Source organism: Hyla sarda, unplaced genomic scaffold (genome assembly GCF_029499605.1).
Source record: "Hyla sarda isolate aHylSar1 unplaced genomic scaffold, aHylSar1.hap1 scaffold_479, whole genome shotgun sequence".
Lineage (NCBI taxonomy): Eukaryota > Metazoa > Chordata > Amphibia > Anura > Hylidae > Hyla > Hyla sarda.
In genome coordinates, this window is record NW_026610491.1 from 1 (window position 1) to 248184 (window position 248184).

Consider the following 248184-nt stretch of genomic DNA (forward strand, 5'->3'; position numbering starts at 1 on the left):
CACAGAATTTAGCAAGGGCCTCGCACCTTCTGATGCATCAGGTAGGTGCACAATAGCATAGCCTAACCCTCTGTACTTTGGTCTATATTGATGCGGGACATAGACAGCCAGCTGATGACCAATCCATTAGTGCAATGGATGGCTGGAAGCATTTGTCTTTGCCTTTGCAATACCACAGAAGCAATGCATGGTCAATGTACAGCAATGACACACCTGTGTGAACAGCCAGGAGACCCCCCCCCCCCCCCATGTTATGTTACATAGTTACATAGTTAGTACGGTCGAAAAAAGACATATGTCCATCACGTTCAACCAGGGAATTAAGGGGTAGGGGTGTGGCGCGATATTGGGGAAGGGATGAGATTTTATATTTCTTCATAAGCATTAATCTTATTTTGTCAATTAGGAACATTCAGCACCCACCCGCTATCAAGGCAGCTGCCTATCATGTCATGCCCTACCTGCACAGGTGTGCTGGCTACTCAAATGATCCAATTAAGGAGGCCATTTAGTCAGCAGCAGCAGAAGTCCTGTGCCTGGACGCTCCAACAGGGGCCAGACACAAGCAGAAGCAGAAGCAGCAGAAGCAGCAGAAGCAGCAGCAGCACCACCTTTTGTTTTTTGGCTGCAGCAGCAGCAAGGCCCACAGGGCTGGCTAGCTGGCTAGCCAGCAAGCAGGTAGCAATGAAAGTAGGAATCTTTCTTTTTAACCCTGTAAGGGGGTGGTGCACTGTACCCGAAGATACTGCCATATCGGGTCAATGCATAGGGCGACGGAAGCAAGCTTCGAAATCGGCCCCCGTTCTCAAAAATCCATTTAATATATGGTCCCCAGATAGGGGACGTATCAGATATTAAACTGATAAGAACAGATACTACACTTGATCTTAGCCAAAAGGCCGAGAAGCGATAACCGTGAAAGGGGCGGGCCCAACAAGGTCCCCTTCATGGGCACTATCACTGCTTGCTGTCAGGGAGGCTGCCAGACAATTTTCCATGCACACTCTGGGCTGGGGGGCAGTCAACCACCAGTACACACAGCAGAACCTAAACCCATACCATTATTGCTAAGCAGCAAGACAGGGGCCCATTGCACTCCCACGGGGCCTTTTTAAATGCAATCCATAACCCGGATTTGCCAGGAACCCTTCTTACTCCTCCTACTTGCATGTGACACTGGGCTTAGGATCTGCATAGGAAACACACACACAAGCACACACCTACCTTTGTTGCCTGCAGATGCCTCCTTGGCTGTCCCCAAACGGTATCAAACCAACACCCACGGGAAGCTGTAAGCATAGAGGACATGCCTGCACCCCATTGGACTTACCTGTGTGGGTTAAATCCGGGTTATTTGACAACCTATGGCGGTGATGGTTCTGCTCAGGCAGAGCAGTGCTGATGCTCCTCATAAAGCTGTCGCTGCTGTGAAGGTTCTAGGTGACATCACAAATCCCTTTGGTTACATACACAACAAAGCTGGGTTGTTGTTGTTTACACTCTGCAAGGCCTGTGGAAGTGAGTGACATCATAGCACTGTAGTTCTGAGGGTTCAAGATGGATGCAACAATCTCCTGTTGCTTCTATGAAGGCCGTAATAGACGACATCACCAAACAGCTCCATAGTCACATACACAGCAAAGGAGAGATGTTGTTTACACCTAGTGATGTCAGTGGTATTGAGTGACATCACAGCACAGTGCTAAGGCTCCTGGGCCTGGACACAGCAGCGGCTGCAATATCTCAACGGAGAATACGTTTATATCTATGTGTGTGTGTGTGCGCATATATATATATATATATATATATATATATATATATATATATATTTCTCCGTCGAAATCACTTTTAAACCCATTTCCACCTTTTTTTTCCCTTCTCTTCCTCTTACTTTTTTTTCACGTTTTTTTACGTTTTTCTCCTTTTCGCCTCTTTTCTGGGCGTATTATTCTTCTTTTTCTTCTTTTTTTTCGTCTAATGCATACCCCATCAGTGCAGCAATGCTTATTCAATACCGCCAGCAGATGGAGACACTGGGGGATAATTTTCTAAGGATTTATACTGATTTTTCCTGTCTGAATTTGTCGCACAGAAAGTTGCAGGCCAAATATGTGTGACATTTCTGCGACTTTAGCTTCTAGAGCATTTTTACAACATTATACATAGGTGCTGAATACATAAAAAGCGACTGTTCAGCGACAGACAAGTCGCATCGGCTGAAAGTAGGCCAGAATGTCAGTCCATGTTGGAGCAGGTTTAGATACAGTCTAAAGCATAGATCTCAAAGTCTGTGCACAGAATTTAGCAAGGGCCTCGCACCTTCTGATGCATCAGGTAGGTGCACAATAGCATAGCCTAACCCTCTGTACTTTGGTCTATATTGATGCGGGACATAGACAGCCAGCTGATGACCAATCCATTAGTGCAATGGATGGCTGGAAGCATTTGTCTTTGCCTTTGCAATACCACAGAAGCAATGCATGGTCAATGTACAGCAATGACACACCTGTGTGAACAGCCAGGAGACCCCCCCCCCCCCCCCCCCCATGTTATGTTACATAGTTACATAGTTAGTACGGTCGAAAAAAGACATATGTCCATCACGTTCAACCAGGGAATTAAGGGGTAGGGGTGTGGCGCGATATTGGGGAAGGGATGAGATTTTATATTTCTTCATAAGCATTAATCTTATTTTGTCAATTAGGAACATTCAGCACCCACCCGCTATCAAGGCAGCTGCCTATCATGTCATGCCCTACCTGCACAGGTGTGCTGGCTACTCAAATGATCCAATTAAGGAGGCCATTTAGTCAGCAGCAGCAGAAGTCCTGTGCCTGGACGCTCCAACAGGGGCCAGACACAAGCAGAAGCAGAAGCAGCAGAAGCAGCAGCAGCACCACCTTTTGTTTTTTGGCTGCAGCAGCAGCAAGGCCCACAGGGCTGGCTAGCTGGCTAGCCAGCAAGCAGGTAGCAATGAAAGTAGGAATCTTTCTTTTTAACCCTGTAAGGGGGTGGTGCACTGTACCCGAAGATACTGCCATATCGGGTCAATGCATAGGGCGACGGAAGCAAGCTTCGAAATCGGCCCCCGTTCTCAAAAATCCATTTAATATATGGTCCCCAGATAGGGGACGTATCAGATATTAAACTGATAAGAACAGATACTACACTTGATCTTAGCCAAAAGGCCGAGAAGCGATAACCGTGAAAGGGGCGGGCCCAACAAGGTCCCCTTCATGGGCACTATCACTGCTTGCTGTCAGGGAGGCTGCCAGACAATTTTCCATGCACACTCTGGGCTGGGGGGCAGTCAACCACCAGTACACACAGCAGAACCTAAACCCATACCATTATTGCTAAGCAGCAAGACAGGGGCCCATTGCACTCCCACGGGGCCTTTTTAAATGCAATCCATAACCCGGATTTGCCAGGAACCCTTCTTACTCCTCCTACTTGCATGTGACACTGGGCTTAGGATCTGCATAGGAAACACACACACAAGCACACACCTACCTTTGTTGCCTGCAGATGCCTCCTTGGCTGTCCCCAAACGGTATCAAACCAACACCCACGGGAAGCTGTAAGCATAGAGGACATGCCTGCACCCCATTGGACTTACCTGTGTGGGTTAAATCCGGGTTATTTGACAACCTATGGCGGTGATGGTTCTGCTCAGGCAGAGCAGTGCTGATGCTCCTCATAAAGCTGTCGCTGCTGTGAAGGTTCTAGGTGACATCACAAATCCCTTTGGTTACATACACAACAAAGCTGGGTTGTTGTTGTTTACACTCTGCAAGGCCTGTGGAAGTGAGTGACATCATAGCACTGTAGTTCTGAGGGTTCAAGATGGATGCAACAATCTCCTGTTGCTTCTATGAAGGCCGTAATAGACGACATCACCAAACAGCTCCATAGTCACATACACAGCAAAGGAGAGATGTTGTTTACACCTAGTGATGTCAGTGGTATTGAGTGACATCACAGCACAGTGCTAAGGCTCCTGGGCCTGGACACAGCAGCGGCTGCAATATCTCAACGGAGAATACGTTTATATCTATGTGTGTGTGTGCGCATATATATATATATATATATATATATATATATATATATATTTCTCCGCCGAAATCACTTTTAAACCCATTTCCACCTTTTTTTCCCTTCTCTTCCTCTTACTTTTTTTTCACGTTTTTTTACGTTTTTCTCCTTTTCGCCTCTTTTCTGGGCGTATTATTCTTCTTTTTCTTCTTTTTTTTCGTCTAATGCATACCCCATCAGTGCAGCAATGCTTATTCAATACCGCCAGCAGATGGAGACACTGGGGGATAATTTTCTAAGGATTTATACTGATTTTTCCTGTCTGAATTTGTCGCACAGAAAGTTGCAGGCCAAATATGTGTGACATTTCTGCGACTTTAGCTTCTAGAGCATTTTTACAACATTATACATAGGTGCTGAATACATAAAAAGCGACTGTTCAGCGACAGACAAGTCGCATCGGCTGAAAGTAGGCCAGAATGTCAGTCCATGTTGGAGCAGGTTTAGATACAGTCTAAAGCATAGATCTCAAAGTCTGTGCACAGAATTTAGCAAGGGCCTCGCACCTTCTGATGCATCAGGTAGGTGCACAATAGCATAGCCTAACCCTCTGTACTTTGGTCTATATTGATGCGGGACATAGACAGCCAGCTGATGACCAATCCATTAGTGCAATGGATGGCTGGAAGCATTTGTCTTTGCCTTTGCAATACCACAGAAGCAATGCATGGTCAATGTACAGCAATGACACACCTGTGTGAACAGCCAGGAGACCCCCCCCCCCCCCCCCATGTTATGTTACATAGTTACATAGTTAGTACGGTCGAAAAAAGACATATGTCCATCACGTTCAACCAGGGAATTAAGGGGTAGGGGTGTGGCGCGATATTGGGGAAGGGATGAGATTTTATATTTCTTCATAAGCATTAATCTTATTTTGTCAATTAGGAACATTCAGCACCCACCCGCTATCAAGGCAGCTGCCTATCATGTCATGCCCTACCTGCACAGGTGTGCTGGCTACTCAAATGATCCAATTAAGGAGGCCATTTAGTCAGCAGCAGCAGAAGTCCTGTGCCTGGACGCTCCAACAGGGGCCAGACACAAGCAGAAGCAGAAGCAGCAGAAGCAGCAGCAGCACCACCTTTTGTTTTTTGGCTGCAGCAGCAGCAAGGCCCACAGGGCTGGCTAGCTGGCTAGCCAGCAAGCAGGTAGCAATGAAAGTAGGAATCTTTCTTTTTAACCCTGTAAGGGGGTGGTGCACTGTACCCGAAGATACTGCCATATCGGGTCAATGCATAGGGCGACGGAAGCAAGCTTCGAAATCGGCCCCCGTTCTCAAAAATCCATTTAATATATGGTCCCCAGATAGGGGACGTATCAGATATTAAACTGATAAGAACAGATACTACACTTGATCTTAGCCAAAAGGCCGAGAAGCGATAACCGTGAAAGGGGCGGGCCCAACAAGGTCCCCTTCATGGGCACTATCACTGCTTGCTGTCAGGGAGGCTGCCAGACAATTTTCCATGCACACTCTGGGCTGGGGGGCAGTCAACCACCAGTACACACAGCAGAACCTAAACCCATACCATTATTGCTAAGCAGCAAGACAGGGGCCCATTGCACTCCCACGGGGCCTTTTTAAATGCAATCCATAACCCGGATTTGCCAGGAACCCTTCTTACTCCTCCTACTTGCATGTGACACTGGGCTTAGGATCTGCATAGGAAACACACACACAAGCACACACCTACCTTTGTTGCCTGCAGATGCCTCCTTGGCTGTCCCCAAACGGTATCAAACCAACACCCACGGGAAGCTGTAAGCATAGAGGACATGCCTGCACCCCATTGGACTTACCTGTGTGGGTTAAATCCGGGTTATTTGACAACCTATGGCGGTGATGGTTCTGCTCAGGCAGAGCAGTGCTGATGCTCCTCATAAAGCTGTCGCTGCTGTGAAGGTTCTAGGTGACATCACAAATCCCTTTGGTTACATACACAACAAAGCTGGGTTGTTGTTGTTTACACTCTGCAAGGCCTGTGGAAGTGAGTGACATCATAGCACTGTAGTTCTGAGGGTTCAAGATGGATGCAACAATCTCCTGTTGCTTCTATGAAGGCCGTAATAGACGACATCACCAAACAGCTCCATAGTCACATACACAGCAAAGGAGAGATGTTGTTTACACCTAGTGATGTCAGTGGTATTGAGTGACATCACAGCACAGTGCTAAGGCTCCTGGGCCTGGACACAGCAGCGGCTGCAATATCTCAACGGAGAATACGTTTATATCTATGTGTGTGTGTGCGCATATATATATATATATATATATATATATATATATATATATATATATTTCTCCGCCGAAATCACTTTTAAACCCATTTCCACCTTTTTTTCCCTTCTCTTCCTCTTACTTTTTTTTCACGTTTTTTTACGTTTTTCTCCTTTTCGCCTCTTTTCTGGGCGTATTATTCTTCTTTTTCTTCTTTTTTTTCGTCTAATGCATACCCCATCAGTGCAGCAATGCTTATTCAATACCGCCAGCAGATGGAGACACTGGGGGATAATTTTCTAAGGATTTATACTGATTTTTCCTGTCTGAATTTGTCGCACAGAAAGTTGCAGGCCAAATATGTGTGACATTTCTGCGACTTTAGCTTCTAGAGCATTTTTACAACATTATACATAGGTGCTGAATACATAAAAAGCGACTGTTCAGCGACAGACAAGTCGCATCGGCTGAAAGTAGGCCAGAATGTCAGTCCATGTTGGAGCAGGTTTAGATACAGTCTAAAGCATAGATCTCAAAGTCTGTGCACAGAATTTAGCAAGGGCCTCGCACCTTCTGATGCATCAGGTAGGTGCACAATAGCATAGCCTAACCCTCTGTACTTTGGTCTATATTGATGCGGGACATAGACAGCCAGCTGATGACCAATCCATTAGTGCAATGGATGGCTGGAAGCATTTGTCTTTGCCTTTGCAATACCACAGAAGCAATGCATGGTCAATGTACAGCAATGACACACCTGTGTGAACAGCCAGGAGACCCCCCCCCCCCCCATGTTATGTTACATAGTTACATAGTTAGTACGGTCGAAAAAAGACATATGTCCATCACGTTCAACCAGGGAATTAAGGGGTAGGGGTGTGGCGCGATATTGGGGAAGGGATGAGATTTTATATTTCTTCATAAGCATTAATCTTATTTTGTCAATTAGGAACATTCAGCACCCACCCGCTATCAAGGCAGCTGCCTATCATGTCATGCCCTACCTGCACAGGTGTGCTGGCTACTCAAATGATCCAATTAAGGAGGCCATTTAGTCAGCAGCAGCAGAAGTCCTGTGCCTGGACGCTCCAACAGGGGCCAGACACAAGCAGAAGCAGAAGCAGCAGAAGCAGCAGCAGCACCACCTTTTGTTTTTTGGCTGCAGCAGCAGCAAGGCCCACAGGGCTGGCTAGCTGGCTAGCCAGCAAGCAGGTAGCAATGAAAGTAGGAATCTTTCTTTTTAACCCTGTAAGGGGGTGGTGCACTGTACCCGAAGATACTGCCATATCGGGTCAATGCATAGGGCGACGGAAGCAAGCTTCGAAATCGGCCCCCGTTCTCAAAAATCCATTTAATATATGGTCCCCAGATAGGGGACGTATCAGATATTAAACTGATAAGAACAGATACTACACTTGATCTTAGCCAAAAGGCCGAGAAGCGATAACCGTGAAAGGGGCGGGCCCAACAAGGTCCCCTTCATGGGCACTATCACTGCTTGCTGTCAGGGAGGCTGCCAGACAATTTTCCATGCACACTCTGGGCTGGGGGGCAGTCAACCACCAGTACACACAGCAGAACCTAAACCCATACCATTATTGCTAAGCAGCAAGACAGGGGCCCATTGCACTCCCACGGGGCCTTTTTAAATGCAATCCATAACCCGGATTTGCCAGGAACCCTTCTTACTCCTCCTACTTGCATGTGACACTGGGCTTAGGATCTGCATAGGAAACACACACACAAGCACACACCTACCTTTGTTGCCTGCAGATGCCTCCTTGGCTGTCCCCAAACGGTATCAAACCAACACCCACGGGAAGCTGTAAGCATAGAGGACATGCCTGCACCCCATTGGACTTACCTGTGTGGGTTAAATCCGGGTTATTTGACAACCTATGGCGGTGATGGTTCTGCTCAGGCAGAGCAGTGCTGATGCTCCTCATAAAGCTGTCGCTGCTGTGAAGGTTCTAGGTGACATCACAAATCCCTTTGGTTACATACACAACAAAGCTGGGTTGTTGTTGTTTACACTCTGCAAGGCCTGTGGAAGTGAGTGACATCATAGCACTGTAGTTCTGAGGGTTCAAGATGGATGCAACAATCTCCTGTTGCTTCTATGAAGGCCGTAATAGACGACATCACCAAACAGCTCCATAGTCACATACACAGCAAAGGAGAGATGTTGTTTACACCTAGTGATGTCAGTGGTATTGAGTGACATCACAGCACAGTGCTAAGGCTCCTGGGCCTGGACACAGCAGCGGCTGCAATATCTCAACGGAGAATACGTTTATATCTATGTGTGTGTGTGCGCATATATATATATATATATATATATATATATATATATATATATATATTTCTCCGCCGAAATCACTTTTAAACCCATTTCCACCTTTTTTTCCCTTCTCTTCCTCTTACTTTTTTTTCACGTTTTTTTACGTTTTTCTCCTTTTCGCCTCTTTTCTGGGCGTATTATTCTTCTTTTTCTTCTTTTTTTTCGTCTAATGCATACCCCATCAGTGCAGCAATGCTTATTCAATACCGCCAGCAGATGGAGACACTGGGGGATAATTTTCTAAGGATTTATACTGATTTTTCCTGTCTGAATTTGTCGCACAGAAAGTTGCAGGCCAAATATGTGTGACATTTCTGCGACTTTAGCTTCTAGAGCATTTTTACAACATTATACATAGGTGCTGAATACATAAAAAGCGACTGTTCAGCGACAGACAAGTCGCATCGGCTGAAAGTAGGCCAGAATGTCAGTCCATGTTGGAGCAGGTTTAGATACAGTCTAAAGCATAGATCTCAAAGTCTGTGCACAGAATTTAGCAAGGGCCTCGCACCTTCTGATGCATCAGGTAGGTGCACAATAGCATAGCCTAACCCTCTGTACTTTGGTCTATATTGATGCGGGACATAGACAGCCAGCTGATGACCAATCCATTAGTGCAATGGATGGCTGGAAGCATTTGTCTTTGCCTTTGCAATACCACAGAAGCAATGCATGGTCAATGTACAGCAATGACACACCTGTGTGAACAGCCAGGAGACCCCCCCCCCCCATGTTATGTTACATAGTTACATAGTTAGTACGGTCGAAAAAAGACATATGTCCATCACGTTCAACCAGGGAATTAAGGGGTAGGGGTGTGGCGCGATATTGGGGAAGGGATGAGATTTTATATTTCTTCATAAGCATTAATCTTATTTTGTCAATTAGGAACATTCAGCACCCACCCGCTATCAAGGCAGCTGCCTATCATGTCATGCCCTACCTGCACAGGTGTGCTGGCTACTCAAATGATCCAATTAAGGAGGCCATTTAGTCAGCAGCAGCAGAAGTCCTGTGCCTGGACGCTCCAACAGGGGCCAGACACAAGCAGAAGCAGAAGCAGCAGAAGCAGCAGCAGCACCACCTTTTGTTTTTTGGCTGCAGCAGCAGCAAGGCCCACAGGGCTGGCTAGCTGGCTAGCCAGCAAGCAGGTAGCAATGAAAGTAGGAATCTTTCTTTTTAACCCTGTAAGGGGGTGGTGCACTGTACCCGAAGATACTGCCATATCGGGTCAATGCATAGGGCGACGGAAGCAAGCTTCGAAATCGGCCCCCGTTCTCAAAAATCCATTTAATATATGGTCCCCAGATAGGGGACGTATCAGATATTAAACTGATAAGAACAGATACTACACTTGATCTTAGCCAAAAGGCCGAGAAGCGATAACCGTGAAAGGGGCGGGCCCAACAAGGTCCCCTTCATGGGCACTATCACTGCTTGCTGTCAGGGAGGCTGCCAGACAATTTTCCATGCACACTCTGGGCTGGGGGGCAGTCAACCACCAGTACACACAGCAGAACCTAAACCCATACCATTATTGCTAAGCAGCAAGACAGGGGCCCATTGCACTCCCACGGGGCCTTTTTAAATGCAATCCATAACCCGGATTTGCCAGGAACCCTTCTTACTCCTCCTACTTGCATGTGACACTGGGCTTAGGATCTGCATAGGAAACACACACACAAGCACACACCTACCTTTGTTGCCTGCAGATGCCTCCTTGGCTGTCCCCAAACGGTATCAAACCAACACCCACGGGAAGCTGTAAGCATAGAGGACATGCCTGCACCCCATTGGACTTACCTGTGTGGGTTAAATCCGGGTTATTTGACAACCTATGGCGGTGATGGTTCTGCTCAGGCAGAGCAGTGCTGATGCTCCTCATAAAGCTGTCGCTGCTGTGAAGGTTCTAGGTGACATCACAAATCCCTTTGGTTACATACACAACAAAGCTGGGTTGTTGTTGTTTACACTCTGCAAGGCCTGTGGAAGTGAGTGACATCATAGCACTGTAGTTCTGAGGGTTCAAGATGGATGCAACAATCTCCTGTTGCTTCTATGAAGGCCGTAATAGACGACATCACCAAACAGCTCCATAGTCACATACACAGCAAAGGAGAGATGTTGTTTACACCTAGTGATGTCAGTGGTATTGAGTGACATCACAGCACAGTGCTAAGGCTCCTGGGCCTGGACACAGCAGCGGCTGCAATATCTCAACGGAGAATACGTTTATATCTATGTGTGTGTGTGCGCATATATATATATATATATATATATATATATATATATATATATATATTCTCCGCCGAAATCACTTTTAAACCCATTTCCACCTTTTTTTCCCTTCTCTTCCTCTTACTTTTTTTTCACGTTTTTTTACGTTTTTCTCCTTTTCGCCTCTTTTCTGGGCGTATTATTCTTCTTTTTCTTCTTTTTTTTCGTCTAATGCATACCCCATCAGTGCAGCAATGCTTATTCAATACCGCCAGCAGATGGAGACACTGGGGGATAATTTTCTAAGGATTTATACTGATTTTTCCTGTCTGAATTTGTCGCACAGAAAGTTGCAGGCCAAATATGTGTGACATTTCTGCGACTTTAGCTTCTAGAGCATTTTTACAACATTATACATAGGTGCTGAATACATAAAAAGCGACTGTTCAGCGACAGACAAGTCGCATCGGCTGAAAGTAGGCCAGAATGTCAGTCCATGTTGGAGCAGGTTTAGATACAGTCTAAAGCATAGATCTCAAAGTCTGTGCACAGAATTTAGCAAGGGCCTCGCACCTTCTGATGCATCAGGTAGGTGCACAATAGCATAGCCTAACCCTCTGTACTTTGGTCTATATTGATGCGGGACATAGACAGCCAGCTGATGACCAATCCATTAGTGCAATGGATGGCTGGAAGCATTTGTCTTTGCCTTTGCAATACCACAGAAGCAATGCATGGTCAATGTACAGCAATGACACACCTGTGTGAACAGCCAGGAGACCCCCCCCCCCCCCATGTTATGTTACATAGTTACATAGTTAGTACGGTCGAAAAAAGACATATGTCCATCACGTTCAACCAGGGAATTAAGGGGTAGGGGTGTGGCGCGATATTGGGGAAGGGATGAGATTTTATATTTCTTCATAAGCATTAATCTTATTTTGTCAATTAGGAACATTCAGCACCCACCCGCTATCAAGGCAGCTGCCTATCATGTCATGCCCTACCTGCACAGGTGTGCTGGCTACTCAAATGATCCAATTAAGGAGGCCATTTAGTCAGCAGCAGCAGAAGTCCTGTGCCTGGACGCTCCAACAGGGGCCAGACACAAGCAGAAGCAGAAGCAGCAGAAGCAGCAGCAGCACCACCTTTTGTTTTTTGGCTGCAGCAGCAGCAAGGCCCACAGGGCTGGCTAGCTGGCTAGCCAGCAAGCAGGTAGCAATGAAAGTAGGAATCTTTCTTTTTAACCCTGTAAGGGGGTGGTGCACTGTACCCGAAGATACTGCCATATCGGGTCAATGCATAGGGCGACGGAAGCAAGCTTCGAAATCGGCCCCCGTTCTCAAAAATCCATTTAATATATGGTCCCCAGATAGGGGACGTATCAGATATTAAACTGATAAGAACAGATACTACACTTGATCTTAGCCAAAAGGCCGAGAAGCGATAACCGTGAAAGGGGCGGGCCCAACAAGGTCCCCTTCATGGGCACTATCACTGCTTGCTGTCAGGGAGGCTGCCAGACAATTTTCCATGCACACTCTGGGCTGGGGGGCAGTCAACCACCAGTACACACAGCAGAACCTAAACCCATACCATTATTGCTAAGCAGCAAGACAGGGGCCCATTGCACTCCCACGGGGCCTTTTTAAATGCAATCCATAACCCGGATTTGCCAGGAACCCTTCTTACTCCTCCTACTTGCATGTGACACTGGGCTTAGGATCTGCATAGGAAACACACACACAAGCACACACCTACCTTTGTTGCCTGCAGATGCCTCCTTGGCTGTCCCCAAACGGTATCAAACCAACACCCACGGGAAGCTGTAAGCATAGAGGACATGCCTGCACCCCATTGGACTTACCTGTGTGGGTTAAATCCGGGTTATTTGACAACCTATGGCGGTGATGGTTCTGCTCAGGCAGAGCAGTGCTGATGCTCCTCATAAAGCTGTCGCTGCTGTGAAGGTTCTAGGTGACATCACAAATCCCTTTGGTTACATACACAACAAAGCTGGGTTGTTGTTGTTTACACTCTGCAAGGCCTGTGGAAGTGAGTGACATCATAGCACTGTAGTTCTGAGGGTTCAAGATGGATGCAACAATCTCCTGTTGCTTCTATGAAGGCCGTAATAGACGACATCACCAAACAGCTCCATAGTCACATACACAGCAAAGGAGAGATGTTGTTTACACCTAGTGATGTCAGTGGTATTGAGTGACATCACAGCACAGTGCTAAGGCTCCTGGGCCTGGACACAGCAGCGGCTGCAATATCTCAACGGAGAATACGTTTATATCTATGTGTGTGTGTGTGCGCATATATATATATATATATATATATATATATATATATATATATATTCTCCGCCGAAATCACTTTTAAACCCATTTCCACCTTTTTTTCCCTTCTCTTCCTCTTACTTTTTTTTCACGTTTTTTTACGTTTTTCTCCTTTTCGCCTCTTTTCTGGGCGTATTATTCTTCTTTTTCTTCTTTTTTTTCGTCTAATGCATACCCCATCAGTGCAGCAATGCTTATTCAATACCGCCAGCAGATGGAGACACTGGGGGATAATTTTCTAAGGATTTATACTGATTTTTCCTGTCTGAATTTGTCGCACAGAAAGTTGCAGGCCAAATATGTGTGACATTTCTGCGACTTTAGCTTCTAGAGCATTTTTACAACATTATACATAGGTGCTGAATACATAAAAAGCGACTGTTCAGCGACAGACAAGTCGCATCGGCTGAAAGTAGGCCAGAATGTCAGTCCATGTTGGAGCAGGTTTAGATACAGTCTAAAGCATAGATCTCAAAGTCTGTGCACAGAATTTAGCAAGGGCCTCGCACCTTCTGATGCATCAGGTAGGTGCACAATAGCATAGCCTAACCCTCTGTACTTTGGTCTATATTGATGCGGGACATAGACAGCCAGCTGATGACCAATCCATTAGTGCAATGGATGGCTGGAAGCATTTGTCTTTGCCTTTGCAATACCACAGAAGCAATGCATGGTCAATGTACAGCAATGACACACCTGTGTGAACAGCCAGGAGACCCCCCCCCCCCCCCATGTTATGTTACATAGTTACATAGTTAGTACGGTCGAAAAAAGACATATGTCCATCACGTTCAACCAGGGAATTAAGGGGTAGGGGTGTGGCGCGATATTGGGGAAGGGATGAGATTTTATATTTCTTCATAAGCATTAATCTTATTTTGTCAATTAGGAACATTCAGCACCCACCCGCTATCAAGGCAGCTGCCTATCATGTCATGCCCTACCTGCACAGGTGTGCTGGCTACTCAAATGATCCAATTAAGGAGGCCATTTAGTCAGCAGCAGCAGAAGTCCTGTGCCTGGACGCTCCAACAGGGGCCAGACACAAGCAGAAGCAGAAGCAGCAGAAGCAGCAGCAGCACCACCTTTTGTTTTTTGGCTGCAGCAGCAGCAAGGCCCACAGGGCTGGCTAGCTGGCTAGCCAGCAAGCAGGTAGCAATGAAAGTAGGAATCTTTCTTTTTAACCCTGTAAGGGGGTGGTGCACTGTACCCGAAGATACTGCCATATCGGGTCAATGCATAGGGCGACGGAAGCAAGCTTCGAAATCGGCCCCCGTTCTCAAAAATCCATTTAATATATGGTCCCCAGATAGGGGACGTATCAGATATTAAACTGATAAGAACAGATACTACACTTGATCTTAGCCAAAAGGCCGAGAAGCGATAACCGTGAAAGGGGCGGGCCCAACAAGGTCCCCTTCATGGGCACTATCACTGCTTGCTGTCAGGGAGGCTGCCAGACAATTTTCCATGCACACTCTGGGCTGGGGGGCAGTCAACCACCAGTACACACAGCAGAACCTAAACCCATACCATTATTGCTAAGCAGCAAGACAGGGGCCCATTGCACTCCCACGGGGCCTTTTTAAATGCAATCCATAACCCGGATTTGCCAGGAACCCTTCTTACTCCTCCTACTTGCATGTGACACTGGGCTTAGGATCTGCATAGGAAACACACACACAAGCACACACCTACCTTTGTTGCCTGCAGATGCCTCCTTGGCTGTCCCCAAACGGTATCAAACCAACACCCACGGGAAGCTGTAAGCATAGAGGACATGCCTGCACCCCATTGGACTTACCTGTGTGGGTTAAATCCGGGTTATTTGACAACCTATGGCGGTGATGGTTCTGCTCAGGCAGAGCAGTGCTGATGCTCCTCATAAAGCTGTCGCTGCTGTGAAGGTTCTAGGTGACATCACAAATCCCTTTGGTTACATACACAACAAAGCTGGGTTGTTGTTGTTTACACTCTGCAAGGCCTGTGGAAGTGAGTGACATCATAGCACTGTAGTTCTGAGGGTTCAAGATGGATGCAACAATCTCCTGTTGCTTCTATGAAGGCCGTAATAGACGACATCACCAAACAGCTCCATAGTCACATACACAGCAAAGGAGAGATGTTGTTTACACCTAGTGATGTCAGTGGTATTGAGTGACATCACAGCACAGTGCTAAGGCTCCTGGGCCTGGACACAGCAGCGGCTGCAATATCTCAACGGAGAATACGTTTATATCTATGTGTGTGTGTGCGCATATATATATATATATATATATATATATATATATATATATATATATTCTCCGCCGAAATCACTTTTAAACCCATTTCCACCTTTTTTTCCCTTCTCTTCCTCTTACTTTTTTTTCACGTTTTTTTACGTTTTTCTCCTTTTCGCCTCTTTTCTGGGCGTATTATTCTTCTTTTTCTTCTTTTTTTTCGTCTAATGCATACCCCATCAGTGCAGCAATGCTTATTCAATACCGCCAGCAGATGGAGACACTGGGGGATAATTTTCTAAGGATTTATACTGATTTTTCCTGTCTGAATTTGTCGCACAGAAAGTTGCAGGCCAAATATGTGTGACATTTCTGCGACTTTAGCTTCTAGAGCATTTTTACAACATTATACATAGGTGCTGAATACATAAAAAGCGACTGTTCAGCGACAGACAAGTCGCATCGGCTGAAAGTAGGCCAGAATGTCAGTCCATGTTGGAGCAGGTTTAGATACAGTCTAAAGCATAGATCTCAAAGTCTGTGCACAGAATTTAGCAAGGGCCTCGCACCTTCTGATGCATCAGGTAGGTGCACAATAGCATAGCCTAACCCTCTGTACTTTGGTCTATATTGATGCGGGACATAGACAGCCAGCTGATGACCAATCCATTAGTGCAATGGATGGCTGGAAGCATTTGTCTTTGCCTTTGCAATACCACAGAAGCAATGCATGGTCAATGTACAGCAATGACACACCTGTGTGAACAGCCAGGAGACCCCCCCCCCCCCCATGTTATGTTACATAGTTACATAGTTAGTACGGTCGAAAAAAGACATATGTCCATCACGTTCAACCAGGGAATTAAGGGGTAGGGGTGTGGCGCGATATTGGGGAAGGGATGAGATTTTATATTTCTTCATAAGCATTAATCTTATTTTGTCAATTAGGAACATTCAGCACCCACCCGCTATCAAGGCAGCTGCCTATCATGTCATGCCCTACCTGCACAGGTGTGCTGGCTACTCAAATGATCCAATTAAGGAGGCCATTTAGTCAGCAGCAGCAGAAGTCCTGTGCCTGGACGCTCCAACAGGGGGGCCAGACAGAAGCAGAAGCAGAAGCAGCAGAAGCAGCAGCAGCACCACCTTTTGTTTTTTGGCTGCAGCAGCAGCAAGGCCCACAGGGCTGGCTAGCTGGCTAGCCAGCAAGCAGGTAGCAATGAAAGTAGGAATCTTTCTTTTTAACCCTGTAAGGGGGTGGTGCACTGTACCCGAAGATACTGCCATATCGGGTCAATGCATAGGGCGACGGAAGCAAGCTTCGAAATCGGCCCCCGTTCTCAAAAATCCATTTAATATATGGTCCCCAGATAGGGGACGTATCAGATATTAAACTGATAAGAACAGATTTTTTATTTTATCTAAAGCCGAGGAACGTGCTTTCGATTCACCCAAAGTGCAAGAAAAAGTGCAAACGTGTTACACTAAAAAAACGTGCACAAAGGATGCGGTCTATCGCAAGCCCTTCTCCGATAGGAGAGAGGCCCCCCAACAAACCTTACCCTTCGCCTCCGGACCAAAAGGTACCTGCGAGGTTCCAGGTTCGATGTCCCTTTTCGCCGAAGCTACTAGGGGACCACAAATGCTCCCGGCATCCCCCTTGGCGTTAGCCAAGGTATCTGCCCGCAGAGCCGATTACGGTAGGTACCCTGCCAAGCAGGAGTACCCGGGGTGTTTGCAGGGAGGTGCGGAACCTAATGGCCACACACACCTCCCCTAGACCGCCAGGAGGGACACCCAGAAGGGCTACCGCATCCTGACAAATCCTGTGAACACACAACACGCAAAAAGTGACACAGTGACGAAAAATAAATAAATAAGTGAATGTGTGCAGATATACTGCCCGGACATCCGGCCGGATCTATAAAAATTTCTCTGATCCTAGCCAGAAGGCCGGGAATCAAGAGGTGAGTGCCACAAGGTGAAGAGATTATGGTGCCCGTGCTTCAACTCAGTGAGTCTATCCTCCCAGTGAGTTTCGGCACCTCGGGGTCACCACTCCCCGAGGCACAAAAGTACCTCGGCTCTAGACCCTCTCAGCCTCATGGCGAGACCCGGAGGGAACAGGTCACATCGGGGCAGCCGTCGAGCTGATTCCTCAGAACCAGCCCCGGAAAGCCCTGGTACACCTGCATCCTCCATGCAGCACCCATCCCCACCAGCATGAAAACTGATAAGAACAGATACTACACTTGATCTTAGCCAAAAGGCCGAGAAGCGATAACCGTGAAAGGGGCGGGCCCAACAAGGTCCCCTTCATGGGCACTATCACTGCTTGCTGTCAGGGAGGCTGCCAGACAATTTTCCATGCACACTCTGGGCTGGGGGGCAGTCAACCACCAGTACACACAGCAGAACCTAAACCCATACCATTATTGCTAAGCAGCAAGACAGGGGCCCATTGCACTCCCACGGGGCCTTTTTAAATGCAATCCATAACCCGGATTTGCCAGGAACCCTTCTTACTCCTCCTACTTGCATGTGACACTGGGCTTAGGATCTGCATAGGAAACACACACACAAGCACACACCTACCTTTGTTGCCTGCAGATGCCTCCTTGGCTGTCCCCAAACGGTATCAAACCAACACCCACGGGAAGCTGTTAAGCATAGAGGACATGCCTGCACCCCATTGGACTTACCTGTGTGGGTTAAATCCGGGTTATTTGACAACCTATGGCGGTGATGGTTCTGCTCAGGCAGAGCAGTGCTGATGCTCCTCATAAAGCTGTCGCTGCTGTGAAGGTTCTAGGTGACATCACAAATCCCTTTGGTTACATACACAACAAAGCTGGGTTGTTGTTGTTTACACTCTGCAAGGCCTGTGGAAGTGAGTGACATCATAGCACTGTAGTTCTGAGGGTTCAAGATGGATGCAACAATCTCCTGTTGCTTCTATGAAGGCCGTAATAGACGACATCACCAAACAGCTCCATAGTCACATACACAGCAAAGGAGAGATGTTGTTTACACCTAGTGATGTCAGTGGTATTGAGTGACATCACAGCACAGTGCTAAGGCTCCTGGGGCCTGGACACAGCAGCGGCTGCAATATCTCAACGGAGAATACGTTTATATCTATGTGTGTGTGTGCGCATATATATATATATATATATATATATATATATATATATATATATATTTCTCCGCCGAAATCACTTTTAAAACCCATTTCCACCTTTTCTTTCCCTTCTCTTCCTCTTACTTTTTTTTCACGTTTTTTTACGTTTTTCTCCTTTTCGCCTCTTTTCTGGGCGTATTATTCTTCTTTTTCTTCTTTTTTTTCGTCTAATGCATACCCCATCAGTGCAGCAATGCTTATTCAATACCGCCAGCAGATGGAGACACTGGGGGATAATTTTCTAAGGATTTATACTGATTTTTCCTGTCTGAATTTGTCGCACAGAAAGTTGCAGGCCAAATATGTGTGACATTTCTGCGACTTTAGCTTCTAGAGCATTTTTACAACATTATACATAGGTGCTGAATACATAAAAAGCGACTGTTCAGCGACAGACAAGTCGCATCGGCTGAAAGTAGGCCAGAATGTCAGTCCATGTTGGAGCAGGTTTAGATACAGTCTAAAGCATAGATCTCAAAGTCTGTGCACAGAATTTAGCAAGGCCTCGCACCTTCTGATGCATCAGGTAGGTGCACAATAGCATAGCCTAACCCTCTGTACTTTGGTCTATATTGATGCGGGACATAGACAGCCAGCTGATGACCAATCCATTAGTGCAATGGATGGCTGGAAGCATTTGTCTTTGCCTTTGCAATAACCACAAAAGCAATGCATGGTCAATGTACAGCAATGACACACCTGTGTGAACAGCCAGGAGACCCCCCCCCCCCCCCCCCCCCATGTTATGTTACATAGTTACATAGTTAGTACGGTCGAAAAAAGACATATGTCCATCACGTTCAACCAGGGAATTAAGGGGTAGGGGTGTGGCGCGATATTGGGGAAGGGATGAGATTTTATATTTCTTCATAAGCATTAATCTTATTTTGTCAATTAGGAACATTCAGCACCCACCCGCTATCAAGGCAGCTGCCTATCATGTCATGCCCTACCTGCACAGGTGTGCTGGCTACTCAAATGATCCAATTAAGGAGGCCATTTAGTCAGCAGCAGCAGAAGTCCTGTGCCTGGACGCTCCAACAGGGGCCAGACACAAGCAGAAGCAGAAGCAGCAGAAGCAGCAGCAGCACCACCTTTTGTTTTTTGGCTGCAGCAGCAGCAAGGCCCACAGGGCTGGCTAGCTGGCTAGCCAGCAAGCAGGTAGCAATGAAAGTAGGAATCTTTCTTTTTAACCCTGTAAGGGGGTGGTGCACTGTACCCGAAGATACTGCCATATCGGGTCAATGCATAGGGCGACGGAAGCAAGCTTCGAAATCGGCCCCCGTTCTCAAAAATCCATTTAATATATGGTCCCCAGATAGGGACGTATCAGATATTAAACTGATAAGAACAGATACTACACCTTGATCTTAGCCAAAAGGCCGAGAAGCGATAACCGTGAAAGGGGCGGGCCCAACAAGGTCCCCTTCATGGGCACTATCACTGCTTGCTGTCAGGGAGGCTGCCAGACACAATTTCCATGCACACTCTGGGCTGGGGGGCAGTCAACCACCAGTACACACAGCAGAACCTAAACCCATACCATTATTGCTAAGCAGCAAGACAGGGGCCCATTGCACTCCCACGGGGCCTTTTTAAATGCAATCCATAACCCGGATTTGCCAGGAACCCTTCTTACTCCTCCTACTTGCATGTGACACTGGGCTTAGGATCTGCATAGGAAACACACACACAAGCACACACCTACCTTTGTTGCCTGCAGATGCTCCTTGGCTGTCCCCCAAACGGTATCAAACCAACACCCACGGGAAGCTGTAAGCATAGAGGACATGCCTGCACCCCATTGGACTTACCTGTGTGGGTTAAATCCGGGTTATTTGACAACCTATGGCGGTGATGGTTCTGCTCAGGCAGAGCAGTGCTGATGCTCCTCATAAAGCTGTCGCTGCTGTGAAGGTTCTAGGTGACATCACAAATCCCTTTGGTTACATACACAACAAAGCTGGGTTGTTGTTGTTTACACTCTGCAAGGCCTGTGGAAGTGAGTGACATCATAGCACTGTAGTTCTGAGGGTTCAAGATGGATGCAACAATCTCCTGTTGCTTCTATGAAGGCCGTAATAGACGACATCACCAAACAGCTCCATAGTCACATACACAGCAAAGGAGAGATGTTGTTTACACCTAGTGATGTCAGTGGTATTGAGTGACATCACAGCACAGTGCTAAGGCTCCTGGGCCTGGACACAGCAGCGGCTGCAATATCTCAACGGAGAATACGTTTATATCTATGTGTGTGTGTGCGCATATATATATATATATATATATATATATATATATATATATATATATTTCTCCGCCGAAATCACTTTTAAACCCATTTCCACCTTTTTTTCCCCTTCTCTTCCTCTTACTTTTTTTTTCACGTTTTTTACGTTTTTCTCCTTTTCGCCTCTTTTCTGGGCGTATTATTCTTCTTTTTCTTCTTTTTTTTCGTCTAATGCATACCCCATCAGTGCAGCAATGCTTATTCAATACCGCCAGCAGATGGAGACACTGGGGGATAATTTTCTAAGGATTTATACTGATTTTTCCCTGTCTGAATTTGTCGCACAGAAAGTTGCAGGCCAAATATGTGTGACATTTCTGCGACTTTAGCTTCTAGAGCATTTTTACAACATTATACATAGGTGCTGAATACATAAAAAGCGACTGTTCAGCGACAGACAAGTCGCATCGGCTGAAAGTAGGCCAGAATGTCAGTCCATGTTGGAGCAGGTTTAGATACAGTCTAAAGCATAGATCTCAAAGTCTGTGCACAGAATTTAGCAAGGGCCTCGCACCTTCTGATGCATCAGGTAGGTGCACAATAGCATAGCCTAACCCTCTGTACTTTGGTCTATATTGATGCGGGACATAGACAGCCAGCTGATGACCAATCCATTAGTGCAATGGATGGCTGGAAGCATTTGTCTTTGCCTTTGCAATACCACAGAAGCAATGCATGGTCAATGTACAGCAATGACACACCTGTGTGAACAGCCAGGAGACCCCCCCCCCATGTTATGTTACATAGTTACATAGTTAGTACGGTCGAAAAAAGACATATGTCCATCACGTTCAACCAGGGAATTAAGGGGTAGGGGTGTGGCGCGATATTGGGGAAGGGATGAGATTTTATATTTCTTCATAAGCATTAATCTTATTTTGTCAATTAGGAACATTCAGCACCCACCCGCTATCAAGGCAGCTGCCTATCATGTCATGCCCTACCTGCACAAGGTGTGCTGGCTACTCAAATGATCCAATTAAGGAGGCCATTTAGTCAGCAGCAGCAGAAGTCCTGTGCCTGGACGCTCCAACAGGGGCCAGACACAAGCAGAAGCAGAAGCAGCAGAAGCAGCAGCAGCACCACCTTTTGTTTTTTGGCTGCAGCAGCAGCAAGGCCCACAAGGCTGGCTAGCTGGCTAGCCAGCAAGCAGGTAGCAATGAAAGTAGGAATCTTTCTTTTTAACCCTGTAAGGGGGTGGTGCACTGTACCCGAAGATACTGCCATATCGGGTCAATGCATAGGGCGACGGAAGCAAGCTTCGAAATCGGCCCCCGTTCTCAAAAATCCATTTAATATATGGTCCCCAGATAGGGGGACGTATCAGATATTAAACTGATAAGAACAGATACTACACTTGATCTTAGCCAAAAGGCCGAGAAGCGATAACCGTGAAAGGGGCGGGCCCAACAAGGTCCCCTTCATGGGCACTATCACTGCTTGCTGTCAGGGAGGCCTGCCAGACAATTTTCCATGCACACTCTGGGCTGGGGGGCAGTCAACCACCAGTACACACAGCAGAACCTAAACCCATACCATTATTGCTAAGCAGCAAGACAGGGGCCCCATTGCACTCCCCACGGGGCCTTTTTAAATGCAATCCATAACCCGGATTTGCCAGGAACCCTTCTTACTCCTCCTACTTGCATGTGACACTGGGCTTAGGATCTGCATAGGAAACACACACACAAGCACACACCTACCTTTGTTGCCTGCAGATGCCTCCTTGGCTGTCCCCAAACGGTATCAAAACCAACACCCACGGGAAGCTGTAAGCATAGAGGACATGCCTGCACCCCATTGGACTTACCTGTGTGGGTTAAATCCGGGTTATTTGACAACCTATGGCGGTGATGGTTCTGCTCAGGCAGGAGCAGTGCTGATGCTCCTCATAAAGCTGTCGCTGCTGTGAAGGTTCTAGGTGACATCACAAATCCCTTTGGTGTTACATACACAACAAAGCTGGGTTGTTGTTGTTTACACTCTGCAAGGCCTGTGGAAGTGAGTGACATCATAGCACTGTAGTTCTGAGGGTTCAAGATGGATGCAACAATCTCCTGTTGCTTCTATGAAGGCCGTAATAGACGACATCACCAAACAGCTCCATAGTCACATACACAGCAAAGGAGAGATGTTGTTTACACCTAGTGATGTCAGTGGTATTGAGTGACATCACAGCACAGTGCTAAGGCTCCTGGGCCTGGACACAGCAGCGGCTGCAATATCTCAACGGAGAATTACGTTTATATCTATGTGTGTGTGTGCGCATATATATATATATATATATATATATATATATATATATATATATATATATATATTTCTCCGCCGAAATCACTTTTAAACCCATTTCCACCTTTTTTTCCCCTTCTCTTTTACGTTTTTCTCCTTTTCGCCTCTTTTCTGGGCGTATTATTCTTCTTTTTCTTCTTTTTTTTCGTCTAATGCATACCCCATCAGTGCAGCAATGCTTATTCAATACCGCCAGCAGATGGAGACACTGGGGGATAATTTTCTAAGGATTTATACTGATTTTTCCTGTCTGAATTTGTCGCACAGAAAGTTGCAGGCCAAATATGTGTGACATTTCTGCGACTTTAGCTTCTAGAGCATTTTTACAACATTATACATAGGTGCTGAATACATAAAAAGCGACTGTTCAGCGACAGACAAGTCGCATCGGCTGAAAGTAGGCCAGAATGTCAGTCCATGTTGGAGCAGGTTTAGATACAGTCTAAAGCATAGATCTCAAAGTCTGTGCACAGAATTTAGCAAGGGCCTCGCACCTTCTGATGCATCAGGTAGGTGCACAATAGCATAGCCTAACCCTCTGTACTTTGGTCTATATTGATGCGGGACATAGACAGCCAGCTGATGACCAATCCATTAGTGCAATGGATGGCTGGAAGCATTTGTCTTTGCCTTTGCAATACCACAGAAGCAATGCATGGTCAATGTACAGCAATGACACACCTGTGTGAACAGCCAGGAGACCCCCCCCCCCCCCCCCATGTTATGTTACATAGTTACATAGTTAGTACGGTCGAAAAAAGACATATGTCCATCACGTTCAACCAGGGAATTAAGGGGTAGGGGTGTGGCGCGATATTGGGGAAGGGATGAGATTTTATATTTCTTCATAAGCATTAATCTTATTTTGTCAATTAGGAACATTCAGCACCCACCCGCTATCAAGGCAGCTGCCTATCATGTCATGCCCTACCTGCACAGGTGTGCTGGCTACTCAAATGATCCAATTAAGGAGGCCATTTAGTCAGCAGCAGCAGAAGTCCTGTGCCTGGACGCTCCAACAGGGGCCAGACAGAAGCAGAAGCAGCAGAAGCAGCAGCAGCACCACCTTTTGTTTTTTGGCTGCAGCAGCAGCAAGGCCCACAGGGCTGGCTAGCTGGCTAGCCAGCAAGCAGGTAGCAATGAAAGTAGGAATCTTTCTTTTTAACCCTGTAAGGGGGTGGTGCACTGTACCCGAAGATACTGCCATATCGGGTCAATGCATAGGGCGACGGAAGCAAGCTTCGAAATCGGCCCCCGTTCTCAAAAATCCATTTAATATATGGTCCCCAGATAGGGGACGTATCAGATATTAAACTGATAAGAACAGATACTACACTTGATCTTAGCCAAAAGGCCGAGAAGCGATAACCGTGAAAGGGGCGGGCCCAACAAGGTCCCCTTCATGGGCACTATCACTGCTTGCTGTCAGGGAGGCTGCCAGACAATTTTCCATGCACACTCTGGGCTGGGGGGCAGTCAACCACCAGTACACACAGCAGAACCTAAACCCATACCATTATTGCTAAGCAGCAAGACAGGGGCCCATTGCACTCCCACGGGGCCTTTTTAAATGCAATCCATAACCCGGATTTGCCAGGAACCCTTCTTACTCCTCCTACTTGCATGTGACACTGGGCTTAGGATCTGCATAGGAAACACACACACAAGCACACACCTACCTTTGTTGCCTGCAGATGCCTCCTTGGCTGTCCCCAAACGGTATCAAACCAACACCCACGGGAAGCTGTAAGCATAGAGGACATGCCTGCACCCCATTGGACTTACCTGTGTGGGTTAAATCCGGGTTATTTGACAACCTATGGCGGTGATGGTTCTGCTCAGGCAGAGCAGTGCTGATGCTCCTCATAAAGCTGTCGCTGCTGTGAAGGTTCTAGGTGACATCACAAATCCCTTTGGTTACATACACAACAAAGCTGGGTTGTTGTTGTTTACACTCTGCAAGGCCTGTGGAAGTGAGTGACATCATAGCACTGTAGTTCTGAGGGTTCAAGATGGATGCAACAATCTCCTGTTGCTTCTATGAAGGCCGTAATAGACGACATCACCAAACAGCTCCATAGTCACATACACAGCAAAGGAGAGATGTTGTTTACACCTAGTGATGTCAGTGGTATTGAGTGACATCACAGCACAGTGCTAAGGCTCCTGGGCCTGGACACAGCAGCGGCTGCAATATCTCAACGGAGAATACGTTTATATCTATGTGTGTGTGTGCGCATATATATATATATATATATATATATATATATATATATATTTCTCCGCCGAAATCACTTTTAAACCCATTTCCACCTTTTTTTCCCTTCTCTTCCTCTTACTTTTTTTTCACGTTTTTTTACGTTTTTCTCCTTTTCGCCTCTTTTCTGGGCGTATTATTCTTCTTTTTCTTCTTTTTTTTCGTCTAATGCATACCCCATCAGTGCAGCAATGCTTATTCAATACCGCCAGCAGATGGAGACACTGGGGGATAATTTTCTAAGGATTTATACTGATTTTTCCTGTCTGAATTTGTCGCACAGAAAGTTGCAGGCCAAATATGTGTGACATTTCTGCGACTTTAGCTTCTAGAGCATTTTTACAACATTATACATAGGTGCTGAATACATAAAAAGCGACTGTTCAGCGACAGACAAGTCGCATCGGCTGAAAGTAGGCCAGAATGTCAGTCCATGTTGGAGCAGGTTTAGATACAGTCTAAAGCATAGATCTCAAAGTCTGTGCACAGAATTTAGCAAGGGCCTCGCACCTTCTGATGCATCAGGTAGGTGCACAATAGCATAGCCTAACCCTCTGTACTTTGGTCTATATTGATGCGGGACATAGACAGCCAGCTGATGACCAATCCATTAGTGCAATGGATGGCTGGAAGCATTTGTCTTTGCCTTTGCAATACCACAGAAGCAATGCATGGTCAATGTACAGCAATGACACACCTGTGTGAACAGCCAGGAGACCCCCCCCCATGTTATGTTACATAGTTACATAGTTAGTACGGTCGAAAAAAGACATATGTCCATCACGTTCAACCAGGGAATTAAGGGGTAGGGGTGTGGCGCGATATTGGGGAAGGGATGAGATTTTATATTTCTTCATAAGCATTAATCTTATTTTGTCAATTAGGAACATTCAGCACCCACCCGCTATCAAGGCAGCTGCCTATCATGTCATGCCCTACCTGCACAGGTGTGCTGGCTACTCAAATGATCCAATTAAGGAGGCCATTTAGTCAGCAGCAGCAGAAGTCCTGTGCCTGGACGCTCCAACAGGGGCCAGACACAAGCAGAAGCAGAAGCAGCAGCAGCACCACCTTTTGTTTTTTGGCTGCAGCAGCAGCAAGGCCCACAGGGCTGGCTAGCTGGCTAGCCAGCAAGCAGGTAGCAATGAAAGTAGGAATCTTTCTTTTTAACCCTGTAAGGGGGTGGTGCACTGTACCCGAAGATACTGCCATATCGGGTCAATGCATAGGGCGACGGAAGCAAGCTTCGAAATCGGCCCCCGTTCTCAAAAATCCATTTAATATATGGTCCCCAGATAGGGGACGTATCAGATATTAAACTGATAAGAACAGATACTACACTTGATCTTAGCCAAAAGGCCGAGAAGCGATAACCGTGAAAGGGGCGGGCCCAACAAGGTCCCCTTCATGGGCACTATCACTGCTTGCTGTCAGGGAGGCTGCCAGACAATTTTCCATGCACACTCTGGGCTGGGGGGCAGTCAACCACCAGTACACACAGCAGAACCTAAACCCATACCATTATTGCTAAGCAGCAAGACAGGGGCCCATTGCACTCCCACGGGGCCTTTTTAAATGCAATCCATAACCCGGATTTGCCAGGAACCCTTCTTACTCCTCCTACTTGCATGTGACACTGGGCTTAGGATCTGCATAGGAAACACACACACAAGCACACACCTACCTTTGTTGCCTGCAGATGCCTCCTTGGCTGTCCCCAAACGGTATCAAACCAACACCCACGGGAAGCTGTAAGCATAGAGGACATGCCTGCACCCCATTGGACTTACCTGTGTGGGTTAAATCCGGGTTATTTGACAACCTATGGCGGTGATGGTTCTGCTCAGGCAGAGCAGTGCTGATGCTCCTCATAAAGCTGTCGCTGCTGTGAAGGTTCTAGGTGACATCACAAATCCCTTTGGTTACATACACAACAAAGCTGGGTTGTTGTTGTTTACACTCTGCAAGGCCTGTGGAAGTGAGTGACATCATAGCACTGTAGTTCTGAGGGTTCAAGATGGATGCAACAATCTCCTGTTGCTTCTATGAAGGCCGTAATAGACGACATCACCAAACAGCTCCATAGTCACATACACAGCAAAGGAGAGATGTTGTTTACACCTAGTGATGTCAGTGGTATTGAGTGACATCACAGCACAGTGCTAAGGCTCCTGGGCCTGGACACAGCAGCGGCTGCAATATCTCAACGGAGAATACGTTTATATCTATGTGTGTGTGTGCGCATATATATATATATATATATATATATATATATATATATATATTTCTCCGCCGAAATCACTTTTAAACCCATTTCCACCTTTTTTTCCCTTCTCTTCCTCTTACTTTTTTTTCACGTTTTTTTACGTTTTTCTCCTTTTCGCCTCTTTTCTGGGCGTATTATTCTTCTTTTTCTTCTTTTTTTTCGTCTAATGCATACCCCATCAGTGCAGCAATGCTTATTCAATACCGCCAGCAGATGGAGACACTGGGGGATAATTTTCTAAGGATTTATACTGATTTTTCCTGTCTGAATTTGTCGCACAGAAAGTTGCAGGCCAAATATGTGTGACATTTCTGCGACTTTAGCTTCTAGAGCATTTTTACAACATTATACATAGGTGCTGAATACATAAAAAGCGACTGTTCAGCGACAGACAAGTCGCATCGGCTGAAAGTAGGCCAGAATGTCAGTCCATGTTGGAGCAGGTTTAGATACAGTCTAAAGCATAGATCTCAAAGTCTGTGCACAGAATTTAGCAAGGGCCTCGCACCTTCTGATGCATCAGGTAGGTGCACAATAGCATAGCCTAACCCTCTGTACTTTGGTCTATATTGATGCGGGACATAGACAGCCAGCTGATGACCAATCCATTAGTGCAATGGATGGCTGGAAGCATTTGTCTTTGCCTTTGCAATTCCACAGAAGCAATGCATGGTCAATGTACAGCAATGACACACCTGTGTGAACAGCCAGGAGACCCCCCCCCCCCCCCCCCATGTTATGTTACATAGTTACATAGTTAGTACGGTCGAAAAAAGACATATGTCCATCACGTTCAACCAGGGAATTAAGGGGTAGGGGTGTGGCGCGATATTGGGGAAGGGATGAGATTTTATATTTCTTCATAAGCATTAATCTTATTTTGTCAATTAGGAACATTCAGCACCCACCCGCTATCAAGGCAGCTGCCTATCATGTCATGCCCTACCTGCACAGGTGTGCTGGCTACTCAAATGATCCAATTAAGGAGGCCATTTAGTCAGCAGCAGCAGAAGTCCTGTGCCTGGACGCTCCAACAGGGGCCAGACACAAGCAGAAGCAGAAGCAGCAGAAGCAGCAGCAGCACCACCTTTTGTTTTTTGGCTGCAGCAGCAGCAAGGCCCACAGGGCTGGCTAGCTGGCTAGCCAGCAAGCAGGTAGCAATGAAAGTAGGAATCTTTCTTTTTAACCCTGTAAGGGGGTGGTGCACTGTACCCGAAGATACTGCCATATCGGGTCAATGCATAGGGCGACGGAAGCAAGCTTCGAAATCGGCCCCCGTTCTCAAAAATCCATTTAATATATGGTCCCCAGATAGGGGACGTATCAGATATTAAACTGATAAGAACAGATACTACACTTGATCTTAGCCAAAAGGCCGAGAAGCGATAACCGTGAAAGGGGCGGGCCCAACAAGGTCCCCTTCATGGGCACTATCACTGCTTGCTGTCAGGGAGGCTGCCAGACAATTTTCCATGCACACTCTGGGCTGGGGGGCAGTCAACCACCAGTACACACAGCAGAACCTAAACCCATACCATTATTGCTAAGCAGCAAGACAGGGGCCCATTGCACTCCCACGGGGCCTTTTTAAATGCAATCCATAACCCGGATTTGCCAGGAACCCTTCTTACTCCTCCTACTTGCATGTGACACTGGGCTTAGGATCTGCATAGGAAACACACACACAAGCACACACCTACCTTTGTTGCCTGCAGATGCCTCCTTGGCTGTCCCCAAACGGTATCAAACCAACACCCACGGGAAGCTGTAAGCATAGAGGACATGCCTGCACCCCATTGGACTTACCTGTGTGGGTTAAATCCGGGTTATTTGACAACCTATGGCGGTGATGGTTCTGCTCAGGCAGAGCAGTGCTGATGCTCCTCATAAAGCTGTCGCTGCTGTGAAGGTTCTAGGTGACATCACAAATCCCTTTGGTTACATACACAACAAAGCTGGGTTGTTGTTGTTTACACTCTGCAAGGCCTGTGGAAGTGAGTGACATCATAGCACTGTAGTTCTGAGGGTTCAAGATGGATGCAACAATCTCCTGTTGCTTCTATGAAGGCCGTAATAGACGACATCACCAAACAGCTCCATAGTCACATACACAGCAAAGGAGAGATGTTGTTTACACCTAGTGATGTCAGTGGTATTGAGTGACATCACAGCACAGTGCTAAGGCTCCTGGGCCTGGACACAGCAGCGGCTGCAATATCTCAACGGAGAATACGTTTATATCTATGTGTGTGTGTGCGCATATATATATATATATATATATATATATATATATATATATATATTTCTCCGCCGAAATCACTTTTAAACCCATTTCCACCTTTTTTTCCCTTCTCTTCCTCTTACTTTTTTTTCACGTTTTTTTACGTTTTTCTCCTTTTCGCCTCTTTTCTGGGCGTATTATTCTTCTTTTTCTTCTTTTTTTTCGTCTAATGCATACCCCATCAGTGCAGCAATGCTTATTCAATACCGCCAGCAGATGGAGACACTGGGGGATAATTTTCTAAGGATTTATACTGATTTTTCCTGTCTGAATTTGTCGCACAGAAAGTTGCAGGCCAAATATGTGTGACATTTCTGCGACTTTAGCTTCTAGAGCATTTTTACAACATTATACATAGGTGCTGAATACATAAAAAGCGACTGTTCAGCGACAGACAAGTCGCATCGGCTGAAAGTAGGCCAGAATGTCAGTCCATGTTGGAGCAGGTTTAGATACAGTCTAAAGCATAGATCTCAAAGTCTGTGCACAGAATTTAGCAAGGGCCTCGCACCTTCTGATGCATCAGGTAGGTGCACAATAGCATAGCCTAACCCTCTGTACTTTGGTCTATATTGATGCGGGACATAGACAGCCAGCTGATGACCAATCCATTAGTGCAATGGATGGCTGGAAGCATTTGTCTTTGCCTTTGCAATACCACAGAAGCAATGCATGGTCAATGTACAGCAATGACACACCTGTGTGAACAGCCAGGAGACCCCCCCCCATGTTATGTTACATAGTTACATAGTTAGTACGGTCGAAAAAAGACATATGTCCATCACGTTCAACCAGGGAATTAAGGGGTAGGGGTGTGGCGCGATATTGGGGAAGGGATGAGATTTTATATTTCTTCATAAGCATTAATCTTATTTTGTCAATTAGGAACATTCAGCACCCACCCGCTATCAAGGCAGCTGCCTATCATGTCATGCCCTACCTGCACAGGTGTGCTGGCTACTCAAATGATCCAATTAAGGAGGCCATTTAGTCAGCAGCAGCAGAAGTCCTGTGCCTGGACGCTCCAACAGGGGCCAGACACAAGCAGAAGCAGAAGCAGCAGAAGCAGCAGCAGCACCACCTTTTGTTTTTTGGCTGCAGCAGCAGCAAGGCCCACAGGGCTGGCTAGCTGGCTAGCCAGCAAGCAGGTAGCAATGAAAGTAGGAATCTTTCTTTTTAACCCTGTAAGGGGGTGGTGCACTGTACCCGAAGATACTGCCATATCGGGTCAATGCATAGGGCGACGGAAGCAAGCTTCGAAATCGGCCCCCGTTCTCAAAAATCCATTTAATATATGGTCCCCAGATAGGGGACGTATCAGATATTAAACTGATAAGAACAGATACTACACTTGATCTTAGCCAAAAGGCCGAGAAGCGATAACCGTGAAAGGGGCGGGCCCAACAAGGTCCCCTTCATGGGCACTATCACTGCTTGCTGTCAGGGAGGCTGCCAGACAATTTTCCATGCACACTCTGGGCTGGGGGGCAGTCAACCACCAGTACACACAGCAGAACCTAAACCCATACCATTATTGCTAAGCAGCAAGACAGGGGCCCATTGCACTCCCACGGGGCCTTTTTAAATGCAATCCATAACCCGGATTTGCCAGGAACCCTTCTTACTCCTCCTACTTGCATGTGACACTGGGCTTAGGATCTGCATAGGAAACACACACACAAGCACACACCTACCTTTGTTGCCTGCAGATGCCTCCTTGGCTGTCCCCAAACGGTATCAAACCAACACCCACGGGAAGCTGTAAGCATAGAGGACATGCCTGCACCCCATTGGACTTACCTGTGTGGGTTAAATCCGGGTTATTTGACAACCTATGGCGGTGATGGTTCTGCTCAGGCAGAGCAGTGCTGATGCTCCTCATAAAGCTGTCGCTGCTGTGAAGGTTCTAGGTGACATCACAAATCCCTTTGGTTACATACACAACAAAGCTGGGTTGTTGTTGTTTACACTCTGCAAGGCCTGTGGAAGTGAGTGACATCATAGCACTGTAGTTCTGAGGGTTCAAGATGGATGCAACAATCTCCTGTTGCTTCTATGAAGGCCGTAATAGACGACATCACCAAACAGCTCCATAGTCACATACACAGCAAAGGAGAGATGTTGTTTACACCTAGTGATGTCAGTGGTATTGAGTGACATCACAGCACAGTGCTAAGGCTCCTGGGCCTGGACACAGCAGCGGCTGCAATATCTCAACGGAGAATACGTTTATATCTATGTGTGTGTGTGCGCATATATATATATATATATATATATATATATATATATATATTTCTCCGCCGAAATCACTTTTAAACCCATTTCCACCTTTTTTTCCCTTCTCTTCCTCTTACTTTTTTTTCACGTTTTTTTACGTTTTTCTCCTTTTCGCCTCTTTTCTGGGCGTATTATTCTTCTTTTTCTTCTTTTTTTTCGTCTAATGCATACCCCATCAGTGCAGCAATGCTTATTCAATACCGCCAGCAGATGGAGACACTGGGGGATAATTTTCTAAGGATTTATACTGATTTTTCCTGTCTGAATTTGTCGCACAGAAAGTTGCAGGCCAAATATGTGTGACATTTCTGCGACTTTAGCTTCTAGAGCATTTTTACAACATTATACATAGGTGCTGAATACATAAAAAGCGACTGTTCAGCGACAGACAAGTCGCATCGGCTGAAAGTAGGCCAGAATGTCAGTCCATGTTGGAGCAGGTTTAGATACAGTCTAAAGCATAGATCTCAAAGTCTGTGCACAGAATTTAGCAAGGGCCTCGCACCTTCTGATGCATCAGGTAGGTGCACAATAGCATAGCCTAACCCTCTGTACTTTGGTCTATATTGATGCGGGACATAGACAGCCAGCTGATGACCAATCCATTAGTGCAATGGATGGCTGGAAGCATTTGTCTTTGCCTTTGCAATACCACAGAAGCAATGCATGGTCAATGTACAGCAATGACACACCTGTGTGAACAGCCAGGAGACCCCCCCCCCCCCCCCCATGTTATGTTACATAGTTACATAGTTAGTACGGTCGAAAAAAGACATATGTCCATCACGTTCAACCAGGGAATTAAGGGGTAGGGGTGTGGCGCGATATTGGGGAAGGGATGAGATTTTATATTTCTTCATAAGCATTAATCTTATTTTGTCAATTAGGAACATTCAGCACCCACCCGCTATCAAGGCAGCTGCCTATCATGTCATGCCCTACCTGCACAGGTGTGCTGGCTACTCAAATGATCCAATTAAGGAGGCCATTTAGTCAGCAGCAGCAGAAGTCCTGTGCCTGGACGCTCCAACAGGGGCCAGACACAAGCAGAAGCAGAAGCAGCAGAAGCAGCAGCAGCACCACCTTTTGTTTTTTGGCTGCAGCAGCAGCAAGGCCCACAGGGCTGGCTAGCTGGCTAGCCAGCAAGCAGGTAGCAATGAAAGTAGGAATCTTTCTTTTTAACCCTGTAAGGGGGTGGTGCACTGTACCCGAAGATACTGCCATATCGGGTCAATGCATAGGGCGACGGAAGCAAGCTTCGAAATCGGCCCCCGTTCTCAAAAATCCATTTAATATATGGTCCCCAGATAGGGGACGTATCAGATATTAAACTGATAAGAACAGATACTACACTTGATCTTAGCCAAAAGGCCGAGAAGCGATAACCGTGAAAGGGGCGGGCCCAACAAGGTCCCCTTCATGGGCACTATCACTGCTTGCTGTCAGGGAGGCTGCCAGACAATTTTCCATGCACACTCTGGGCTGGGGGGCAGTCAACCACCAGTACACACAGCAGAACCTAAACCCATACCATTATTGCTAAGCAGCAAGACAGGGGCCCATTGCACTCCCACGGGGCCTTTTTAAATGCAATCCATAACCCGGATTTGCCAGGAACCCTTCTTACTCCTCCTACTTGCATGTGACACTGGGCTTAGGATCTGCATAGGAAACACACACACAAGCACACACCTACCTTTGTTGCCTGCAGATGCCTCCTTGGCTGTCCCCAAACGGTATCAAACCAACACCCACGGGAAGCTGTAAGCATAGAGGACATGCCTGCACCCCATTGGACTTACCTGTGTGGGTTAAATCCGGGTTATTTGACAACCTATGGCGGTGATGGTTCTGCTCAGGCAGAGCAGTGCTGATGCTCCTCATAAAGCTGTCGCTGCTGTGAAGGTTCTAGGTGACATCACAAATCCCTTTGGTTACATACACAACAAAGCTGGGTTGTTGTTGTTTACACTCTGCAAGGCCTGTGGAAGTGAGTGACATCATAGCACTGTAGTTCTGAGGGTTCAAGATGGATGCAACAATCTCCTGTTGCTTCTATGAAGGCCGTAATAGACGACATCACCAAACAGCTCCATAGTCACATACACAGCAAAGGAGAGATGTTGTTTACACCTAGTGATGTCAGTGGTATTGAGTGACATCACAGCACAGTGCTAAGGCTCCTGGGCCTGGACTCAGCAGCGGCTGCAATATCTCAACGGAGAATACGTTTATATCTATGTGTGTGTGTGCGCATATATATATATATATATATATATATATATATATATATATATATTTCTCCGCCGAAATCACTTTTAAACCCATTTCCACCTTTTTTTCCCTTCTCTTCCTCTTACTTTTTTTTCACGTTTTTTTACGTTTTTCTCCTTTTCGCCTCTTTTCTGGGCGTATTCTTCTTCTTTTTCTTCTTTTTTTTCGTCTAATGCATACCCCATCAGTGCAGCAATGCTTATTCAATACCGCCAGCAGATGGAGACACTGGGGGATAATTTTCTAAGGATTTATACTGATTTTTCCTGTCTGAATTTGTCGCACAGAAAGTTGCAGGCCAAATATGTGTGACATTTCTGCGACTTTAGCTTCTAGAGCATTTTTACAACATTATACATAGGTGCTGAATACATAAAAAGCGACTGTTCAGCGACAGACAAGTCGCATCGGCTGAAAGTAGGCCAGAATGTCAGTCCATGTTGGAGCAGGTTTAGATACAGTCTAAAGCATAGATCTCAAAGTCTGTGCACAGAATTTAGCAAGGGCCTCGCACCTTCTGATGCATCAGGTAGGTGCACAATAGCATAGCCTAACCCTCTGTACTTTGGTCTATATTGATGCGGGACATAGACAGCCAGCTGATGACCAATCCATTAGTGCAATGGATGGCTGGAAGCATTTGTCTTTGCCTTTGCAATACCACAGAAGCAATGCATGGTCAATGTACAGCAATGACACACCTGTGTGAACAGCCAGGAGACCCCCCCCCCCCCCCCCCATGTTATGTTACATAGTTACATAGTTAGTACGGTCGAAAAAAGACATATGTCCATCACGTTCAACCAGGGAATTAAGGGGTAGGGGTGTGGCGCGATATTGGGGAAGGGATGAGATTTTATATTTCTTCATAAGCATTAATCTTATTTTGTCAATTAGGAACATTCAGCACCCACCCGCTATCAAGGCAGCTGCCTATCATGTCATGCCCTACCTGCACAGGTGTGCTGGCTACTCAAATGATCCAATTAAGGAGGCCATTTAGTCAGCAGCAGCAGAAGTCCTGTGCCTGGACGCTCCAACAGGGGCCAGACACAAGCAGAAGCAGAAGCAGCAGAAGCAGCAGCAGCACCACCTTTTGTTTTTTGGCTGCAGCAGCAGCAAGGCCCACAGGGCTGGCTAGCTGGCTAGCCAGCAAGCAGGTAGCAATGAAAGTAGGAATCTTTCTTTTTAACCCTGTAAGGGGGTGGTGCACTGTACCCGAAGATACTGCCATATCGGGTCAATGCATAGGGCGACGGAAGCAAGCTTCGAAATCGGCCCCCGTTCTCAAAAATCCATTTAATATATGGTCCCCAGATAGGGGACGTATCAGATATTAAACTGATAAGACAGATACTACACTTGATCTTAGCCAAAAGGCCGAGAAGCGATAACCGTGAAAGGGGCGGGCCCAACAAGGTCCCCTTCATGGGCACTATCACTGCTTGCTGTCAGGGAGGCTGCCAGACAATTTTCCATGCACACTCTGGGCTGGGGGGCAGTCAACCACCAGTACACACAGCAGAACCTAAACCCATACCATTATTGCTAAGCAGCAAGACAGGGGCCCATTGCACTCCCACGGGGCCTTTTTAAATGCAATCCATAACCCGGATTTGCCAGGAACCCTTCTTACTCCTCCTACTTGCATGTGACACTGGGCTTAGGATCTGCATAGGAAACACACACACAAGCACACACCTACCTTTGTTGCCTGCAGATGCCTCCTTGGCTGTCCCCAAACGGTATCAAACCAACACCCACGGGAAGCTGTAAGCATAGAGGACATGCCTGCACCCCATTGGACTTACCTGTGTGGGTTAAATCCGGGTTATTTGACAACCTATGGCGGTGATGGTTCTGCTCAGGCAGAGCAGTGCTGATGCTCCTCATAAAGCTGTCGCTGCTGTGAAGGTTCTAGGTGACATCACAAATCCCTTTGGTTACATACACAACAAAGCTGGGTTGTTGTTGTTTACACTCTGCAAGGCCTGTGGAAGTGAGTGACATCATAGCACTGTAGTTCTGAGGGTTCTAGATGGATGCAACAATCTCCTGTTGCTTCTATGAAGGCCGTAATAGACGACATCACCAAACAGCTCCATAGTCACATACACAGCAAAGGAGAGATGTTGTTTACACCTAGTGATGTCAGTGGTATTGAGTGACATCACAGCACAGTGCTAAGGCTCCTGGGCCTGGACACAGCAGCGGCTGCAATATCTCAACGGAGAATACGTTTATATCTATGTGTGTGTGTGCGCATATATATATATATATATATATATATATTTCTCCGCCGAAATCACTTTTAAACCCATTTCCACCTTTTTTTCCCTTCTCTTCCTCTTACTTTTTTTTCACGTTTTTTTACGTTTTTCTCCTTTTCGCCTCTTTTCTGGGCGTATTATTCTTCTTTTTCTTCTTTTTTTTCGTCTAATGCATACCCCATCAGTGCAGCAATGCTTATTCAATACCGCCAGCAGATGGAGACACTGGGGGATAATTTTCTAAGGATTTATACTGATTTTTCCTGTCTGAATTTGTCGCACAGAAAGTTGCAGGCCAAATATGTGTGACATTTCTGCGACTTTAGCTTCTAGAGCATTTTTACAACATTATACATAGGTGCTGAATACATAAAAAGCGACTGTTCAGCGACAGACAAGTCGCATCGGCTGAAAGTAGGCCAGAATGTCAGTCCATGTTGGAGCAGGTTTAGATACAGTCTAAAGCATAGATCTCAAAGTCTGTGCACAGAATTTAGCAAGGGCCTCGCACCTTCTGATGCATCAGGTAGGTGCACAATAGCATAGCCTAACCCTCTGTACTTTGGTCTATATTGATGCGGGACATAGACAGCCAGCTGATGACCAATCCATTAGTGCAATGGATGGCTGGAAGCATTTGTCTTTGCCTTTGCAATACCACAGAAGCAATGCATGGTCAATGTACAGCAATGACACACCTGTGTGAACAGCCAGGAGACCCCCCCCCATGTTATGTTACATAGTTACATAGTTAGTACGGTCGAAAAAAGACATATGTCCATCACGTTCAACCAGGGAATTAAGGGGTAGGGGTGTGGCGCGATATTGGGGAAGGGATGAGATTTTATATTTCTTCATAAGCATTAATCTTATTTTGTCAATTAGGAACATTCAGCACCCACCCGCTATCAAGGCAGCTGCCTATCATGTCATGCCCTACCTGCACAGGTGTGCTGGCTACTCAAATGATCCAATTAAGGAGGCCATTTAGTCAGCAGCAGCAGAAGTCCTGTGCCTGGACGCTCCAACAGGGGCCAGACACAAGCAGAAGCAGAAGCAGCAGAAGCAGCAGCAGCACCACCTTTTGTTTTTTGGCTGCAGCAGCAGCAAGGCCCACAGGGCTGGCTAGCTGGCTAGCCAGCAAGCAGGTAGCAATGAAAGTAGGAATCTTTCTTTTTAACCCTGTAAGGGGGTGGTGCACTGTACCCGAAGATACTGCCATATCGGGTCAATGCATAGGGCGACGGAAGCAAGCTTCGAAATCGGCCCCCGTTCTCAAAAATCCATTTAATATATGGTCCCCAGATAGGGGACGTATCAGATATTAAACTGATAAGAACAGATACTACACTTGATCTTAGCCAAAAGGCCGAGAAGCGATAACCGTGAAAGGGGCGGGCCCAACAAGGTCCCCTTCATGGGCACTATCACTGCTTGCTGTCAGGGAGGCTGCCAGACAATTTTCCATGCACACTCTGGGCTGGGGGGCAGTCAACCACCAGTACACACAGCAGAACCTAAACCCATACCATTATTGCTAAGCAGCAAGACAGGGGCCCATTGCACTCCCACGGGGCCTTTTTAAATGCAATCCATAACCCGGATTTGCCAGGAACCCTTCTTACTCCTCCTACTTGCATGTGACACTGGGCTTAGGATCTGCATAGGAAACACACACACAAGCACACACCTACCTTTGTTGCCTGCAGATGCCTCCTTGGCTGTCCCCAAACGGTATCAAACCAACACCCACGGGAAGCTGTAAGCATAGAGGACATGCCTGCACCCCATTGGACTTACCTGTGTGGGTTAAATCCGGGTTATTTGACAACCTATGGCGGTGATGGTTCTGCTCAGGCAGAGCAGTGCTGATGCTCCTCATAAAGCTGTCGCTGCTGTGAAGGTTCTAGGTGACATCACAAATCCCTTTGGTTACATACACAACAAAGCTGGGTTGTTGTTGTTTACACTCTGCAAGGCCTGTGGAAGTGAGTGACATCATAGCACTGTAGTTCTGAGGGTTCAAGATGGATGCAACAATCTCCTGTTGCTTCTATGAAGGCCGTAATAGACGACATCACCAAACAGCTCCATAGTCACATACACAGCAAAGGAGAGATGTTGTTTACACCTAGTGATGTCAGTGGTATTGAGTGACATCACAGCACAGTGCTAAGGCTCCTGGGCCTGGACACAGCAGCGGCTGCAATATCTCAACGGAGAATACGTTTATATCTATGTGTGTGTGTGCGCATATATATATATATATATATATATATATATATATATATATTTCTCCGCCGAAATCACTTTTAAACCCATTTCCACCTTTTTTTCCCTTCTCTTCCTCTTACTTTTTTTTCACGTTTTTTTACGTTTTTCTCCTTTTCGCCTCTTTTCTGGGCGTATTATTCTTCTTTTTCTTCTTTTTTTTCGTCTAATGCATACCCCATCAGTGCAGCAATGCTTATTCAATACCGCCAGCAGATGGAGACACTGGGGGATAATTTTCTAAGGATTTATACTGATTTTTCCTGTCTGAATTTGTCGCACAGAAAGTTGCAGGCCAAATATGTGTGACATTTCTGCGACTTTAGCTTCTAGAGCATTTTTACAACATTATACATAGGTGCTGAATACATAAAAAGCGACTGTTCAGCGACAGACAAGTCGCATCGGCTGAAAGTAGGCCAGAATGTCAGTCCATGTTGGAGCAGGTTTAGATACAGTCTAAAGCATAGATCTCAAAGTCTGTGCACAGAATTTAGCAAGGGCCTCGCACCTTCTGATGCATCAGGTAGGTGCACAATAGCATAGCCTAACCCTCTGTACTTTGGTCTATATTGATGCGGGACATAGACAGCCAGCTGATGACCAATCCATTAGTGCAATGGATGGCTGGAAGCATTTGTCTTTGCCTTTGCAATACCACAGAAGCAATGCATGGTCAATGTACAGCAATGACACACCTGTGTGAACAGCCAGGAGACCCCCCCCCATGTTATGTTACATAGTTACATAGTTAGTACGGTCGAAAAAAGACATATGTCCATCACGTTCAACCAGGGAATTAAGGGGTAGGGGTGTGGCGCGATATTGGGGAAGGGATGAGATTTTATATTTCTTCATAAGCATTAATCTTATTTTGTCAATTAGGAACATTCAGCACCCACCCGCTATCAAGGCAGCTGCCTATCATGTCATGCCCTACCTGCACAGGTGTGCTGGCTACTCAAATGATCCAATTAAGGAGGCCATTTAGTCAGCAGCAGCAGAAGTCCTGTGCCTGGACGCTCCAACAGGGGCCAGACACAAGCAGAAGCAGAAGCAGCAGAAGCAGCAGCAGCACCACCTTTTGTTTTTTGGCTGCAGCAGCAGCAAGGCCCACAGGGCTGGCTAGCTGGCTAGCCAGCAAGCAGGTAGCAATGAAAGTAGGAATCTTTCTTTTTAACCCTGTAAGGGGGTGGTGCACTGTACCCGAAGATACTGCCATATCGGGTCAATGCATAGGGCGACGGAAGCAAGCTTCGAAATCGGCCCCCGTTCTCAAAAATCCATTTAATATATGGTCCCCAGATAGGGGACGTATCAGATATTAAACTGATAAGAACAGATACTACACTTGATCTTAGCCAAAAGGCCGAGAAGCGATAACCGTGAAAGGGGCGGGCCCAACAAGGTCCCCTTCATGGGCACTATCACTGCTTGCTGTCAGGGAGGCTGCCAGACAATTTTCCATGCACACTCTGGGCTGGGGGGCAGTCAACCACCAGTACACACAGCAGAACCTAAACCCATACCATTATTGCTAAGCAGCAAGACAGGGGCCCATTGCACTCCCACGGGGCCTTTTTAAATGCAATCCATAACCCGGATTTGCCAGGAACCCTTCTTACTCCTCCTACTTGCATGTGACACTGGGCTTAGGATCTGCATAGGAAACACACACACAAGCACACACCTACCTTTGTTGCCTGCAGATGCCTCCTTGGCTGTCCCCAAACGGTATCAAACCAACACCCACGGGAAGCTGTAAGCATAGAGGACATGCCTGCACCCCATTGGACTTACCTGTGTGGGTTAAATCCGGGTTATTTGACAACCTATGGCGGTGATGGTTCTGCTCAGGCAGAGCAGTGCTGATGCTCCTCATAAAGCTGTCGCTGCTGTGAAGGTTCTAGGTGACATCACAAATCCCTTTGGTTACATACACAACAAAGCTGGGTTGTTGTTGTTTACACTCTGCAAGGCCTGTGGAAGTGAGTGACATCATAGCACTGTAGTTCTGAGGGTTCAAGATGGATGCAACAATCTCCTGTTGCTTCTATGAAGGCCGTAATAGACGACATCACCAAACAGCTCCATAGTCACATACACAGCAAAGGAGAGATGTTGTTTACACCTAGTGATGTCAGTGGTATTGAGTGACATCACAGCACAGTGCTAAGGCTCCTGGGCCTGGACTCAGCAGCGGCTGCAATATCTCAACGGAGAATACGTTTATATCTATGTGTGTGTGTGCGCATATATATATATATATATATATATATATATATATATATATATATATTTCTCCGCCGAAATCACTTTTAAACCCATTTCCACCTTTTTTTCCCTTCTCTTCCTCTTACTTTTTTTTCACGTTTTTTTACGTTTTTCTCCTTTTCGCCTCTTTTCTGGGCGTATTCTTCTTCTTTTTCTTCTTTTTTTTCGTCTAATGCATACCCCATCAGTGCAGCAATGCTTATTCAATACCGCCAGCAGATGGAGACACTGGGGGATAATTTTCTAAGGATTTATACTGATTTTTCCTGTCTGAATTTGTCGCACAGAAAGTTGCAGGCCAAATATGTGTGACATTTCTGCGACTTTAGCTTCTAGAGCATTTTTACAACATTATACATAGGTGCTGAATACATAAAAAGCGACTGTTCAGCGACAGACAAGTCGCATCGGCTGAAAGTAGGCCAGAATGTCAGTCCATGTTGGAGCAGGTTTAGATACAGTCTAAAGCATAGATCTCAAAGTCTGTGCACAGAATTTAGCAAGGGCCTCGCACCTTCTGATGCATCAGGTAGGTGCACAATAGCATAGCCTAACCCTCTGTACTTTGGTCTATATTGATGCGGGACATAGACAGCCAGCTGATGACCAATCCATTAGTGCAATGGATGGCTGGAAGCATTTGTCTTTGCCTTTGCAATACCACAGAAGCAATGCATGGTCAATGTACAGCAATGACACACCTGTGTGAACAGCCAGGAGACCCCCCCCCCCCCCCCCCATGTTATGTTACATAGTTACATAGTTAGTACGGTCGAAAAAAGACATATGTCCATCACGTTCAACCAGGGAATTAAGGGGTAGGGGTGTGGCGCGATATTGGGGAAGGGATGAGATTTTATATTTCTTCATAAGCATTAATCTTATTTTGTCAATTAGGAACATTCAGCACCCACCCGCTATCAAGGCAGCTGCCTATCATGTCATGCCCTACCTGCACAGGTGTGCTGGCTACTCAAATGATCCAATTAAGGAGGCCATTTAGTCAGCAGCAGCAGAAGTCCTGTGCCTGGACGCTCCAACAGGGGCCAGACACAAGCAGAAGCAGAAGCAGCAGAAGCAGCAGCAGCACCACCTTTTGTTTTTTGGCTGCAGCAGCAGCAAGGCCCACAGGGCTGGCTAGCTGGCTAGCCAGCAAGCAGGTAGCAATGAAAGTAGGAATCTTTCTTTTTAACCCTGTAAGGGGGTGGTGCACTGTACCCGAAGATACTGCCATATCGGGTCAATGCATAGGGCGACGGAAGCAAGCTTCGAAATCGGCCCCCGTTCTCAAAAATCCATTTAATATATGGTCCCCAGATAGGGGACGTATCAGATATTAAACTGATAAGAACAGATACTACACTTGATCTTAGCCAAAAGGCCGAGAAGCGATAACCGTGAAAGGGGCGGGCCCAACAAGGTCCCCTTCATGGGCACTATCACTGCTTGCTGTCAGGGAGGCTGCCAGACAATTTTCCATGCACACTCTGGGCTGGGGGGCAGTCAACCACCAGTACACACAGCAGAACCTAAACCCATACCATTATTGCTAAGCAGCAAGACAGGGGCCCATTGCACTCCCACGGGGCCTTTTTAAATGCAATCCATAACCCGGATTTGCCAGGAACCCTTCTTACTCCTCCTACTTGCATGTGACACTGGGCTTAGGATCTGCATAGGAAACACACACACAAGCACACACCTACCTTTGTTGCCTGCAGATGCCTCCTTGGCTGTCCCCAAACGGTATCAAACCAACACCCACGGGAAGCTGTAAGCATAGAGGACATGCCTGCACCCCATTGGACTTACCTGTGTGGGTTAAATCCGGGTTATTTGACAACCTATGGCGGTGATGGTTCTGCTCAGGCAGAGCAGTGCTGATGCTCCTCATAAAGCTGTCGCTGCTGTGAAGGTTCTAGGTGACATCACAAATCCCTTTGGTTACATACACAACAAAGCTGGGTTGTTGTTGTTTACACTCTGCAAGGCCTGTGGAAGTGAGTGACATCATAGCACTGTAGTTCTGAGGGTTCAAGATGGATGCAACAATCTCCTGTTGCTTCTATGAAGGCCGTAATAGACGACATCACCAAACAGCTCCATAGTCACATACACAGCAAAGGAGAGATGTTGTTTACACCTAGTGATGTCAGTGGTATTGAGTGACATCACAGCACAGTGCTAAGGCTCCTGGGCCTGGACACAGCAGCGGCTGCAATATCTCAACGGAGAATACGTTTATATCTATGTGTGTGTGTGCGCATATATATATATATATATATATATATATATATATATATTTCTCCGCCGAAATCACTTTTAAACCCATTTCCACCTTTTTTTCCCTTCTCTTCCTCTTACTTTTTTTTCACGTTTTTTTACGTTTTTCTCCTTTTCGCCTCTTTTCTGGGCGTATTATTCTTCTTTTTCTTCTTTTTTTTCGTCTAATGCATACCCCATCAGTGCAGCAATGCTTATTCAATACCGCCAGCAGATGGAGACACTGGGGGATAATTTTCTAAGGATTTATACTGATTTTTCCTGTCTGAATTTGTCGCACAGAAAGTTGCAGGCCAAATATGTGTGACATTTCTGCGACTTTAGCTTCTAGAGCATTTTTACAACATTATACATAGGTGCTGAATACATAAAAAGCGACTGTTCAGCGACAGACAAGTCGCATCGGCTGAAAGTAGGCCAGAATGTCAGTCCATGTTGGAGCAGGTTTAGATACAGTCTAAAGCATAGATCTCAAAGTCTGTGCACAGAATTTAGCAAGGGCCTCGCACCTTCTGATGCATCAGGTAGGTGCACAATAGCATAGCCTAACCCTCTGTACTTTGGTCTATATTGATGCGGGACATAGACAGCCAGCTGATGACCAATCCATTAGTGCAATGGATGGCTGGAAGCATTTGTCTTTGCCTTTGCAATACCACAGAAGCAATGCATGGTCAATGTACAGCAATGACACACCTGTGTGAACAGCCAGGAGACCCCCCCCATGTTATGTTACATAGTTACATAGTTAGTACGGTCGAAAAAAGACATATGTCCATCACGTTCAACCAGGGAATTAAGGGGTAGGGGTGTGGCGCGATATTGGGGAAGGGATGAGATTTTATATTTCTTCATAAGCATTAATCTTATTTTGTCAATTAGGAACATTCAGCACCCACCCGCTATCAAGGCAGCTGCCTATCATGTCATGCCCTACCTGCACAGGTGTGCTGGCTACTCAAATGATCCAATTAAGGAGGCCATTTAGTCAGCAGCAGCAGAAGTCCTGTGCCTGGACGCTCCAACAGGGGCCAGACACAAGCAGAAGCAGAAGCAGCAGAAGCAGCAGCAGCACCACCTTTTGTTTTTTGGCTGCAGCAGCAGCAAGGCCCACAGGGCTGGCTAGCTGGCTAGCCAGCAAGCAGGTAGCAATGAAAGTAGGAATCTTTCTTTTTAACCCTGTAAGGGGGTGGTGCACTGTACCCGAAGATACTGCCATATCGGGTCAATGCATAGGGCGACGGAAGCAAGCTTCGAAATCGGCCCCCGTTCTCAAAAATCCATTTAATATATGGTCCCCAGATAGGGGACGTATCAGATATTAAACTGATAAGAACAGATTTTTTTACTTTTAGATATAATATTCTTAGACTAAAAGACCTTACGCAGTCCAGATTACACTTAGTCTGCTAAAAGCATATTCCACAGATGTAGATTCCAAAGACTTTTAGCCACTTTGTGACCTAATCTTTTTTTATCCAATAAATAGAAAACATGCATCTCACTAAGAGCTAGGCGAACACAATCTTTAGAGGTAATAGTGTCTCTTTTAAAAAGAAGAATATTCCTTGTCTTCCATAGTGCAATTTTAATACAATTTATACTAATCCACAAAACCCGAGACTTCTCCACAGATAAAACATTATAAAATCCATATAAAATAACTTCATGATTTAAAAAATTAAGATCAGAAATGAATTTTAGTAAGGGTACTATCAAATGCCATATCTCTTGGGCGTAAAAACAGTTCCAAAAAAGGTGTAAAACTGTTTCCTCACTAGGACACCCCATTCTCGGGCACTTTGCACTACGACACAATCCTCTTCTGTGTTGGAATTCTCTGGTAGGCAAACATTGATGTGCTATCTGCCAGGCCAGATCTTTTAAGTCATTAGATAAGAATCCCATATTCACCATCCTCCAAACTCTTAGAGATTTCTCAGTGGAATAATTAGATATTAAGCAAATCTGTTCTATCTTCCTGATTTCAGGAACTAATTTTCGTGCATTACTACAAATTTCTTGACTAAAATTAGCAATGCCATAAATACGAATAATCTTTTCTAAAACCACATAGTGCGCTGGGGGAATAAATAAGATTGGGGACGTTAAAGGTAAGGTTATCCACTTTCTTTTTCTAAAAATGTGACCTGCAGCATATTTTAAAAAATAAGACCAATAACAGTTTCTTTGCAAGCCATTAAAACACATAGAAAAAAAGTGAATATATAAAAACCTTTTTAAATCAGGCACATCCTTACCCCCCAATTTCTTTGTCTTCATCATTACATCTCTCCTGAGTTTATCCATTTTAGACCCCCATAAAAAATGAAAGCAAATCTTGTTTAAAAACTTTAAGGTGCGTTCACTCGGTGGGAAAACCAAGCTTAAATATAGCATGATAGGTAGCAACAAAGCTTTCATTATCAGTACTTTTCCTTCTATTGTTAATTTCCTCATTTTCCAAAAACTTATTTTCTTTTGCACTTTCTCTTTGACGATGGACCAGCTTTCCTCTCCATTATTTTCATTGTCAAAGATGACACCCAAGATTTTGATTTTATCATATTGCACATTCACCTCCGTATTGCCCCAATTCCCTATTGCAAAGCAATCACATTTATTTTTATTTAATTTGAAGCCAGAGCCCTCACAAAAAAATTCTGTCTGTCTGATAGCACGTTTCAGGGATGGTTCATCTGAACATAGAATATTAACATCATCCATATATGCTATCGTCTTTACGCTCTGTCCTCCACTTCCAGGGATTGGCACTCCTCTAATGAGCTTATCTTTTCTCAAAACATTCAACAGAGGTTCTATTGCACATATGAAAAGAATGGGTGATAGGGGGCACCCCTGTTTCACCCCAGACTGTAAACATACCTCTTGGGATAAAAAACCGTTTATTAAAATACGACTAAAACAGTTTTTATATAAAAGTGCAATTTTTCCAACAATAAAATCAGGAAAATTCATTTTCTTTAAAACCAACCATAAAAAATCATGAGAAACACGGTCATAAGCCTTTTGAAAATCCAAGGATAAAATTGCCAATTTCTGATCACATTGTTTCTGATACCATAAAACATCTTTTACAAGGTTTAGATGATCACTTATTTTCCTTCCAGGTACTCCGCATACTTGGTCACTGTGTATAACCTTAGCAATTACCTGCTTGAGCCTATTTGCTAAAATTTTTGCTAAAACCTTATAGTCTGTATTTAGCAGGGTAATAGGCCTCCAATTTTCTAATTTAGAGATGTCTCCTTTTTTAAAAATCAGAGTAACAACACCATCTCTCCAGGACGCAGGTAAAATCTCAGATTTAAAAGCACAGTTAAAAATACCTAAAAGATCATCTTTTAAAATGGACCAAAAACACAGATAAAATTCAACTGGCAACCCATCCGAACCAGGTGTTTTACCATTTAAAAAACTCTTAAAAGTGCTTAAAAGTTCAGGTAAAAAGATTTCATCACAAAGGCTTTCTTGGTCAGTTTTGTCAAGTTTTGAATCCAAGGTATCTAAAACATCATTAGTAAAGGAAATATCAATATCTTTTTTATTAAAAAGCTCCTGATAAAATACTTGTGCTTCTCGCAACATCTCTTCATTAGTTATCTTCCCTTCTATTACAGATATCATTTCTTTCTTTCCCACCACCTTCTTAAAAAAGAATCTCGAACACTTTTCATCATTCTCCAGACATTGCACCTTGCTGTTAAAAATCATTTCTTTTCCTTTTTGACTAATGGCATTTTTTATTTCATTCTTTGTCTGAGCAATAACATCATCCATCTCAAGCCCGGCTTGCTTTAGTTTATAATATGTTTGGATTTTAGTGTTTAACATTTTAAACCATAACTTTTTCTCCTTAGCCTTTTGGATGCCCACACGGATAAAAAACAGTTTAGTCCACTTTTTAACATCCTCCCACCAATCCAAAATATTTTTATATTGGGATTGACGCAATCTCCATTTGTTATAAGCAGCAATAAAATAATTTTTTGTTTTCATGTCCTCTAATAAAGTAATGTTGAGCTTCCAAACGCCTCTGCCTTTCTCTAGGCCAGGTAAAGTGACATGTGCATATAATAACTTATGATCAGAGAAAATATTCGATAAAAGAGAAACATCAACTAGATTAAAACTTTCCGATAAAAAAATAAAATCAATCCTGGATTTGCAGACATTATTTTCCCATGTGTAACCAGGGTCGTCTGGGTATTTTCTCCTCCAGACATCGGTAAAGTTAAAATCCTCAGTCATACTCTTAATCTGTTTCTCTGTTTTATCCACTCTGACATGCACACTTCCACTCTCACGATGATCACCACTCATACAACAATTAAAATCTCCAGCCATTAAAATAGGTGTTGAACCTGGGATAAAAGCCTGAATATCATTAATCAAGTCGGCTCTCTCATTTTTTTCAGGAGAAGCATAGATGTTAAAAAGCTTAATCTCCGAGCCATTGTACTTAATATTAACTAATAGCGCTCTACCAGGTATAATTTCTAAGAAGGACAAAACTTGTACATCTGAACCTCTAAACAAGATCCCAACACCTGAAGATCTGTTCAGATTGTCACCCGACCAGACCGATGGTCCCAAAGTCCAGCCACGACAAAGGTCCTCATAATTTGGACTATGTTCAATTCCACATTCTTGTAAAAAGAACAGAGAACAGTCCAAGGTCTCTAAAAAACTAAACAAAGCAGCCCTTCTCGTAGGGCTCTTTAGACCTCTCACATTAAGAGAGGAGCACTTTAAGGAAGCTATTCGCTACTGGAGTTTGAGTCCGATATGAAACCCACAGGTGACTCCGGGCTTTCGAACTCTTTGATATTTTTTGGATCGGACGCTGATCTTATAGAAGGCCTCCATGCATGTTGACTGTCCTCACATTCGTCTGAGCTTTTTTTGACAGGCCGTTTAATGCCAAGTTGTGGCTCATCTCCGAGTTCCTTCTTCCGCTTGATCTCCTTCACGCCAACCTCCATGGCTTCACTGCTCACTAGTGACCCTCCACCGCCAGAACCCTCCACAGAAGGTCTCCCCTCTGTCCCAGGCACAGCAGCAGAAAGGTCCATAAGCTCCGCCACGACATCAGAAGTTACAGCCGGCTTTTCTGAAGGCGCCTCAGACCGCTGGGGTGCTTTCGCAGGTGGTACTTCAGCTTGCACTACACCCACTCTCCCCGCTACACGGTCAGCCCACGATCTAGCTACACTGGAACGGAGACTGCAATCTTTAAAGGCATGGCCTTCTTCACCACAAATGTTGCAGATGATTTTAGCACAGTCCTTAGAAACATGGCCTTCTTGATTGCACCGACCACAGCGAACTGTAGTGTCCGTGCAAACTTCCATAGTATGTCCGAATTTCTTACATTTCCTACAAAAAGTAGGCATCTCGGGATAAAACAAATAGCCCTTATCCCGACCGATAGAAAAGTTGGAGGGTGGATGACACAACCCTCCAATGCCAGTAGCATCCTCCTTCATTTTCACAAAAAACTTATGTTTCCCCGTCCATAGGTCTTCTGAATTCATCACCTTATGGGAATACTTAACAGAACTGCAGTATTTCCCCAAAAAGAGCTCAATATGGGACACAGTCACAAAGGGATTGTGCATACACACAACTAGAGGAATATCGCCTCCAGTATACAACACTGTGACCGTGATCCCATCAAGCTCAGCAAGGTCTTGATTGCTTTTCAGCTTCTCAAAAAGATTCTGGCATGCATAAGCAGAGTCCAGAGTTAGGATGAAGCTGCCCTTCCGAGGATCTCTGAGACAGACGATGTTCTCTTTCTTCACCCCAAGAAGCTTGTAGAGAGTTTCTTTCACAAAATAAGAAAGTTGGACGAGTTCTTGTTTGTCTTCATCAACATCAAAGCGAAAGGAAAAACGAATCCGCGTTTCACCGGATGTAAGGTAACGGATGCGAACACCCATCTTGTCGATCGCCTTTTCGGTTCCTCGTAGCAGCCCCCCTTGGAAAAGGTAGGACAAACTCCCAGGATCCTCCTGACCAGACACTTGATCTAGCCAAAAGGCCGAGAAGCGATAACCGTGAAAGGGGCGGGCCCAACAAGGTCCCCTTCATGGGCACTATCACTGCTTGCTGTCAGGGAGGCTGCCAGACAATTTTCCATGCACACTCTGGGCTGGGGGGCAGTCAACCACCAGTACACACAGCAGAACCTAAACCCATACCATTATTGCTAAGCAGCAAGACAGGGGCCCATTGCACTCCCACGGGGCCTTTTTAAATGCAATCCATAACCCGGATTTGCCAGGAACCCTTCTTACTCCTCCTACTTGCATGTGACACTGGGCTTAGGATCTGCATAGGAAACACACACACAAGCACACACCTACCTTTGTTGCCTGCAGATGCCTCCTTGGCTGTCCCCAAACGGTATCAAACCAACACCCACGGGAAGCTGTAAGCATAGAGGACATGCCTGCACCCCATTGGACTTACCTGTGTGGGTTAAATCCGGGTTATTTGACAACCTATGGCGGTGATGGTTCTGCTCAGGCAGAGCAGTGCTGATGCTCCTCATAAAGCTGTCGCTGCTGTGAAGGTTCTAGGTGACATCACAAATCCCTTTGGTTACATACACAACAAAGCTGGGTTGTTGTTGTTTACACTCTGCAAGGCCTGTGGAAGTGAGTGACATCATAGCACTGTAGTTCTGAGGGTTCAAGATGGATGCAACAATCTCCTGTTGCTTCTATGAAGGCCGTAATAGACGACATCACCAAACAGCTCCATAGTCACATACACAGCAAAGGAGAGATGTTGTTTACACCTAGTGATGTCAGTGGTATTGAGTGACATCACAGCACAGTGCTAAGGCTCCTGGGCCTGGACACAGCAGCGGCTGCAATATCTCAACGGAGAATACGTTTATATCTATGTGTGTGTGTGCGCATATATATATATATATATATATATATATATATTATATATATATATTTCTCCGCCGAAATCACTTTTAAACCCATTTCCACCTTTTTTTCCCTTCTCTTCCTCTTACTTTTTTTTCACGTTTTTTTACGTTTTTCTCCTTTTCGCCTCTTTTCTGGGCGTATTATTCTTCTTTTTCTTCTTTTTTTTCGTCTAATGCATACCCCATCAGTGCAGCAATGCTTATTCAATACCGCCAGCAGATGGAGACACTGGGGGATAATTTTCTAAGGATTTATACTGATTTTTCCTGTCTGAATTTGTCGCACAGAAAGTTGCAGGCCAAATATGTGTGACATTTCTGCGACTTTAGCTTCTAGAGCATTTTTACAACATTATACATAGGTGCTGAATACATAAAAAGCGACTGTTCAGCGACAGACAAGTCGCATCGGCTGAAAGTAGGCCAGAATGTCAGTCCATGTTGGAGCAGGTTTAGATACAGTCTAAAGCATAGATCTCAAAGTCTGTGCACAGAATTTAGCAAGGGCCTCGCACCTTCTGATGCATCAGGTAGGTGCACAATAGCATAGCCTAACCCTCTGTACTTTGGTCTATATTGATGCGGGACATAGACAGCCAGCTGATGACCAATCCATTAGTGCAATGGATGGCTGGAAGCATTTGTCTTTGCCTTTGCAATACCACAGAAGCAATGCATGGTCAATGTACAGCAATGACACACCTGTGTGAACAGCCAGGAGACCCCCCCCCCCCCCCCCCCCCCATGTTATGTTACATAGTTACATAGTTAGTACGGTCGAAAAAAGACATATGTCCATCACGTTCAACCAGGGAATTAAGGGGTAGGGGTGTGGCGCGATATTGGGGAAGGGATGAGATTTTATATTTCTTCATAAGCATTAATCTTATTTTGTCAATTAGGAACATTCAGCACCCACCCGCTATCAAGGCAGCTGCCTATCATGTCATGCCCTACCTGCACAGGTGTGCTGGCTACTCAAATGATCCAATTAAGGAGGCCATTTAGTCAGCAGCAGCAGAAGTCCTGTGCCTGGACGCTCCAACAGGGGCCAGACACAAGCAGAAGCAGAAGCAGCAGAAGCAGCAGCAGCACCACCTTTTGTTTTTTGGCTGCAGCAGCAGCAAGGCCCACAGGGCTGGCTAGCTGGCTAGCCAGCAAGCAGGTAGCAATGAAAGTAGGAATCTTTCTTTTTAACCCTGTAAGGGGGTGGTGCACTGTACCCGAAGATACTGCCATATCGGGTCAATGCATAGGGCGACGGAAGCAAGCTTCGAAATCGGCCCCCGTTCTCAAAAATCCATTTAATATATGGTCCCCAGATAGGGGACGTATCAGATATTAAACTGATAAGAACAGATACTACACTTGATCTTAGCCAAAAGGCCGAGAAGCGATAACCGTGAAAGGGGCGGGCCCAACAAGGTCCCCTTCATGGGCACTATCACTGCTTGCTGTCAGGGAGGCTGCCAGACAATTTTCCATGCACACTCTGGGCTGGGGGGCAGTCAACCACCAGTACACACAGCAGAACCTAAACCCATACCATTATTGCTAAGCAGCAAGACAGGGGCCCATTGCACTCCCACGGGGCCTTTTTAAATGCAATCCATAACCCGGATTTGCCAGGAACCCTTCTTACTCCTCCTACTTGCATGTGACACTGGGCTTAGGATCTGCATAGGAAACACACACACAAGCACACACCTACCTTTGTTGCCTGCAGATGCCTCCTTGGCTGTCCCCAAACGGTATCAAACCAACACCCACGGGAAGCTGTAAGCATAGAGGACATGCCTGCACCCCATTGGACTTACCTGTGTGGGTTAAATCCGGGTTATTTGACAACCTATGGCGGTGATGGTTCTGCTCAGGCAGAGCAGTGCTGATGCTCCTCATAAAGCTGTCGCTGCTGTGAAGGTTCTAGGTGACATCACAAATCCCTTTGGTTACATACACAACAAAGCTGGGTTGTTGTTGTTTACACTCTGCAAGGCCTGTGGAAGTGAGTGACATCATAGCACTGTAGTTCTGAGGGTTCAAGATGGATGCAACAATCTCCTGTTGCTTCTATGAAGGCCATAATAGACGACATCACCAAACAGCTCCATAGTCACATACACAGCAAAGGAGAGATGTTGTTTACACCTAGTGATGTCAGTGGTATTGAGTGACATCACAGCACAGTGCTAAGGCTCCTGGGCCTGGACACAGCAGCGGCTGCAATATCTCAACGGAGAATACGTTTATATCTATGTGTGTGTGTGCGCATATATATATATATATATATATATATATATATATATATTTCTCCGCCGAAATCACTTTTAAACCCATTTCCACCTTTTTTTCCCTTCTCTTCCTCTTACTTTTTTTTCACGTTTTTTTACGTTTTTCTCCTTTTCGCTCTTTTCTGGGCGTATTATTCTTCTTTTTCTTCTTTTTTTTCGTCTAATGCATACCCCATCAGTGCAGCAATGCTTATTCAATACCGCCAGCAGATGGAGACACTGGGGGATAATTTTCTAAGGATTTATACTGATTTTTCCTGTCTGAATTTGTCGCACAGAAAGTTGCAGGCCAAATATGTGTGACATTTCTGCGACTTTAGCTTCTAGAGCATTTTTACAACATTATACATAGGTGCTGAATACATAAAAAGCGACTGTTCAGCGACAGACAAGTCGCATCGGCTGAAAGTAGGCCAGAATGTCAGTCCATGTTGGAGCAGGTTTAGATACAGTCTAAAGCATAGATCTCAAAGTCTGTGCACAGAATTTAGCAAGGGCCTCGCACCTTCTGATGCATCAGGTAGGTGCACAATAGCATAGCCTAACCCTCTGTACTTTGGTCTATATTGATGCGGGACATAGACAGCCAGCTGATGACCAATCCATTAGTGCAATGGATGGCTGGAAGCATTTGTCTTTGCCTTTGCAATACCACAGAAGCAATGCATGGTCAATGTACAGCAATGACACACCTGTGTGAACAGCCAGGAGACCCCCCCCCCCCCCCCCCCCCATGTTATGTTACATAGTTACATAGTTAGTACGGTCGAAAAAAGACATATGTCCATCACGTTCAACCAGGGAATTAAGGGGTAGGGGTGTGGCGCGATATTGGGGAAGGGATGAGATTTTATATTTCTTCATAAGCATTAATCTTATTTTGTCAATTAGGAACATTCAGCACCCACCCGCTATCAAGGCAGCTGCCTATCATGTCATGCCCTACCTGCACAGGTGTGCTGGCTACTCAAATGATCCAATTAAGGAGGCCATTTAGTCAGCAGCAGCAGAAGTCCTGTGCCTGGACGCTCCAACAGGGGCCAGACACAAGCAGAAGCAGAAGCAGCAGAAGCAGCAGCAGCACCACCTTTTGTTTTTTGGCTGCAGCAGCAGCAAGGCCCACAGGGCTGGCTAGCTGGCTAGCCAGCAAGCAGGTAGCAATGAAAGTAGGAATCTTTCTTTTTAACCCTGTAAGGGGGTGGTGCACTGTACCCGAAGATACTGCCATATCGGGTCAATGCATAGGGCGACGGAAGCAAGCTTCGAAATCGGCCCCCGTTCTCAAAAATCCATTTAATATATGGTCCCCAGATAGGGGACGTATCAGATATTAAACTGATAAGAACAGATTTTTTTTTTTTTTTTTTTTTATCTAAAGCCGAGGAACGTGCTTTCGATTCACCCAAAGTGCAAGAAAAAGTGCAAACGTGTTACACTAAAAAAACGTGCACAAAGGATGCGGTCTATCGCAAGCCCTTCTCCGATAGGAGAGAGGCCCCCCAACAAACCTTACCCTTCGCCTCCGGACCAAAAGGTACCTGCGAGGTTCCAGGTTCGATGTCCCTTTTCGCCGAAGCTACTAGGGGACCACAAATGCTCCCGGCATCCCCCTTGGCGTTAGCCAAGGTATCTGCCCGCAGAGCCGATTACGGTAGGTACCCTGCCAAAGCAGGAGTACCCGGGGTGTTTGCAGGGAGCTGCGGAACCTAATGGCCACACACACCTCCCCTAGACCGCCAGGAGGGACACCCAGAAGGGCTACCGCATCCTGACCAATCCTGTGAACACACAACACGCAAAAAGTGACACAGTGAGACAAAAAAGAAATAAATAAGTGAATGTGTGCAGATATACTGCCCGGACATCCGGCCGGATCTATAAAAATTTCTCTGATCCTAGCCAGAAGGCCGGGAATCAAGAGGTGAGTGCCACAAGGTGAAGAGATTATGGTGCCCGTGCTTCAACTCAGTGAGTCTATCCTCCCAGTGAGTTTCGGCACCTCGGGGTCACCACTCCCCGAGGCACAAAAGTACCTCGGCTCTAGACCCTCTCAGCCTCATGGCGAGACCCGGAGGGAACAGGTCACATCGGGGCAGCCGTCGAGCTGATTCCTCAGAACCAGCCCCGGAAAGCCCTGGTACACCTGCATCCTCCATGCAGCACCCATCCCCACCAGCCCCATACCGGCGTTACTATCCACCGGCATGAAAAACTGATAAGAACAGATACTACACTTGATCTTAGCCAAAAGGCCGAGAAGCGATAACCGTGAAAGGGGCGGGCCCAACAAGGTCCCCTTCATGGGCACTATCACTGCTTGCTGTCAGGGAGGCTGCCAGACAATTTTCCATGCACACTCTGGGCTGGGGGGCAGTCAACCACCAGTACACACAGCAGAACCTAAACCCATACCATTATTGCTAAGCAGCAAGACAGGGGCCCATTGCACTCCCACGGGGCCTTTTTAAATGCAATCCATAACCCGGATTTGCCAGGAACCCTTCTTACTCCTCCTACTTGCATGTGACACTGGGCTTAGGATCTGCATAGGAAACACACACACAAGCACACACCTACCTTTGTTGCCTGCAGATGCCTCCTTGGCTGTCCCCAAACGGTATCAAACCAACACCCACGGGAAGCTGTAAGCATAGAGGACATGCCTGCACCCCATTGGACTTACCTGTGTGGGTTAAATCCGGGTTATTTGACAACCTATGGCGGTGATGGTTCTGCTCAGGCAGAGCAGTGCTGATGCTCCTCATAAAGCTGTCGCTGCTGTGAAGGTTCTAGGTGACATCACAAATCCCTTTGGTTACATACACAACAAAGCTGGGTTGTTGTTGTTTACACTCTGCAAGGCCTGTGGAAGTGAGTGACATCATAGCACTGTAGTTCTGAGGGTTCAAGATGGATGCAACAATCTCCTGTTGCTTCTATGAAGGCCGTAATAGACGACATCACCAAACAGCTCCATAGTCACATACACAGCAAAGGAGAGATGTTGTTTACACCTAGTGATGTCAGTGGTATTGAGTGACATCACAGCACAGTGCTAAGGCTCCTGGGCCTGGACACAGCAGCGGCTGCAATATCTCAACGGAGAATACGTTTATATCTATGTGTGTGTGTGCGCATATATATATATATATATATATTTCTCCGCCGAAATCACTTTTAAACCCATTTCCACCTTTTTTTCCCTTCTCTTCCTCTTACTTTTTTTTCACGTTTTTTTACGTTTTTCTCCTTTTCGCCTCTTTTCTGGGCGTATTATTCTTCTTTTTCTTCTTTTTTTTCGTCTAATGCATACCCCATCAGTGCAGCAATGCTTATTCAATACCGCCAGCAGATGGAGACACTGGGGGATAATTTTCTAAGGATTTATACTGATTTTTCCTGTCTGAATTTGTCGCACAGAAAGTTGCAGGCCAAATATGTGTGACATTTCTGCGACTTTAGCTTCTAGAGCATTTTTACAACATTATACATAGGTGCTGAATACATAAAAAGCGACTGTTCAGCGACAGACAAGTCGCATCGGCTGAAAGTAGGCCAGAATGTCAGTCCATGTTGGAGCAGGTTTAGATACAGTCTAAAGCATAGATCTCAAAGTCTGTGCACAGAATTTAGCAAGGGCCTCGCACCTTCTGATGCATCAGGTAGGTGCACAATAGCATAGCCTAACCCTCTGTACTTTGGTCTATATTGATGCGGGACATAGACAGCCAGCTGATGACCAATCCATTAGTGCAATGGATGGCTGGAAGCATTTGTCTTTGCCTTTGCAATACCACAGAAGCAATGCATGGTCAATGTACAGCAATGACACACCTGTGTGAACAGCCAGGAGACCCCCCCCCCCCCCCCCATGTTATGTTACATAGTTACATAGTTAGTACGGTCGAAAAAAGACATATGTCCATCACGTTCAACCAGGGAATTAAGGGGTAGGGGTGTGGCGCGATATTGGGGAAGGGATGAGATTTTATATTTCTTCATAAGCATTAATCTTATTTTGTCAATTAGGAACATTCAGCACCCACCCGCTATCAAGGCAGCTGCCTATCATGTCATGCCCTACCTGCACAGGTGTGCTGGCTACTCAAATGATCCAATTAAGGAGGCCATTTAGTCAGCAGCAGCAGAAGTCCTGTGCCTGGACGCTCCAACAGGGGCCAGACACAAGCAGAAGCAGAAGCAGCAGAAGCAGCAGCAGCACCACCTTTTGTTTTTTGGCTGCAGCAGCAGCAAGGCCCACAGGGCTGGCTAGCTGGCTAGCCAGCAAGCAGGTAGCAATGAAAGTAGGAATCTTTCTTTTTAACCCTGTAAGGGGGTGGTGCACTGTACCCGAAGATACTGCCATATCGGGTCAATGCATAGGGCGACGGAAGCAAGCTTCGAAATCGGCCCCCGTTCTCAAAAATCCATTTAATATATGGTCCCCAGATAGGGGACGTATCAGATATTAAACTGATAAGAACAGATACTACACTTGATCTTAGCCAAAAGGCCGAGAAGCGATAACCGTGAAAGGGGCGGGCCCAACAAGGTCCCCTTCATGGGCACTATCACTGCTTGCTGTCAGGGAGGCTGCCAGACAATTTTCCATGCACACTCTGGGCTGGGGGGCAGTCAACCACCAGTACACACAGCAGAACCTAAACCCATACCATTATTGCTAAGCAGCAAGACAGGGGCCCATTGCACTCCCACGGGGCCTTTTTAAATGCAATCCATAACCCGGATTTGCCAGGAACCCTTCTTACTCCTCCTACTTGCATGTGACACTGGGCTTAGGATCTGCATAGGAAACACACACACAAGCACACACCTACCTTTGTTGCCTGCAGATGCCTCCTTGGCTGTCCCCAAACGGTATCAAACCAACACCCACGGGAAGCTGTAAGCATAGAGGACATGCCTGCACCCCATTGGACTTACCTGTGTGGGTTAAATCCGGGTTATTTGACAACCTATGGCGGTGATGGTTCTGCTCAGGCAGAGCAGTGCTGATGCTCCTCATAAAGCTGTCGCTGCTGTGAAGGTTCTAGGTGACATCACAAATCCCTTTGGTTACATACACAACAAAGCTGGGTTGTTGTTGTTTACACTCTGCAAGGCCTGTGGAAGTGAGTGACATCATAGCACTGTAGTTCTGAGGGTTCAAGATGGATGCAACAATCTCCTGTTGCTTCTATGAAGGCCGTAATAGACGACATCACCAAACAGCTCCATAGTCACATACACAGCAAAGGAGAGATGTTGTTTACACCTAGTGATGTCAGTGGTATTGAGTGACATCACAGCACAGTGCTAAGGCTCCTGGGCCTGGACACAGCAGCGGCTGCAATATCTCAACGGAGAATACGTTTATATCTATGTGTGTGTGTGCGCATATATATATATATATATATATATATATATATATATATTTCTCCGCCGAAATCACTTTTAAACCCATTTCCACCTTTTTTTCCCTTCTCTTCCTCTTACTTTTTTTTCACGTTTTTTTTTACGTTTTTCTCCTTTTCGCCTCTTTTCTGGGCGTATTATTCTTCTTTTTCTTCTTTTTTTTCGTCTAATGCATACCCCATCAGTGCAGCAATGCTTATTCAATACCGCCAGCAGATGGAGACACTGGGGGATAATTTTCTAAGGATTTATACTGATTTTTCCTGTCTGAATTTGTCGCACAGAAAGTTGCAGGCCAAATATGTGTGACATTTCTGCGACTTTAGCTTCTAGAGCATTTTTACAACATTATACATAGGTGCTGAATACATAAAAAGCGACTGTTCAGCGACAGACAAGTCGCATCGGCTGAAAGTAGGCCAGAATGTCAGTCCATGTTGGAGCAGGTTTAGATACAGTCTAAAGCATAGATCTCAAAGTCTGTGCACAGAATTTAGCAAGGGCCTCGCACCTTCTGATGCATCAGGTAGGTGCACAATAGCATAGCCTAACCCTCTGTACTTTGGTCTATATTGATGCGGGACATAGACAGCCAGCTGATGACCAATCCATTAGTGCAATGGATGGCTGGAAGCATTTGTCTTTGCCTTTGCAATACCACAGAAGCAATGCATGGTCAATGTACAGCAATGACACACCTGTGTGAACAGCCAGGAGACCCCCCCCCCCCCCCCCCCATGTTATGTTACATAGTTACATAGTTAGTACGGTCGAAAAAAGACATATGTCCATCACGTTCAACCAGGGAATTAAGGGGTAGGGGTGTGGCGCGATATTGGGGAAGGGATGAGATTTTATATTTCTTCATAAGCATTAATCTTATTTTGTCAATTAGGAACATTCAGCACCCACCCGCTATCAAGGCAGCTGCCTATCATGTCATGCCCTACCTGCACAGGTGTGCTGGCTACTCAAATGATCCAATTAAGGAGGCCATTTAGTCAGCAGCAGCAGAAGTCCTGTGCCTGGACGCTCCAACAGGGGCCAGACACAAGCAGAAGCAGAAGCAGCAGAAGCAGCAGCAGCACCACCTTTTGTTTTTTGGCTGCAGCAGCAGCAAGGCCCACAGGGCTGGCTAGCTGGCTAGCCAGCAAGCAGGTAGCAATGAAAGTAGGAAGTAGGAATCTTTCTTTTTAACCCTGTAAGGGGGTGGTGCACTGTACCCGAAGATACTGCCATATCGGGTCAATGCATAGGGCGACGGAAGCAAGCTTCGAAATCGGCCCCCGTTCTCAAAAATCCATTTAATATATGGTCCCCAGATAGGGGACGTATCAGATATTAAACTGATAAGAACAGATACTACACTTGATCTTAGCCAAAAGGCCGAGAAGCGATAACCGTGAAAGGGGCGGGCCCAACAAGGTCCCCTTCATGGGCACTATCACTGCTTGCTGTCAGGGAGGCTGCCAGACAATTTTCCATGCACACTCTGGGCTGGGGGGCAGTCAACCACCAGTACACACAGCAGAACCTAAACCCATACCATTATTGCTAAGCAGCAAGACAGGGGCCCATTGCACTCCCACGGGGCCTTTTTAAATGCAATCCATAACCCGGATTTGCCAGGAACCCTTCTTACTCCTCCTACTTGCATGTGACACTGGGCTTAGGATCTGCATAGGAAACACACACACAAGCACACACCTACCTTTGTTGCCTGCAGATGCCTCCTTGGCTGTCCCCAAACGGTATCAAACCAACACCCACGGGAAGCTGTAAGCATAGAGGACATGCCTGCACCCCATTGGACTTACCTGTGTGGGTTAAATCCGGGTTATTTGACAACCTATGGCGGTGATGGTTCTGCTCAGGCAGAGCAGTGCTGATGCTCCTCATAAAGCTGTCGCTGCTGTGAAGGTTCTAGGTGACATCACAAATCCCTTTGGTTACATACACAACAAAGCTGGGTTGTTGTTGTTTACACTCTGCAAGGCCTGTGGAAGTGAGTGACATCATAGCACTGTAGTTCTGAGGGTTCAAGATGGATGCAACAATCTCCTGTTGCTTCTATGAAGGCCGTAATAGACGACATCACCAAACAGCTCCATAGTCACATACACAGCAAAGGAGAGATGTTGTTTACACCTAGTGATGTCAGTGGTATTGAGTGACATCACAGCACAGTGCTAAGGCTCCTGGGCCTGGACACAGCAGCGGCTGCAATATCTCAACGGAGAATACGTTTATATCTATGTGTGTGTGTGCGCATATATATATATATATATATATATATATATATATATATATATTTCTCCGCCGAAATCACTTTTAAACCCATTTCCACCTTTTTTTCCCTTCTCTTCCTCTTACTTTTTTTTCACGTTTTTTTACGTTTTTCTCCTTTTCGCCTCTTTTCTGGGCGTATTATTCTTCTTTTTCTTCTTTTTTTTCGTCTAATGCATACCCCATCAGTGCAGCAATGCTTATTCAATACCGCCAGCAGATGGAGACACTGGGGGATAATTTTCTAAGGATTTATACTGATTTTTCCTGTCTGAATTTGTCGCACAGAAAGTTGCAGGCCAAATATGTGTGACATTTCTGCGACTTTAGCTTCTAGAGCATTTTTACAACATTATACATAGGTGCTGAATACATAAAAAGCGACTGTTCAGCGACAGACAAGTCGCATCGGCTGAAAGTAGGCCAGAATGTCAGTCCATGTTGGAGCAGGTTTAGATACAGTCTAAAGCATAGATCTCAAAGTCTGTGCACAGAATTTAGCAAGGGCCTCGCACCTTCTGATGCATCAGGTAGGTGCACAATAGCATAGCCTAACCCTCTGTACTTTGGTCTATATTGATGCGGGACATAGACAGCCAGCTGATGACCAATCCATTAGTGCAATGGATGGCTGGAAGCATTTGTCTTTGCCTTTGCAATACCACAGAAGCAATGCATGGTCAATGTACAGCAATGACACACCTGTGTGAACAGCCAGGAGACCCCCCCCCCCCCCCCCCCATGTTATGTTACATAGTTACATAGTTAGTACGGTCGAAAAAAGACATATGTCCATCACGTTCAACCAGGGAATTAAGGGGTAGGGGTGTGGCGCGATATTGGGGAAGGGATGAGATTTTATATTTCTTCATAAGCATTAATCTTATTTTGTCAATTAGGAACATTCAGCACCCACCCGCTATCAAGGCAGCTGCCTATCATGTCATGCCCTACCTGCACAGGTGTGCTGGCTACTCAAATGATCCAATTAAGGAGGCCATTTAGTCAGCAGCAGCAGAAGTCCTGTGCCTGGACGCTCCAACAGGGGCCAGACACAAGCAGAAGCAGAAGCAGCAGAAGCAGCAGCAGCACCACCTTTTGTTTTTTGGCTGCAGCAGCAGCAAGGCCCACAGGGCTGGCTAGCTGGCTAGCCAGCAAGCAGGTAGCAATGAAAGTAGGAATCTTTCTTTTTAACCCTGTAAGGGGGTGGTGCACTGTACCCGAAGATACTGCCATATCGGGTCAATGCATAGGGCGACGGAAGCAAGCTTCGAAATCGGCCCCCGTTCTCAAAAATCCATTTAATATATGGTCCCCAGATAGGGGACGTATCAGATATTAAACTGATAAGAACAGATACTACACTTGATCTTAGCCAAAAGGCCGAGAAGCGATAACCGTGAAAGGGGCGGGCCCAACAAGGTCCCCTTCATGGGCACTATCACTGCTTGCTGTCAGGGAGGCTGCCAGACAATTTTCCATGCACACTCTGGGCTGGGGGGCAGTCAACCACCAGTACACACAGCAGAACCTAAACCCATACCATTATTGCTAAGCAGCAAGACAGGGGCCCATTGCACTCCCACGGGGCCTTTTTAAATGCAATCCATAACCCGGATTTGCCAGGAACCCTTCTTACTCCTCCTACTTGCATGTGACACTGGGCTTAGGATCTGCATAGGAAACACACACACAAGCACACACCTACCTTTGTTGCCTGCAGATGCCTCCTTGGCTGTCCCCAAACGGTATCAAACCAACACCCACGGGAAGCTGTAAGCATAGAGGACATGCCTGCACCCCATTGGACTTACCTGTGTGGGTTAAATCCGGGTTATTTGACAACCTATGGCGGTGATGGTTCTGCTCAGGCAGAGCAGTGCTGATGCTCCTCATAAAGCTGTCGCTGCTGTGAAGGTTCTAGGTGACATCACAAATCCCTTTGGTTACATACACAACAAAGCTGGGTTGTTGTTGTTTACACTCTGCAAGGCCTGTGGAAGTGAGTGACATCATAGCACTGTAGTTCTGAGGGTTCAAGATGGATGCAACAATCTCCTGTTGCTTCTATGAAGGCCGTAATAGACGACATCACCAAACAGCTCCATAGTCACATACACAGCAAAGGAGAGATGTTGTTTACACCTAGTGATGTCAGTGGTATTGAGTGACATCACAGCACAGTGCTAAGGCTCCTGGGCCTGGACACAGCAGCGGCTGCAATATCTCAACGGAGAATACGTTTATATCTATGTGTGTGTGTGCGCATATATATATATATATATATATATATATATATATATATATATTTCTCCGCCGAAATCACTTTTAAACCCATTTCCACCTTTTTTTCCCTTCTCTTCCTCTTACTTTTTTTTCACGTTTTTTTACGTTTTTCTCCTTTTCGCCTCTTTTCTGGGCGTATTATTCTTCTTTTTCTTCTTTTTTTTCGTCTAATGCATACCCCATCAGTGCAGCAATGCTTATTCAATACCGCCAGCAGATGGAGACACTGGGGGATAATTTTCTAAGGATTTATACTGATTTTTCCTGTCTGAATTTGTCGCACAGAAAGTTGCAGGCCAAATATGTGTGACATTTCTGCGACTTTAGCTTCTAGAGCATTTTTACAACATTATACATAGGTGCTGAATACATAAAAAGCGACTGTTCAGCGACAGACAAGTCGCATCGGCTGAAAGTAGGCCAGAATGTCAGTCCATGTTGGAGCAGGTTTAGATACAGTCTAAAGCATAGATCTCAAAGTCTGTGCACAGAATTTAGCAAGGGCCTCGCACCTTCTGATGCATCAGGTAGGTGCACAATAGCATAGCCTAACCCTCTGTACTTTGGTCTATATTGATGCGGGACATAGACAGCCAGCTGATGACCAATCCATTAGTGCAATGGATGGCTGGAAGCATTTGTCTTTGCCTTTGCAATACCACAGAAGCAATGCATGGTCAATGTACAGCAATGACACACCTGTGTGAACAGCCAGGAGACCCCCCCCCCCCCCCCCCCCATGTTATGTTACATAGTTACATAGTTAGTACGGTCGAAAAAAGACATATGTCCATCACGTTCAACCAGGGAATTAAGGGGTAGGGGTGTGGCGCGATATTGGGGAAGGGATGAGATTTTATATTTCTTCATAAGCATTAATCTTATTTTGTCAATTAGGAACATTCAGCACCCACCCGCTATCAAGGCAGCTGCCTATCATGTTATGCCCTACCTGCACAGGTGTGCTGGCTACTCAAATGATCCAATTAAGGAGGCCATTTAGTCAGCAGCAGCAGAAGTCCTGTGCCTGGACGCTCCAACAGGGGCCAGACACAAGCAGAAGCAGAAGCAGCAGAAGCAGCAGCAGCACCACCTTTTGTTTTTTGGCTGCAGCAGCAGCAAGGCCCACAGGGCTGGCTAGCTGGCTAGCCAGCAAGCAGGTAGCAATGAAAGTAGGAATCTTTCTTTTTAACCCTGTAAGGGGGTGGTGCACTGTACCCGAAGATACTGCCATATCGGGTCAATGCATAGGGCGACGGAAGCAAGCTTCGAAATCGGCCCCCGTTCTCAAAAATCCATTTAATATATGGTCCCCAGATAGGGGACGTATCAGATATTAAACTGATAAGAACAGATTTTTTTTTTTTTTTTTTTTTATCTAAAGCCGAGGAACGTGCTTTCGATTCACCCAAAGTGCAAGAAAAAGTGCAAACGTGTTACACTAAAAAAACGTGCACAAAGGATGCGGTCTATCGCAAGCCCTTCTCCGATAGGAGAGAGGCCCCCCAACAAACCTTACCCTTCGCCTCCGGACCAAAAGGTACCTGCGAGGTTCCAGGTTCGATGTCCCTTTTCGCCGAAGCTACTAGGGGACCACAAATGCTCCCGGCATCCCCCTTGGCGTTAGCCAAGGTATCTGCCCGCAGAGCCGATTACGGTAGGTACCCTGCCAAAGCAGGAGTACCCGGGGTGTTTGCAGGGAGCTGCGGAACCTAATGGCCACACACACCTCCCCTAGACCGCCAGGAGGGACACCCAGAAGGGCTACCGCATCCTGACCAATCCTGTGAACACACAACACGCAAAAAGTGACACAGTGAGACAAAAAAGAAATAAATAAGTGAATGTGTGCAGATATACTGCCCGGACATCCGGCCGGATCTATAAAAATTTCTCTGATCCTAGCCAGAAGGCCGGGAATCAAGAGGTGAGTGCCACAAGGTGAAGAGATTATGGTGCCCGTGCTTCAACTCAGTGAGTCTATCCTCCCAGTGAGTTTCGGCACCTCGGGGTCACCACTCCCCGAGGCACAAAAGTACCTCGGCTCTAGACCCTCTCAGCCTCATGGCGAGACCCGGAGGGAACAGGTCACATCGGGGCAGCCGTCGAGCTGATTCCTCAGAACCAGCCCCGGAAAGCCCTGGTACACCTGCATCCTCCATGCAGCACCCATCCCCACCAGCCCCATACCGGCGTTACTATCCACCGGCATGAAAAACTGATAAGAACAGATACTACACTTGATCTTAGCCAAAAGGCCGAGAAGCGATAACCGTGAAAGGGGCGGGCCCAACAAGGTCCCCTTCATGGGCACTATCACTGCTTGCTGTCAGGGAGGCTGCCAGACAATTTTCCATGCACACTCTGGGCTGGGGGGCAGTCAACCACCAGTACACACAGCAGAACCTAAACCCATACCATTATTGCTAAGCAGCAAGACAGGGGCCCATTGCACTCCCACGGGGCCTTTTTAAATGCAATCCATAACCCGGATTTGCCAGGAACCCTTCTTACTCCTCCTACTTGCATGTGACACTGGGCTTAGGATCTGCATAGGAAACACACACACAAGCACACACCTACCTTTGTTGCCTGCAGATGCCTCCTTGGCTGTCCCCAAACGGTATCAAACCAACACCCACGGGAAGCTGTAAGCATAGAGGACATGCCTGCACCCCATTGGACTTACCTGTGTGGGTTAAATCCGGGTTATTTGACAACCTATGGCGGTGATGGTTCTGCTCAGGCAGAGCAGTGCTGATGCTCCTCATAAAGCTGTCGCTGCTGTGAAGGTTCTAGGTGACATCACAAATCCCTTTGGTTACATACACAACAAAGCTGGGTTGTTGTTGTTTACACTCTGCAAGGCCTGTGGAAGTGAGTGACATCATAGCACTGTAGTTCTGAGGGTTCAAGATGGATGCAACAATCTCCTGTTGCTTCTATGAAGGCCGTAATAGACGACATCACCAAACAGCTCCATAGTCACATACACAGCAAAGGAGAGATGTTGTTTACACCTAGTGATGTCAGTGGTATTGAGTGACATCACAGCACAGTGCTAAGGCTCCTGGGCCTGGACACAGCAGCGGCTGCAATATCTCAACGGAGAATACGTTTATATCTATGTGTGTGTGTGCGCATATATATATATATATATATATTTCTCCGCCGAAATCACTTTTAAACCCATTTCCACCTTTTTTTCCCTTCTCTTCCTCTTACTTTTTTTTCACGTTTTTTTACGTTTTTCTCCTTTTCGCCTCTTTTCTGGGCGTATTATTCTTCTTTTTCTTCTTTTTTTTCGTCTAATGCATACCCCATCAGTGCAGCAATGCTTATTCAATACCGCCAGCAGATGGAGACACTGGGGGATAATTTTCTAAGGATTTATACTGATTTTTCCTGTCTGAATTTGTCGCACAGAAAGTTGCAGGCCAAATATGTGTGACATTTCTGCGACTTTAGCTTCTAGAGCATTTTTACAACATTATACATAGGTGCTGAATACATAAAAAGCGACTGTTCAGCGACAGACAAGTCGCATCGGCTGAAAGTAGGCCAGAATGTCAGTCCATGTTGGAGCAGGTTTAGATACAGTCTAAAGCATAGATCTCAAAGTCTGTGCACAGAATTTAGCAAGGGCCTCGCACCTTCTGATGCATCAGGTAGGTGCACAATAGCATAGCCTAACCCTCTGTACTTTGGTCTATATTGATGCGGGACATAGACAGCCAGCTGATGACCAATCCATTAGTGCAATGGATGGCTGGAAGCATTTGTCTTTGCCTTTGCAATACCACAGAAGCAATGCATGGTCAATGTACAGCAATGACACACCTGTGTGAACAGCCAGGAGACCCCCCCCCCCCCCCCCCCATGTTATGTTACATAGTTACATAGTTAGTACGGTCGAAAAAAGACATATGTCCATCACGTTCAACCAGGGAATTAAGGGGTAGGGGTGTGGCGCGATATTGGGGAAGGGATGAGATTTTATATTTCTTCATAAGCATTAATCTTATTTTGTCAATTAGGAACATTCAGCACCCACCCGCTATCAAGGCAGCTGCCTATCATGTCATGCCCTACCTGCACAGGTGTGCTGGCTACTCAAATGATCCAATTAAGGAGGCCATTTAGTCAGCAGCAGCAGAAGTCCTGTGCCTGGACGCTCCAACAGGGGCCAGACACAAGCAGAAGCAGAAGCAGCAGAAGCAGCAGCAGCACCACCTTTTGTTTTTTGGCTGCAGCAGCAGCAAGGCCCACAGGGCTGGCTAGCTGGCTAGCCAGCAAGCAGGTAGCAATGAAAGTAGGAATCTTTCTTTTTAACCCTGTAAGGGGGTGGTGCACTGTACCCGAAGATACTGCCATATCGGGTCAATGCATAGGGCGACGGAAGCAAGCTTCGAAATCGGCCCCCGTTCTCAAAAATCCATTTAATATATGGTCCCCAGATAGGGGACGTATCAGATATTAAACTGATAAGAACAGATACTACACTTGATCTTAGCCAAAAGGCCGAGAAGCGATAACCGTGAAAGGGGCGGGCCCAACAAGGTCCCCTTCATGGGCACTATCACTGCTTGCTGTCAGGGAGGCTGCCAGACAATTTTCCATGCACACTCTGGGCTGGGGGGCAGTCAACCACCAGTACACACAGCAGAACCTAAACCCATACCATTATTGCTAAGCAGCAAGACAGGGGCCCATTGCACTCCCACGGGGCCTTTTTAAATGCAATCCATAACCCGGATTTGCCAGGAACCCTTCTTACTCCTCCTACTTGCATGTGACACTGGGCTTAGGATCTGCATAGGAAACACACACACAAGCACACACCTACCTTTGTTGCCTGCAGATGCCTCCTTGGCTGTCCCCAAACGGTATCAAACCAACACCCACGGGAAGCTGTAAGCATAGAGGACATGCCTGCACCCCATTGGACTTACCTGTGTGGGTTAAATCCGGGTTATTTGACAACCTATGGCGGTGATGGTTCTGCTCAGGCAGAGCAGTGCTGATGCTCCTCATAAAGCTGTCGCTGCTGTGAAGGTTCTAGGTGACATCACAAATCCCTTTGGTTACATACACAACAAAGCTGGGTTGTTGTTGTTTACACTCTGCAAGGCCTGTGGAAGTGAGTGACATCATAGCACTGTAGTTCTGAGGGTTCAAGATGGATGCAACAATCTCCTGTTGCTTCTATGAAGGCCGTAATAGACGACATCACCAAACAGCTCCATAGTCACATACACAGCAAAGGAGAGATGTTGTTTACACCTAGTGATGTCAGTGGTATTGAGTGACATCACAGCACAGTGCTAAGGCTCCTGGGCCTGGACACAGCAGCGGCTGCAATATCTCAACGGAGAATACGTTTATATCTATGTGTGTGTGTGCGCATATATATATATATATATATATTTCTCCGCCAAAATCACTTTTAAACCCATTTCCACCTTTTTTTCCCTTCTCTTCCTCTTACTTTTTTTTCACGTTTTTTTACGTTTTTCTCCTTTTCGCCTCTTTTCTGGGCGTATTATTCTTCTTTTTCTTCTTTTTTTTCGTCTAATGCATACCCCATCAGTGCAGCAATGCTTATTCAATACCGCCAGCAGATGGAGACACTGGGGGATAATTTTCTAAGGATTTATACTGATTTTTCCTGTCTGAATTTGTCGCACAGAAAGTTGCAGGCCAAATATGTGTGACATTTCTGCGACTTTAGCTTCTAGAGCATTTTTACAACATTATACATAGGTGCTGAATACATAAAAAGCGACTGTTCAGCGACAGACAAGTCGCATCGGCTGAAAGTAGGCCAGAATGTCAGTCCATGTTGGAGCAGGTTTAGATACAGTCTAAAGCATAGATCTCAAAGTCTGTGCACAGAATTTAGCAAGGGCCTCGCACCTTCTGATGCATCAGGTAGGTGCACAATAGCATAGCCTAACCCTCTGTACTTTGGTCTATATTGATGCGGGACATAGACAGCCAGCTGATGACCAATCCATTAGTGCAATGGATGGCTGGAAGCATTTGTCTTTGCCTTTGCAATACCACAGAAGCAATGCATGGTCAATGTACAGCAATGACACACCTGTGTGAACAGCCAGGAGACCCCCCCCCCCCCCCCCATGTTATGTTACATAGTTACATAGTTAGTACGGTCGAAAAAAGACATATGTCCATCACGTTCAACCAGGGAATTAAGGGGTAGGGGTGTGGCGCGATATTGGGGAAGGGATGAGATTTTATATTTCTTCATAAGCATTAATCTTATTTTGTCAATTAGGAACATTCAGCACCCACCCGCTATCAAGGCAGCTGCCTATCATGTCATGCCCTACCTGCACAGGTGTGCTGGCTACTCAAATGATCCAATTAAGGAGGCCATTTAGTCAGCAGCAGCAGAAGTCCTGTGCCTGGACGCTCCAACAGGGGCCAGACACAAGCAGAAGCAGAAGCAGCAGAAGCAGCAGCAGCACCACCTTTTGTTTTTTGGCTGCAGCAGCAGCAAGGCCCACAGGGCTGGCTAGCTGGCTAGCCAGCAAGCAGGTAGCAATGAAAGTAGGAATCTTTCTTTTTAACCCTGTAAGGGGGTGGTGCACTGTACCCGAAGATACTGCCATATCGGGTCAATGCATAGGGCGACGGAAGCAAGCTTCGAAATCGGCCCCCGTTCTCAAAAATCCATTTAATATATGGTCCCCAGATAGGGGACGTATCAGATATTAAACTGATAAGAACAGATACTACACTTGATCTTAGCCAAAAGGCCGAGAAGCGATAACCGTGAAAGGGGCGGGCCCAACAAGGTCCCCTTCATGGGCACTATCACTGCTTGCTGTCAGGGAGGCTGCCAGACAATTTTCCATGCACACTCTGGGCTGGGGGGCAGTCAACCACCAGTACACACAGCAGAACCTAAACCCATACCATTATTGCTAAGCAGCAAGACAGGGGCCCATTGCACTCCCACGGGGCCTTTTTAAATGCAATCCATAACCCGGATTTGCCAGGAACCCTTCTTACTCCTCCTACTTGCATGTGACACTGGGCTTAGGATCTGCATAGGAAACACACACACAAGCACACACCTACCTTTGTTGCCTGCAGATGCCTCCTTGGCTGTCCCCAAACGGTATCAAACCAACACCCACGGGAAGCTGTAAGCATAGAGGACATGCCTGCACCCCATTGGACTTACCTGTGTGGGTTAAATCCGGGTTATTTGACAACCTATGGCGGTGATGGTTCTGCTCAGGCAGAGCAGTGCTGATGCTCCTCATAAAGCTGTCGCTGCTGTGAAGGTTCTAGGTGACATCACAAATCCCTTTGGTTACATACACAACAAAGCTGGGTTGTTGTTGTTTACACTCTGCAAGGCCTGTGGAAGTGAGTGACATCATAGCACTGTAGTTCTGAGGGTTCAAGATGGATGCAACAATCTCCTGTTGCTTCTATGAAGGCCGTAATAGACGACATCACCAAACAGCTCCATAGTCACATACACAGCAAAGGAGAGATGTTGTTTACACCTAGTGATGTCAGTGGTATTGAGTGACATCACAGCACAGTGCTAAGGCTCCTGGGCCTGGACACAGCAGCGGCTGCAATATCTCAACGGAGAATACGTTTATATCTATGTGTGTGTGTGCGCATATATATATATATATATATATATATATATATTTCTCCGCCGAAATCACTTTTAAACCCATTTCCACCTTTTTTTCCCTTCTCTTCCTCTTACTTTTTTTTCACGTTTTTTTACGTTTTTCTCCTTTTCGCCTCTTTTCTGGGCGTATTATTCTTCTTTTTCTTCTTTTTTTTCGTCTAATGCATACCCCATCAGTGCAGCAATGCTTATTCAATACCGCCAGCAGATGGAGACACTGGGGGATAATTTTCTAAGGATTTATACTGATTTTTCCTGTCTGAATTTGTCGCACAGAAAGTTGCAGGCCAAATATGTGTGACATTTCTGCGACTTTAGCTTCTAGAGCATTTTTACAACATTATACATAGGTGCTGAATACATAAAAAGCGACTGTTCAGCGACAGACAAGTCGCATCGGCTGAAAGTAGGCCAGAATGTCAGTCCATGTTGGAGCAGGTTTAGATACAGTCTAAAGCATAGATCTCAAAGTCTGTGCACAGAATTTAGCAAGGGCCTCGCACCTTCTGATGCATCAGGTAGGTGCACAATAGCATAGCCTAACCCTCTGTACTTTGGTCTATATTGATGCGGGACATAGACAGCCAGCTGATGACCAATCCATTAGTGCAATGGATGGCTGGAAGCATTTGTCTTTGCCTTTGCAATACCACAGAAGCAATGCATGGTCAATGTACAGCAATGACACACCTGTGTGAACAGCCAGGAGACCCCCCCCCCCCCCCCCCATGTTATGTTACATAGTTACATAGTTAGTACGGTCGAAAAAAGACATATGTCCATCACGTTCAACCAGGGAATTAAGGGGTAGGGGTGTGGCGCGATATTGGGGAAGGGATGAGATTTTATATTTCTTCATAAGCATTAATCTTATTTTGTCAATTAGGAACATTCAGCACCCACCCGCTATCAAGGCAGCTGCCTATCATGTCATGCCCTACCTGCACAGGTGTGCTGGCTACTCAAATGATCCAATTAAGGAGGCCATTTAGTCAGCAGCAGCAGAAGTCCTGTGCCTGGACGCTCCAACAGGGGCCAGACACAAGCAGAAGCAGAAGCAGCAGAAGCAGCAGCAGCACCACCTTTTGTTTTTTGGCTGCAGCAGCAGCAAGGCCCACAGGGCTGGCTAGCTGGCTAGCCAGCAAGCAGGTAGCAATGAAAGTAGGAATCTTTCTTTTTAACCCTGTAAGGGGGTGGTGCACTGTACCCGAAGATACTGCCATATCGGGTCAATGCATAGGGCGACGGAAGCAAGCTTCGAAATCGGCCCCCGTTCTCAAAAATCCATTTAATATATGGTCCCCAGATAGGGGACGTATCAGATATTAAACTGATAAGAACAGATACTACACTTGATCTTAGCCAAAAGGCCGAGAAGCGATAACCGTGAAAGGGGCGGGCCCAACAAGGTCCCCTTCATGGGCACTATCACTGCTTGCTGTCAGGGAGGCTGCCAGACAATTTTCCATGCACACTCTGGGCTGGGGGGCAGTCAACCACCAGTACACACAGCAGAACCTAAACCCATACCATTATTGCTAAGCAGCAAGACAGGGGCCCATTGCACTCCCACGGGGCCTTTTTAAATGCAATCCATAACCCGGATTTGCCAGGAACCCTTCTTACTCCTCCTACTTGCATGTGACACTGGGCTTAGGATCTGCATAGGAAACACACACACAAGCACACACCTACCTTTGTTGCCTGCAGATGCCTCCTTGGCTGTCCCCAAACGGTATCAAACCAACACCCACGGGAAGCTGTAAGCATAGAGGACATGCCTGCACCCCATTGGACTTACCTGTGTGGGTTAAATCCGGGTTATTTGACAACCTATGGCGGTGATGGTTCTGCTCAGGCAGAGCAGTGCTGATGCTCCTCATAAAGCTGTCGCTGCTGTGAAGGTTCTAGGTGACATCACAAATCCCTTTGGTTACATACACAACAAAGCTGGGTTGTTGTTGTTTACACTCTGCAAGGCCTGTGGAAGTGAGTGACATCATAGCACTGTAGTTCTGAGGGTTCAAGATGGATGCAACAATCTCCTGTTGCTTCTATGAAGGCCGTAATAGACGACATCACCAAACAGCTCCATAGTCACATACACAGCAAAGGAGAGATGTTGTTTACACCTAGTGATGTCAGTGGTATTGAGTGACATCACAGCACAGTGCTAAGGCTCCTGGGCCTGGACACAGCAGCGGCTGCAATATCTCAACGGAGAATACGTTTATATCTATGTGTGTGTGTGCGCATATATATATATATATATATATATATATATATATTTCTCCGCCGAAATCACTTTTAAACCCATTTCCACCTTTTTTTCCCTTCTCTTCCTCTTACTTTTTTTTCACGTTTTTTTACGTTTTTCTCCTTTTCGCCTCTTTTCTGGGCGTATTATTCTTCTTTTTCTTCTTTTTTTTCGTCTAATGCATACCCCATCAGTGCAGCAATGCTTATTCAATACCGCCAGCAGATGGAGACACTGGGGGATAATTTTCTAAGGATTTATACTGATTTTTCCTGTCTGAATTTGTCGCACAGAAAGTTGCAGGCCAAATATGTGTGACATTTCTGCGACTTTAGCTTCTAGAGCATTTTTACAACATTATACATAGGTGCTGAATACATAAAAAGCGACTGTTCAGCGACAGACAAGTCGCATCGGCTGAAAGTAGGCCAGAATGTCAGTCCATGTTGGAGCAGGTTTAGATACAGTCTAAAGCATAGATCTCAAAGTCTGTGCACAGAATTTAGCAAGGGCCTCGCACCTTCTGATGCATCAGGTAGGTGCACAATAGCATAGCCTAACCCTCTGTACTTTGGTCTATATTGATGCGGGACATAGACAGCCAGCTGATGACCAATCCATTAGTGCAATGGATGGCTGGAAGCATTTGTCTTTGCCTTTGCAATACCACAGAAGCAATGCATGGTCAATGTACAGCAATGACACACCTGTGTGAACAGCCAGGAGACCCCCCCCCCCCCCCCCCCATGTTATGTTACATAGTTACATAGTTAGTACGGTCGAAAAAAGACATATGTCCATCACGTTCAACCAGGGAATTAAGGGGTAGGGGTGTGGCGCGATATTGGGGAAGGGATGAGATTTTATATTTCTTCATAAGCATTAATCTTATTTTGTCAATTAGGAACATTCAGCACCCACCCGCTATCAAGGCAGCTGCCTATCATGTCATGCCCTACCTGCACAGGTGTGCTGGCTACTCAAATGATCCAATTAAGGAGGCCATTTAGTCAGCAGCAGCAGAAGTCCTGTGCCTGGACGCTCCAACAGGGGCCAGACACAAGCAGAAGCAGAAGCAGCAGAAGCAGCAGCAGCAGCACCACCTTTTGTTTTTTGGCTGCAGCAGCAGCAAGGCCCACAGGGCTGGCTAGCTGGCTAGCCAGCAAGCAGGTAGCAATGAAAGTAGGAATCTTTCTTTTTAACCCTGTAAGGGGGTGGTGCACTGTACCCGAAGATACTGCCATATCGGGTCAATGCATAGGGCGACGGAAGCAAGCTTCGAAATCGGCCCCCGTTCTCAAAAATCCATTTAATATATGGTCCCCAGATAGGGGACGTATCAGATATTAAACTGATAAGAACAGATTTTTTTTTTTTAACTTGACTACCCTTACGGGGGCAAACTTTATTAAAAATTAAATAATGTTAACAAAATTGTGCAAATATGTCAATAAATACAGTTACATATAAATAACATATTTACAACATATTAAAACATAAAATGGGCACTTGGTGGCTTTACAAGATAGAATTCCATTCTTTTAAAAACCATTTTCTAGATAAAAGCGGAAATCTCTTCTTGTCTAAAAGATAGTACTGGTACATTTCATAAAAACAGATAGATAAAATGTCCTTCACAGATAAAACCTCATGCTTGAACAATAAAATATTCCTGGCCTTCCACAGAGCTGCCTTCACACAGTTTATGATCTTCCATGCAATAGTCTCTTGAGTCCGTGTTGGGCATTCCAGGCAACCATAAAAAACCACTGCAATATTTAAGTCTTTTAGTCCAGTTATCCTTTTTACCAGAGGGAGTATCTTTGTCCATATTTTCTGCGAGTAAAAACAAGTCCATATTAGATGGTGCACGGTCTCCTCTTGTCGGCATCCCTCCCTCGGGCAGGTTGCAGAGTTGGATAATCCTCTTCGGTGCTGGAATGCCCGGCATGGAAGACACTCGTGTGCGCAGCTCCAGGCCAGGTCCTTCTGTGAATTAAAAAGATAATTAATACTCAACATCTTCCAAATCTGTATACACTTCTGTTCGTTAAAATTTTTGATGGGAGTCACGGTACTGGTTTCTTTTATTTCCTTTAGTAGTTTTTTGCTATTGCACAGATCCTGAACACTTTTACCTTTAAAATTATATAAGTTTAAAATTTTTCCTAAAATCATGTATTGAGGGGGTAAATTCAAAGAATAAGGGCAACTTAAAACTGTAGAAAACCAGCCGTTCCTCCGCATAAAATAACCAGTATTAAAACGAACAAAATAAGACCAGTAGCTATCTTTAAAAACGGTAGTAAAACACATGCTAAAAAACTTTATTAAAAGGAAAGCTTTAAAATCTGGAAAATCCTTACCGCCCCTGGAGTTCGGTTTTATCACAATTTGTCTCTTTAATTTTTCGCTCTTAGAACTCCAAAAGAAAGTAAAACAAGCTTTTGTTATTTTCTTTAGAACCATTTCGGGGGGTGGGAAAACCAGACTTAAATACAATAAAATAGGTAAAAGCACCATTTTTGTAATTAAAACCTTCCCTTCCATTGTAAGTTCTCGCATGTTCCACATACATATTTTCTTATTTATTTTTTGAGCCACCAAGTCCCAGCTATTAAAACCATTATTAGACTCGTCAAAGGAGACACCTAAAATCTGCACCGACTCAGACACAGGGACGGGCACATCATACAAAGGCATTCCGCCTATGTTTAAAATGTTACTTTTGTTAAAATTGACTTTAAAACCGGAGGCACAATTAAAATATTGAATCTGTTTTAGCGTCTTCTGAAGCGATGGGGTGTCCCTGCAAAACACCGCAACATCGTCCATGTACCCCACTACCTTCGCCTCTAGTCCCCCTCCTCCTGGCAGGGGGACTCCATGGATCTGCTTATCCTTTCGTATTGTACATAAAAGAGGCTCTATTGCGCAAATGAAGAGTAGTGGGGACAAGGGACACCCCTGCTTCACTCCGGAATTTAAAATCACGCCCTGTGTCTTAAAACCATTTACTAAAATTTTACTAGTACAGTTATCATAAAAAGCTCTAAGAGACAATAAAAAGCCATCAGGTATACCCATTTTCTCTAAAACCTTAAAAAGATAAAAATGTGACACCCTGTCGAAAGCTTTTTCAAAATCTATGGATAAAACCGCCAGCTTTCCTTTTCTTAATTTGGTGTCGCTAATTACATCCTTTAAAAGGTTTAGGTTCTCCCATAAACTCCTCCCAGGCACCCCACAGACTTGGTTTGTATGAATTATTTTATGGATTACGTTCTTTAAGCGGTTAGCACACAGTTTCGCCATTATTTTATAGTCGCAGTTCAGAAGGGTGATTGGTCTCCAGTTTTTGAGTTCCGACCGGTCTCCCTTTTTGAATAGCAGGGAGACATCACCCTTCTTCCATGAGCCTGGGAGGATTTTAGACTTAAAGACTTCCGTAAAAAGGGAGAACAAATCTTCTTTTAAAATACCATAAAAAGTAACATAAAATTCAATGGGTATACCATCCGGCCCAGGCACTTTACCTGTTTTAAAACTCTTGACGGTCTCTAAAATCTCCTGCTCTGAAATATTCTGCAATAAAAAAGACTGTGAGACAGGATCTAAAAAATTGGTGATCTCCTTTAACGAGTCATTCATAAAACATTCATCAATGTGTTTTACATTAAAAAGATCCGCATAAAACTCTTGCACCTTTTTTAAAATACCCTGTACATCATTCACTCCTTCAATGTTTTCTATTAACCTTCTATTTTCATGTATTTTCTTAAAAAAATACCTGGAGCAGGTCTCGTTTTCCTCAAGATGCTGTATTCGAGACCTAAAGATAATTTCTTTTCCTTTCTGCTCCAGGCACTTAGTTATTTCTTTTTTAAGATCATGTACCTCCTTCTCCACCTCCATCCCATGTGCTCTGAATTTGTACAGGGTTTGCAGACGAGTATTTAGGATATTATAAAATTCACGTTTTTCTTTAGCTTTCCTAACCCCAACACGGATAAAAAATTCTTTTATTTTTAGTTTCATTTTTTCCCACCAGATACTGGTGGGAGTGTTGGGGTCTTTTACTCGTCTGCATTCCTTGTAAAAGGTGATAAAATCTGATAAAACCTGCGGATCTTCTAAAAGGGACACGTTTAACTTCCAGGCATTCCTACCAGTTCTCCTTTTAAAATCACTTTTAACTTTAAAATACAATAATTTATGGTCAGAAAAAACATTGGTAAAAAGATCACAGTTAAAAGGCAGTACTTGATAAGAACAAAAAATAAAATCTATCCTGGAGCTACAGCTTGCATTGCTCCAGGTAACACCGTCTTCCTCTGGTACGTTAAAATTACATTTTTTAAAAACATCAGTGAGATTAAAATCTAAAATCAAGTTTTTTAACATAAAAGACGTCTTATCATAGTTCCTACTCACTGCGTTCGAAAAACGGCGTTCTCCCCTTAAAATACAATTAAAATCACCTGATAAAACAAGAGGACTAGAATTGTTAATAAAAAGGGGTAAAATCTCCAACATTTTTATTCTTTCATTCTTATCAGGAGAACCATAAAAATTTAAAAACTGCCATTTAATACCATTAATAAAAGCGCTGACCAATAAAATTCTGCCTGGTAAAATTTCGTTAAAACTCTCAATTAAAACGTTCCCTTTAAAAAGTATGGCGACCCCTGCTGATCTGGACTCATTTGATCCAGACCAGACTGATGGACCGTGCACCCAATCATCTTCATATTCTTTATAATTTAATCTGTGCGGGATGCCACATTCCTGCAGGAAAAGGACGGAAGCAGCAAAAACCGACAAGTAATTAAATAGGGCAACCCTTCTTACTCTGGCGCTCACACTTCTCACGTTCAAGGACAGACCGGACAACTCAGCCATGGGAATGTACAAGAAAACGTCTTACACCTCTGATTCCCCCTCCGAAGCCTCATACCCCCCAAAATCTGACTCAACTGTACGCATAGAGGAAGCAGGAGAGGAGGCACCATCACTCAGCCGACCCCCCTCCTCCATCATGATTGAGGCATAGTTGTTCTCGGGCATCCTGGCAATCAGGGCTCCAGACTCATTGGGTTCTTCCACCTCTTGCCCCTCCATAGGGGTCGGGTGTTCACTTAGTTCCGTCTCTGGTACCTCAGAGACGGTCACCCCTGAAACCTCCTCCTGGCAGGGAGGAGGGGGGGTATCCCCTATGGGGACCTGTGGAGGAACGTCACTTGGGTTCCCTGCATCCGCAGGTACTTCCATCGGCTCCCCCTGGACCGCCTCCGAATAGAGTCTTTTGGAGCCCCTCCGCCTTTTAACCTTCACCTCTCCACCCGGATCATCGCTCTCAGGGGGACCCTGAGCCAGAGGTTGCTGAGGAGCGGATTCGGCCGCCGTCCGCTCCTCTCTTAACCCAGCATGCTCCTGGGGGCCAGTTTTTTCACCACTTGCACGTTTTTTGGCCATCCTCTGCTCTTTAGGGTCCCCTCCTTTTGCCTGAGGGGGGTCTTTCTCCTTCTCCATCTCACCGCTTACCTCTTGTGGGGGGGTAATCACTGGCTCTGCTTGCCTCGGCTGGTGTCCCGGTTGCTGTCCTTGCTGCCTCCAGGGTTGCCACTGCTGCTCCGTCCTATGTCTGTGGGGACAAGAGGAGAAAAGGTGACCGAATTGTTGACAGAAATTGCACCTCCCTCCTCTTGTGCATTTCTCTGTCTCGTGCTGTGTGCTACCACATTTTTTGCATGTACTTTCACAGTTTTCTTTTGTGTGTCCATATCTGTGACACTTCCTGCAGTAGCTTGGCATCCCCGCATAAAAGAGGTCGCCACACATATTATTTATTTTGAAACGAGCTGGTGGTAGTTGTATTCCCCCTGGCAATCTGTCATCTTTTTTGCATGTAACCTGAAATCTCCACTTAGATGTCCAGATGCCACAGCTGTTCATGATTTTTCCTCTGCACTCAACCTTACTAAAATAGACTTGTAAAAACAACTCAACATCGTGTAGGTTGGCGAAAGGGGAATACATCTTTACTACCACCAGCTTAATATCGTCTAGAACGTGCTCAATAATCCGGACACCCTGAAGCTTTTTGTCTTTACTCGCAGCAGCTCTGGTAACAAAATCTCTGTGGATGCCATTTTGTGTGAACGTCACATCAAAAATTTTACGCTTCGGGTAGTCCTGGATTGCCAATATCTCGCCCTTCTGTATTCCGAAAACTCCTCCGAGCACGTCCTCTACTACGAATTTCAAATCGTCCGCCCTTTTGGTATCATCCGTGAGAATGACTCTCACGGTGTTTTTGATCCTTGCGTATGCCGGCACAGAACCTGGATCCGGATCATCATCCATGGTTCTAACCTCTCTCCACCCGAAGGTCTTGAGAGGCGATCGCTACTCGTTACCCTGGGACTAGGCCCTCTCCCCAATAGCAACAAGTGGGTGAAGCCCAGGCAATAAACCTGGGCGATCCCACAAGGCCGAGGAGAGGGGTACCCGAGTACCTTCTGACCAGATCTCCTGTATTACTACACTTGATCTTAGCCAAAAGGCCGAGAAGCGATAACCGTGAAAGGGGCGGGCCCAACAAGGTCCCCTTCATGGGCACTATCACTGCTTGCTGTCAGGGAGGCTGCCAGACAATTTTCCATGCACACTCTGGGCTGGGGGGCAGTCAACCACCAGTACACACAGCAGAACCTAAACCCATACCATTATTGCTAAGCAGCAAGACAGGGGCCCATTGCACTCCCACGGGGCCTTTTTAAATGCAATCCATAACCCGGATTTGCCAGGAACCCTTCTTACTCCTCCTACTTGCATGTGACACTGGGCTTAGGATCTGCATAGGAAACACACACACAAGCACACACCTACCTTTGTTGCCTGCAGATGCCTCCTTGGCTGTCCCCAAACGGTATCAAACCAACACCCACGGGAAGCTGTAAGCATAGAGGACATGCCTGCACCCCATTGGACTTACCTGTGTGGGTTAAATCCGGGTTATTTGACAACCTATGGCGGTGATGGTTCTGCTCAGGCAGAGCAGTGCTGATGCTCCTCATAAAGCTGTCGCTGCTGTGAAGGTTCTAGGTGACATCACAAATCCCTTTGGTTACATACACAACAAAGCTGGGTTGTTGTTGTTTACACTCTGCAAGGCCTGTGGAAGTGAGTGACATCATAGCACTGTAGTTCTGAGGGTTCAAGATGGATGCAACAATCTCCTGTTGCTTCTATGAAGGCCGTAATAGACGACATCACCAAACAGCTCCATAGTCACATACACAGCAAAGGAGAGATGTTGTTTACACCTAGTGATGTCAGTGGTATTGAGTGACATCACAGCACAGTGCTAAGGCTCCTGGGCCTGGACACAGCAGCGGCTGCAATATCTCAACGGAGAATACGTTTATATCTATGTGTGTGTGTGCGCATATATATATATATATATATATATATATATATATATATATATTTCTCCGCCGAAATCACTTTTAAACCCATTTCCACCTTTTTTTCCCTTCTCTTCCTCTTACTTTTTTTTCACGTTTTTTTACGTTTTTCTCCTTTTCGCCTCTTTTCTGGGCGTATTATTCTTCTTTTTCTTCTTTTTTTTCGTCTAATGCATACCCCATCAGTGCAGCAATGCTTATTCAATACCGCCAGCAGATGGAGACACTGGGGGATAATTTTCTAAGGATTTATACTGATTTTTCCTGTCTGAATTTGTCGCACAGAAAGTTGCAGGCCAAATATGTGTGACATTTCTGCGACTTTAGCTTCTAGAGCATTTTTACAACATTATACATAGGTGCTGAATACATAAAAAGCGACTGTTCAGCAACAGACAAGTCGCATCGGCTGAAAGTAGGCCAGAATGTCAGTCCATGTTGGAGCAGGTTTAGATACAGTCTAAAGCATAGATCTCAAAGTCTGTGCACAGAATTTAGCAAGGGCCTCGCACCTTCTGATGCATCAGGTAGGTGCACAATAGCATAGCCTCACCCTCTGTACTTTGGTCTATATTGATGCGGGACATAGACAGCCAGCTGATGACCAATCCATTAGTGCAATGGATGGCTGGAAGCATTTGTCTTTGCCTTTGCAATACCACAGAAGCAATGCATGGTCAATGTACAGCAATGACACACCTGTGTGAACAGCCAGGAGACCCCCCCCCCCCCCCCCCCATGTTATGTTACATAGTTACATAGTTAGTACGGTCGAAAAAAGACATATGTCCATCACGTTCAACCAGGGAATTAAGGGGTAGGGGTGTGGCGCGATATTGGGGAAGGGATGAGATTTTATATTTCTTCATAAGCATTAATCTTATTTTGTCAATTAGGAACATTCAGCACCCACCCGCTATCAAGGCAGCTGCCTATCATGTCATGCCCTACCTGCACAGGTGTGCTGGCTACTCAAATGATCCAATTAAGGAGGCCATTTAGTCAGCAGCAGCAGAAGTCCTGTGCCTGGACGCTCCAACAGGGGCCAGACACAAGCAGAAGCAGAAGCAGCAGAAGCAGCAGCAGCACCACCTTTTGTTTTTTGGCTGCAGCAGCAGCAAGGCCCACAGGGCTGGCTAGCTGGCTAGCCAGCAAGCAGGTAGCAATGAAAGTAGGAATCTTTCTTTTTAACCCTGTAAGGGGGTGGTGCACTGTACCCGAAGATACTGCCATATCGGGTCAATGCATAGGGCGACGGAAGCAAGCTTCGAAATCGGCCCCCGTTCTCAAAAATCCATTTAATATATGGTCCCCAGATAGGGGACGTATCAGATATTAAACTGATAAGAACAGATTTTTTTTTTTTTTTTTTTTTTTTTTATAAACCTTCAGGTTTAGACTAAACACCACTTAGATAACGCGTCATTTTTGACTCATGGTGAAGTCTAACTCATCATTAGGTCATTCTTTATTTGTTCAAAGCAAATTCAAAACAAATTCAAATACCATCACCATTACACCCTTACAACATGTCTCCACTTCAAAAATTTCCATATCCCCTCTGCATCTATTTCACCTAATTTCTTTTTATCATGTAAATAAACGGTGTACAACCTATCCAGAATCATTCTTAAACTTCCTTCCACAGTCACATCTTTTCTCTTAAACACATATAAATTTCTAACATCCCACAAGACTTCCTTCACAATCGCCAACAACACAAACAACACTCTTTCATTCTTTCTTCCAATCATACTAAGACCAAACATCACAACCTCATATGACAACCTATTTATCCCAGTCAACTCCTTACACAACGGACCTATCCCTCTCCATACATTCTGAGCCATGTCACAATTCCAAATCACATGCATCACACTTTCAACCCCACTACAATCTTCCCTCGGACATATTTCACTCCTTCCAATACCTCTATTCCTTTGGAACTCTCTTACTGGTAAGGCTCCATGCAAACACTGCCATCCTATCTCTCTCTGTCTATTTGATATTCCATCTGTCATTAAACTCTTCCACACCTTAGACACATCCTGGCCTCTTACCATATTAATCGGACACTCCACCTCACTTGCGGCGACATACCCAAACACATTCTTCTTACTTTCAAACAACTCCTTTCTCACACCAATCAACCTGTAACTCTCCAAAAACTTTTCCACATACAAATACCAACTCGGGCACACAAACGCATAAGGCACTCTCAGATCTCTCTCCAGCCAACCTAATTTGCATAACACACGCCCACCTAAATATCTCAACATACATGCAAAATTCTTTTCTCCTCTCATCATCCTTCTAACCGCAAACACCACATTCACCCCCAAATACACATCTAGATTTGGAAATCCCATTCCACCCTTACTACCATCCTTCATCACAACTTCTCTCCTCACTCTTTCCACTTTTGTACCCCAAAAAAACACAAACAAAATTCTTTTTAACTTCCTTAAAACCATATAACTTGGCGGAAACACTATTGCCACATACAATAAAATAGGCAATATTACACTTTTCACAACCAGCACTTTCCCAACCATAGACAAATCTCTCAACCTCCAAAGACTCAATCTTTTGGACACTCTCTTCTCTACATCATCCCAACTTTCTCTCCCATCCAATCTTTCATCCATTTTAACACCTAAAACCTGAATACCACCTTCAATATTCTTCATACCCACATCCTCACTTCCTTGCATACTACCAAAACATTTATACTCACTTTTGTCCCAATTCACCTTAAACCCAGACGCTCCACAAAACAATCCAACTAGTAACTTTGCCCTTCTCATAACAGCCACAGACTCTCCCAAAATACACACATCATCCATGTAGGCCAAAACTTTGACTTCTCTCCCACCACTCCCTGGAATTTTTAACCCTCTAACACACTTATCCCGCCGCAACATCTCTAATAATGGCTCCATAGCACATATAAAAGCCATAGGGGACAACGGACAACCCTGCCTTACACCAGAACATACTTTCACCTTCTCAGACATCCAACCATTTATCAAAACCTTACTATATACTCCATCATACAGCATCCTTACAACATTTACAAAATCACCCGGGAATCCCATTCTCACTAATACTCTAAACAAAAACCTATGTGACAGACGATCAAACGCCTTTTCAAAATCTATCGACATCACTCTAACCTCCTGTTTCCTACTCATACTATCCCATAACAAATCTCTCAACAAACACAAATTTTCATTTATTCTTCTCCCAGGCACTCCACACACTTGTTCTTCTCCAATCACCTGCTCAACCACATCTCTCATCCTATTTGTAATTATTTTAGCAAACACCTTATAATCTACATTCAACAAAGTTATCGGCCTCCAATTCCTCACATCATTCACATCACCTTTCTTATAAATCAACACAACCACTCCACTCTTCATACTTTCCACCATTCTCTCCTTCCTCCACATATACCTATACACTTCCACCAAATCATCCTTCACAACATCCCAAATCCAAGCATAAAATTCAACAGGCAACCCATCCTCTCCAGGCGTTTTATTTCTTGACATACTATCCACAGTCCTCTTCACTTCCTCCTCTCCAATCTCTCTCATCAGAGTCCCATATTCACTACCATCCACCCTCTTATCAAGCACTCTCAACACTTCATCCTGCAAGTCCTCTTCACAATCTTTTACTGCATACAACTCTTCATAAAAATTTTTAACCACTCCCAACACAGCTTTACCTTTAACCAGACAGCCATCATCATCATACACTCTTACCATATCCTCTCTCTTCCCAATAACTTTTTTAAAGAAATATCTCGAACATTTCTCATCTTTCTCTAACTTATCAAGTTTTGCTTGATACATCAACTCTTTACCTTTCTCATTCAACCAATTTTTTAGATCACTCTTCACAACCTCAATCTGCTCACCCACACTCCAGCCATACTTCTTTAACTTATTGAGAAACACCAATCTTTTATTCAACCATTCATACTTCTTCTTCCTCCCAGCATTCCGCTTATATCCCTCTCTTTTAAAGAAAACTTTTGTTTGACCCTTAACCCATTCCCACCAACACAATATATCAGGAAAATCATTCTTTTTCTTACACCAACCCCTATACTTATTAACATATCTATCATACACTCCTTCCACTTCCAACAATTTAACATTTAATTTCCATACACCCCTCCCACTCACACAATCTGCATCCAATACTAACTCACAACACACATACTCATGATCTGAATATCCTACTTTTTCTTGCATATAATTCTTACATAACACACCCTTAGACACAAAACACATATCAAGTCTGGAACTATGACTTCCACTATCAGAATAATATGTATCTAACAAAGGACACACTCCACACGCTTCAGCCACATCCTTTAACTTAAAGTCACACACCATACTTTTAAGAATATTCCCAGATACATCCACATTCCCCTCAATTTCACAGTTGAAATCCCCCACCCACACCAAAGGTATTTTACCCGGCAGAAACCTCTTAATTACCTCCAACAACCCCACCCGCTCCTCCCTCCTTACCGGCGCATACACATTTATCAACCTAAATTTAACCCCCTGCACCTTAACCTCCACCATGATACACCTCCCCTCCTCTATTACCACATAACTACAAACTTCAAACTTAAAGCTCTTAAAAAGCACCCCTACCCCATCATTCCTATTATGCCCAGACACCGACCAAACAGCAGGACCATAAGCCCATTCTCCCTTCCCCGGAATATCATTTAGCCCACATTCCTGCAAACAAATAATATCCGCTTTTTTCCCTGCCAAGTCCTCCAAAATTACTGTCCTTCTGACTTTACTTCTAAAGACTCTAACGTTTATAGAACCGACTAAAAAAGACATACCACCATCTTAACAACCCTAAGGAAGAATTTGACAGAAAAGAAGAAAGTTATTTAGGTAGCTTTCCTCAGCGGTGTGGGAGAAGCTTCTCCCGCAGAGCACGCATCCATGTCGCTCTCAGATAGCGGTTGATACCGATTGTCCGTAGCCACCAGCGTCGACTCCATCTGTCCACCAGAAAGCTTCCTGGCCGTCTTCTTGGGGGGACGAAAAAGAACAAAGTCATCCTCTCTCTCTCTATGTCTCTCCTCACGGTCTTCACCCTCAGAAGAAGACCACTCTTCAATTTGCGGCGACTCCTCAGCCGGGGGACTGGGAGCATCCTCAATCTCCCCTTCTTCCACTTGCACCGCCATTTGCTCCTCCTCCACCACCACTTGCTCCTCCACCACCTTCACTTGCTCCTCTACCACCACAGGACTCTGTACCTCTCCAATAATAACGCTCTCTCTTGCAGGAACCACTGCAGCCGCAGCTGCAGCTGCCCTCCTCCTCTCCACCATTTCCTCTTCCATTCTCCTCTCCTCCTCCCTCCTCTTCAACACTGGACAGTTCTTGTACACATGGCCAGCTTCCCCACATAGGTCACAGGTCCTCGGGTGTGGACATGCACCCGCCTCATGCCCCGGTTGCTTACAGTTCCTGCATTTCTTACTGCCAGGGCAGGCCTCCTTCACATGTCCAAACAATAGACAATTTCTACAGAAAGATGGCTGTCCGTAGTAATAGAGATAACCTCTGAAACCAGCAATGGTAAAGTTCGCCGGAGGGTGCTTAACGCCTCCAATGCAATCTCCATCAAGCCGCAACTTCACAAAGAACTTATACGTGCCATTAAATACACCAATGCTGCTTGTCTGCTTAGTACCACCAGCAATAGACTCACAATAGATGCTCAAGAAGTTCTTAATCATAGAGACATCAACAAACGGATTGTACATGTGGATAAACAAAGTCTTTGTCCCCATTTCAAAAAGGGGATAAAAGGACACATCCCGCAAAACCTCACTTCCACTGTTCCGTTTTAAGCACTCATAAAAGTTCTGGCAGTCAGCATCATATAAGAAGGACACGTCATAAATACCTTGGCGCTTGTTCTCCTGGACACAAAAGAGGTCGCTCAAGGAAAATCCTGCCAGTCGCTCCACAATGGTATGGCCGATGTATTCAATGCTGTTTCTTAGACGATCCGTGGTTAGCACCTTGATGCGTACGGTCTTCTCCACTGCAGACATGTTGGATCCAGCCATCTTTCCAAATCTGTCGGTAACGAGTATCACAGTCTTGATCACCTACGCAGCTAGTCGCGGCGCAGTTCACTCGCACCCTCAGCGCCGACCGAGGCAATAAACCCCGATCTTAGCCAAAAGGCCGAGAAGCGATAACCGTGAAAGGGGCGGGCCCAACAAGGTCCCCTTCATGGGCACTATCACTGCTTGCTGTCAGGGAGGCTGCCAGACAATTTTCCATGCACACTCTGGGCTGGGGGGCAGTCAACCACCAGTACACACAGCAGAACCTAAACCCATACCATTATTGCTAAGCAGCAAGACAGGGGCCCATTGCACTCCCACGGGGCCTTTTTAAATGCAATCCATAACCCGGATTTGCCAGGAACCCTTCTTACTCCTCCTACTTGCATGTGACACTGGGCTTAGGATCTGCATAGGAAACACACACACAAGCACACACCTACCTTTGTTGCCTGCAGATGCCTCCTTGGCTGTCCCCAAACGGTATCAAACCAACACCCACGGGAAGCTGTAAGCATAGAGGACATGCCTGCACCCCATTGGACTTACCTGTGTGGGTTAAATCCGGGTTATTTGACAACCTATGGCGGTGATGGTTCTGCTCAGGCAGAGCAGTGCTGATGCTCCTCATAAAGCTGTCGCTGCTGTGAAGGTTCTAGGTGACATCACAAATCCCTTTGGTTACATACACAACAAAGCTGGGTTGTTGTTGTTTACACTCTGCAAGGCCTGTGGAAGTGAGTGACATCATAGCACTGTAGTTCTGAGGGTTCAAGATGGATGCAACAATCTCCTGTTGCTTCTATGAAGGCCGTAATAGACGACATCACCAAACAGCTCCATAGTCACATACACAGCAAAGGAGAGATGTTGTTTACACCTAGTGATGTCAGTGGTATTGAGTGACATCACAGCACAGTGCTAAGGCTCCTGGGCCTGGACACAGCAGCGGCTGCAATATCTCAACGGAGAATACGTTTATATCTATGTGTGTGTGTGCGCATATATATATATATATATATATATATATATATATATATTTCTCCGCCGAAATCACTTTTAAACCCATTTCCACCTTTTTTTCCCTTCTCTTCCTCTTACTTTTTTTTCACGTTTTTTTACGTTTTTCTCCTTTTCGCCTCTTTTCTGGGCGTATTATTCTTCTTTTTCTTCTTTTTTTTCGTCTAATGCATACCCCATCAGTGCAGCAATGCTTATTCAATACCGCCAGCAGATGGAGACACTGGGGGATAATTTTCTAAGGATTTATACTGATTTTTCCTGTCTGAATTTGTCGCACAGAAAGTTGCAGGCCAAATATGTGTGACATTTCTGCGACTTTAGCTTCTAGAGCATTTTTACAACATTATACATAGGTGCTGAATACATAAAAAGCGACTGTTCAGCGACAGACAAGTCGCATCGGCTGAAAGTAGGCCAGAATGTCAGTCCATGTTGGAGCAGGTTTAGATACAGTCTAAAGCATAGATCTCAAAGTCTGTGCACAGAATTTAGCAAGGGCCTCGCACCTTCTGATGCATCAGGTAGGTGCACAATAGCATAGCCTAACCCTCTGTACTTTGGTCTATATTGATGCGGGACATAGACAGCCAGCTGATGACCAATCCATTAGTGCAATGGATGGCTGGAAGCATTTGTCTTTGCCTTTGCAATACCACAGAAGCAATGCATGATCAATGTACAGCAATGACACACCTGTGTGAACAGCCAGGAGACCCCCCCCCCCCCCCCATGTTATGTTACATAGTTACATAGTTAGTACGGTCGAAAAAAGACATATGTCCATCACGTTCAACCAGGGAATTAAGGGGTAGGGGTGTGGCGCGATATTGGGGAAGGGATGAGATTTTATATTTCTTCATAAGCATTAATCTTATTTTGTCAATTAGGAACATTCAGCACCCACCCGCTATCAAGGCAGCTGCCTATCATGTCATGCCCTACCTGCACAGGTGTGCTGGCTACTCAAATGATCCAATTAAGGAGGCCATTTAGTCAGCAGCAGCAGAAGTCCTGTGCCTGGACGCTCCAACAGGGGCCAGACACAAGCAGAAGCAGAAGCAGCAGAAGCAGCAGCAGCACCACCTTTTGTTTTTTGGCTGCAGCAGCAGCAAGGCCCACAGGGCTAGCCAGCAAGCAGGTAGCAATGTAAGTAGGAATCTTTCTTTTTAACCCTGTAAGGGGGTGGTGCACTGTACCCGAAGATACTGCCATATCGGGTCAATGCATAGGGCGACGGAAGCAAGCTTCGAAATCGGCCCCCGTTCTCAAAAATCCATTTAATATATGGTCCCCAGATAGGGGACGTATCAGATATTAAACTGATAAGAACAGATACTACACTTGATCTTAGCCAAAAGGCCGAGAAGCGATAACCGTGAAAGGGGCGGGCCCAACAAGGTCCCCTTCATGGGCACTATCACTGCTTGCTGTCAGGGAGGCTGCCAGACAATTTTCCATGCACACTCTGGGCTGGGGGGCAGTCAACCACCAGTACACACAGCAGAACCTAAACCCATACCATTATTGCTAAGCAGCAAGACAGGGGCCCATTGCACTCCCACGGGGCCTTTTTAAATGCAATCCATAACCCGGATTTGCCAGGAACCCTTCTTACTCCTCCTACTTGCATGTGACACTGGGCTTAGGATCTGCATAGGAAACACACACACAAGCACACACCTACCTTTGTTGCCTGCAGATGCCTCCTTGGCTGTCCCCAAACGGTATCAAACCAACACCCACGGGAAGCTGTAAGCATAGAGGACATGCCTGCACCCCATTGGACTTACCTGTGTGGGTTAAATCCGGGTTATTTGACAACCTATGGCGGTGATGGTTCTGCTCAGGCAGAGCAGTGCTGATGCTCCTCATAAAGCTGTCGCTGCTGTGAAGGTTCTAGGTGACATCACAAATCCCTTTGGTTACATACACAACAAAGCTGGGTTGTTGTTGTTTACACTCTGCAAGGCCTGTGGAAGTGAGTGACATCATAGCACTGTAGTTCTGAGGGTTCAAGATGGATGCAACAATCTCCTGTTGCTTCTATGAAGGCCGTAATAGACGACATCACCAAACAGCTCCATAGTCACATACACAGCAAAGGAGAGATGTTGTTTACACCTAGTGATGTCAGTGGTATTGAGTGACATCACAGCACAGTGCTAAGGCTCCTGGGCCTGGACACAGCAGCGGCTGCAATATCTCAACGGAGAATACGTTTATATCTATGTGTGTGTGTGCGCATATATATATATATATATATATATATATATATATATATATATATATATATTTCTCCGCCGAAATCACTTTTAAACCCATTTCCACCTTTTTTTCCCTTCTCTTCCTCTTACTTTTTTTTCACGTTTTTTTACGTTTTTCTCCTTTTCGCCTCTTTTCTGGGCGTATTATTCTTCTTTTTCTTCTTTTTTTTCGTCTAATGCATACCCCATCAGTGCAGCAATGCTTATTCAATACCGCCAGCAGATGGAGACACTGGGGGATAATTTTCTAAGGATTTATACTGATTTTTCCTGTCTGAATTTGTCGCACAGAAAGTTGCAGGCCAAATATGTGTGACATTTCTGCGACTTTAGCTTCTAGAGCATTTTTACAACATTATACATAGGTGCTGAATACATAAAAAGCGACTGTTCAGCGACAGACAAGTCGCATCGGCTGAAAGTAGGCCAGAATGTCAGTCCATGTTGGAGCAGGTTTAGATACAGTCTAAAGCATAGATCTCAAAGTCTGTGCACAGAATTTAGCAAGGGCCTCGCACCTTCTGATGCATCAGGTAGGTGCACAATAGCATAGCCTAACCCTCTGTACTTTGGTCTATATTGATGCGGGACATAGACAGCCAGCTGATGACCAATCCATTAGTGCAATGGATGGCTGGAAGCATTTGTCTTTGCCTTTGCAATACCACAGAAGCAATGCATGGTCAATGTACAGCAATGACACACCTGTGTGAACAGCCAGGAGACCCCCCCCCCCCCCCCCCCCATGTTATGTTACATAGTTACATAGTTAGTACGGTCGAAAAAAGACATATGTCCATCACGTTCAACCAGGGAATTAAGGGGTAGGGGTGTGGCGCGATATTGGGGAAGGGATGAGATTTTATATTTCTTCATAAGCATTAATCTTATTTTGTCAATTAGGAACATTCAGCACCCACCCGCTATCAAGGCAGCTGCCTATCATGTCATGCCCTACCTGCACAGGTGTGCTGGCTACTCAAATGATCCAATTAAGGAGGCCATTTAGTCAGCAGCAGCAGAAGTCCTGTGCCTGGACGCTCCAACAGGGGCCAGACACAAGCAGAAGCAGAAGCAGCAGAAGCAGCAGCAGCACCACCTTTTGTTTTTTGGCTGCAGCAGCAGCAAGGCCCACAGGGCTGGCTAGCTGGCTAGCCAGCAAGCAGGTAGCAATGAAAGTAGGAATCTTTCTTTTTAACCCTGTAAGGGGGTGGTGCACTGTACCCGAAGATACTGCCATATCGGGTCAATGCATAGGGCGACGGAAGCAAGCTTCGAAATCGGCCCCCGTTCTCAAAAATCCATTTAATATATGGTCCCCAGATAGGGGACGTATCAGATATTAAACTGATAAGAACAGATACTACACTTGATCTTAGCCAAAAGGCCGAGAAGCGATAACCGTGAAAGGGGCGGGCCCAACAAGGTCCCCTTCATGGGCACTATCACTGCTTGCTGTCAGGGAGGCTGCCAGACAATTTTCCATGCACACTCTGGGCTGGGGGGCAGTCAACCACCAGTACACACAGCAGAACCTAAACCCATACCATTATTGCTAAGCAGCAAGACAGGGGCCCATTGCACTCCCACGGGGCCTTTTTAAATGCAATCCATAACCCGGATTTGCCAGGAACCCTTCTTACTCCTCCTACTTGCATGTGACACTGGGCTTAGGATCTGCATAGGAAACACACACACAAGCACACACCTACCTTTGTTGCCTGCAGATGCCTCCTTGGCTGTCCCCAAACGGTATCAAACCAACACCCACGGGAAGCTGTAAGCATAGAGGACATGCCTGCACCCCATTGGACTTACCTGTGTGGGTTAAATCCGGGTTATTTGACAACCTATGGCGGTGATGGTTCTGCTCAGGCAGAGCAGTGCTGATGCTCCTCATAAAGCTGTCGCTGCTGTGAAGGTTCTAGGTGACATCACAAATCCCTTTGGTTACATACACAACAAAGCTGGGTTGTTGTTGTTTACACTCTGCAAGGCCTGTGGAAGTGAGTGACATCATAGCACTGTAGTTCTGAGGGTTCAAGATGGATGCAACAATCTCCTGTTGCTTCTATGAAGGCCGTAATAGACGACATCACCAAACAGCTCCATAGTCACATACACAGCAAAGGAGAGATGTTGTTTACACCTAGTGATGTCAGTGGTATTGAGTGACATCACAGCACAGTGCTAAGGCTCCTGGGCCTGGACACAGCAGCGGCTGCAATATCTCAACGGAGAATACGTTTATATCTATGTGTGTGTGTGCGCATATATATATATATATATATATATATATATATATATATATTTCTCCGCCGAAATCACTTTTAAACCCATTTCCACCTTTTTTTCCCTTCTCTTCCTCTTACTTTTTTTTCACGTTTTTTTACGTTTTTCTCCTTTTCGCCTCTTTTCTGGGCGTATTATTCTTCTTTTTCTTCTTTTTTTTCGTCTAATGCATACCCCATCAGTGCAGCAATGCTTATTCAATACCGCCAGCAGATGGAGACACTGGGGGATAATTTTCTAAGGATTTATACTGATTTTTCCTGTCTGAATTTGTCGCACAGAAAGTTGCAGGCCAAATATGTGTGACATTTCTGCGACTTTAGCTTCTAGAGCATTTTTACAACATTATACATAGGTGCTGAATACATAAAAAGCGACTGTTCAGCGACAGACAAGTCGCATCGGCTGAAAGTAGGCCAGAATGTCAGTCCATGTTGGAGCAGGTTTAGATACAGTCTAAAGCATAGATCTCAAAGTCTGTGCACAGAATTTAGCAAGGGCCTCGCACCTTCTGATGCATCAGGTAGGTGCACAATAGCATAGCCTAACCCTCTGTACTTTGGTCTATATTGATGCGGGACATAGACAGCCAGCTGATGACCAATCCATTAGTGCAATGGATGGCTGGAAGCATTTGTCTTTGCCTTTGCAATACCACAGAAGCAATGCATGGTCAATGTACAGCAATGACACACCTGTGTGAACAGCCAGGAGACCCCCCCCCCCCATGTTATGTTACATAGTTACATAGTTAGTACGGTCGAAAAAAGACATATGTCCATCACGTTCAACCAGGGAATTAAGGGGTAGGGGTGTGGCGCGATATTGGGGAAGGGATGAGATTTTATATTTCTTCATAAGCATTAATCTTATTTTGTCAATTAGGAACATTCAGCACCCACCCGCTATCAAGGCAGCTGCCTATCATGTCATGCCCTACCTGCACAGGTGTGCTGGCTACTCAAATGATCCAATTAAGGAGGCCATTTAGTCAGCAGCAGCAGAAGTCCTGTGCCTGGACGCTCCAACAGGGGCCAGACACAAGCAGAAGCAGAAGCAGCAGAAGCAGCAGCAGCACCACCTTTTGTTTTTTGGCTGCAGCAGCAGCAAGGCCCACAGGGCTGGCTAGCTGGCTAGCCAGCAAGCAGGTAGCAATGAAAGTAGGAATCTTTCTTTTTAACCCTGTAAGGGGGTGGTGCACTGTACCCGAAGATACTGCCATATCGGGTCAATGCATAGGGCGACGGAAGCAAGCTTCGAAATCGGCCCCCGTTCTCAAAAATCCATTTAATATATGGTCCCCAGATAGGGGACGTATCAGATATTAAACTGATAAGAACAGATTTTTTTTTAAGTTAGCCCTCAGAAACTCAATCAGAGTTCCAAGATCTTATTTGAACTCGATTGTTGCTCATCATCAGGTAACCCATTTTTTTATTTCTTCTTAACACTAATGACCACAAAATAAAATCAATAAAAAAGATTTAACCAGAAAAAAAAAACACACATTTACAATAACAAACAAACATTGCTTTCACCAGTAATTAATCAGAGAGACATTCCATTTCTCCAGGCATATACCATTAGGAAATCTATCATTCCACGGTTTATCGTTCCTCTTATCATCTGTCTTTTTACCGGAAGTCCCAACCAAGATGGAACTTTATAAGTGTCCAAAAATCTGTCCATATCAGCTTGAAATGAAAAATACACTTTGTCTCTAGCTTCCTCGTACCGATTTTCATATTTCGACCTTAGTTCCATTAAATCCATATCAAATGGTCTTCTTTCCTTTTTTGGCATATTTTCCAACATGCCATCCAAAACACCTCCAAATTCCATTGGTACATAAACCTCTTCTTTCTTTTTCTTTTCTTCAGCCACTTTTCTGGCTGGAACTTCCTCCAACTCAGGTTCTCCAATTTCTTCTTCTTCCCTACTCCTTTTAGCTGCTGTTTCCTTTTTCGTTGTTTGTTTCTTGGGACATACATTTACCAGGTGATCTTCCTCACCGCACAGATGACACTTCTTTTTTTTGTTGTTGTTGCAGGTGTCTGCTTCATGACCTCCCTCCTGGCACTTATAGCACCATGAGTGAGTACATAGGTCTTTCCCGTGCCCGTATTGTTTACATTTACGGCAAAATTCCTCCATCCCTGAATAGAACAAGTCACCATTGACCGATCCAATTTTGAATCGCCCAGGTGGATAAATCACTTTACCGTCAGGTTCCTTTTTAAATTTAACTTTAAATTTCCATTTTGTAGTCCATAGGCCATATTGGTTCAGGACTTTTCCCTTTGACAGAATATTGTCACAGAATCTAGAAAGAAAAGTCTCAATGTCTTTTTCCAGTATATATGGGCTATACATCCGTACCGTCAATATTTTCTCCTGGTTCGGAAAATGCGGGGTCACCTCCACACCCTCCAAAACTGGATTGGCCTTCTTTTGCTGGTACTTGCTGCAAAAAAAATTAAAGTCCTCTTCAGAAGCCAATATAACATCGTAGTGTCCATTTCTTGGGAATTCAAGCATAGACAGGATTTGTTCCTTCTTAATTTCCAGCAACTTGAATAAGATCTCCTCGACCACGAAACCTAATCCTTTTCCTCTCTTGCAGGTATCCAATAAGGAAATCCGAACTCCATTTCTGAGCTTAGCATACTCAGGGATGCCTTCTGATGATGCTCCACTTGATCCAGCCATGTCCATCAGGATAAACACCTCCCCCACTGTAAGCAGGTAGGTGGTGGTGATCGCTCCCCGTTGTCTGGGGACTAAGCCGGCTCCCTAATAGCAGCAGGGGGGTGAAGTCCCTCCGTTAAGAAGGACGATCCCCCCAGGCAAAGGAGCCGGGTACCCCAGACACCCTCTGGCCAGACCAAGTGAGCAGAACTACACTTGATCTTAGCCAAAAGGCCGAGAAGCGATAACCGTGAAAGGGGCGGGCCCAACAAGGTCCCCTTCATGGGCACTATCACTGCTTGCTGTCAGGGAGGCTGCCAGACAATTTTCCATGCACACTCTGGGCTGGGGGGCAGTCAACCACCAGTACACACAGCAGAACCTAAACCCATACCATTATTGCTAAGCAGCAAGACAGGGGCCCATTGCACTCCCACGGGGCCTTTTTAAATGCAATCCATAACCCGGATTTGCCAGGAACCCTTCTTACTCCTCCTACTTGCATGTGACACTGGGCTTAGGATCTGCATAGGAAACACACACACAAGCACACACCTACCTTTGTTGCCTGCAGATGCCTCCTTGGCTGTCCCCAAACGGTATCAAACCAACACCCACGGGAAGCTGTAAGCATAGAGGACATGCCTGCACCCCATTGGACTTACCTGTGTGGGTTAAATCCGGGTTATTTGACAACCTATGGCGGTGATGGTTCTGCTCAGGCAGAGCAGTGCTGATGCTCCTCATAAAGCTGTCGCTGCTGTGAAGGTTCTAGGTGACATCACAAATCCCTTTGGTTACATACACAACAAAGCTGGGTTGTTGTTGTTTACACTCTGCAAGGCCTGTGGAAGTGAGTGACATCATAGCACTGTAGTTCTGAGGGTTCAAGATGGATGCAACAATCTCCTGTTGCTTCTATGAAGGCCGTAATAGACGACATCACCAAACAGCTCCATAGTCACATACACAGCAAAGGAGAGATGTTGTTTACACCTAGTGATGTCAGTGGTATTGAGTGACATCACAGCACAGTGCTAAGGCTCCTGGGCCTGGACACAGCAGCGGCTGCAATATCTCAACGGAGAATACGTTTATATCTATGTGTGTGTGTGCGCATATATATATATATATATATATATATATATATATATATTTCTCCGCCGAAATCACTTTTAAACCCATTTCCACCTTTTTTTCCCTTCTCTTCCTCTTACTTTTTTTTCACGTTTTTTTACGTTTTTCTCCTTTTCGCCTCTTTTCTGGGCGTATTATTCTTCTTTTTCTTCTTTTTTTTCGTCTAATGCATACCCCATCAGTGCAGCAATGCTTATTCAATACCGCCAGCAGATGGAGACACTGGGGGATAATTTTCTAAGGATTTATACTGATTTTTCCTGTCTGAATTTGTCGCACAGAAAGTTGCAGGCCAAATATGTGTGACATTTCTGCGACTTTAGCTTCTAGAGCATTTTTACAACATTATACATAGGTGCTGAATACATAAAAAGCGACTGTTCAGCGACAGACAAGTCGCATCGGCTGAAAGTAGGCCAGAATGTCAGTCCATGTTGGAGCAGGTTTAGATACAGTCTAAAGCATAGATCTCAAAGTCTGTGCACAGAATTTAGCAAGGGCCTCGCACCTTCTGATGCATCAGGTAGGTGCACAATAGCATAGCCTAACCCTCTGTACTTTGGTCTATATTGATGCGGGACATAGACAGCCAGCTGATGACCAATCCATTAGTGCAATGGATGGCTGGAAGCATTTGTCTTTGCCTTTGCAATACCACAGAAGCAATGCATGGTCAATGTACAGCAATGACACACCTGTGTGAACAGCCAGGAGACCCCCCCCCCCCCATGTTATGTTACATAGTTACATAGTTAGTACGGTCGAAAAAAGACATATGTCCATCACGTTCAACCAGGGAATTAAGGGGTAGGGGTGTGGCGCGATATTGGGGAAGGGATGAGATTTTATATTTCTTCATAAGCATTAATCTTATTTTGTCAATTAGGAACATTCAGCACCCACCCGCTATCAAGGCAGCTGCCTATCATGTCATGCCCTACCTGCACAGGTGTGCTGGCTACTCAAATGATCCAATTAAGGAGGCCATTTAGTCAGCAGCAGCAGAAGTCCTGTGCCTGGACGCTCCAACAGGGGCCAGACACAAGCAGAAGCAGAAGCAGCAGAAGCAGCAGCAGCACCACCTTTTGTTTTTTGGCTGCAGCAGCAGCAAGGCCCACAGGGCTGGCTAGCTGGCTAGCCAGCAAGCAGGTAGCAATGAAAGTAGGAATCTTTCTTTTTAACCCTGTAAGGGGGTGGTGCACTGTACCCGAAGATACTGCCATATCGGGTCAATGCAAAGGGCGACGGAAGCAAGCTTCGAAATCGGCCCCCGTTCTCAAAAATCCATTTAATATATGGTCCCCAGATAGGGGACGTATCAGATATTAAACTGATAAGAACAGATACTACACTTGATCTTAGCCAAAAGGCCGAGAAGCGATAACCGTGAAAGGGGCGGGCCCAACAAGGTCCCCTTCATGGGCACTATCACTGCTTGCTGTCAGGGAGGCTGCCAGACAATTTTCCATGCACACTCTGGGCTGGGGGGCAGTCAACCACCAGTACACACAGCAGAACCTAAACCCATACCATTATTGCTAAGCAGCAAGACAGGGGCCCATTGCACTCCCACGGGGCCTTTTTAAATGCAATCCATAACCCGGATTTGCCAGGAACCCTTCTTACTCCTCCTACTTGCATGTGACACTGGGCTTAGGATCTGCATAGGAAACACACACACAAGCACACACCTACCTTTGTTGCCTGCAGATGCCTCCTTGGCTGTCCCCAAACGGTATCAAACCAACACCCACGGGAAGCTGTAAGCATAGAGGACATGCCTGCACCCCATTGGACTTTCCTGTGTGGGTTAAATCCGGGTTATTTGACAACCTATGGCGGTGATGGTTCTGCTCAGGCAGAGCAGTGCTGATGCTCCTCATAAAGCTGTCGCTGCTGTGAAGGTTCTAGGTGACATCACAAATCCCTTTGGTTACATACACAACAAAGCTGGGTTGTTGTTGTTTACACTCTGCAAGGCCTGTGGAAGTGAGTGACATCATAGCACTGTAGTTCTGAGGGTTCAAGATGGATGCAACAATCTCCTGTTGCTTCTATGAAGGCCGTAATAGACGACATCACCAAACAGCTCCATAGTCACATACACAGCAAAGGAGAGATGTTGTTTACACCTAGTGATGTCAGTGGTATTGAGTGACATCACAGCACAGTGCTAAGGCTCCTGGGCCTGGACACAGCAGCGGCTGCAATATCTCAACGGAGAATACGTTTATATCTATGTGTGTGTGTGCGCATATATATATATATATATATATATATATATATATATATATATATATATATATTTCTCCGCCGAAATCACTTTTAAACCCATTTCCACCTTTTTTTCCCTTCTCTTCCTCTTACTTTTTTTTCACGTTTTTTTACGTTTTTCTCCTTTTCGCCTCTTTTCTGGGCGTATTATTCTTCTTTTTCTTCTTTTTTTTCGTCTAATGCATACCCCATCAGTGCAGCAATGCTTATTCAATACCGCCAGCAGATGGAGACACTGGGGGATAATTTTCTAAGGATTTATACTGATTTTTCCTGTCTGAATTTGTCGCACAGAAAGTTGCAGGCCAAATATGTGTGACATTTCTGCGACTTTAGCTTCTAGAGCATTTTTACAACATTATACATAGGTGCTGAATACATAAAAAGCGACTGTTCAGCGACAGACAAGTCGCATCGGCTGAAAGTAGGCCAGAATGTCAGTCCATGTTGGAGCAGGTTTAGATACAGTCTAAAGCATAGATCTCAAAGTCTGTGCACAGAATTTAGCAAGGGCCTCGCACCTTCTGATGCATCAGGTAGGTGCACAATAGCATAGCCTAACCCTCTGTACTTTGGTCTATATTGATGCGGGACATAGACAGCCAGCTGATGACCAATCCATTAGTGCAATGGATGGCTGGAAGCATTTGTCTTTGCCTTTGCAATACCACAGAAGCAATGCATGGTCAATGTACAGCAATGACACACCTGTGTGAACAGCCAGGAGACCCCCCCCCCCCCCATGTTATGTTACATAGTTACATAGTTAGTACGGTCGAAAAAAGACATATGTCCATCACGTTCAACCAGGGAATTAAGGGGTAGGGGTGTGGCGCGATATTGGGGAAGGGATGAGATTTTATATTTCTTCATAAGCATTAATCTTATTTTGTCAATTAGGAACATTCAGCACCCACCCGCTATCAAGGCAGCTGCCTATCATGTCATGCCCTACCTGCACAGGTGTGCTGGCTACTCAAATGATCCAATTAAGGAGGCCATTTAGTCAGCAGCAGCAGAAGTCCTGTGCCTGGACGCTCCAACAGGGGCCAGACACAAGCAGAAGCAGAAGCAGCAGAAGCAGCAGCAGCACCACCTTTTGTTTTTTGGCTGCAGCAGCAGCAAGGCCCACAGGGCTGGCTAGCTGGCTAGCCAGCAAGCAGGTAGCAATGAAAGTAGGAATCTTTCTTTTTAACCCTGTAAGGGGGTGGTGCACTGTACCCGAAGATACTGCCATATCGGGTCAATGCATAGGGCGACGGAAGCAAGCTTCGAAATCGGCCCCCGTTCTCAAAAATCCATTTAATATATGGTCCCCAGATAGGGGACGTATCAGATATTAAACTGATAAGAACAGATACTACACTTGATCTTAGCCAAAAGGCCGAGAAGCGATAACCGTGAAAGGGGCGGGCCCAACAAGGTCCCCTTCATGGGCACTATCACTGCTTGCTGTCAGGGAGGCTGCCAGACAATTTTCCATGCACACTCTGGGCTGGGGGGCAGTCAACCACCAGTACACACAGCAGAACCTAAACCCATACCATTATTGCTAAGCAGCAAGACAGGGGCCCATTGCACTCCCACGGGGCCTTTTTAAATGCAATCCATAACCCGGATTTGCCAGGAACCCTTCTTACTCCTCCTACTTGCATGTGACACTGGGCTTAGGATCTGCATAGGAAACACACACACAAGCACACACCTACCTTTGTTGCCTGCAGATGCCTCCTTGGCTGTCCCCAAACGGTATCAAACCAACACCCACGGGAAGCTGTAAGCATAGAGGACATGCCTGCACCCCATTGGACTTACCTGTGTGGGTTAAATCCGGGTTATTTGACAACCTATGGCGGTGATGGTTCTGCTCAGGCAGAGCAGTGCTGATGCTCCTCATAAAGCTGTCGCTGCTGTGAAGGTTCTAGGTGACATCACAAATCCCTTTGGTTACATACACAACAAAGCTGGGTTGTTGTTGTTTACACTCTGCAAGGCCTGTGGAAGTGAGTGACATCATAGCACTGTAGTTCTGAGGGTTCAAGATGGATGCAACAATCTCCTGTTGCTTCTATGAAGGCCGTAATAGACGACATCACCAAACAGCTCCATAGTCACATACACAGCAAAGGAGAGATGTTGTTTACACCTAGTGATGTCAGTGGTATTGAGTGACATCACAGCACAGTGCTAAGGCTCCTGGGCCTGGACACAGCAGCGGCTGCAATATCTCAACGGAGAATACGTTTATATCTATGTGTGTGTGTGCGCATATATATATATATATATATATATATATATATATATATATATATTTCTCCGCCGAAATCACTTTTAAACCCATTTCCACCTTTTTTTCCCTTCTCTTCCTCTTACTTTTTTTTCACGTTTTTTTACGTTTTTCTCCTTTTCGCCTCTTTTCTGGGCGTATTATTCTTCTTTTTCTTCTTTTTTTTCGTCTAATGCATACCCCATCAGTGCAGCAATGCTTATTCAATACCGCCAGCAGATGGAGACACTGGGGGATAATTTTCTAAGGATTTATACTGATTTTTCCTGTCTGAATTTGTCGCACAGAAAGTTGCAGGCCAAATATGTGTGACATTTCTGCGACTTTAGCTTCTAGAGCATTTTTACAACATTATACATAGGTGCTGAATACATAAAAAGCGACTGTTCAGCGACAGACAAGTCGCATCGGCTGAAAGTAGGCCAGAATGTCAGTCCATGTTGGAGCAGGTTTAGATACAGTCTAAAGCATAGATCTCAAAGTCTGTGCACAGAATTTAGCAAGGGCCTCGCACCTTCTGATGCATCAGGTAGGTGCACAATAGCATAGCCTAACCCTCTGTACTTTGGTCTATATTGATGCGGGACATAGACAGCCAGCTGATGACCAATCCATTAGTGCAATGGATGGCTGGAAGCATTTGTCTTTGCCTTTGCAATACCACAGAAGCAATGCATGGTCAATGTACAGCAATGACACACCTGTGTGAACAGCCAGGAGACCCCCCCCCCCCCCCCATGTTATGTTACATAGTTACATAGTTAGTACGGTCGAAAAAAGACATATGTCCATCACGTTCAACCAGGGAATTAAGGGGTAGGGGTGTGGCGCGATATTGGGGAAGGGATGAGATTTTATATTTCTTCATAAGCATTAATCTTATTTTGTCAATTAGGAACATTCAGCACCCACCCGCTATCAAGGCAGCTGCCTATCATGTCATGCCCTACCTGCACAGGTGTGCTGGCTACTCAAATGATCCAATTAAGGAGGCCATTTAGTCAGCAGCAGCAGAAGTCCTGTGCCTGGACGCTCCAACAGGGGCCAGACACAAGCAGAAGCAGAAGCAGCAGAAGCAGCAGCAGCACCACCTTTTGTTTTTTGGCTGCAGCAGCAGCAAGGCCCACAGGGCTGGCTAGCTGGCTAGCCAGCAAGCAGGTAGCAATGAAAGTAGGAATCTTTCTTTTTAACCCTGTAAGGGGGTGGTGCACTGTACCCGAAGATACTGCCATATCGGGTCAATGCATAGGGCGACGGAAGCAAGCTTCGAAATCGGCCCCCGTTCTCAAAAATCCATTTAATATATGGTCCCCAGATAGGGGACGTATCAGATATTAAACTGATAAGAACAGATACTACACTTGATCTTAGCCAAAAGGCCGAGAAGCGATAACCGTGAAAGGGGCGGGCCCAACAAGGTCCCCTTCATGGGCACTATCACTGCTTGCTGTCAGGGAGGCTGCCAGACAATTTTCCATGCACACTCTGGGCTGGGGGGCAGTCAACCACCAGTACACACAGCAGAACCTAAACCCATACCATTATTGCTAAGCAGCAAGACAGGGGCCCATTGCACTCCCACGGGGCCTTTTTAAATGCAATCCATAACCCGGATTTGCCAGGAACCCTTCTTACTCCTCCTACTTGCATGTGACACTGGGCTTAGGATCTGCATAGGAAACACACACACAAGCACACACCTACCTTTGTTGCCTGCAGATGCCTCCTTGGCTGTCCCCAAACGGTATCAAACCAACACCCACGGGAAGCTGTAAGCATAGAGGACATGCCTGCACCCCATTGGACTTACCTGTGTGGGTTAAATCCGGGTTATTTGACAACCTATGGCGGTGATGGTTCTGCTCAGGCAGAGCAGTGCTGATGCTCCTCATAAAGCTGTCGCTGCTGTGAAGGTTCTAGGTGACATCACAAATCCCTTTGGTTACATACACAACAAAGCTGGGTTGTTGTTGTTTACACTCTGCAAGGCCTGTGGAAGTGAGTGACATCATAGCACTGTAGTTCTGAGGGTTCAAGATGGATGCAACAATCTCCTGTTGCTTCTATGAAGGCCGTAATAGACGACATCACCAAACAGCTCCATAGTCACATACACAGCAAAGGAGAGATGTTGTTTACACCTAGTGATGTCAGTGGTATTGAGTGACATCACAGCACAGTGCTAAGGCTCCTGGGCCTGGACACAGCAGCGGCTGCAATATCTCAACGGAGAATACGTTTATATCTATGTGTGTGTGTGCGCATATATATATATATATATATATATATATATATATATATATATATATTTCTCCGCCGAAATCACTTTTAAACCCATTTCCACCTTTTTTTCCCTTCTCTTCCTCTTACTTTTTTTTCACGTTTTTTTACGTTTTTCTCCTTTTCGCCTCTTTTCTGGGCGTATTATTCTTCTTTTTCTTCTTTTTTTTCGTCTAATGCATACCCCATCAGTGCAGCAATGCTTATTCAATACCGCCAGCAGATGGAGACACTGGGGGATAATTTTCTAAGGATTTATACTGATTTTTCCTGTCTGAATTTGTCGCACAGAAAGTTGCAGGCCAAATATGTGTGACATTTCTGCGACTTTAGCTTCTAGAGCATTTTTACAACATTATACATAGGTGCTGAATACATAAAAAGCGACTGTTCAGCGACAGACAAGTCGCATCGGCTGAAAGTAGGCCAGAATGTCAGTCCATGTTGGAGCAGGTTTAGATACAGTCTAAAGCATAGATCTCAAAGTCTGTGCACAGAATTTAGCAAGGGCCTCGCACCTTCTGATGCATCAGGTAGGTGCACAATAGCATAGCCTAACCCTCTGTACTTTGGTCTATATTGATGCGGGACATAGACAGCCAGCTGATGACCAATCCATTAGTGCAATGGATGGCTGGAAGCATTTGTCTTTGCCTTTGCAATACCACAGAAGCAATGCATGGTCAATGTACAGCAATGACACACCTGTGTGAACAGCCAGGAGACCCCCCCCCCCCCCCCATGTTATGTTACATAGTTACATAGTTAGTACGGTCGAAAAAAGACATATGTCCATCACGTTCAACCAGGGAATTAAGGGGTAGGGGTGTGGCGCGATATTGGGGAAGGGATGAGATTTTATATTTCTTCATAAGCATTAATCTTATTTTGTCAATTAGGAACATTCAGCACCCACCCGCTATCAAGGCAGCTGCCTATCATGTCATGCCCTACCTGCACAGGTGTGCTGGCTACTCAAATGATCCAATTAAGGAGGCCATTTAGTCAGCAGCAGCAGAAGTCCTGTGCCTGGACGCTCCAACAGGGGCCAGACACAAGCAGAAGCAGAAGCAGCAGAAGCAGCAGCAGCACCACCTTTTGTTTTTTGGCTGCAGCAGCAGCAAGGCCCACAGGGCTGGCTAGCTGGCTAGCCAGCAAGCAGGTAGCAATGAAAGTAGGAATCTTTCTTTTTAACCCTGTAAGGGGGTGGTGCACTGTACCCGAAGATACTGCCATATCGGGTCAATGCATAGGGCGACGGAAGCAAGCTTCGAAATCGGCCCCCGTTCTCAAAAATCCATTTAATATATGGTCCCCAGATAGGGGACGTATCAGATATTAAACTGATAAGAACAGATACTACACTTGATCTTAGCCAAAAGGCCGAGAAGCGATAACCGTGAAAGGGGCGGGCCCAACAAGGTCCCCTTCATGGGCACTATCACTGCTTGCTGTCAGGGAGGCTGCCAGACAATTTTCCATGCACACTCTGGGCTGGGGGGCAGTCAACCACCAGTACACACAGCAGAACCTAAACCCATACCATTATTGCTAAGCAGCAAGACAGGGGCCCATTGCACTCCCACGGGGCCTTTTTAAATGCAATCCATAACCCGGATTTGCCAGGAACCCTTCTTACTCCTCCTACTTGCATGTGACACTGGGCTTAGGATCTGCATAGGAAACACACACACAAGCACACACCTACCTTTGTTGCCTGCAGATGCCTCCTTGGCTGTCCCCAAACGGTATCAAACCAACACCCACGGGAAGCTGTAAGCATAGAGGACATGCCTGCACCCCATTGGACTTACCTGTGTGGGTTAAATCCGGGTTATTTGACAACCTATGGCGGTGATGGTTCTGCTCAGGCAGAGCAGTGCTGATGCTCCTCATAAAGCTGTCGCTGCTGTGAAGGTTCTAGGTGACATCACAAATCCCTTTGGTTACATACACAACAAAGCTGGGTTGTTGTTGTTTACACTCTGCAAGGCCTGTGGAAGTGAGTGACATCATAGCACTGTAGTTCTGAGGGTTCAAGATGGATGCAACAATCTCCTGTTGCTTCTATGAAGGCCGTAATAGACGACATCACCAAACAGCTCCATAGTCACATACACAGCAAAGGAGAGATGTTGTTTACACCTAGTGATGTCAGTGGTATTGAGTGACATCACAGCACAGTGCTAAGGCTCCTGGGCCTGGACACAGCAGCGGCTGCAATATCTCAACGGAGAATACGTTTATATCTATGTGTGTGTGTGCGCATATATATATATATATATATATATATATATATATATATATATTTCTCCGCCGAAATCACTTTTAAACCCATTTCCACCTTTTTTTCCCTTCTCTTCCTCTTACTTTTTTTTCACGTTTTTTTACGTTTTTCTCCTTTTCGCCTCTTTTCTGGGCGTATTATTCTTCTTTTTCTTCTTTTTTTTCGTCTAATGCATACCCCATCAGTGCAGCAATGCTTATTCAATACCGCCAGCAGATGGAGACACTGGGGGATAATTTTCTAAGGATTTATACTGATTTTTCCTGTCTGAATTTGTCGCACAGAAAGTTGCAGGCCAAATATGTGTGACATTTCTGCGACTTTAGCTTCTAGAGCATTTTTACAACATTATACATAGGTGCTGAATACATAAAAAGCGACTGTTCAGCGACAGACAAGTCGCATCGGCTGAAAGTAGGCCAGAATGTCAGTCCATGTTGGAGCAGGTTTAGATACAGTCTAAAGCATAGATCTCAAAGTCTGTGCACAGAATTTAGCAAGGGCCTCGCACCTTCTGATGCATCAGGTAGGTGCACAATAGCATAGCCTAACCCTCTGTACTTTGGTCTATATTGATGCGGGACATAGACAGCCAGCTGATGACCAATCCATTAGTGCAATGGATGGCTGGAAGCATTTGTCTTTGCCTTTGCAATACCACAGAAGCAATGCATGGTCAATGTACAGCAATGACACACCTGTGTGAACAGCCAGGAGACCCCCCCCCCCCCCCCCCCATGTTATGTTACATAGTTACATAGTTAGTACGGTCGAAAAAAGACATATGTCCATCACGTTCAACCAGGGAATTAAGGGGTAGGGGTGTGGCGCGATATTGGGGAAGGGATGAGATTTTATATTTCTTCATAAGCATTAATCTTATTTTGTCAATTAGGAACATTCAGCACCCACCCGCTATCAAGGCAGCTGCCTATCATGTCATGCCCTACCTGCACAGGTGTGCTGGCTACTCAAATGATCCAATTAAGGAGGCCATTTAGTCAGCAGCAGCAGAAGTCCTGTGCCTGGACGCTCCAACAGGGGCCAGACACAAGCAGAAGCAGAAGCAGCAGAAGCAGCAGCAGCACCACCTTTTGTTTTTTGGCTGCAGCAGCAGCAAGGCCCACAGGGCTGGCTAGCTGGCTAGCCAGCAAGCAGGTAGCAATGAAAGTAGGAATCTTTCTTTTTAACCCTGTAAGGGGGTGGTGCACTGTACCCGAAGATACTGCCATATCGGGTCAATGCATAGGGCGACGGAAGCAAGCTTCGAAATCGGCCCCCGTTCTCAAAAATCCATTTAATATATGGTCCCCAGATAGGGGACGTATCAGATATTAAACTGATAAGAACAGATACTACACTTGATCTTAGCCAAAAGGCCGAGAAGCGATAACCGTGAAAGGGGCGGGCCCAACAAGGTCCCCTTCATGGGCACTATCACTGCTTGCTGTCAGGGAGGCTGCCAGACAATTTTCCATGCACACTCTGGGCTGGGGGGCAGTCAACCACCAGTACACACAGCAGAACCTAAACCCATACCATTATTGCTAAGCAGCAAGACAGGGGCCCATTGCACTCCCACGGGGCCTTTTTAAATGCAATCCATAACCCGGATTTGCCAGGAACCCTTCTTACTCCTCCTACTTGCATGTGACACTGGGCTTAGGATCTGCATAGGAAACACACACACAAGCACACACCTACCTTTGTTGCCTGCAGATGCCTCCTTGGCTGTCCCCAAACGGTATCAAACCAACACCCACGGGAAGCTGTAAGCATAGAGGACATGCCTGCACCCCATTGGACTTACCTGTGTGGGTTAAATCCGGGTTATTTGACAACCTATGGCGGTGATGGTTCTGCTCAGGCAGAGCAGTGCTGATGCTCCTCATAAAGCTGTCGCTGCTGTGAAGGTTCTAGGTGACATCACAAATCCCTTTGGTTACATACACAACAAAGCTGGGTTGTTGTTGTTTACACTCTGCAAGGCCTGTGGAAGTGAGTGACATCATAGCACTGTAGTTCTGAGGGTTCAAGATGGATGCAACAATCTCCTGTTGCTTCTATGAAGGCCGTAATAGACGACATCACCAAACAGCTCCATAGTCACATACACAGCAAAGGAGAGATGTTGTTTACACCTAGTGATGTCAGTGGTATTGAGTGACATCACAGCACAGTGCTAAGGCTCCTGGGCCTGGACACAGCAGCGGCTGCAATATCTCAACGGAGAATACGTTTATATCTATGTGTGTGTGTGCGCATATATATATATATATATATATATATATATATATATATATATATATATATTCTCCGCCGAAATCACTTTTAAACCCATTTCCACCTTTTTTTCCCTTCTCTTCCTCTTACTTTTTTTTCACGTTTTTTTACGTTTTTCTCCTTTTCGCCTCTTTTCTGGGCGTATTATTCTTCTTTTTCTTCTTTTTTTTCGTCTAATGCATACCCCATCAGTGCAGCAATGCTTATTCAATACCGCCAGCAGATGGAGACACTGGGGGATAATTTTCTAAGGATTTATACTGATTTTTCCTGTCTGAATTTGTCGCACAGAAAGTTGCAGGCCAAATATGTGTGACATTTCTGCGACTTTAGCTTCTAGAGCATTTTTACAACATTATACATAGGTGCTGAATACATAAAAAGCGACTGTTCAGCGACAGACAAGTCGCATCGGCTGAAAGTAGGCCAGAATGTCAGTCCATGTTGGAGCAGGTTTAGATACAGTCTAAAGCATAGATCTCAAAGTCTGTGCACAGAATTTAGCAAGGGCCTCGCACCTTCTGATGCATCAGGTAGGTGCACAATAGCATAGCCTAACCCTCTGTACTTTGGTCTATATTGATGCGGGACATAGACAGCCAGCTGATGACCAATCCATTAGTGCAATGGATGGCTGGAAGCATTTGTCTTTGCCTTTGCAATACCACAGAAGCAATGCATGGTCAATGTACAGCAATGACACACCTGTGTGAACAGCCAGGAGACCCCCCCCCCCCCCCATGTTATGTTACATAGTTACATAGTTAGTACGGTCGAAAAAAGACATATGTCCATCACGTTCAACCAGGGAATTAAGGGGTAGGGGTGTGGCGCGATATTGGGGAAGGGATGAGATTTTATATTTCTTCATAAGCATTAATCTTATTTTGTCAATTAGGAACATTCAGCACCCACCCGCTATCAAGGCAGCTGCCTATCATGTCATGCCCTACCTGCACAGGTGTGCTGGCTACTCAAATGATCCAATTAAGGAGGCCATTTAGTCAGCAGCAGCAGAAGTCCTGTGCCTGGACGCTCCAACAGGGGCCAGACACAAGCAGAAGCAGAAGCAGCAGAAGCAGCAGAAGCAGCAGCAGCACCACCTTTTGTTTTTTGGCTGCAGCAGCAGCAAGGCCCACAGGGCTGGCTAGCTGGCTAGCCAGCAAGCAGGTAGCAATGAAAGTAGGAATCTTTCTTTTTAACCCTGTAAGGGGGTGGTGCACTGTACCCGAAGATACTGCCATATCGGGTCAATGCATAGGGCGACGGAAGCAAGCTTCGAAATCGGCCCCCGTTCTCAAAAATCCATTTAATATATGGTCCCCAGATAGGGGACGTATCAGATATTAAACTGATAAGAACAGATACTACACTTGATCTTAGCCAAAAGGCCGAGAAGCGATAACCGTGAAAGGGGCGGGCCCAACAAGGTCCCCTTCATGGGCACTATCACTGCTTGCTGTCAGGGAGGCTGCCAGACAATTTTCCATGCACACTCTGGGCTGGGGGGCAGTCAACCACCAGTACACACAGCAGAACCTAAACCCATACCATTATTGCTAAGCAGCAAGACAGGGGCCCATTGCACTCCCACGGGGCCTTTTTAAATGCAATCCATAACCCGGATTTGCCAGGAACCCTTCTTACTCCTCCTACTTGCATGTGACACTGGGCTTAGGATCTGCATAGGAAACACACACACAAGCACACACCTACCTTTGTTGCCTGCAGATGCCTCCTTGGCTGTCCCCAAACGGTATCAAACCAACACCCACGGGAAGCTGTAAGCATAGAGGACATGCCTGCACCCCATTGGACTTACCTGTGTGGGTTAAATCCGGGTTATTTGACAACCTATGGCGGTGATGGTTCTGCTCAGGCAGAGCAGTGCTGATGCTCCTCATAAAGCTGTCGCTGCTGTGAAGGTTCTAGGTGACATCACAAATCCCTTTGGTTACATACACAACAAAGCTGGGTTGTTGTTGTTTACACTCTGCAAGGCCTGTGGAAGTGAGTGACATCATAGCACTGTAGTTCTGAGGGTTCAAGATGGATGCAACAATCTCCTGTTGCTTCTATGAAGGCCGTAATAGACGACATCACCAAACAGCTCCATAGTCACATACACAGCAAAGGAGAGATGTTGTTTACACCTAGTGATGTCAGTGGTATTGAGTGACATCACAGCACAGTGCTAAGGCTCCTGGGCCTGGACACAGCAGCGGCTGCAATATCTCAACGGAGAATACGTTTATATCTATGTGTGTGTGTGCGCATATATATATATATATATATATATATATATATATATATATATATATTTCTCCGCCGAAATCACTTTTAAACCCATTTCCACCTTTTTTTCCCTTCTCTTCCTCTTACTTTTTTTTCACGTTTTTTTACGTTTTTCTCCTTTTCGCCTCTTTTCTGGGCGTATTATTCTTCTTTTTCTTCTTTTTTTTCGTCTAATGCATACCCCATCAGTGCAGCAATGCTTATTCAATACCGCCAGCAGATGGAGACACTGGGGGATAATTTTCTAAGGATTTATACTGATTTTTCCTGTCTGAATTTGTCGCACAGAAAGTTGCAGGCCAAATATGTGTGACATTTCTGCGACTTTAGCTTCTAGAGCATTTTTACAACATTATACATAGGTGCTGAATACATAAAAAGCGACTGTTCAGCGACAGACAAGTCGCATCGGCTGAAAGTAGGCCAGAATGTCAGTCCATGTTGGAGCAGGTTTAGATACAGTCTAAAGCATAGATCTCAAAGTCTGTGCACAGAATTTAGCAAGGGCCTCGCACCTTCTGATGCATCAGGTAGGTGCACAATAGCATAGCCTAACCCTCTGTACTTTGGTCTATATTGATGCGGGACATAGACAGCCAGCTGATGACCAATCCATTAGTGCAATGGATGGCTGGAAGCATTTGTCTTTGCCTTTGCAATACCACAGAAGCAATGCATGGTCAATGTACAGCAATGACACACCTGTGTGAACAGCCAGGAGACCCCCCCCCCCCCCCCCCCCATGTTATGTTACATAGTTACATAGTTAGTACGGTCGAAAAAAGACATATGTCCATCACGTTCAACCAGGGAATTAAGGGGTAGGGGTGTGGCGCGATATTGGGGAAGGGATGAGATTTTATATTTCTTCATAAGCATTAATCTTATTTTGTCAATTAGGAACATTCAGCACCCACCCGCTATCAAGGCAGCTGCCTATCATGTCATGCCCTACCTGCACAGGTGTGCTGGCTACTCAAATGATCCAATTAAGGAGGCCATTTAGTCAGCAGCAGCAGAAGTCCTGTGCCTGGACGCTCCAACAGGGGCCAGACACAAGCAGAAGCAGAAGCAGCAGAAGCAGCAGCAGCACCACCTTTTGTTTTTTGGCTGCAGCAGCAGCAAGGCCCACAGGGCTGGCTAGCTGGCTAGCCAGCAAGCAGGTAGCAATGAAAGTAGGAATCTTTCTTTTTAACCCTGTAAGGGGGTGGTGCACTGTACCCGAAGATACTGCCATATCGGGTCAATGCATAGGGCGACGGAAGCAAGCTTCGAAATCGGCCCCCGTTCTCAAAAATCCATTTAATATATGGTCCCCAGATAGGGGACGTATCAGATATTAAACTGATAAGAACAGATACTACACTTGATCTTAGCCAAAAGGCCGAGAAGCGATAACCGTGAAAGGGGCGGGCCCAACAAGGTCCCCTTCATGGGCACTATCACTGCTTGCTGTCAGGGAGGCTGCCAGACAATTTTCCATGCACACTCTGGGCTGGGGGGCAGTCAACCACCAGTACACACAGCAGAACCTAAACCCATACCATTATTGCTAAGCAGCAAGACAGGGGCCCATTGCACTCCCACGGGGCCTTTTTAAATGCAATCCATAACCCGGATTTGCCAGGAACCCTTCTTACTCCTCCTACTTGCATGTGACACAGGGCTTAGGATCTGCATAGGAAACACACACACAAGCACACACCTACCTTTGTTGCCTGCAGATGCCTCCTTGGCTGTCCCCAAACGGTATCAAACCAACACCCACGGGAAGCTGTAAGCATAGAGGACATGCCTGCACCCCATTGGACTTACCTGTGTGGGTTAAATCCGGGTTATTTGACAACCTATGGCGGTGATGGTTCTGCTCAGGCAGAGCAGTGCTGATGCTCCTCATAAAGCTGTCGCTGCTGTGAAGGTTCTAGGTGACATCACAAATCCCTTTGGTTACATACACAACAAAGCTGGGTTGTTGTTGTTTACACTCTGCAAGGCCTGTGGAAGTGAGTGACATCATAGCACTGTAGTTCTGAGGGTTCAAGATGGATGCAACAATCTACTGTTGCTTCTATGAAGGCCGTAATAGACGACATCACCAAACAGCTCCATAGTCACATACACAGCAAAGGAGAGATGTTGTTTACACCTAGTGATGTCAGTGGTATTGAGTGACATCACAGCACAGTGCTAAGGCTCCTGGGCCTGGACACAGCAGCGGCTGCAATATCTCAACGGAGAATACGTTTATATCTATGTGTGTGTGTGCGCATATATATATATATATATATATATATATATATATATATATATATATTCTCCGCCGAAATCACTTTTAAACCCATTTCCACCTTTTTTTCCCTTCTCTTCCTCTTACTTTTTTTTCACGTTTTTTTACGTTTTTCTCCTTTTCACCTCTTTTCTGGGCGTATTATTCTTCTTTTTCTTCTTTTTTTTCGTCTAATGCATACCCCATCAGTGCAGCAATGCTTATTCAATACCGCCAGCAGATGGAGACACTGGGGGATAATTTTCTAAGGATTTATACTGATTTTTCCTGTCTGAATTTGTCGCACAGAAAGTTGCAGGCCAAATATGTGTGACATTTCTGCGACTTTAGCTTCTAGAGCATTTTTACAACATTATACATAGGTGCTGAATACATAAAAAGCGACTGTTCAGCGACAGACAAGTCGCATCGGCTGAAAGTAGGCCAGAATGTCAGTCCATGTTGGAGCAGGTTTAGATACAGTCTAAAGCATAGATCTCAAAGTCTGTGCACAGAATTTAGCAAGGGCCTCGCACCTTCTGATGCATCAGGTAGGTGCACAATAGCATAGCCTAACCCTCTGTACTTTGGTCTATATTGATGCGGGACATAGACAGCCAGCTGATGACCAATCCATTAGTGCAATGGATGGCTGGAAGCATTTGTCTTTGCCTTTGCAATACCACAGAAGCAATGCATGGTCAATGTACAGCAATGACACACCTGTGTGAACAGCCAGGAGACCCCCCCCCCCATGTTATGTTACATAGTTACATAGTTAGTACGGTCGAAAAAAGACATATGTCCATCACGTTCAACCAGGGAATTAAGGGGTAGGGGTGTGGCGCGATATTGGGGAAGGGATGAGATTTTATATTTCTTCATAAGCATTAATCTTATTTTGTCAATTAGGAACATTCAGCACCCACCCGCTATCAAGGCAGCTGCCTATCATGTCATGCCCTACCTGCACAGGTGTGCTGGCTACTCAAATGATCCAATTAAGGAGGCCATTTAGTCAGCAGCAGCAGAAGTCCTGTGCCTGGACGCTCCAACAGGGGCCAGACACAAGCAGAAGCAGAAGCAGCAGAAGCAGCAGCAGCACCACCTTTTGTTTTTTGGCTGCAGCAGCAGCAAGGCCCACAGGGCTGGCTAGCTGGCTAGCCAGCAAGCAGGTAGCAATGAAAGTAGGAATCTTTCTTTTTAACCCTGTAAGGGGGTGGTGCACTGTACCCGAAGATACTGCCATATCGGGTCAATGCATAGGGCGACGGAAGCAAGCTTCGAAATCGGCCCCCGTTCTCAAAAATCCATTTAATATATGGTCCCCAGATAGGGGACGTATCAGATATTAAACTGATAAGAACAGATACTACACTTGATCTTAGCCAAAAGGCCGAGAAGCGATAACCGTGAAAGGGGCGGGCCCAACAAGGTCCCCTTCATGGGCACTATCACTGCTTGCTGTCAGGGAGGCTGCCAGACAATTTTCCATGCACACTCTGGGCTGGGGGGCAGTCAACCACCAGTACACACAGCAGAACCTAAACCCATACCATTATTGCTAAGCAGCAAGACAGGGGCCCATTGCACTCCCACGGGGCCTTTTTAAATGCAATCCATAACCCGGATTTGCCAGGAACCCTTCTTACTCCTCCTACTTGCATGTGACACTGGGCTTAGGATCTGCATAGGAAACACACACACAAGCACACACCTACCTTTGTTGCCTGCAGATGCCTCCTTGGCTGTCCCCAAACGGTATCAAACCAACACCCACGGGAAGCTGTAAGCATAGAGGACATGCCTGCACCCCATTGGACTTACCTGTGTGGGTTAAATCCGGGTTATTTGACAACCTATGGCGGTGATGGTTCTGCTCAGGCAGAGCAGTGCTGATGCTCCTCATAAAGCTGTCGCTGCTGTGAAGGTTCTAGGTGACATCACAAATCCCTTTGGTTACATACACAACAAAGCTGGGTTGTTGTTGTTTACACTCTGCAAGGCCTGTGGAAGTGAGTGACATCATAGCACTGTAGTTCTGAGGGTTCAAGATGGATGCAACAATCTCCTGTTGCTTCTATGAAGGCCGTAATAGACGACATCACCAAACAGCTCCATAGTCACATACACAGCAAAGGAGAGATGTTGTTTACACCTAGTGATGTCAGTGGTATTGAGTGACATCACAGCACAGTGCTAAGGCTCCTGGGCCTGGACACAGCAGCGGCTGCAATATCTCAACGGAGAATACGTTTATATCTATGTGTGTGTGTGCGCATATATATATATATATATATATATATATATATATATATTTCTCCGCCGAAATCACTTTTAAACCCATTTCCACCTTTTTTTCCCTTCTCTTCCTCTTACTTTTTTTTCACGTTTTTTTACGTTTTTCTCCTTTTCGCCTCTTTTCTGGGCGTATTATTCTTCTTCTTCTTCTTTTTTTTCGTCTAATGCATACCCCATCAGTGCAGCAATGCTTATTCAATACCGCCAGCAGATGGAGACACTGGGGGATAATTTTCTAAGGATTTATACTGATTTTTCCTGTCTGAATTTGTCGCACAGAAAGTTGCAGGCCAAATATGTGTGACATTTCTGCGACTTTAGCTTCTAGAGCATTTTTACAACATTATACATAGGTGCTGAATACATAAAAAGCGACTGTTCAGCGACAGACAAGTCGCATCGGCTGAAAGTAGGCCAGAATGTCAGTCCATGTTGGAGCAGGTTTAGATACAGTCTAAAGCATAGATCTCAAAGTCTGTGCACAGAATTTAGCAAGGGCCTCGCACCTTCTGATGCATCAGGTAGGTGCACAATAGCATAGCCTAACCCTCTGTACTTTGGTCTATATTGATGCGGGACATAGACAGCCAGCTGATGACCAATCCATTAGTGCAATGGATGGCTGGAAGCATTTGTCTTTGCCTTTGCAATACCACAGAAGCAATGCATGGTCAATGTACAGCAATGACACACCTGTGTGAACAGCCAGGAGACCCCCCCCCCCCCCCCCATGTTATGTTACATAGTTACATAGTTAGTACGGTCGAAAAAAGACATATGTCCATCACGTTCAACCAGGGAATTAAGGGGTAGGGGTGTGGCGCGATATTGGGGAAGGGATGAGATTTTATATTTCTTCATAAGCATTAATCTTATTTTGTCAATTAGGAACATTCAGCACCCACCCGCTATCAAGGCAGCTGCCTATCATGTCATGCCCTACCTGCACAGGTGTGCTGGCTACTCAAATGATCCAATTAAGGAGGCCATTTAGTCAGCAGCAGCAGAAGTCCTGTGCCTGGACGCTCCAACAGGGGCCAGACACAAGCAGAAGCAGAAGCAGCAGAAGCAGCAGCAGCACCACCTTTTGTTTTTTGGCTGCAGCAGCAGCAAGGCCCACAGGGCTGGCTAGCTGGCTAGCCAGCAAGCAGGTAGCAATGAAAGTAGGAATCTTTCTTTTTAACCCTGTAAGGGGGTGGTGCACTGTACCCGAAGATACTGCCATATCGGGTCAATGCATAGGGCGACGGAAGCAAGCTTCGAAATCGGCCCCCGTTCTCAAAAATCCATTTAATATATGGTCCCCAGATAGGGGACGTATCAGATATTAAACTGATAAGAACAGATACTACACTTGATCTTAGCCAAAAGGCCGAGAAGCGATAACCGTGAAAGGGGCGGGCCCAACAAGGTCCCCTTCATGGGCACTATCACTGCTTGCTGTCAGGGAGGCTGCCAGACAATTTTCCATGCACACTCTGGGCTGGGGGGCAGTCAACCACCAGTACACACAGCAGAACCTAAACCCATACCATTATTGCTAAGCAGCAAGACAGGGGCCCATTGCACTCCCACGGGGCCTTTTTAAATGCAATCCATAACCCGGATTTGCCAGGAACCCTTCTTACTCCTCCTACTTGCATGTGACACTGGGCTTAGGATCTGCATAGGAAACACACACACAAGCACACACCTACCTTTGTTGCCTGCAGATGCCTCCTTGGCTGTCCCCAAACGGTATCAAACCAACACCCACGGGAAGCTGTAAGCATAGAGGACATGCCTGCACCCCATTGGACTTACCTGTGTGGGTTAAATCCGGGTTATTTGACAACCTATGGCGGTGATGGTTCTGCTCAGGCAGAGCAGTGCTGATGCTCCTCATAAAGCTGTCGCTGCTGTGAAGGTTCTAGGTGACATCACAAATCCCTTTGGTTACATACACAACAAAGCTGGGTTGTTGTTGTTTACACTCTGCAAGGCCTGTGGAAGTGAGTGACATCATAGCACTGTAGTTCTGAGGGTTCAAGATGGATGCAACAATCTCCTGTTGCTTCTATGAAGGCCGTAATAGACGACATCACCAAACAGCTCCATAGTCACATACACAGCAAAGGAGAGATGTTGTTTACACCTAGTGATGTCAGTGGTATTGAGTGACATCACAGCACAGTGCTAAGGCTCCTGGGCCTGGACACAGCAGCGGCTGCAATATCTCAACGGAGAATGAATACGTTTATATCTATGTGTGTGTGTGCGCATATATATATATATATATATATATATATATATATATATATATATATATATATATATACTCCGCCGAAATCACTTTTAAACCCATTTCCACCTTTTTTTCCCTTCTCTTCCTCTTACTTTTTTTTCACGTTTTTTTACGTTTTTCTCCTTTTCGCCTCTTTTCTGGGCGTATTATTCTTCTTCTTCTTCTTTTTTTTCGTCTAATGCATACCCCATCAGTGCAGCAATGCTTATTCAATACCGCCAGCAGATGGAGACACTGGGGGATAATTTTCTAAGGATTTATACTGATTTTTCCTGTCTGAATTTGTCGCACAGAAAGTTGCAGGCCAAATATGTGTGACATTTCTGCGACTTTAGCTTCTAGAGCATTTTTACAACATTATACATAGGTGCTGAATACATAAAAAGCGACTGTTCAGCGACAGACAAGTCGCATCGGCTGAAAGTAGGCCAGAATGTCAGTCCATGTTGGAGCAGGTTTAGATACAGTCTAAAGCATAGATCTCAAAGTCTGTGCACAGAATTTAGCAAGGGCCTCGCACCTTCTGATGCATCAGGTAGGTGCACAATAGCATAGCCTAACCCTCTGTACTTTGGTCTATATTGATGCGGGACATAGACAGCCAGCTGATGACCAATCCATTAGTGCAATGGATGGCTGGAAGCATTTGTCTTTGCCTTTGCAATACCACAGAAGCAATGCATGGTCAATGTACAGCAATGACACACCTGTGTGAACAGCCAGGAGACCCCCCCCCCCCCCCCCCCCCATGTTATGTTACATAGTTACATAGTTAGTACGGTCGAAAAAAGACATATGTCCATCACGTTCAACCAGGGAATTAAGGGGTAGGGGTGTGGCGCGATATTGGGGAAGGGATGAGATTTTATATTTCTTCATAAGCATTAATCTTATTTTGTCAATTAGGAACATTCAGCACCCACCCGCTATCAAGGCAGCTGCCTATCATGTCATGCCCTACCTGCACAGGTGTGCTGGCTACTCAAATGATCCAATTAAGGAGGCCATTTAGTCAGCAGCAGCAGAAGTCCTGTGCCTGGACGCTCCAACAGGGGCCAGACACAAGCAGAAGCAGAAGCAGCAGAAGCAGCAGCAGCACCACCTTTTGTTTTTTGGCTGCAGCAGCAGCAAGGCCCACAGGGCTGGCTAGCTGGCTAGCCAGCAAGCAGGTAGCAATGAAAGTAGGAATCTTTCTTTTTAACCCTGTAAGGGGGTGGTGCACTGTACCCGAAGATACTGCCATATCGGGTCAATGCATAGGGCGACGGAAGCAAGCTTCGAAATCGGCCCCCGTTCTCAAAAATCCATTTAATATATGGTCCCCAGATAGGGGACGTATCAGATATTAAACTGATAAGAACAGATACTACACTTGATCTTAGCCAAAAGGCCGAGAAGCGATAACCGTGAAAGGGGCGGGCCCAACAAGGTCCCCTTCATGGGCACTATCACTGCTTGCTGTCAGGGAGGCTGCCAGACAATTTTCCATGCACACTCTGGGCTGGGGGGCAGTCAACCACCAGTACACACAGCAGAACCTAAACCCATGCCATTATTGCTAAGCAGCAAGACAGGGGCCCATTGCACTCCCACGGGGCCTTTTTAAATGCAATCCATAACCCGGATTTGCCAGGAACCCTTCTTACTCCTCCTACTTGCATGTGACACTGGGCTTAGGATCTGCATAGGAAACACACACACAAGCACACACCTACCTTTGTTGCCTGCAGATGCCTCCTTGGCTGTCCCCAAACGGTATCAAACCAACACCCACGGGAAGCTGTAAGCATAGAGGACATGCCTGCACCCCATTGGACTTACCTGTGTGGGTTAAATCCGGGTTATTTGACAACCTATGGCGGTGATGGTTCTGCTCAGGCAGAGCAGTGCTGATGCTCCTCATAAAGCTGTCGCTGCTGTGAAGGTTCTAGGTGACATCACAAATCCCTTTGGTTACATACACAACAAAGCTGGGTTGTTGTTGTTTACACTCTGCAAGGCCTGTGGAAGTGAGTGACATCATAGCACTGTAGTTCTGAGGGTTCAAGATGGATGCAACAATCTCCTGTTGCTTCTATGAAGGCCGTAATAGACGACATCACCAAACAGCTCCATAGTCACATACACAGCAAAGGAGAGATGTTGTTTACACCTAGTGATGTCAGTGGTATTGAGTGACATCACAGCACAGTGCTAAGGCTCCTGGGCCTGGACACAGCAGCGGCTGCAATATCTCAACGGAGAATACGTTTATATCTATGTGTGTGTGTGCGCATATATATATATATATATATATATATATATATATATATATTTCTCCGCCAAAATCACTTTTAAACCCATTTCCACCTTTTTTTCCCTTCTCTTCCTCTTACTTTTTTTTCACGTTTTTTTACGTTTTTCTCCTTTTCGCCTCTTTTCTGGGCGTATTATTCTTCTTTTTCTTCTTTTTTTTCGTCTAATGCATACCCCATCAGTGCAGCAATGCTTATTCAATACCGCCAGCAGATGGAGACACTGGGGGATAATTTTCTAAGGATTTATACTGATTTTTCCTGTCTGAATTTGTCGCACAGAAAGTTGCAGGCCAAATATGTGTGACATTTCTGCGACTTTAGCTTCTAGAGCATTTTTACAACATTATACATAGGTGCTGAATACATAAAAAGCGACTGTTCAGCGACAGACAAGTCGCATCGGCTGAAAGTAGGCCAGAATGTCAGTCCATGTTGGAGCAGGTTTAGATACAGTCTAAAGCATAGATCTCAAAGTCTGTGCACAGAATTTAGCAAGGGCCTCGCACCTTCTGATGCATCAGGTAGGTGCACAATAGCATAGCCTAACCCTCTGTACTTTGGTCTATATTGATGCGGGACATAGACAGCCAGCTGATGACCAATCCATTAGTGCAATGGATGGCTGGAAGCATTTGTCTTTGCCTTTGCAATACCACAGAAGCAATGCATGGTCAATGTACAGCAATGACACACCTGTGTGAACAGCCAGGAGACCCCCCCCCCCCCCCCCCCCCCCATGTTATGTTACATAGTTACATAGTTAGTACGGTCGAAAAAAGACATATGTCCATCACGTTCAACCAGGGAATTAAGGGGTAGGGGTGTGGCGCGATATTGGGGAAGGGATGAGATTTTATATTTCTTCATAAGCATTAATCTTATTTTGTCAATTAGGAACATTCAGCACCCACCCGCTATCAAGGCAGCTGCCTATCATGTCATGCCCTACCTGCACAGGTGTGCTGGCTACTCAAATGATCCAATTAAGGAGGCCATTTAGTCAGCAGCAGCAGAAGTCCTGTGCCTGGACGCTCCAACAGGGGCCAGACACAAGCAGAAGCAGAAGCAGCAGAAGCAGCAGCAGCACCACCTTTTGTTTTTTGGCTGCAGCAGCAGCAAGGCCCACAGGGCTGGCTAGCTGGCTAGCCAGCAAGCAGGTAGCAATGAAAGTAGGAATCTTTCTTTTTAACCCTGTAAGGGGGTAGTGCACTGTACCCGAAGATACTGCCATATCGGGTCAATGCATAGGGCGACGGAAGCAAGCTTCGAAATCGGCCCCCGTTCTCAAAAATCCATTTAATATATGGTCCCCAGATAGGGGACGTATCAGATATTAAACTGATAAGAACAGATACTACACTTGATCTTAGCCAAAAGGCCGAGAAGCGATAACCGTGAAAGGGGCGGGCCCAACAAGGTCCCCTTCATGGGCACTATCACTGCTTGCTGTCAGGGAGGCTGCCAGACAATTTTCCATGCACACTCTGGGCTGGGGGGCAGTCAACCACCAGTACACACAGCAGAACCTAAACCCATACCATTATTGCTAAGCAGCAAGACAGGGGCCCATTGCACTCCCACGGGGCCTTTTTAAATGCAATCCATAACCCGGATTTGCCAGGAACCCTTCTTACTCCTCCTACTTGCATGTGACACTGGGCTTAGGATCTGCATAGGAAACACACACACAAGCACACACCTACCTTTGTTGCCTGCAGATGCCTCCTTGGCTGTCCCCAAACGGTATCAAACCAACACCCACGGGAAGCTGTAAGCATAGAGGACATGCCTGCACCCCATTGGACTTACCTGTGTGGGTTAAATCCGGGTTATTTGACAACCTATGGCGGTGATGGTTCTGCTCAGGCAGAGCAGTGCTGATGCTCCTCATAAAGCTGTCGCTGCTGTGAAGGTTCTAGGTGACATCACAAATCCCTTTGGTTACATACACAACAAAGCTGGGTTGTTGTTGTTTACACTCTGCAAGGCCTGTGGAAGTGAGTGACATCATAGCACTGTAGTTCTGAGGGTTCAAGATGGATGCAACAATCTCCTGTTGCTTCTATGAAGGCCGTAATAGACGACATCACCAAACAGCTCCATAGTCACATACACAGCAAAGGAGAGATGTTGTTTACACCTAGTGATGTCAGTGGTATTGAGTGACATCACAGCACAGTGCTAAGGCTCCTGGGCCTGGACACAGCAGCGGCTGCAATATCTCAACGGAGAATACGTTTATATCTATGTGTGTGTGTGCGCATATATATATATATATATATATATATATATATATATATATATATATATATATATATTTCTCCGCCGAAATCACTTTTAAACCCATTTCCACCTTTTTTTCCCTTCTCTTCCTCTTACTTTTTTTTCACGTTTTTTTACGTTTTTCTCCATTTCGCCTCTTTTCTGGGCGTATTATTCTTCTTTTTCTTCTTTTTTTTCGTCTAATGCATACCCCATCAGTGCAGCAATGCTTATTCAATACCGCCAGCAGATGGAGACACTGGGGGATAATTTTCTAAGGATTTATACTGATTTTTCCTGTCTGAATTTGTCGCACAGAAAGTTGCAGGCCAAATATGTGTGACATTTCTGCGACTTTAGCTTCTAGAGCATTTTTACAACATTATACATAGGTGCTGAATACATAAAAAGCGACTGTTCAGCGACAGACAAGTCGCATCGGCTGAAAGTAGGCCAGAATGTCAGTCCATGTTGGAGCAGGTTTAGATACAGTCTAAAGCATAGATCTCAAAGTCTGTGCACAGAATTTAGCAAGGGCCTCGCACCTTCTGATGCATCAGGTAGGTGCACAATAGCATAGCCTAACCCTCTGTACTTTGGTCTATATTGATGCGGGACATAGACAGCCAGCTGATGACCAATCCATTAGTGCAATGGATGGCTGGAAGCATTTGTCTTTGCCTTTGCAATACCACAGAAGCAATGCATGGTCAATGTACAGCAATGACACACCTGTGTGAACAGCCAGGAGACCCCCCCCCCCCCCCCATGTTATGTTACATAGTTACATAGTTAGTACGGTCGAAAAAAGACATATGTCCATCACGTTCAACCAGGGAATTAAGGGGTAGGGGTGTGGCGCGATATTGGGGAAGGGATGAGATTTTATATTTCTTCATAAGCATTAATCTTATTTTGTCAATTAGGAACATTCAGCACCCACCCGCTATCAAGGCAGCTGCCTATCATGTCATGCCCTACCTGCACAGGTGTGCTGGCTACTCAAATGATCCAATTAAGGAGGCCATTTAGTCAGCAGCAGCAGAAGTCCTGTGCCTGGACGCTCCAACAGGGGCCAGACACAAGCAGAAGCAGAAGCAGCAGAAGCAGCAGCAGCACCACCTTTTGTTTTTTGGCTGCAGCAGCAGCAAGGCCCACAGGGCTGGCTAGCTGGCTAGCCAGCAAGCAGGTAGCAATGAAAGTAGGAATCTTTCTTTTTAACCCTGTAAGGGGGTGGTGCACTGTACCCGAAGATACTGCCATATCGGGTCAATGCATAGGGCGACGGAAGCAAGCTTCGAAATCGGCCCCCGTTCTCAAAAATCCATTTAATATATGGTCCCCAGATAGGGGACGTATCAGATATTAAACTGATAAGAACAGATACTACACTTGATCTTAGCCAAAAGGCCGAGAAGCGATAACCGTGAAAGGGGCGGGCCCAACAAGGTCCCCTTCATGGGCACTATCACTGCTTGCTGTCAGGGAGGCTGCCAGACAATTTTCCATGCACACTCTGGGCTGGGGGGCAGTCAACCACCAGTACACACAGCAGAACCTAAACCCATACCATTATTGCTAAGCAGCAAGACAGGGGCCCATTGCACTCCCACGGGGCCTTTTTAAATGCAATCCATAACCCGGATTTGCCAGGAACCCTTCTTACTCCTCCTACTTGCATGTGACACTGGGCTTAGGATCTGCATAGGAAACACACACACAAGCACACACCTACCTTTGTTGCCTGCAGATGCCTCCTTGGCTGTCCCCAAACGGTATCAAACCAACACCCACGGGAAGCTGTAAGCATAGAGGACATGCCTGCACCCCATTGGACTTACCTGTGTGGGTTAAATCCGGGTTATTTGACAACCTATGGCGGTGATGGTTCTGCTCAGGCAGAGCAGTGCTGATGCTCCTCATAAAGCTGTCGCTGCTGTGAAGGTTCTAGGTGACATCACAAATCCCTTTGGTTACATACACAACAAAGCTGGGTTGTTGTTGTTTACACTCTGCAAGGCCTGTGGAAGTGAGTGACATCATAGCACTGTAGTTCTGAGGGTTCAAGATGGATGCAACAATCTCCTGTTGCTTCTATGAAGGCCATAATAGACGACATCACCAAACAGCTCCATAGTCACATACACAGCAAAGGAGAGATGTTGTTTACACCTAGTGATGTCAGTGGTATTGAGTGACATCACAGCACAGTGCTAAGGCTCCTGGGCCTGGACACAGCAGCGGCTGCAATATCTCAACGGAGAATACGTTTATATCTATGTGTGTGTGTGCGCATATATATATATATATATATATATATATATATATATATATATTTCTCCGCCGAAATCACTTTTAAACCCATTTCCACCTTTTTTTCCCTTCTCTTCCTCTTACTTTTTTTTCACGTTTTTTTACGTTTTTCTCCTTTTCGCCTCTTTTCTGGGCGTATTATTCTTCTTTTTCTTCTTTTTTTTCGTCTAATGCATACCCCATCAGTGCAGCAATGCTTATTCAATACCGCCAGCAGATGGAGACACTGGGGGATAATTTTCTAAGGATTTATACTGATTTTTCCTGTCTGAATTTGTCGCACAGAAAGTTGCAGGCCAAATATGTGTGACATTTCTGCGACTTTAGCTTCTAGAGCATTTTTACAACATTATACATAGGTGCTGAATACATAAAAAGCGACTGTTCAGCGACAGACAAGTCGCATCGGCTGAAAGTAGGCCAGAATGTCAGTCCATGTTGGAGCAGGTTTAGATACAGTCTAAAGCATAGATCTCAAAGTCTGTGCACAGAATTTAGCAAGGGCCTCGCACCTTCTGATGCATCAGGTAGGTGCACAATAGCATAGCCTAACCCTCTGTACTTTGGTCTATATTGATGCGGGACATAGACAGCCAGCTGATGACCAATCCATTAGTGCAATGGATGGCTGGAAGCATTTGTCTTTGCCTTTGCAATACCACAGAAGCAATGCATGGTCAATGTACAGCAATGACACACCTGTGTGAACAGCCAGGAGACCCCCCCCCCCCCCCCATGTTATGTTACATAGTTACATAGTTAGTACGGTCGAAAAAAGACATATGTCCATCACGTTCAACCAGGGAATTAAGGGGTAGGGGTGTGGCGCGATATTGGGGAAGGGATGAGATTTTATATTTCTTCATAAGCATTAATCTTATTTTGTCAATTAGGAACATTCAGCACCCACCCGCTATCAAGGCAGCTGCCTATCATGTCATGCCCTACCTGCACAGGTGTGCTGGCTACTCAAATGATCCAATTAAGGAGGCCATTTAGTCAGCAGCAGCAGAAGTCCTGTGCCTGGACGCTCCAACAGGGGCCAGACACAAGCAGAAGCAGAAGCAGCAGAAGCAGCAGCAGCACCACCTTTTGTTTTTTGGCTGCAGCAGCAGCAAGGCCCACAGGGCTGGCTAGCTGGCTAGCCAGCAAGCAGGTAGCAATGAAAGTAGGAATCTTTCTTTTTAACCCTGTAAGGGGGTGGTGCACTGTACCCGAAGATACTGCCATATCGGGTCAATGCATAGGGCGACGGAAGCAAGCTTCGAAATCGGCCCCCGTTCTCAAAAATCCATTTAATATATGGTCCCCAGATAGGGGACGTATCAGATATTAAACTGATAAGAACAGATTTTTTTTTTTTTTTTTTTATCTAAAGCCGAGGAACGTGCTTTCGATTCACCCAAAGTGCAAGAAAAAGTGCAAACGTGTTACACTAAAAAAACGTGCACAAAGGATGCGGTCTATCGCAAGCCCTTCTCCGATAGGAGAGAGGCCCCCCAACAAACCTTACCCTTCGCCTCCGGACCAAAAGGTACCTGCGAGGTTCCAGGTTCGATGTCCCTTTTCGCCGAAGCTACTAGGGGACCACAAATGCTCCCGGCATCCCCCTTGGCGTTAGCCAAGGTATCTGCCCGCAGAGCCGATTACGGTAGGTACCCTGCCAAAGCAGGAGTACCCGGGGTGTTTGCAGGGAGGTGCGGAACCTAATGGCCACACACACCTCCCCTAGACCGCCAGGAGGGACACCCAGAAGGGCTACCGCATCCTGACAAATCCTGTGAACACACAACACGCAAAAAGTGACACAGTGAGACAAAAAAGAAATAAATAAGTGAATGTGTGCAGATATACTGCCCGGACATCCAGCCGGATCTATAAAAATTTCTCTGATCCTAGCCAGAAGGCCGGGAATCAAGAGGTGAGTGCCACAAGGTGAAGAGATTATGGTGCCCGTGCTTCAACTCAGTGAGCCTATTCTCCCAGTGAGTTTCGGCACCTCGGGGTCACCACTCCCCGAGGCACAAAGTACCTCGGCTCTAGACCCTCTCAGCCTCATGGCGAGACCCGGAGGGAACAGGTCACATCGGGGCAGCCGTCGAGCTGATTCCTCAGAACCAGCCCCGGAAAGCCCTGGTACACCTGCATCCTCCATGCAGCACCCATCCCCACCAGCCCCATACCGGCGTTACTATACACCGGCATGAAAAACTGATAAGAACAGATTTTAAGTTAGCCCTCAGAACTCACTCAGAGTTCCAAGATCTTATTTGGAACTCAATTTTGTGTTCATCATCAGGTAACATGTTTTTATTTCTTTTCTTAAACACTAATGAAACAAAATAGAACATTTAAAAACAAAATAAGAAACAACATAAAATAGCAAAACCAAACATTACTTTCTAATTAAGCAAAACCAAATTAGAAGATCATCCCCTTCCTCCATGCAAACACCATTAGAAAGTCTATCAGTCCTCGACTGATATTGCCATTTGCTATATCTTTCTTAACTTGAGACGCTAACCAGCCTGGAATTTTATACGTTTCAACAAAACGGTTCATGTCTGCCTTGAAAGAAAAATAGACTTTATCCCGAGCTTCTTCCTCCCGGTTCTTCAAGCCTATCTTTAGATCCATCATATCTTTGTCAAACGTTTTTCTTTCTGCTTCCGACAAATTTTCCAACAAACCACCAAGCACACCAAAATACTGCACTGGCACATACACTTCCTCCTCTCTCTTCTTCTTCTGCTCTGTAGGTCTTCTAGTTGGAACCTGCTCCACTTCTGGTTCTTTCACTTCAGCTGGTTCCTCTCTGCTTCTTTTTACAGCTTCCTTTTTCTCTGAATTTTTCTCAGACTTTTTCTTAGGACACGAGCCAAGCAGATGGCCCTCCTCACCACACAGATGGCATTTCCTTTTCTTTTGACAATTTTCCACGTCGTGACCCTCCTCTTGACACTTGAAACACCACAAAAACGTGCAATCCTCCTTTCTGTGACCGTACTGTTTACATTTGCGGCAAAAATCTTGCATGCCAGAAAAATACAGATCCCCGTTCACAGAACCAATTTTAAACCGTCCTGGGGGGATCACTAACTTGCCATCTGCCATTTTAAATTTCACATGGAACCTCCACTTGGTGGTCCATAGTCCATATTGATTAAATACCTTGCCTTTAGGCAGAACACTGTCACAGAATCGAGACAAAAAGGTAACGATATCCTCCTCCGAAGTATATGGGCTATACATCCTTATAGTCACCAATCGTTCTCTACGTGGGAAATGTGGAACTATCTCCACCCCTTCCAAAACCGGACATACCTTCTTTTGCTGCAATATGTTCCAAAATGACTCATAGTCCTCTTCAGAAGCCAGCACCACGTCGTAGTATCCACTTCTGGGAAACTCAAGCATGGATAGGATTTGCTCCCTCTTGACTTCCAGCAACTTAAACAGCACTTCTTCCACGACAAAGACAAGGCCTCTTTCCTTCTTCCGGACATCGAGCAGGGAAATACGAACTCCATTCCGAAGTCTCGCAAAAGGCGGCACGCCTTCCGAAGAAAAACCGCAATCTTCCTCCATGTCCATGATGTCCAGACACCTCCCCCACCGAAGTAGGTAGGTGGGGATCGCCTCCCGTTGTCTGGGGACTAAGCCGGCTCCCTGATAGCAGCAGGGGGGTGAAGTCCCTCCGTTAAGAAGGACGATCCCCCCAGGCAAAGGAGCCGGGTACCCCAGACACCCTCTGGCCAGACCAAGTGAGCAGAACTACACTTGATCTTAGCCAAAAGGCCGAGAAGCGATAACCGTGAAAGGGGCGGGCCCAACAAGGTCCCCTTCATGGGCACTATCACTGCTTGCTGTCAGGGAGGCTGCCAGACAATTTTCCATGCACACTCTGGGCTGGGGGGCAGTCAACCACCAGTACACACAGCAGAACCTAAACCCATACCATTATTGCTAAGCAGCAAGACAGGGGCCCATTGCACTCCCACGGGGCCTTTTTAAATGCAATCCATAACCCGGATTTGCCAGGAACCCTTCTTACTCCTCCTACTTGCATGTGACACTGGGCTTAGGATCTGCATAGGAAACACACACACAAGCACACACCTACCTTTGTTGCCTGCAGATGCCTCCTTGGCTGTCCCCAAACGGTATCAAACCAACACCCACGGGAAGCTGTAAGCATAGAGGACATGCCTGCACCCCATTGGACTTACCTGTGTGGGTTAAATCCGGGTTATTTGACAACCTATGGCGGTGATGGTTCTGCTCAGGCAGAGCAGTGCTGATGCTCCTCATAAAGCTGTCGCTGCTGTGAAGGTTCTAGGTGACATCACAAATCCCTTTGGTTACATACACAACAAAGCTGGGTTGTTGTTGTTTACACTCTGCAAGGCCTGTGGAAGTGAGTGACATCATAGCACTGTAGTTCTGAGGGTTCAAGATGGATGCAACAATCTCCTGTTGCTTCTATGAAGGCCATAATAGACGACATCACCAAACAGCTCCATAGTCACATACACAGCAAAGGAGAGATGTTGTTTACACCTAGTGATGTCAGTGGTATTGAGTGACATCACAGCACAGTGCTAAGGCTCCTGGGCCTGGACACAGCAGCGGCTGCAATATCTCAACGGAGAATACGTTTATATCTATGTGTGTGTGTGCGCATATATATATATATATATATATATATATATATATATATATATTTCTCCGCCGAAATCACTTTTAAACCCATTTCCACCTTTTTTTCCCTTCTCTTCCTCTTACTTTTTTTTCACGTTTTTTTACGTTTTTCTCCTTTTCGCCTCTTTTCTGGGCGTATTATTCTTCTTTTTCTTCTTTTTTTTCGTCTAATGCATACCCCATCAGTGCAGCAATGCTTATTCAATACCGCCAGCAGATGGAGACACTGGGGGATAATTTTCTAAGGATTTATACTGATTTTTCCTGTCTGAATTTGTCGCACAGAAAGTTGCAGGCCAAATATGTGTGACATTTCTGCGACTTTAGCTTCTAGAGCATTTTTACAACATTATACATAGGTGCTGAATACATAAAAAGCGACTGTTCAGCGACAGACAAGTCGCATCGGCTGAAAGTAGGCCAGAATGTCAGTCCATGTTGGAGCAGGTTTAGATACAGTCTAAAGCATAGATCTCAAAGTCTGTGCACAGAATTTAGCAAGGGCCTCGCACCTTCTGATGCATCAGGTAGGTGCACAATAGCATAGCCTAACCCTCTGTACTTTGGTCTATATTGATGCGGGACATAGACAGCCAGCTGATGACCAATCCATTAGTGCAATGGATGGCTGGAAGCATTTGTCTTTGCCTTTGCAATACCACAGAAGCAATGCATGGTCAATGTACAGCAATGACACACCTGTGTGAACAGCCAGGAGACCCCCCCCCCCCCCCCATGTTATGTTACATAGTTACATAGTTAGTACGGTCGAAAAAAGACATATGTCCATCACGTTCAACCAGGGAATTAAGGGGTAGGGGTGTGGCGCGATATTGGGGAAGGGATGAGATTTTATATTTCTTCATAAGCATTAATCTTATTTTGTCAATTAGGAACATTCAGCACCCACCCGCTATCAAGGCAGCTGCCTATCATGTCATGCCCTACCTGCACAGGTGTGCTGGCTACTCAAATGATCCAATTAAGGAGGCCATTTAGTCAGCAGCAGCAGAAGTCCTGTGCCTGGACGCTCCAACAGGGGCCAGACACAAGCAGAAGCAGAAGCAGCAGAAGCAGCAGCAGCACCACCTTTTGTTTTTTGGCTGCAGCAGCAGCAAGGCCCACAGGGCTGGCTAGCTGGCTAGCCAGCAAGCAGGTAGCAATGAAAGTAGGAATCTTTCTTTTTAACCCTGTAAGGGGGTGGTGCACTGTACCCGAAGATACTGCCATATCGGGTCAATGCATAGGGCGACGGAAGCAAGCTTCGAAATCGGCCCCCGTTCTCAAAAATCCATTTAATATATGGTCCCCAGATAGGGGACGTATCAGATATTAAACTGATAAGAACAGATACTACACTTGATCTTAGCCAAAAGGCCGAGAAGCGATAACCGTGAAAGGGGCGGGCCCAACAAGGTCCCCTTCATGGGCACTATCACTGCTTGCTGTCAGGGAGGCTGCCAGACAATTTTCCATGCACACTCTGGGCTGGGGGGCAGTCAACCACCAGTACACACAGCAGAACCTAAACCCATACCATTATTGCTAAGCAGCAAGACAGGGGCCCATTGCACTCCCACGGGGCCTTTTTAAATGCAATCCATAACCCGGATTTGCCAGGAACCCTTCTTACTCCTCCTACTTGCATGTGACACTGGGCTTAGGATCTGCATAGGAAACACACACACAAGCACACACCTACCTTTGTTGCCTGCAGATGCCTCCTTGGCTGTCCCCAAACGGTATCAAACCAACACCCACGGGAAGCTGTAAGCATAGAGGACATGCCTGCACCCCATTGGACTTACCTGTGTGGGTTAAATCCGGGTTATTTGACAACCTATGGCGGTGATGGTTCTGCTCAGGCAGAGCAGTGCTGATGCTCCTCATAAAGCTGTCGCTGCTGTGAAGGTTCTAGGTGACATCACAAATCCCTTTGGTTACATACACAACAAAGCTGGGTTGTTGTTGTTTACACTCTGCAAGGCCTGTGGAAGTGAGTGACATCATAGCACTGTAGTTCTGAGGGTTCAAGATGGATGCAACAATCTCCTGTTGCTTCTATGAAGGCCGTAATAGACGACATCACCAAACAGCTCCATAGTCACATACACAGCAAAGGAGAGATGTTGTTTACACCTAGTGATGTCAGTGGTATTGAGTGACATCACAGCACAGTGCTAAGGCTCCTGGGCCTGGACACAGCAGCGGCTGCAATATCTCAACGGAGAATACGTTTATATCTATGTGTGTGTGTGCGCATATATATATATATATATATATATATATATATATATATTTCTCCGCCGAAATCACTTTTAAACCCATTTCCACCTTTTTTTCCCTTCTCTTCCTCTTACTTTTTTTTCACGTTTTTTTACGTTTTTCTCCTTTTCGCCTCTTTTCTGGGCGTATTATTCTTCTTTTTCTTCTTTTTTTTCGTCTAATGCATACCCCATCAGTGCAGCAATGCTTATTCAATACCGCCAGCAGATGGAGACACTGGGGGATAATTTTCTAAGGATTTATACTGATTTTTCCTGTCTGAATTTGTCGCACAGAAAGTTGCAGGCCAAATATGTGTGACATTTCTGCGACTTTAGCTTCTAGAGCATTTTTACAACATTATACATAGGTGCTGAATACATAAAAAGCGACTGTTCAGCGACAGACAAGTCGCATCGGCTGAAAGTAGGCCAGAATGTCAGTCCATGTTGGAGCAGGTTTAGATACAGTCTAAAGCATAGATCTCAAAGTCTGTGCACAGAATTTAGCAAGGGCCTCGCACCTTCTGATGCATCAGGTAGGTGCACAATAGCATAGCCTAACCCTCTGTACTTTGGTCTATATTGATGCGGGACATAGACAGCCAGCTGATGACCAATCCATTAGTGCAATGGATGGCTGGAAGCATTTGTCTTTGCCTTTGCAATACCACAGAAGCAATGCATGGTCAATGTACAGCAATGACACACCTGTGTGAACAGCCAGGAGACCCCCCCCCCCCCCCATGTTATGTTACATAGTTACATAGTTAGTACGGTCGAAAAAAGACATATGTCCATCACGTTCAACCAGGGAATTAAGGGGTAGGGGTGTGGCGCGATATTGGGGAAGGGATGAGATTTTATATTTCTTCATAAGCATTAATCTTATTTTGTCAATTAGGAACATTCAGCACCCACCCGCTATCAAGGCAGCTGCCTATCATGTCATGCCCTACCTGCACAGGTGTGCTGGCTACTCAAATGATCCAATTAAGGAGGCCATTTAGTCAGCAGCAGCAGAAGTCCTGTGCCTGGACGCTCCAACAGGGGCCAGACACAAGCAGAAGCAGAAGCAGCAGAAGCAGCAGCAGCACCACCTTTTGTTTTTTGGCTGCAGCAGCAGCAAGGCCCACAGGGCTGGCTAGCTGGCTAGCCAGCAAGCAGGTAGCAATGAAAGTAGGAATCTTTCTTTTTAACCCTGTAAGGGGGTGGTGCACTGTACCCGAAGATACTGCCATATCGGGTCAATGCATAGGGCGACGGAAGCAAGCTTCGAAATCGGCCCCCGTTCTCAAAAATCCATTTAATATATGGTCCCCAGATAGGGGACGTATCAGATATTAAACTGATAAGAACAGATAAGGTTTCAACAAAATTTTATTGAATAAATAAGAAACCATACAGAATTTAAAATGCAAAATAATAAAAGGTTCACAAAAGTTTTAAAATACAAATAATAAAACCAGTAATAAAAGGAGAAAAAATAGAAATGGCAGGATAAAACATTATACAAATGTCATAAAAACTGATTATATTGTTATTTCGTTCCATAGAGGCAGACACCACATGGATGCTGCCTCGCTGGCCCCCAACTGTTTCTTGTCTCTTAGGTAATAGATGTACATCTCACTCAGGGCCAGCTTTATACAGTTTTTAACATCAATAAAATCATGTTTAAAAAGTAAGATGTTCCTAACTTTCCAGATGGCATTTTTAAAACAATTAATAATCATCCAGCAGATCATCTGCTGTTTAAAATTGGGGCAGTTAAAAAGACCGTAAAAGACACATTCGTGATTAAAATCTTTTAGGCCGCAGGCCCACTTCAAAAGTGGGCCTACCTTCCTCCAAAGCTCCCGTGCAAAAGGGCAGTTCCAAAATATGTGCAGCACCGTTTCGTCCACTCCGCAGCCATCTCTCGGGCACTTGGCTCTCGCCACCAGTCCTCGCCTGTGCTGGAACTCACGAGTAGGGAGGCACTGGTGGACGATTGCCCAGGCAAGATCCCTGTGTACATTCGCCAGAAACTTCCCGTACACGTTCCGCCATACCTTTTTGGATCTTGCCTGTGTGAAATTGGACACTGCCAGGGTAACCTCACTCCGCCTGAGGACCTTTGATACCTTTCTCTGGTCCCCCAGTATGTCAGGCTCCAAATCTTGGAGACCTAGGAGCCTGACTGTCTTTTCCAACACCACATAATGTTTTGGGGGACACAGAAGCACCGGAGCGTTCAGAGGGATGCGCAACCATCTTTTAAAAACCATGCCCGCAGCGTACCTTAAAAAGCAGCTAAAAATGCCATCGGATTTAATCATTTTAAAACAGAAACAGAAATACTTTATGTAAAAGAAAGTAAAAAGGTTAGGAACATCTTTCCCGCCATTATCTTTACTTTTGTACATAAAATCACGCTTTAATTTCTCCATTTTTGAACCCCATAAAAAAGTAAAAACAATTCTAGTTACTTTTTTAATGTATAAAATAGATGGAGGAAATACCATGGCAATGTATAGCATAATAGGGAGTAAAACCATCTTTATTATTAAAATCTTCCCCTCCATGGTAAGGTTTCTAAGATTCCACATTAAAATCTTCTTCTCCATCTTAGCTATAGCTGAATCCCAGTTAGGGCTCCCATCATTGACCTGGTTAAAAACAATACCTAAAACTTTAATTTGATCCTGTTGCATTGTGACTCCTGGGGTGATGGATGAATCCCAGGAGCCAATATAAAAACAGTCACATTTATCTGTGTTTAGCTTAAAACCAGAGACCTCGCAGAAATAGCTGGTGTTCCTCAATGCCCCCCTCATGGATGGAGAGTCCGGGCACAGTATGGTGACATCATCCATGTACCCCAACACCTTTAGATGGGTCCCTCCTCCACCAGGTATCGGTACGCCTCTTACTACCCGGTCTTTTCTGAGGAGGGCCATCAGTGGTTCGATTGCGCAAATAAAAAGGAGTGGGGACAGGGGGCAGCCCTGTTTGACACCTGATAAAAGAGGAACACCGCTGGTTAAAAAGCCATTAACAGAGACTTGACTAAAACAGGATCGGTATAAAAGCATGATTCGGCTTAAAATCGTTTCAGGCACTGCCATCTTTTTAAGAACTAAAAACAGGTATTCATGGGAGACCCTATCAAAGGCTTTTTCAAAGTCTAAGGATAAAATTGCTACAGTTTGATTTCTATCCTTAAAATACCATAAAACATCTCTTAAAATATTTAGGGATTCAGCTATAGACCTTCCAGGTACCCCACAAACCTGATTTGGGTGAATTAATTTATGAATAAAAGGTTTAAAACGGACAGCTAATAACTTGGCTAAAACTTTATAATCGACATTTAAAAGTGTGATGGGGCGCCAATTTTTTAGCATATCCTTTTCACCCTTTTTAAAAAGTAATGATACAATCCCCCTCCTCCAGGAAGGGGGAAGTTCATTAACAATAAAAGTTTCTTTATACAATAAAACCATATCATCCTTTAAAATATCCCAAAAAGCTAAATAAAATTCGATGGGTAAACCATCTTCCCCAGGGGCCTTCCCACTAGAAAAACTTTTAAAAACAAATAAAAGTTCATCTAAGTTAAGATCACGGGATAAAACCTCCTGGTCTAAAACATCTAGCTTAAAATCAAGGGAATTAAGAACATGTTCTAAAAAGGATGGATTAAGATCTTTCTTATTAAAAAGAAGCTGGTAGAAGTTAAAAACTGCATCTAACATGCCTTTTGGAGTGGATTCACCCTCAAGGTTTTGGATGATATCCCTCCTATTCATCACTTTTTTAAAAAAGAAACGGGAACATTTCTCGCCCTCCTCCAGGTGCTGCACATGCGAGTTAAAAATGATTTGTTTCCCCTTCTTTTCTATGGCATGTTTTATTTCAGTTTTAAGGTTTAAAATATCATTTTCTACATCCATACCAGCTTCTTTCAATTTAAAAAGTACATTTAAACGCATGTTAAGAACATAAAACCACTGTTTTTCCATTTTTGCCTTCTTCTTACCTGCTTTGATAAAAAAAAATCTGATTTTAGATTTGGTGCCCTCCCACCAGTGCAGCATAGGCTCGTGGGGTTTTCTTTGTGATTGCCAGCACTGGTAGGTCCGCACAAACTCCTCTTTTATCTCAGGGTCCTCTAGGAGTGTGGTGTTTAATCTCCAGAGGCCCCTTTTTGCTTTTTGCTCCCCCTCTAGCTCCAGGCCCACCAAGAGGAGCTTATGATCAGAGAAGATATTCTGCTCGAGCGTGCATTTCAGGGGTTTAAAAGCTCTAGAGGAAAAAATAAAATCGATTCTGGAGCTCACTCTTCCATTGGACCATGTGGCGCCCGGGTCCTCCGGCAAGAGATCCTTCCAGCAATCTTTCAAATTAAAATCATCAATAAAATTTTTAAGCAGGTAAGAAGTGCGGTCTTTACGATTAATATCCCCACCCTGCCGGTGTTCCCCATCACGTATGCAGTTAAAATCACCTCCCACCAGCAGGGGGGAAGACCCAACACAAAACAGTGGTAAAATTTCAAATAGTTCTGCCCGCTCCTGTTTATCAGGAGGGGCATACACATTTAAAACACGAATTAAAAGTCCATTAAAATATAGATGAATTAAAAGAGCTCTGCCAGGCACAATCTCAGTTACTGTATGAATAGAAAAGGACTGGCCTCGGCAGAGCAGCCCAACACCCACAGAACGACAGTCATTTGCACCGGACCATATGGATGGGCCCAGCTTCCAGTCTTCTTTTAAGTCTTTATAGTCCATTTTACTAGGGATTCCACATTCTTGTAGCAGGCAAAGGTCAAAGTCACATGTCTCTAGATAAGAAAATAAAGCAGCCCTGCGATCAGGGCTCTTTAAGGACCTCACATTGAGTGAGGCAATTTTTACAGGGATAGGCATAGTTTATGGAGAGTCCGTGCTTGGAGAATCAAAGTCAATAATAAGCTGCGTACCGTCATCCCCCGCCTGCGGGGTCATCAGCTCCTTGATGTTCTGAGGGTCGGAGCTTGAGATCGATGATGCCCCGACCCTGAGCTCGCTCTCGTCCGAACTACGGCACGCCGCTTTCCTTTGAATGTCTTCCTCTTCTTCTTCTCTTTGTCTTTTAAATGTCACACTGCTGTCCATATCCTCTGTGTTGCTCTCACTCGATGTAATCTCTGGCCCCCGGCTGATGGATCTGCGTCTTCTTTCATCATTTGACGACTGGAACTGCTGCACAGGGGCCTGTGAGGCCTCTTTTCCGGAACCTTTGCCGCTACCTTGGGAAGTTTTCATCGCTTGTTCCCCAGCAAGCGTTGCTGAGGACTGTTGCTCCAACTTCCCCATCGATCGACGATGGCCAGTTTTACCCACCGGGTCCACTGCTGGCGGGGCAGCAAACCCTGGTTTGGCGCCACTTGTCTTCTTGGCCCTGTCCTGTATAGGCGGAGTAACAGGACCGGGCTCAGACCTGGCCACCTGGCTCCCCTTCCGGCGGGCTTTCACCGGGGCCTCTTCGTCCGGAGCAGGGCGACCCTGGGCCAAGCCAGTACCTGGCTTATGCTGTAATTTTGGGTCCACCTTTGCCCCCACCGAGGCCCGTCGGCTGCCACCCGCCACAGGTGAGCCCCCTTCAGAAGTTTCGGCGGGCTCTTGAGCCAGGTAGGAAGTCGATCGACGTCTTTCAATTTCCCGGGCAGTAAACTCGATCACCCGCCCGGGCTTCGTGGAATCCCCATGGCCTCCCCCTAGCACTACCACCGGTGGGCCCCCCGATGGAGCACCAGAGGTCTTGGGCCTGGACCCATCAGTACCTGCCATCTGGGGTTTGGGCATCTTAAAAAAGGACGTCTTTTGTCCTGTCCCCTCTTTGGGTGGGCCCAGCCTTGACCCACCCATCGTAGTTTTTGCTTTATGGGGACAGGAATTAAAATCGTGATTTTCCTCTCCGCAGAGGTTGCACCTTATCGAATGGCTACATCTTGAGGCTATGTGACCTTCTTGGCCACACCTATTGCAGCGAATCACACGCTCCGCGCCGCAGGTCTCCTGGGTGTGGCCAAACCTCAAGCAATTTCGGCAATACATAGGCATTTGAGGATAGAACAGGAAGCCCCGAACTCTCCCGATGGCAAAATTTGGGGGCGGATGGCAAAGACCCCCAATACCACCGGGATCCTTACGGAGCTTGACCCAGAACTTCCTCTTGCCGTTCCAGAACCGCACGGAGTTCAAGATTTTGTTTGCGAACCGCACCTCTTCGCAGTATCGCCGAAGAAAAGTGGCTATATCCTCCGTGGTCACATGAGGGCTGTGCATAGCCACCACCAACGGTATATGTTCCTCACCATAGAGGAACTGGAACGAAAGACCGTCGAGTCGATCGTCCCTCTGGTCCGCACCAGACAAGGTTGCATAGATGTTATCGCAACACGCCGTGGCCGTGAAGGTGACGGTATACAGGCCACGGCTTTCCTGGTCATTTAGACACAGGATGTCCTCCCTATTGAGGCGGAAGTAGTCAAGAAGAATCACCTCCGCAATGAAGCGGAGGTTCTTCAACTGACGATGGCTCTCCGACACCTCTATGCGGATGGTATTTCGCATCGACATTTCCCCAGAGGGGAAAGCCCAGGAGAACGGCATCTTCCACACCCAGGGACTAAGCCCCTTCCCCAATAGCAGCAGGGGCTCGGAATCCCGCTATAAAAGCGGAACCCTTACCCAAGGCAGAGGTCGGGGGTACCCTAGGTGCTTCCGAAGCTACAGGTAACGCTCAACGTACCGAAAATGCCTTCTGAGACACAAGGTCCCAGAGACAGGGGGATCGCAACCCGTTGTCTGTGGACTAAGCCCGCTCCCCAATAGCAGCAAGGGGGTGAAGTCGCTCCGTAAGGAGAGACAATCCCCCAAGGCCGAGAAGCGGGGTACCACAGACACCTTCCGACCAGACCAAATGCAGATACTACACTTGATCTTAGCCAAAAGGCCGAGAAGCGATAACCGTGAAAGGGGCGGGCCCAACAAGGTCCCCTTCATGGGCACTATCACTGCTTGCTGTCATGGAGGCTGCCAGACAATTTTCCATGCACACTCTGGGCTGGGGGGCAGTCAACCACCAGTACACACAGCAGAACCTAAACCCATACCATTATTGCTAAGCAGCAAGACAGGGGCCCATTGCACTCCCACGGGGCCTTTTTAAATGCAATCCATAACCCGGATTTGCCAGGAACCCTTCTTACTCCTCCTACTTGCATGTGACACTGGGCTTAGGATCTGCATAGGAAACACACACACAAGCACACACCTACCTTTGTTGCCTGCAGATGCCTCCTTGGCTGTCCCCAAACGGTATCAAACCAACACCCACGGGAAGCTGTAAGCATAGAGGACATGCCTGCACCCCATTGGACTTACCTGTGTGGGTTAAATCCGGGTTATTTGACAACCTATGGCGGTGATGGTTCTGCTCAGGCAGAGCAGTGCTGATGCTCCTCATAAAGCTGTCGCTGCTGTGAAGGTTCTAGGTGACATCACAAATCCCTTTGGTTACATACACAACAAAGCTGGGTTGTTGTTGTTTACACTCTGCAAGGCCTGTGGAAGTGAGTGACATCATAGCACTGTAGTTCTGAGGGTTCAAGATGGATGCAACAATCTCCTGTTGCTTCTATGAAGGCCGTAATAGACGACATCACCAAACAGCTCCATAGTCACATACACAGCAAAGGAGAGATGTTGTTTACACCTAGTGATGTCAGTGGTATTGAGTGACATCACAGCACAGTGCTAAGGCTCCTGGGCCTGGACACAGCAGCGGCTGCAATATCTCAACGGAGAATACGTTTATATCTATGTGTGTGTGTGCGCATATATATATATATATATATATATATATATATATATATATATATATATATTTCTCCGCCGAAATCACTTTTAAACCCATTTCCACCTTTTTTTCCCTTCTCTTCCTCTTACTTTTTTTTCACGTTTTTTTACGTTTTTCTCCTTTTCGCCTCTTTTCTGGGCGTATTATTCTTCTTTTTCTTCTTTTTTTTCGTCTAATGCATACCCCATCAGTGCAGCAATGCTTATTCAATACCGCCAGCAGATGGAGACACTGGGGGATAATTTTCTAAGGATTTATACTGATTTTTCCTGTCTGAATTTGTCGCACAGAAAGTTGCAGGCCAAATATGTGTGACATTTCTGCGACTTTAGCTTCTAGAGCATTTTTACAACATTATACATAGGTGCTGAATACATAAAAAGCGACTGTTCAGCGACAGACAAGTCGCATCGGCTGAAAGTAGGCCAGAATGTCAGTCCATGTTGGAGCAGGTTTAGATACAGTCTAAAGCATAGATCTCAAAGTCTGTGCACAGAATTTAGCAAGGGCCTCGCACCTTCTGATGCATCAGGTAGGTGCACAATAGCATAGCCTAACCCTCTGTACTTTGGTCTATATTGATGCGGGACATAGACAGCCAGCTGATGACCAATCCATTAGTGCAATGGATGGCTGGAAGCATTTGTCTTTGCCTTTGCAATACCACAGAAGCAATGCATGGTCAATGTACAGCAATGACACACCTGTGTGAACAGCCAGGAGACCCCCCCCCCCCCCCATGTTATGTTACATAGTTACATAGTTAGTACGGTCGAAAAAAGACATATGTCCATCACGTTCAACCAGGGAATTAAGGGGTAGGGGTGTGGCGCGATATTGGGGAAGGGATGAGATTTTATATTTCTTCATAAGCATTAATCTTATTTTGTCAATTAGGAACATTCAGCACCCACCCGCTATCAAGGCAGCTGCCTATCATGTCATGCCCTACCTGCACAGGTGTGCTGGCTACTCAAATGATCCAATTAAGGAGGCCATTTAGTCAGCAGCAGCAGAAGTCCTGTGCCTGGACGCTCCAACAGGGGCCAGACACAAGCAGAAGCAGAAGCAGCAGAAGCAGCAGCAGCACCACCTTTTGTTTTTTGGCTGCAGCAGCAGCAAGGCCCACAGGGCTGGCTAGCTGGCTAGCCAGCAAGCAGGTAGCAATGAAAGTAGGAATCTTTCTTTTTAACCCTGTAAGGGGGTGGTGCACTGTACCCGAAGATACTGCCATATCGGGTCAATGCATAGGGCGACGGAAGCAAGCTTCGAAATCGGCCCCCGTTCTCAAAAATCCATTTAATATATGGTCCCCAGATAGGGGACGTATCAGATATTAAACTGATAAGAACAGATACTACACTTGATCTTAGCCAAAAGGCCGAGAAGCGATAACCGTGAAAGGGGCGGGCCCAACAAGGTCCCCTTCATGGGCACTATCACTGCTTGCTGTCAGGGAGGCTGCCAGACAATTTTCCATGCACACTCTGGGCTGGGGGGCAGTCTCAACCACCAGTACACACAGCAGAACCTAAACCCATACCATTATTGCTAAGCAGCAAGACAGGGGCCCATTGCACTCCCACGGGGCCTTTTTAAATGCAATCCATAACCCGGATTTGCCAGGAACCCTTCTTACTCCTCCTACTTGCATGTGACACTGGGCTTAGGATCTGCATAGGAAACACACACACAAGCACACACCTACCTTTGTTGCCTGCAGATGCCTCCTTGGCTGTCCCCAAACGGTATCAAACCAACACCCACGGGAAGCTGTAAGCATAGAGGACATGCCTGCACCCCATTGGACTTACCTGTGTGGGTTAAATCCGGGTTATTTGACAACCTATGGCGGTGATGGTTCTGCTCAGGCAGAGCAGTGCTGATGCTCCTCATAAAGCTGTCGCTGCTGTGAAGGTTCTAGGTGACATCACAAATCCCTTTGGTTACATACACAACAAAGCTGGGTTGTTGTTGTTTACACTCTGCAAGGCCTGTGGAAGTGAGTGACATCATAGCACTGTAGTTCTGAGGGTTCAAGATGGATGCAACAATCTCCTGTTGCTTCTATGAAGGCCGTAATAGACGACATCACCAAACAGCTCCATAGTCACATACACAGCAAAGGAGAGATGTTGTTTACACCTAGTGATGTCAGTGGTATTGAGTGACATCACAGCACAGTGCTAAGGCTCCTGGGCCTGGACACAGCAGCGGCTGCAATATCTCAACGGAGAATACGTTTATATCTATGTGTGTGTGTGCGCATATATATATATATATATATATATATATATATATATATATATATATATATATATATTTCTCCGCCGAAATCACTTTTAAACCCATTTCCACCTTTTTTTCCCTTCTCTTCCTCTTACTTTTTTTTCACGTTTTTTTACGTTTTTCTCCTTTTCGCCTCTTTTCTGGGCGTATTATTCTTCTTTTTCTTCTTTTTTTTCGTCTAATGCATACCCCATCAGTGCAGCAATGCTTATTCAATACCGCCAGCAGATGGAGACACTGGGGGATAATTTTCTAAGGATTTATACTGATTTTTCCTGTCTGAATTTGTCGCACAGAAAGTTGCAGGCCAAATATGTGTGACATTTCTGCGACTTTAGCTTCTAGAGCATTTTTACAACATTATACATAGGTGCTGAATACATAAAAAGCGACTGTTCAGCGACAGACAAGTCGCATCGGCTGAAAGTAGGCCAGAATGTCAGTCCATGTTGGAGCAGGTTTAGATACAGTCTAAAGCATAGATCTCAAAGTCTGTGCACAGAATTTAGCAAGGGCCTCGCACCTTCTGATGCATCAGGTAGGTGCACAATAGCATAGCCTAACCCTCTGTACTTTGGTCTATATTGATGCGGGACATAGACAGCCAGCTGATGACCAATCCATTAGTGCAATGGATGGCTGGAAGCATTTGTCTTTGCCTTTGCAATACCACAGAAGCAATGCATGGTCAATGTACAGCAATGACACACCTGTGTGAACAGCCAGGAGACCCCCCCCCCCCCCCCCCATGTTATGTTACATAGTTACATAGTTAGTACGGTCGAAAAAAGACATATGTCCATCACGTTCAACCAGGGAATTAAGGGGTAGGGGTGTGGCGCGATATTGGGGAAGGGATGAGATTTTATATTTCTTCATAAGCATTAATCTTATTTTGTCAATTAGGAACATTCAGCACCCACCCGCTATCAAGGCAGCTGCCTATCATGTCATGCCCTACCTGCACAGGTGTGCTGGCTACTCAAATGATCCAATTAAGGAGGCCATTTAGTCAGCAGCAGCAGAAGTCCTGTGCCTGGACGCTCCAACAGGGGCCAGACACAAGCAGAAGCAGAAGCAGCAGAAGCAGCAGCAGCACCACCTTTTGTTTTTTGGCTGCAGCAGCAGCAAGGCCCACAGGGCTGGCTAGCTGGCTAGCCAGCAAGCAGGTAGCAATGAAAGTAGGAATCTTTCTTTTTAACCCTGTAAGGGGGTGGTGCACTGTACCCGAAGATACTGCCATATCGGGTCAATGCATAGGGTGACGGAAGCAAGCTTCGAAATCGGCCCCCGTTCTCAAAAATCCATTTAATATATGGTCCCCAGATAGGGGACGTATCAGATATTAAACTGATAAGAACAGATAAGGTTTCAACAAAATTTTATTGAATAAATAAGAAACCATACAAAATTTAAAATGCAAAATAATAAAAGGTTCACAAAAGTTTTAAAATACAAATAATAAAACCAGTAATAAAAGGAGAAAAAATAGAAATGGCAGGATAAAACATTATACAAATGTCATAAAAACTGATTATATTGTTATTTCGTTCCATAGAGGCAGACACCACATGGATGCTGCCTCGCTGGCCCCCAACTGTTTCTTGTCTCTTAGGTAATAGATGTACATCTCACTCAGGGCCAGCTTTATACAGTTTTTAACATCAATAAAATCATGTTTAAAAAGTAAGATGTTCCTAACTTTCCAGATGGCATTTTTAAAACAATTAATAATCATCCAGCAGATCATCTGCTGTTTAAAATTGGGGCAGTTAAAAAGACCGTAAAAGACACATTCGTGATTAAAATCTTTTAGGCCGCAGGCCCACTTCAAAAGTGGGCCTACCTTCCTCCAAAGCTCCCGTGCAAAAGGGCAGTTCCAAAATATGTGCAGCACCGTTTCGTCCACTCCGCAGCCATCTCTCGGGCACTTGGCTCTCGCCACCAGTCCTCGCCTGTGCTGGAACTCACGAGTAGGGAGGCACTGGTGGACGATTGCCCAGGCAAGATCCCTGTGTACATTCGCCAGAAACTTCCCGTACACGTTCCGCCATACCTTTTTGGATCTTGCCTGTGTGAAATTGGACACTGCCAGGGTAACCTCACTCCGCCTGAGGACCTTTGATACCTTTCTCTGGTCCCCCAGTATGTCAGGCTCCAAATCTTGGAGACCTAGGAGCCTGACTGTCTTTTCCAACACCACATAATGTTTTGGGGGACACAGAAGCACCGGAGCGTTCAGAGGGATGCGCAACCATCTTTTAAAAACCATGCCCGCAGCGTACCTTAAAAAGCAGCTAAAAATGCCATCGGATTTAATCATTTTAAAACAGAAACAGAAATACTTTATGTAAAAGAAAGTAAAAAGGTTAGGAACATCTTTCCCGCCATTATCTTTACTTTTGTACATAAAATCACGCTTTAATTTCTCCATTTTTGAACCCCATAAAAAAGTAAAAACAATTCTAGTTACTTTTTTAATGTATAAAATAGATGGAGGAAATACCATGGCAATGTATAGCATAATAGGGAGTAAAACCATCTTTATTATTAAAATCTTCCCCTCCATGGTAAGGTTTCTAAGATTCCACATTAAAATCTTCTTCTCCATCTTAGCTATAGCTGAATCCCAGTTAGGGCTCCCATCATTGACCTGGTTAAAAACAATACCTAAAACTTTAATTTGATCCTGTTGCATTGTGACTCCTGGGGTGATGGATGAATCCCAGGAGCCAATATAAAAACAGTCACATTTATCTGTGTTTAGCTTAAAACCAGAGACCTCGCAGAAATAGCTGGTGTTCCTCAATGCCCCCCTCATGGATGGAGAGTCCGGGCACAGTATGGTGACATCATCCATGTACCCCAACACCTTTAGATGGGTCCCTCCTCCACCAGGTATCGGTACGCCTCTTACTACCCGGTCTTTTCTGAGGAGGGCCATCAGTGGTTCGATTGCGCAAATAAAAAGGAGTGGGGACAGGGGGCAGCCCTGTTTGACACCTGATAAAAGAGGAACACCGCTGGTTAAAAAGCCATTAACAGAGACTTGACTAAAACAGGATCGGTATAAAAGCATGATTCGGCTTAAAATCGTTTCAGGCACTGCCATCTTTTTAAGAACTAAAAACAGGTATTCATGGGAGACCCTATCAAAGGCTTTTTCAAAGTCTAAGGATAAAATTGCTACAGTTTGATTTCTATCCTTAAAATACCATAAAACATCTCTTAAAATATTTAGGGATTCAGCTATAGACCTTCCAGGTACCCCGCAAACCTGATTTGGGTGAATTAATTTATGAATAAAAGGTTTAAAACGGACAGCCAATAACTTGGCTAAAACTTTATAATCGACATTTAAAAGTGTGATGGGGCGCCAATTTTTTAGCATATCCTTTTCACCCTTTTTAAAAAGTAATGATACAATCCCCCTCCTCCAGGAAGGGGGAAGTTCATTAACAATAAAAGTTTCTTTATACAATAAAACCATATCATCCTTTAAAATATCCCAAAAAGCTAAATAAAATTTGATGGGTAAACCATCTTCCCCAGGGGCCTTCCCACTAGAAAAACTTTTAAAAACAAATAAAAGTTCATCTAAGTTAAGATCACGGGATAAAACCTCCTGGTCTAAAACATCTAGCTTAAAATCAAGGGAATTAAGAACATGTTCTAAAAAGGATGGATTAAGATCTTTCTTATTAAAAAGAAGCTGGTAGAAGTTAAAAACTGCATCTAACATGCCTTTTGGAGTGGATTCACCCTCAAGGTTTTGGATGATATCCCTCCTATTCATCACTTTTTTAAAAAAGAAACGGGAACATTTCTCGCCCTCCTCCAGGTGCTGCACATGCGAGTTAAAAATGATTTGTTTCCCTTTCTTTTCTATGGCATGTTTTATTTCAGTTTTAAGGTTTAAAATATCATTTTCTACATCCATACCAGCTTCTTTCAATTTAAAAAGTACATTTAAACGCATGTTAAGAACATAAAACCACTGTTTTTCCATTTTTGCCTTCTTCTTACCTGCTTTGATAAAAAAAAATCTGATTTTAGATTTGGTGCCCTCCCACCAGTGCAGCATAGGCTCGTGGGGTTTTCTTTGTGATTGCCAGCACTGGTAGGTCCGCACAAACTCCTCTTTTATCTCAGGGTCCTCTAGGAGTGTGGTGTTTAATCTCCAGAGGCCCCTTTTTGCTTTTTGCTCCCCCTCTAGCTCCAGGCCCACCAAGAGGAGCTTATGATCAGAGAAGATATTCTGCTCGAGCGTGCATTTCAGGGGTTTAAAAGCTCTAGAGGAAAAAATAAAATTGATTCTGGAGCTCACTCTTCCATTGGACCATGTGGCGCCCGGGTCCTCCGGCAAGAGATCCTTCCAGCAATCTTTCAAATTAAAATCATCAATAAAATTTTTAAGCAGGTAAGAAGTGCGGTCTTTACGATTAATATCCCCACCCTGCCGGTGTTCCCCATCACGTATGCAGTTAAAATCACCTCCCACCAGCAGGGGGGAAGACCCAACACAAAACAGTGGTAAAATTTCAAATAGTTCTGCCCGCTCCTGTTTATCAGGAGGGGCATACACATTTAAAACACGAATTAAAAGTCCATTAAAATATAGATGAATTAAAAGAGCTCTGCCAGGCACAATCTCAGTTACTGTATGAATAGAAAAGGACTGGCCTCGGCAGAGCAGCCCAACACCCACAGAACGACAGTCATTTGCACCGGACCATATGGATGGGCCCAGCTTCCAGTCTTCTTTTAAGTCTTTATAGTCCATTTTACTAGGGATTCCACATTCTTGTAGCAGGCAAAGGTCAAAGTCACATGTCTCTAGATAAGAAAATAAAGCAGCCCTGCGATCAGGGCTCTTTAAGGACCTCACATTGAGTGAGGCAATTTTTACAGGGATAGGCATAGTTTATGGAGAGTCCGTGCTTGGAGAATCAAAGTCAATAATAAGCTGCGTACCGTCATCCCCCGCCTGCGGGGTCATCAGCTCCTTGATGTTCTGAGGGTCGGAGCTTGAGATCGATGATGCCCCGACCCTGAGCTCGCTCTCGTCCGAACTACGGCACGCCGCTTTCCTTTGAATGTCTTCCTCTTCTTCTTCTCTTTGTCTTTTAAATGTCACACTGCTGTCCATATCCTCTGTGTTGCTCTCACTCGATGTAATCTCTGGCCCCCGGCTGATGGATCTGCGTCTTCTTTCATCATTTGACGACTGGAACTGCTGCACAGGGGCCTGTGAGGCCTCTTTTCCGGAACCTTTGCCGCTACCTTGGGAAGTTTTCATCGCTTGTTCCCCAGCAAGCGTTGCTGAGGACTGTTGCTCCAACTTCCCCATCGATCGACGATGGCCAGTTTTACCCACCGGGTCCACTGCTGGCGGGGCAGCAAACCCTGGTTTGGCGCCACTTGTCTTCTTGGCCCTGTCCTGTATAGGCGGAGTAACAGGACCGGGCTCAGACCTGGCCACCTGGCTCCCCTTCCGGCGGGCTTTCACCGGGGCCTCTTCGTCCGGAGCAGGGCGACCCTGGGCCAAGCCAGTACCTGGCTTATGCTGTAATTTTGGGTCCACCTTTGCCCCCACCGAGGCCCGTCGGCTGCCACCCGCCACAGGTGAGCCCCCTTCAGAAGTTTCGGCGGGCTCTTGAGCCAGGTAGGAAGTCGATCGACGTCTTTCAATTTCCCGGGCAGTAAACTCGATCACCCGCCCGGGCTTCGTGGAATCCCCATGGCCTCCCCCTAGCACTACCACCGGTGGGCCCCCCGATGGAGCACCAGAGGTCTTGGGCCTGGACCCATCAGTACCTGCCATCTGGGGTTTGGGCATCTTAAAAAAGGACGTCTTTTGTCCTGTCCCCTCTTTGGGTGGGCCCAGCCTTGACCCACCCATCGTAGTTTTTGCTTTATGGGGACAGGAATTAAAATCGTGATTTTCCTCTCCGCAGAGGTTGCACCTTATCGAATGGCTACATCTTGAGGCTATGTGACCTTCTTGGCCACACCTATTGCAGCGAATCACACGCTCCGCGCCGCAGGTCTCCTGGGTGTGGCCAAACCTCAAGCAATTTCGGCAATACATAGGCATTTGAGGATAGAACAGGAAGCCCCGAACTCTCCCGATGGCAAAATTTGGGGGCGGATGGCAAAGACCCCCAATACCACCGGGATCCTTACGGAGCTTGACCCAGAACTTCCTCTTGCCGTTCCAGAACCGCACGGAGTTCAAGATTTTGTTTGCGAACCGCACCTCTTCGCAGTATCGCCGAAGAAAAGTGGCTATATCCTCCGTGGTCACATGAGGGCTGTGCATAGCCACCACCAACGGTATATGTTCCTCACCATAGAGGAACTGGAACGAAAGACCGTCGAGTCGATCGTCCCTCTGGTCCGCACCAGACAAGGTTGCATAGATGTTATCGCAACACGCCGTGGCCGTGAAGGTGACGGTATACAGGCCACGGCTTTCCTGGTCATTTAGACACAGGATGTCCTCCCTATTGAGGCGGAAGTAGTCAAGAAGAATCACCTCCGCAATGAAGCGGAGGTTCTTCAACTGACGATGGCTCTCCGACACCTCTATGCGGATGGTATTTCGCATCGACATTTCCCCAGAGGGGAAATCCCAGGAGAACGGCATCTTCCACACCCAGGGACTAAGCCCCTTCCCCAATAGCAGCAGGGGCTCGGAATCCCGCTATAAAAGCGGAACCCTTACCCAAGGCAGAGGTCGGGGGTACCCTAGGTGCTTCCGAAGCTACAGGTAACGCTCAACGTACCGAAAATGCCTTCTGAGACACAAGGTCCCAGAGACAGGGGGATCGCAACCCGTTGTCTGTGGACTAAGCCCGCTCCCCAATAGCAGCAAGGGGGTGAAGTCGCTCCGTAAGGAGAGACAATCCCCCAAGGCCGAGAAGCGGGGTACCACAGACACCTTCCGACCAGACCAAATGCAGATACTACACTTGATCTTAGCCAAAAGGCCGAGAAGCGATAACCGTGAAAGGGGCGGGCCCAACAAGGTCCCCTTCATGGGCACTATCACTGCTTGCTGTCAGGGAGGCTGCCAGACAATTTTCCATGCACACTCTGGGCTGGGGGGCAGTCAACCACCAGTACACACAGCAGAACCTAAACCCATACCATTATTGCTAAGCAGCAAGACAGGGGCCCATTGCACTCCCACGGGGCCTTTTTAAATGCAATCCATAACCCGGATTTGCCAGGAACCCTTCTTACTCCTCCTACTTGCATGTGACACTGGGCTTAGGATCTGCATAGGAAACACACACACAAGCACACACCTACCTTTGTTGCCTGCAGATGCCTCCTTGGCTGTCCCCAAACGGTATCAAACCAACACCCACGGGAAGCTGTAAGCATAGAGGACATGCCTGCACCCCATTGGACTTACCTGTGTGGGTTAAATCCGGGTTATTTGACAACCTATGGCGGTGATGGTTCTGCTCAGGCAGAGCAGTGCTGATGCTCCTCATAAAGCTGTCGCTGCTGTGAAGGTTCTAGGTGACATCACAAATCCCTTTGGTTACATACACAACAAAGCTGGGTTGTTGTTGTTTACACTCTGCAAGGCCTGTGGAAGTGAGTGACATCATAGCACTGTAGTTCTGAGGGTTCAAGATGGATGCAACAATCTCCTGTTGCTTCTATGAAGGCCGTAATAGACGACATCACCAAACAGCTCCATAGTCACATACACAGCAAAGGAGAGATGTTGTTTACACCTAGTGATGTCAGTGGTATTGAGTGACATCACAGCACAGTGCTAAGGCTCCTGGGCCTGGACACAGCAGCGGCTGCAATATCTCAACGGAGAATACGTTTATATCTATGTGTGTGTGTGCGCATATATATATATATATATATATATATATATATATATATATATATATATATATTTCTCCGCCGAAATCACTTTTAAACCCATTTCCACCTTTTTTTCCCTTCTCTTCCTCTTACTTTTTTTTCACGTTTTTTTACGTTTTTCTCCTTTTCGCCTCTTTTCTGGGCGTATTATTCTTCTTTTTCTTCTTTTTTTTCGTCTAATGCATACCCCATCAGTGCAGCAATGCTTATTCAATACCGCCAGCAGATGGAGACACTGGGGGATAATTTTCTAAGGATTTATACTGATTTTTCCTGTCTGAATTTGTCGCACAGAAAGTTGCAGGCCAAATATGTGTGACATTTCTGCGACTTTAGCTTCTAGAGCATTTTTACAACATTATACATAGGTGCTGAATACATAAAAAGCGACTGTTCAGCGACAGACAAGTCGCATCGGCTGAAAGTAGGCCAGAATGTCAGTCCATGTTGGAGCAGGTTTAGATACAGTCTAAAGCATAGATCTCAAAGTCTGTGCACAGAATTTAGCAAGGGCCTCGCACCTTCTGATGCATCAGGTAGGTGCACAATAGCATAGCCTAACCCTCTGTACTTTGGTCTATATTGATGCGGGACATAGACAGCCAGCTGATGACCAATCCATTAGTGCAATGGATGGCTGGAAGCATTTGTCTTTGCCTTTGCAATACCACAGAAGCAATGCATGGTCAATGTACAGCAATGACACACCTGTGTGAACAGCCAGGAGACCCCCCCCCCCCCCCCATGTTATGTTACATAGTTACATAGTTAGTACGGTCGAAAAAAGACATATGTCCATCACGTTCAACCAGGGAATTAAGGGGTAGGGGTGTGGCGCGATATTGGGGAAGGGATGAGATTTTATATTTCTTCATAAGCATTAATCTTATTTTGTCAATTAGGAACATTCAGCACCCACCCGCTATCAAGGCAGCTGCCTATCATGTCATGCCCTACCTGCACAGGTGTGCTGGCTACTCAAATGATCCAATTAAGGAGGCCATTTAGTCAGCAGCAGCAGAAGTCCTGTGCCTGGACGCTCCAACAGGGGCCAGACACAAGCAGAAGCAGAAGCAGCAGAAGCAGCAGCAGCACCACCTTTTGTTTTTTGGCTGCAGCAGCAGCAAGGCCCACAGGGCTGGCTAGCTGGCTAGCCAGCAAGCAGGTAGCAATGAAAGTAGGAATCTTTCTTTTTAACCCTGTAAGGGGGTGGTGCACTGTACCCGAAGATACTGCCATATCGGGTCAATGCATAGGGCGACGGAAGCAAGCTTCGAAATCGGCCCCCGTTCTCAAAAATCCATTTAATATATGGTCCCCAGATAGGGGACGTATCAGATATTAAACTGATAAGAACAGATACTACACTTGATCTTAGCCAAAAGGCCGAGAAGCGATAACCGTGAAAGGGGCGGGCCCAACAAGGTCCCCTTCATGGGCACTATCACTGCTTGCTGTCAGGGAGGCTGCCAGACAATTTTCCATGCACACTCTGGGCTGGGGGGCAGTCAACCACCAGTACACACAGCAGAACCTAAACCCATACCATTATTGCTAAGCAGCAAGACAGGGGCCCATTGCACTCCCACGGGGCCTTTTTAAATGCAATCCATAACCCGGATTTGCCAGGAACCCTTCTTACTCCTCCTACTTGCATGTGACACTGGGCTTAGGATCTGCATAGGAAACACACACACAAGCACACACCTACCTTTGTTGCCTGCAGATGCCTCCTTGGCTGTCCCCAAACGGTATCAAACCAACACCCACGGGAAGCTGTAAGCATAGAGGACATGCCTGCACCCCATTGGACTTACCTGTGTGGGTTAAATCCGGGTTATTTGACAACCTATGGCGGTGATGGTTCTGCTCAGGCAGAGCAGTGCTGATGCTCCTCATAAAGCTGTCGCTGCTGTGAAGGTTCTAGGTGACATCACAAATCCCTTTGGTTACATACACAACAAAGCTGGGTTGTTGTTGTTTACACTCTGCAAGGCCTGTGGAAGTGAGTGACATCATAGCACTGTAGTTCTGAGGGTTCAAGATGGATGCAACAATCTCCTGTTGCTTCTATGAAGGCCGTAATAGACGACATCACCAAACAGCTCCATAGTCACATACACAGCAAAGGAGAGATGTTGTTTACACCTAGTGATGTCAGTGGTATTGAGTGACATCACAGCACAGTGCTAAGGCTCCTGGGCCTGGACACAGCAGCGGCTGCAATATCTCAACGGAGAATACGTTTATATCTATGTGTGTGTGTGCGCATATATATATATATATATATATATATATATATATATATATATATATTTCTCCGCCGAAATCACTTTTAAACCCATTTCCACCTTTTTTTCCCTTCTCTTCCTCTTACTTTTTTTTCACGTTTTTTTACGTTTTTCTCCTTTTCGCCTCTTTTCTGGGCGTATTATTCTTCTTTTTCTTCTTTTTTTTCGTCTAATGCATACCCCATCAGTGCAGCAATGCTTATTCAATACCGCCAGCAGATGGAGACACTGGGGGATAATTTTCTAAGGATTTATACTGATTTTTCCTGTCTGAATTTGTCGCACAGAAAGTTGCAGGCCAAATATGTGTGACATTTCTGCGACTTTAGCTTCTAGAGCATTTTTACAACATTATACATAGGTGCTGAATACATAAAAAGCGACTGTTCAGCGACAGACAAGTCGCATCGGCTGAAAGTAGGCCAGAATGTCAGTCCATGTTGGAGCAGGTTTAGATACAGTCTAAAGCATAGATCTCAAAGTCTGTGCACAGAATTTAGCAAGGGCCTCGCACCTTCTGATGCATCAGGTAGGTGCACAATAGCATAGCCTAACCCTCTGTACTTTGGTCTATATTGATGCGGGACATAGACAGCCAGCTGATGACCAATCCATTAGTGCAATGGATGGCTGGAAGCATTTGTCTTTGCCTTTGCAATACCACAGAAGCAATGCATGGTCAATGTACAGCAATGACACACCTGTGTGAACAGCCAGGAGACCCCCCCCCCCCCATGTTATGTTACATAGTTACATAGTTAGTACGGTCGAAAAAAGACATATGTCCATCACGTTCAACCAGGGAATTAAGGGGTAGGGGTGTGGCGCGATATTGGGGAAGGGATGAGATTTTATATTTCTTCATAAGCATTAATCTTATTTTGTCAATTAGGAACATTCAGCACCCACCCGCTATCAAGGCAGCTGCCTATCATGTCATGCCCTACCTGCACAGGTGTGCTGGCTACTCAAATGATCCAATTAAGGAGGCCATTTAGTCAGCAGCAGCAGAAGTCCTGTGCCTGGACGCTCCAACAGGGGCCAGACACAAGCAGAAGCAGAAGCAGCAGAAGCAGCAGCAGCACCACCTTTTGTTTTTTGGCTGCAGCAGCAGCAAGGCCCACAGGGCTGGCTAGCTGGCTAGCCAGCAAGCAGGTAGCAATGAAAGTAGGAATCTTTCTTTTTAACCCTGTAAGGGGGTGGTGCACTGTACCCGAAGATACTGCCATATCGGGTCAATGCATAGGGCGACGGAAGCAAGCTTCGAAATCGGCCCCCGTTCTCAAAAATCCATTTAATATATGGTCCCCAGATAGGGGACGTATCAGATATTAAACTGATAAGAACAGATACTACACTTGATCTTAGCCAAAAGGCCGAGAAGCGATAACCGTGAAAGGGGCGGGCCCAACAAGGTCCCCTTCATGGGCACTATCACTGCTTGCTGTCAGGGAGGCTGCCAGACAATTTTCCATGCACACTCTGGGCTGGGGGGCAGTCAACCACCAGTACACACAGCAGAACCTAAACCCATACCATTATTGCTAAGCAGCAAGACAGGGGCCCATTGCACTCCCACGGGGCCTTTTTAAATGCAATCCATAACCCGGATTTGCCAGGAACCCTTCTTACTCCTCCTACTTGCATGTGACACTGGGCTTAGGATCTGCATAGGAAACACACACACAAGCACACACCTACCTTTGTTGCCTGCAGATGCCTCCTTGGCTGTCCCCAAACGGTATCAAACCAACACCCACGGGAAGCTGTAAGCATAGAGGACATGCCTGCACCCCATTGGACTTACCTGTGTGGGTTAAATCCGGGTTATTTGACAACCTATGGCGGTGATGGTTCTGCTCAGGCAGAGCAGTGCTGATGCTCCTCATAAAGCTGTCGCTGCTGTGAAGGTTCTAGGTGACATCACAAATCCCTTTGGTTACATACACAACAAAGCTGGGTTGTTGTTGTTTACACTCTGCAAGGCCTGTGGAAGTGAGTGACATCATAGCACTGTAGTTCTGAGGGTTCAAGATGGATGCAACAATCTCCTGTTGCTTCTATGAAGGCCGTAATAGACGACATCACCAAACAGCTCCATAGTCACATACACAGCAAAGGAGAGATGTTGTTTACACCTAGTGATGTCAGTGGTATTGAGTGACATCACAGCACAGTGCTAAGGCTCCTGGGCCTGGACACAGCAGCGGCTGCAATATCTCAACGGAGAATATGTTTATATCTATGTGTGTGTGTGCGCATATATATATATATATATATATATATATATATATATATATATATATATTTCTCCGCCGAAATCACTTTTAAACCCATTTCCACCTTTTTTTCCCTTCTCTTCCTCTTACTTTTTTTTCACGTTTTTTTACGTTTTTCTCCTTTTCGCCTCTTTTCTGGGCGTATTATTCTTCTTTTTCTTCTTTTTTTTCGTCTAATGCATACCCCATCAGTGCAGCAATGCTTATTCAATACCGCCAGCAGATGGAGACACTGGGGGATAATTTTCTAAGGATTTATACTGATTTTTCCTGTCTGAATTTGTCGCACAGAAAGTTGCAGGCCAAATATGTGTGACATTTCTGCGACTTTAGCTTCTAGAGCATTTTTACAACATTATACATAGGTGCTGAATACATAAAAAGCGACTGTTCAGCGACAGACAAGTCGCATCGGCTGAAAGTAGGCCAGAATGTCAGTCCATGTTGGAGCAGGTTTAGATACAGTCTAAAGCATAGATCTCAAAGTCTGTGCACAGAATTTAGCAAGGGCCTCGCACCTTCTGATGCATCAGGTAGGTGCACAATAGCATAGCCTAACCCTCTGTACTTTGGTCTATATTGATGCGGGACATAGACAGCCAGCTGATGACCAATCCATTAGTGCAATGGATGGCTGGAAGCATTTGTCTTTGCCTTTGCAATACCACAGAAGCAATGCATGGTCAATGTACAGCAATGACACACCTGTGTGAACAGCCAGGAGACCCCCCCCCCCCCCCCCATGTTATGTTACATAGTTACATAGTTAGTACGGTCGAAAAAAGACATATGTCCATCACGTTCAACCAGGGAATTAAGGGGTAGGGGTGTGGCGCGATATTGGGGAAGGGATGAGATTTTATATTTCTTCATAAGCATTAATCTTATTTTGTCAATTAGGAACATTCAGCACCCACCCGCTATCAAGGCAGCTGCCTATCATGTCATGCCCTACCTGCACAGGTGTGCTGGCTACTCAAATGATCCAATTAAGGAGGCCATTTAGTCAGCAGCAGCAGAAGTCCTGTGCCTGGACGCTCCAACAGGGGCCAGACACAAGCAGAAGCAGAAGCAGCAGAAGCAGCAGCAGCACCACCTTTTGTTTTTTGGCTGCAGCAGCAGCAAGGCCCACAGGGCTGGCTAGCTGGCTAGCCAGCAAGCAGGTAGCAATGAAAGTAGGAATCTTTCTTTTTAACCCTGTAAGGGGGTGGTGCACTGTACCCGAAGATACTGCCATATCGGGTCAATGCATAGGGCGACGGAAGCAAGCTTCGAAATCGGCCCCCGTTCTCAAAAATCCATTTAATATATGGTCCCCAGATAGGGGACGTATCAGATATTAAACTGATAAGAACAGATACTACACTTGATCTTAGCCAAAAGGCCGAGAAGCGATAACCGTGAAAGGGGCGGGCCCAACAAGGTCCCCTTCATGGGCACTATCACTGCTTGCTGTCAGGGAGGCTGCCAGACAATTTTCCATGCACACTCTGGGCTGGGGGGCAGTCAACCACCAGTACACACAGCAGAACCTAAACCCATACCATTATTGCTAAGCAGCAAGACAGGGGCCCATTGCACTCCCACGGGGCCTTTTTAAATGCAATCCATAACCCGGATTTGCCAGGAACCCTTCTTACTCCTCCTACTTGCATGTGACACTGGGCTTAGGATCTGCATAGGAAACACACACACAAGCACACACCTACCTTTGTTGCCTGCAGATGCCTCCTTGGCTGTCCCCAAACGGTATCAAACCAACACCCACGGGAAGCTGTAAGCATAGAGGACATGCCTGCACCCCATTGGACTTACCTGTGTGGGTTAAATCCGGGTTATTTGACAACCTATGGCGGTGATGGTTCTGCTCAGGCAGAGCAGTGCTGATGCTCCTCATAAAGCTGTCGCTGCTGTGAAGGTTCTAGGTGACATCACAAATCCCTTTGGTTACATACACAACAAAGCTGGGTTGTTGTTGTTTACACTCTGCAAGGCCTGTGGAAGTGAGTGACATCATAGCACTGTAGTTCTGAGGGTTCAAGATGGATGCAACAATCTCCTGTTGCTTCTATGAAGGCCGTAATAGACGACATCACCAAACAGCTCCATAGTCACATACACAGCACAGGAGAGATGTTGTTTACACCTAGTGATGTCAGTGGTATTGAGTGACATCACAGCACAGTGCTAAGGCTCCTGGGCCTGGACACAGCAGCGGCTGCAATATCTCAACGGAGAATACGTTTATATCTATGTGTGTGTGTGCGCATATATATATATATATATATATATATATATATATATTTCTCCGCCGAAATCACTTTTAAACCCATTTCCACCTTTTTTTCCCTTCTCTTCCTCTTACTTTTTTTTCACGTTTTTTTACGTTTTTCTCCTTTTCGCCTCTTTTCTGGGCGTATTATTCTTCTTTTTCTTCTTTTTTTTCGTCTAATGCATACCCCATCAGTGCAGCAATGCTTATTCAATACCGCCAGCAGATGGAGACACTGGGGGATAATTTTCTAAGGATTTATACTGATTTTTCCTGTCTGAATTTGTCGCACAGAAAGTTGCAGGCCAAATATGTGTGACATTTCTGCGACTTTAGCTTCTAGAGCATTTTTACAACATTATACATAGGTGCTGAATACATAAAAAGCGACTGTTCAGCGACAGACAAGTCGCATCGGCTGAAAGTAGGCCAGAATGTCAGTCCATGTTGGAGCAGGTTTAGATACAGTCTAAAGCATAGATCTCAAAGTCTGTGCACAGAATTTAGCAAGGGCCTCGCACCTTCTGATGCATCAGGTAGGTGCACAATAGCATAGCCTAACCCTCTGTACTTTGGTCTATATTGATGCGGGACATAGACAGCCAGCTGATGACCAATCCATTAGTGCAATGGATGGCTGGAAGCATTTGTCTTTGCCTTTGCAATACCACAGAAGCAATGCATGGTCAATGTACAGCAATGACACACCTGTGTGAACAGCCAGGAGACCCCCCCCACCCCCCCCCCCCATGTTATGTTACATAGTTACATAGTTAGTACGGTCGAAAAAAGACATATGTCCATCACGTTCAACCAGGGAATTAAGGGGTAGGGGTGTGGCGCGATATTGGGGAAGGGATGAGATTTTATATTTCTTCATAAGCATTAATCTTATTTTGTCAATTAGGAACATTCAGCACCCACCCGCTATCAAGGCAGCTGCCTATCATGTCATGCCCTACCTGCACAGGTGTGCTGGCTACTCAAATGATCCAATTAAGGAGGCCATTTAGTCAGCAGCAGCAGAAGTCCTGTGCCTGGACGCTCCAACAGGGGCCAGACACAAGCAGAAGCAGAAGCAGCAGAAGCAGCAGAAGCAGCAGCAGCACCACCTTTTGTTTTTTGGCTGCAGCAGCAGCAAGGCCCACAGGGCTGGCTAGCTGGCTAGCCAGCAAGCAGGTAGCAATGAAAGTAGGAATCTTTCTTTTTAACCCTGTAAGGGGGTGGTGCACTGTACCCGAAGATACTGCCATATCGGGTCAATGCATAGGGCGACGGAAGCAAGCTTCGAAATCGGCCCCCGTTCTCAAAAATCCATTTAATATATGGTCCCCAGATAGGGGACGTATCAGATATTAAACTGATAAGAACAGATACTACACTTGATCTTAGCCAAAAGGCCGAGAAGCGATAACCGTGAAAGGGGCGGGCCCAACAAGGTCCCCTTCATGGGCACTATCACTGCTTGCTGTCAGGGAGGCTGCCAGACAATTTTCCATGCACACTCTGGGCTGGGGGGCAGTCAACCACCAGTACACACAGCAGAACCTAAACCCATACCATTATTGCTAAGCAGCAAGACAGGGGCCCATTGCACTCCCACGGGGCCTTTTTAAATGCAATCCATAACCCGGATTTGCCAGGAACCCTTCTTACTCCTCCTACTTGCATGTGACACTGGGCTTAGGATCTGCATAGGAAACACACACACAAGCACACACCTACCTTTGTTGCCTGCAGATGCCTCCTTGGCTGTCCCCAAACGGTATCAAACCAACACCCACGGGAAGCTGTAAGCATAGAGGACATGCCTGCACCCCATTGGACTTACCTGTGTGGGTTAAATCCGGGTTATTTGACAACCTATGGCGGTGATGGTTCTGCTCAGGCAGAGCAGTGCTGATGCTCCTCATAAAGCTGTCGCTGCTGTGAAGGTTCTAGGTGACATCACAAATCCCTTTGGTTACATACACAACAAAGCTGGGTTGTTGTTGTTTACACTCTGCAAGGCCTGTGGAAGTGAGTGACATCATAGCACTGTAGTTCTGAGGGTTCAAGATGGATGCAACAATCTCCTGTTGCTTCTATGAAGGCCGTAATAGACGACATCACCAAACAGCTCCATAGTCACATACACAGCAAAGGAGAGATGTTGTTTACACCTAGTGATGTCAGTGGTATTGAGTGACATCACAGCACAGTGCTAAGGCTCCTGGGCCTGGACACAGCAGCGGCTGCAATATCTCAACGGAGAATACGTTTATATCTATGTGTGTGTGTGCGCATATATATATATATATATATATATATATATATATATATATATTTCTCCGCCGAAATCACTTTTAAACCCATTTCCACCTTTTTTTCCCTTCTCTTCCTCTTACTTTTTTTTCACGTTTTTTTACGTTTTTCTCCTTTTCGCCTCTTTTCTGGGCGTATTATTCTTCTTTTTCTTCTTTTTTTTCGTCTAATGCATACCCCATCAGTGCAGCAATGCTTATTCAATACCGCCAGCAGATGGAGACACTGGGGGATAATTTTCTAAGGATTTATACTGATTTTTCCTGTCTGAATTTGTCGCACAGAAAGTTGCAGGCCAAATATGTGTGACATTTCTGCGACTTTAGCTTCTAGAGCATTTTTACAACATTATACATAGGTGCTGAATACATAAAAAGCGACTGTTCAGCGACAGACAAGTCGCATCGGCTGAAAGTAGGCCAGAATGTCAGTCCATGTTGGAGCAGGTTTAGATACAGTCTAAAGCATAGATCTCAAAGTCTGTGCACAGAATTTAGCAAGGGCCTCGCACCTTCTGATGCATCAGGTAGGTGCACAATAGCATAGCCTAACCCTCTGTACTTTGGTCTATATTGATGCGGGACATAGACAGCCAGCTGATGACCAATCCATTAGTGCAATGGATGGCTGGAAGCATTTGTCTTTGCCTTTGCAATACCACAGAAGCAATGCATGGTCAATGTACAGCAATGACACACCTGTGTGAACAGCCAGGAGACCCCCCCCCCCCCCCCCCCCATGTTATGTTACATAGTTACATAGTTAGTACGGTCGAAAAAAGACATATGTCCATCACGTTCAACCAGGGAATTAAGGGGTAGGGGTGTGGCGCGATATTGGGGAAGGGATGAGATTTTATATTTCTTCATAAGCATTAATCTTATTTTGTCAATTAGGAACATTCAGCACCCACCCGCTATCAAGGCAGCTGCCTATCATGTCATGCCCTACCTGCACAGGTGTGCTGGCTACTCAAATGATCCAATTAAGGAGGCCATTTAGTCAGCAGCAGCAGAAGTCCTGTGCCTGGACGCTCCAACAGGGGCCAGACACAAGCAGAAGCAGAAGCAGCAGAAGCAGCAGCAGCACCACCTTTTGTTTTTTGGCTGCAGCAGCAGCAAGGCCCACAGGGCTGGCTAGCTGGCTAGCCAGCAAGCAGGTAGCAATGAAAGTAGGAATCTTTCTTTTTAACCCTGTAAGGGGGTGGTGCACTGTACCCGAAGATACTGCCATATCGGGTCAATGCATAGGGCGACGGAAGCAAGCTTCGAAATCGGCCCCCGTTCTCAAAAATCCATTTAATATATGGTCCCCAGATAGGGGACGTATCAGATATTAAACTGATAAGAACAGATACTACACTTGATCTTAGCCAAAAGGCCGAGAAGCGATAACCGTGAAAGGGGCGGGCCCAACAAGGTCCCCTTCATGGGCACTATCACTGCTTGCTGTCAGGGAGGCTGCCAGACAATTTTCCATGCACACTCTGGGCTGGGGGGCAGTCAACCACCAGTACACACAGCAGAACCTAAACCCATACCATTATTGCTAAGCAGCAAGACAGGGGCCCATTGCACTCCCACGGGGCCTTTTTAAATGCAATCCATAACCCGGATTTGCCAGGAACCCTTCTTACTCCTCCTACTTGCATGTGACACTGGGCTTAGGATCTGCATAGGAAACACACACACAAGCACACACCTACCTTTGTTGCCTGCAGATGCCTCCTTGGCTGTCCCCAAACGGTATCAAACCAACACCCACGGGAAGCTGTAAGCATAGAGGACATGCCTGCACCCCATTGGACTTACCTGTGTGGGTTAAATCCGGGTTATTTGACAACCTATGGCGGTGATGGTTCTGCTCAGGCAGAGCAGTGCTGATGCTCCTCATAAAGCTGTCGCTGCTGTGAAGGTTCTAGGTGACATCACAAATCCCTTTGGTTACATACACAACAAAGCTGGGTTGTTGTTGTTTACACTCTGCAAGGCCTGTGGAAGTGAGTGACATCATAGCACTGTAGTTCTGAGGGTTCAAGATGGATGCAACAATCTCCTGTTGCTTCTATGAAGGCCGTAATAGACGACATCACCAAACAGCTCCATAGTCACATACACAGCAAAGGAGAGATGTTGTTTACACCTAGTGATGTCAGTGGTATTGAGTGACATCACAGCACAGTGCTAAGGCTCCTGGGCCTGGACACAGCAGCGGCTGCAATATCTCAACGGAGAATACGTTTATATCTATGTGTGTGTGTGCGCATATATATATATATATATATATATATATATATATATATATATATATTTCTCCGCCGAAATCACTTTTAAACCCATTTCCACCTTTTTTTCCCTTCTCTTCCTCTTACTTTTTTTTCACGTTTTTTTACGTTTTTCTCCTTTTCGCCTCTTTTCTGGGCGTATTATTCTTCTTTTTCTTCTTTTTTTTCGTCTAATGCATACCCCATCAGTGCAGCAATGCTTATTCAATACCGCCAGCAGATGGAGACACTGGGGGATAATTTTCTAAGGATTTATACTGATTTTTCCTGTCTGAATTTGTCGCACAGAAAGTTGCAGGCCAAATATGTGTGACATTTCTGCGACTTTAGCTTCTAGAGCATTTTTACAACATTATACATAGGTGCTGAATACATAAAAAGCGACTGTTCAGCGACAGACACGTCGCATCGGCTGAAAGTAGGCCAGAATGTCAGTCCATGTTGGAGCAGGTTTAGATACAGTCTAAAGCATAGATCTCAAAGTCTGTGCACAGAATTTAGCAAGGGCCTCGCACCTTCTGATGCATCAGGTAGGTGCACAATAGCATAGCCTAACCCTCTGTACTTTGGTCTATATTGATGCGGGACATAGACAGCCAGCTGATGACCAATCCATTAGTGCAATGGATGGCTGGAAGCATTTGTCTTTGCCTTTGCAATACCACAGAAGCAATGCATGGTCAATGTACAGCAATGACACACCTGTGTGAACAGCCAGGAGACCCCCCCCCCCCCCCCCCCCCATGTTATGTTACATAGTTACATAGTTAGTACGGTCGAAAAAAGACATATGTCCATCACGTTCAACCAGGGAATTAAGGGGTAGGGGTGTGGCGCGATATTGGGGAAGGGATGAGATTTTATATTTCTTCATAAGCATTAATCTTATTTTGTCAATTAGGAACATTCAGCACCCACCCGCTATCAAGGCAGCTGCCTATCATGTCATGCCCTACCTGCACAGGTGTGCTGGCTACTCAAATGATCCAATTAAGGAGGCCATTTAGTCAGCAGCAGCAGAAGTCCTGTGCCTGGACGCTCCAACAGGGGCCAGACACAAGCAGAAGCAGAAGCAGCAGCAGCACCACCTTTTGTTTTTTGGCTGCAGCAGCAGCAGCAGCAGCAAGGCCCACAGGGCTGGCTAGCTGGCTAGCCAGCAAGCAGGTAGCAATGAAAGTAGGAATCTTTCTTTTTAACCCTGTAAGGGGGTGGTGCACTGTACCCGAAGATACTGCCATATCGGGTCAATGCATAGGGCGACGGAAGCAAGCTTCGAAATCGGCCCCCGTTCTCAAAAATCCATTTAATATATGGTCCCCAGATAGGGGACGTATCAGATATTAAACTGATAAGAACAGATACTACACTTGATCTTAGCCAAAAGGCCGAGAAGCGATAACCGTGAAAGGGGCGGGCCCAACAAGGTCCCCTTCATGGGCACTATCACTGCTTGCTGTCAGGGAGGCTGCCAGACAATTTTCCATGCACACTCTGGGCTGGGGGGCAGTCAACCACCAGTACACACAGCAGAACCTAAACCCATACCATTATTGCTAAGCAGCAAGACAGGGGCCCATTGCACTCCCACGGGGCCTTTTTAAATGCAATCCATAACCCGGATTTGCCAGGAACCCTTCTTACTCCTCCTACTTGCATGTGACACTGGGCTTAGGATCTGCATAGGAAACACACACACAAGCACACACCTACCTTTGTTGCCTGCAGATGCCTCCTTGGCTGTCCCCAAACGGTATCAAACCAACACCCACGGGAAGCTGTAAGCATAGAGGACATGCCTGCACCCCATTGGACTTACCTGTGTGGGTTAAATCCGGGTTATTTGACAACCTATGGCGGTGATGGTTCTGCTCAGGCAGAGCAGTGCTGATGCTCCTCATAAAGCTGTCGCTGCTGTGAAGGTTCTAGGTGACATCACAAATCCCTTTGGTTACATACACAACAAAGCTGGGTTGTTGTTGTTTACACTCTGCAAGGCCTGTGGAAGTGAGTGACATCATAGCACTGTAGTTCTGAGGGTTCTAGATGGATGCAACAATCTCCTGTTGCTTCTATGAAGGCCGTAATAGACGACATCACCAAACAGCTCCATAGTCACATACACAGCAAAGGAGAGATGTTGTTTACACCTAGTGATGTCAGTGGTATTGAGTGACATCACAGCGCAGTGCTAAGGCTCCTGGGCCTGGACACAGCAGCGGCTGCAATATCTCAACGGAGAATACGTTTATATCTATGTGTGTGTGTGCGCATATATATATATATATATATATATATATATATATATATATATATATTTCTCCGCCGAAATCACTTTTAAACCCATTTCCACCTTTTTTTCCCTTCTCTTCCTCTTACTTTTTTTTCACGTTTTTTTACGTTTTTCTCCTTTTCGCCTCTTTTCTGGGCGTATTATTCTTCTTTTTCTTCTTTTTTTTCGTCTAATGCATACCCCATCAGTGCAGCAATGCTTATTCAATACCGCCAGCAGATGGAGACACTGGGGGATAATTTTCTAAGGATTTATACTGATTTTTCCTGTCTGAATTTGTCGCACAGAAAGTTGCAGGCCAAATATGTGTGACATTTCTGCGACTTTAGCTTCTAGAGCATTTTTACAACATTATACATAGGTGCTGAATACATAAAAAGCGACTGTTCAGCGACAGACAAGTCGCATCGGCTGAAAGTAGGCCAGAATGTCAGTCCATGTTGGAGCAGGTTTAGATACAGTCTAAAGCATAGATCTCAAAGTCTGTGCACAGAATTTAGCAAGGGCCTCGCACCTTCTGATGCATCAGGTAGGTGCACAATAGCATAGCCTAACCCTCTGTACTTTGGTCTATATTGATGCGGGACATAGACAGCCAGCTGATGACCAATCCATTAGTGCAATGGATGGCTGGAAGCATTTGTCTTTGCCTTTGCAATACCACAGAAGCAATGCATGGTCAATGTACAGCAATGACACACCTGTGTGAACAGCCAGGAGACCCCCCCCATGTTATGTTACATAGTTACATAGTTAGTACGGTCGAAAAAAGACATATGTCCATCACGTTCAACCAGGGAATTAAGGGGTAGGGGTGTGGCGCGATATTGGGGAAGGGATGAGATTTTATATTTCTTCATAAGCATTAATCTTATTTTGTCAATTAGGAACATTCAGCACCCACCCGCTATCAAGGCAGCTGCCTATCATGTCATGCCCTACCTGCACAGGTGTGCTGGCTACTCAAATGATCCAATTAAGGAGGCCATTTAGTCAGCAGCAGCAGAAGTCCTGTGCCTGGACGCTCCAACAGGGGCCAGACACAAGCAGAAGCAGAAGCAGCAGAAGCAGCAGCAGCACCACCTTTTGTTTTTTGGCTGCAGCAGCAGCAAGGCCCACAGGGCTGGCTAGCTGGCTAGCCAGCAAGCAGGTAGCAATGAAAGTAGGAATCTTTCTTTTTAACCCTGTAAGGGGGTGGTGCACTGTACCCGAAGATACTGCCATATCGGGTCAATGCATAGGGCGACGGAAGCAAGCTTCGAAATCGGCCCCCGTTCTCAAAAATCCATTTAATATATGGTCCCCAGATAGGGGACGTATCAGATATTAAACTGATAAGAACAGATACTACACTTGATCTTAGCCAAAAGGCCGAGAAGCGATAACCGTGAAAGGGGCGGGCCCAACAAGGTCCCCTTCATGGGCACTATCACTGCTTGCTGTCAGGGAGGCTGCCAGACAATTTTCCATGCACACTCTGGGCTGGGGGGCAGTCAACCACCAGTACACACAGCAGAACCTAAACCCATACCATTATTGCTAAGCAGCAAGACAGGGGCCCATTGCACTCCCACGGGGCCTTTTTAAATGCAATCCATAACCCGGATTTGCCAGGAACCCTTCTTACTCCTCCTACTTGCATGTGACACTGGGCTTAGGATCTGCATAGGAAACACACACACAAGCACACACCTACCTTTGTTGCCTGCAGATGCCTCCTTGGCTGTCCCCAAACGGTATCAAACCAACACCCACGGGAAGCTGTAAGCATAGAGGACATGCCTGCACCCCATTGGACTTACCTGTGTGGGTTAAATCCGGGTTATTTGACAACCTATGGCGGTGATGGTTCTGCTCAGGCAGAGCAGTGCTGATGCTCCTCATAAAGCTGTCGCTGCTGTGAAGGTTCTAGGTGACATCACAATCCCTATGGTTACATACACAACAAAGCTGGGTTGTTGTTGTTTACACTCTGCAAGGCCTGTGGAAGTGAGTGACATCATAGCACTGTAGTTCTGAGGGTTCAAGATGGATGCAACAATCTCCTGTTGCTTCTATGAAGGCCGTAATAGACGACATCACCAAACAGCTCCATAGTCACATACACAGCAAAGGAGAGATGTTGTTTACACCTAGTGATGTCAGTGGTATTGAGTGACATCACAGCACAGTGCTAAGGCTCCTGGGCCTGGACACAGCAGCGGCTGCAATATCTCAACGGAGAATACGTTTATATCTATGTGTGTGTGTGCGCATATATATATATATATATATATATATATATATATATATATATATATATTTCTCCGCCGAAATCACTTTTAAACCCATTTCCACCTTTTTTTCCCTTCTCTTCCTCTTACTTTTTTTTCACGTTTTTTTACGTTTTTCTCCTTTTCGCCTCTTTTCTGGGCGTATTATTCTTCTTTTTCTTCTTTTTTTTCGTCTAATGCATACCCCATCAGTGCAGCAATGCTTATTCAATACCGCCAGCAGATGGAGACACTGGGGGGTAATTTTCTAAGGATTTATACTGATTTTTCCTGTCTGAATTTGTCGCACAGAAAGTTGCAGGCCAAATATGTGTGACATTTCTGCGACTTTAGCTTCTAGAGCATTTTACAACATTATACATAGGTGCTGAATACATAAAAAGCGACTGTTCAGCGACAGACAAGTCGCATCGGCTGAAAGTAGGCCAGAATGTCAGTCCATGTTGGAGCAGGTTTAGATACAGTCTAAAGCATAGATCTCAAAGTCTGTGCACAGAATTTAGCAAGGGCCTCGCACCTTCTGATGCATCAGGTAGGTGCACAATAGCATAGCCTAACCCTCTGTACTTTGGTCTATATTGATGCGGGACATAGACAGCCAGCTGATGACCAATCCATTAGTGCAATGGATGGCTGGAAGCATTTGTCTTTGCCTTTGCAATACCACAGAAGCAATGCATGGTCAATGTACAGCAATGACACACCTGTGTGAACAGCCAGGAGACCCCCCCCCCCCCCCATGTTATGTTACATAGTTACATAGTTAGTACGGTCGAAAAAAGACATATGTCCATCACGTTCAACCAGGGAATTAAGGGGTAGGGGTGTGGCGCGATATTGGGGAAGGGATGAGATTTTATATTTCTTCATAAGCATTAATCTTATTTTGTCAATTAGGAACATTCAGCACCCACCCGCTATCAAGGCAGCTGCCTATCATGTCATGCCCTACCTGCACAGGTGTGCTGGCTACTCAAATGATCCAATTAAGGAGGCCATTTAGTCAGCAGCAGCAGAAGTCCTGTGCCTGGACGCTCCAACAGGGGCCAGACACAAGCAGAAGCAGAAGCAGCAGAAGCAGCAGCAGCACCACCTTTTGTTTTTTGGCTGCAGCAGCAGCAAGGCCCACAGGGCTGGCTAGCTGGCTAGCCAGCAAGCAGGTAGCAATGAAAGTAGGAATCTTTCTTTTTAACCCTGTAAGGGGGTGGTGCACTGTACCCGAAGATACTGCCATATCGGGTCAATGCATAGGGCGACGGAAGCAAGCTTCGAAATCGGCCCCCGTTCTCAAAAATCCATTTAATATATGGTCCCCAGATAGGGGACGTATCAGATATTAAACTGATAAGAACAGATACTACACTTGATCTTAGCCAAAAGGCCGAGAAGCGATAACCGTGAAAGGGGCGGGCCCAACAAGGTCCCCTTCATGGGCACTATCACTGCTTGCTGTCAGGGAGGCTGCCAGACAATTTTCCATGCACACTCTGGGCTGGGGGGCAGTCAACCACCAGTACACACAGCAGAACCTAAACCCATACCATTATTGCTAAGCAGCAAGACAGGGGCCCATTGCACTCCCACGGGGCCTTTTTAAATGCAATCCATAACCCGGATTTGCCAGGAACCCTTCTTACTCCTCCTACTTGCATGTGACACTGGGCTTAGGATCTGCATAGGAAACACACACACAAGCACACACCTACCTTTGTTGCCTGCAGATGCCTCCTTGGCTGTCCCCAAACGGTATCAAACCAACACCCACGGGAAGCTGTAAGCATAGAGGACATGCCTGCACCCCATTGGACTTACCTGTGTGGGTTAAATCCGGGTTATTTGACAACCTATGGCGGTGATGGTTCTGCTCAGGCAGAGCAGTGCTGATGCTCCTCATAAAGCTGTCGCTGCTGTGAAGGTTCTAGGTGACATCACAAATCCCTTTGGTTACATACACAACAAAGCTGGGTTGTTGTTGTTTACACTCTGCAAGGCCTGTGGAAGTGAGTGACATCATAGCACTGTAGTTCTGAGGGTTCAAGATGGATGCAACAATCTCCTGTTGCTTCTATGAAGGCCGTAATAGACGACATCACCAAACAGCTCCATAGTCACATACACAGCAAAGGAGAGATGTTGTTTACACCTAGTGATGTCAGTGGTATTGAGTGACATCACAGCACAGTGCTAAGGCTCCTGGGCCTGGACACAGCAGCGGCTGCAATATCTCAACGGGGAATACGTTTATATCTATGTGTGTGTGTGCGCATATATATATATATATATATATATATATATATATATATATATATTTCTCCGCCGAAATCACTTTTAAACCCATTTCCACCTTTTTTTCCCTTCTCTTCCTCTTACTTTTTTTTCACGTTTTTTTACGTTTTTCTCCTTTTCGCCTCTTTTCTTGGCGTATTATTCTTCTTTTTCTTCTTTTTTTCGTCTAATGCATACCCCATCAGTGCAGCAATGCTTATTCAATACCGCCAGCAGATGGAGACACTGGGGGATAATTTTCTAAGGATTTATACTGATTTTTCCTGTCTGAATTTGTCGCACAGAAAGTTGCAGGCCAAATATGTGTGACATTTCTGCGACTTTAGCTTCTAGAGCATTTTTACAACATTATACATAGGTGCTGAATACATAAAAAGCGACTGTTCAGCGACAGACAAGTCGCATCGGCTGAAAGTAGGCCAGAATGTCAGTCCATGTTGGAGCAGGTTTAGATACAGTCTAAAGCATAGATCTCAAAGTCTGTGCACAGAATTTAGCAAGGGCCTCGCACCTTCTGATGCATCAGGTAGGTGCACAATAGCATAGCCTAACCCTCTGTACTTTGGTCTATATTGATGCGGGACATAGACAGCCAGCTGATGACCAATCCATTAGTGCAATGGATGGCTGGAAGCATTTGTCTTTGCCTTTGCAATACCACAGAAGCAATGCATGGTCAATGTACAGCAATGACACACCTGTGTGAACAGCCAGGAGACCCCCCCCCCCCCCCCCCATGTTATGTTACATAGTTACATAGTTAGTACGGTCGAAAAAAGACATATGTCCATCACGTTCAACCAGGGAATTAAGGGGTAGGGGTGTGGCGCGATATTGGGGAAGGGATGAGATTTTATATTTCTTCATAAGCATTAATCTTATTTTGTCAATTAGGAACATTCAGCACCCACCCGCTATCAAGGCAGCTGCCTATCATGTCATGCCCTACCTGCACAGGTGTGCTGGCTACTCAAATGATCCAATTAAGGAGGCCATTTAGTCAGCAGCAGCAGAAGTCCTGTGCCTGGACGCTCCAACAGGGGCCAGACACAAGCAGAAGCAGAAGCAGCAGAAGCAGCAGAAGCAGCAGCAGCACCACCTTTTGTTTTTTGGCTGCAGCAGCAGCAAGGCCCACAGGGCTGGCTAGCCAGCAAGCAGGTAGCAATGAAAGTAGGAATCTTTCTTTTTAACCCTGTAAGGGGGTGGTGCACTGTACCCGAAGATACTGCCATATCGGGTCAATGCATAGGGCGACGGAAGCAAGCTTCGAAATCGGCCCCCGTTCTCAAAAATCCATTTAATATATGGTCCCCAGATAGGGGACGTATCAGATATTAAACTGATAAGAACAGATACTACACTTGATCTTAGCCAAAAGGCAGAGAAGCGATAACCGTGAAAGGGGCGGGCCCAACAAGGTCCCCTTCATGGGCACTATCACTGCTTGCTGTCAGGGAGGCTGCCAGACAATTTTCCATGCACACTCTGGGCTGGGGGGCAGTCAACCACCAGTACACACAGCAGAACCTAAACCCATACCATTATTGCTAAGCAGCAAGACAGGGGCCCATTGCACTCCCACGGGGCCTTTTTAAATGCAATCCATAACCCGGATTTGCCAGGAACCCTTCTTACTCCTCCTACTTGCATGTGACACTGGGCTTAGGATCTGCATAGGAAACACACACACAAGCACACACCTACCTTTGTTGCCTGCAGATGCCTCCTTGGCTGTCCCCAAACGGTATCAAACCAACACCCACGGGAAGCTGTAAGCATAGAGGACATGCCTGCACCCCATTGGACTTACCTGTGTGGGTTAAATCCGGGTTATTTGACAACCTATGGCGGTGATGGTTCTGCTCAGGCAGAGCAGTGCTGATGCTCCTCATAAAGCTGTCGCTGCTGTGAAGGTTCTAGGTGACATCACAAATCCCTTTGGTTACATACACAACAAAGCTGGGTTGTTGTTGTTTACACTCTGCAAGGCCTGTGGAAGTGAGTGACATCATAGCACTGTAGTTCTGAGGGTTCAAGATGGATGCAACAATCTCCTGTTGCTTCTATGAAGGCCGTAATAGACGACATCACCAAACAGCTCCATAGTCACATACACAGCAAAGGAGAGATGTTGTTTACACCTAGTGATGTCAGTGGTATTGAGTGACATCACAGCACAGTGCTAAGGCTCCTGGGCCTGGACACAGCAGCGGCTGCAATATCTCAACGGAGAATACGTTTATATCTATGTGTGTGTGTGCGCATATATATATATATATATATATATATATATATATATATATATATATATATTTCTCCGCCGAAATCACTTTTAAACCCATTTCCACCTTTTTTTCCCTTCTCTTCCTCTTACTTTTTTTTCACGTTTTTTTACGTTTTTCTCCTTTTCGCCTCTTTTCTGGGCGTATTATTCTTCTTTTTCTTCTTTTTTTTCGTCTAATGCATACCCCATCAGTGCAGCAATGCTTATTCAATACCGCCAGCAGATGGAGACACTGGGGGATAATTTTCTAAGGATTTATACTGATTTTTCCTGTCTGAATTTGTCGCACAGAAAGTTGCAGGCCAAATATGTGTGACATTTCTGCGACTTTAGCTTCTAGAGCATTTTTACAACATTATACATAGGTGCTGAATACATAAAAAGCGACTGTTCAGCGACAGACAAGTCGCATCGGCTGAAAGTAGGCCAGAATGTCAGTCCATGTTGGAGCAGGTTTAGATACAGTCTAAAGCATAGATCTCAAAGTCTGTGCACAGAATTTAGCAAGGGCCTCGCACCTTCTGATGCATCAGGTAGGTGCACAATAGCATAGCCTAACCCTCTGTACTTTGGTCTATATTGATGCGGGACATAGACAGCCAGCTGATGACCAATCCATTAGTGCAATGGATGGCTGGAAGCATTTGTCTTTGCCTTTGCAATACCACAGAAGCAATGCATGGTCAATGTACAGCAATGACACACCTGTGTGAACAGCCAGGAGACCCCCCCCCCCCCCCCCCCCCCATGTTATGTTACATAGTTACATAGTTAGTACGGTCGAAAAAAGACATATGTCCATCACGTTCAACCAGGGAATTAAGGGGTAGGGGTGTGGCGCGATATTGGGGAAGGGATGAGATTTTATATTTCTTCATAAGCATTAATCTTATTTTGTCAATTAGGAACATTCAGCACCCACCCGCTATCAAGGCAGCTGCCTATCATGTCATGCCCTACCTGCACAGGTGTGCTGGCTACTCAAATGATCCAATTAAGGAGGCCATTTAGTCAGCAGCAGCAGAAGTCCTGTGCCTGGACGCTCCAACAGGGGCCAGACACAAGCAGAAGCAGAAGCAGCAGAAGCAGCAGCAGCACCACCTTTTGTTTTTTGGCTGCAGCAGCAGCAAGGCCCACAGGGCTGGCTAGCCAGCAAGCAGGTAGCAATGAAAGTAGGAATCTTTCTTTTTAACCCTGTAAGGGGGTGGTGCACTGTACCCGAAGATACTGCCATATCGGGTCAATGCATAGGGCGACGGAAGCAAGCTTCGAAATCGGCCCCCGTTCTCAAAAATCCATTTAATATATGGTCCCCAGATAGGGGACGTATCAGATATTAAACTGATAAGAACAGATACTACACTTGATCTTAGCCAAAAGGCCGAGAAGCGATAACCGTGAAAGGGGCGGGCCCAACAAGGTCCCCTTCATGGGCACTATCACTGCTTGCTGTCAGGGAGGCTGCCAGACAATTTTCCATGCACACTCTGGGCTGGGGGGCAGTCAACCACCAGTACACACAGCAGAACCTAAACCCATACCATTATTGCTAAGCAGCAAGACAGGGGCCCATTGCACTCCCACGGGGCCTTTTTAAATGCAATCCATAACCCGGATTTGCCAGGAACCCTTCTTACTCCTCCTACTTGCATGTGACACTGGGCTTAGGATCTGCATAGGAAACACACACACAAGCACACACCTACCTTTGTTGCCTGCAGATGCCTCCTTGGCTGTCCCCAAACGGTATCAAACCAACACCCACGGGAAGCTGTAAGCATAGAGGACATGCCTGCACCCCATTGGACTTACCTGTGTGGGTTAAATCCGGGTTATTTGACAACCTATGGCGGTGATGGTTCTGCTCAGGCAGAGCAGTGCTGATGCTCCTCATAAAGCTGTCGCTGCTGTGAAGGTTCTAGGTGACATCACAAATCCCTTTGGTTACATACACAACAAAGCTGGGTTGTTGTTGTTTACACTCTGCAAGGCCTGTGGAAGTGAGTGACATCATAGCACTGTAGTTCTGAGGGTTCAAGATGGATGCAACAATCTCCTGTTGCTTCTATGAAGGCCGTAATAGACGACATCACCAAACAGCTCCATAGTCACATACACAGCAAAGGAGAGATGTTGTTTACACCTAGTGATGTCAGTGGTATTGAGTGACATCACAGCACAGTGCTAAGGCTCCTGGGCCTGGACACAGCAGCGGCTGCAATATCTCAACGGAGAATACGTTTATATCTATGTGTGTGTGTGCGCATATATATATATATATATATATATATATATATATATATATATATTTCTCCGCCGAAATCACTTTTAAACCCATTTCCACCTTTTTTTCCCTTCTCTTCCTCTTACTTTTTTTTCACGTTTTTTTACGTTTTTCTCCTTTTCGCCTCTTTTCTGGGCGTATTATTCTTCTTTTTCTTCTTTTTTTTCGTCTAATGCATACCCCATCAGTGCAGCAATGCTTATTCAATACCGCCAGCAGATGGAGACACTGGGGGATAATTTTCTAAGGATTTATACTGATTTTTCCTGTCTGAATTTGTCGCACAGAAAGTTGCAGGCCAAATATGTGTGACATTTCTGCGACTTTAGCTTCTAGAGCATTTTTACAACATTATACATAGGTGCTGAATACATAAAAAGCGACTGTTCAGCGACAGACAAGTCGCATCGGCTGAAAGTAGGCCAGAATGTCAGTCCATGTTGGAGCAGGTTTAGATACAGTCTAAAGCATAGATCTCAAAGTCTGTGCACAGAATTTAGCAAGGGCCTCGCACCTTCTGATGCATCAGGTAGGTGCACAATAGCATAGCCTAACCCTCTGTACTTTGGTCTATATTGATGCGGGACATAGACAGCCAGCTGATGACCAATCCATTAGTGCAATGGATGGCTGGAAGCATTTGTCTTTGCCTTTGCAATACCACAGAAGCAATGCATGGTCAATGTACAGCAATGACACACCTGTGTGAACAGCCAGGAGACCCCCCCCCCCCCCCCCATGTTATGTTACATAGTTACATAGTTAGTACGGTCGAAAAAAGACATATGTCCATCACGTTCAACCAGGGAATTAAGGGGTAGGGGTGTGGCGCGATATTGGGGAAGGGATGAGATTTTATATTTCTTCATAAGCATTAATCTTATTTTGTCAATTAGGAACATTCAGCACCCACCCGCTATCAAGGCAGCTGCCTATCATGTCATGCCCTACCTGCACAGGTGTGCTGGCTACTCAAATGATCCAATTAAGGAGGCCATTTAGTCAGCAGCAGCAGAAGTCCTGTGCCTGGACGCTCCAACAGGGGCCAGACACAAGCAGAAGCAGAAGCAGCAGAAGCAGCAGCAGCACCACCTTTTGTTTTTTGGCTGCAGCAGCAGCAAGGCCCACAGGGCTGGCTAGCCAGCAAGCAGGTAGCAATGAAAGTAGGAATCTTTCTTTTTAACCCTGTAAGGGGGTGGTGCACTGTACCCGAAGATACTGCCATATCGGGTCAATGCATAGGGCGACGGAAGCAAGCTTCGAAATCGGCCCCCGTTCTCAAAAATCCATTTAATATATGGTCCCCAGATAGGGGACGTATCAGATATTAAACTGATAAGAACAGATACTACACTTGATCTTAGCCAAAAGGCCGAGAAGCGATAACCGTGAAAGGGGCGGGCCCAACAAGGTCCCCTTCATGGGCACTATCACTGCTTGCTGTCAGGGAGGCTGCCAGACAATTTTCCATGCACACTCTGGGCTGGGGGGCAGTCAACCACCAGTACACACAGCAGAACCTAAACCCATACCATTATTGCTAAGCAGCAAGACAGGGGCCCATTGCACTCCCACGGGGCCTTTTTAAATGCAATCCATAACCCGGATTTGCCAGGAACCCTTCTTACTCCTCCTACTTGCATGTGACACTGGGCTTAGGATCTGCATAGGAAACACACACACAAGCACACACCTACCTTTGTTGCCTGCAGATGCCTCCTTGGCTGTCCCCAAACGGTATCAAACCAACACCCACGGGAAGCTGTAAGCATAGAGGACATGCCTGCACCCCATTGGACTTACCTGTGTGGGTTAAATCCGGGTTATTTGACAACCTATGGCGGTGATGGTTCTGCTCAGGCAGAGCAGTGCTGATGCTCCTCATAAAGCTGTCGCTGCTGTGAAGGTTCTAGGTGACATCACAAATCCCTTTGGTTACATACACAACAAAGCTGGGTTGTTGTTGTTTACACTCTGCAAGGCCTGTGGAAGTGAGTGACATCATAGCACTGTAGTTCTGAGGGTTCAAGATGGATGCAACAATCTCCTGTTGCTTCTATGAAGGTCGTAATAGACGACATCACCAAACAGCTCCATAGTCACATACACAGCAAAGGAGAGATGTTGTTTACACCTAGTGATGTCAGTGGTATTGAGTGACATCACAGCACAGTGCTAAGGCTCCTGGGCCTGGACACAGCAGCGGCTGCAATATCTCAACGGAGAATACGTTTATATCTATGTGTGTGTGTGCGCATATATATATATATATATGTATATATATATATATATATATTTCTCCGCCGAAATCACTTTTAAACCCATTTCCACCTTTTTTTCCCTTCTCTTCCTCTTACTTTTTTTTCACGTTTTTTTACGTTTTTCTCCTTTTCGCCTCTTTTCTGGGCGTATTATTCTTCTTTTTCTTCTTTTTTTTCGTCTAATGCATACCCCATCAGTGCAGCAATGCTTATTCAATACCGCCAGCAGATGGAGACACTGGGGGATAATTTTCTAAGGATTTATACTGATTTTTCCTGTCTGAATTTGTCGCACAGAAAGTTGCAGGCCAAATATGTGTGACATTTCTGCGACTTTAGCTTCTAGAGCATTTTTACAACATTATACATAGGTGCTGAATACATAAAAAGCGACTGTTCAGCGACAGACAAGTCGCATCGGCTGAAAGTAGGCCAGAATGTCAGTCCATGTTGGAGCAGGTTTAGATACAGTCTAAAGCATAGATCTCAAAGTCTGTGCACAGAATTTAGCAAGGGCCTCGCACCTTCTGATGCATCAGGTAGGTGCACAATAGCATAGCCTAACCCTCTGTACTTTGGTCTATATTGATGCGGGACATAGACAGCCAGCTGATGACCAATCCATTAGTGCAATGGATGGCTGGAAGCATTTGTCTTTGCCTTTGCAATACCACAGAAGCAATGCATGGTCAATGTACAGCAATGACACACCTGTGTGAACAGCCAGGAGACCCCCCCCCCCCCCCCCCCATGTTATGTTACATAGTTACATAGTTAGTACGGTCGAAAAAAGACATATGTCCATCACGTTCAACCAGGGAATTAAGGGGTAGGGGTGTGGCGCGATATTGGGGAAGGGATGAGATTTTATATTTCTTCATAAGCATTAATCTTATTTTGTCAATTAGGAACATTCAGCACCCACCCGCTATCAAGGCAGCTGCCTATCATGTCATGCCCTACCTGCACAGGTGTGCTGGCTACTCAAATGATCCAATTAAGGAGGCCATTTAGTCAGCAGCAGCAGAAGTCCTGTGCCTGGACGCTCCAACAGGGGCCAGACACAAGCAGAAGCAGAAGCAGCAGAAGCAGCAGCAGCACCACCTTTTGTTTTTTGGCTGCAGCAGCAGCAAGGCCCACAGGGCTGGCTAGCTGGCTAGCCAGCAAGCAGGTAGCAATGAAAGTAGGAATCTTTCTTTTTAACCCTGTAAGGGGGTGGTGCACTGTACCCGAAGATACTGCCATATCGGGTCAATGCATAGGGCGACGGAAGCAAGCTTCGAAATCGGCCCCCGTTCTCAAAAATCCATTTAATATATGGTCCCCAGATAGGGGACGTATCAGATATTAAACTGATAAGAACAGATACTACACTTGATCTTAGCCAAAAGGCCGAGAAGCGATAACCGTGAAAGGGGCGGGCCCAACAAGGTCCCCTTCATGGGCACTATCACTGCTTGCTGTCAGGGAGGCTGCCAGACAATTTTCCATGCACACTCTGGGCTGGGGGGCAGTCAACCACCAGTACACACAGCAGAACCTAAACCCATACCATTATTGCTAAGCAGCAAGACAGGGGCCCATTGCACTCCCACGGGGCCTTTTTAAATGCAATCCATAACCCGGATTTGCCAGGAACCCTTCTTACTCCTCCTACTTGCATGTGACACTGGGCTTAGGATCTGCATAGGAAACACACACACAAGCACACACCTACCTTTGTTGCCTGCAGATGCCTCCTTGGCTGTCCCCAAACGGTATCAAACCAACACCCACGGGAAGCTGTAAGCATAGAGGACATGCCTGCACCCCATTGGACTTACCTGTGTGGGTTAAATCCGGGTTATTTGACAACCTATGGCGGTGATGGTTCTGCTCAGGCAGAGCAGTGCTGATGCTCCTCATAAAGCTGTCGCTGCTGTGAAGGTTCTAGGTGACATCACAAATCCCTTTGGTTACATACACAACAAAGCTGGGTTGTTGTTGTTTACACTCTGCAAGGCCTGTGGAAGTGAGTGACATCATAGCACTGTAGTTCTGAGGGTTCAAGATGGATGCAACAATCTCCTGTTGCTTCTATGAAGGCCGTAATAGACGACATCACCAAACAGCTCCATAGTCACATACACAGCAAAGGAGAGATGTTGTTTACACCTAGTGATGTCAGTGGTATTGAGTGACATCACAGCACAGTGCTAAGGCTCCTGGGCCTGGACACAGCAGCGGCTGCAATATCTCAACGGAGAATACGTTTATATCTATGTGTGTGTGTGCGCATATATATATATATATATATATATATATATATATTTCTCCGCCGAAATCACTTTTAAACCCATTTCCACCTTTTTTTCCCTTCTCTTCCTCTTACTTTTTTTTCACGTTTTTTTACGTTTTTCTCCTTTTCGCCTCTTTTCTGGGCGTATTATTCTTCTTTTTCTTCTTTTTTTTCGTCTAATGCATACCCCATCAGTGCAGCAATGCTTATTCAATACCGCCAGCAGATGGAGACACTGGGGGATAATTTTCTAAGGATTTATACTGATTTTTCCTGTCTGAATTTGTCGCACAGAAAGTTGCAGGCCAAATATGTGTGACATTTCTGCGACTTTAGCTTCTAGAGCATTTTTACAACATTATACATAGGTGCTGAATACATAAAAAGCGACTGTTCAGCGACAGACAAGTCGCATCGGCTGAAAGTAGGCCAGAATGTCAGTCCATGTTGGAGCAGGTTTAGATACAGTCTAAAGCATAGATCTCAAAGTCTGTGCACAGAATTTAGCAAGGGCCTCGCACCTTCTGATGCATCAGGTAGGTGCACAATAGCATAGCCTAACCCTCTGTACTTTGGTCTATATTGATGCGGGACATAGACAGCCAGCTGATGACCAATCCATTAGTGCAATGGATGGCTGGAAGCATTTGTCTTTGCCTTTGCAATACCACAGAAGCAATGCATGGTCAATGTACAGCAATGACACACCTGTGTGAACAGCCAGGAGACCCCCCCCCCCCCCCCCCATGTTATGTTACATAGTTACATAGTTAGTACGGTCGAAAAAAGACATATGTCCATCACGTTCAACCAGGGAATTAAGGGGTAGGGGTGTGGCGCGATATTGGGGAAGGGATGAGATTTTATATTTCTTCATAAGCATTAATCTTATTTTGTCAATTAGGAACATTCAGCACCCACCCGCTATCAAGGCAGCTGCCTATCATGTCATGCCCTACCTGCACAGGTGTGCTGGCTACTCAAATGATCCAATTAAGGAGGCCATTTAGTCAGCAGCAGCAGAAGTCCTGTGCCTGGACGCTCCAACAGGGGCCAGACACAAGCAGAAGCAGAAGCAGCAGAAGCAGCAGCAGCACCACCTTTTGTTTTTTGGCTGCAGCAGCAGCAAGGCCCACAGGGCTGGCTAGCTGGCTAGCCAGCAAGCAGGTAGCAATGAAAGTAGGAATCTTTCTTTTTAACCCTGTAAGGGGGTGGTGCACTGTACCCGAAGATACTGCCATATCGGGTCAATGCATAGGGCGACGGAAGCAAGCTTCGAAATCGGCCCCCGTTCTCAAAAATCCATTTAATATATGGTCCCCAGATAGGGGACGTATCAGATATTAAACTGATAAGAACAGATACTACACTTGATCTTAGCCAAAAGGCCGAGAAGCGATAACCGTGAAAGGGGCGGGCCCAACAAGGTCCCCTTCATGGGCACTATCACTGCTTGCTGTCAGGGAGGCTGCCAGACAATTTTCCATGCACACTCTGGGCTGGGGGGCAGTCAACCACCAGTACACACAGCAGAACCTAAACCCATACCATTATTGCTAAGCAGCAAGACAGGGGCCCATTGCACTCCCACGGGGCCTTTTTAAATGCAATCCATAACCCGGATTTGCCAGGAACCCTTCTTACTCCTCCTACTTGCATGTGACACTGGGCTTAGGATCTGCATAGGAAACACACACACAAGCACACACCTACCTTTGTTGCCTGCAGATGCCTCCTTGGCTGTCCCCAAACGGTATCAAACCAACACCCACGGGAAGCTGTAAGCATAGAGGACATGCCTGCACCCCATTGGACTTACCTGTGTGGGTTAAATCCGGGTTATTTGACAACCTATGGCGGTGATGGTTCTGCTCAGGCAGAGCAGTGCTGATGCTCCTCATAAAGCTGTCGCTGCTGTGAAGGTTCTAGGTGACATCACAAATCCCTTTGGTTACATACACAACAAAGCTGGGTTGTTGTTGTTTACACTCTGCAAGGCCTGTGGAAGTGAGTGACATCATAGCACTGTAGTTCTGAGGGTTCAAGATGGATGCAACAATCTCCTGTTGCTTCTATGAAGGCCGTAATAGACGACATCACCAAACAGCTCCATAGTCACATACACAGCAAAGGAGAGATGTTGTTTACACCTAGTGATGTCAGTGGTATTGAGTGACATCACAGCACAGTGCTAAGGCTCCTGGGCCTGGACACAGCAGCGGCTGCAATATCTCAACGGAGAATACGTTTATATCTATGTGTGTGTGTGCGCATATATATATATATATATATATATATATATATATATTTCTCCGCCGAAATCACTTTTAAACCCATTTCCACCTTTTTTTCCCTTCTCTTCCTCTTACTTTTTTTTCACGTTTTTTTACGTTTTTCTCCTTTTCGCCTCTTTTCTGGGCGTATTATTCTTCTTTTTCTTCTTTTTTTTCGTCTAATGCATACCCCATCAGTGCAGCAATGCTTATTCAATACCGCCAGCAGATGGAGACACTGGGGGATAATTTTCTAAGGATTTATACTGATTTTTCCTGTCTGAATTTGTCGCACAGAAAGTTGCAGGCCAAATATGTGTGACATTTCTGCGACTTTAGCTTCTAGAGCATTTTTACAACATTATACATAGGTGCTGAATACATAAAAAGCGACTGTTCAGCGACAGACAAGTCGCATCGGCTGAAAGTAGGCCAGAATGTCAGTCCATGTTGGAGCAGGTTTAGATACAGTCTAAAGCATAGATCTCAAAGTCTGTGCACAGAATTTAGCAAGGGCCTCGCACCTTCTGATGCATCAGGTAGGTGCACAATAGCATAGCCTAACCCTCTGTACTTTGGTCTATATTGATGCGGGACATAGACAGCCAGCTGATGACCAATCCATTAGTGCAATGGATGGCTGGAAGCATTTGTCTTTGCCTTTGCAATACCACAGAAGCAATGCATGGTCAATGTACAGCAATGACACACCTGTGTGAACAGCCAGGAGACCCCCCCCCCCCCCCCCCCATGTTATGTTACATAGTTACATAGTTAGTACGGTCGAAAAAAGACATATGTCCATCACGTTCAACCAGGGAATTAAGGGGTAGGGGTGTGGCGCGATATTGGGGAAGGGATGAGATTTTATATTTCTTCATAAGCATTAATCTTATTTTGTCAATTAGGAACATTCAGCACCCACCCGCTATCAAGGCAGCTGCCTATCATGTCATGCCCTACCTGCACAGGTGTGCTGGCTACTCAAATGATCCAATTAAGGAGGCCATTTAGTCAGCAGCAGCAGAAGTCCTGTGCCTGGACGCTCCAACAGGGGCCAGACACAAGCAGAAGCAGAAGCAGCAGAAGCAGCAGCAGCACCACCTTTTGTTTTTTGGCTGCAGCAGCAGCAAGGCCCACAGGGCTGGCTAGCTGGCTAGCCAGCAAGCAGGTAGCAATGAAAGTAGGAATCTTTCTTTTTAACCCTGTAAGGGGGTGGTGCACTGTACCCGAAGATACTGCCATATCGGGTCAATGCATAGGGCGACGGAAGCAAGCTTCGAAATCGGCCCCCGTTCTCAAAAATCCATTTAATATATGGTCCCCAGATAGGGGACGTATCAGATATTAAACTGATAAGAACAGATAAGGTTTCAACAAAATTTTATTGAATAAATAAGAAACCATACAAAATTTAAAATGCTAAATAATAAAAGGTTCACAAAAGTTTTAAAATACAAATAATAAAACCAGTAATAAAAGGAGAAAAAATAAAAATGGCAGGATAAAACATTATACAAATGTCATAAAAACTGATTATACTGTTATTTCGTTCCATAGAGGCAGACACCACATGGATGCTGCCTCGCTGGCCCCCAACTGTTTCTTGTCTCTTAGGTAATAGATGTACATCTCACTCAGGGCCAGCTTTATACAGTTTTTAACATCAATAAAATCATGTTTAAAAAGTAAGATGTTCCTAACTTTCCAGATGGCATTTTTAAAACAATTAATAATCATCCAGCAGATCATCTGCTGTTTAAAATTGGGGCAGTTAAAAAGACCGTAAAAGACACATTCGTGATTAAAATCTTTTAGGCCGCAGGCCCACTTCAAAAGTGGGCCTACCTTCCTCCAAAGCTCCCGTGCAAAAGGGCAGTTCCAAAATATGTGCAGCACCGTTTCGTCCACTCCGCAGCCATCTCTCGGGCACTTGGCTCTCGCCACCAGTCCTCGCCTGTGCTGGAACTCACGAGTAGGGAGGCACTGGTGGGCGATTGCCCAGGCAAGATCCCTGTGTACATTTGCCAGAAACTTCCCGTACACGTTCCGCCATACCTTTTTGGATCTTGCCTGTGTGAAATTGGACACTGCCAGGGTAACCTCACTCCGCCTGAGGACCTTTGATACCTTTCTCTGGTCCCCCAGTATGTCAGGCTCCAAATCTTGGAGACCTAGGAGCCTGACTGTCTTTTCCAACACCACATAATGTTTTGGGGGACACAGAAGCACCGGAGCGTTCAGAGGGATGCGCAACCATCTTTTAAAAACCATGCCCGCAGCGTACCTTAAAAAGTAGCTAAAAATGCCATCGGATTTAATAATTTTAAAACAGAAACAGAAATACTTTATGTAAAAGAAAGTAAAAAGGTTAGGAACATCTTTCCCGCCATTATCTTTACTTTTGTACATAAAATCACGCTTTAATTTCTCCATTTTTGAACCCCATAAAAAAGTAAAAACAATTCTAGTTACTTTTTTAATGTATAAAATAGATGGAGGAAATACCATGGCAATGTATAGCATAATAGGGAGTAAAACCATCTTTATTATTAAAATCTTCCCCTCCATGGTAAGGTTTCTAAGATTCCACATTAAAATCTTCTTCTCCATCTTAGCTATAGCTGAATCCCAGTTAGGGCTCCCATCATTGACCTGGTTAAAAACAATACCTAAAACTTTAATTTGATCCTGTTGCATTGTGACTCCTGGGGTGATGGATGAATCCCAGGAGCCAATATAAAAACAGTCACATTTATCTGTGTTTAGCTTAAAACCAGAGACCTCGCAGAAATAGCTGGTGTTCCTCAATGCCCCCCTCATGGATGGAGAGTCCGGGCACAGTATGGTGACATCATCCATGTACCCCAACACCTTTAGATGGGTCCCTCCTCCACCAGGTATCGGTACGCCTCTTACTACCCGGTCTTTTCTGAGGAGGGCCATCAGTGGTTCGATTGCGCAAATAAAAAGGAGTGGGGACAGGGGGCAGCCCTGTTTGACACCTGATAAAAGAGGAACACCGCTGGTTAAAAAGCCATTAACAGAGACTTGACTAAAACAGGATCGGTATAAAAGCATGATTCGGCTTAAAATCGTTTCAGGCACTGCCATCTTTTTAAGAACTAAAAACAGGTATTCATGGGAGACCCTATCAAAGGCTTTTTCAAAGTCTAAGGATAAAATTGCTACAGTTTGATTTCTATCCTTAAAATACCATAAAACATCTCTTAAAATATTTAGGGATTCAGCTATAGACCTTCCAGGTACCCCACAAACCTGATTTGGGTGAATTAATTTATGAATAAAAGGTTTAAAACGGACAGCTAATAACTTGGCTAAAACTTTATAATCGACATTTAAAAGTGTGATGGGGCGCCAATTTTTTAGCATATCCTTTCCACCTTTTTTAAAAAGTAATGATACAATCCCCCTCCTCCAGGAAGGGGGAAGTTCATTAACAATAAAAGTTTCTTTATACAATAAAACCATATCATCCTTTAAAATATCCCAAAAAGCTAAATAAAATTTGATGGGTAAACCATCTTCCCCAGGGGCCTTCCCACTAGAAAAACTTTTAAAAACAAATAAAAGTTCATCTAAGTTAAGATCACGGGATAAAACCTCCTGGTCTAAAACATCTAGCTTAAAATCAAGGGAATTAAGAACATGTTCTAAAAAGGATGGATTATGATCTTTCTTATTAAAAAGAAGCTGGTAGAAGTTAAAAACTGCATCTAACATGCCTTTTGGAGTGGATTCACCCTCAAGGTTTTGGATGATATCCCTCCTATTCATCACTTTTTTAAAAAAGAAACGGGAACATTTCTCGCCCTCCTCCAGGTGCTGCACATGTGAGTTAAAAATGATTTGTTTCCCTTTCTTTTCTATGGCATGTTTTATTTCAGTTTTAAGGTTTAAAATATCATTTTCTACATCCATACCAGCTTCTTTCAATTTAAAAAGTACATTTAAACGCATGTTAAGAACATAAAACCACTGTTTTTCCATTTTTGCCTTCTTCTTACCTGCTTTGATAAAAAAAAATCTGATTTTAGATTTGGTGCCCTCCCACCAGTGCAGCATAGGCTCGTGGGGTTTTCTTTGTGATTGCCAGCACTGGTAGGTCCGCACAAACTCTTCTTTTATCTCAGGGTCCTCTAGGAGTGTGGTGTTTAATCTCCAGAGGCCCCTTTTTGCTTTTTGCTCCCCCTCTAGCTCCAGGCCCACCAAGAGGAGCTTATGATCAGAGAAGATATTCTGCTCGAGCGTGCATTTCAGGGGTTTAAAAGCTCTAGAGGAAAAAATAAAATCGATTCTGGAGCTCACTCTTCCATTGGACCATGTGGCGCCCGGGTCCTCCGGCAAGAGATCCTTCCAGCAATCTTTCAAATTAAAATCATCAATAAAATTTTTAAGCAGGTAAGAAGTGCGGTCTTTACGATTAATATCCCCACCCTGCCGGTGTTCCCCATCACGTATGCAGTTAAAATCACCTCCCACCAGCAGGGGGGAAGACCCAACACAAAACAGTGGTAAAATTTCAAATAGTTCTGCCCGCTCCTGTTTATCAGGAGGGGCATACACATTTAAAACACGAATTAAAAGTCCATTAAAATATAGATGAATTAAAAGAGCTCTGCCAGGCACAATTTCAGTTACTGTATGAATAGAAAAGGACTGGCCTCGGCAGAGCAGCCCAACACCCACAGAACGACAGTCATTTGCACCGGACCATATGGATGGGCCCAGCTTCCAGTCTTCTTTTAAGTCTTTATAGTCCATTTTACTAGGGATTCCACATTCTTGTAGCAGGCAAAGGTCAAAGTCACATGTCTCTAGATAAGAAAATAAAGCAGCCCTGCGATCAGGGCTCTTTAAGGACCTCACATTGAGTGAGGCAATTTTTACAGGGATAGGCATAGTTTATGGAGAGTCCGTGCTTGGAGAATCAAAGTCAATAATAAGCTGCGTACCGTCATCCCCCGCCTGCGGGGTCATCAGCTCCTTGATGTTCTGAGGGTCGGAGCTTGAGATCGATGATGCCCCGACCCTGAGCTCGCTCTCGTCCGAACTACGGCACGCCGCTTTCCTTTGAATGTCTTCCTCTTCTTCTTCTCTTTGTCTTTTAAATGTCACACTGCTGTCCATATCCTCTGTGTTGCTCTCACTCGATGTAATCTCTGGCCCCCGGCTGATGGATCTGCGTCTTCTTTCATCATTTGACGACTGGAACTGCTGCACAGGGGCCTGTGAGGCCTCTTTTCCGGAACCTTTGCCGCTACCTTGGGAAGTTTTCATCGCTTGTTCCCCAGCAAGCGTTGCTGAGGACTGTTGCTCCAACTTCCCCATCGATCGACGATGGCCAGTTTTACCCACCGGGTCCACTGCTGGCGGGGCAGCAAACCCTGGTTTGGCGCCACTTGTCTTCTTGGCCCTGTCCTGTATAGGCGGAGTAACAGGACCGGGCTCAGACCTGGCCACCTGGCTCCCCTTCCGGCGGGCTTTCACCGGGGCCTCTTCGTCCGGAGCAGGGCGACCCTGGGCCAAGCCAGTACCTGGCTTATGCTGTAATTTTGGGTCCACCCTTGCCCCCACCGAGGCCCGTCGGCTGCCACCCGCCACAGGTGAGCCCCCTTCAGAAGTTTCAGCGGGCTCTTGAGCCAGGTAGGAAGTCGATCGACGTCTTTCAATTTCCCGGGCAGTAAACTCGATCACCCGCCCGGGCTTCGTGGAATCCCCATGGCCTCCCCCTAGCACTACCACCGGTGGGCCCCCCGATGGAGCACCAGAGGTCTTGGGCCTGGACCCATCAGTACCTGCCATCTGGGGTTTGGGCATCTTAAAAAAGGACGTCTTTTGTCCTGTCCCCTCTTTGGGTGGGCCCAGCCTTGACCCACCCATCGTAGTTTTTGCTTTATGGGGACAGGAATTAAAATCGTGATTTTCCTCTCCGCAGAGGTTGCACCTTATCGAATGGCTACATCTTGAGGCTATGTGACCTTCTTGGCCACACCTATTGCAGCGAATCACACGCTCCGCGCCGCAGGTCTCCTGGGTGTGGCCAAACCTCAAGCAATTTCGGCAATACATAGGCATTTGAGGATAGAACAGGAAGCCCCGAACTCTCCCGATGGCAAAATTTGGGGGCGGATGGCAAAGACCCCCAATACCACCGGGATCCTTACGGAGCTTGACCCAGAACTTCCTCTTGCCGTTCCAGAACCGCACGGAGTTCAAGATTTTGTTTGCGAATCGCACCTCTTCGCAGTATCGCCGAAGAAAAGTGGCTATATCCTCCGTGGTCACATGAGGGCTGTGCATAGCCACCACCAACGGTATATGTTCCTCACCATAGAGGAACTGGAACGAAAGACCGTCGAGTCGATCGTCCCTCTGGTCCGCACCAGACAAGGTTGCATAGATGTTATCGCAACACGCCGTGGCCGTGAAGGTGACGGTATACAGGCCACGGCTTTCCTGGTCATTTAGACACAGGATGTCCTCCCTATTGAGGCGGAAGTAGTCAAGAAGAATCACCTCCGCAATGAAGCGGAGGTTCTTCAACTGACGATGGCTCTCCGACACCTCTATGCGGATGGTATTTCGCATCGACATTTCCCCAGAGGGGAAAGCCCAGGAGAACGGCATCTTCCACACCCAGGGACTAAGCCCCTTCCCCAATAGCAGCAGGGGCTCGGAATCCCGCTATAAAAGCGGAACCCTTACCCAAGGCAGAGGTCGGGGGTACCCTAGGTGCTTCCGAAGCTACAGGTAACGCTCAACGTACCGAAAATGCCTTCTGAGACACAAGGTCCCAGAGACAGGGGGATCGCAACCCGTTGTCTGTGGACTAAGCCCGCTCCCCAATAGCAGCAAGGGGGTGAAGTTCCTCCGTAAGGAGAGACAATCCCCCAAGGCCGAGAAGCGGGGTACCACAGACACCTTCCGACCAGACCAAATGCAGATACTACACTTGATCTTAGCCAAAAGGCCGAGAAGCGATAACCGTGAAAGGGGCGGGCCCAACAAGGTCCCCTTCATGGGCACTATCACTGCTTGCTGTCAGGGAGGCTGCCAGACAATTTTCCATGCACACTCTGGGCTGGGGGGCAGTCAACCACCAGTACACACAGCAGAACCTAAACCCATACCATTATTGCTAAGCAGCAAGACAGGGGCCCATTGCACTCCCACGGGGCCTTTTTAAATGCAATCCATAACCCGGATTTGCCAGGAACCCTTCTTACTCCTCCTACTTGCATGTGACACTGGGCTTAGGATCTGCATAGGAAACACACACACAAGCACACACCTACCTTTGTTGCCTGCAGATGCCTCCTTGGCTGTCCCCAAACGGTATCAAACCAACACCCACGGGAAGCTGTAAGCATAGAGGACATGCCTGCACCCCATTGGACTTACCTGTGTGGGTTAAATCCGGGTTATTTGACAACCTATGGCGGTGATGGTTCTGCTCAGGCAGAGCAGTGCTGACGCTCCTCATAAAGCTGTCGCTGCTGTGAAGGTTCTAGGTGACATCACAAATCCCTTTGGTTACATACACAACAAAGCTGGGTTGTTGTTGTTTACACTCTGCAAGGCCTGTGGAAGTGAGTGACATCATAGCACTGTAGTTCTGAGGGTTCAAGATGGATGCAACAATCTCCTGTTGCTTCTATGAAGGCCGTAATAGACGACATCACCAAACAGCTCCATAGTCACATACACAGCAAAGGAGAGATGTTGTTTACACCTAGTGATCACAGCACAGTGCTAAGGCTCCTGGGCCTGGACACAGCAGCGGCTGCAATATCTCAACGGAGAATACGTTTATATCTATGTGTGTGTGTGCGCATATATATATATATATATATATATATATATATATATATATATATATATTTCTCCGCCGAAATCACTTTTAAACCCATTTCCACCTTTTTTTCCCTTCTCTTCCTCTTACTTTTTTTTCACGTTTTTTTACGTTTTTCTCCTTTTCGCCTCTTTTCTGGGCGTATTATTCTTCTTTTTCTTCTTTTTTTTCGTCTAATGCATACCCCATCAGTGCAGCAATGCTTATTCAATACCGCCAGCAGATGGAGACACTGGGGGATAATTTTCTAAGGATTTATACTGATTTTTCCTGTCTGAATTTGTCGCACAGAAAGTTGCAGGCCAAATATGTGTGACATTTCTGCGACTTTAGCTTCTAGAGCATTTTTACAACATTATACATAGGTGCTGAATACATAAAAAGCGACTGTTCAGCGACAGACAAGTCGCATCGGCTGAAAGTAGGCCAGAATGTCAGTCCATGTTGGAGCAGGTTTAGATACAGTCTAAAGCATAGATCTCAAAGTCTGTGCACAGAATTTAGCAAGGGCCTCGCACCTTCTGATGCATCAGGTAGGTGCACAATAGCATAGCCTAACCCTCTGTACTTTGGTCTATATTGATGCGGGACATAGACAGCCAGCTGATGACCAATCCATTAGTGCAATGGATGGCTGGAAGCATTTGTCTTTGCCTTTGCAATACCACAGAAGCAATGCATGGTCAATGTACAGCAATGACACACCTGTGTGAACAGCCAGGAGACCCCCCCCATGTTATGTTACATAGTTACATAGTTAGTACGGTCGAAAAAAGACATATGTCCATCACGTTCAACCAGGGAATTAAGGGGTAGGGGTGTGGCGCGATATTGGGGAAGGGATGAGATTTTATATTTCTTCATAAGCATTAATCTTATTTTGTCAATTAGGAACATTCAGCACCCACCCGCTATCAAGGCAGCTGCCTATCATGTCATGCCCTACCTGCACAGGTGTGCTGGCTACTCAAATGATCCAATTAAGGAGGCCATTTAGTCAGCAGCAGCAGAAGTCCTGTGCCTGGACGCTCCAACAGGGGCCAGACACAAGCAGAAGCAGAAGCAGCAGAAGCAGCAGCAGCACCACCTTTTGTTTTTTGGCTGCAGCAGCAGCAAGGCCCACAGGGCTGGCTAGCTGGCTAGCCAGCAAGCAGGTAGCAATGAAAGTAGGAATCTTTCTTTTTAACCCTGTAAGGGGGTGGTGCACTGTACCCGAAGATACTGCCATATCGGGTCAATGCATAGGGCGACGGAAGCAAGCTTCGAAATCGGCCCCCGTTCTCAAAAATCCATTTAATATATGGTCCCCAGATAGGGGACGTATCAGATATTAAACTGATAAGAACAGATACTACACTTGATCTTAGCCAAAAGGCCGAGAAGCGATAACCGTGAAAGGGGCGGGCCCAACAAGGTCCCCTTCATGGGCACTATCACTGCTTGCTGTCAGGGAGGCTGCCAGACAATTTTCCATGCACACTCTGGGCTGGGGGGCAGTCAACCACCAGTACACACAGCAGAACCTAAACCCATACCATTATTGCTAAGCAGCAAGACAGGGGCCCATTGCACTCCCACGGGGCCTTTTTAAATGCAATCCATAACCCGGATTTGCCAGGAACCCTTCTTACTCCTCCTACTTGCATGTTCCAGATTTTCTCCGCTTCTTCTTCACCAATTCTCTTTTTGTCCAGTAGAAAGATAGTAAAAATCCTTCCTAAAAACAATCTTTTCAATTCCCTCGGAGAAATAACAACATTTTTAAAAACAAGCAAATTGCGTGAGTCCCATAAAACCTCTTTAAAAACAGAAAAAAGAATCCAATTAGTACGTGTATCTTCCTTTTTACTAAGATCTTGACCAATAAAAACTTTCTCAAAAGAAAAACTATTATATCCAGTGAGTTGGATTAAAAACCTCTTTAAAAACATAAAAAATTCTTTTGCATAAAAACAGTCCCAATAAAGGTGCACTAAGTCTTCTCTACCTCCACAACCCTCTCTTGGGCATCTGTCACTTATTCTCAAACCTCTTCCATTTAAAAAAGATCGGGTTGGGAGGCAGCCATGAAAGGACATCCAACTAACGTCTTTTTGTCTGTTTGATAGTCCAATAACTTTAAAAAACTTCCAAATCTTCACAGACTGAGCATTAGTGCAGAATGGTACTTCATATAATCTCTCATTTTTCCTTATTTCTTGTTCTATTTTCTTTTTATCAGGTTCACCTAAAGAGCTCAAACCAAATTGATCATTGAAAGACCTGAGGAGCACATAGAAGGTAGGTATCACATGTGCTATGGGTCTCCTCAAATCCCTCTCACACCAGCCCCATTTGGAAAACAACCATCCTGCAAGGTATTTACTCATGTCTGCCGCCCTATTATTGCACTGTATCAATTTAAAAATTAAAAGAAAATAGTGCACCTTTAAAAACAGATCAATGTTTGGAAAGTTATATCCGCCCAAATTCATACTCTTCATCACTTCTTCTCTTCTCATTTTCTCCATCTTAGACCCCCAGAAGAACACAAAAAGCTTCCTTGTAACTCTCCTAGTCCATATCTTCCCTGGAGGAAGCACCATAGCCGTATACAAGAGAAGCGGTAGGATTACAGACTTAATGATAAGAACTTTCCCTTTAAGTGACAAGTTCCTTAACCTCCAGAAGGATAGCTTCTTCTCAATTTTACTGTCCAAAGTCTCATAACTTTTCTTTCCTTTGAGGTCTTTGTCAAATATCACTCCTAGCACTTCAATGTCTTCTTTTTCCTTAACACCATCCACTACTATATTCTCTTGGTTCCCAAAACTGCATAATTGGCACTTCCCCCAGTTCACATTCATCCCAGCCACACAACAAAAAATCCTCACATGCAAATTTACTCTGTTGAGATCTGCTTGGGATGTACAAGTAAAGACCACATCGTCCATATAACTTAAAACCTTTAACTTACTACCATCACTACCTGGAATAAAAACACCACTCACACATTTATCTTTCTGCACATTCTTCAACAGGCCCTCTATAACGCATATAAACAGAATTGGGGAGAGTGGGCATCCCTGTCTGACTCCAGACAAGACATTAAAAGCAGGCCCCACATGCCCATTTACTAAAATCTGACTTGTCACCCCATGATAAAAACTCATAATAACAGATAATAACTTTTCTGGAATACCTAAGTGTTTTAAAGCAATGAACATAAAATCATGTGCAACCTTATCATAAGCCTTTTCGAAATCTATGGACTCAACAAACAGTGCATTCTTGTTAAAGTTACTGTAATAAATAGAGTCTCTTAAAAGCAATAAATTATCTGTTATTTTTCTTTTCGGTACTGCACAAACTTGGTATTCTCCCACAAGGTGGTCCACTACATCACTCAGTCTATTAGCCACAATCTTAGCAATTATCTTGTAGTCACAATTTAATAAAGTTATAGGTCTCCAATTTTTAAGATCTCTGCCATCACCTTTTTTATGAATTAATGTTATGACCCCTTTCTTCATAGATTCAGCTAAAACACCTGAGTTAAAAACATATTGCACCACCCGTGTAAACTCTTTACTTAAAATATTCCAGAACGCGGAATAAAACTCAGCGGGGAGACCATCACAGCCTGGTGTCTTCCCTTTGGCCATCTTATCCAGGGCCTGCTTGATCTCCCCTTCACTAACATCATCAATCAAAAAATCTACTTTTTCAACAGGAACATTATTCTCCAAAATATTACAATAATCATTCATCTCCGTCTCACTGGCTCTGCTCTTATTACTAAAGAGTGTCTCATAAAATCTGCCAATCTCCTTCACCATCTCCTCTCCAAAAACTTCCCCCGTAGGGGTAAAAACAGATTTAAAAACACCTTTAGCATTAAAACATTTTTTAAAGAAATACCGTGTACACTGCTCATTTTCTTCTAGGTGCTGCACTTTAGACTTATATACAATATTCCTTCCCTTTTCCAACAACCTTTTTTTCATCTCCCCCTTCACCTTAACAATCTCATCCTCCACCTCCACACCAACACGTTTAAACTTATAGAGAGTCTCTAACCGGGATACAAGCCTTTCATCACTCCTCCTCTTCTCTTGTGCTCTCTTTATGCAAAACATCTTAAAGAAATTAGAAAACTCTCCTTTAGCCCATTCCCACCACACTAAGACATTACTAAAATCAGGTTGTTTAGAAACACAGGATAAAAACACATGATTAAAACCAGCCATTACTTCCTCATCTTCCAATAGACTTACATTTAATTTCCAGAGCCCCCTCCCAAAATGAAGGGACTCTGTGACACTTATCTCAGCCGACACCATCTTGTGGTCTGAGAAAGTTGACATCATTTGATTGCACCGGACCACCTTAATCCCATCAGAGACCAGGATGTAATCGATCCGGGATTTACAGCGGCCACTATCTGATATGTACGTATATCTTTCATCAGTGCTAACCATCAGTCCAACATCAGTAAAATGCAAGTCTTGAATAATTTGATTTAAAACATTGGAAGTAATATCAGTTCTAACCTCAGCAGAGCTCTCACGATCATTGACGGATCTAATGCAGTTAAAATCGCCAACAATAATAGTATCTTCACGACCAGGGATAAAAAACTTAAGGGACTCTAAAAAAGACAAACGTGCTTGTTTTTCTGCTGGAGCATACACATTAAAAATTCTCATCCTCTGGCCCAAAACCTCAAAAATTAAAACCATACAACGACCAGGTACTAAAGTTTGGCAATTTAAAACTTTAATGTCCCTGTTTCGCAATAAAATCCCAACACCTTCATTTTTGTTTTCTGCACATGTGGACCAGAAGGACTGCCCACACTTCCACTCATTTGCATAAGGTGCTGACTTTATTGCACACTCCTGTAAACATATCACATCACTTCTAACATTCTCAAGAATATCAAAAATTGCAGCTCTCCTAATTTCAGACTCAATACTTCTTACATTAATAGTTGTTACAACCAAAGTCATAATAACTAGGAAAAGAAAACCAAATGCTTTAAAATCCATCTTAACTTAGAAATTAACATTTTGGCCTTCAACTTTCCTATGTAAACTTGCAAAACAATCAGGCGACCCTATGTTAGAGTCCCTGTCTATTTCATTATCACTACCAAGAACAAGGGCTTCCTGATCCTCAGACCAGCTCCCTGTCTTACACCTTTTATTCACAACCTGCACATCCTCATCTTCCTCCTCCTCTTCTTCCTTACTGCGAGAAACTCTCTGACCAGGTGTTAGAGATCTCTGAGATGACCCAACAACTTCCATTCCCTCCTCCTCCCCCACAATTGGGTTTGGACATTCAATATCATCCATAGCCTCTTCACTAGAAAGAACATCACCATACACTGTCTCAATTTTCTCCACCACTTTCACTTTTTTTGCTTTTTTCTTTTTCACCAAGGTAAATTCACCTCCCACACCTGTCTCCTCACCAGTCACAGCAGTGGAAACACCCTCCTCCCCTGACCTCTCCTGAGTGCTAATGTGCTCCACTATCACAGAACTTTCCTCAGCCACCTGTGCCACATTAACACTCACACTCACACTCTCACCAACTCCAGGAACAAACCTCCCTCCCCCTTTTTCTCTTTGTTCTCCTCTATTCCCAGCTGCATCAGCATAACTTCTCTTCTTTTTATACCACATATCACAGCCTCTTGCCAAATGTTCCTCACTTCCACAGATATCACATGTCTTCTTCTCTGTACAAATACTTGCTTCATGACCAGTTTTCCCACAATTTCTGCAACATTCTCCTTTCTCAGGGCAATAATCCTGCACATGGCCATAGGCATGGCACTTTCTACAATATTGCAACTGGCCTTCATAAAAGCAGAAACCTCTCTCTCCTCCGATAGAAAACACCTGTGGTATGCTCTTCCTTCCATCTTGCATTTCTTCATCTTTTTTAAATTTTACAATAAACTTTCTCTTACAATTAAAGTACCCAAACTTGTTCTTAAGTCTTCCTATAAATTTCACTTCCTCGCAATACCGGAACAAAAAGTTTGTAACCATTTCATCAGAAACCTTAGGATTATACATGTGGACAATTACTACCTTTGTTGTATTCATAAATAACGGTTCCACTTTAATCTTCTTCATTATAGCAGGCTCACTTTTCCTCTTCATTTCTTCAAGATCCATATAGACTCTCTGGCAAATCTCAGAACCACAAAAAGTAATATCATAAATTCCTTGCCTAGGAAAATCCTGTATAGCCAATACATTCCATACCTGTAGGTAATCAAGCTTGCGAAGAATCTCCACAACGATTTGGTCAAGTCCGATCGTCCCCCGGTGCTCGCCAGGAACGTAGATCCGCACCGTGTCCTCAAGTCCACGCGCCTTCTCGCTCATTTTTGCAGGTAAAACCCACGATCGCAGCTCAGCAACAATCCAGGGCCCCCCGTAAAGAGGGCCCCGATCACCACTCCTTTCAACCCAAACCACGCACAGAAATCCACACGTGATCTTAGCCAAAAGGCCGAGAAGCGATAACCGTGAAAGGGGCGGGCCCAACAAGGTCCCCTTCATGGGCACTATCACTGCTTGCTGTCAGGGAGGCTGCCAGACAATTTTCCATGCACACTCTGGGCTGGGGGGCAGTCAACCACCAGTACACACAGCAGAACCTAAACCCATACCATTATTGCTAAGCAGCAAGACAGGGGCCCATTGCACTCCCACGGGGCCTTTTTAAATGCAATCCATAACCCGGATTTGCCAGGAACCCTTCTTACTCCTCCTACTTGCATGTGACACTGGGCTTAGGATCTGCATAGGAAACACACACACAAGCACACACCTACCTTTGTTGCCTGCAGATGCCTCCTTGGCTGTCCCCAAACGGTATCAAACCAACACCCACGGGAAGCTGTAAGCATAGAGGACATGCCTGCACCCCATTGGACTTACCTGTGTGGGTTAAATCCGGGTTATTTGACAACCTATGGCGGTGATGGTTCTGCTCAGGCAGAGCAGTGCTGATGCTCCTCATAAAGCTGTCGCTGCTGTGAAGGTTCTAGGTGACATCACAATCCCTATGGTTACATACACAACAAAGCTGGGTTGTTGTTGTTTACACTCTGCAAGGCCTGTGGAAGTGAGTGACATCATAGCACTGTAGTTCTGAGGGTTCTAGATGGATGCAACAATCTCCTGTTGCTTCTATGAAGGCCATAATAGACGACATCACCAAACAGCTCCATAGTCACATACACAGCAAAGGAGAGATGTTGTTTACACCTAGTGATGTCAGTGGTATTGAGTGACATCACAGCACAGTGCTAAGGCTCCTGGGCCTGGACACAGCAGCGGCTGCAATATCTCAACGGAGAATACGTTTATATATATGTGTGTGTGTGCGCGTATATATATATATATATATATATATATATATATATATATATTTCTCCGCCGAAATCACTTTTAAACCCATTTCCACCTTTTTTTCCCTTCTCTTCCTCTTACTTTTTTTTCACGTTTTTTTACGTTTTTCTCCTTTTCGCCTCTTTTCTGGGCGTATTATTCTTCTTTTTCTTCTTTTTTTTCGTCTAATGCATACCCCATCAGTGCAGCAATGCTTATTCAATACCGCCAGCAGATGGAGACACTGGGGGATAATTTTCTAAGGATTTATACAGATTTTTCCTGTCTGAATTTGTCGCACAGAAAGTTGCAGGCCAAATATGTGTGACATTTCTGCGACTTTAGCTTCTAGAGCATTTTTACAACATTATACATAGGTGCTGAATACATAAAAAGCGACTGTTCAGCGACAGACAAGTCGCATCGGCTGAAAGTAGGCCAGAATGTCAGTCCATGTTGGAGCAGGTTTAGATACAGTCTAAAGCATAGATCTCAAAGTCTGTGCACAGAATTTAGCAAGGGCCTCGCACCTTCTGATGCATCAGGTAGGTGCACTATAGCATAGCCTAACCCTCTGTACTTTGGTCTATATTGATGCGGGACATAGACAGCCAGCTGATGACCAATCCATTAGTGCAATGGATGGCTGGAAGCATTTGTCTTTGCCTTTGCAATACCACAGAAGCAATGCATGGTCAATGTACAGCAATGACACACCTGTGTGAACAGCCAGGAGACCCCCCCATGTTATGTTACATAGTTACATAGTTAGTACGGTCGAAAAAAGACATATGTCCATCAAGTTCAACCAGGGAATTAAGGGGTAGGGGTGTGGCGCGATATTGGGGAAGGGATGAGATTTTATATTTCTTCATAAGCATTAATCTTATTTTGTCAATTAGGAACATTCAGCACCCACCCGCTATCAAGGCAGCTGCCTATCATGTCATGCCCTACCTGCACAGGTGTGCTGGCTACTCAAATGATCCAATTAAGGAGGCCATTTAGTCAGCAGCAGCAGAAGTCCTGTGCCTGGACGCTCCAACAGCGGCCAGACACAAGCAGAAGCAGCAGAAGCAGCAGCAGCACCACCTTTTGTTTTTTGGCTGCAGCAGCAGCAGCAGCAGCAGCAAGGCCCACAGGGCTGGCTAGCTGGCTAGCCAGCAAGCAGGTAGCAATGAAAGTAGGAATCTTTCTTTTTAACCCTGTAAGGGGGTGGTGCACTGTACCCGAAGATACTGCCATATCGGGTCAATGCATAGGGCGACGGAAGCAAGCTTCGAAATCGGCCCCCGTTCTCAAAAATCCATTTAATATATGGTCCCCAGATAGGGGACGTATCAGATATTAAACTGATAAGAACAGATACTACACTTGATCTTAGCCAAAAGGCCGAGAAGCGATAACCGTGAAAGGGGCGGGCCCAACAAGGTCCCCTTCATGGGCACTATCACTGCTTGCTGTCAGGGAGGCTGCCAGACAATTTTCCATGCACACTCTGGGCTGGGGGGCAGTCAACCACCAGTACACACAGCAGAACCTAAACCCATACCATTATTGCTAAGCAGCAAGACAGGGGCCCATTGCACTCCCACGGGGCCTTTTTAAATGCAATCCATAACCCGGATTTGCCAGGAACCCTTCTTACTCCTCCTACTTGCATGTGACACTGGGCTTAGGATCTGCATAGGAAACACACACACAAGCACACACCTACCTTTGTTGCCTGCAGATGCCTCCTTGGCTGTCCCCAAACGGTATCAAACCAACACCCACGGGAAGCTGTAAGCATAGAGGACATGCCTGCACCCCATTGGACTTACCTGTGTGGGTTAAATCCGGGTTATTTGACAACCTATGGCGGTGATGGTTCTGCTCAGGCAGAGCAGTGCTGATGCTCCTCATAAAGCTGTCGCTGCTGTGAAGGTTCTAGGTGACATCACAATCCCTATGGTTACATACACAACAAAGCTGGGTTGTTGTTGTTTACACTCTGCAAGGCCTGTGGAAGTGAGTGACATCATAGCACTGTAGTTCTGAGGGTTCTAGATGGATGCAACAATCTCCTGTTGCTTCTATGAAGGCCATAATAGACGACATCACCAAACAGCTCCATAGTCACATACACAGCAAAGGAGAGATGTTGTTTACACCTAGTGATGTCAGTGGTATTGAGTGACATCACAGCACAGTGCTAAGGCTCCTGGGCCTGGACACAGCAGCGGCTGCAATATCTCAACGGAGAATACGTTTATATATATGTGTGTGTGTGCGCGTATATATATATATATATATATATATATATATATATATATATATATATATTTCTCCGCCGAAATCACTTTTAAACCCATTTCCACCTTTTTTTCCCTTCTCTTCCTCTTACTTTTTTTTCACGTTTTTTTACGTTTTTCTCCTTTTCGCCTCTTTTCTGGGCGTATTATTCTTCTTTTTCTTCTTTTTTTTCGTCTAATGCATACCCCATCAGTGCAGCAATGCTTATTCAATACCGCCAGCAGATGGAGACACTGGGGGATAATTTTCTAAGGATTTATACTGATTTTTCCTGTCTGAATTTGTCGCACAGAAAGTTGCAGGCCAAATATGTGTGACATTTCTGCGACTTTAGCTTCTAGAGCATTTTTACAACATTATACATAGGTGCTGAATACATAAAAAGCGACTGTTCAGCGACAGACAAGTCGCATCGGCTGAAAGTAGGCCAGAATGTCAGTCCATGTTGGAGCAGGTTTAGATACAGTCTAAAGCATAGATCTCAAAGTCTGTGCACAGAATTTAGCAAGGGCCTCGCACCTTCTGATGCATCAGGTAGGTGCACTATAGCATAGCCTAACCCTCTGTACTTTGGTCTATATTGATGCGGGACATAGACAGCCAGCTGATGACCAATCCATTAGTGCAATGGATGGCTGGAAGCATTTGTCTTTGCCTTTGCAATACCACAGAAGCAATGCATGGTCAATGTACAGCAATGACACACCTGTGTGAACAGCCAGGAGACCCCCCCATGTTATGTTACATAGTTACATAGTTAGTACGGTCGAAAAAAGACATATGTCCATCAAGTTCAACCAGGGAATTAAGGGGTAGGGGTGTGGCGCGATATTGGGGAAGGGATGAGATTTTATATTTCTTCATAAGCATTAATCTTATTTTGTCAATTAGGAACATTCAGCACCCACCCGCTATCAAGGCAGCTGCCTATCATGTCATGCCCTACCTGCACAGGTGTGCTGGCTACTCAAATGATCCAATTAAGGAGGCCATTTAGTCAGCAGCAGCAGAAGTCCTGTGCCTGGACGCTCCAACAGCAGCCAGACACAAGCAGAAGCAGCAGAAGCAGCAGCAGCACCACCTTTTGTTTTTTGGCTGCAGCAGCAGCAGCAGCAGCAGCAGCAAGGCCCACAGGGCTGGCTAGCTGGCTAGCCAGCAAGCAGGTAGCAATGAAAGTAGGAATCTTTCTTTTTAACCCTGTAAGGGGGTGGTGCACTGTACCCGAAGATACTGCCATATCGGGTCAATGCATAGGGCGACGGAAGCAAGCTTCGAAATCGGCCCCCGTTCTCAAAAATCCATTTAATATATGGTCCCCAGATAGGGGACGTATCAGATATTAAACTGATAAGAACAGATACTACACTTGATCTTAGCCAAAAGGCCGAGAAGCGATAACCGTGAAAGGGGCGGGCCCAACAAGGTCCCCTTCATGGGCACTATCACTGCTTGCTGTCAGGGAGGCTGCCAGACAATTTTCCATGCACACTCTGGGCTGGGGGGCAGTCAACCACCAGTACACACAGCAGAACCTAAACCCATACCATTATTGCTAAGCAGCAAGACAGGGGCCCATTGCACTCCCACGGGGCCTTTTTAAATGCAATCCATAACCCGGATTTGCCAGGAACCCTTCTTACTCCTCCTACTTGCATGTGACACTGGGCTTAGGATCTGCATAGGAAACACACACACAAGCACACACCTACCTTTGTTGCCTGCAGATGCCTCCTTGGCTGTCCCCAAACGGTATCAAACCAACACCCACGGGAAGCTGTAAGCATAGAGGACATGCCTGCACCCCATTGGACTTACCTGTGTGGGTTAAATCCGGGTTATTTGACAACCTATGGCGGTGATGGTTCTGCTCAGGCAGAGCAGTGCTGATGCTCCTCATAAAGCTGTCGCTGCTGTGAAGGTTCTAGGTGACATCACAATCCCTATGGTTACATACACAACAAAGCTGGGTTGTTGTTGTTTACACTCTGCAAGGCCTGTGGAAGTGAGTGACATCATAGCACTGTAGTTCTGAGGGTTCTAGATGGATGCAACAATCTCCTGTTGCTTCTATGAAGGCCATAATAGACGACATCACCAAACAGCTCCATAGTCACATACACAGCAAAGGAGAGATGTTGTTTACACCTAGTGATGTCAGTGGTATTGAGTGACATCACAGCACAGTGCTAAGGCTCCTGGGCCTGGACACAGCAGCGGCTGCAATATCTCAACGGAGAATACGTTTATATATATGTGTGTGTGTGCGCGTATATATATATATATATATATATATATATATATATATATATATATATATTTCTCCGCCGAAATCACTTTTAAACCCATTTCCACCTTTTTTTCCCTTCTCTTCCTCTTACTTTTTTTTCACGTTTTTTTACGTTTTTCTCCTTTTCGCCTCTTTTCTGGGCGTATTATTCTTCTTTTTCTTCTTTTTTTTCGTCTAATGCATACCCCATCAGTGCAGCAATGCTTATTCAATACCGCCAGCAGATGGAGACACTGGGGGATAATTTTCTAAGGATTTATACTGATTTTTCCTGTCTGAATTTGTCGCACAGAAAGTTGCAGGCCAAATATGTGTGACATTTCTGCGACTTTAGCTTCTAGAGCATTTTTACAACATTATACATAGGTGCTGAATACATAAAAAGCGACTGTTCAGCGACAGACAAGTCGCATCGGCTGAAAGTAGGCCAGAATGTCAGTCCATGTTGGAGCAGGTTTAGATACAGTCTAAAGCATAGATCTCAAAGTCTGTGCACAGAATTTAGCAAGGGCCTCGCACCTTCTGATGCATCAGGTAGGTGCACTATAGCATAGCCTAACCCTCTGTACTTTGGTCTATATTGATGCGGGACATAGACAGCCAGCTGATGACCAATCCATTAGTGCAATGGATGGCTGGAAGCATTTGTCTTTGCCTTTGCAATACCACAGAAGCAATGCATGGTCAATGTACAGCAATGACACACCTGTGTGAACAGCCAGGAGACCCCCCCATGTTATGTTACATAGTTACATAGTTAGTACGGTCGAAAAAAGACATATGTCCATCAAGTTCAACCAGGGAATTAAGGGGTAGGGGTGTGGCGCGATATTGGGGAAGGGATGAGATTTTATATTTCTTCATAAGCATTAATCTTATTTTGTCAATTAGGAACATTCAGCACCCACCCGCTATCAAGGCAGCTGCCTATCATGTCATGCCCTACCTGCACAGGTGTGCTGGCTACTCAAATGATCCAATTAAGGAGGCCATTTAGTCAGCAGCAGCAGAAGTCCTGTGCCTGGACGCTCCAACAGCGGCCAGACACAAGCAGAAGCAGCAGAAGCAGCAGCAGCACCACCTTTTGTTTTTTGGCTGCAGCAGCAGCAGCAGCAGCAGCAAGGCCCACAGGGCTGGCTAGCTGGCTAGCCAGCAAGCAGGTAGCAATGAAAGTAGGAATCTTTCTTTTTAACCCTGTAAGGGGGTGGTGCACTGTACCCGAAGATACTGCCATATCGGGTCAATGCATAGGGCGACGGAAGCAAGCTTCGAAATCGGCCCCCGTTCTCAAAAATCCATTTAATATATGGTCCCCAGATAGGGGACGTATCAGATATTAAACTGATAAGAACAGATACTACACTTGATCTTAGCCAAAAGGCCGAGAAGCGATAACCGTGAAAGGGGCGGGCCCAACAAGGTCCCCTTCATGGGCACTATCACTGCTTGCTGTCAGGGAGGCTGCCAGACAATTTTCCATGCACACTCTGGGCTGGGGGGCAGTCAACCACCAGTACACACAGCAGAACCTAAACCCATACCATTATTGCTAAGCAGCAAGACAGGGGCCCATTGCACTCCCACGGGGCCTTTTTAAATGCAATCCATAACCCGGATTTGCCAGGAACCCTTCTTACTCCTCCTACTTGCATGTGACACTGGGCTTAGGATCTGCATAGGAAACACACACACAAGCACACACCTACCTTTGTTGCCTGCAGATGCCTCCTTGGCTGTCCCCAAACGGTATCAAACCAACACCCACGGGAAGCTGTAAGCATAGAGGACATGCCTGCACCCCATTGGACTTACCTGTGTGGGTTAAATCCGGGTTATTTGACAACCTATGGCGGTGATGGTTCTGCTCAGGCAGAGCAGTGCTGATGCTCCTCATAAAGCTGTCGCTGCTGTGAAGGTTCTAGGTGACATCACAATCCCTATGGTTACATACACAACAAAGCTGGGTTGTTGTTGTTTACACTCTGCAAGGCCTGTGGAAGTGAGTGACATCATAGCACTGTAGTTCTGAGGGTTCTAGATGGATGCAACAATCTCCTGTTGCTTCTATGAAGGCCATAATAGACGACATCACCAAACAGCTCCATAGTCACATACACAGCAAAGGAGAGATGTTGTTTACACCTAGTGATGTCAGTGGTATTGAGTGACATCACAGCACAGTGCTAAGGCTCCTGGGCCTGGACACAGCAGCGGCTGCAATATCTCAACGGAGAATACGTTTATATATATGTGTGTGTGTGCGCGTATATATATATATATATATATATATATATATATATATATATATATTTCTCCGCCGAAATCACTTTTAAACCCATTTCCACCTTTTTTTCCCTTCTCTTCCTCTTACTTTTTTTTCACGTTTTTTTACGTTTTTCTCCTTTTCGCCTCTTTTCTGGGCGTATTATTCTTCTTTTTCTTCTTTTTTTTCGTCTAATGCATACCCCATCAGTGCAGCAATGCTTATTCAATACCGCCAGCAGATGGAGACACTGGGGGATAATTTTCTAAGGATTTATACTGATTTTTCCTGTCTGAATTTGTCGCACAGAAAGTTGCAGGCCAAATATGTGTGACATTTCTGCGACTTTAGCTTCTAGAGCATTTTTACAACATTATACATAGGTGCTGAATACATAAAAAGCGACTGTTCAGCGACAGACAAGTCGCATCGGCTGAAAGTAGGCCAGAATGTCAGTCCATGTTGGAGCAGGTTTAGATACAGTCTAAAGCATAGATCTCAAAGTCTGTGCACAGAATTTAGCAAGGGCCTCGCACCTTCTGATGCATCAGGTAGGTGCACTATAGCATAGCCTAACCCTCTGTACTTTGGTCTATATTGATGCGGGACATAGACAGCCAGCTGATGACCAATCCATTAGTGCAATGGATGGCTGGAAGCATTTGTCTTTGCCTTTGCAACCACAGAAGCAATGCATGGTCAATGTACAGCAATGACACACCTGTGTGAACAGCCAGGAGACCCCCCCATGTTATGTTACATAGTTACATAGTTAGTACGGTCGAAAAAAGACATATGTCCATCAAGTTCAACCAGGGAATTAAGGGGTAGGGGTGTGGCGCGATATTGGGGAAGGGATGAGATTTTATATTTCTTCATAAGCATTAATCTTATTTTGTCAATTAGGAACATTCAGCACCCACCCGCTATCAAGGCAGCTGCCTATCATGTCATGCCCTACCTGCACAGGTGTGCTGGCTACTCAAATGATCCAATTAAGGAGGCCATTTAGTCAGCAGCAGCAGAAGTCCTGTGCCTGGACGCTCCAACAGCGGCCAGACACAAGCAGAAGCAGCAGAAGCAGCAGCAGCACCACCTTTTGTTTTTTGGCTGCTGCAGCAGCAGCAGCAGCAGCAGCAAGGCCCACAGGGCTGGCTAGCTGGCTAGCCAGCAAGCAGGTAGCAATGAAAGTAGGAATCTTTCTTTTTAACCCTGTAAGGGGGTGGTGCACTGTACCCGAAGATACTGCCATATCGGGTCAATGCATAGGGCGACGGAAGCAAGCTTCGAAATCGGCCCCCGTTCTCAAAAATCCATTTAATATATGGTCCCCAGATAGGGGACGTATCAGATATTAAACTGATAAGAACAGATACTACACTTGATCTTAGCCAAAAGGCCGAGAAGCGATAACCGTGAAAGGGGCGGGCCCAACAAGGTCCCCTTCATGGGCACTATCACTGCTTGCTGTCAGGGAGGCTGCCAGACAATTTTCCATGCACACTCTGGGCTGGGGGGCAGTCAACCACCAGTACACACAGCAGAACCTAAACCCATACCATTATTGCTAAGCAGCAAGACAGGGGCCCATTGCACTCCCACGGGGCCTTTTTAAATGCAATCCATAACCCGGATTTGCCAGGAACCCTTCTTACTCCTCCTACTTGCATGTGACACTGGGCTTAGGATCTGCATAGGAAACACACACACAAGCACACACCTACCTTTGTTGCCTGCAGATGCCTCCTTGGCTGTCCCCAAACGGTATCAAACCAACACCCACGGGAAGCTGTAAGCATAGAGGACATGCCTGCACCCCATTGGACTTACCTGTGTGGGTTAAATCCGGGTTATTTGACAACCTATGGCGGTGATGGTTCTGCTCAGGCAGAGCAGTGCTGATGCTCCTCATAAAGCTGTCGCTGCTGTGAAGGTTCTAGGTGACATCACAATCCCTATGGTTACATACACAACAAAGCTGGGTTGTTGTTGTTTACACTCTGCAAGGCCTGTGGAAGTGAGTGACATCATAGCACTGTAGTTCTGAGGGTTCTAGATGGATGCAACAATCTCCTGTTGCTTCTATGAAGGCCATAATAGACGACATCACCAAACAGCTCCATAGTCACATACACAGCAAAGGAGAGATGTTGTTTACACCTAGTGATGTCAGTGGTATTGAGTGACATCACAGCACAGTGCTAAGGCTCCTGGGCCTGGACACAGCAGCGGCTGCAATATCTCAACGGAGAATACGTTTATATATATGTGTGTGTGTGCGCGTATATATATATATATATATATATATATATATATATATATATATATTTCTCCGCCGAAATCACTTTTAAACCCATTTCCACCTTTTTTTCCCTTCTTCCTCTTACTTTTTTTTCACGTTTTTTTACGTTTTTCTCCTTTTCGCCTCTTTTCTGGGCGTATTATTCTTCTTTTTCTTCTTTTTTTTCGTCTAATGCATACCCCATCAGTGCAGCAATGCTTATTCAATACCGCCAGCAGATGGAGACACTGGGGGATAATTTTCTAAGGATTTATACTGATTTTTCCTGTCTGAATTTGTCGCACAGAAAGTTGCAGGCCAAATATGTGTGACATTTCTGCGACTTTAGCTTCTAGAGCATTTTTACAACATTATACATAGGTGCTGAATACATAAAAAGCGACTGTTCAGCGACAGACAAGTCGCATCGGCTGAAAGTAGGCCAGAATGTCAGTCCATGTTGGAGCAGGTTTAGATACAGTCTAAAGCATAGATCTCAAAGTCTGTGCACAGAATTTAGCAAGGGCCTCGCACCTTCTGATGCATCAGGTAGGTGCACTATAGCATAGCCTAACCCTCTGTACTTTGGTCTATATTGATGCGGGACATAGACAGCCAGCTGATGACCAATCCATTAGTGCAATGGATGGCTGGAAGCATTTGTCTTTGCCTTTGCAATACCACAGAAGCAATGCATGGTCAATGTACAGCAATGACACACCTGTGTGAACAGCCAGGAGACCCCCCCATGTTATGTTACATAGTTACATAGTTAGTACGGTCGAAAAAAGACATATGTCCATCAAGTTCAACCAGGGAATTAAGGGGTAGGGGTGTGGCGCGATATTGGGGAAGGGATGAGATTTTATATTTCTTCATAAGCATTAATCTTATTTTGTCAATTAGGAACATTCAGCACCCACCCGCTATCAAGGCAGCTGCCTATCATGTCATGCCCTACCTGCACAGGTGTGCTGGCTACTCAAATGATCCAATTAAGGAGGCCATTTAGTCAGCAGCAGCAGAAGTCCTGTGCCTGGACGCTCCAACAGCGGCCAGACACAAGCAGAAGCAGCAGAAGCAGCAGCAGCACCACCTTTTGTTTTTTGGCTGCTGCAGCAGCAGCAGCAGCAGCAGCAAGGCCCACAGGGCTGGCTAGCTGGCTAGCCAGCAAGCAGGTAGCAATGAAAGTAGGAATCTTTCTTTTTAACCCTGTAAGGGGGTGGTGCACTGTACCCGAAGATACTGCCATATCGGGTCAATGCATAGGGCGACGGAAGCAAGCTTCGAAATCGGCCCCCGTTCTCAAAAATCCATTTAATATATGGTCCCCAGATAGGGGACGTATCAGATATTAAACTGATAAGAACAGATACTACACTTGATCTTAGCCAAAAGGCCGAGAAGCGATAACCGTGAAAGGGGCGGGCCCAACAAGGTCCCCTTCATGGGCACTATCACTGCTTGCTGTCAGGGAGGCTGCCAGACAATTTTCCATGCACACTCTGGGCTGGGGGGCAGTCAACCACCAGTACACACAGCAGAACCTAAACCCATACCATTATTGCTAAGCAGCAAGACAGGGGCCCATTGCACTCCCACGGGGCCTTTTTAAATGCAATCCATAACCCGGATTTGCCAGGAACCCTTCTTACTCCTCCTACTTGCATGTGACACTGGGCTTAGGATCTGCATAGGAAACACACACACAAGCACACACCTACCTTTGTTGCCTGCAGATGCCTCCTTGGCTGTCCCCAAACGGTATCAAACCAACACCCACGGGAAGCTGTAAGCATAGAGGACATGCCTGCACCCCATTGGACTTACCTGTGTGGGTTAAATCCGGGTTATTTGACAACCTATGGCGGTGATGGTTCTGCTCAGGCAGAGCAGTGCTGATGCTCCTCATAAAGCTGTCGCTGCTGTGAAGGTTCTAGGTGACATCACAATCCCTATGGTTACATACACAACAAAGCTGGGTTGTTGTTGTTTACACTCTGCAAGGCCTGTGGAAGTGAGTGACATCATAGCACTGTAGTTCTGAGGGTTCTAGATGGATGCAACAATCTCCTGTTGCTTCTATGAAGGCCATAATAGACGACATCACCAAACAGCTCCATAGTCACATACACAGCAAAGGAGAGATGTTGTTTACACCTAGTGATGTCAGTGGTATTGAGTGACATCACAGCACAGTGCTAAGGCTCCTGGGCCTGGACACAGCAGCGGCTGCAATATCTCAACGGAGAATACGTTTATATATATGTGTGTGTGTGCGCGTATATATATATATATATATATATATATATATATATATATATATATATATATATATTTCTCCGCCGAAATCACTTTTAAACCCATTTCCACCTTTTTTTCCCTTCTCTTCCTCTTACTTTTTTTTCACGTTTTTTTACGTTTTTCTCCTTTTCGCCTCTTTTCTGGGCGTATTATTCTTCTTTTTCTTCTTTTTTTTCGTCTAATGCATACCCCATCAGTGCAGCAATGCTTATTCAATACCGCCAGCAGATGGAGACACTGGGGGATAATTTTCTAAGGATTTATACTGATTTTTCCTGTCTGAATTTGTCGCACAGAAAGTTGCAGGCCAAATATGTGTGACATTTCTGCGACTTTAGCTTCTAGAGCATTTTTACAACATTATACATAGGTGCTGAATACATAAAAAGCGACTGTTCAGCGACAGACAAGTCGCATCGGCTGAAAGTAGGCCAGAATGTCAGTCCATGTTGGAGCAGGTTTAGATACAGTCTAAAGCATAGATCTCAAAGTCTGTGCACAGAATTTAGCAAGGGCCTCGCACCTTCTGATGCATCAGGTAGGTGCACTATAGCATAGCCTAACCCTCTGTACTTTGGTCTATATTGATGCGGGACATAGACAGCCAGCTGATGACCAATCCATTAGTGCAATGGATGGCTGGAAGCATTTGTCTTTGCCTTTGCAATACCACAGAAGCAATGCATGGTCAATGTACAGCAATGACACACCTGTGTGAACAGCCAGGAGACCCCCCCATGTTATGTTACATAGTTACATAGTTAGTACGGTCGAAAAAAGACATATGTCCATCAAGTTCAACCAGGGAATTAAGGGGTAGGGGTGTGGCGCGATATTGGGGAAGGGATGAGATTTTATATTTCTTCATAAGCATTAATCTTATTTTGTCAATTAGGAACATTCAGCACCCACCCGCTATCAAGGCAGCTGCCTATCATGTCATGCCCTACCTGCACAGGTGTGCTGGCTACTCAAATGATCCAATTAAGGAGGCCATTTAGTCAGCAGCAGCAGAAGTTCTGTGCCTGGACGCTCCAACAGCGGCCAGACACAAGCAGAAGCAGCAGAAGCAGCAGCAGCACCACCTTTTGTTTTTTGGCTGCAGCAGCAGCAGCAGCAGCAGCAAGGCCCACAGGGCTGGCTAGCTGGCTAGCCAGCAAGCAGGTAGCAATGAAAGTAGGAATCTTTCTTTTTAACCCTGTAAGGGGGTGGTGCACTGTACCCGAAGATACTGCCATATCGGGTCAATGCATAGGGCGACGGAAGCAAGCTTCGAAATCGGCCCCCGTTCTCAAAAATCCATTTAATATATGGTCCCCAGATAGGGGACGTATCAGATATTAAACTGATAAGAACAGATACTACACTTGATCTTAGCCAAAAGGCCGAGAAGCGATAACCGTGAAAGGGGCGGGCCCAACAAGGTCCCCTTCATGGGCACTATCACTGCTTGCTGTCAGGGAGGCTGCCAGACAATTTTCCATGCACACTCTGGGCTGGGGGGCAGTCAACCACCAGTACACACAGCAGAACCTAAACCCATACCATTATTGCTAAGCAGCAAGACAGGGGCCCATTGCACTCCCACGGGGCCTTTTTAAATGCAATCCATAACCCGGATTTGCCAGGAACCCTTCTTACTCCTCCTACTTGCATGTGACACTGGGCTTAGGATCTGCATAGGAAACACACACACAAGCACACACCTACCTTTGTTGCCTGCAGATGCCTCCTTGGCTGTCCCCAAACGGTATCAAACCAACACCCACGGGAAGCTGTAAGCATAGAGGACATGCCTGCACCCCATTGGACTTACCTGTGTGGGTTAAATCCGGGTTATTTGACAACCTATGGCGGTGATGGTTCTGCTCAGGCAGAGCAGTGCTGATGCTCCTCATAAAGCTGTCGCTGCTGTGAAGGTTCTAGGTGACATCACAATCCCTATGGTTACATACACAACAAAGCTGGGTTGTTGTTGTTTACACTCTGCAAGGCCTGTGGAAGTGAGTGACATCATAGCACTGTAGTTCTGAGGGTTCTAGATGGATGCAACAATCTCCTGTTGCTTCTATGAAGGCCATAATAGACGACATCACCAAACAGCTCCATAGTCACATACACAGCAAAGGAGAGATGTTGTTTACACCTAGTGATGTCAGTGGTATTGAGTGACATCACAGCACAGTGCTAAGGCTCCTGGGCCTGGACACAGCAGCGGCTGCAATATCTCAACGGAGAATACGTTTATATATATGTGTGTGTGTGCGCGTATATATATATATATATATATATATATATATATATATATATATTTCTCCGCCGAAATCACTTTTAAACCCATTTCCACCTTTTTTTCCCTTCTCTTCCTCTTACTTTTTTTTCACGTTTTTTTACGTTTTTCTCCTTTTCGCCTCTTTTCTGGGCGTATTATTCTTCTTTTTCTTCTTTTTTTTCGTCTAATGCATACCCCATCAGTGCAGCAATGCTTATTCAATACCGCCAGCAGATGGAGACACTGGGGGATAATTTTCTAAGGATTTATACTGATTTTTCCTGTCTGAATTTGTCGCACAGAAAGTTGCAGGCCAAATATGTGTGACATTTCTGCGACTTTAGCTTCTAGAGCATTTTTACAACATTATACATAGGTGCTGAATACATAAAAAGCGACTGTTCAGCGACAGACAAGTCGCATCGGCTGAAAGTAGGCCAGAATGTCAGTCCATGTTGGAGCAGGTTTAGATACAGTCTAAAGCATAGATCTCAAAGTCTGTGCACAGAATTTAGCAAGGGCCTCGCACCTTCTGATGCATCAGGTAGGTGCACTATAGCATAGCCTAACCCTCTGTACTTTGGTCTATATTGATGCGGGACATAGACAGCCAGCTGATGACCAATCCATTAGTGCAATGGATGGCTGGAAGCATTTGTCTTTGCCTTTGCAATACCACAGAAGCAATGCATGGTCAATGTACAGCAATGACACACCTGTGTGAACAGCCAGGAGACCCCCCCATGTTATGTTACATAGTTACATAGTTAGTACGGTCGAAAAAAGACATATGTCCATCAAGTTCAACCAGGGAATTAAGGGGTAGGGGTGTGGCGCGATATTGGGGAAGGGATGAGATTTTATATTTCTTCATAAGCATTAATCTTATTTTGTCAATTAGGAACATTCAGCACCCACCCGCTATCAAGGCAGCTGCCTATCATGTCATGCCCTACCTGCACAGGTGTGCTGGCTACTCAAATGATCCAATTAAGGAGGCCATTTAGTCAGCAGCAGCAGAAGTCCTGTGCCTGGACGCTCCAACAGCGGCCAGACACAAGCAGAAGCAGCAGAAGCAGCAGCAGCACCACCTTTTGTTTTTTGGCTGCAGCAGCAGCAGCAGCAGCAGCAAGGCCCACAGGGCTGGCTAGCTGGCTAGCCAGCAAGCAGGTAGCAATGAAAGTAGGAATCTTTCTTTTTAACCCTGTAAGGGGGTGGTGCACTGTACCCGAAGATACTGCCATATCGGGTCAATGCATAGGGCGACGGAAGCAAGCTTCGAAATCGGCCCCCGTTCTCAAAAATCCATTTAATATATGGTCCCCAGATAGGGGACGTATCAGATATTAAACTGATAAGAACAGATACTACACTTGATCTTAGCCAAAAGGCCGAGAAGCGATAACCGTGAAAGGGGCGGGCCCAACAAGGTCCCCTTCATGGGCACTATCACTGCTTGCTGTCAGGGAGGCTGCCAGACAATTTTCCATGCACACTCTGGGCTGGGGGGCAGTCAACCACCAGTACACACAGCAGAACCTAAACCCATACCATTATTGCTAAGCAGCAAGACAGGGGCCCATTGCACTCCCACGGGGCCTTTTTAAATGCAATCCATAACCCGGATTTGCCAGGAACCCTTCTTACTCCTCCTACTTGCATGTGACACTGGGCTTAGGATCTGCATAGGAAACACACACACAAGCACACACCTACCTTTGTTGCCTGCAGATGCCTCCTTGGCTGTCCCCAAACGGTATCAAACCAACACCCACGGGAAGCTGTAAGCATAGAGGACATGCCTGCACCCCATTGGACTTACCTGTGTGGGTTAAATCCGGGTTATTTGACAACCTATGGCGGTGATGGTTCTGCTCAGGCAGAGCAGTGCTGATGCTCCTCATAAAGCTGTCGCTGCTGTGAAGGTTCTAGGTGACATCACAATCCCTATGGTTACATACACAACAAAGCTGGGTTGTTGTTGTTTACACTCTGCAAGGCCTGTGGAAGTGAGTGACATCATAGCACTGTAGTTCTGAGGGTTCTAGATGGATGCAACAATCTCCTGTTGCTTCTATGAAGGCCATAATAGACGACATCACCAAACAGCTCCATAGTCACATACACAGCAAAGGAGAGATGTTGTTTACACCTAGTGATGTCAGTGGTATTGAGTGACATCACAGCACAGTGCTAAGGCTCCTGGGCCTGGACACAGCAGCGGCTGCAATATCTCAACGGAGAATACGTTTATATATATGTGTGTGTGTGCGCGTATATATATATATATATATATATATATATATATATATATATATATATATATATATTTCTCCGCCGAAATCACTTTTAAACCCATTTCCACCTTTTTTTCCCTTCTCTTCCTCTTACTTTTTTTTCACGTTTTTTTACGTTTTTCTCCTTTTCGCCTCTTTTCTGGGCGTATTATTCTTCTTTTTCTTCTTTTTTTTCGTCTAATGCATACCCCATCAGTGCAGCAATGCTTATTCAATACCGCCAGCAGATGGAGACACTGGGGGATAATTTTCTAAGGATTTATACTGATTTTTCCTGTCTGAATTTGTCGCACAGAAAGTTGCAGGCCAAATATGTGTGACATTTCTGCGACTTTAGCTTCTAGAGCATTTTTACAACATTATACATAGGTGCTGAATACATAAAAAGCGACTGTTCAGCGACAGACAAGTCGCATCGGCTGAAAGTAGGCCAGAATGTCAGTCCATGTTGGAGCAGGTTTAGATACAGTCTAAAGCATAGATCTCAAAGTCTGTGCACAGAATTTAGCAAGGGCCTCGCACCTTCTGATGCATCAGGTAGGTGCACTATAGCATAGCCTAACCCTCTGTACTTTGGTCTATATTGATGCGGGACATAGACAGCCAGCTGATGACCAATCCATTAGTGCAATGGATGGCTGGAAGCATTTGTCTTTGCCTTTGCAATACCACAGAAGCAATGCATGGTCAATGTACAGCAATGACACACCTGTGTGAACAGCCAGGAGACCCCCCCATGTTATGTTACATAGTTACATAGTTAGTACGGTCGAAAAAAGACATATGTCCATCAAGTTCAACCAGGGAATTAAGGGGTAGGGGTGTGGCGCGATATTGGGGAAGGGATGAGATTTTATATTTCTTCATAAGCATTAATCTTATTTTGTCAATTAGGAACATTCAGCACCCACCCGCTATCAAGGCAGCTGCCTATCATGTCATGCCCTACCTGCACAGGTGTGCTGGCTACTCAAATGATCCAATTAAGGAGGCCATTTAGTCAGCAGCAGCAGAAGTCCTGTGCCTGGACGCTCCAACAGCGGCCAGACACAAGCAGAAGCAGCAGAAGCAGCAGCAGCACCACCTTTTGTTTTTTGGCTGCAGCAGCAGCAGCAGCAGCAGCAAGGCCCACAGGGCTGGCTAGCTGGCTAGCCAGCAAGCAGGTAGCAATGAAAGTAGGAATCTTTCTTTTTAACCCTGTAAGGGGGTGGTGCACTGTACCCGAAGATACTGCCATATCGGGTCAATGCATAGGGCGACGGAAGCAAGCTTCGAAATCGGCCCCCGTTCTCAAAAATCCATTTAATATATGGTCCCCAGATAGGGGACGTATCAGATATTAAACTGATAAGAACAGATACTACACTTGATCTTAGCCAAAAGGCCGAGAAGCGATAACCGTGAAAGGGGCGGGCCCAACAAGGTCCCCTTCATGGGCACTATCACTGCTTGCTGTCAGGGAGGCTGCCAGACAATTTTCCATGCACACTCTGGGCTGGGGGGCAGTCAACCACCAGTACACACAGCAGAACCTAAACCCATACCATTATTGCTAAGCAGCAAGACAGGGGCCCATTGCACTCCCACGGGGCCTTTTTAAATGCAATCCATAACCCGGATTTGCCAGGAACCCTTCTTACTCCTCCTACTTGCATGTGACACTGGGCTTAGGATCTGCATAGGAAACACACACACAAGCACACACCTACCTTTGTTGCCTGCAGATGCCTCCTTGGCTGTCCCCAAACGGTATCAAACCAACACCCACGGGAAGCTGTAAGCATAGAGGACATGCCTGCACCCCATTGGACTTACCTGTGTGGGTTAAATCCGGGTTATTTGACAACCTATGGCGGTGATGGTTCTGCTCAGGCAGAGCAGTGCTGATGCTCCTCATAAAGCTGTCGCTGCTGTGAAGGTTCTAGGTGACATCACAATCCCTATGGTTACATACACAACAAAGCTGGGTTGTTGTTGTTTACACTCTGCAAGGCCTGTGGAAGTGAGTGACATCATAGCACTGTAGTTCTGAGGGTTCTAGATGGATGCAACAATCTCCTGTTGCTTCTATGAAGGCCATAATAGACGACATCACCAAACAGCTCCATAGTCACATACACAGCAAAGGAGAGATGTTGTTTACACCTAGTGATGTCAGTGGTATTGAGTGACATCACAGCACAGTGCTAAGGCTCCTGGGCCTGGACACAGCAGCGGCTGTGCAATATCTCAACGGAGAATACGTTTATATATATGTGTGTGTGTGCGCGTATATATATATATATATATATATATATATATATATATTTCTCCGCCGAAATCACTTTTAAACCCATTTCCACCTTTTTTTCCCTTCTCTTCCTCTTACTTTTTTTTCACGTTTTTTTACGTTTTTCTCCTTTTCGCCTCTTTTCTGGGCGTATTATTCTTCTTTTTCTTCTTTTTTTTCGTCTAATGCATACCCCATCAGTGCAGCAATGCTTATTCAATACCGCCAGCAGATGGAGACACTGGGGGATAATTTTCTAAGGATTTATACTGATTTTTCCTGTCTGAATTTGTCGCACAGAAAGTTGCAGGCCAAATATGTGTGACATTTCTGCGACTTTAGCTTCTAGAGCATTTTTACAACATTATACATAGGTGCTGAATACATAAAAAGCGACTGTTCAGCGACAGACAAGTCGCATCGGCTGAAAGTAGGCCAGAATGTCAGTCCATGTTGGAGCAGGTTTAGATACAGTCTAAAGCATAGATCTCAAAGTCTGTGCACAGAATTTAGCAAGGGCCTCGCACCTTCTGATGCATCAGGTAGGTGCACTATAGCATAGCCTAACCCTCTGTACTTTGGTCTATATTGATGCGGGACATAGACAGCCAGCTGATGACCAATCCATTAGTGCAATGGATGGCTGGAAGCATTTGTCTTTGCCTTTGCAATACCACAGAAGCAATGCATGGTCAATGTACAGCAATGACACACCTGTGTGAACAGCCAGGAGACCCCCCCATGTTATGTTACATAGTTACATAGTTAGTACGGTCGAAAAAAGACATATGTCCATCAAGTTCAACCAGGGAATTAAGGGGTAGGGGTGTGGCGCGATATTGGGGAAGGGATGAGATTTTATATTTCTTCATAAGCATTAATCTTATTTTGTCAATTAGGAACATTCAGCACCCACCCGCTATCAAGGCAGCTGCCTATCATGTCATGCCCTACCTGCACAGGTGTGCTGGCTACTCAAATGATCCAATTAAGGAGGCCATTTAGTCAGCAGCAGCAGAAGTCCTGTGCCTGGACGCTCCAACAGCGGCCAGACACAAGCAGAAGCAGCAGAAGCAGCAGCAGCACCACCTTTTGTTTTTTGGCTGCAGCAGCAGCAGCAGCAGCAGCAAGGCCCACAGGGCTGGCTAGCTGGCTAGCCAGCAAGCAGGTAGCAATGAAAGTAGGAATCTTTCTTTTTAACCCTGTAAGGGGGTGGTGCACTGTACCCGAAGATACTGCCATATCGGGTCAATGCATAGGGCGACGGAAGCAAGCTTCGAAATCGGCCCCCGTTCTCAAAAATCCATTTAATATATGGTCCCCAGATAGGGGACGTATCAGATATTAAACTGATAAGAACAGATACTACACTTGATCTTAGCCAAAAGGCCGAGAAGCGATAACCGTGAAAGGGGCGGGCCCAACAAGGTCCCCTTCATGGGCACTATCACTGCTTGCTGTCAGGGAGGCTGCCAGACAATTTTCCATGCACACTCTGGGCTGGGGGGCAGTCAACCACCAGTACACACAGCAGAACCTAAACCCATACCATTATTGCTAAGCAGCAAGACAGGGGCCCATTGCACTCCCACGGGGCCTTTTTAAATGCAATCCATAACCCGGATTTGCCAGGAACCCTTCTTACTCCTCCTACTTGCATGTGACACTGGGCTTAGGATCTGCATAGGAAACACACACACAAGCACACACCTACCTTTGTTGCCTGCAGATGCCTCCTTGGCTGTCCCCAAACGGTATCAAACCAACACCCACGGGAAGCTGTAAGCATAGAGGACATGCCTGCACCCCATTGGACTTACCTGTGTGGGTTAAATCCGGGTTATTTGACAACCTATGGCGGTGATGGTTCTGCTCAGGCAGAGCAGTGCTGATGCTCCTCATAAAGCTGTCGCTGCTGTGAAGGTTCTAGGTGACATCACAATCCCTATGGTTACATACACAACAAAGCTGGGTTGTTGTTGTTTACACTCTGCAAGGCCTGTGGAAGTGAGTGACATCATAGCACTGTAGTTCTGAGGGTTCTAGATGGATGCAACAATCTCCTGTTGCTTCTATGAAGGCCATAATAGACGACATCACCAAACAGCTCCATAGTCACATACACAGCAAAGGAGAGATGTTGTTTACACCTAGTGATGTCAGTGGTATTGAGTGACATCACAGCACAGTGCTAAGGCTCCTGGGCCTGGACACAGCAGCGGCTGCAATATCTCAACGGAGAATACGTTTATATATATGTGTGTGTGTGCGCGTATATATATATATATATATATATATATATATATATATATATATTTCTCCGCCGAAATCACTTTTAAACCCATTTCCACCTTTTTTTCCCTTCTCTTCCTCTTACTTTTTTTTCACGTTTTTTTACGTTTTTCTCCTTTTCGCCTCTTTTCTGGGCGTATTATTCTTCTTTTTCTTCTTTTTTTTCGTCTAATGCATACCCCATCAGTGCAGCAATGCTTATTCAATACCGCCAGCAGATGGAGACACTGGGGGATAATTTTCTAAGGATTTATACTGATTTTTCCTGTCTGAATTTGTCGCACAGAAAGTTGCAGGCCAAATATGTGTGACATTTCTGCGACTTTAGCTTCTAGAGCATTTTTACAACATTATACATAGGTGCTGAATACATAAAAAGCGACTGTTCAGCGACAGACAAGTCGCATCGGCTGAAAGTAGGCCAGAATGTCAGTCCATGTTGGAGCAGGTTTAGATACAGTCTAAAGCATAGATCTCAAAGTCTGTGCACAGAATTTAGCAAGGGCCTCGCACCTTCTGATGCATCAGGTAGGTGCACTATAGCATAGCCTAACCCTCTGTACTTTGGTCTATATTGATGCGGGACATAGACAGCCAGCTGATGACCAATCCATTAGTGCAATGGATGGCTGGAAGCATTTGTCTTTGCCTTTGCAATACCACAGAAGCAATGCATGGTCAATGTACAGCAATGACACACCTGTGTGAACAGCCAGGAGACCCCCCCATGTTATGTTACATAGTTACATAGTTAGTACGGTCGAAAAAAGACATATGTCCATCAAGTTCAACCAGGGAATTAAGGGGTAGGGGTGTGGCGCGATATTGGGGAAGGGATGAGATTTTATATTTCTTCATAAGCATTAATCTTATTTTGTCAATTAGGAACATTCAGCACCCACCCGCTATCAAGGCAGCTGCCTATCATGTCATGCCCTACCTGCACAGGTGTGCTGGCTACTCAAATGATCCAATTAAGGAGGCCATTTAGTCAGCAGCAGCAGAAGTCCTGTGCCTGGACGCTCCAACAGCGGCCAGACACAAGCAGAAGCAGCAGAAGCAGCAGCAGCACCACCTTTTGTTTTTTGGCTGCAGCAGCAGCAGCAGCAGCAGCAAGGCCCACAGGGCTGGCTAGCTGGCTAGCCAGCAAGCAGGTAGCAATGAAAGTAGGAATCTTTCTTTTTAACCCTGTAAGGGGGTGGTGCACTGTACCCGAAGATACTGCCATATCGGGTCAATGCATAGGGCGACGGAAGCAAGCTTCGAAATCGGCCCCCGTTCTCAAAAATCCATTTAATATATGGTCCCCAGATAGGGGACGAATCAGATATTAAACTGATAAGAACAGATACTACACTTGATCTTAGCCAAAAGGCCGAGAAGCGATAACCGTGAAAGGGGCGGGCCCAACAAGGTCCCCTTCATGGGCACTATCACTGCTTGCTGTCAGGGAGGCTGCCAGACAATTTTCCATGCACACTCTGGGCTGGGGGGCAGTCAACCACCAGTACACACAGCAGAACCTAAACCCATACCATTATTGCTAAGCAGCAAGACAGGGGCCCATTGCACTCCCACGGGGCCTTTTTAAATGCAATCCATAACCCGGATTTGCCAGGAACCCTTCTTACTCCTCCTACTTGCATGTGACACTGGGCTTAGGATCTGCATAGGAAACACACACACAAGCACACACCTACCTTTGTTGCCTGCAGATGCCTCCTTGGCTGTCCCCAAACGGTATCAAACCAACACCCACGGGAAGCTGTAAGCATAGAGGACATGCCTGCACCCCATTGGACTTACCTGTGTGGGTTAAATCCGGGTTATTTGACAACCTATGGCGGTGATGGTTCTGCTCAGGCAGAGCAGTGCTGATGCTCCTCATAAAGCTGTCGCTGCTGTGAAGGTTCTAGGTGACATCACAATCCCTATGGTTACATACACAACAAAGCTGGGTTGTTGTTGTTTACACTCTGCAAGGCCTGTGGAAGTGAGTGACATCATAGCACTGTAGTTCTGAGGGTTCTAGATGGATGCAACAATCTCCTGTTGCTTCTATGAAGGCCATAATAGACGACATCACCAAACAGCTCCATAGTCACATACACAGCAAAGGAGAGATGTTGTTTACACCTAGTGATGTCAGTGGTATTGAGTGACATCACAGCACAGTGCTAAGGCTCCTGGGCCTGGACACAGCAGCGGCTGCAATATCTCAACGGAGAATACGTTTATATATATGTGTGTGTGTGCGCGTATATATATATATATATATATATATATATATATATATATATATTTCTCCGCCGAAATCACTTTTAAACCCATTTCCACCTTTTTTTCCCTTCTCTTCCTCTTACTTTTTTTTCACGTTTTTTTACGTTTTTCTCCTTTTCGCCTCTTTTCTGGGCGTATTATTCTTCTTTTTCTTCTTTTTTTTCGTCTAATGCATACCCCATCAGTGCAGCAATGCTTATTCAATACCGCCAGCAGATGGAGACACTGGGGGATAATTTTCTAAGGATTTATACTGATTTTTCCTGTCTGAATTTGTCGCACAGAAAGTTGCAGGCCAAATATGTGTGACATTTCTGCGACTTTAGCTTCTAGAGCATTTTTACAACATTATACATAGGTGCTGAATACATAAAAAGCGACTGTTCAGCGACAGACAAGTCGCATCGGCTGAAAGTAGGCCAGAATGTCAGTCCATGTTGGAGCAGGTTTAGATACAGTCTAAAGCATAGATCTCAAAGTCTGTGCACAGAATTTAGCAAGGGCCTCGCACCTTCTGATGCATCAGGTAGGTGCACTATAGCATAGCCTAACCCTCTGTACTTTGGTCTATATTGATGCGGGACATAGACAGCCAGCTGATGACCAATCCATTAGTGCAATGGATGGCTGGAAGCATTTGTCTTTGCCTTTGCAATACCACAGAAGCAATGCATGGTCAATGTACAGCAATGACACACCTGTGTGAACAGCCAGGAGACCCCCCCATGTTATGTTACATAGTTACATAGTTAGTACGGTCGAAAAAAGACATATGTCCATCAAGTTCAACCAGGGAATTAAGGGGTAGGGGTGTGGTGCGATATTGGGGAAGGGATGAGATTTTATATTTCTTCATAAGCATTAATCTTATTTTGTCAATTAGGAACATTCAGCACCCACCCGCTATCAAGGCAGCTGCCTATCATGTCATGCCCTACCTGCACAGGTGTGCTGGCTACTCAAATGATCCAATTAAGGAGGCCATTTAGTCAGCAGCAGCAGAAGTCCTGTGCCTGGACGCTCCAACAGCGGCCAGACACAAGCAGAAGCAGCAGAAGCAGCAGCAGCACCACCTTTTGTTTTTTGGCTGCAGCAGCAGCAGCAGCAGCAGCAAGGCCCACAGGGCTGGCTAGCTGGCTAGCCAGCAAGCAGGTAGCAATGAAAGTAGGAATCTTTCTTTTTAACCCTGTAAGGGGGTGGTGCACTGTACCCGAAGATACTGCCATATCGGGTCAATGCATAGGGCGACGGAAGCAAGCTTCGAAATCGGCCCCCGTTCTCAAAAATCCATTTAATATATGGTCCCCAGATAGGGGACGTATCAGATATTAAACTGATAAGAACAGATACTACACTTGATCTTAGCCAAAAGGCCGAGAAGCGATAACTGTGAAAGGGGCGGGCCCAACAAGGTCCCCTTCATGGGCACTATCACTGCTTGCTGTCAGGGAGGCTGCCAGACAATTTTCCATGCACACTCTGGGCTGGGGGGCAGTCAACCACCAGTACACACAGCAGAACCTAAACCCATACCATTATTGCTAAGCAGCAAGACAGGGGCCCATTGCACTCCCACGGGGCCTTTTTAAATGCAATCCATAACCCGGATTTGCCAGGAACCCTTCTTACTCCTCCTACTTGCATGTGACACTGGGCTTAGGATCTGCATAGGAAACACACACACAAGCACACACCTACCTTTGTTGCCTGCAGATGCCTCCTTGGCTGTCCCCAAACGGTATCAAACCAACACCCACGGGAAGCTGTAAGCATAGAGGACATGCCTGCACCCCATTGGACTTACCTGTGTGGGTTAAATCCGGGTTATTTGACAACCTATGGCGGTGATGGTTCTGCTCAGGCAGAGCAGTGCTGATGCTCCTCATAAAGCTGTCGCTGCTGTGAAGGTTCTAGGTGACATCACAATCCCTATGGTTACATACACAACAAAGCTGGGTTGTTGTTGTTTACACTCTGCAAGGCCTGTGGAAGTGAGTGACATCATAGCACTGTAGTTCTGAGGGTTCTAGATGGATGCAACAATCTCCTGTTGCTTCTATGAAGGCCATAATAGACGACATCACCAAACAGCTCCATAGTCACATACACAGCAAAGGAGAGATGTTGTTTACACCTAGTGATGTCAGTGGTATTGAGTGACATCACAGCACAGTGCTAAGGCTCCTGGGCCTGGACACAGCAGCGGCTGCAATATCTCAACGGAGAATACGTTTATATATATGTGTGTGTGTGCGCGTATATATATATATATATATATATATATATATATATATATATATATTTCTCCGCCGAAATCACTTTTAAACCCATTTCCACCTTTTTTTCCCTTCTCTTCCTCTTACTTTTTTTTCACGTTTTTTTACGTTTTTCTCCTTTTCGCCTCTTTTCTGGGCGTATTATTCTTCTTTTTCTTCTTTTTTTTCGTCTAATGCATACCCCATCAGTGCAGCAATGCTTATTCAATACCGCCAGCAGATGGAGACACTGGGGGATAATTTTCTAAGGATTTATACTGATTTTTCCTGTCTGAATTTGTCGCACAGAAAGTTGCAGGCCAAATATGTGTGACATTTCTGCGACTTTAGCTTCTAGAGCATTTTTACAACATTATACATAGGTGCTGAATACATAAAAAGCGACTGTTCAGCGACAGACAAGTCGCATCGGCTGAAAGTAGGCCAGAATGTCAGTCCATGTTGGAGCAGGTTTAGATACAGTCTAAAGCATAGATCTCAAAGTCTGTGCACAGAATTTAGCAAGGGCCTCGCACCTTCTGATGCATCAGGTAGGTGCACTATAGCATAGCCTAACCCTCTGTACTTTGGTCTATATTGATGCGGGACATAGACAGCCAGCTGATGACCAATCCATTAGTGCAATGGATGGCTGGAAGCATTTGTCTTTGCCTTTGCAATACCACAGAAGCAATGCATGGTCAATGTACAGCAATGACACACCTGTGTGAACAGCCAGGAGACCCCCCCATGTTATGTTACATAGTTACATAGTTAGTACGGTCGAAAAAAGACATATGTCCATCAAGTTCAACCAGGGAATTAAGGGGTAGGGGTGTGGCGCGATATTGGGGAAGGGATGAGATTTTATATTTCTTCATAAGCATTAATCTTATTTTGTCAATTAGGAACATTCAGCACCCACCCGCTATCAAGGCAGCTGCCTATCATGTCATGCCCTACCTGCACAGGTGTGCTGGCTACTCAAATGATCCAATTAAGGAGGCCATTTAGTCAGCAGCAGCAGAAGTCCTGTGCCTGGACGCTCCAACAGCGGCCAGACACAAGCAGAAGCAGCAGAAGCAGCAGCAGCACCACCTTTTGTTTTTTGGCTGCAGCAGCAGCAGCAGCAGCAGCAAGGCCCACAGGGCTGGCTAGCTGGCTAGCCAGCAAGCAGGTAGCAATGAAAGTAGGAATCTTTCTTTTTAACCCTGTAAGGGGGTGGTGCACTGTACCCGAAGATACTGCCATATCGGGTCAATGCATAGGGCGACGGAAGCAAGCTTCGAAATCGGCCCCCGTTCTCAAAAATCCATTTAATATATGGTCCCCAGATAGGGGACGTATCAGATATTAAACTGATAAGAACAGATACTACACTTGATCTTAGCCAAAAGGCCGAGAAGCGATAACCGTGAAAGGGGCGGGCCCAACAAGGTCCCCTTCATGGGCACTATCACTGCTTGCTGTCAGGGAGGCTGCCAGACAATTTTCCATGCACACTCTGGGCTGGGGGGCAGTCAACCACCAGTACACACAGCAGAACCTAAACCCATACCATTATTGCTAAGCAGCAAGACAGGGGCCCATTGCACTCCCACGGGGCCTTTTTAAATGCAATCCATAACCCGGATTTGCCAGGAACCCTTCTTACTCCTCCTACTTGCATGTGACACTGGGCTTAGGATCTGCATAGGAAACACACACACAAGCACACACCTACCTTTGTTGCCTGCAGATGCCTCCTTGGCTGTCCCCAAACGGTATCAAACCAACACCCACGGGAAGCTGTAAGCATAGAGGACATGCCTGCACCCCATTGGACTTACCTGTGTGGGTTAAATCCGGGTTATTTGACAACCTATGGCGGTGATGGTTCTGCTCAGGCAGAGCAGTGCTGATGCTCCTCATAAAGCTGTCGCTGCTGTGAAGGTTCTAGGTGACATCACAATCCCTATGGTTACATACACAACAAAGCTGGGTTGTTGTTGTTTACACTCTGCAAGGCCTGTGGAAGTGAGTGACATCATAGCACTGTAGTTCTGAGGGTTCTAGATGGATGCAACAATCTCCTGTTGCTTCTATGAAGGCCATAATAGACGACATCACCAAACAGCTCCATAGTCACATACACAGCAAAGGAGAGATGTTGTTTACACCTAGTGATGTCAGTGGTATTGAGTGACATCACAGCACAGTGCTAAGGCTCCTGGGCCTGGACACAGCAGCGGCTGCAATATCTCAACGGAGAATACGTTTATATATATGTGTGTGTGTGCGCGTATATATATATATATATATATATATATATATATATATATATATATTTCTCCGCCGAAATCACTTTTAAACCCATTTCCACCTTTTTTTCCCTTCTCTTCCTCTTACTTTTTTTTCACGTTTTTTTACGTTTTTCTCCTTTTCGCCTCTTTTCTGGGCGTATTATTCTTCTTTTTCTTCTTTTTTTTCGTCTAATGCATACCCCATCAGTGCAGCAATGCTTATTCAATACCGCCAGCAGATGGAGACACTGGGGGATAATTTTCTAAGGATTTATACTGATTTTTCCTGTCTGAATTTGTCGCACAGAAAGTTGCAGGCCAAATATGTGTGACATTTCTGCGACTTTAGCTTCTAGAGCATTTTTACAACATTATACATAGGTGCTGAATACATAAAAAGCGACTGTTCAGCGACAGACAAGTCGCATCGGCTGAAAGTAGGCCAGAATGTCAGTCCATGTTGGAGCAGGTTTAGATACAGTCTAAAGCATAGATCTCAAAGTCTGTGCACAGAATTTAGCAAGGGCCTCTCACCTTCTGATGCATCAGGTAGGTGCACTATAGCATAGCCTAACCCTCTGTACTTTGGTCTATATTGATGCGGGACATAGACAGCCAGCTGATGACCAATCCATTAGTGCAATGGATGGCTGGAAGCATTTGTCTTTGCCTTTGCAATACCACAGAAGCAATGCATGGTCAATGTACAGCAATGACACACCTGTGTGAACAGCCAGGAGACCCCCCCATGTTATGTTACATAGTTACATAGTTAGTACGGTCGAAAAAAGACATATGTCCATCAAGTTCAACCAGGGAATTAAGGGGTAGGGGTGTGGCGCGATATTGGGGAAGGGATGAGATTTTATATTTCTTCATAAGCATTAATCTTATTTTGTCAATTAGGAACATTCAGCACCCACCCGCTATCAAGGCAGCTGCCTATCATGTCATGCCCTACCTGCACAGGTGTGCTGGCTACTCAAATGATCCAATTAAGGAGGCCATTTAGTCAGCAGCAGCAGAAGTCCTGTGCCTGGACGCTCCAACAGCGGCCAGACACAAGCAGAAGCAGCAGAAGCAGCAGCAGCACCACCTTTTGTTTTTTGGCTGCAGCAGCAGCAGCAGCAGCAGCAAGGCCCACAGGGCTGGCTAGCTGGCTAGCCAGCAAGCAGGTAGCAATGAAAGTAGGAATCTTTCTTTTTAACCCTGTAAGGGGGTGGTGCACTGTACCCGAAGATACTGCCATATCGGGTCAATGCATAGGGCGACGGAAGCAAGCTTCGAAATCGGCCCCCGTTCTCAAAAATCCATTTAATATATGGTCCCCAGATAGGGGACGTATCAGATATTAAACTGATAAGAACAGATACTACACTTGATCTTAGCCAAAAGGCCGAGAAGCGATAACCGTGAAAGGGGCGGGCCCAACAAGGTCCCCTTCATGGGCACTATCACTGCTTGCTGTCAGGGAGGCTGCCAGACAATTTTCCATGCACACTCTGGGCTGGGGGGCAGTCAACCACCAGTACACACAGCAGAACCTAAACCCATACCATTATTGCTAAGCAGCAAGACAGGGGCCCATTGCACTCCCACGGGGCCTTTTTAAATGCAATCCATAACCCGGATTTGCCAGGAACCCTTCTTACTCCTCCTACTTGCATGTGACACTGGGCTTAGGATCTGCATAGGAAACACACACACAAGCACACACCTACCTTTGTTGCCTGCAGATGCCTCCTTGGCTGTCCCCAAACGGTATCAAACCAACACCCACGGGAAGCTGTAAGCATAGAGGACATGCCTGCACCCCATTGGACTTACCTGTGTGGGTTAAATCCGGGTTATTTGACAACCTATGGCGGTGATGGTTCTGCTCAGGCAGAGCAGTGCTGATGCTCCTCATAAAGCTGTCGCTGCTGTGAAGGTTCTAGGTGACATCACAATCCCTATGGTTACATACACAACAAAGCTGGGTTGTTGTTGTTTACACTCTGCAAGGCCTGTGGAAGTGAGTGACATCATAGCACTGTAGTTCTGAGGGTTCTAGATGGATGCAACAATCTCCTGTTGCTTCTATGAAGGCCATAATAGACGACATCACCAAACAGCTCCATAGTCACATACACAGCAAAGGAGAGATGTTGTTTACACCTAGTGATGTCAGTGGTATTGAGTGACATCACAGCACAGTGCTAAGGCTCCTGGGCCTGGACACAGCAGCGGCTGCAATATCTCAACGGAGAATACGTTTATATATATGTGTGTGTGTGCGCGTATATATATATATATATATATATATATATATATATATTTCTCCGCCGAAATCACTTTTAAACCCATTTCCACCTTTTTTTCCCTTCTCTTCCTCTTACTTTTTTTTCACGTTTTTTTAAGTTTTTCTCCTTTTCGCCTCTTTTCTGGGCGTATTATTCTTCTTTTTCTTCTTTTTTTTCGTCTAATGCATACCCCATCAGTGCAGCAATGCTTATTCAATACCGCCAGCAGATGGAGACACTGGGGGATAATTTTCTAAGGATTTATACTGATTTTTCCTGTCTGAATTTGTCGCACAGAAAGTTGCAGGCCAAATATGTGTGACATTTCTGCGACTTTAGCTTCTAGAGCATTTTTACAACATTATACATAGGTGCTGAATACATAAAAAGCGACTGTTCAGCGACAGACAAGTCGCATCGGCTGAAAGTAGGCCAGAATGTCAGTCCATGTTGGAGCAGGTTTAGATACAGTCTAAAGCATAGATCTCAAAGTCTGTGCACAGAATTTAGCAAGGGCCTCGCACCTTCTGATGCATCAGGTAGGTGCACTATAGCATAGCCTAACCCTCTGTACTTTGGTCTATATTGATGCGGGACATAGACAGCCAGCTGATGACCAATCCATTAGTGCAATGGATGGCTGGAAGCATTTGTCTTTGCCTTTGCAATACCACAGAAGCAATGCATGGTCAATGTACAGCAATGACACACCTGTGTGAACAGCCAGGAGACCCCCCCATGTTATGTTACATAGTTACATAGTTAGTACGGTCGAAAAAAGACATATGTCCATCAAGTTCAACCAGGGAATTAAGGGGTAGGGGTGTGGCGCGATATTGGGGAAGGGATGAGATTTTATATTTCTTCATAAGCATTAATCTTATTTTGTCAATTAGGAACATTCAGCACCCACCCGCTATCAAGGCAGCTGCCTATCATGTCATGCCCTACCTGCACAGGTGTGCTGGCTACTCAAATGATCCAATTAAGGAGGCCATTTAGTCAGCAGCAGCAGAAGTCCTGTGCCTGGACGCTCCAACAGCGGCCAGACACAAGCAGAAGCAGCAGAAGCAGCAGCAGCACCACCTTTTGTTTTTTGGCTGCAGCAGCAGCAGCAGCAGCAGCAAGGCCCACAGGGCTGGCTAGCTGGCTAGCCAGCAAGCAGGTAGCAATGAAAGTAGGAATCTTTCTTTTTAACCCTGTAAGGGGGTGGTGCACTGTACCCGAAGATACTGCCATATCGGGTCAATGCATAGGGCGACGGAAGCAAGCTTCGAAATCGGCCCCCGTTCTCAAAAATCCATTTAATATATGGTCCCCAGATAGGGGACGTATCAGATATTAAACTGATAAGAACAGATACTACACTTGATCTTAGCCAAAAGGCCGAGAAGCGATAACCGTGAAAGGGGCGGGCCCAACAAGGTCCCCTTCATGGGCACTATCACTGCTTGCTGTCAGGGAGGCTGCCAGACAATTTTCCATGCACACTCTGGGCTGGGGGGCAGTCAACCACCAGTACACACAGCAGAACCTAAACCCATACCATTATTGCTAAGCAGCAAGACAGGGGCCCATTGCACTCCCACGGGGCCTTTTTAAATGCAATCCATAACCCGGATTTGCCAGGAACCCTTCTTACTCCTCCTACTTGCATGTGACACTGGGCTTAGGATCTGCATAGGAAACACACACACAAGCACACACCTACCTTTGTTGCCTGCAGATGCCTCCTTGGCTGTCCCCAAACGGTATCAAACCAACACCCACGGGAAGCTGTAAGCATAGAGGACATGCCTGCACCCCATTGGACTTACCTGTGTGGGTTAAATCCGGGTTATTTGACAACCTATGGCGGTGATGGTTCTGCTCAGGCAGAGCAGTGCTGATGCTCCTCATAAAGCTGTCGCTGCTGTGAAGGTTCTAGGTGACATCACAATCCCTATGGTTACATACACAACAAAGCTGGGTTGTTGTTGTTTACACTCTGCAAGGCCTGTGGAAGTGAGTGACATCATAGCACTGTAGTTCTGAGGGTTCTAGATGGATGCAACAATCTCCTGTTGCTTCTATGAAGGCCATAATAGACGACATCACCAAACAGCTCCATAGTCACATACACAGCAAAGGAGAGATGTTGTTTACACCTAGTGATGTCAGTGGTATTGAGTGACATCACAGCACAGTGCTAAGGCTCCTGGGCCTGGACACAGCAGCGGCTGCAATATCTCAACGGAGAATACGTTTATATATATGTGTGTGTGTGCGCGTATATATATATATATATATATATATATATATTTCTCCGCCGAAATCACTTTTAAACCCATTTCCACCTTTTTTTCCCTTCTCTTCCTCTTACTTTTTTTTCACGTTTTTTTACGTTTTTCTCCTTTTCGCCTCTTTTCTGGGCGTATTATTCTTCTTTTTCTTCTTTTTTTTCGTCTAATGCATACCCCATCAGTGCAGCAATGCTTATTCAATACCGCCAGCAGATGGAGACACTGGGGGATAATTTTCTAAGGATTTATACTGATTTTTCCTGTCTGAATTTGTCGCACAGAAAGTTGCAGGCCAAATATGTGTGACATTTCTGCGACTTTAGCTTCTAGAGCATTTTTACAACATTATACATAGGTGCTGAATACATAAAAAGCGACTGTTCAGCGACAGACAAGTCGCATCGGCTGAAAGTAGGCCAGAATGTCAGTCCATGTTGGAGCAGGTTTAGATACAGTCTAAAGCATAGATCTCAAAGTCTGTGCACAGAATTTAGCAAGGGCCTCGCACCTTCTGATGCATCAGGTAGGTGCACTATAGCATAGCCTAACCCTCTGTACTTTGGTCTATATTGATGCGGGACATAGACAGCCAGCTGATGACCAATCCATTAGTGCAATGGATGGCTGGAAGCATTTGTCTTTGCCTTTGCAATACCACAGAAGCAATGCATGGTCAATGTACAGCAATGACACACCTGTGTGAACAGCCAGGAGACCCCCCCATGTTATGTTACATAGTTACATAGTTAGTACGGTCGAAAAAAGACATATGTCCATCAAGTTCAACCAGGGAATTAAGGGGTAGGGGTGTGGCGCGATATTGGGGAAGGGATGAGATTTTATATTTCTTCATAAGCATTAATCTTATTTTGTCAATTAGGAACATTCAGCACCCACCCGCTATCAAGGCAGCTGCCTATCATGTCATGCCCTACCTGCACAGGTGTGCTGGCTACTCAAATGATCCAATTAAGGAGGCCATTTAGTCAGCAGCAGCAGAAGTCCTGTGCCTGGACGCTCCAACAGCGGCCAGACACAAGCAGAAGCAGCAGAAGCAGCAGCAGCACCACCTTTTGTTTTTTGGCTGCAGCAGCAGCAGCAGCAGCAGCAAGGCCCACAGGGCTGGCTAGCTGGCTAGCCAGCAAGCAGGTAGCAATGAAAGTAGGAATCTTTCTTTTTAACCCTGTAAGGGGGTGGTGCACTGTACCCGAAGATACTGCCATATCGGGTCAATGCATAGGGCGACGGAAGCAAGCTTCGAAATCGGCCCCCGTTCTCAAAAATCCATTTAATATATGGTCCCCAGATAGGGGACGTATCAGATATTAAACTGATAAGAACAGATACTACACTTGATCTTAGCCAAAAGGCCGAGAAGCGATAACCGTGAAAGGGGCGGGCCCAACAAGGTCCCCTTCATGGGCACTATCACTGCTTGCTGTCAGGGAGGCTGCCAGACAATTTTCCATGCACACTCTGGGCTGGGGGGCAGTCAACCACCAGTACACACAGCAGAACCTAAACCCATACCATTATTGCTAAGCAGCAAGACAGGGGCCCATTGCACTCCCACGGGGCCTTTTTAAATGCAATCCATAACCCGGATTTGCCAGGAACCCTTCTTACTCCTCCTACTTGCATGTGACACTGGGCTTAGGATCTGCATAGGAAACACACACACAAGCACACACCTACCTTTGTTGCCTGCAGATGCCTCCTTGGCTGTCCCCAAACGGTATCAAACCAACACCCACGGGAAGCTGTAAGCATAGAGGACATGCCTGCACCCCATTGGACTTACCTGTGTGGGTTAAATCCGGGTTATTTGACAACCTATGGCGGTGATGGTTCTGCTCAGGCAGAGCAGTGCTGATGCTCCTCATAAAGCTGTCGCTGCTGTGAAGGTTCTAGGTGACATCACAATCCCTATGGTTACATACACAACAAAGCTGGGTTGTTGTTGTTTACACTCTGCAAGGCCTGTGGAAGTGAGTGACATCATAGCACTGTAGTTCTGAGGGTTCTAGATGGATGCAACAATCTCCTGTTGCTTCTATGAAGGCCATAATAGACGACATCACCAAACAGCTCCATAGTCACATACACAGCAAAGGAGAGATGTTGTTTACACCTAGTGATGTCAGTGGTATTGAGTGACATCACAGCACAGTGCTAAGGCTCCTGGGCCTGGACACAGCAGCGGCTGCAATATCTCAACGGAGAATACGTTTATATATATGTGTGTGTGTGCGCGTATATATATATATATATATATATATATATATATATATATATATTTCTCCGCCGAAATCACTTTTAAACCCATTTCCACCTTTTTTTCCCTTCTCTTCCTCTTACTTTTTTTTCACGTTTTTTTAAGTTTTTCTCCTTTTCGCCTCTTTTCTGGGCGTATTATTCTTCTTTTTCTTCTTTTTTTTCGTCTAATGCATACCCCATCAGTGCAGCAATGCTTATTCAATACCGCCAGCAGATGGAGACACTGGGGGATAATTTTCTAAGGATTTATACTGATTTTTCCTGTCTGAATTTGTCGCACAGAAAGTTGCAGGCCAAATATGTGTGACATTTCTGCGACTTTAGCTTCTAGAGCATTTTTACAACATTATACATAGGTGCTGAATACATAAAAAGCGACTGTTCAGCGACAGACAAGTCGCATCGGCTGAAAGTAGGCCAGAATGTCAGTCCATGTTGGAGCAGGTTTAGATACAGTCTAAAGCATAGATCTCAAAGTCTGTGCACAGAATTTAGCAAGGGCCTCGCACCTTCTGATGCATCAGGTAGGTGCACTATAGCATAGCCTAACCCTCTGTACTTTGGTCTATATTGATGCGGGACATAGACAGCCAGCTGATGACCAATCCATTAGTGCAATGGATGGCTGGAAGCATTTGTCTTTGCCTTTGCAATACCACAGAAGCAATGCATGGTCAATGTACAGCAATGACACACCTGTGTGAACAGCCAGGAGACCCCCCCATGTTATGTTACATAGTTACATAGTTAGTACGGTCGAAAAAAGACATATGTCCATCAAGTTCAACCAGGGAATTAAGGGGTAGGGGTGTGGCGCGATATTGGGGAAGGGATGAGATTTTATATTTCTTCATAAGCATTAATCTTATTTTGTCAATTAGGAACATTCAGCACCCACCCGCTATCAAGGCAGCTGCCTATCATGTCATGCCCTACCTGCACAGGTGTGCTGGCTACTCAAATGATCCAATTAAGGAGGCCATTTAGTCAGCAGCAGCAGAAGTCCTGTGCCTGGACGCTCCAACAGCGGCCAGACACAAGCAGAAGCAGCAGAAGCAGCAGCAGCACCACCTTTTGTTTTTTGGCTGCAGCAGCAGCAGCAGCAGCAGCAAGGCCCACAGGGCTGGCTAGCTGGCTAGCCAGCAAGCAGGTAGCAATGAAAGTAGGAATCTTTCTTTTTAACCCTGTAAGGGGGTGGTGCACTGTACCCGAAGATACTGCCATATCGGGTCAATGCATAGGGCGACGGAAGCAAGCTTCGAAATCGGCCCCCGTTCTCAAAAATCCATTTAATATATGGTCCCCAGATAGGGGACGTATCAGATATTAAACTGATAAGAACAGATACTACACTTGATCTTAGCCAAAAGGCCGAGAAGCGATAACCGTGAAAGGGGCGGGCCCAACAAGGTCCCCTTCATGGGCACTATCACTGCTTGCTGTCAGGGAGGCTGCCAGACAATTTTCCATGCACACTCTGGGCTGGGGGGCAGTCAACCACCAGTACACACAGCAGAACCTAAACCCATACCATTATTGCTAAGCAGCAAGACAGGGGCCCATTGCACTCCCACGGGGCCTTTTTAAATGCAATCCATAACCCGGATTTGCCAGGAACCCTTCTTACTCCTCCTACTTGCATGTGACACTGGGCTTAGGATCTGCATAGGAAACACACACACAAGCACACACCTACCTTTGTTGCCTGCAGATGCCTCCTTGGCTGTCCCCAAACGGTATCAAACCAACACCCACGGGAAGCTGTAAGCATAGAGGACATGCCTGCACCCCATTGGACTTACCTGTGTGGGTTAAATCCGGGTTATTTGACAACCTATGGCGGTGATGGTTCTGCTCAGGCAGAGCAGTGCTGATGCTCCTCATAAAGCTGTCGCTGCTGTGAAGGTTCTAGGTGACATCACAATCCCTATGGTTACATACACAACAAAGCTGGGTTGTTGTTGTTTACACTCTGCAAGGCCTGTGGAAGTGAGTGACATCATAGCACTGTAGTTCTGAGGGTTCTAGATGGATGCAACAATCTCCTGTTGCTTCTATGAAGGCCATAATAGACGACATCACCAAACAGCTCCATAGTCACATACACAGCAAAGGAGAGATGTTGTTTACACCTAGTGATGTCAGTGGTATTGAGTGACATCACAGCACAGTGCTAAGGCTCCTGGGCCTGGACACAGCAGCGGCTGCAATATCTCAACGGAGAATACGTTTATATATATGTGTGTGTGTGCGCGTATATATATATATATATATATATATATATATATATATATTTCTCCGCCGAAATCACTTTTAAACCCATTTCCACCTTTTTTTCCCTTCTCTTCCTCTTACTTTTTTTTCACGTTTTTTTACGTTTTTCTCCTTTTCGCCTCTTTTCTGGGCGTATTATTCTTCTTTTTCTTCTTTTTTTTCGTCTAATGCATACCCCATCAGTGCAGCAATGCTTATTCAATACCGCCAGCAGATGGAGACACTGGGGGATAATTTTCTAAGGATTTATACTGATTTTTCCTGTCTGAATTTGTCGCACAGAAAGTTGCAGGCCAAATATGTGTGACATTTCTGCGACTTTAGCTTCTAGAGCATTTTTACAACATTATACATAGGTGCTGAATACATAAAAAGCGACTGTTCAGCGACAGACAAGTCGCATCGGCTGAAAGTAGGCCAGAATGTCAGTCCATGTTGGAGCAGGTTTAGATACAGTCTAAAGCATAGATCTCAAAGTCTGTGCACAGAATTTAGCAAGGGCCTCGCACCTTCTGATGCATCAGGTAGGTGCACTATAGCATAGCCTAACCCTCTGTACTTTGGTCTATATTGATGCGGGACATAGACAGCCAGCTGATGACCAATCCATTAGTGCAATGGATGGCTGGAAGCATTTGTCTTTGCCTTTGCAATACCACAGAAGCAATGCATGGTCAATGTACAGCAATGACACACCTGTGTGAACAGCCAGGAGACCCCCCCATGTTATGTTACATAGTTACATAGTTAGTACGGTCGAAAAAAGACATATGTCCATCAAGTTCAACCAGGGAATTAAGGGGTAGGGGTGTGGCGCGATATTGGGGAAGGGATGAGATTTTATATTTCTTCATAAGCATTAATCTTATTTTGTCAATTAGGAACATTCAGCACCCACCCGCTATCAAGGCAGCTGCCTATCATGTCATGCCCTACCTGCACAGGTGTGCTGGCTACTCAAATGATCCAATTAAGGAGGCCATTTAGTCAGCAGCAGCAGAAGTCCTGTGCCTGGACGCTCCAACAGCGGCCAGACACAAGCAGAAGCAGCAGAAGCAGCAGCAGCACCACCTTTTGTTTTTTGGCTGCAGCAGCAGCAGCAGCAGCAGCAAGGCCCACAGGGCTGGCTAGCTGGCTAGCCAGCAAGCAGGTAGCAATGAAAGTAGGAATCTTTCTTTTTAACCCTGTAAGGGGGTGGTGCACTGTACCCGAAGATACTGCCATATCGGGTCAATGCATAGGGCGACGGAAGCAAGCTTCGAAATCGGCCCCCGTTCTCAAAAATCCATTTAATATATGGTCCCCAGATAGGGGACGTATCAGATATTAAACTGATAAGAACAGATACTACACTTGATCTTAGCCAAAAGGCCGAGAAGCGATAACCGTGAAAGGGGCGGGCCCAACAAGGTCCCCTTCATGGGCACTATCACTGCTTGCTGTCAGGGAGGCTGCCAGACAATTTTCCATGCACACTCTGGGCTGGGGGGCAGTCAACCACCAGTACACACAGCAGAACCTAAACCCATACCATTATTGCTAAGCAGCAAGACAGGGGCCCATTGCACTCCCACGGGGCCTTTTTAAATGCAATCCATAACCCGGATTTGCCAGGAACCCTTCTTACTCCTCCTACTTGCATGTGACACTGGGCTTAGGATCTGCATAGGAAACACACACACAAGCACACACCTACCTTTGTTGCCTGCAGATGCCTCCTTGGCTGTCCCCAAACGGTATCAAACCAACACCCACGGGAAGCTGTAAGCATAGAGGACATGCCTGCACCCCATTGGACTTACCTGTGTGGGTTAAATCCGGGTTATTTGACAACCTATGGCGGTGATGGTTCTGCTCAGGCAGAGCAGTGCTGATGCTCCTCATAAAGCTGTCGCTGCTGTGAAGGTTCTAGGTGACATCACAATCCCTATGGTTACATACACAACAAAGCTGGGTTGTTGTTGTTTACACTCTGCAAGGCCTGTGGAAGTGAGTGACATCATAGCACTGTAGTTCTGAGGGTTCTAGATGGATGCAACAATCTCCTGTTGCTTCTATGAAGGCCATAATAGACGACATCACCAAACAGCTCCATAGTCACATACACAGCAAAGGAGAGATGTTGTTTACACCTAGTGATGTCAGTGGTATTGAGTGACATCACAGCACAGTGCTAAGGCTCCTGGGCCTGGACACAGCAGCGGCTGCAATATCTCAACGGAGAATACGTTTATATATATGTGTGTGTGTGCGCGTATATATATATATATATATATATATATATATATATATATATATATTTCTCCGCCGAAATCACTTTTAAACCCATTTCCACCTTTTTTTCCCTTCTCTTCCTCTTACTTTTTTTTCACGTTTTTTTACATTTTTCTCCTTTTCGCCTCTTTTCTGGGCGTATTATTCTTCTTTTTCTTCTTTTTTTTCGTCTAATGCATACCCCATCAGTGCAGCAATGCTTATTCAATACCGCCAGCAGATGGAGACACTGGGGGATAATTTTCTAAGGATTTATACTGATTTTTCCTGTCTGAATTTGTCGCACAGAAAGTTGCAGGCCAAATATGTGTGACATTTCTGCGACTTTAGCTTCTAGAGCATTTTTACAACATTATACATAGGTGCTGAATACATAAAAAGCGACTGTTCAGCGACAGACAAGTCGCATCGGCTGAAAGTAGGCCAGAATGTCAGTCCATGTTGGAGCAGGTTTAGATACAGTCTAAAGCATAGATCTCAAAGTCTGTGCACAGAATTTAGCAAGGGCCTCGCACCTTCTGATGCATCAGGTAGGTGCACTATAGCATAGCCTAACCCTCTGTACTTTGGTCTATATTGATGCGGGACATAGACAGCCAGCTGATGACCAATCCATTAGTGCAATGGATGGCTGGAAGCATTTGTCTTTGCCTTTGCAATACCACAGAAGCAATGCATGGTCAATGTACAGCAATGACACACCTGTGTGAACAGCCAGGAGACCCCCCCATGTTATGTTACATAGTTACATAGTTAGTACGGTCGAAAAAAGACATATGTCCATCAAGTTCAACCAGGGAATTAAGGGGTAGGGGTGTGGCGCGATATTGGGGAAGGGATGAGATTTTATATTTCTTCATAAGCATTAATCTTATTTTGTCAATTAGGAACATTCAGCACCCACCCGCTATCAAGGCAGCTGCCTATCATGTCATGCCCTACCTGCACAGGTGTGCTGGCTACTCAAATGATCCAATTAAGGAGGCCATTTAGTCAGCAGCAGCAGAAGTCCTGTGCCTGGACGCTCCAACAGCGGCCAGACACAAGCAGAAGCAGCAGAAGCAGCAGCAGCACCACCTTTTGTTTTTTGGCTGCAGCAGCAGCAGCAGCAGCAGCAAGGCCCACAGGGCTGGCTAGCTGGCTAGCCAGCAAGCAGGTAGCAATGAAAGTAGGAATCTTTCTTTTTAACCCTGTAAGGGGGTGGTGCACTGTACCCGAAGATACTGCCATATCGGGTCAATGCATAGGGCGACGGAAGCAAGCTTCGAAATCGGCCCCCGTTCTCAAAAATCCATTTAATATATGGTCCCCAGATAGGGGACGTATCAGATATTAAACTGATAAGAACAGATACTACACTTGATCTTAGCCAAAAGGCCGAGAAGCGATAACCGTGAAAGGGGCGGGCCCAACAAGGTCCCCTTCATGGGCACTATCACTGCTTGCTGTCAGGGAGGCTGCCAGACAATTTTCCATGCACACTCTGGGCTGGGGGGCAGTCAACCACCAGTACACACAGCAGAACCTAAACCCATACCATTATTGCTAAGCAGCAAGACAGGGGCCCATTGCACTCCCACGGGGCCTTTTTAAATGCAATCCATAACCCGGATTTGCCAGGAACCCTTCTTACTCCTCCTACTTGCATGTGACACTGGGCTTAGGATCTGCATAGGAAACACACACACAAGCACACACCTACCTTTGTTGCCTGCAGATGCCTCCTTGGCTGTCCCCAAACGGTATCAAACCAACACCCACGGGAAGCTGTAAGCATAGAGGACATGCCTGCACCCCATTGGACTTACCTGTGTGGGTTAAATCCGGGTTATTTGACAACCTATGGCGGTGATGGTTCTGCTCAGGCAGAGCAGTGCTGATGCTCCTCATAAAGCTGTCGCTGCTGTGAAGGTTCTAGGTGACATCACAATCCCTATGGTTACATACACAACAAAGCTGGGTTGTTGTTGTTTACACTCTGCAAGGCCTGTGGAAGTGAGTGACATCATAGCACTGTAGTTCTGAGGGTTCTAGATGGATGCAACAATCTCCTGTTGCTTCTATGAAGGCCATAATAGACGACATCACCAAACAGCTCCATAGCCACATACACAGCAAAGGAGAGATGTTGTTTACACCTAGTGATGTCAGTGGTATTGAGTGTCATCACAGCACAGTGCTAAGGCTCCTGGGCCTGGACACAGCAGCGGCTGCAATATCTCAACGGAGAATACGTTTATATATATGTGTGTGTGTGCGCGTATATATATATATATATATATATATATATATATATATATATATATTTCTCCGCCGAAATCACTTTTAAACCCATTTCCACCTTTTTTTCCCTTCTCTTCCTCTTACTTTTTTTTCACGTTTTTTTACGTTTTTCTCCTTTTCGCCTCTTTTCTGGGCGTATTATTCTTCTTTTTCTTCTTTTTTTTCGTCTAATGCATACCCCATCAGTGCAGCAATGCTTATTCAATACCGCCAGCAGATGGAGACACTGGGGGATAATTTTCTAAGGATTTATACTGATTTTTCCTGTCTGAATTTGTCGCACAGAAAGTTGCAGGCCAAATATGTGTGACATTTCTGCGACTTTAGCTTCTAGAGCATTTTTACAACATTATACATAGGTGCTGAATACATAAAAAGCGACTGTTCAGCGACAGACAAGTCGCATCGGCTGAAAGTAGGCCAGAATGTCAGTCCATGTTGGAGCAGGTTTAGATACAGTCTAAAGCATAGATCTCAAAGTCTGTGCACAGAATTTAGCAAGGGCCTCGCACCTTCTGATGCATCAGGTAGGTGCACTATAGCATAGCCTAACCCTCTGTACTTTGGTCTATATTGATGCGGGACATAGACAGCCAGCTGATGACCAATCCATTAGTGCAATGGATGGCTGGAAGCATTTGTCTTTGCCTTTGCAATACCACAGAAGCAATGCATGGTCAATGTACAGCAATGACACACCTGTGTGAACAGCCAGGAGACCCCCCCATGTTATGTTACATAGTTACATAGTTAGTACGGTCGAAAAAAGACATATGTCCATCAAGTTCAACCAGGGAATTAAGGGGTAGGGGTGTGGCGCGATATTGGGGAAGGGATGAGATTTTATATTTCTTCATAAGCATTAATCTTATTTTGTCAATTAGGAACATTCAGCACCCACCCGCTATCAAGGCAGCTGCCTATCATGTCATGCCCTACCTGCACAGGTGTGCTGGCTACTCAAATGATCCAATTAAGGAGGCCATTTAGTCAGCAGCAGCAGAAGTCCTGTGCCTGGACGCTCCAACAGCGGCCAGACACAAGCAGAAGCAGCAGAAGCAGCAGCAGCACCACCTTTTGTTTTTTGGCTGCAGCAGCAGCAGCAGCAGCAGCAAGGCCCACAGGGCTGGCTAGCTGGCTAGCCAGCAAGCAGGTAGCAATGAAAGTAGGAATCTTTCTTTTTAACCCTGTAAGGGGGTGGTGCACTGTACCCGAAGATACTGCCATATCGGGTCAATGCATAGGGCGACGGAAGCAAGCTTCGAAATCGGCCCCCGTTCTCAAAAATCCATTTAATATATGGTCCCCAGATAGGGGACGTATCAGATATTAAACTGATAAGAACAGATACTACACTTGATCTTAGCCAAAAGGCCGAGAAGCGATAACCGTGAAAGGGGCGGGCCCAACAAGGTCCCCTTCATGGGCACTATCACTGCTTGCTGTCAGGGAGGCTGCCAGACAATTTTCCATGCACACTCTGGGCTGGGGGGCAGTCAACCACCAGTACACACAGCAGAACCTAAACCCATACCATTATTGCTAAGCAGCAAGACAGGGGCCCATTGCACTCCCACGGGGCCTTTTTAAATGCAATCCATAACCCGGATTTGCCAGGAACCCTTCTTACTCCTCCTACTTGCATGTGACACTGGGCTTAGGATCTGCATAGGAAACACACACACAAGCACACACCTACCTTTGTTGCCTGCAGATGCCTCCTTGGCTGTCCCCAAACGGTATCAAACCAACACCCACGGGAAGCTGTAAGCATAGAGGACATGCCTGCACCCCATTGGACTTACCTGTGTGGGTTAAATCCGGGTTATTTGACAACCTATGGCGGTGATGGTTCTGCTCAGGCAGAGCAGTGCTGATGCTCCTCATAAAGCTGTCGCTGCTGTGAAGGTTCTAGGTGACATCACAATCCCTATGGTTACATACACAACAAAGCTGGGTTGTTGTTGTTTACACTCTGCAAGGCCTGTGGAAGTGAGTGACATCATAGCACTGTAGTTCTGAGGGTTCTAGATGGATGCAACAATCTCCTGTTGCTTCTATGAAGGCCATAATAGACGACATCACCAAACAGCTCCATAGTCACATACACAGCAAAGGAGAGATGTTGTTTACACCTAGTGATGTCAGTGGTATTGAGTGACATCACAGCACAGTGCTAAGGCTCCTGGGCCTGGACACAGCAGCGGCTGCAATATCTCAACGGAGAATACGTTTATATATATGTGTGTGTGTGCGCGTATATATATATATATATATATATATATATATATATATATATATATATTTCTCCGCCGAAATCACTTTTAAACCCATTTCCACCTTTTTTTCCCTTCTCTTCCTCTTACTTTTTTTTCACGTTTTTTTAAGTTTTTCTCCTTTTCGCCTCTTTTCTGGGCGTATTATTCTTCTTTTTCTTCTTTTTTTTCGTCTAATGCATACCCCATCAGTGCAGCAATGCTTATTCAATACCGCCAGCAGATGGAGACACTGGGGGATAATTTTCTAAGGATTTATACTGATTTTTCCTGTCTGAATTTGTCGCACAGAAAGTTGCAGGCCAAATATGTGTGACATTTCTGCGACTTTAGCTTCTAGAGCATTTTTACAACATTATACATAGGTGCTGAATACATAAAAAGCGACTGTTCAGCGACAGACAAGTCGCATCGGCTGAAAGTAGGCCAGAATGTCAGTCCATGTTGGAGCAGGTTTAGATACAGTCTAAAGCATAGATCTCAAAGTCTGTGCACAGAATTTAGCAAGGGCCTCGCACCTTCTGATGCATCAGGTAGGTGCACTATAGCATAGCCTAACCCTCTGTACTTTGGTCTATATTGATGCGGGACATAGACAGCCAGCTGATGACCAATCCATTAGTGCAATGGATGGCTGGAAGCATTTGTCTTTGCCTTTGCAATACCACAGAAGCAATGCATGGTCAATGTACAGCAATGACACACCTGTGTGAACAGCCAGGAGACCCCCCCATGTTATGTTACATAGTTACATAGTTAGTACGGTCGAAAAAAGACATATGTCCATCAAGTTCAACCAGGGAATTAAGGGGTAGGGGTGTGGCGCGATATTGGGGAAGGGATGAGATTTTATATTTCTTCATAAGCATTAATCTTATTTTGTCAATTAGGAACATTCAGCACCCACCCGCTATCAAGGCAGCTGCCTATCATGTCATGCCCTACCTGCACAGGTGTGCTGGCTACTCAAATGATCCAATTAAGGAGGCCATTTAGTCAGCAGCAGCAGAAGTCCTGTGCCTGGACGCTCCAACAGCGGCCAGACACAAGCAGAAGCAGCAGAAGCAGCAGCAGCACCACCTTTTGTTTTTTGGCTGCAGCAGCAGCAGCAGCAGCAGCAAGGCCCACAGGGCTGGCTAGCTGGCTAGCCAGCAAGCAGGTAGCAATGAAAGTAGGAATCTTTCTTTTTAACCCTGTAAGGGGGTGGTGCACTGTACCCGAAGATACTGCCATATCGGGTCAATGCATAGGGCGACGGAAGCAAGCTTCGAAATCGGCCCCCGTTCTCAAAAATCCATTTAATATATGGTCCCCAGATAGGGGACGTATCAGATATTAAACTGATAAGAACAGATACTACACTTGATCTTAGCCAAAAGGCCGAGAAGCGATAACCGTGAAAGGGGCGGGCCCAACAAGGTCCCCTTCATGGGCACTATCACTGCTTGCTGTCAGGGAGGCTGCCAGACAATTTTCCATGCACACTCTGGGCTGGGGGGCAGTCAACCACCAGTACACACAGCAGAACCTAAACCCATACCATTATTGCTAAGCAGCAAGACAGGGGCCCATTGCACTCCCACGGGGCCTTTTTAAATGCAATCCATAACCCGGATTTGCCAGGAACCCTTCTTACTCCTCCTACTTGCATGTGACACTGGGCTTAGGATCTGCATAGGAAACACACACACAAGCACACACCTACCTTTGTTGCCTGCAGATGCCTCCTTGGCTGTCCCCAAACGGTATCAAACCAACACCCACGGGAAGCTGTAAGCATAGAGGACATGCCTGCACCCCATTGGACTTACCTGTGTGGGTTAAATCCGGGTTATTTGACAACCTATGGCGGTGATGGTTCTGCTCAGGCAGAGCAGTGCTGATGCTCCTCATAAAGCTGTCGCTGCTGTGAAGGTTCTAGGTGACATCACAATCCCTATGGTTACATACACAACAAAGCTGGGTTGTTGTTGTTTACACTCTGCAAGGCCTGTGGAAGTGAGTGACATCATAGCACTGTAGTTCTGAGGGTTCTAGATGGATGCAACAATCTCCTGTTGCTTCTATGAAGGCCATAATAGACGACATCACCAAACAGCTCCATAGTCACATACACAGCAAAGGAGAGATGTTGTTTACACCTAGTGATGTCAGTGGTATTGAGTGACATCACAGCACAGTGCTAAGGCTCCTGGGCCTGGACACAGCAGCGGCTGCAATATCTCAACGGAGAATACGTTTATATATATGTGTGTGTGTGCGCGTATATATATATATATATATATATATATATATATATATATATATATTTCTCCGCCGAAATCACTTTTAAACCCATTTCCACCTTTTTTTCCCTTCTCTTCCTCTTACTTTTTTTTCACGTTTTTTTACGTTTTTCTCCTTTTCGCCTCTTTTCTGGGCGTATTATTCTTCTTTTTCTTCTTTTTTTTCGTCTAATGCATACCCCATCAGTGCAGCAATGCTTATTCAATACCGCCAGCAGATGGAGACACTGGGGGATAATTTTCTAAGGATTTATACTGATTTTTCCTGTCTGAATTTGTCGCACAGAAAGTTGCAGGCCAAATATGTGTGACATTTCTGCGACTTTAGCTTCTAGAGCATTTTTACAACATTATACATAGGTGCTGAATACATAAAAAGCGACTGTTCAGCGACAGACAAGTCGCATCGGCTGAAAGTAGGCCAGAATGTCAGTCCATGTTGGAGCAGGTTTAGATACAGTCTAAAGCATAGATCTCAAAGTCTGTGCACAGAATTTAGCAAGGGCCTCGCACCTTCTGATGCATCAGGTAGGTGCACTATAGCATAGCCTAACCCTCTGTACTTTGGTCTATATTGATGCGGGACATAGACAGCCAGCTGATGACCAATCCATTAGTGCAATGGATGGCTGGAAGCATTTGTCTTTGCCTTTGCAATACCACAGAAGCAATGCATGGTCAATGTACAGCAATGACACACCTGTGTGAACAGCCAGGAGACCCCCCCATGTTATGTTACATAGTTACATAGTTAGTACGGTCGAAAAAAGACATATGTCCATCAAGTTCAACCAGGGAATTAAGGGGTAGGGGTGTGGCGCGATATTGGGGAAGGGATGAGATTTTATATTTCTTCATAAGCATTAATCTTATTTTGTCAATTAGGAACATTCAGCACCCACCCGCTATCAAGGCAGCTGCCTATCATGTCATGCCCTACCTGCACAGGTGTGCTGGCTACTCAAATGATCCAATTAAGGAGGCCATTTAGTCAGCAGCAGCAGAAGTCCTGTGCCTGGACGCTCCAACAGCGGCCAGACACAAGCAGAAGCAGCAGAAGCAGCAGCAGCACCACCTTTTGTTTTTTGGCTGCAGCAGCAGCAGCAGCAGCAGCAAGGCACACAGGGCTGGCTAGCTGGCTAGCCAGCAAGCAGGTAGCAATGAAAGTAGGAATCTTTCTTTTTAACCCTGTAAGGGGGTGGTGCACTGTACCCGAAGATACTGCCATATCGGGTCAATGCATAGGGCGACGGAAGCAAGCTTCGAAATCGGCCCCCGTTCTCAAAAATCCATTTAATATATGGTCCCCAGATAGGGGACGTATCAGATATTAAACTGATAAGAACAGATACTACACTTGATCTTAGCCAAAAGGCCGAGAAGCGATAACCGTGAAAGGGGCGGGCCCAACAAGGTCCCCTTCATGGGCACTATCACTGCTTGCTGTCAGGGAGGCTGCCAGACAATTTTCCATGCACACTCTGGGCTGGGGGGCAGTCAACCACCAGTACACACAGCAGAACCTAAACCCATACCATTATTGCTAAGCAGCAAGACAGGGGCCCATTGCACTCCCACGGGGCCTTTTTAAATGCAATCCATAACCCGGATTTGCCAGGAACCCTTCTTACTCCTCCTACTTGCATGTGACACTGGGCTTAGGATCTGCATAGGAAACACACACACAAGCACACACCTACCTTTGTTGCCTGCAGATGCCTCCTTGGCTGTCCCCAAACGGTATCAAACCAACACCCACGGGAAGCTGTAAGCATAGAGGACATGCCTGCACCCCATTGGACTTACCTGTGTGGGTTAAATCCGGGTTATTTGACAACCTATGGCGGTGATGGTTCTGCTCAGGCAGAGCAGTGCTGATGCTCCTCATAAAGCTGTCGCTGCTGTGAAGGTTCTAGGTGACATCACAATCCCTATGGTTACATACACAACAAAGCTGGGTTGTTGTTGTTTACACTCTGCAAGGCCTGTGGAAGTGAGTGACATCATAGCACTGTAGTTCTGAGGGTTCTAGATGGATGCAACAATCTCCTGTTGCTTCTATGAAGGCCATAATAGACGACATCACCAAACAGCTCCATAGTCACATACACAGCAAAGGAGAGATGTTGTTTACACCTAGTGATGTCAGTGGTATTGAGTGACATCACAGCACAGTGCTAAGGCTCCTGGGCCTGGACACAGCAGCGGCTGCAATATCTCAACGGAGAATACGTTTATATATATGTGTGTGTGTGCGCGTATATATATATATATATATATATATATATATATATATATATATTTCTCCGCCGAAATCACTTTTAAACCCATTTCCACCTTTTTTTCCCTTCTCTTCCTCTTACTTTTTTTTCACGTTTTTTTACGTTTTTCTCCTTTTCGCCTCTTTTCTGGGCGTATTATTCTTCTTTTTCTTCTTTTTTTTCGTCTAATGCATACCCCATCAGTGCAGCAATGCTTATTCAATACCGCCAGCAGATGGAGACACTGGGGGATAATTTTCTAAGGATTTATACTGATTTTTCCTGTCTGAATTTGTCGCACAGAAAGTTGCAGGCCAAATATGTGTGACATTTCTGCGACTTTAGCTTCTAGAGCATTTTTACAACATTATACATAGGTGCTGAATACATAAAAAGCGACTGTTCAGCGACAGACAAGTCGCATCGGCTGAAAGTAGGCCAGAATGTCAGTCCATGTTGGAGCAGGTTTAGATACAGTCTAAAGCATAGATCTCAAAGTCTGTGCACAGAATTTAGCAAGGGCCTCGCACCTTCTGATGCATCAGGTAGGTGCACTATAGCATAGCCTAACCCTCTGTACTTTGGTCTATATTGATGCGGGACATAGACAGCCAGCTGATGACCAATCCATTAGTGCAATGGATGGCTGGAAGCATTTGTCTTTGCCTTTGCAATACCACAGAAGCAATGCATGGTCAATGTACAGCAATGACACACCTGTGTGAACAGCCAGGAGACCCCCCCATGTTATGTTACATAGTTACATAGTTAGTACGGTCGAAAAAAGACATATGTCCATCAAGTTCAACCAGGGAATTAAGGGGTAGGGGTGTGGCGCGATATTGGGGAAGGGATGAGATTTTATATTTCTTCATAAGCATTAATCTTATTTTGTCAATTAGGAACATTCAGCACCCACCCGCTATCAAGGCAGCTGCCTATCATGTCATGCCCTACCTGCACAGGTGTGCTGGCTACTCAAATGATCCAATTAAGGAGGCCATTTAGTCAGCAGCAGCAGAAGTCCTGTGCCTGGACGCTCCAACAGCGGCCAGACACAAGCAGAAGCAGCAGAAGCAGCAGCAGCACCACCTTTTGTTTTTTGGCTGCAGCAGCAGCAGCAGCAGCAGCAAGGCCCACAGGGCTGGCTAGCTGGCTAGCCAGCAAGCAGGTAGCAATGAAAGTAGGAATCTTTCTTTTTAACCCTGTAAGGGGGTGGTGCACTGTACCCGAAGATACTGCCATATCGGGTCAATGCATAGGGCGACGGAAGCAAGCTTCGAAATCGGCCCCCGTTCTCAAAAATCCATTTAATATATGGTCCCCAGATAGGGGACGTATCAGATATTAAACTGATAAGAACAGATACTACACTTGATCTTAGCCAAAAGGCCGAGAAGCGATAACCGTGAAAGGGGCGGGCCCAACAAGGTCCCCTTCATGGGCACTATCACTGCTTGCTGTCAGGGAGGCTGCCAGACAATTTTCCATGCACACTCTGGGCTGGGGGGCAGTCAACCACCAGTACACACAGCAGAACCTAAACCCATACCATTATTGCTAAGCAGCAAGACAGGGGCCCATTGCACTCCCACGGGGCCTTTTTAAATGCAATCCATAACCCGGATTTGCCAGGAACCCTTCTTACTCCTCCTACTTGCATGTGACACTGGGCTTAGGATCTGCATAGGAAACACACACACAAGCACACACCTACCTTTGTTGCCTGCAGATGCCTCCTTGGCTGTCCCCAAACGGTATCAAACCAACACCCACGGGAAGCTGTAAGCATAGAGGACATGCCTGCACCCCATTGGACTTACCTGTGTGGGTTAAATCCGGGTTATTTGACAACCTATGGCGGTGATGGTTCTGCTCAGGCAGAGCAGTGCTGATGCTCCTCATAAAGCTGTCGCTGCTGTGAAGGTTCTAGGTGACATCACAATCCCTATGGTTACATACACAACAAAGCTGGGTTGTTGTTGTTTACACTCTGCAAGGCCTGTGGAAGTGAGTGACATCATAGCACTGTAGTTCTGAGGGTTCTAGATGGATGCAACAATCTCCTGTTGCTTCTATGAAGGCCATAATAGACGACATCACCAAACAGCTCCATAGTCACATACACAGCAAAGGAGAGATGTTGTTTACACCTAGTGATGTCAGTGGTATTGAGTGACATCACAGCACAGTGCTAAGGCTCCTGGGCCTGGACACAGCAGCGGCTGCAATATCTCAACGGAGAATACGTTTATATATATGTGTGTGTGTGCGCGTATATATATATATATATATATATATATATATATATATTTCTCCGCCGAAATCACTTTTAAACCCATTTCCACCTTTTTTTCCCTTCTCTTCCTCTTACTTTTTTTTCACGTTTTTTTACGTTTTTCTCCTTTTCGCCTCTTTTCTGGGCGTATTATTCTTCTTTTTCTTCTTTTTTTTCGTCTAATGCATACCCCATCAGTGCAGCAATGCTTATTCAATACCGCCAGCAGATGGAGACACTGGGGGATAATTTTCTAAGGATTTATACTGATTTTTCCTGTCTGAATTTGTCGCACAGAAAGTTGCAGGCCAAATATGTGTGACATTTCTGCGACTTTAGCTTCTAGAGCATTTTTACAACATTATACATAGGTGCTGAATACATAAAAAGCGACTGTTCAGCGACAGACAAGTCGCATCGGCTGAAAGTAGGCCAGAATGTCAGTCCATGTTGGAGCAGGTTTAGATACAGTCTAAAGCATAGATCTCAAAGTCTGTGCACAGAATTTAGCAAGGGCCTCGCACCTTCTGATGCATCAGGTAGGTGCACTATAGCATAGCCTAACCCTCTGTACTTTGGTCTATATTGATGCGGGACATAGACAGCCAGCTGATGACCAATCCATTAGTGCAATGGATGGCTGGAAGCATTTGTCTTTGCCTTTGCAATACCACAGAAGCAATGCATGGTCAATGTACAGCAATGACACACCTGTGTGAACAGCCAGGAGACCCCCCCATGTTATGTTACATAGTTACATAGTTAGTACGGTCGAAAAAAGACATATGTCCATCAAGTTCAACCAGGGAATTAAGGGGTAGGGGTGTGGCGCGATATTGGGGAAGGGATGAGATTTTATATTTCTTCATAAGCATTAATCTTATTTTGTCAATTAGGAACATTCAGCACCCACCCGCTATCAAGGCAGCTGCCTATCATGTCATGCCCTACCTGCACAGGTGTGCTGGCTACTCAAATGATCCAATTAAGGAGGCCATTTAGTCAGCAGCAGCAGAAGTCCTGTGCCTGGACGCTCCAACAGCGGCCAGACACAAGCAGAAGCAGCAGAAGCAGCAGCAGCACCACCTTTTGTTTTTTGGCTGCAGCAGCAGCAGCAGCAGCAGCAGCAAGGCCCACAGGGCTGGCTAGCTGGCTAGCCAGCAAGCAGGTAGCAATGAAAGTAGGAATCTTTCTTTTTAACCCTGTAAGGGGGTGGTGCACTGTACCCGAAGATACTGCCATATCGGGTCAATGCATAGGGCGACGGAAGCAAGCTTCGAAATCGGCCCCCGTTCTCAAAAATCCATTTAATATATGGTCCCCAGATAGGGGACGTATCAGATATTAAACTGATAAGAACAGATACTACACTTGATCTTAGCCAAAAGGCCGAGAAGCGATAACCGTGAAAGGGGCGGGCCCAACAAGGTCCCCTTCATGGGCACTATCACTGCTTGCTGTCAGGGAGGCTGCCAGACAATTTTCCATGCACACTCTGGGCTGGGGGGCAGTCAACCACCAGTACACACAGCAGAACCTAAACCCATACCATTATTGCTAAGCAGCAAGACAGGGGCCCATTGCACTCCCACGGGGCCTTTTTAAATGCAATCCATAACCCGGATTTGCCAGGAACCCTTCTTACTCCTCCTACTTGCATGTGACACTGGGCTTAGGATCTGCATAGGAAACACACACACAAGCACACACCTACCTTTGTTGCCTGCAGATGCCTCCTTGGCTGTCCCCAAACGGTATCAAACCAACACCCACGGGAAGCTGTAAGCATAGAGGACATGCCTGCACCCCATTGGACTTACCTGTGTGGGTTAAATCCGGGTTATTTGACAACCTATGGCGGTGATGGTTCTGCTCAGGCAGAGCAGTGCTGATGCTCCTCATAAAGCTGTCGCTGCTGTGAAGGTTCTAGGTGACATCACAATCCCTATGGTTACATACACAACAAAGCTGGGTTGTTGTTGTTTACACTCTGCAAGGCCTGTGGAAGTGAGTGACATCATAGCACTGTAGTTCTGAGGGTTCTAGATGGATGCAACAATCTCCTGTTGCTTCTATGAAGGCCATAATAGACGACATCACCAAACAGCTCCATAGTCACATACACAGCAAAGGAGAGATGTTGTTTACACCTAGTGATGTCAGTGGTATTGAGTGACATCACAGCACAGTGCTAAGGCTCCTGGGCCTGGACACAGCAGCGGCTGCAATATCTCAACGGAGAATACGTTTATATATATGTGTGTGTGTGCGCGTATATATATATATATATATATATATATATATATATTTCTCCGCCGAAATCACTTTTAAACCCATTTCCACCTTTTTTTCCCTTCTCTTCCTCTTACTTTTTTTTCACGTTTTTTTACGTTTTTCTCCTTTTCGCCTCTTTTCTGGGCGTATTATTCTTCTTTTTCTTCTTTTTTTTCGTCTAATGCATACCCCATCAGTGCAGCAATGCTTATTCAATACCGCCAGCAGATGGAGACACTGGGGGATAATTTTCTAAGGATTTATACTGATTTTTCCTGTCTGAATTTGTCGCACAGAAAGTTGCAGGCCAAATATGTGTGACATTTCTGCGACTTTAGCTTCTAGAGCATTTTTACAACATTATACATAGGTGCTGAATACATAAAAAGCGACTGTTCAGCGACAGACAAGTCGCATCGGCTGAAAGTAGGCCAGAATGTCAGTCCATGTTGGAGCAGGTTTAGATACAGTCTAAAGCATAGATCTCAAAGTCTGTGCACAGAATTTAGCAAGGGCCTCGCACCTTCTGATGCATCAGGTAGGTGCACTATAGCATAGCCTAACCCTCTGTACTTTGGTCTATATTGATGCGGGACATAGACAGCCAGCTGATGACCAATCCATTAGTGCAATGGATGGCTGGAAGCATTTGTCTTTGCCTTTGCAATACCACAGAAGCAATGCATGGTCAATGTACAGCAATGACACACCTGTGTGAACAGCCAGGAGACCCCCCCATGTTATGTTACATAGTTACATAGTTAGTACGGTCGAAAAAAGACATATGTCCATCAAGTTCAACCAGGGAATTAAGGGGTAGGGGTGTGGCGCGATATTGGGGAAGGGATGAGATTTTATATTTCTTCATAAGCATTAATCTTATTTTGTCAATTAGGAACATTCAGCACCCACCCGCTATCAAGGCAGCTGCCTATCATGTCATGCCCTACCTGCACAGGTGTGCTGGCTACTCAAATGATCCAATTAAGGAGGCCATTTAGTCAGCAGCAGCAGAAGTCCTGTGCCTGGACGCTCCAACAGCGGCCAGACACAAGCAGAAGCAGCAGAAGCAGCAGCAGCACCACCTTTTGTTTTTTGGCTGCAGCAGCAGCAGCAGCAGCAGCAGCAAGGCCCACAGGGCTGGCTAGCTGGCTAGCCAGCAAGCAGGTAGCAATGAAAGTAGGAATCTTTCTTTTTAACCCTGTAAGGGGGTGGTGCACTGTACCCGAAGATACTGCCATATCGGGTCAATGCATAGGGCGACGGAAGCAAGCTTCGAAATCGGCCCCCGTTCTCAAAAATCCATTTAATATATGGTCCCCAGATAGGGGACGTATCAGATATTAAACTGATAAGAACAGATACTACACTTGATCTTAGCCAAAAGGCCGAGAAGCGATAACCGTGAAAGGGGCGGGCCCAACAAGGTCCCCTTCATGGGCACTATCACTGCTTGCTGTCAGGGAGGCTGCCAGACAATTTTCCATGCACACTCTGGGCTGGGGGGCAGTCAACCACCAGTACACACAGCAGAACCTAAACCCATACCATTATTGCTAAGCAGCAAGACAGGGGCCCATTGCACTCCCACGGGGCCTTTTTAAATGCAATCCATAACCCGGATTTGCCAGGAACCCTTCTTACTCCTCCTACTTGCATGTGACACTGGGCTTAGGATCTGCATAGGAAACACACACACAAGCACACACCTACCTTTGTTGCCTGCAGATGCCTCCTTGGCTGTCCCCAAACGGTATCAAACCAACACCCACGGGAAGCTGTAAGCATAGAGGACATGCCTGCACCCCATTGGACTTACCTGTGTGGGTTAAATCCGGGTTATTTGACAACCTATGGCGGTGATGGTTCTGCTCAGGCAGAGCAGTGCTGATGCTCCTCATAAAGCTGTCGCTGCTGTGAAGGTTCTAGGTGACATCACAATCCCTATGGTTACATACACAACAAAGCTGGGTTGTTGTTGTTTACACTCTGCAAGGCCTGTGGAAGTGAGTGACATCATAGCACTGTAGTTCTGAGGGTTCTAGATGGATGCAACAATCTCCTGTTGCTTCTATGAAGGCCATAATAGACGACATCACCAAACAGCTCCATAGTCACATACACAGCAAAGGAGAGATGTTGTTTACACCTAGTGATGTCAGTGGTATTGAGTGACATCACAGCACAGTGCTAAGGCTCCTGGGCCTGGACACAGCAGCGGCTGCAATATCTCAACGGAGAATACGTTTATATATATGTGTGTGTGTGCGCGTATATATATATATATATATATATATATATATATATATATATATTTCTCCGCCGAAATCACTTTTAAACCCATTTCCACCTTTTTTTCCCTTCTCTTCCTCTTACTTTTTTTTCACGTTTTTTTACGTTTTTCTCCTTTTCGCCTCTTTTCTGGGCGTATTATTCTTCTTTTTCTTCTTTTTTTTCGTCTAATGCATACCCCATCAGTGCAGCAATGCTTATTCAATACCG

General features: G+C 45.8%; 90 non-coding genes and 7 pseudogenes across 90 annotated transcripts; all 97 read right to left on the bottom strand.

The window, feature by feature from the left end:
• Positions 1-720: 720 nt before the first annotated feature.
• Positions 721-911, bottom strand: LOC130336393 (U2 spliceosomal RNA). Its single transcript, XR_008877829.1, has one exon. It is a non-coding gene; the product is annotated as a U2 spliceosomal RNA (small nuclear RNA).
• Positions 912-3009: 2098 nt separating this feature from the next.
• LOC130336458 (U2 spliceosomal RNA) lies at positions 3010-3200 on the bottom strand. Its single transcript, XR_008877882.1, has one exon. It is a non-coding gene; the product is annotated as a U2 spliceosomal RNA (small nuclear RNA).
• Positions 3201-5288: 2088 nt separating this feature from the next.
• Positions 5289-5479, bottom strand: LOC130336470 (U2 spliceosomal RNA). The gene has a single exon (XR_008877894.1). It is a non-coding gene; the product is annotated as a U2 spliceosomal RNA (small nuclear RNA).
• A 2091-nt stretch (positions 5480-7570) lies between these two features.
• Positions 7571-7761, bottom strand: LOC130336482 (U2 spliceosomal RNA). The gene has a single exon (XR_008877906.1). It is a non-coding gene; the product is annotated as a U2 spliceosomal RNA (small nuclear RNA).
• Positions 7762-9850: 2089 nt separating this feature from the next.
• LOC130336494 (U2 spliceosomal RNA) lies at positions 9851-10041 on the bottom strand. The gene has a single exon (XR_008877917.1). It is a non-coding gene; the product is annotated as a U2 spliceosomal RNA (small nuclear RNA).
• Positions 10042-12131: 2090 nt separating this feature from the next.
• Positions 12132-12322, bottom strand: LOC130336400 (U2 spliceosomal RNA). Its single transcript, XR_008877835.1, has one exon. It is a non-coding gene; the product is annotated as a U2 spliceosomal RNA (small nuclear RNA).
• A 2091-nt stretch (positions 12323-14413) lies between these two features.
• Positions 14414-14604, bottom strand: LOC130336413 (U2 spliceosomal RNA). Its single transcript, XR_008877846.1, has one exon. It is a non-coding gene; the product is annotated as a U2 spliceosomal RNA (small nuclear RNA).
• A 2092-nt stretch (positions 14605-16696) lies between these two features.
• LOC130336431 (U2 spliceosomal RNA) lies at positions 16697-16880 on the bottom strand. Its single transcript, XR_008877862.1, has one exon. It is a non-coding gene; the product is annotated as a U2 spliceosomal RNA (small nuclear RNA).
• Positions 16881-17563: 683 nt separating this feature from the next.
• LOC130336444 (U2 spliceosomal RNA) lies at positions 17564-17723 on the bottom strand (annotated as a pseudogene).
• A 2102-nt stretch (positions 17724-19825) lies between these two features.
• On the bottom strand, positions 19826-20016 carry LOC130336428 (U2 spliceosomal RNA). Its single transcript, XR_008877860.1, has one exon. It is a non-coding gene; the product is annotated as a U2 spliceosomal RNA (small nuclear RNA).
• A 2091-nt stretch (positions 20017-22107) lies between these two features.
• LOC130336427 (U2 spliceosomal RNA) lies at positions 22108-22299 on the bottom strand. Its single transcript, XR_008877859.1, has one exon. It is a non-coding gene; the product is annotated as a U2 spliceosomal RNA (small nuclear RNA).
• A 2080-nt stretch (positions 22300-24379) lies between these two features.
• Positions 24380-24570, bottom strand: LOC130336425 (U2 spliceosomal RNA). The gene has a single exon (XR_008877857.1). It is a non-coding gene; the product is annotated as a U2 spliceosomal RNA (small nuclear RNA).
• A 2071-nt stretch (positions 24571-26641) lies between these two features.
• LOC130336437 (U2 spliceosomal RNA) lies at positions 26642-26832 on the bottom strand. The gene has a single exon (XR_008877867.1). It is a non-coding gene; the product is annotated as a U2 spliceosomal RNA (small nuclear RNA).
• Positions 26833-28923: 2091 nt separating this feature from the next.
• Positions 28924-29114, bottom strand: LOC130336449 (U2 spliceosomal RNA). Its single transcript, XR_008877875.1, has one exon. It is a non-coding gene; the product is annotated as a U2 spliceosomal RNA (small nuclear RNA).
• A 2084-nt stretch (positions 29115-31198) lies between these two features.
• Positions 31199-31389, bottom strand: LOC130336453 (U2 spliceosomal RNA). Its single transcript, XR_008877876.1, has one exon. It is a non-coding gene; the product is annotated as a U2 spliceosomal RNA (small nuclear RNA).
• Positions 31390-33477: 2088 nt separating this feature from the next.
• On the bottom strand, positions 33478-33668 carry LOC130336454 (U2 spliceosomal RNA). Its single transcript, XR_008877877.1, has one exon. It is a non-coding gene; the product is annotated as a U2 spliceosomal RNA (small nuclear RNA).
• A 2093-nt stretch (positions 33669-35761) lies between these two features.
• On the bottom strand, positions 35762-35951 carry LOC130336430 (U2 spliceosomal RNA). Its single transcript, XR_008877861.1, has one exon. It is a non-coding gene; the product is annotated as a U2 spliceosomal RNA (small nuclear RNA).
• Positions 35952-38019: 2068 nt separating this feature from the next.
• Positions 38020-38210, bottom strand: LOC130336455 (U2 spliceosomal RNA). Its single transcript, XR_008877878.1, has one exon. It is a non-coding gene; the product is annotated as a U2 spliceosomal RNA (small nuclear RNA).
• A 2080-nt stretch (positions 38211-40290) lies between these two features.
• Positions 40291-40481, bottom strand: LOC130336456 (U2 spliceosomal RNA). The gene has a single exon (XR_008877880.1). It is a non-coding gene; the product is annotated as a U2 spliceosomal RNA (small nuclear RNA).
• A 2095-nt stretch (positions 40482-42576) lies between these two features.
• Positions 42577-42767, bottom strand: LOC130336457 (U2 spliceosomal RNA). The gene has a single exon (XR_008877881.1). It is a non-coding gene; the product is annotated as a U2 spliceosomal RNA (small nuclear RNA).
• Positions 42768-44844: 2077 nt separating this feature from the next.
• LOC130336436 (U2 spliceosomal RNA) lies at positions 44845-45021 on the bottom strand (annotated as a pseudogene).
• Positions 45022-51834: 6813 nt separating this feature from the next.
• On the bottom strand, positions 51835-52025 carry LOC130336459 (U2 spliceosomal RNA). Its single transcript, XR_008877883.1, has one exon. It is a non-coding gene; the product is annotated as a U2 spliceosomal RNA (small nuclear RNA).
• A 2089-nt stretch (positions 52026-54114) lies between these two features.
• LOC130336441 (U2 spliceosomal RNA) lies at positions 54115-54301 on the bottom strand. The gene has a single exon (XR_008877869.1). It is a non-coding gene; the product is annotated as a U2 spliceosomal RNA (small nuclear RNA).
• A 693-nt stretch (positions 54302-54994) lies between these two features.
• Positions 54995-55182, bottom strand: LOC130336445 (U2 spliceosomal RNA). The gene has a single exon (XR_008877873.1). It is a non-coding gene; the product is annotated as a U2 spliceosomal RNA (small nuclear RNA).
• A 2070-nt stretch (positions 55183-57252) lies between these two features.
• On the bottom strand, positions 57253-57443 carry LOC130336460 (U2 spliceosomal RNA). The gene has a single exon (XR_008877884.1). It is a non-coding gene; the product is annotated as a U2 spliceosomal RNA (small nuclear RNA).
• Positions 57444-59540: 2097 nt separating this feature from the next.
• LOC130336461 (U2 spliceosomal RNA) lies at positions 59541-59731 on the bottom strand. The gene has a single exon (XR_008877885.1). It is a non-coding gene; the product is annotated as a U2 spliceosomal RNA (small nuclear RNA).
• A 2092-nt stretch (positions 59732-61823) lies between these two features.
• On the bottom strand, positions 61824-62014 carry LOC130336463 (U2 spliceosomal RNA). The gene has a single exon (XR_008877886.1). It is a non-coding gene; the product is annotated as a U2 spliceosomal RNA (small nuclear RNA).
• A 2093-nt stretch (positions 62015-64107) lies between these two features.
• Positions 64108-64294, bottom strand: LOC130336442 (U2 spliceosomal RNA). The gene has a single exon (XR_008877870.1). It is a non-coding gene; the product is annotated as a U2 spliceosomal RNA (small nuclear RNA).
• A 693-nt stretch (positions 64295-64987) lies between these two features.
• On the bottom strand, positions 64988-65175 carry LOC130336446 (U2 spliceosomal RNA). The gene has a single exon (XR_008877874.1). It is a non-coding gene; the product is annotated as a U2 spliceosomal RNA (small nuclear RNA).
• A 2072-nt stretch (positions 65176-67247) lies between these two features.
• On the bottom strand, positions 67248-67438 carry LOC130336464 (U2 spliceosomal RNA). The gene has a single exon (XR_008877887.1). It is a non-coding gene; the product is annotated as a U2 spliceosomal RNA (small nuclear RNA).
• A 2070-nt stretch (positions 67439-69508) lies between these two features.
• On the bottom strand, positions 69509-69699 carry LOC130336465 (U2 spliceosomal RNA). Its single transcript, XR_008877888.1, has one exon. It is a non-coding gene; the product is annotated as a U2 spliceosomal RNA (small nuclear RNA).
• A 2081-nt stretch (positions 69700-71780) lies between these two features.
• LOC130336466 (U2 spliceosomal RNA) lies at positions 71781-71971 on the bottom strand. Its single transcript, XR_008877889.1, has one exon. It is a non-coding gene; the product is annotated as a U2 spliceosomal RNA (small nuclear RNA).
• Positions 71972-74058: 2087 nt separating this feature from the next.
• LOC130336438 (U2 spliceosomal RNA) lies at positions 74059-74265 on the bottom strand (annotated as a pseudogene).
• A 5026-nt stretch (positions 74266-79291) lies between these two features.
• LOC130336452 (U2 spliceosomal RNA) lies at positions 79292-79424 on the bottom strand (annotated as a pseudogene).
• Positions 79425-81516: 2092 nt separating this feature from the next.
• LOC130336443 (U2 spliceosomal RNA) lies at positions 81517-81704 on the bottom strand. Its single transcript, XR_008877871.1, has one exon. It is a non-coding gene; the product is annotated as a U2 spliceosomal RNA (small nuclear RNA).
• Positions 81705-88651: 6947 nt separating this feature from the next.
• On the bottom strand, positions 88652-88842 carry LOC130336467 (U2 spliceosomal RNA). The gene has a single exon (XR_008877891.1). It is a non-coding gene; the product is annotated as a U2 spliceosomal RNA (small nuclear RNA).
• Positions 88843-90943: 2101 nt separating this feature from the next.
• Positions 90944-91134, bottom strand: LOC130336468 (U2 spliceosomal RNA). The gene has a single exon (XR_008877892.1). It is a non-coding gene; the product is annotated as a U2 spliceosomal RNA (small nuclear RNA).
• A 2083-nt stretch (positions 91135-93217) lies between these two features.
• LOC130336434 (U2 spliceosomal RNA) lies at positions 93218-93402 on the bottom strand. The gene has a single exon (XR_008877865.1). It is a non-coding gene; the product is annotated as a U2 spliceosomal RNA (small nuclear RNA).
• Positions 93403-97043: 3641 nt separating this feature from the next.
• On the bottom strand, positions 97044-97234 carry LOC130336424 (U2 spliceosomal RNA). Its single transcript, XR_008877856.1, has one exon. It is a non-coding gene; the product is annotated as a U2 spliceosomal RNA (small nuclear RNA).
• A 2097-nt stretch (positions 97235-99331) lies between these two features.
• LOC130336469 (U2 spliceosomal RNA) lies at positions 99332-99522 on the bottom strand. Its single transcript, XR_008877893.1, has one exon. It is a non-coding gene; the product is annotated as a U2 spliceosomal RNA (small nuclear RNA).
• Positions 99523-101613: 2091 nt separating this feature from the next.
• Positions 101614-101804, bottom strand: LOC130336471 (U2 spliceosomal RNA). Its single transcript, XR_008877895.1, has one exon. It is a non-coding gene; the product is annotated as a U2 spliceosomal RNA (small nuclear RNA).
• Positions 101805-103897: 2093 nt separating this feature from the next.
• On the bottom strand, positions 103898-104088 carry LOC130336472 (U2 spliceosomal RNA). The gene has a single exon (XR_008877896.1). It is a non-coding gene; the product is annotated as a U2 spliceosomal RNA (small nuclear RNA).
• A 2092-nt stretch (positions 104089-106180) lies between these two features.
• Positions 106181-106371, bottom strand: LOC130336474 (U2 spliceosomal RNA). The gene has a single exon (XR_008877897.1). It is a non-coding gene; the product is annotated as a U2 spliceosomal RNA (small nuclear RNA).
• Positions 106372-108475: 2104 nt separating this feature from the next.
• Positions 108476-108666, bottom strand: LOC130336475 (U2 spliceosomal RNA). The gene has a single exon (XR_008877898.1). It is a non-coding gene; the product is annotated as a U2 spliceosomal RNA (small nuclear RNA).
• A 2097-nt stretch (positions 108667-110763) lies between these two features.
• Positions 110764-110954, bottom strand: LOC130336476 (U2 spliceosomal RNA). Its single transcript, XR_008877899.1, has one exon. It is a non-coding gene; the product is annotated as a U2 spliceosomal RNA (small nuclear RNA).
• A 2087-nt stretch (positions 110955-113041) lies between these two features.
• On the bottom strand, positions 113042-113232 carry LOC130336477 (U2 spliceosomal RNA). Its single transcript, XR_008877900.1, has one exon. It is a non-coding gene; the product is annotated as a U2 spliceosomal RNA (small nuclear RNA).
• Positions 113233-115318: 2086 nt separating this feature from the next.
• Positions 115319-115509, bottom strand: LOC130336478 (U2 spliceosomal RNA). The gene has a single exon (XR_008877902.1). It is a non-coding gene; the product is annotated as a U2 spliceosomal RNA (small nuclear RNA).
• Positions 115510-117620: 2111 nt separating this feature from the next.
• LOC130336479 (U2 spliceosomal RNA) lies at positions 117621-117811 on the bottom strand. Its single transcript, XR_008877903.1, has one exon. It is a non-coding gene; the product is annotated as a U2 spliceosomal RNA (small nuclear RNA).
• A 2094-nt stretch (positions 117812-119905) lies between these two features.
• On the bottom strand, positions 119906-120096 carry LOC130336422 (U2 spliceosomal RNA). Its single transcript, XR_008877854.1, has one exon. It is a non-coding gene; the product is annotated as a U2 spliceosomal RNA (small nuclear RNA).
• A 2103-nt stretch (positions 120097-122199) lies between these two features.
• Positions 122200-122390, bottom strand: LOC130336480 (U2 spliceosomal RNA). The gene has a single exon (XR_008877904.1). It is a non-coding gene; the product is annotated as a U2 spliceosomal RNA (small nuclear RNA).
• A 2089-nt stretch (positions 122391-124479) lies between these two features.
• Positions 124480-124664, bottom strand: LOC130336439 (U2 spliceosomal RNA). Its single transcript, XR_008877868.1, has one exon. It is a non-coding gene; the product is annotated as a U2 spliceosomal RNA (small nuclear RNA).
• A 4516-nt stretch (positions 124665-129180) lies between these two features.
• On the bottom strand, positions 129181-129371 carry LOC130336481 (U2 spliceosomal RNA). Its single transcript, XR_008877905.1, has one exon. It is a non-coding gene; the product is annotated as a U2 spliceosomal RNA (small nuclear RNA).
• Positions 129372-131455: 2084 nt separating this feature from the next.
• On the bottom strand, positions 131456-131641 carry LOC130336432 (U2 spliceosomal RNA). Its single transcript, XR_008877863.1, has one exon. It is a non-coding gene; the product is annotated as a U2 spliceosomal RNA (small nuclear RNA).
• A 5458-nt stretch (positions 131642-137099) lies between these two features.
• LOC130336447 (U2 spliceosomal RNA) lies at positions 137100-137248 on the bottom strand (annotated as a pseudogene).
• Positions 137249-139344: 2096 nt separating this feature from the next.
• Positions 139345-139535, bottom strand: LOC130336483 (U2 spliceosomal RNA). Its single transcript, XR_008877907.1, has one exon. It is a non-coding gene; the product is annotated as a U2 spliceosomal RNA (small nuclear RNA).
• Positions 139536-141642: 2107 nt separating this feature from the next.
• LOC130336435 (U2 spliceosomal RNA) lies at positions 141643-141828 on the bottom strand. The gene has a single exon (XR_008877866.1). It is a non-coding gene; the product is annotated as a U2 spliceosomal RNA (small nuclear RNA).
• Positions 141829-147286: 5458 nt separating this feature from the next.
• LOC130336448 (U2 spliceosomal RNA) lies at positions 147287-147435 on the bottom strand (annotated as a pseudogene).
• A 2099-nt stretch (positions 147436-149534) lies between these two features.
• On the bottom strand, positions 149535-149725 carry LOC130336485 (U2 spliceosomal RNA). The gene has a single exon (XR_008877908.1). It is a non-coding gene; the product is annotated as a U2 spliceosomal RNA (small nuclear RNA).
• Positions 149726-151815: 2090 nt separating this feature from the next.
• Positions 151816-152006, bottom strand: LOC130336486 (U2 spliceosomal RNA). The gene has a single exon (XR_008877909.1). It is a non-coding gene; the product is annotated as a U2 spliceosomal RNA (small nuclear RNA).
• A 2096-nt stretch (positions 152007-154102) lies between these two features.
• LOC130336487 (U2 spliceosomal RNA) lies at positions 154103-154293 on the bottom strand. Its single transcript, XR_008877910.1, has one exon. It is a non-coding gene; the product is annotated as a U2 spliceosomal RNA (small nuclear RNA).
• A 2097-nt stretch (positions 154294-156390) lies between these two features.
• Positions 156391-156581, bottom strand: LOC130336488 (U2 spliceosomal RNA). The gene has a single exon (XR_008877911.1). It is a non-coding gene; the product is annotated as a U2 spliceosomal RNA (small nuclear RNA).
• A 2093-nt stretch (positions 156582-158674) lies between these two features.
• On the bottom strand, positions 158675-158865 carry LOC130336489 (U2 spliceosomal RNA). The gene has a single exon (XR_008877912.1). It is a non-coding gene; the product is annotated as a U2 spliceosomal RNA (small nuclear RNA).
• A 2098-nt stretch (positions 158866-160963) lies between these two features.
• LOC130336490 (U2 spliceosomal RNA) lies at positions 160964-161154 on the bottom strand. The gene has a single exon (XR_008877913.1). It is a non-coding gene; the product is annotated as a U2 spliceosomal RNA (small nuclear RNA).
• A 2085-nt stretch (positions 161155-163239) lies between these two features.
• On the bottom strand, positions 163240-163430 carry LOC130336491 (U2 spliceosomal RNA). The gene has a single exon (XR_008877914.1). It is a non-coding gene; the product is annotated as a U2 spliceosomal RNA (small nuclear RNA).
• A 2092-nt stretch (positions 163431-165522) lies between these two features.
• LOC130336492 (U2 spliceosomal RNA) lies at positions 165523-165713 on the bottom strand. The gene has a single exon (XR_008877915.1). It is a non-coding gene; the product is annotated as a U2 spliceosomal RNA (small nuclear RNA).
• Positions 165714-167806: 2093 nt separating this feature from the next.
• Positions 167807-167997, bottom strand: LOC130336423 (U2 spliceosomal RNA). Its single transcript, XR_008877855.1, has one exon. It is a non-coding gene; the product is annotated as a U2 spliceosomal RNA (small nuclear RNA).
• A 2095-nt stretch (positions 167998-170092) lies between these two features.
• Positions 170093-170283, bottom strand: LOC130336493 (U2 spliceosomal RNA). Its single transcript, XR_008877916.1, has one exon. It is a non-coding gene; the product is annotated as a U2 spliceosomal RNA (small nuclear RNA).
• Positions 170284-172367: 2084 nt separating this feature from the next.
• Positions 172368-172558, bottom strand: LOC130336496 (U2 spliceosomal RNA). The gene has a single exon (XR_008877918.1). It is a non-coding gene; the product is annotated as a U2 spliceosomal RNA (small nuclear RNA).
• Positions 172559-174648: 2090 nt separating this feature from the next.
• Positions 174649-174839, bottom strand: LOC130336497 (U2 spliceosomal RNA). Its single transcript, XR_008877919.1, has one exon. It is a non-coding gene; the product is annotated as a U2 spliceosomal RNA (small nuclear RNA).
• Positions 174840-176922: 2083 nt separating this feature from the next.
• On the bottom strand, positions 176923-177113 carry LOC130336498 (U2 spliceosomal RNA). The gene has a single exon (XR_008877920.1). It is a non-coding gene; the product is annotated as a U2 spliceosomal RNA (small nuclear RNA).
• A 2086-nt stretch (positions 177114-179199) lies between these two features.
• On the bottom strand, positions 179200-179385 carry LOC130336433 (U2 spliceosomal RNA). Its single transcript, XR_008877864.1, has one exon. It is a non-coding gene; the product is annotated as a U2 spliceosomal RNA (small nuclear RNA).
• Positions 179386-184774: 5389 nt separating this feature from the next.
• LOC130336450 (U2 spliceosomal RNA) lies at positions 184775-184992 on the bottom strand (annotated as a pseudogene).
• Positions 184993-187058: 2066 nt separating this feature from the next.
• On the bottom strand, positions 187059-187249 carry LOC130336499 (U2 spliceosomal RNA). The gene has a single exon (XR_008877921.1). It is a non-coding gene; the product is annotated as a U2 spliceosomal RNA (small nuclear RNA).
• A 7223-nt stretch (positions 187250-194472) lies between these two features.
• LOC130336500 (U2 spliceosomal RNA) lies at positions 194473-194663 on the bottom strand. Its single transcript, XR_008877923.1, has one exon. It is a non-coding gene; the product is annotated as a U2 spliceosomal RNA (small nuclear RNA).
• Positions 194664-196759: 2096 nt separating this feature from the next.
• Positions 196760-196950, bottom strand: LOC130336394 (U2 spliceosomal RNA). The gene has a single exon (XR_008877830.1). It is a non-coding gene; the product is annotated as a U2 spliceosomal RNA (small nuclear RNA).
• Positions 196951-199043: 2093 nt separating this feature from the next.
• On the bottom strand, positions 199044-199234 carry LOC130336396 (U2 spliceosomal RNA). Its single transcript, XR_008877831.1, has one exon. It is a non-coding gene; the product is annotated as a U2 spliceosomal RNA (small nuclear RNA).
• Positions 199235-201324: 2090 nt separating this feature from the next.
• LOC130336397 (U2 spliceosomal RNA) lies at positions 201325-201515 on the bottom strand. Its single transcript, XR_008877832.1, has one exon. It is a non-coding gene; the product is annotated as a U2 spliceosomal RNA (small nuclear RNA).
• A 2090-nt stretch (positions 201516-203605) lies between these two features.
• On the bottom strand, positions 203606-203796 carry LOC130336398 (U2 spliceosomal RNA). Its single transcript, XR_008877833.1, has one exon. It is a non-coding gene; the product is annotated as a U2 spliceosomal RNA (small nuclear RNA).
• Positions 203797-205895: 2099 nt separating this feature from the next.
• LOC130336399 (U2 spliceosomal RNA) lies at positions 205896-206086 on the bottom strand. Its single transcript, XR_008877834.1, has one exon. It is a non-coding gene; the product is annotated as a U2 spliceosomal RNA (small nuclear RNA).
• Positions 206087-208173: 2087 nt separating this feature from the next.
• On the bottom strand, positions 208174-208364 carry LOC130336401 (U2 spliceosomal RNA). The gene has a single exon (XR_008877836.1). It is a non-coding gene; the product is annotated as a U2 spliceosomal RNA (small nuclear RNA).
• A 2099-nt stretch (positions 208365-210463) lies between these two features.
• LOC130336402 (U2 spliceosomal RNA) lies at positions 210464-210654 on the bottom strand. The gene has a single exon (XR_008877837.1). It is a non-coding gene; the product is annotated as a U2 spliceosomal RNA (small nuclear RNA).
• A 2083-nt stretch (positions 210655-212737) lies between these two features.
• On the bottom strand, positions 212738-212928 carry LOC130336403 (U2 spliceosomal RNA). The gene has a single exon (XR_008877838.1). It is a non-coding gene; the product is annotated as a U2 spliceosomal RNA (small nuclear RNA).
• Positions 212929-215015: 2087 nt separating this feature from the next.
• LOC130336426 (U2 spliceosomal RNA) lies at positions 215016-215206 on the bottom strand. The gene has a single exon (XR_008877858.1). It is a non-coding gene; the product is annotated as a U2 spliceosomal RNA (small nuclear RNA).
• A 2087-nt stretch (positions 215207-217293) lies between these two features.
• Positions 217294-217484, bottom strand: LOC130336404 (U2 spliceosomal RNA). Its single transcript, XR_008877839.1, has one exon. It is a non-coding gene; the product is annotated as a U2 spliceosomal RNA (small nuclear RNA).
• Positions 217485-219573: 2089 nt separating this feature from the next.
• Positions 219574-219764, bottom strand: LOC130336405 (U2 spliceosomal RNA). The gene has a single exon (XR_008877840.1). It is a non-coding gene; the product is annotated as a U2 spliceosomal RNA (small nuclear RNA).
• Positions 219765-221853: 2089 nt separating this feature from the next.
• On the bottom strand, positions 221854-222044 carry LOC130336407 (U2 spliceosomal RNA). Its single transcript, XR_008877841.1, has one exon. It is a non-coding gene; the product is annotated as a U2 spliceosomal RNA (small nuclear RNA).
• A 2081-nt stretch (positions 222045-224125) lies between these two features.
• On the bottom strand, positions 224126-224316 carry LOC130336408 (U2 spliceosomal RNA). Its single transcript, XR_008877842.1, has one exon. It is a non-coding gene; the product is annotated as a U2 spliceosomal RNA (small nuclear RNA).
• Positions 224317-226391: 2075 nt separating this feature from the next.
• Positions 226392-226582, bottom strand: LOC130336409 (U2 spliceosomal RNA). Its single transcript, XR_008877843.1, has one exon. It is a non-coding gene; the product is annotated as a U2 spliceosomal RNA (small nuclear RNA).
• Positions 226583-228669: 2087 nt separating this feature from the next.
• Positions 228670-228860, bottom strand: LOC130336410 (U2 spliceosomal RNA). The gene has a single exon (XR_008877844.1). It is a non-coding gene; the product is annotated as a U2 spliceosomal RNA (small nuclear RNA).
• Positions 228861-230943: 2083 nt separating this feature from the next.
• On the bottom strand, positions 230944-231134 carry LOC130336411 (U2 spliceosomal RNA). Its single transcript, XR_008877845.1, has one exon. It is a non-coding gene; the product is annotated as a U2 spliceosomal RNA (small nuclear RNA).
• A 2089-nt stretch (positions 231135-233223) lies between these two features.
• On the bottom strand, positions 233224-233414 carry LOC130336414 (U2 spliceosomal RNA). The gene has a single exon (XR_008877847.1). It is a non-coding gene; the product is annotated as a U2 spliceosomal RNA (small nuclear RNA).
• A 2089-nt stretch (positions 233415-235503) lies between these two features.
• LOC130336415 (U2 spliceosomal RNA) lies at positions 235504-235694 on the bottom strand. Its single transcript, XR_008877848.1, has one exon. It is a non-coding gene; the product is annotated as a U2 spliceosomal RNA (small nuclear RNA).
• A 2091-nt stretch (positions 235695-237785) lies between these two features.
• Positions 237786-237976, bottom strand: LOC130336416 (U2 spliceosomal RNA). Its single transcript, XR_008877849.1, has one exon. It is a non-coding gene; the product is annotated as a U2 spliceosomal RNA (small nuclear RNA).
• Positions 237977-240065: 2089 nt separating this feature from the next.
• LOC130336417 (U2 spliceosomal RNA) lies at positions 240066-240256 on the bottom strand. Its single transcript, XR_008877850.1, has one exon. It is a non-coding gene; the product is annotated as a U2 spliceosomal RNA (small nuclear RNA).
• Positions 240257-242343: 2087 nt separating this feature from the next.
• Positions 242344-242534, bottom strand: LOC130336419 (U2 spliceosomal RNA). The gene has a single exon (XR_008877851.1). It is a non-coding gene; the product is annotated as a U2 spliceosomal RNA (small nuclear RNA).
• A 2084-nt stretch (positions 242535-244618) lies between these two features.
• Positions 244619-244809, bottom strand: LOC130336420 (U2 spliceosomal RNA). Its single transcript, XR_008877852.1, has one exon. It is a non-coding gene; the product is annotated as a U2 spliceosomal RNA (small nuclear RNA).
• A 2082-nt stretch (positions 244810-246891) lies between these two features.
• LOC130336421 (U2 spliceosomal RNA) lies at positions 246892-247082 on the bottom strand. The gene has a single exon (XR_008877853.1). It is a non-coding gene; the product is annotated as a U2 spliceosomal RNA (small nuclear RNA).
• Between the last annotated feature and the right edge of the window lie 1102 nt (positions 247083-248184).